We start from the raw sequence: 232,532 nt of genomic DNA on the forward strand, positions 1-232,532 counted from the left end.
GACGAAATAAAAAAAAAATTAAGTTGGTGACTCATATCAAATCACTGAAAATGGACAAACCATCAGTCCACCTGGATTTGGTCAATAACATATGTGTTCAAGCTCTGGGTAATCATCCATCCAAAAAAGACTTTTTCTTGGCAAAAAAGCTATTGCAGACCTACTTCGATGCAAGAAAAATCAATGAGCCGATGCCGACTCCTAAATATTGCCGCGGATACATATTATTAAATGTAAATATACATGTTTGGGATATATTATTATTTCAAATTGATTGTAATCATTATGTTAATGTATAATTACAGGATGAACTATTATTAGAAAAAGAGTTAAATGTTCAACTATGTGAGCAGCTTGCTGAAAATGACGAAAAACTCCTGATTGAAAATCCCCCTGATAACCAAGAATTGCGAGATGAATCATCACACGATTCCTCATCATTGCCAGTGAGATTACTTTTTACCGTAACGATGCTCTTATTGTTTCATTTATATTTGAAAACAATTCTAATGTTTCTAGGAAGAAAATCTTGAGAACACAAGACCTAAGAGGCAAAAGCGTCCCGTTTCTAGGTTGTCCTATGATTACTTCCAAAAATAAATTATTTTTCGAAATTATAATGAAACGTTAAATTATGCATTGAAATGAATTTTATAAAATAATAATAAAATAGTTAAAGTTAAATTTTGTGTAAAAAGTTAAATGCTTCGCGTGTAAAAATCTCGAAGCTCAATTACGTTCCTAGGACACGTCGATGTACACGAGATACACCCAAGTTCATTTACACACGAAAATTTAAACATACACACAGGTCATGGTCTCTCATACAGCTTCCACTCGCACACCTACACTCAACATGCAGTCCCATTCATTCGCACAGGTACACGACATACACACGAGAACATTTACACACACACACATGCAGGTCACTCATACAGCTTCTACTCGCACAGCCATACTCAACATGCAGTCGCATTCATTCGCACAGGTACACGACATACACACGAGAACATTTACACACACACACACACACACACACACACATGCACAGCCATACTCAACATGCAGTCGCATTCATTCGCACAGGTACACGACATACACTGACACGAGAACATTTACACACACACACATGCAGGTCACTCATACAGCTTCTACTCGCACACCTATACACTCAACATGCAGTCCCATTCATACGCACAAGTACACGACATACACACGAGTTCATTTACACTTCACACTCACACGCACAAACACACGCATCCCGGTGCAAAAGTCACAAGCACACAATCAAAAACAATAACTAAATGGATAAGAACAAAACATGGAACAATTTATTATACATTTTTTAAACTTCAAAACTGACATTATATCTTTTAAATTTTTATATTCATAAATAATCTTATAAAAATTGCTCAATGTGTCCTCCTTCTCGTTCAACACATTTCCTTAATCGTTTTACGAAATTTTGGCGCACACTTTCCATCATTTCAGGAGTTATCATCGCAGCTGCATTGTCAATGCGATTCTCCAAATCATCGATGTTCATAATTTCCGTCCGATAAATGACATCCTTAATGGAACCCCAATAAAAAAAGTCTAAAGGGTTGAGATCTGGGCTACGGGCTGGCCAGACTATAATCGGCTGGTGATTCCTGTGCCTGGATCGACCAATCCACCTGCCAGGATACAAATCATCCAACAGCTGGACAGTGATATTCGCCGTGTGTTGTGGCGCCCCATCATGCTGGTATATAATATCGTCTAGTTGATCTTCGCCCATATTTCGTAACAATGGTGGCAAAACGTTTTCCAAAAAGTGGCAATATAACCCCGATGTTAAAGGAATCGGAAAATCAATTGGTCCTATCTAAAATAAATAAATTACGTCATAATTAAATTTAAATTTTTTCGTGAATTTATTATTCTTATTCATAATTGAATGTCTTACAGCGATTCGTATTGCTCCAGCCAGCAGCGCAGTTAAGTCCTACTATAAACTCGATTTGACATGATACTGCCTCGGATTTCGGAGCAACAAATGCTGTATCGGCGAGCGAATAAAAATAATAATAATGAAATATATAAAAATACATATTTTTTGATTATATTCAAAAAATAATTAATTATTTTTAATTTTATTCGCACGTCGAAGCAGCATTAGTTGTCCCAAAATCCAAAGCAATATCAATCTGAATAGAGTTTGTGGTGACATTTTACTGCTCTACCTAAGCAGCACGATAACGCTAAGATAGATCAAATTGGAAAGAAAAACTTACTATGTTATCTCCCACTATGCCAACCCATTTATTGACCGCAAATCGTGTTTGGTGCTTGGTTTGCACCATAACGTGGGGGTTGACTTCGGCGTAATGGTGGTTGTTGTGACAGTTAAATGTGCCATCCCGGCCAAACGTCGACTCGTCCGTGAACAGCACGTTCATTAAAAATTGAGGATCACGGTTTATTCTATCCAACATTTGACGACAGAATAATAGGCGAGCCGCGTAATCTTGAGGTCGGAGCGCGTGCACTTTCGTGTAATGAAATGCATGTTGTCTATTGCGCTTCAACACTCTTTGGATGAAGTGGTAAGGCAAGTTCAGATCTGCCTGCATTTTCCTTATGCTCGTAGTAGGTTCTTCACGAATGCGAGCTAGAAATAGATCCAAAAGTAAAAATGCGTTTTTCCTCTATGCCAAAATAAATGTGTAAATGCATGCGAGATCAGATGTGTATTACAGCGTTGATACAGTGATTATAGTGGAAGAAAGAGAAATATCGTAATACCTAAAACTCGTTCTTCGTCGCGCCCGCGAGGATCACGGTCAGGAGCACCAGCAACACCATGACCTGGTCCTCGACGATTTCGAGGAATGACGTTGCCGTCTTCTTCGATGCGAAGCGTAGCTCCCAGAATCACGTGATGGCTTGGACGACGCCTATCGGGGAATCGCTCGGCATATACCCTGGCAGCTTCGGCAGCATTTCGATGACATTCACCGTAGATATAAAGCATTTCGGCGTAATCTCGAGCCGTGTAGGTCTGGCGCAGACGGGGAATGACATCGCCACCACCTCTCACTCTATTTCCAGCCATTATTTTCTTATTGACTAATAAATAAACATAAATCAATGACCAAGGATATTGAATAATAATAGATTAGTTAATAATATACTTACTGAATCAAATGATGTTGATTTATGAGAGCAGCAAAAGCACTAACCTATGACGGCGATCGCAAAGTTCGTCACATACAATGCAAGCGCGTATTAAAGAGCAAGAAACAATGAACGATCGGAAAACGAATACGCTCGCATAAACATAATAATCAAACAAACGAATTCAAATCAAGCGACGAACAGATACATCGTACCATAAAAATATTTTATACTATATAATATATACTATATAATTATTTTAACTATTATGCTGGTACGAAAAAAAGGTCGTTCTTCTCTTATTTTTTTTTTTTTTTTTAAGCATCCCTACGCCGGAGAAAAAAATTTGCAAGAGGGGAGGCTTGAATTTAGAAATATTATTGTGCGGAACATTTTAAACCCAAAGTTTTGATAGTTCAAAATTTCCAAAAAAATAAGAAAAAATACGTTTACGTATCCGCATCGTCGCCTGAATCTGTGATTCGAGCCAGAGTCTAGATAAGTCATTTTAACTCGGATAACTACGCATCGACTTTTCGTAATCGAAAAACAAATCAGGAATAAAAACAGAAAAAAATACAAGTTTTTCTCTGAGACACACCGTTATCGATCTCGCAAACTTGTGGGAGTTTAAGATTTTGGCAATCGTATTTTTTTTCAAGTTCGAGCCAAAGTGTCGTATCTTCAGCTTCGTTGCATCGGAAAAAACGCGCGGCTCGCCCTCGCAGCTTATATTTCGATATTTTTCGAAAAAAAAAACACTCTGTTTTTCTATTCGCGTTCTCGTATGGGTCGGTGATTCAAGCCAGAGTCTTAGTCCGTCATTACCACTCAGACTCCTTCGTAGAAAATAAATTTTTCTTACTCGACGAACGAATCAGGAAAAACGGCACAAAAAAATACAAGTTTTGCTACGAGACACACTGTTCTCGAGCTTAAGATTTTGGTAATCGTATTTTTTTTGAAGTTCGGGCCAAAGTGTCGAGTCTTCAGCTTCGTTACGTCGGTAAAATGGGTAGCTCGCTCTCGAAGCTGTAATTTTCTTTATTTTTTGAAAAAAATATTTCATTTTTCACCAGTAACTAATAATATTATCGTATTCGATGAAAGTCCGAATTTGAGGTTGTTCACAAGGTGAGCTTTATGGGTATTTTTCATCGTGTCGCTCATAATTTATCAAACCCTTAGTTTTTTTACTACGCCGAGATAGAATTTAAGTTTATGCATTCGACATGTCGCCATTCTAACCCCGCTCGATGTGTCGGAAGCAAGGCACACGCGCTCGCTTTGTTTGTTTACATTTTGGAGCGCATCAATACTTTTGTTGTCATTCGTCAAAACAACTGCCGAGCGAGAATCCTCGCAGGACCTTTCATTCATAAATTTTAGCGTTTTACTACGTCGATTATCTCGGTTATTATTGAAAATAGAAAAAAACGCCAAAGGAACTTTCGACTCAGAATTTTCCCAGCTACATGGCCGTGAAGCGGTGGAAGGTACTTTCCGATTGTAGGATGCATAGGCAGGCCTGCTTGTATACGTACAGTGTGCACACGTGCTGCGACGCGCATCCTTGTCCCTCTCCGTCTCTCTCAAATGATCGTCCCCGCGTCGGTGCAGCCATCTTGCATATCTGAGCCGCATTGCTCGCGATTCCTCGAGGGCAAAAGGTATATCTCTTGGCGCAGTGCTAGAGAGAGAGAGAGAGAGAGCGCGCGCGTTCATATAGTATGTATGTATGTATAGATATATAGGTGTACGTATATTGCAACGAGACATAAGTTGTGTGTCAGGGTATGAGCTGCATATACATATTATAGTACAGAGATGTAGGTGTGTATACGCTCCTCGCTCGCGCGATGAGGGGATACAGACGCACACACTCGCACACACGAAGGTATATTGCTGCCGGTCCACATGAGAAGTGAGACAAAAAGAGCCCTATAAGACGAGCGGGTGGGAGAAAGAACGCTATACACACACACACACACACATGTACGAGCGCGTAAAACTATACACGCGATTCCTACATACACGCAAACACACTCGGCGCTTATTATTGCCGCGTGCAGTGCCTATGGTATAGGCGCAGAATCGCGCGCTCGCAGGTGAGTGCGAGCGAGAGAGAGAGAGAGAGAGAGAGAGAGAGAGAGGCAATAATGCCCGTTGGGTCCGATAGATCGGAGAGGGACTATACGGCGTTGGTTGCAGCCGCAGCAGCAGGACTCGCTTCTCGCTCTCTCCCTCTTCCACTCGCCTCGAGAATGTCCTCTCTCGGTCTTGTGCGCCCTCTTTCGTTTGCGAATCGTAGGCTTGCACTCACTCACGCGCGCACACACACACACACACACACACACACACACACATATATACCGTATAATATTATTATATACGGGGACCGCTGCCGCCGCTGGCGCGCCGTCCGCTTTCTGCACTTTTCGCATGCTGCGCTGCAGGGACTGGTCTCCAGTCAAGTTGGGTCAGGCCTTGAAGAAGGAGGCAGAGAGGTGCGCGCGCTCCTCTCGTATACATTATATACATATAAACGAGCAGAGAGGAAGTGTGTAAGGGCAGCAAAATCCGTAGCTGCTGGTGTGTGCGCGCGCGAGACAGATTATATATAATATATGTGTATATTTAAACGCGTATTTCGAGCCAAAAGAGTCGCGTGAGGTTATCGATCGTTCGTAACCGATTTTTCGTATACAGATCGCATCGTTGATAGTACTTTGCGCATCGATCGACCATCGAAGAAAAACAAGTGACTAAGTACAGTGCGCGTGTGTTAACCGAGTAAAAAATAATCGCGTGTGTTATATCCCCTTTCGTTAGTAATCAAAACGTGATCCAAAAAAATTTAGATTTTGAACGATGAGTAATAGAAAAAGTTTAATTTAATACATCGACGAGAGCTTCGAAGAGAGATTCACTCCGACTTTGTATATACATCGCTGGTGTGTTGTGTTGTGATTTTTACCTGCGTGCTTATATATGTTGTATATATACAGCACACGTATATATATAATATGTGTGTATAGTTCCTCTCGCGGCTCGTCTTCGGCCGATGCTGCACAGTGCGTATACGTGCCTACTACTCTCTCCGCGGAGCCGAGCTAAGAGAGGCTTCTGCTAAAGTGGAGGAGAGCAAAAAAGGAGAATAGCAACAGCATCCAGCACACATACACACATTATACACAGCGCGTCTGTGGAGAAGCAAGAGAGAGAGAGAGAAAGCCGGGCGTGCAGCGTATATACGGACACACGCCAGGACTCTTCTCTCGCTCATACATATATACGTATCATCATCATCGTACGTATAGACGCGCGAGAGGAGGCTCTCGAAATAAAAATAAAAAATACAAGTGAGAGAGAAGAAAAAGAGGTGGGGGACACAGCCGGTCGCGTGTTCTTGGTATGCCAAAATCGCGAATCGCCGCCCTTCGGGAATTTCAAGTTTGTGCTATGCTGCTGCGCGCTTGAAGTCCTTCGTGCGCGAGATCTTCGGCGAGAATTACGCGAATACAACCACTCGCATTATATTGCCCTTGCGCGTTGCCAGAGAGAGAGAGCACGATAGCCGCTGTCAGATAAGTGTTACAACCACGAGCTTTTCTCTCTCTCTCTCGTGACTTTATTTTCTCTCTGGCCGGTGTATATTTATTTATATACACGTGCAGAAGTGACTCTTTTCCGATCTCTGGTCTTTTATACTTCGTTTCGTTGCTGTGCTTTTTTTCTTCTTCTCGGCACTCGACGAAATCGAATTTCGGAGAATCATCGCGGTGGATTATAATCCTTGTAAGATTTTAAACTCTTCCGCTGTTTAAATTCTTGCACTCGAAAAATCGGCAAATATGAAGCCGGTGTCGGATTGGCCCGTCACGCGCAGTGCATCGCTGTACACGTGCATATAGGCAGAAGCAGCGGCAACATGACTGCAGCAGCCGGCACTATTGCGAGAAATTGAAGCCTTCGAGCCGTCTAGGTGTGTGTGTGCGAGCGAGTGCGTTGACAGAATGATAAAGCACTGTCACAGGTAGCAGACACTGCTGGTCTGCTAGAGAAGAAGGCCCACGAGGCCGAAGAAATAGAAAGAGAGAGCGATAAAAGATTTATTAGAGATGAGGACGAAAACAAGGAGTAGAAAGATGTTGTTGAGAAGACTTTTAGTAATGCCATGGTGGCTGATATTACAGCTGCTGCTGCTAATGTTGACGACAACGGCGACCGTCGACGCAGGCAGCAGCTGGACGAGCTTCAAGAACGAGGCGTTGCGCAGCGTGCCGAGGCGCTCGGTGCAGGGCGCCGGCGGCGACGCCACCACGCAGATCAACCTCGCCATGCAGAGTCGCGCCGTGGACAAGCGGGTCCAGCTGCAGGTGAAGGAGGGCGAGCCCGTGGGCACTCTGGTCGGCCGCATACCCGTGATGCCGGGCTTCAGCTATCGCTTCAACGAGCAGCCGCGCGAGTTCGGCCTCGACCCGCTGAGCGGCGACATTCGCACGGCGGTGGTGCTGGATCGCGAGGCACTGGCCGCGGATCGCTTCGACCTCGTGGTGCTGTCCTCGCAGCCGACCTATCCGATCGAGGTGCGCATCCTCGTGCTCGACGTCAACGACAACGCGCCCGAGTTCCCCGAGCCGAGCATCGTCGTGCGCTTCAGCGAGTCGTCCGTGGTCGGCACCAAGAGCCTGCTGGACCTGGCCACGGATCGCGACAGCCCGGCCAACGGAGTGGGCGACGACTACAGCATCGTCTCGGGCAACGTCGACGACAAGTTCCGTCTGCTCGTCACGGGCAGCGCAGCGGCCAACGCGGATAACGTCGAGTCCGTAGACGCCGCCGCAGCCACCTATCTGCACCTCGAGACCACGGGCAAGCTGGATCGCGAGCAGGTCGAGCACTACCATCTGAACGTGTGCGCCCGGGATCGCGGCCGACCGGCCCGCGTCGGCTGTCTCCAGGTCAACGTGACGGTGCTCGACGTCAACGACAACGCGCCCCAGTTCCAGCAGGCCGACTACGTGGCTCGGCTCAACGAGAGCGCCCCCGTGGGCTCGCACGTGCTCCGCGTACACGCCACCGACCGGGACGCAGGAGACAACGCCCGACTGACCTACTACCTGCCGGACAGCGAGAGGCGTCAGTTCCAGATCGACGCGGACACGGGCGAGATCACGACGGCCGAGGCGCCGCTCGACTGTCCGCAGCGCCCGAGTCCCTGCGCTCAACAGGGTCGGGCCAACGGCGGCTGCCCCAAGAGCTGCGTCATCACCGTGTTCGCCCGTGACCAGGGCTCGCCCTCGCAGCACAGTCGGGCCTACGTCACGGTGCAGCTGCTCGACGCCAACGATCACGATCCGCGCATCAATTTCACCTACGTGCCGAGGACGGCGGGCTTCGCCACCGTCGACGAGAACGCGGCGCAGGACTCGATCGTCGCTGCGGTCAGTATCGAGGATCCGGACGAGGGCGCCAACGGCGAGGTGCGCGTCGAGATCCTGGCCGGCAACGAGCTCGGCCACTTTCAGCTCGTGGAGAGCAGCGAGACTCTGTACATCGTGCAGGTGCGCGGCCGGCTCGATCGCGAGGAGATCTCCACGTACAATCTGTCGATCCTGGCGCAGGATCGGGGCCAGCCGCCTCGCTCGAGCGTGGCCCATCTGGTGATCCACGTGAACGACGTGAACGATCACGAGCCCGTCTTCCAGCAGACCGAGTACTCGTGCGTGCTGTCGGAGCTGGCGCCGGTGGGCAGCTTCGTGGCGAGCATCGTCGCCACCGACGCCGACACGGGCCTCAACGCCAAGATCTTCTACGACTTCGCGGCGGGCAACGAGCAGGCCTGGTTCGCCATCGACAAGAACACGGGCCTCGTCACGACCCGGGCCAGTCTCGATCGCGAGGTGCGCGGCAGCATCGAGCTCAAGGTCGCCGCCCGGGACGGCGGGCCCAATCCGAAATTTGCCTCGTCGCATCTGCGAGTGACCATCCTGGACGAAAACGACGAGGCGCCCGAGTTCGTGCACCCGGTGGTGCGGGTCACCCTGTCCGAGGCCACGCCGGCCAATCGTCTGGTGGCGACCCTCTCGGCCATCGACAACGACCAGGGCACCAACGGCAGCGTCGCCTACAGTCTGCACCCGGCCACCCAGCGCGACTATCCCAAGCAGTTCTCGCTGGATCAGCTGACGGGCCAGCTGTGGACGAGGCAGTCGCTCGATCGCGAGAAGATCGAGGACTACCGGATCCTCGTGATCGCCCGGGATCAGGGCCAGCCGCCCCAGAGCTCCACCGCCACCGTGCTGCTGAGCCTCGAGGACGTCAACGACAACGCCCCGGCCTTCTATCCGACCAGCTACTTCTTCCCGATCGCCCAGGACGTGGGTAGGGGTGCGAGCGTCGGCAAGGTGCACGCCAGCGACCCGGACGCCAAGGAGAACGCGCAGATCCGCTACGTGCTCGAGTCGGGCGGCGACGGTTTCTTCGCCGTCGACGAGCGCACCGGCGAGATATTCCTGCAGAACTCGCTCAAGAAGTCGAGCAAGGACATCTTTCAGCTCGTGGTGTCGGCCAAGGATCTGGGCGACAAGCAGGCCCAGCGCAACGCCCTGGTCGAGATAGCGCGCCGCGACAAGCTCAAGTACGTCGATTTCAAGATGCCCAACGGCTACCAGTTCAAGATCGCCGAGAACCCCGAGGAGTGCTCGGAGAACGGCCTGGTGGCCGAGCGCGAGCTCGGCAACGTGCAGCTGGTGCAGTCACCGCACGACGGCTCGAAAGTCAGCTACACCATAGTCCAGGGCGATCCACGCGGTCGATTCAAGATCAACGAGTTCACCGGCACCATCGGCACGGCGGGCTGTCTGGATCGCGAGGAGCAGGCGCACTACGGTCTGCAAGTGTTCGCCCGGGCCGGCCTGGCTCACGGCCTGACGAGCGTCAACGTCACGGTGCTCGACGTCAACGACAACGCGCCCGAATTTCCCAGCCCCGAGGACGAGGTGCTGCTCAAGGAGAACGCCGCCGTCGGCCAGGAGGTCTGTCTGGCTCGTGCTCGCGATCGCGACGCCGGGGCTAACGCGCGAATCACCTACGCGCTCACCCAGAACCCGGCGGAGCAGTTTCGCATCGCCGACGCAACCGGCGTCGTCTACCTGGCCAAGCCACTGAAGCAACGCTCGGCCGGCACCGTATTCAATCTCGAGGTCACGGCGACGGACGCGGGTCAGCCCCAGCAGCTGCAGGCCCGACAGCGTATACGAGTCCTCGTCGAGGACGTGAACGATCACACGCCCGTGTTCGACCTCGACGGCTACGAGACCTCGATCGCCGAGACGACCCCCGTGAACGAGCGATTCTTCGGGCTCGCGGCCCAGGACGCCGACTCGGGCGCCAACGGACGCGTCTACTATCACATCAGCGGCGGCAACGTCGAGGGTCGCTTCGGCATATTTCCCGACGGCCAACTCTACGTGAAAAATCCGCTAGATCACGAGGAGCAGAATTACTACGCGCTCGAGGTTACGGCCAGTGATCAGGGCACGCCTCAGAGACGCAGCTCTAGCGTGCCCGTGGTCGTGCACGTGCTGGACGAGAACGACAACGCGCCCCAGTTCGCCAACTCGAGCTTCTCGTTCCGCCTGCTGGAGAATCAGCCCGAGGACACGTTCGTGGGCAAGCTGCTGGCCTCGGATCGCGACTCCGATCGCAACGCCGAACTCACTTACTCTCTCGCCCCGGGTCAGCAAGACTTCCAGGTCGATCCACGCACCGGCTTCGTCAGGTCGCTGCGATCCTTCGACCGGGAGAAGCTGCAGTCCACGGGCGGCGGGGGCAGCGTGATCGCGTTCGAGGCCAGCGTGGAGGACAACGGCGCCGAGGTGAGACTGCGCGACCGGGTCCAGGTGCAGGTGCAGATAATCGACGTCAACGACAACGCGCCCCAATTCAAGCGGTTGCCCTACAAGGTTCAGGCGAGCGAGGCCACGGCACCGGGCACGCAGCTGGTGCGCGTCTACACGAGCGACGCGGACGAGGGCCTCAACGGCGACGTCTACTACTCGCTGCTGAACGACGACGAGGGTAGATTCAGCATCGACGAGGCCACCGGACAGATCAGTCTGGCTCGGGCCCTGGATCGCGAGCAGCGCGACAGCTATCAGCTCACCGTCGTCGCTCAGGACGCCGCGCCCGTGCCGAGTCAGAGGCTCAGCTCCAGTGCCCTCGTGCACATCGACGTGCTCGACGAGAACGACAATCAGCCGCAATTCATCGATACCAAAGCCTCGATTTCGGTACCCGAGAACGCCCCGATCAACGTCGAGCTGCTGCGTTTCCGAGCCCGAGACGCCGATCTCGGCGCCAACGGCGAGCTCTCGTTCGCCATCACGGGCGGCAACAGACGCGACGCCTTCCACTTGGACTCGGCCACGGGCTCCCTCTATCTGCGCAGGCCGCTCGATTACGAGGAGCTCAAGGTCTACTATCTGAACGTGACGTGCAGCGACGCGGGCCACCCGCGGCTCAGCTCCAGCGTCACCCTCGAGGTCGCGGTGATCGACGTGAACGACAACGCGCCCGTCTTCCCGAACACGGCCATCGTCCGGCAGATCGTCGAGGGCATACCGGTGCATCGTCCCGTGGTCACGGTCACCGCCGAGGATCCGGACTCGGGCGACAACGGCGTCGTCACCTACGCCATCGGCCATCAAGAGCCCGAGGATCAGCAGCGTCGATTCGGCATCAATCCGACCAGTGGAGTGATTCACACGCTGCTGCCGATCGATCGCGAGGAGATCGACACGTTCAAGCTGACGATCGTAGCCACGGACTCGGCCAGACCTCCGCAGACTCGATTGTCCACGGAGAAACTCGTCATAGTGATCGTCACCGATATCAACGACAACGCGCCGACCTTCTACAGCATGTCCGCGGCTGTATTGCCGATCCGAAGCGGCCAAGACGCTCTTCTTCCCGGAAAAGAGATGCAGGTGGCGAAGCTCGAGGCTCGCGACCCGGACTCGAACAGCAACGGCCTGGTCACCTACGAGCTGCTGCGCCAGCCCAAAGACACACCGGAGGCTAATTACAGCAGCGACCTGTTTCGCGTCGATCGCAACAGCGGCGCCCTCATGCTCACGATGACGAGCAGCCACCAAAACTTATTCGATCGCGTGTCTAAACTGCGCGTCGGGATACGCGCCACCGACGAGGCCGTCCAGTCGGAGCGTCGCTCGAGCGAGACCCAGCTCACCCTGATCATGCCGGGCGAGGGCGACGACTCGCCGATCTGGGAGCACGGCGGCCGTCTGGAGGGCAGCGTCCACGAGAACTCGCCCGTGGGCACGAGCGTGGTGCGTCTGAGGGCCCGTTCGCGACGCTCCAACGAGGAGCTCGAGTACTACGTGACCAACGTGACCGCGTACAGTAGCGGCAGTAGTGCGCGTCGCCAAGCCGATCGACTGTTCGACGTGGAGGTGCGCAGCGGAGTGTTGTCCACGGCGGCGGTGCTGGACCGCGAGGCCGGCGTGGACTGGTACGAGGTCGAGGTCTACGCCATTGTGGCGGCCGGAGGCAAGCCGAGCACCCTCTCCACCAAGGTAAGAGCAGTTGCTGCATTATTTTCTCTCTCTATTCATATTATATTATTATTATATCTGTATATCGAATTGAACTCGGCGCGGTGAAAGTTTATATATATATCGAAATTGATTGATACAATATTCGCGTGCAGAGCAGCTGCACACACGAGCTTTGTTATTACGCAAGGAATTATGGTAATTGGCCCGCTCATAACGGCGCCTTTATTTATTAAGTCAGTTTTAATTGTATCGATATGAAGTCCGCTTTCGGTGGGCCCCCCCGACAACGCATTAATATCATAAACGTGTATGGGTCTATAGCGAAGCTTTCTTTATAGTCTCATTAGCGGTGCCATACAGTCGGCGCTCCAAAGTCTTTCTCTCTCCTCGATAACGTCGGTGTACGTCATGTCTCGTAATAATAATTTCAATGCGCAGCTCTCGTTCCGCTTATGTTTGTGTGCATAATCAATATTAGCGAATTGTAACGTATCTATTATCATCCGAGCTCTTTCTCTCTCTCTCTTTCTATACGTTGTCGTTTAATTATAAATCGGACAAGATGTATTTATGTATGTTACATACGCGAGCGCGCCTTACTTAGAGGAAGCCATAAATTCTTGAACGCCGCGATATAATAATCGTAGAATCAAGGCGAAATAAATTCAATTGCCGAGTGCACCGTGAGCACTGCTTAAAATGTATAGGAAGAGGGTATATATGTAGCTCTTCTCATTACTCTTTTGCATTGTGCGCTGCAGCAGTGAGTACATACTACATATAGAGCTGCTGCTGCTGTTGAAGAACAATTAACGCGTGCGCGCGAGCGAGCTTGCTCGTGACCTCCGAATTTCAAAGATTCCTCGAAACGCGCGCCATAATAAATAAAGCTCGCCTGGCCTGTTTGTCTGTCTTTCGTTCTCTCTCTCTCATTCTCTCTTCGTATATAAGAGTAATTTGCATAATCAACGACTAGGTGTACACGCATGTATATGTGCGGGTATATATGAAGGTAAAAGAGCGAGGGAATGAAAAAAAAAAGAGTCGAATTAAGTCATCAGACACACTCACACACGGACGCAGCGCGATTTGCACTTGTGCTTCGATACACGTACGTGTGTTCTCGTCGTAGTGTGTGTCTGTGCGTTGTAATGCACGTCGCGCGGGCTACACACTTCCCACGCGGTGCACAACACAGTATATATACTGCACAGGGAGTAATACTCCTTCCGCTACGCTCAAAACTTCATACGAAAGACGCGCGGAGAGAGAGAGAGAGAAAGAAGACGCTCCCGGGCTTCATTATACGTGTGTACATCAGTGTGCGTGTGTATACGTGTGTGTGTGTGTCCGCGTCCGTGTGCGTGGATGAGCGAGCGCAGCAGCGGCGATGGGGTAATGAACCAGAGGCGTAAAGAGGGAGGAGAGCAAAAGAAAGGGAAAGATTGTTGCATAATGAGACCTTACAGTGTGAAAGGACAGAGAGAGAGAGATGCGCCGGTCTTGTACATATATCTATATAGATGAGCGAAGAGAGCACACCTCTTTTTTTGCCTCGAAAGCCGAGCTCGCGAGAGAGAGAACGAGAGAGAGAGCAGCTTATAATACATTATTAAATGAGCGATTAATCGGTTGCAGTGTGCAGCTCTTGCTCGACTGATGCTTCGATCCTGACGCTGCAAGAGAAGCGATTTCTTGTGCGATGTGTGTGCACACACACACACACACACACACACACACATACACGTATGCACTGCGGAATAATTAGTATAGTAGTATAAGTACATGACTCGTGCCACGCCGCTGCATTATTGCAAATTAAAGACACTTTTTTTTCTACGATTGCAAAATACCTTCTGTACGTTACATTTTTTAATCGAGTGCGTAATATGTGCATAATATGTGTTTATAAGGGTGTGAGCAGAAAGATTAGTTTTATTCGGCGGGGAAACTGCTTCACACGTGATAAATATAGTCATAAAAAGTTCATCCGTAAAACGATACAAACGATCGAACGCGACAGAATTTTGACGCGCTGTGACTGGTCTGCACTCAGCAACGGTCGTTACCCCGTTCCCTCGCTTTTGTCGCGGCAAGTGGCAGTTGGCAGTGGACCTGCTCGACGCTCGAATCTTTGTATCGTCTATGCAGCATCGCTTTAATCTCAGTCTCGCGATTGCCTGCATTGCTCTCGCTGTGAGTGTTCGACGCAATTTGGTCCATTTGTATTAGTGTAACGGCCAAACGATACAGTAGCTCACTAAACATCGTAGAGTTCAAATATTAGTATAGTGGTCACGAGAGGTTACGTCGCCGCAGCGTCGACAACAAAAAGAACATCGATTCGATCGATACGAATGATTCGCGTGAAAAAAGTGAAAAGTATTTCATACCGTGAGTGACTGTGTGTTGCATGTGAGTGTGTGGAACGATGGCCCAAAATGATCTAAATTGTTTCGAAGTATTGAAAGAGTTCCGACGACGATTCTTTAATTGGGAAATCGAAGAAGTACGAAATATCATTCCTGTGGCATTTCATGTCTTGAATGAAAAATGCCACGGCCAACTTCCAAATCTCCGAGATATTTTTCGGCCTGAAGAAATCAACTTGGTTCTTAAAGATTGTTTGAGTTCTGATTGGGCAGAATCGGTCATTGACTTCGTGATCAAGACTGGATACAAGAACGAGCCCGACCTCGATGAAAACGGCAAGCCGATATTGCTTCTTACTACAGCAGTGCATCACGCGGCAAGACGCAGGCCCCGTAACTGGGACACCGTCGTCCGTCGACTTTTTGAGATATACGACAGGTTCGACGTGAACTACACCGACGAGTTGGGCTTAACACATTTCCACGTTGTTTGCGAGTTAGGCCTCGACGATGTCGTCGAGAAGTTCCTCGAACTCGGGCAGGATCCCAATTGTCTCGAGCAAGAAACGAGCGATTCGCCGCTGCACTCCGCACTGAGATGCGGCAACAGACGCGTGGTCGAATTGCTGCTGCGAAACGGCGCCAACCCGAATTTGGCCAACAAGAACGGATTAACACCTTTGCATATCATTTGCAAGAGATATGACGACGACGGCTTAGTGAAGATATTGTTCGAGCTCGGCAACGAAAAATATCAGCCGCTGCAAGTCGATGCCCAAGACGAATTCGGTGACACGCCGCTGCAAGTGACTCTGTCTTGTGATCGCAAAAACTTGTTCGAATTACTGTTGAGAAAAGGCGCCAATTCGAATTTGGCCAATTCCGAGGGATCGACGCCTCTGCACATCATTTGCCAGAGATACCACGACGATGACTTTGTAGAGATATTCTTCAAGATAAATAAAGAATTCAATCAGCTGGTGAAGGTCGATGCCGTGGACCACATGGGTCGGACCCCATTGCAATTAGCTGTGGCGAATCTTTTGCCGGAAACTATCGATGTAATCTTGACTTATGGCGTTGATCTGTCTACTCTTGTCTTTCCCACGGAGAGCGAGTTCGACGAGAGAGTTGGAAATCATTTAATATTGGTTTATTCCAAAATGAAAGTAGCTGCGAGCTTGCTGGCCATCGTCGAGCGCCTAGAGACAGAAGGATACAATTTGGGCCAAAGCAACGCCTTGACAATCATGAATTTGTTCACTAAGTACAAATTGTTCGATTCGCCGTGGTATTATAAGCAATGGTACAATGACAAGGTACTTGAGAGAGAAGCAAAAAAGAGAATGATACGTCCGAATCTGTCGTTCTACGAATTGATCCAGTTTCCACCCAAAGAGGCGGCAAAATTAATCACACCTGGGGAATATTTCAAATTCGCACGCGCGAATAATTCTTGGCTCTCCCGCATAACGTTTAACAATGCTTTGATTGCGCATCTGTACGAGATACGATCGAAAGGATTTTTTCGTCGATGGGCACTGGACTTTTTTTTGACGCTCACGGGCCAACAGCTGCCGATTCTCTGCTGCGAAATGATCATCGAGCAGGTAATGAACAACATGGATTTATGCCATACTTGCTTAGCTACTGTATAACAAAATTCAAAGAGTCGATAAGCATACTTGTAGTATTTTTTCAATGTTTGGCCTTGTTAAATGTGGCAGATTTTTCATATCATTCAAATAAATAAAAAAATTAAAAAAAAAAACAGTTATTATTTTTCTATTGAAATGCATTTGATAATTTAGCAGTGCAGAAGTACAAGATGTAAAATTATTCATGTATTTACACGACACTTCCGTCTTTATTTTGTTATTCACCCCAGCCTTACGTGTTTTATTTCATTTTGAGACAAAATAAAATTAACCGAGGTCAGAGATTGAGTCTAGAGAGACAGAGAGTCTGGCGCGAATACGCCGAGGATAATTGTGGGCGTCGCGCGAACGAAACACGAGTTCAAAAGTCTTGGATTGAGTGGTCATTAGCACGCACGTCTGCGCGCGTATTACGCATAAACTCGTCGTTGGCTAAGCCTGGCAATTATTTGGTCTGTTGAGTTTTTTTTCACGCTATCGTTTGTAATAATATTTATAATAATAAATCCCACAGCTGTCTTATACAGGATCGCGACGATCTATTCGAACTCGAGTGTTTTTTACGAACTCCTCGCCATCTGGGATCTGCGGGAGAGAAAATTTATCCGACACTCGACGTAATTTCCCCAACGATACATATACGCGCCATAAAAGGAATACGCGTGCATTATACGTGCCTTACGCAGCGTTATGGTAGCTCTCGTCGTCTCGCGTATTTTTATATAAAAATATATATAATATATATCTTGCAAAAAGTCCTTCGCGCGTCGTCGTCGTTAGTTGCAGTCAGTCAGAAAAGCAAAGGCAGTAAATATGTACGGCTTCCACGCGATCAGCTTCGTAAAAATCTATCTTTCTTATATAGATTTATATACAGAACTGACACGCAGAAGGTCTCCGTTTGAATGAATATAGCAACGGCGACAAAAAAGAGGAACGATAAAAAAAACGTAACGAAAACGACAAAAAAAGCGAGAGAAGTAGATCTCTCCGTTGCTGCCGACGCCGCCAAGCGCGTTGTGAGTTGCCTATTGCTCGTGTGCTGATCGTGCTGCATCTCGCAAAGCTACACACACGCGCGCACACACGTAAGAATGAAAGATACATAGGATACTCGTATTATGGGAGAAAGAGAGAGAGATCCAAACGAGAGTCTGCGCAGCCAAGAGAGCTGGTGCACACACGAAGGTATTATAGGGCATCGCGCGGAGTAGAGAGAGAGAAGAAGTTCCCCTGCGTGCCAGGAAATCGCTTGCGTGTGTGCGTCTCGATGTATGTGCATATGTGTGCTTGCGCTTATGAGTGTGTAGAATATATACTATGCGTTTGTGTGTGTGTGTGTGTGGGTATGAGAGCGATTGAGCGAATGTGAGCTGCAGAAAAACTTGATCTCCGACGAGGATTCATATAGAGGATATACGCGCTCGCGTCCAGAGCACCACCACCATAGCCACGCAGACCAACTCGAGCGATGCTTAATTCTCCGACGCATATTACACTGCAGCTAACAGCAGCAGCAGTTCGAAGTGGTGACATTTCATCTCTCTACGATGGGAGCCTTATTTTTACCTCGCATGCATTATACATGGACGGCGGCGACGAACTTTGCCGGATATCGTCGCTGCTGTAGCCTGTGTGCAGTGCACACATGAATTTTTCACCGCGCGCACGGCAAAATTAGATATTATGTTTATATTATGCACTCGTCTCACTGAAGGCGCTAACAGGAAGGGGATGCCGGTCTCCGTGTGTGTGTATATGCATGTGTGTATACTTAATATACCGAGGCGTGGCGCTTGTTCCTCTATAACAGCCTCATTAGACGTCATTTGCATAAATATAATCTCGCGCGCGGAAAAACTAGTTGAGATACGTCAATATTGTCCAATACCTTCGAGCTTTACGAGAGTCGAGTACAAAGTCGATCCTCGAAACTCGATATTAATAGTTGTTCGGTACGCGTGCGGGATATATAAAAGCGAGCGAAAAAAAAGGAGTAAAAAAGAAACAAACGGACCAGTCGTCGTCGGCGCGCGTGATCATATAATATTTTTTCAAATTCACGTGTCGCTTATAATACTCGGGTATTTTAAACGTGCCTATAATCATAAGCCTCTCTCCTCGCTCATCTTTTTGGCCTTTTAATGCATTGTTCGCAGGCAATTGACATCTTTTCGAGAACAATCATTAACGTTTCTGCGGCTGTTTCGCGTCGCTCCTCTTTCTCTCTCTCTCTGTCTCTCTCTTTTTATTTTACCTCCTTTTCGTTCTCTCTTTCTATTCGTTCGCGCGCTCCTTTTTACGTTTATTTCCTTTTTATATATAATATTATGTACGGGTTTGCGCTTAAAGGGCCCCCGAGACGAGCACGAGTTGTATCGTCGAATCCCGCAACAAATTTTACAGAGCTATATAACGCGTACGTATGCGCCAACGGACAAATAATTTCGACGAACACGGTGACAAATATTCACTCGCTCGCTCCAATTATCCGCGTCCCTTTTAAAAAATCGCTTTAAGAACGGACAAATGCACGTATAACGATCGTTGCAAGTGTTTATACACACTTAGACACACAGACATACCGAGAACTCTGGATATAAAATGCTGTACGCGTGTGTATGCGCGTTCGATTGAATGGAAAAAAGTCTCTTTCCGCGCGCATAGTAAGAGAGAGAGAGAACTCGCAAAAGATCGAGTTAATAATCGCCGCTGAGTAAGAGGGAGAGAGAAAGAAAGAGATAGAGAGAGAGGAAAACGAAGATGAAAAAAAAGTCGAAATACAAACGCTATAAACAAATATCCACGCCCCGCGCGCACTCAGTGCCGGGCCTAAAAAGCTGCGATAATCACGTGTTCATTTTCTCTCTCCCTCTCATTCTTATAGGTAGTTATCTCTCGCTAATCATCATCATCCCCCGAATTATGTGCTCGCATATATATATGTGCTTTTGGCGACTCGAACTCGCTCCCGACTGTTGGTGTTTGTGTGTGCGTTTGCTCGAGTGGATTCGTGTATATTCCACAGCATAGGTGCACACGTATAAAAAACAAGGTACACGTATACACCTATATGTATAAATCGTGAGAGCCTTTTTGTGCCGGGCTCGAGCGCAGGTAGTTATCGCTGTGCATGGCTCCTCGATGTATATGCGCACGCATTATATCCACATATACACGCATTCGGCTTCGAGGATGCCATTGGCCTTGCGCAACGATCGTACTCGAGCGCCCAAAGGAGAGAGAAGGACCTTTTTGTGCGGGGGTCGCAGCGGCTCTCTCTCTCGCTCTCTGAAATATTCGGAGAATGATGCCCGAACTTTTTGTCCATCATTGCTTATCGCGCTCTCGCGGACTTTTTCTTATTTTTTGCTTTGTTGCCTGCCGCGTATAAGTCACAACGTACTTATGTATTTCTTTCTGCGTATGTGTGTGCGTTTATATATGTATGTTGTAGTCGCGAGGGACACTGTCGCACGGACTTTTTCAGATCGTCCAACGAGTAATAACCGTCACTTCTCTATAAAATATGTATGATTCTGCACCCATGGCACATGCTCGGAATTGATGCACATTTTGGGTCGAAGTTTTGAGCAGCGATGCGCGGGGTCGAGCCAGACACGAGTTGCTAAGAAACCGGATGATGCCGTATTCAGAACTGAATCCCAGACCTAATCTGGGTCAATTTGGACCTCCCAGCCTAACATAACATAACATATTTTTTACCACAGTACTTACTTATTCACGAATTTTTCCTTTTCTTTTTTGGTTTGGGCATGCGCCATCTAGTGTCATCTTGGTTACTAATTAAAGCTTAAATCGATTAGCGAGGTTGACCGAAGTCTCATGGAGATCTGCACTCACTTCAAACAGTACATAGATGATTGTTTCGTCCCATGAAGATGGATCTAGAAAATTATCGCTCAAAATAAATGATAAATTTCATGCGATTTCGTGTTCGAAACTCCCCAGAAGATACTCATTTGGATATTATAATGCATTGTTTTTACCAAAAATTTACTCATGCGTATTGCTCGTTGATATTATTCAAATGGCTCGGTCATAATTACTAATTTCAAAGAATTTTGATCGAAACACTTCAACACGATTTCCATTGGATGTTTGGTGGTAAACACGCGTGTGTCGGCGCAGAACGCATTCTGTAAATTCCTCGCGGCTTGCGCGGTGCTTTCTCTCTCTCCTTGCTCTTCCTCTCTTGGGTGACTTAACTATACATGCGCGCGGGGCCCTCCTGGTTTAATTTATACTTCATAACGCTATCGAAGACATGCGTTATTGCAATAACATGTTTAATATATTTAAAATGTCACGGTGCATTATCGACCGTGATGCGCTTATGGTACGTGCGCGCATGTACAAAAACGCACAGCAGAAACGTATGTGTGCCGGGGGTATTTTTGCGCTCGTAAGGGACATTTTATATTGTCGTTATTGCGCGGAACATGTGCTCGTAAAACGTCGCGGCGCGAGTAACGTGTATGTGTGTGTTTCTGTGTGTGTTGCAGGCTTTTACCGGCTCTGTAGTGCACACGCATACGCGTACGTATAGGTGCACACATACAAAGCGCGTATCGCTAAACTTTATACAGGCAGCTCGCCGCGCTCGCGTCTTATCAGCTCCGTATGCCATTACATTAAATCCGCGAAACTTGAATTCTCCGTACTGCAGCGGTGCAGGGGTGGCGCGGCGCATTTCCGAGGATCTTCGCGACGTATTTTATGTAATATAAACTTTGTCAGCGATTCGTGGAGTCTCGATCCAGGTAATCTCGCTTGACTTTTCTCGGTCGCGCGCGTGTCCGGCTTCTTTTTAAAACGCGGATGACGAATCGATGCGCGGCGCGCGAAAAGAATCCCATCTAGATCACCGCGAGCACGGTACAGAATTACTGTATATAATAATAAACCTTCACCGCGTGACAAAAAAGTCGTTGAAAATTTCATTACGTCGATCGAGATATATACTTTCGAAACTTTCTTTCTGTGCGCGTGCAATCGTCGCGGAAAATTAAAACGAATCAAAGCACAAAACCCACTTGTATATTTATCAAAGCTCGAGTAGAAAGAGTCGGTATTATTTACCGATTTAATTGAATCAACCGCTATCCGTCATCGTCCTCGCGCGCGTGCACACGATATACACGCGCGGCTTTTATAATATTATATATACACACACACAACGTGCTACATATCGCGCGCTCGCTAACGTTTCATTTCTCCGCCTGGCTGAATCAACTAATATATAATATACGTGGGGTATCCTTGTCGTCGTCGTCGTCATTGGCGGCGCGGCTGGCTCTAGCTTAAATTATCCCCGTAGTGTGCCGGTGCAGGCGCGCGCGATAATATAAACGTAGAGTCGTGTCGCGCGCGCGAGCTCGAAACGGTACTGTGCATACACATGCACGGCACACAGAGAGAGAAAGAAGTATATATACGTCGCGGGCAATTTGTGCATTATATATATGATGTAAGCTAGCCACACGCGCCGCCGCTCGGTATTTTATCTCTGTGTACTATCTTTCTCTCTCTCTTTTCTACCTATCACTGTCTCACGAGTCGTCCAACCCTTTCCTCCTCTTCTTCTTCCTGTATCTACTAGTACTACTTCTTCTACTGCTTCTCTCTTTCTCTCTCTCTCCTTCTGCCCTTTTAATCACGCGCGGTCGCCGCCGCCGCCACAGCCTCCCCGCGCTTACCGATCTCTCAACCGGCACACACATTGCACATATGTGCGGCAAGAAAAAGAGAGAGAGAGACTAAATGCGACAAGGAGGAGGATATATTGACATGCAAGCGTGCTCGGATCGGTTCTCTCTCCATATGTGTGTGTGTGTCTGTACAGGTATCTGTTCTACCGCCGCCGCCGCGTGCACTCATGCCCAGCAAGCATAGAGTGCATATGTATAGAGGCACGACGCGAGCCAACGAGCGCGTGCCGATCTAATTGTCGAGATTTTCATGCGGATGCTTGTGTTTCTTTTCTCCGTGTGTGTATGTATAATAGCAATGCGACGTGCGACTGCACTCGGAGGTACGTAGGAAAATAGCGCAGCTGCACTGCACTTTTAACATTGGAGCTCGACCCCTCAAAATTGATTTGTTACACGAATACATTATCTATTGGCTTCGCGGCGTCGGCTGACTTTAACGATTGCCTTCTTTTTGCGCGGCACAAATATATTGAGTAAAATTCGAAATTTCTCTCGTCCGTATAATGACGTGAAAATATTAAACGGAGCTTTGACGGGTTGTAAATCAACGCGGTAACGATTTTCTAATATATCTTCGTCTCGTTTGCCATTATTAGGAAGGGTAGTTGTATATTGCCGTGCACGTCGCACACGTGTCGTGAAAATCTAACTCTCGGTGTCGCGACCTCGATACCATTATTATGCTCGTGCCTAACAACAGCAGCTTATAATTATTAATCATTATATCGCAGCTCCGCAGCTTGCGTTTAAAATATATTTTATTATTGCGAGACATACCGATCGCGCGCGGAACAAAAAGTCGCGGCTCGCCTTGAGAACGCGGCGCGCGACTTTTTGTCTGCGGATGTGTGGCTGCTGCTGCCGTTGTGCTTATAGCATATAGTAGGTACAACATTTCATATATAAAAATTCGATATATCTCGAATTGTTTTATTTCGCTTCGGGCGGCTCTGCATCGTACTCGCATGTCCATCGCACATGTCGCGCGTAATAATACTCGCTCGCGCGCGCACATTCGCATTTATGCCCGCGAGAGCGACATTGAAAAATGAGTCTCTTTCTCTCGTGCCTCGGCATGTATGCAGCATATATATATACCGAACGATGACGATCATTATCTGCGCAAATTCGCGCCAAGACGACGATTTAGCTACGATTGGCCACCGATCCTTCTTCTTCTTCGTCCTTTTATATTCTCTCTGTTTTTTTTGTGCGAGGACGTGGTTTTCGGTTGGCCTTCCTCTCGTACGCTATGCCACGCCATATCGTGCAAAAGAGAGAGAGAACGCGATCGGATCGCATTGTAGCACCGAGCTATAAAGAAGAAAACGAGATGCGAGGAAGAGAGAGAGAGAGAGAGAGAGAAGAGCACACACAGGATATGAACTGATTAAAGTTTTTGGCTGCCCTCGGTGCTTGCTGAATCGAAGCTTTGATGCTTGATGGATCGATTTTTCGCCAACTCTCACTCACGGGCTATATTATTGTCCCGAGCGTTGAAAAAAGGTGTATTGTAGAAATCAAATGCCTTGATTGCCTCTTGAAAGGCAAAAAAGACGATCTATATAAGCCCGTCGCGAGCGCGCGCGATATTTTTTCAAGTATCAAAAGCAGCTCGCTCGGGCAGTACAACACAGCAGCTCGTCTGTTTATGTAACGCGAGGCAGCAGCAGCAGCAGCAACAGCGAGAGAGGCGCATAAATCAATTTTTATATACATAATGCGATGATCGAAATACATATATAAATTCGCGTGGATTCGGCACTGAGCCGTCGAAGTGATAACACGCGTTTATAATCGCTCCGCGTTCCAGAGCCGATAAGGCGTATACAGTCAGCTCGGGCTTGTTAGCCCGAGTTTCGCGTGTCCCTCTGCCGAAATTTCAATAAAACTCCTTTCTTTTTCTTCTTTTTTACTCCTTCAACAAGGGGGAAATTGAGGGAAGATGGCTTTTCTAAACCAAAGCCCATCTTCACACAGTGCAATTAATGAAATCGTAAGTGAAAGTGAAAAATTACCAGTGCTCAATCAGAAAAGTGTAAAATACTCCCAAGTAGCTCAAAGTGACTCGTACCCTAAAAGGAACCAAGGACTAATCTGTGAATGTGCCGAAGGTCTGACTCTCACCGATTACACCTGTGCAATTGGAGACATTGTCGACCCCAAAAACGTGCTATACTCGTCTAGAATCTCAAACAACAGAGTATGTCTATACCTATCTAGCAAAGAGCTAGTCGACGAAATTACCGAAAAATTTGAACACATCGAGATAAACACTATCAAAGTGCCTATCCGTCCTCTCGTAGCAAAATTACAAAAAGTCGTAATTTCCAATGTAGCACCCCCCATACCTCACTACATTATACAAAACGCTCTAGAACACTTGAACATTAAATGCGTTACTCCTATCGTCACTCTGAAAGCTGCCATAAATAAAGTGGGATATAGTCATGTACTCAGCTCAAGAAGGCAAACATATATCGATCCCAAAGACGCAGAGAAGGTACCTGAATTTATCAAAATTGAACACGAGGATACATCTTACTTCATATATCCAAGTATAAACACTACGATAAGATGCTTCGCTTGCAAATCCGAAGGCCACATAGCCAAGCACTGTCCCGTCGCATTACGCACAGAAATATCTAGCTTGCAAACTCCAAATGAAAACAACACACAAGAAAATACACAAGAAAATCTAGGAAACAGTTCAAACAAATCTCTTTTCGTATCATCAGAAGAAATTCTTGAAAATCAACCGGCTCAAACAACCGAAAAAAATAATCGAAGCAGCCAACAAATAGAGATTGACGAAGTCCCTCTCTCCACCAAAGGAGAGAAGAGAGCCAGACTAGATACCACCTCTTCATCAAATAGCACAAATCCCGGTAAAAAAACAAATACAGCTGAGCTCAAAATCACCAACACAAAAAAATTTAAAAAAGATCTGTCGAAAGATGATAAACCAAATGTAAAAGAAAAATTACAGCCAGCAGAAGAGTATTTTAAAGCCAATTCTGAAAAATATCCAGTAAACATCGAAAGCTTCACAAACTTTCTAAGTGAATGCTACGGCAAATCTAATATTATCGAAATAGCGCGAAATTATACACCAAATCTACAACATCTTGTATTAATGCTGCAACATGCACACGATAATATATCCGACAAAAATCTGCGAAGCCGAATCAACAGAATCGTCAAACGTCTGAACAATTCAAGCGGATCAGTCTCCGACGAGGACTCTGAAGATGTCTTTTCGCAGGAGTAAAAAAATTCCAATGGCGACTATCAAAACAAAGATCTCTAAACTGAAGATTATCTATTGGAATGCGAGAAGTTTCATGCAACGTAAATGTGAACTTGAACAACTACTACGGGAAGAACGCCCAGACATCTTCATATGCGTCGAAACGTGGTTAAAAGAAAACCACCATGTAACATATCCAGGATACTTCAACATAAGAAAAGATAGAGAACACAACAGAGGAGGCGGTATAATTTTTTTACTAAAAAACAATCTTTCTCTTAAAAAGTTAAGCTTAATTTCTCCCAATGTATCAGTTGAACTTCTTGGCGTCACTGTAGACAATATTACCCCCTCTCTCGACATAATCGCTTGCTATAGAACCCCAGGCTCCACGCTCCCACAGCGTGACTGGGACTCTGTAATGAACAACATCCAAACAAACAAACACACTCTCTTTCTAGGCGATTTAAATTCGCACAACATTGCTTGGAACTGCAGACACGACGACACAAATGGCTTACGGTTACTCAATTCAATAGAATCACGCGATCTCTTCATACACAATGATAACACTCACACTTACATAGACATCCACACCAACATAAAATCTAACATTGACCTAGTAATCTCCAGCTTAAACTTATCCGATAAAGTACATGTAGAAGTGTGTGACGAGACCTGGGGGTCTGACCATTATCCGATTAATATAAACATTGATGCCGAAAAAACTATATACGCAAAAAAATCATTTAAACTAAAATCTAGCAATACTGATTGGAAAGAGTTTCAAAACGCCCTAGAATTCAAATCACCAATTTTCTTAACACCACAATACACACAGATGACTCCTAGTCAACAGTACGCTGAATTCGTCGAAATAATCACTCAGACTGTCAAAGAAATTACTCCTAGTTTCAAAAAAAGCAAAAACTATTCAAAAAAAAGCAACCCAGNTAAAACTGTTTTCGTTCACTTCAATTCAAAAAATATCTTACCAGGTTCTACCGAAATCAAAATAGACAACTGCATCATAAAATCAAGTGAGAATCTAAAATTTCTGGGCTTATATTTTGACTACAAAATGACATTTGACACACATCTAAAATTTGTTCAAAAAAAATGCTATAGAGCCATGAACATTCTACGATTTCTCTGCAGGACCTGGTGGGGCTCCAGCCCTTTAACTCTTATAATACTCTACAAAAGTTTCGTTAGATCCATCATAGATTACGGTTTACCTATCTACTTTCCTTCTCGAAAACACGCAATTGAAAAACTTGAAAGAGTCCAAAATTCAGCCATAAGAACCGCTCTGGGTTACCGAATTAGTACACCTCTGAATATCCTTCTGGCAGAGTCGAAACTCATCAGCCTGGAGAATCGAGCAAAATTCCTCTGCCACTCTTTTCTAGCCAAAACGATATCCCTTCAAAACTCGCAAACACATATAAATGTTAATAAATTTTTCAATATATTAAATAAAAAACACTCCACTCCCAAAAACAATCTTGCCAAAAACTTGAGCAATTTTATGAAATATTCCCCAATTATTGAATCCCAAAAAAATGAAAACATGTACGCCAAAAACCACGAACACATTGTGAACCCCATTCCTTTTGACTCCTCTCTTGGTCAAACCCTTAAAGACGCCCCTAAACCTAGCTGCGAAATAGACAACTTAATAAAAAAAAACAATGCTCTCTCCTTCTACACTGACGGCAGCAAAATCTCGAACTCAAATTGTGTAGGAAGCGCAGTATATTGTCCAGAACTTGAAATACACGAAAAGATATCAATAGAAAAAAAAGCTTCTGTCTACACAGCCGAATGCATCGCTATACATAAAACTATGGAATTAGCCTTAAATTACCCTGAACGAAACATATATATTTTTACGGACAGCCTCAGCACTCTTCAAACCTTAGCATCCACCAAAATCAGCCTCAAAACAAACTCGTACGTACTAAAAATAAAAGAAACATACTTCAAATTTATCGAAAAAGCACGCGACCATCTGACCGAGATCAAACTATTCTGGGTACCTTCTCACATGGGCATAGAAGGGAACGAGCAAGCAGATCTACTGGCAAAAGCTGCAGCAAATGCAGACCTTCCTCTAATTCGCAATATTCCTTTTACAGACCTACTCGAAACTTTCAAAAAAGATGCATATGAGCAAAATGAAAAAGAAATAATAGAACAAGGGCTATTCAAAGGAACCATATATTTCGAAAGTTTCTACTGTAAAAACAAAAAACCATGGTACTGGGGAATGAATCTAAACAGAGAACTTATAGTCACAATTAATAGAAGCAGAGCCAATCACTACAACCTGGCCCACTCCCTAGCCAGACTGGGAATGATAGATAATGGCATGTGTCCATGTGAGAACTCTATAGAAGATCTCAATCACGTTATATGGCAATGCGCGATATACGATAACCAAAGACAAACCCTCCTGAAAACACTTAGCTCCTTAAAATACACTCTCCCTCTTAACATAGAAAGCATACTCATATGTACCGACATACCTGCATTAAAAGCAATACTGAAATTCTTCAAAGACTGTTCACTACGTATATAAAAATCATGTCCAATAAAACATAATCATCATTTATACTGTTCAAACAAATAACTATAAAAAAAAAAAAAAAAAAATCAACTTTGTATAGTAAAAAATAAAATGTAAAAATAATATAAGGTAATAATGGAAATAGATATAAGGCAAATGGAATGTATGTAAAATAGAATAGATGTAAAATTAATAATGTAAAAATGGAAAGAGTATCGATGTTATAATTAATAATGCTAAAATGTAAAATTACAATGTAAAAATATGTACACTAAACTTGTAAGCTAAATAAACCTGAAAAGGTTTCAATAAAGCTTTAAAAAAAAAAAAAAAAAAAAATAAATTCGCGTTTCATTTCGCCGGGGCTATGACTCAAAGACAAGTTCCTCCGCAAAAGAAATTCAATGAGAGGACTTTTTATTATTTATATACACGCACGTGTCCGTGCTGGCTGCGTGCGAGCGAGCCAGAGCTCTCTTGCGAATCACGAGGAATAAGAAAGAAAGCAAGATATGCGAGCGGGAGAGAAGAGTTCTCTCCAAAGCACATAGCGATCGCAATATAAAACGCGCCGAAGATGAGAGAGCCTCGAATTAAAAGAATGCGGCGATGATCGCGTCGTCGTCTTGGTCCTCGTCGTCCTCGTCCTTTGCGCGCGACTATTATCATTGTTATTATTATGAAATTTTTGTGCGCTGCTTCTACCGATGAAGCCAGCCCGGCAATGTGGGAGTCGCGCGGATGACATTAATCATACGGGAACGAATCTTAAGTGCCGCCATTAACGTTTATCTAAAAATGCAGTGTCGCTATATATACTACACGCGAATGTGCGCAGGACAGAAAATTTCGGAGGATCGACTTAAAGCCTGGTGTGTATACACACGTATTTGTGGCATTATACGAGAAATATAAGAAGCAGAGAAATAAGAGAGGAAGAGGGGGATCGAACGAGAAGATCGCAGATAATGCGCGCGAGAAACCGATGAAGCACTCGGAAAAAAGCGAGTCTTTCTGGTCGCATAACATACGTTGTGTGCGTGTGTGTGCGAGCCGGCAACATTTCGTATAAGTGCACCGAATCAATGCCGAATGTATAAATTTGTTTTGTCGTAAAATTACGTGTTTATATTGTAACGAGCAGCATCGAGAAAACTCTTTACATTATACCATCATCGTTTCTTAATAATAATAATCCTCGTGCGAGACAAGTCGGAGCTCGTGCGGGCATTGTCGCGCGCTGCGACCGCTGTGCAGTCCTGGCAGCTATTAATATACAGAGTCGATTCATAATATCGCGTTCGATTTTGTTTGGTTTATATTTTACTTTTCTTTTATTTCGTTTGACCTCCCCCATTATATACGCTACGCGCGAGATCGTGCGCGGCTGTAGGTCGCGAATATTATTATTCCGATGATCATCGTCGCGACGACGACGACGAAGACGACAATAATAATGCTTCTTTTATTTTTTAATTGAAATTCAGCGTGATTTGTCATTTTTAATCTGGCATATATACACTCGAAGCTCGGGATCTTGCGGGGAGAGGAAGAGGGAGAGAGAGAGAGAGAGAGAGAGAGAAAAGGGTATTTATAAGCGTTCGCGACGCTGCCAAGACAGAGCGAAAGGCATCTTTGACATATCGCAGATGCTCGGCTCGCAGAAGCAACAAACGCAAAAAAATAAAAAAAAACAAAAAGGTAAAGAAGGCTAAAGCAATCCATTTCGCATGGCGCGGGAGAATAGAGTCATCCGCAGCGGCAGCAGCGTGAGACGATACATAATAGGCAAAACAGTTTGTACAGTCATTGGAATTGAAATTTCCGTTTTAAAAATTGCTCTCGCGCGCTCGATGCAGAGAGAGAGGATCTTTTGATATAAAACCTGTCTCGTCCTGTTCCTCGTCTTCGTTAAAGGTAGCTTCTTCTTCTTTTTTTATATATTTACAATCGCTCGTGTATAGTGCGTCGCGCGCGCTACGCATAGAAGCATTTTTTCAGTTCCGATAAAAGAAATCACCTCTTCTCTGTCTCTGTCTTCGTCCTCTATCCCGAGAGTGCTGTGTGTGTGTGTGTGTGTGTGTATGGAAAGAGATCAGCGCCAAAAGTCTCAGGAATTTATAATGCATTGCGCAATGAAGATATCACAACCTCCGGAGTTTAGGAGTTATATGTTTATGCGCGCGGGTGAATTTACGATTTTAAATGCGTTGATGCACACGGATGTGCAAGCGCATACATGTGTATACAAAATGAAAAGAATAAATAAAAACAAGGCAACGATTAATCCTCATAATTACATCCTCCGTGCCCGCAGCCTTATAATACGCACTCGCAGCGACGTCGAACGTACCTTTCTCACCTTCGTCTTCACAAATATCTCCTCCCCCGCGTGCTCCCTCGTACCTTCGAGTTGACGAAAAATCTACGCTATGCGACTATTCGTCCGGCCAAAGAGATCTCCATATATATTTTTATATAATAATGTACCGATTTTTTGCCCGCATATACGCATATAAAACCGCCTGTTCTCGCGCGCTTATATAGGAGAGAGAATTAGTGGCCGGCTTTAACGAAGTTGTAAAAGGAGAGAAACATCTTCCTCTCTCTCTCTCTCTCTCTCTCTCTCTCTCTCTCTCCGTCTCTCCCTTTTAGTGTACATTATAACGTGTATACCTGTATATATGTATAGTGTGGCCCGAGTGGCGGCGCGTGTTTTTACCATTAGCGGCGGCGGCGGCGAGGACGACGACTATACCTTTTCCGGATGACATACATACTCGAGCGCGCGCGCGAGAGACGGCCGCAATATACTAATGAGGCCTAAATTTCGCTGCGCTTGACACCCAACACACACATGCACACAACTGCGGCAGAAGCAGCTGATAGCTTTTTTATCGCGTCGTCATTGTTATTATGAATAACGAGTTTGATAAATGGCTGCACTGCACTGCTGCGGTCGGTACATATAATACGCAAAAGTTTGTTTTTCTCGCGCGACGTTTGATTGGAATGAATGTTTATTTGTGCTTCGTTTGTTTGTTTGCCTCCTTTTTTTTTTGTCGATGTTGCGTCGACCGCACGAGTATTAATTCGCCGGGGCCGGGGCCATGCGGTGCGCGCGGCGGAATATCGCGAAAGTCTCGATCGTCGTTGAATTGATGAACATGTCATACGCGCGCTATGTGCTTTCGGCACACGAGCCCTCTATACGTTGTAATATATAAATATACGCGCGCCGCGCGGCTCGTGAGAAAAAGATCGCAATCAACGGGATGATTTATAATTTCGGTATTTAATATATGCCGCGGAACTATATGTATATCCGAACGAGCTGTTGCTGCTGCTGCTCGATTGATTTTACATGAAAAATTTTCATATTACGAGCTCACGAAGCCAATGCATAAATTATATCAGAATATATCCCCCGACAGAGCCAACAGCCAACAGCCGCAGCAGCAGCAGCAGCAAAGCATAATAAAAAGCTCGCTCTGAGTTGCTCGATTTTGTTTGCAATATCTATAAAAAATTGCTGCTCTCCCTCTTGTCTCTCTCTCTCTCTGCTCAGCGGCAGCCAAAGCTGAATAATTCAGCCGGCAAATCGAGTGATTTACGCCGTATAAATATAAATACAGCATGTCGCGAAGCAACAGCAGCTCTGCTGTGGCCAAGCTCTCTTCAATTTTATTACGCATATATACGCGCAGTCGTAAAAACCTCCGCCTGTACACCACCAGGTCATCATCGTACACAATTCTTCAGCTAGTCCTTTTTAACTTTCTCTCTTTCACTCCGTCTTTCGGTCTTCTTGGGGATATATATGATGTAAAAGGGCTTTAATACATCGATTGTCTCATAGATTTGTAAGTTGATATGCATCGCGTTGGACGATTTTATGCGCGCGCCTTCCTTCGGAGCTCTTTTGTTGAATAATGCGCGTGCACGAGGAGAAGGATCGAGACGACGCACGCGTTTGCACGCGTTTATGAACACACGGAACGACGAGTGACCCGAGCTCGAGTCTGATGCCCGCGGGATTGTTTTACGATTTTTTTCTTCGCTTGTAAAATATGAGTCGCGAGTCGCATATATAACGCGCGCTTGCGTATTTATATATATGATTTGAATTGTCTCCGCGCGCGGTTGGGGTCACGCGCGTTATTATGTATACCTATACATGCGTATATCGATAAAAATTCGTATGGATAAACGAATGCAAGATAATACGTGGGAACACAATTTTTGACGATTGTCATAAAAGTGATACGTGCAGTATTTCTTCCTCGAGACTCGATGTTTTTTTTATTTCAAGTCAAAAACGTCGACTCGCTTCTCTTTATCCCTCCCCCTCTTCTCAATTTTTTTACTTCTCTCTCTCTCTCTCGATTCGACGTATTTTGTACGTATATAACGTATATACGAAGCTAAGTCATTTTTATAAAAATGTCTCTCTTCATTAAGCTGCTATTCAAGAAACGCAGAGTCGAGAGAGAGCCGATCAAAAAGCTCTACAGCGGACTTGCACACATATACAGACAGACACGCGCGCGGCAGCCGCAAAACGATTCTATTCACGCGCCGCGTGATTCTGTACTAATACCAGCAGGAATTCACTCGAAATTAATAACCCTCGGCGTGTGCGTCTACTATAGTCGCATCGAGGCAGAGAGAGACTCGACGTGTATTTGCCGAGAGTGGAGCTGCCATCATGCCAAGCTAGTCAAAAGCGGGTTTAGAAAAGAAAAATAACAAAACAAAAAGCAACAAAAAAATAAAGAGAGAGAAAGAGAAAGAGAAAAAAGAATAAAGTTTTTTGCAAGCCACCCAAAAAGTTTGTGCGATTCAACGGAGAGCGAGAGAGAGAGAAGCCAGAGAGAAGAGTAGCGACGATTAACGAGGTCTCTCGCTTCTTTCATATTTTTCGTATACACACATAACGTATATATACCTATATATACGTACGGCGGTGGACGCGATTCTCGTCCTTCTTCTTTAGCGAATAACTCTTATAATGCGCCTTTGAATCTTCGAACTCGCGTATAGCATGCAGCAGAGAGCGAGAGCCCCGGCCCTCTCTCGCGTCTTTTCATTCATTGCTTGAATATTTCTTCGTTATGCGCCTTCGTAGCAGTATAAGTAGTAGTAGTATGTACACGCCGAGTGTGTGCTAATTTTTTCAAGGTGTTTTTTTTTTTTTTTAACGTAGTATATAAAATACGCGCGTATAACTTATGCACTCGTTGTGGCGGTACAGACTGCGGCGGCGGCGTATATAACAATTCCTTCGGCGATACAGATTGATTTTTGCCATTAGCAGTTCTCTGAATACATTTGCGAGCGAGAACAGAGAAAATAAAATTGCGTACTTTATTTAGGCGAGGAGGTTATACGCGGATCGAGTATTTATATTGAAAAGTCATTATTATCATAATTTTAGTATTCACTTAACCCATTAACGACCAAAATGCTTGATTTTTTTGTTGGTTTTCGCAGCGATTTTTTTTGTAGTTTTAGACCTTAAAAAAATTTCGCAGGACCTATATCGATGTAAAATTTAATGCCCTTTCAGAAACTGAGCGCAAAATTTTGATTTTTTGCGTAATAAAAAAGTTATAGCTACTTAAACAAAAAAAAACGTAAAAATTTTTGCAAAAAATCGAGTTTTCGATTTTTTTTCGCCATGTTACCGGTAAGGAATCACGATATAAATATGATCAGGGGTGATCACGACTATCAAAGTATCTCAGAGAATTTTTATGGAATTTTCGAACCATTACTTCAAACAAAAAATAACTCATATTCATATAAAACATGACCCATTTTTACTCGAAAACTATTGAATTTAGAGAAAAAGTGCACAGAACGAAGATTTGAAAAGTGGTTCAAAAATTCCACAAAAAATCTCTGAGATACTTTGATAGTCGTGATCACCCCTGATCATATTTATATCGTGATTCCTTACCGGTAACATGGCGAAAAAAAATCGAAAACTCGATTTTTTGCAAAAATTTTTACGTTTTTTTTTGTTTAAGTAGCTATAACTTTTTTATTACGCAAAAAATCAAAATTTTGCGCTCAGTTTCTGAAAGGGCATTAAATTTTACATCGAAATAGGTCCCTGCGAAATTTTTTTAAGGTCTAAAACTACAAAAAAAATCGCAGCGAAAACCAACAAAAAAATCAAGCATTTTGGTCGTTAATGGGTTAAGCAATGATAATCAGCTTAATATATACCGTTCGCGAGAGCTGTCAAAAAATTAAAGTAACCAAAAGCAGCAAAAAAAAAGAAGAATAAACGAGGAGAAGAAGCACGAGAAAACAAGGAAAAAGCTCGTATACGCGCACGCGCGCCGTATTCATTAGCCATTCGCAGATATCCGCTCGCTCACTCTCCCTTTTTTTTGTTTTGTTTTGTCCTCGCTGCGGAGTTCCCCGAGTACTAGTAGTAATAACGTGTAACGAACATAACGCGCGCCTATATACATATAGGTGCACATATGCACATATTGCACACGTACGTACACACAATCTGCGAGCGCGTGTCATAAACAAACTGCACCGCGGACGATTCCTCGTACATATACACGTATATGTGCGCCGCGCACGTTACGAGACGCGCGCGGCCGGTACACAAGGCGCACAAAAATCCCGACGACGACGACGACGAGTCCCTCCTCTCCCCTCTTTTTCTTTTCTTCTTCGGCTTCGGCGCTGCTGATGCTTTTTTTTGTTCGCCTTTTTTCTTTACTTTAGCTTGTATATTATTTACGATATATTCCAAGAGAAAAGAGTCCTGGGTGCACTCTATATGCGCGCGTTCCGAGCCTTATATAAAATGAACCACAACTCACACAGTTCTCTCAGAGTTATGCAGCACGAATAATTGTCGAGAGCGAGAGAGAGGCCGAGAAGAAAATTTTGCGAACTCTATCGTACGAGAAGGAGCGAAAAAAAGGCAAGCAACCAAACGCATTATCGTATCTTCTCTCTTACTTTCTGCATAATGAAGATTATAAACTATATATCGCGAGAGTATATTCATGCATACAAAAGAGAGAGAAAGAGTACCCACTAGCATATATCGACTCGATATTGCTCGCAAAGATCTTTTGTGCCACGTGGGTAAATATTTTACTAATGTTTATGCGAGCCGGAAAAAATCGCGTATTATTCTTGGTTGGTTTTTTTTTTCTTTCGATCCAATATGTCTTTCGAGCACATAATATACACGCTTACGTATATGTGTATGCGTATAAATTGCAATAAACGTATAGAGCAACGTCGAGAGATCGCGAGGTGAAAGTCGCATGCATAGCAGCAGCGATCGGCGCGTGTTGTGTTCGCACCTCCGCCCGCGCGAGAAAAAAGCTGCACCGCGAACGAGAGCTTTCTAAACGGCTTTACTTTCTGCCTTTGTTCTCGAACTACTCGATACGTTGTATCGACAATACGCCAATTTTCTCATTTTTCTCGCTCATATTGTCGATAGAGCGATTCTCTATTGGAGGCGGCACGCGAAGCGCGAACCGATAATTCGAGTCGAGTTGGCCTATTTTCGCCCAATAAAAATGTATTACGTATGATACACTCATCCTGCACTCTAAGTGATCCATCCAAGGCGTTCTTTCTCTCTTTTTCGACTTCTCTTCCTTCGATCGCGGCGGCGACGGTGGCTCATTAATTACGCCAAATTTAAAAAGCTCTCGAGATCGCTATGCCGCCGCATACAGGCAACGTACCTGAGTCCAAAAAGGAATATTACACGATGCAGAAATGCGTCGCGCGCATGTCTGTATACAGATTCACTCGCTCTCGAGTCGAGCAAGCGGGAGGAGGGAGGAAAAAAGAAACGAAAGACGGAAAGAAAAAAAAGGAAACGAAAAGCATGACACGGAGAATTAACAAATCACCGTTTGTTTTTTATTCGACATGACGCGGAGGTAAATAATAAATAATTTTCCGCGTTCGATTCCTCGCGTGGGTGCTCGGATAATATATTACATTAGCCGCGCAGCGGTGATTCGTCGAAGCTCACAACTAAACGCAGCGCGCGCAAAGAGATATGAGCGATCGGTTGACCGAAATCGTTTTCTTGTACCATAAGTCTCGACTCTTCTCTCTCTCTCTCTCTCTCTCTCTCTCTCTCTCTCTTCTTCCTCATTTTCTCAACGGGGACGTGTACCTATAATATACCTACGAGTTCGTCGTCGAGTTCTCGGTGGCGTGGACTCCGAGTCACGATTATTTAATATCACATTTATAGATGTGCAGCTCCAACACAGGCGGGGGGGTTTATCATCTCTTTCTCTCTCTGGTATTTATACGAATCACGATCGGCTAGTTGCAATTTGACGAGCTTATATATATTATATTGCTGCTGCTACTACGACGTCATGCCGTTGAACGATATTTGGGTCAAATGCGCCCCTGCGCTCGGTTACATGCGCGGCCACCACAATATTACGGCTATAAATGCACGATCGCTCGAGCTTGCGCGCGGGTATATACACTCCTTATACAATACGATAGCGTCCTTTTTTTGATAAACCAAACGATAGCTATAATTTTTCTACTCGCAATTCTCTCTCTTATACATATAGAGAGAAAAGCGATGCACGTTTTTACCTACTCTAATCCTTCTTACGGATCTTTCGTTCTCTCTCCTCTCTCTCTCTCGCTGTCTATTTGCATCTTTGCGCGCACACATACACACAACATCGATATATCGAAAGATGAGAGGCTTGCGCGATGCACAAGGGTACACACGTATATGTGTGTGTGTGTACCTATACATAAACACATAGTGCAGCAGCAGCAGCAGCAGCGATCGTAACGTCGGCATCATTGCGGGTGCGCAAAAGAATGCCTATCCGTCGTTCGATCCTTCCTTTTCCTTTTCTTTCTCTCTCTTTCTCTCTCTTCTCTTCTACTCGGCTGCACAGAGAGAGAGAGGAGATCGCCGCTGCAGGAGTCACGTCCAAACAGTCCCACGCCTTTGGCCTTTGGCTCCTCGCGGGATATTTATAACAGGCACATCCACGTGCACTTACACATACACGTATCGCACACACTTTCGCGAGCTCCTGCCGCGCGAGGACATGTTCGTAACTGCACGCATATAATATTCCTTTCCTTTACTCCTCTTTTTTTTTCTTGCTTTTCCTTCCTTTTTTTTTGTCTTCATATTATATGCACACACGCTGCTTATATGTGCGCGCGCGCCCGGGTGTATGAGTGTATAGATTTTTGTAATATATTATATAGACCGAGCGACGCACGGCCGAGCATAAACACAGCGCAGCAGAGTCTGGACGACAGAATTAATATTTATTCGTTTTACGATCGACCCATCTATCTCTCGTGTGTTTGTTTTTGTCCGCGCGCGAGCTTTTATTTGCCATATAGACGCGCGCGCGAGGCCGAAAAATTAATGAATGCAGAAAACTAGCTTGACCTCCTCCTCCTCCTCCTCCTCTTTCCCGTCTACTCCTCGTTGAAGAGACAGAGTGAGACAGACAGAGAGAGAGAGAGAGAGAGAGAGAGAGAGAGAGAGAGGAGGAGGATTCAAAGGCTCAGCGAGCGCAGAAAGAGCAGCTACTACCGATCGCACACGCGCGCGCGAGCCTACCTGGCTTATAACCAATTAACGTGTGTTGTGTGCCGCGAATACATGCACGTATATATCCCGCGCTCACACACACACATACATTTTAAGCGGCGATGAAAAGTCGTCGTTTACTAATAAGCCGTGAAAGGTATTTAAGTATTTAATATAATATATGTGTGTATAGATATATGAGCTCGCGTAGCATTAAGTTGAAATGTGTGTGTGTGCACATATACACACAGGTACGCAAACCAAGGGACGAAGACATGTTGCTTGGGCCGCGGCAAAGATGCAATTCACTGCACACATCGGTCAGAGAAAGAACTGCAGCCGCGGCGAATGATCGCGAGAGCGGATATATAATGTACCTGTATCTACACACACACACAAACAGAGTCAGACAGACAGGGGCATTTCCTTTGGCTTAACTATATACGATACCCTTTCGGTGATCGGACGTAGCCGAGGTTGGCTTATAATTCAAATCCGATTGTCAATCGATCTAATAAAAAATCTTTATACTGCTGCATTGCAACAACGACAACAACAACAGCATCCACCCATAGTGCATTAAATCAAAGCCGCACAGCAGCAGCAGCAACAGATAACCGTTTGTGCGCTGTAAAAAGCAACAAATACACATTTATATTTATACATATATATTTTCTTTCTTTCTCTCTCTTTGACTTTTACGTGGTACACGCGTATACGCGTACACACAAACATAAAAGAACATTGCGGAGCGCCGAGTATTATACTTTGCAGGCAGCGCAATGCATCATTGTCGCACTCCACGCGCACCTATACGGGACTCCTCGCGCAGCCCGAGAGTAGAGTAGAGAGACAACGATATTCCTGCAGGCTTTTCTCTCTCTTTCTCTCATTCTATAGATGCATATATACTACCTATATATATAAACTTCTTCTCTCGTCCCTGAATAATTATGATGTCATAGGGGAATCGATCGAGATTGTGCATACGCAGCAGCGTGTGCTGCTGATGCTCTTGCTGCGCTCACCATCGCTACCACCGCCACCACCACCATCGCAACTCTGAATTTATATGCACCGCCTTTATAAATCACTTACCGATTTACCGATACTCACTGCCGCCTGTGTGCGCGAATATATAAGTACGTTCGGTCCGCGTGACTTGTGTGTGTGTGTCGCGCCCGCCCGCGCCATGCACTCTCTCTCTCTCTCTCTCTCTCTTTCTCTCTCGATTCTCTTATTTTTCTTTTTTGCTGTTTTTTTTCTCTCCTTCGTCCTTCCTTTTTTTTCTCTTATATCATACTTGATCTTTCGTCTCGTTATAGGGGAAAAAAATATTTTTCTACGCAAACAATCGAGTCGTTATAAATTGAATAACTCTTTTGGAGTCGCAGAGAGCGATTTTCCATTTATTTTTTTAATCGATTATCAATGATTAATCAACTGCATCTCTATAAAAATGCCCTTAAAATTCAGGGCTAAAGATGCGATTTGACGCGATCACTAAACCCGAATAACTATTCATTGAGGTCTCAGAAACATAAGAAAACTTTCGAACAGCGAAAATTTCGTTTAAAGTTATTTTTATAAATATCACTACTTATTCCATGTTTGATATTAACAAAACCATTCGAAGTTTTTCGCAGACTCTTTTTGGCGTTGTACCATAGATTAATCAAAGAAAAATCCTCTTGGGTTTGAAAACATAAAGTGATCAGAAAAGTGAAATTTTTTAAGCTTACAATTAATAACGTGCTTCATTTTTTCCTCAAAAGTTTATTGATTTTTTTTAAGTTAAACATTTACATAATAAGGTAAAATTCGAAGAACTCATGATATTAATAAAAAAATTTAGTAAATTTATCTTCCGAAAGTGTAAATGTATACTTTCAACAAAGTTTAATTGTATACTTTCATTGCTAGGCTTGAGCGATGTTCCGTATCTATGTACCTTTTGAAATTAGATTACTACTTAAATGAAGTAATACCTTTATGCACAGCATTTACGTGGTATTTGAGGTAGCTCTTCTGTTTGAATTTTTTTCCGCATATATTACATGTATGTGTGACATTATTGTGCATTGAATCAGTGTGAGTTTTCAAACTACTCTTATGTGAAAATGTCTTGCCACACTTATCACATGCGTATGTGACACCATTATGCATCGTATCGGTATGGGTTTTGAGATTATTTTTTGTTGTACATTTTTTTCCGCAATTTCCACACGCATATCGGACATCATTGTGCGTCGCATCGATGTGGATTTTGAGATAACTTTTATTTGAGAATTTCTTTTTGCACACATCACATAAATATTTGATACCATTATGCACCATATCAATATGGATCTTAAGACCTTTCACTGAGAATTTTCTTCCGCATTGATCACAATTACGCGTGATACCATTATGGCCCGAATCGATGTGGTCTTTAAGATGGCTTTTTTGTGTAAATTTCTTACCGCATATGTCACATGCGTGGGTGATGTATTTATGTGATACTCTGACATGCCTTCTCAGACTACTCCTATATGAAAATTTCTTACCGCATATTTCACATGTGGCGAATTTATTATTATGCACCTTATCGATGTTTGTTTCGAAGTTATGTTCGTGGTTAAACTTTTTTTGAGTTTTTCTTTGACTATTTTGTTCGACAAGTGTACAGTTGAAATTGAAATTCAATTCTCTGGCATCGTCACCAACAAATTCTTGTTTCACTTCTTCCGCGGAATCTATTTTTATTTTGTTTTGAACTTTAATAAAATCGCTATTTTTTGCATTCTGCAGGTGAGTTCGAGTATCGTCGACAATTATTTCAACTGCTAATAAATTAATATTGGGCTTGACATCTTCACATTCAACAACTATTTCCACTTCTTCATCAAGTTCTTTTTCAAGTTTAATGTCACATTTTCGAAGGGTATGGGTCTGTTGAGTAAAAATTAGAAAAATGTGAGAATTTTAACAAAAAAATTACAATAATGCGAGCTATACATAATTATCAATACTTACAGAATTCTTTTGCGGAAATGGTAAGAGTTGAGCGTGTTTAAGATGGGCTTTTTCATCGATGATTTTGTAATTATTTTCACTGAGCGACACATCGCTAGGCTCCTCTTTCACTCTGAAATAAATTAAATAAATTCAAGTATTAGGTTATAATATTTTTATAATTTCATTCTTATGAAATGCAAATTACCTAACATCACAGTTGAATGATCCACTGGATTCCATTCTTCTTATTTGGGATTTCGTTAACAATCAATGTTTTTGTGATGACTTTATATATCAAACTAACCTTACATTGAACAACTGGCAAAGAAGGCTGTGTTGTGCTCGCTATAATTTGAAAAACTGCGTGTCTACGCACCAGCTTATTCGCGACCAGCTCTTCTCAGTCCTTCGTGTACAGTAGCGTAGCGCTATTAGGCATGCACAACAAAACACCATGTCGGGCAACACAAGCTGAGGTCACGTATGCCGCGCAATAAGTAAACAACAGAATGAACACAAATCATCTGCTTTTCGTCAGTTTTCCAGTGTATATGGCTTAAATTTATAATAATAGTTACAAATCATGTTATGAAATTTCTCAGTTATCATTCGAACGACGCAAAAATATAATTCATTATAATTAAATCATTGAAGAAGTTGCATAACGTATCTAAAGTTTAATTAATAATAAACATTTTTCGATCCATAATTTTCTATAACTGACAAATAAGAAATTAAAAGTTATTCTAGCTAGTTTCATAAAAATTACCCTCAAAGCAAATTTTACCAAGGCGTACAGTAAAAATTACTATATAATATCGTAAAAGAGACCGAGAGAAAGGGACACATCATGACGAATGAGTCTCGTGTAATTGTTTCGTACATGCCGAGGATACATAACATTGTTATATCGTGTCTCGTGCCAGTTAGTGTCCGCGTTGTCATTGCATAAATAAATAACGATGCTTACACTCCGAAAAAATCGATTGACAGAGAAAGAGAGGGGACGTAGCTAGTCGATTAAATAGAAAGGAAAAAAAGATTCGATTATGGTTTTAACCTACATCGTTGCGTGCAGCAGCGGCGGCTCTGCGTCTATTTCTATCGGTGATGCTGCATGTATACAGCGTGTATACACGCAGATGACTCTTCTAACGGTGCATTGTTGTCGCTGCTTTATTGTTGTTATTTTATCGAGAGGCGTGGTAGGACTCGGCCGTCAAAGCATAACAAAAAATTATAAAAATAGTGTTTTTGAATGAAATGTAGAAAAAAATGGTCTTAGATCAGAAAGAAATTTCAAGAGATGGCTATGGTTGTGAACTCACGGTTCGCGCTGTAGAGCCAATTTACATGTGCATCAATCGGTGCTTATTTTACTTTACTTTTTGATGTGTTTTTTTACAACGTAATTCTGGTAATACATAATGCGCAGCTTTTCTTTTCACATGCAATAACGTCGATCTCAATGATGAGACGCGCGCACTCCAATGGACTCTTACTTTTCATTTTTATTTTATCGCAACTTTGAAAAGCTTCCAACGACCTTCGGATTTCTCGTTCCTTTTTTTTCTCGTTGAAGGAAATTTTTTAACTCTTCTCGATCGAAAAAACACACGAGAAAGAGAGAGAATTATTGACCTCGTTCGTGATAAACAATTGAATTGAAGTAATCCGCAAACGAATTTCATCTCCTCTCTCTCTCTCTCTCTCAGTCTCTATCTTTCCTTTACTTTTTCTCCGACACGTTGTCCTCGTTCTCACACTATACACCACTGGCTCGCGCGCGCGCGCACGACCGGCGGCCATTGAATTTACAATTGAAATAATGATAATATTGTGCGCGCATCGGCTGCAGAGAGCTACATTTCATTTTATAATAGCTTTCATTACTCAGACTGGCATATTTTGCCATACGTAATTTTAAAGCGAAATAACGATGTGGCGTGTTGCAGCCGCAGCAGCGGCAGCAGAAGTAGTACTAGACACCACTATATGGTAGTAATTGATGAACATTAAAAGGAGGAAGTTCTTGAGTGAAAATGTCATCTCGCGATACACGTTTTTCGTATACATACATGCTGTACTGCAGCTACAGCGCGTCCATCAAATTGTTAAATTTAATATGAAATTTTCTAATGGTTGAAATTTACAAATTGCGGTAAAAGTTTTCTGAAGGGGCCTCTCGAAAGATTTTCTCGATAATCGTTTTTGTGTTGCATCGTGAACCAAGCACGATCGGAAGCTCGACGCGTTGCTCAGTTGCACAGCGGACAGACTCGATTTCCCTTTGACGTATTTATACAGGGTCGATAGGTATAGTTTCTCGAAAATACCGTGTCGCAATACGTCGGACGTAAGAAAAAACTCGACTCGCAGCGAGAAAAATCCCATTGTCTGCGCTATGAGAGAAAGAGAGCGAGAGATAGCTCTCGAGACACGTCCTCGCGTCGAATGGTTGCATCGACTTTCCGTGAAATCGAAGCTGCCAACACAACGTTTTCCGTGATATTGCAGTACATAACGTATCTGTTGTTGTTGTTTTTTATTTTCTCTTTTCAACCATCGAGTCTTGAAGCCGAACGTATCATACGAACGACGAAGGCTATAACACACGCAGCCAATAATGTATCTAATAATAATCTGTACGTATATTCGCGCGTATACGTTCTCTGCACTACACCTCGAGAGAGAGAGACAAAACTCGACGTTTTGAGACTCTCGGACTCTCGGCGCGCGAGAGATCTCCTTTTGTAATTTATATTCTCCGATTATGAGCTCGAACTCGTTCAACACACCTCGCACGACTGCCTGCAAGGAGAGACTTTCGCCTTTAAAGTGCGTGGGTGTTGATATTAACTGCTGCCGCACGCACAGACGCGCGTTTCGCTGCTGCGCGCCGCTGCCGATCAATCGAGAAGTTTTATGGACTGGCTCGCGTTTGCGATTGCGAAATGGCATACGCACATAAATGTGCGAACTCGAGCAGAGATCGCTCTCCTGCGCCGCGGCAAAAAGGTATTTTTTTCCCTTGGTTATAAGCCGAAGCTGCGGCGCGAGCTGCAACCTCGTCGTGTATAGTGGTATATAAACTGATGCATTTTCGGGGGACGAGGAGACTTTGATTGATCGGCTGCGCTCGTATAAATATATATAAATTTGGAAAGTTCGCGTGCTCTCTTTTTCGCGATCGCCGCGTCTTACGCCCGAAGTAAGCTGTTGCAGTTCCTTGAGAATAAAATGCCGCCACCACCGCCGCAACTTGCACTACCGCGACGCGGACGACGACGTTGCTGTAATAATAATTTTGGCGTTGAAATTGCACGATATGACCCTGCCGCACGCGCTGAATTTATATAGATACGTGCCACCAGTAGTAGTGCGCACTGTGTGACGAAATCTTGCCTCGGAGCGATTTATGACTTTTAATTCAATGCGCTTGAAACGGGGGAAGAAAAAACGAAGGAAAGAAAAGTTCATCCGTGTGTGATAGATTATGTGCTTGCGTGCGGTGCATACGTATATATATGCTCGGACTGAACGGTGCGCCGTCTTTAGCTCGAAGTGAGCGAGAGAGTAAAGGATTTTATGCTAGCTGCTGCCAGGAGTGAGTAAATAGTAAAATACGCGAGTGAGCAGGAAGCGCAGCGCAGAAAGTACATAAAGCACTAAGATCTTTAACACCAATCGGTCGTCTTAAGCTCGGCTTTTAAAGTGTCTCTCTCGCTCCGCTCTTTCTCTCGCGGTTACAGCAGCAGCAGCAGCAGCATCAGAGAAAGAGAAAGAAAGAAGAAGAAGAGGAGAAAAAACTATATATACGCAAGTGCCGCATTATAAAAGCCGCGAGACGCGGATATGTACTCACGCGCTCATGCGTGTGCGTTTATGTATTATATATAGACAGCCAACTCGCCGCACACCCAGTGCAATGCAGTACTGAGCGACTGCTACACGTACGCACGGCTTTATAATCCAAGTTCGGATTTATATGATGCAACTCTTGGCTGCTGATGCTGCTGCTTCTGCATAGAGCTGGCTGTGTGTGTATTAGCAAGGTCACGCGCGCGGACGGACCTCCCCGGTTGCAGCTACGGGCGCTACTAGGCGCAATATAAGAGGGCAGCTACGCGCTTCAGGCTTATACAAAATAGCTTATACGTATTAAATGCTTATAAATACGCTACTCTCGAGGGGGGGAGGGTATTAATTTTTCGTTAAAAAGGATCATTCGCACTCGATCCTCGTACGCGTATTTAAGCGAGAGAAATACTTTGTGTGTAGCTTGGAGCGCGCATTTTTATATACACGGTATGATGCGCGCAATATTGTAAAAATCAACGATCCGCGGAATTCAACGTGGGACGCGCGCCAAAGAAGCTTCCGAAGCGCTTCTACGAAGCATTTTCTCTCTCTCCTGCCACGTTGTCGTCTTCGTCATCGTCGTCACAGTTGCGTCTCCTTGGATATAGCTGCCAGCTCCCTTTTTTTCCATACACGTTATGCACCACGAGAGAGAGAATCGTCTTCGCGAGCTTTGAGAACTATTATATATCCCTTCGAAACGGCGTCGAGGCGCGCGCGCGCGCCTTTCGACGATTCGGACTCGACGCTAATTACTCCACGAATTCGGATGCTTGATCTCTTCTCTCTCTCTTTTTTTTTCCTCCCGTTGATTCGGCAATGGCTCCTCGATGCGCGCGTTATATCGTGGTATATGATTCGGGAATTGCGTTGCGCACCGCCGCCGCCGCCCTTTTGTGTAATCCAAACACGAAAAAGCGTCCGCGCGAGACATATTTGCAGCTCGTTTTTTTTTTTTACTTTACTCTTTCTCGTCGAGTCCGCGAGGTTCGAATCGTTTTATATATACATTATTATAACTTCGGTGACCTGAGGAGAGAGAGAGAGAGAGAGAGAGAGAGAGAGAGAGAGAGAGAGAGAGAGAGAAGGAGAAGGAAGTATTTCGAGAGTATGTAAAAAAGTGAAGCAACTAACTCGGCAGCAAGAAACGCCTTTTATTATTTCTCCTTATTCTCGCAACTATTATATAGCATATATATCCCAACACGATCGCTGCTGTACGATGACGAAGACGATCGTGACGATATAATGATGCACTCGGACTGTAATGCGTTGTTTGTTGCCCAAAAATGATGTTCGCGTAATTTACCGAGCTGCAACCGCACGATGTCGGTTCTTAGTTTTTATTATTATAACGTGTATTTGTTGCCGAAAAATTTGAATATCAAGCACGCGATGCTGCTCTCTTATACTCGTGTGTGCGAAATATCTCGCGATTCCTTCGATTCTCATGCAAAATAAGATGATCTAGCTGCATTTATTGCGGCCTTTCTCCTAATGCGCAGCATATGTATTACATCCTATGTATTTGGTTTTGTGGCGCGTTAAAAAAAAAGCACACACACGACATCGATATATATAAGGCTTAATGACGATAATAATCCTTGGCAGACGCATAAATTAGATCGATATACGAGTTCCTTTTTTCGGGGTGCGGGTTTGTTGCAAAATGCGCTCGAATATTGACCTTAGGACATGAAACCGAGAGATGCCCGTTTATATGCAGCAGCGGCTCTCGACACACATCAATTACATAGATGGTAATCATTCCTATTTCGAATATATATATCCGAAAAATATCTGGACATGCGCCGATGCGTCGATGAAATCGACTCTCACCCGTTCACTCTCGGGGAAAAGAGAGAGAGAATATTCGAAAGCCGCTGCGGTGTATGCTAATTTATCCCTATAATACGTGAAAAAGGGATGTGTATAAAGGATATTTATATAGACTCTCTCTCTCTCTCGCTCTCGCTCCTCTTTCGATGGCTTAAGGCGACGAATTACAAACGCGATGATAAATACCCCAGACGGGGCCCTATATACACTCGCTCATGCCGCTGTTGCTACCCGAGCGCCTGAATTATGTAAAGTAGCGAGGCCAGAAAACACTTCCTGAACATTTTACGCATACACACACGTACATGTATGCACACTAGTGCTGCGCTGTGTGTTGTAGCTCGTCGCAATTACAACGTCTACTCGCTCTCTCTTTCTCTCTCTCTCTCTCTCTCTTTATGGGCAGAGCCTCTGCGCGCCCATGCCTCTCGCTCGCGCGGTTATTATTATTTTTGGATATTTTTCGAATTTATATATTACTACGTACACATATGCATATGCAGCGAGAGTGGAGTCGGAGTTGGAAAAAATAAGAGCATAAGGAGAAAGAAAGGAGCTATAACAACAACAGCAGCAGCAACAGCAACAAAGAGTTACGAGGATATTATTTCACCCTCTTCGAAGCAAAAAAAAGAGAGAGAGACAGTAACTTATTCGGTTAAGGTTGTCGAAGGTCGTATGGCAGGCGCGCGGGATAATTTTATCATATTTCATCGGTCTTGCGCCCGTGATCGTGAAAAGAAAAAGGGCACGCGGAGAGGCGCATATAATGCCAACGCACAGATATACGCGCACGCGTACGTGTGTCGAGCGTACTTACTCCTCCTCGCGCGCACTCGTACAGGAACGTATCTCTTTTGACGTTTAAACTGCCCTTATAATTCTACAATTTAACAATCGCGCGGCAAAATATATATGCCGCTCGCTTGCCTGGATATAATGCGTATATTGCTTTACGCGCAGTCGTATACGTGGGCTGCGCACATACCGCTCGGCGTCGAGTAACCAACTAGCGAAGAAAGTAGCATACTAGAAAAGAATATCGCAAAGTGTTACTCTCGTGTTCGTTCGTGTTGGTGCAGTGCGTAGCTGCGCCCCTTGCGAGTGTGCAGTTGCTGCACGTATGCATAGTGCGCGGTATACCGCGCGGATAATCTAAAACCGGAAGAAGTGGCCGCGATTGCGCGCCGCGGCTTTGTTGTCCTTGCCCCGCGCTCGCTGTGCATAAGAGTCGCGGAATTTTTTCCCCACCCTTCTTCTCTATCTCTCTCTGTCTTTCTCTCATCTCTGTGCTGTGTATATATAAAACACAGCTAAACTACATGTATATGGCGAGGCAGAGCGCGACAACAACGACTACTACAATATACCACTATAGACTCTCCGTATGACTTTATCAAAAAGCAGCGTACACAATTCGTCTCTCGGAGAGAGAGAAAGAGAAGTTGAAAATTTACCGTATAGTCGTACATATGTGTGTGCACAAGCTGCTGCTGCTGCTGCTGTCGCTATCATCCGTCGAGCAGCGCAAGTCCACGTACACACGTAGCGCAGCGTATTATACGGTGTGTTCTCGCGATCGGCTCGCAGGGCGCTTCGTATCACCGAGCTTAAATCTTAATGGATTCTTATATACACACATATTACACATATATCTCGCGACGAGTGTGAGTGTGTATATGCTTGGGATGGATCTTTCTCTTGCTCTCTGTGTCGTGGCCACGCGTGGGTGGGTGCGAAACTATACACATAACACCGCGCGTGTACATCGCGCGACGCTATATATATACGCGTATACATGCTTAATTAAGCTCCGTCGCGATGTATTATACGTGAAACTCCGCGAGAAGGAATACGTTCGAGGATGTTTTTTCGCGCTTTTAATTGATGACGTATGTGGTTTGTATACACAGAGAGAAATACTGTAGTAAATGTTCACGTGTTTTTTGAAAAAATTTAGTGAAGTCGAATTATGGGGATTTTCTGCTAAATTCAATGTTGATGACAAATATTGCGATGACACTAGTTTTATTCGTGTAACTCTACATTTCAAAAATCTTTACAAGCTACTCTGAAAATTATTGGATTGCATAGTCGACATTGCGATGTGTTGTGAGAAATTGTAAAGATTAATAAGTCTAAATTATTACAAAGTTTTCATATTATAATTATGAGCTTTAAATGCACACCAACCTAAGAAACTCCATCAACAGATGGAGTATTGTAAATTCGCAAGTGGCAAAAATCATGTCGAATTGGTATAAATGTACAAGAAAATTTTTTGAAAATGAGTAATATTCTTTAGGTTCTTTTAAAGAATTTTCTGCAATAGAGAAGTTTTTTTGGTCAGTGTATCGAAATACAATTTGAGTTACTTGTAATGTAATTTTTCAAAATTTCTTCTTTATCGACATTAACGACCATAAAATCCCTCTAATTTGAGAGATCATCACTCAAAGTTCATTCAACTGCCGCACCGATCGCTAGAATCTTCTCGAGTCGAATAGCTAGGTCAGATTACTTCCCAATAATAGACAGTTTACGACACCGCAGCAGGTGATTCTCGCGAAAAAAAGTAAAAAATATTTTGTATCGTAAGTGACTGCGTTCTTTATTTGTTTGAGTGCGCCAAAACATGTCCAACCACGAACTCGTTGAAAGTCATCGCTCCGGAAGCGATGCAGCCGACGTAATAATCGAAGACTGTGATTGCAATAATGTGATCGAACTTAACCACAAAACGATAAACAGAATAAAGAGTATGCGTGATCAGATCAGATGGGAGATCGAGGAAGAAAGACACGAATTCCTATGTCAACTTTCGACTTTGATCAGCGATTGGAAGGGCCATTATCCGGATCTTCGAAAAATTTTCTGGCCCAAAGAAATCGAGTGTCTTCTCACGGACTCCATAGACTACATAGGTGATAATAATCCCGGCGAAATATTCTTCAATTTCGTGGTCCTCTGCGGCTACCAAGACAAGCCCCAACTCGATAAAGACGGTAATCAACTGTTGAATCGCACCACGGCACTGCTCTCGGCGGCTCGACAGGGTTGCAGTTACAACGCTTGTAAGCTTTTTCAAATATACAACCGATTTGACATTAATTACACCGACAGTTCCGGCCGATCGCATTTCCACGTGGCCTGCGAGTATGGCTTCGACGAGGTCGTCGAAAAATTTCTCGCACTCGGGCAGAGTCCGAATCTCCCCGCGCAAATATCAGTCGATCCGCCGCTGCACTTGGCTCTGCGAAATTTTCACCGGAAAGCAGCCGAAATGCTGCTTCTAAGCGGCGCCGATCCCAATGCAACCAATGCCGAAGGTTTGACAGCTCTCCACACTATTTGCAAGTATTGTCACGACGGTCATGACTTCGCGGATATGTTATTTAAGATCAGTGAAGAAAAAAATCGGGAGGTTCAGGTCAATGCTCTCGACAAAAAAGGCCGGACAGCCCTTCAATACGCCGTGGCGAGATTCTTGCCGAATACCCTCGATTTACTCTTCGCACATGGTGCTGATCTGTCCAGCTTCGTTTTTCCTGACGCGAATTTTCTCGACGAAGACTTGGAAAAGTTCACAGGCATAATGAATGAATTAAAATTAAAAGTAACGTTCGGCGCTCTGTCCGTCGTCGATCGCCTGGACAAAAAAGGATATCAGCTGGACCGAAGCGATGCCCTAAAGATCGTGACATTTTTTGACAAGTACGGATTGTTTCAGAAGTCAAAGAATCTCGACCCATGTTGGTACAAAGACGAGGATTTCGTGAAAGAGACGAAAAAAATAGGCATACGACCGGGCCTGTCGCTCCACGATCTAATGCAGCTACGAATCGAAGAGGCGGCGAAGGAACTCTCCAAATCCTATTCAGGAAAATTTTGCAATCTCCCGAAAAGACACACAGAGGCTTGCGCCATGCATCTGTGCGAAGTGATGTCGAGAAAATTTTGCCGTAAATGGGCACTGGACTCGTTCATGCAGCTGACGAGCTACCGACTGCCGATTCTCTGCTGCGATATAATCATCGAGCCGCTGATGAACGAGGATTTATTTCATATTTGCGTGGCGGTTAAAAATCGAAGCTCCCGCGTTGAACCGATGATTATTGATCTTTCGTAAACATTATTTCGAATAATGAAAAAATTTCACGACGGTGCGAAATGACTGCAACTCGAAAAAAAATTATAAATAAAGATAAAAACTTGAGCTTTGACGCATATGTTAGTACAGAAAGAATAACAACTCTGTTTTTTAACAACGCTTAAATAAATCTCCGAAAAGTTCTTTTGTTAAACAGTGAGTTTTACCAATGAAATAAATAAAAAAAATTTAAACTGTTAATTTGCAAGGATTTTAATTTTTTTGTGTATAAATTCTTTTTTCATTATCGTCCCATAAAAGCAGAAAGAAATTGAGAAAGTGAAAAAACTATGAGTCTTTATAGATTTATAAGAGATGCTCCTGTTTTTATTTTTCGGTATACTTTGTATAAGTACATTCATTTATTTAATTACTTAAATTTTTGATTTCAACCACCGATCGTAATACTTTTAAATCGATGACGCGATCAGACCATCACTTTTTCAAGAGAGGATATATTATATTTATAACTGCTCGCACAACTGTTGCTGACGCTGCTGCTACAAATCGGAATTTCGTAATCGACTTATCATCGCAGTGCATCATCGTCAATTTCTTTATTCAAATCTGCCTGCATAAGAGAGCGCAACACATCCATACTCTCCTATCCACGCGATCGATAAATCACGCGCTCCGATACACATACACATAGGCGCGCGACGTCTCAATAGTCCAAAGATTTACGTCAAATATAAATAATAGCGCGCGCGCATGTGCGCTGGAGCTTCTTCTTCGTCTTCCTTTTTTGTTCTTGGAGCGCTCGGTAGCGGTATATATCAGCGGCGCTTGCATCTCGCGTACGTACAACACTTCTGGCCCTCATCCTCGCGTCCGTCTCTCTAAATTAAAAAGGCCGCGTGAAATATGCGATGTACACGTATATCTCATACGTATATTGTAATATGTCAGTCTCGCTGCGCTGACGCGCAAATCATTTCCGTTATATGTATAATATGTGTAACGTACCGCCGCTGCTGCCGCGCGAATATGCCAAATTTGTTATGGTCACAATGCAAATCGTATGTATATAGTAGCAGCACGAGCTGCACCGCGTCTACGTATATAGTCAGTCGTATAGTAGCTATATAACACCCGCTGCTGCTGCACTGTGCGGTACATGTGCTGCAGATGTTGCTCCTCTCTCTCTCTTTTCTCCTTGCAGTAGTGCACGTGTATTATATACCTCTACACAGGGGCAAAAGAGCTACTTTTACGAGCTCTCTCTCTCTCTCTCTCTCTCGGAAGGAGCATAATACCAGCGGCGGGTGAACTGCAACTGTGAACTTTTACTTTTTGTTTTATTTTTCATCGTCGTCCGCCGTTTTGTCGTTGCGCGATCAATCATATCGGTCGCCCCGCGAACAAAGGATAAAAGATCGCGCCGTCCGCAAACAAAGGACTTTTATATTATATATACGTACGTGTTTTACGCGTGTGTGTTTGTTCGCTGCGGCTGCAAGCTCATTTCGAGTATGATCGCCTCTCTTTCGCAAGTTTTACGACGTATAATCGCGAGAAAAGACATTAATTTTGAAATATTATTATCGTCCATAGCGGGAGTATGGGGTAAGGTGGTGGTAGAGAGCTTAACTTTTTGGATGTTCGTTCGCTCGTTATACGTACCAGCTCTTACATCATTTTGCATGGCGGCGGCTACGATCAGTAGTGCTGCAATGCAAAAGATATACATCCCTATATACATGCCGGTTCTCGCGCGATGTGATCCATTAGCCGGGTGCACGATGCATGGCGCTTGCTCACGGATCGAATCCAATGCCTTAGTATGTGTGTGAATGTGCATTTATATATTGGGCGCGCGCTTGCAAATCCAAAGCCGATAAAAAGCCAATTACTTTGAGGCCCACCGAAAAATCATTCGTGGCAATCTCTCTCGACTTCTTTTTGAAAGAACTCGACACGTGTATATGTATACGTATGCAAAGCCCCTTTTTTGCGTACCTCGACTCATCATCATCGCGCGGGAAGATCGGCCGCCATCATCATCATCATCATCATCATCATCATCATCATTATTATTATTGCAATGGATCCGCAGAGAGCAAGAGAGAGAGAGAGAGAGTGAAGTGAGAAAGAGAGAGAAAAAAAAGCTCTCGAGTGTGTGAGTGAGTGCGACCGAGCTTCTATTTTATCAGGGTATGAAAAAAAATGAGAGAACGAGAAGAAGAAGCCTTAACGGTTCATTCGGGTGTGTATCATCCTTTTTGCCGCGATCTGCCACACAGCTCACACACATACGTGAGAGAGAGAGAAAGAGCGAGGATCTCGCTGCAAATGAAAGATCGTATCAATAGTCTTCTCTTCTCAAAGCTCTGAGCGATCTGCGCGATCCGTCCGTGCGCGTAAAAAAGAAGCGCGACGTTGCCCGAGCCGGCCGGGGATCATTTTTATTGAATAATCGCCTGGCGTATGCGAAAAAAAATGAGCCCGCGCGCGAGAGACAGAAGAGAGAGAGAGAAAAAAAAGGGTATCTTGAGCCGCTGCAGTGACAGCGAGATAGTACAGCACATAAATATATATATAATTATATCGCATCCACGTGTGTGTATAATGCGCGTCGGGCTCTTTTCTGACAAGGACGAAACGAGGAAGAGAATTATAAAGCCATGCGAGTGTGTGTGTCCGTCCGTGTGTGTGCGGTATGTGCATATAATACGCAGCTCGCGCAGCATCGAGAGTGCAAAGGAGAGTAGAGAAGATGGAGTGCAAAAAAAATATTCGTATGTATAATACACTTACTTACATCGCGAAAGAGCATCGCATTGTAGAGATAAGGGACTCTCTGGCTCTCTTACTGCCAGTTGAAGAGAGAGAGAAGTGCTAAGACGCGACAGACTACTCGCCACGACTGTGTCTCTGCTCCAACGCACGGTTATGTGTGTGCAGTGCCCTTTGGGAGGAAGAGAAGATAGAACAACGTGTACCAGACTTACAGTTAGCCCTCGCGTGTACAAACGCATACATACATACGTAATATATATAGTAAGCTTGGGCGAAATTTTCGAGCGCCCCTCGTAATACGTGTGTATAAGTGTATAAATATTTTATAAAACCTCGCGCGATCCCATTTACGCGGCCGCGCGCAATTTATAAGTATTATAATAGCCCCGAAAAATCGAATTACCGATACGCTAACGTATACACATGAAAAATTGAAAGATTTTCACTCGCTCGCTCGCTCTCGGCCGAGAGAGCAGAGAGCACACGGGTCATCCAATACCTTCTCATCTTACATCATTGAAAAACAATGATTATTATTATCATCGCGTCGCCATCGATTACACGCAAGCTCTTATAAATACACACACATGCGAGTACACTAACATATATAAATTTCAGCAGTAAACGTATCGACTTACGCGAAGAAAAAAATTTTCTCTCTCTCTCGCGACTTATAAATTAGCCTCTCCTTGCGCTCCGCAAGTATATGTGTGCGTGAAAAAAAAAGGAAGAGAGGTGCACACGAGCAAAAGCCTGCGAGTGCAGCGTATATACCGCGGCAATACGCGTGAGATCGAGGGCGTACAGTATATGTATAGGCTCTGGTGTACTCACTATATATAAATGTATGTAATGCCCGCGAGGCACAAACACACTAAGACACTGCAGCACGATGTAATGAGACGAGAGAGAAAGAGAGGGGTAGAAAAGCCTTATCGGTTTGATACATCCTTCGTTCTTGCACATACACACACACATGCGAGAGAGATTAGCATAATGTCTGATACGTGCGTATGTGTATATGTGTATATCGTCGCCCCAGCGCAGGAAGGTATCTATTTCCAAGCTGTAGCAAGAAGGATACTTACTCGCGCGCAGAGGCAAAAAGGTATCTAACTCGAGCGCAGCGGCAAAAAGGTATCTAATTCGAGCGAGAAGCAAAAAAGTAGCTTATTCAAACGAAGTGGCAAGAAAGTTTTGACGCGCTGAATTTAGGTTGGCAACGGAGCCGTAAATGATAAAATTTTGTTTTGTATTAGAGTAAAAAAGAGGAAAAACATTTGAGCTAGTGTAATGAGTTTCCTCTATTTGAAATGCGAGCAAACAAATCAATCTCGCCGCGATTTCGACTCAATATGCCTCTTATGGAGAACTTTCTATGTTCTGAGAGGAGTAGAAGTTATCGGCTTTACATATAGCTTTGAATTAAACGTTCAATGTTGAATGTTGAAACAAAATTTTATCATTTACGGCTCCGTTGCCAACCTAAATTCGGCGCGTCAAAACTTTCTTGCCACTTCGTTTGAATAAGCTACTTTTTTGCTTCTCGCTCGAATTAGATACCTTTTTGCCGCTGCGCTCGAGTTAGATACCTTTTTGCCTCTGCGCGCGAGTAAGTATCCTTCTTGCTGCAGCTTGGAAATAGATACCTTCCTGCGCTGGGGCGACGATATAAGATTCTCATGAAAGAGAGAAAAGGACTGCGCGATGTATGTATAGGCCCGTGAGCATATTGCACATCGAGCGCAGCTCTCGAGCCGAGCAATTTTCTTTTTCCAAGGCCCTTATGGCTCTGCCAATGCTCGGTTCACGATTGATAATAATAAAATAAAAAATAAAATAAAAAGTATATACGTACGCAACGATCGTGCGAGCAATCGTATTAGATGTATACCGCGAGGCTCGTGTGTGCACGCGCGTAATATCGTCCGCGCATATCGAGCTTATCGATTAGCACGGGGTGCATTATTACGTATTATAATATAAATGGGAGGGAAAAATCCCGAGACAGGGGTTGGACGAAATAATATCGTGAAATATACGGCCGCACGATCTGTCGGTCGGATTAGCACCTGTGCGCGCGCGCGCGTAAGTCAACGTTGTGCAACTGCGTACGAATGCGCAACCCGTCACTTTTGTTTATTTATTTACTTGCTTTTTAATGTTTTTTTAACGGGCGCGCGCGTGTGTGTCTGTGCGCGGGAGGTGCAACGCTACGTGTAAAATTATATACGTAAGACAGAGACGGAGAAATATACGAGTCCACGTTGTGCGGCATAGCTCGTAAAGTCTGATTTCTCGCGCCGATACGTATCCATTTATGATATGTGTATTCCAATATGTTTATATGTACGGTGTACAACATGCGTCGCGCGGGGACGGATTCGAAGCTGCGACACGTTACAATTAATTATAAAATCTACGACAGGCGACCGACTTTTTCTCCCTCCCCTCGAGAGCGCGACATTCGCGTTCGCTTCTATAAATAACTATAATAATAAGAAAAAATGAAGGAACGTGTAATAAGGCATGCTAATTAGAGCCCTGTAATCAACGCAATTAAGGCATGAAAAACAAAAGACAATAGAAAGAGAGAAAAAATATACACGCCACGGCGCATCTCCAGGGGCGCGCGCGCAATCGTTCAGCCGATAAAAGCGATTTGTTGGAAGCTTTTGCCAATGCTGCTGCTGCAGCTGCTGCAGCTCACTTCGACACAGCCTCCCGCGTTTTATCTTATCTCGACAAAAATCAACTCGTCAAACACCTGCGTGCAGTGCAGCACGCGCGCAGTGTGTGTGTGTAGGATATATGCCTATACATACTTGTATACAGACATATTCGCGTATGTGTGTATGCGTGTGCTGCACTGCACGTTGCACATCTCCTTCTTCTCTTCTGCTTCGTCCTCGTCGTCCTCGTCGTCGTCGTCGTCGCAGCATGAAAAATAAAGCATGCATCAAGTAACAGCAGCCATACCCGTCATCCATTAAAAACGTCAGTCTCTCTCTCTCTCTCTCTCTCTTTGGCTCAGGTTTTTTCCCCCCTCGTTCCTTTTTTTCATTCGTTGCCTTTTTCTTCTTCTTCCTAATGACACTTGTTACACATCCCTTTGGCTTGCTTGCTTGCTTGCGCGAGAGCGTTGCTTCGTCGTGTCGCGCGCGTCTTGTGCTTCGATGCCAGTGTCGGATATTTCAGCTCTCTCTCTCGCGAGCGATTTTTAAGCCGCTTATAATGTACGAAGCTCGGCCTGCGGATTTTTATATATACTCCTTTCGATAGATTTTTTATGCGTGCCGCGCGACGATGATGATGGTCGCGCGCGTCGAGAAATTCAATGAAATGCTCGGCCGTGTCTCACGTGTACATACCCTATTGCGTACGTGTGTATATGCGCCCGATATACAGGTGTGTGTGTGTGTGTGTGTGTGTGCGTATGCGTTTGTGCAAGTTGAAAACGCTTTAGCTACGATTAGCCACACGTTTGAAGGACTTGAAAGAGAGAGAAACTCGTTTTTCTCTATCTCTTTCTCTCTCTTGTACATGTCTTTTATTTCCAAGTCAGCACACGTAATGAGCTTGTGTTCTTATGTATTTATAGGTGATTTTTCTCTTCGCACGTAGCATCCATATAGGTATAATACGTGTAGTTTTCCTTTCGCCCCCGATTATATATTTACACGACGATAATAATGATAATGACGACGACGCCGACGACGACTACGACGATGATGAAGAAGAGTCGCTGATCGTCTTGAAGTTTTGAATTATTTTCAATATGAAGTCTCTCGACTCGAGAGCTGCATTTGACGGGATCGGCCGAGCTTAAACGCGTCACAACTCTACTCACTTCCATTTATACACGGCACGCACGCAGCGCACGCGCATTAATAAATATAATATTTGCACGCGAGAGAGGAAGTTCGATGAAGTTAATTGATAATAATTCATATACATATTATAAACCACGCAACGACTCTCGGAGCTCAGAGGGACTGTGCTGCTTATGCTCTTAGCGACTCGTAATTTATCATAATCGATCAAGAAATTGTCGAGCCAGCCAAGCACGGAACGGTTCCGACTCCGAGCTCGCGGTGGTGTCTGGCGTGTCTCGCTCGGGCCTCCGATTCTACGAATGTGCCGCGCGGCCACCGCAGCCAAAGGTCCGCATGCGGCACACGGTATTATCGCGCTAAAACTGATCCATCACTCGCGTGCGCGTATGTTAATAAACATTACGTTATTATACGTGCCGGAACTGTACAAACTCGAGTGCACGTCTCGATATGCGGGTGAGAGACGTCTCGAGATAATGAGATAATGATCGACGCGGTAATGCGCGCGTGTGCGTAAATGGCAAAATTTCGAGCAATCGATAGCGATTACTGCGCTGGAGCGTGAAAAAAGGGATTAAAATGAAAAAGGGGGAGGGAGGGAAAAAAGGAATGCATAGGTTAACGCGATAACTATTTCATTAGACTCGGCGAGGCTGCAAAAGCTTGCGGAGTCCAGATACGCGTATACGAGTGCGTTTATAAGAAGATATACCCACATTCTCGGTGCAGAAACCAGGCAAATATCTCAAGAGAAGAATGGCAGTATAGCTAGCCGTAGTGGTACTGCGACCATATGCCTCGCAGAGATAGAGAAGATGAAGGAGAGAAGAAGCAGAAGAAGCGAAAGAAGGGAAGAAGGTTGAAGCGTTCTTCTCTCTCTGTCTCACTGCCACTGCTATTATGACCAATAATTCATCGGCAAGAGAGAGAGAAAGAGTGGCGAAACAGGGCCCAGGGCCCTCTCGTGCACACACACACACACACGTACACGTGCGAGCCTCGGCTCTTACCCTACACTCTCGCACACACATACATACGTGCATATACCGGTTCTCATCGTCGCTCGCCGTGTGCGCCTTATATATACCTTGCCGTCCGCAGCATCGTCCGTATATTACTGCATACATACAACAACGCGAATGTGAACCACTTTTATTATTATCATTATTAATATTATTATTATTATCATTATTATTATTATTGTTATTATTAACATTATTATTATTTTGACGTACAACCATCCGCGCGTGCAGCAGCAGCTCATACATTAGAGAAAATACTCGTTCGCTGCGCGTTTTTAAGCAAAAAAAAAAAAAAAAAGAAAAGAAAGAAGTCTCGAGCGAGCTGCTTCGTGTAATTGGTAGCAAAAGTCCGCGGATTTTTTCGCGCGTCACATAACGACATTGCGAACTCTCGAGACTCTCTTTTTATCGAAGCTCGCGCATTCAAAAGCAAAAACGTCGCGTCTTTACAAATCGATGCGTTTATTTGTGTATAAAAATTTCTCGATATGCCGTTCGTGCACTATGCGATGTGACATTGTTGGTACTCGCTTGTACACATACGTACTGCACATACACAAGTCGTTCGCGCGTACGTGCAATGACAAATGCATATTATATGTATTATAATATAGCACTGCGATATACAGTAAAGCGCACGTATACGTCACGCGTGTATAAATTTTGCAGTTATATAATTTAGATCGAGATGAGATAAATATACATGCGCAGCTCAGGCATACATTTGTGTGTATGTGTATGTGCTCGATGCAGTCGAGGGTCAAGGGAATCCGTGCCGTCAGCATCCCCGCACACAAACACACATACTATAACACGTGTAAAATCGATCAAAGCAATATTATGGCATACCGTAGCGGCGGCGGCGGTGCAGTGCAGTGCAGTGCAGTGCAGTGCACGTTGTAATACCGTTCAATATCGTGTGCCACTCTAACGGTCGACGAGCGCGAGAGCTCTGCAGCTCAGGCGGCCTGTCTATTCTGCAATTTTACTGCCTTCCGATACACTCGCACACACACACGGACTCTTCTTTCTCTTACTCTCTCTCCCTGTGTATAAGCTGCACTTGTATATAGTTATATACATACGCAAGGCGCATAGCTCTCTCGAGAGCTTTATACGTATTCGTAGATATACATTAATTATTGCCATACGGACACACGTACCGAAGGCCTCGTTCCTCATAACCGATAGTCTATAGTAGTCGCTATACGGCTCTAGCTATGCAGAAGAAGAAGAAGAAGAGAATCGGGCGTTTGTCTTCTCGTAATATCTCTCTCCTCTAAGCTCAGCTCCGAGAGTCTATATATTTTCATCGGTGTAGCAGAGAGATAGAGAAAAAACTTTTCTTTCTTCTCGCTCTCTCGGTCTCCTCTCTTTCTCTCTCTAGTCTTAGGGCTTAGCCGCGTGTGCCTGTGTATGCACGATCATCATCATCATCATCATCATCATCATCATCATCTTCGTCGTAGCTCGACGTCGTCTTCGTCGTCGTAGTTTGCCGATGCGAGATTCCGATGAGATGAACGGCAACAGGTTATAATATATTCCCCTAAGCAGTATATACATTTATACACACATACACACAGACTCGTAGCAGCAAGGAAAGAGGATGAAGCGTCGGCTTATACACTATATATACCAATATAAAAAAGTAAAGAAAGCAAAGCAAAAAAAAAGGGGCAGCAGCGCGTCGGAAAATATATTGACAGTACTCGTCGCTAGGCTAGCTGGCTCGCGCCCCGTTAACGGATTTAACACGCTGAAAAGTTTGATACGTGTCAATTGTGTTTAGAATTCTTGACGCGCGCAGCTCTCGGATCTCGAGGATCGCCGATCGCCGCTTTATGTATATAAAATACATATCTCGTATACACGATCGCTATTTACGTGTGTGTGTGTACAGCACAACTTGCGCGAGCTTTTTTCTTTTTTATTGCGTTTTATAATAACTCGAGCGCGCGCGCGCGAGATGGCTGGCAATTTTCCACGCGAGCTCGCGCGCAAAAAGTGGTTTTAACTTACTACACCGCAGCTGGGGGAGTAGAGGGGAAGGATCGTCAAGAGAGAGAGAGAGAGAGAGAGAAGCGAATATGTCATCGAGTACATTATAAATATCGGATATAATTACGCCTGCTGCTCTCGTTATTATTGTATAGCGCGCACGATTCCGAAAATGCCTGCAAGCGCATACGGGGTTCGCGACTACGACTCGACTATATGCACCACCTATACGTAGGTAGGTATGTACAGCTCCAACAGAGTCATTACTCGCGGATTCTCTCGTGCGCGCATTATTACGATCATGCAGTGCGTGTCTGCGCGTCTGTGTGTTGTGCGCGCGAAATACGCTCTTTTATTTTCCCTCCTTGCGCATTTTTCTCATTTATTGCCATTTATGAAAAAGTATATATTATTGCGAGCTGACGATCTCCTGTTCTCGCCGCGCGCGTCTCTTTCTCTCTCACGATGATTTCGATGCGCGTCATGCGAAGGGCACACACGCGCGTATTATAAACTACTTACGCCCTATACGTGCGATGATAGGTATGCGTCTCGGCATTGAAAGCAAGAATTGCGCAACGCGCTTGGATAGGTAAAATCGATAAGTATCAATGAGAAATATACATATGGGATCGCAAATTTTTTCTCCGTCGAGTAAGCATCTTCTTATTTCATTCTCTCGCTCTGTGTCTCTTATTCCGTCGACGCGTGACGACTTAATAAGCCCCTGATCGTAGTGCACGTGGACGGACGCGCGCGCACGAATGCTATATTATAATAATCCAAACTTCATATTATAAAGGCGATAATATTATAGAGATGCCAAATCTGAGTGTCGTTTCCGCTCCGGCACAGACTTATAAATCATATATAAATCCCGCAGCCAATACGATGATTAAATAGTGGCTCGTTCGGGCGGATGTCTCGATTGTCACAGCTCTGAAATCGTAAATAATCGGAATCAACGGTTATACCGTATCGTCTGCATCGTTTAGTTTCCACGTGTATATACAAGTTTACGGAAGCTCGCACGAGGATCTCCGCGGCGCGACGTTTTTTCTCACTCATTCAGTCTCTCGGAGCAGAGTCTCGAGCGATCCGCAGCAGTATATACTACTACTACACTCGCGGCAGCAGCAGACGTCTAAGAACAAAATGAAATTAGATTACGCGCGTATGCAGCAACGGCAGCAGCAGCAGCAGCAGCAGCAGCAGCTCGTCCATGAAGTAGGGATAATTGCAGCAGGTAGATAAGAGAGCCGCATATGTGTGTGTGTGTGAGCAGTGTACAGGTAGAAACGATAACGATTCGGGCCCCGCGGCTTCGGCGGCGGCTGCAGCAGCTCTCGCTTACACCGTAGCGGCAGCAGCAGCAGCATGTGCAGCAGCAGTAACAACAACAGCAGCAGCAGCTCCTCGCATACATGCTATACGGAAGCCTCCGGGTATTCTCGGGCTTCGTCGTCGTCGTCTTGGTTGTACCTTTACTCCATATAGTATATATATAGGACGTAGCGTCTTTGCTGCGAGTTATGCAGCTGCCAGGCGAATTAACGCGCGTTTCATGCGTGGAAATTTCTCGTCTCTCTCGTTTCACTAGTGTGTGTATGTGTGTGCCGCGTGTACGCAGAAAAAAAAGGAGCGCGCGTGTATACAGCAAGAGGAGTCTCGAGCTCCGCGCGCGAGTATATAAGGGAATATTTCTCGCATCGAGGGCGTTTTCTACTTTATATTAACATTTATATCGGCCGAGCGGATCGATTCTCTCCGCGAGATATCCCTCAAGAGATACGTTTTTTTTAAAAAACTTTGTATTATATATGTACCGCGTAAGAGCCGTCGATCGATACGTACATATACGCATGAAGTACACAGAGAGTATACGTACATAGGTATGCGTAAGAAAAGCCTGATTTACTTATTACGCCGTACCGCGACGCGATCTAAGGAAAATTTTGCCCAGCTCCCCGTAATGGCATACAATGTAATAATCGTTGTTTATCGGCTCGGTGACACGTCCTGTAATTCGCTGCTTTCCTCTAGCGCATGCATCTAGTCTGCGCTGCCACAATTTATTATTCGATATTAGCTTCGATATAGCGCAGCAGTGCAGCTAGCTCGCTCGAGTATATGCAAATATTTATCGAAGGCTCGAGCGAGCCTATGAGCAAGAGGTAGAGAGAGAGAGAGGAAAACGAGTTTGATGAAAAGGATTATTAAAAGGATACGAGGAAATATTGATTCAATTTGTCAAACGTCCCGTACATATATGGTGCGTTTTAAATACGTAACGGCACAACGTTCGGCTGTATAATGTGCCCGTGCGTATATATGTGATGAGATATATACACACACGAGCTGCTGCTTTAGTATGAGAGACCAAATTGTTTCAGAGAATAACTTGTGTGTGTGTGAGTGTGTGTTAGTGCTGCTCTTTGGCGCGCGCTCTCGCGTTTGCCTTAATCACGAATTCTTTAAACGTCTCAAATTGTCTCATTTGAGTAAATATAACCTGTATCGCGCCCCTTCAAAGCTTTGCTTATGGCTCGAGCCTCAATTATCCTCGATACGTATAGGCAGCTCTTCTCTCGTCTCGGAGGGCCCCCAAGCAGATATCGTATCGTGCGCGAGTCCTTCTTCGTTTTGCTTAATTTTCATATTATATACGGTCGATCTATAGATATATAGGCATATATATTGGCCGATGCTGTGCATTAAGTGATCGAGACGATCATCCACGAAGAAGCTCGTCGAAAGAGCGAGAAGGAAGGAAAATGGAACTTTTATTATTGAATTACTCGGGAGTGAGAAAATTAGTTAACGATTTAATGATCGGTTATGTCGTACGCGCGTACTTATATAGTGCGGCGGCGGTGGTGGCTGCGCAAGTCGCAACTCGCATGTGAAAACGCATGCGTCAAGCTCCGCGCGCATTTTAGCGATATATGTCGCTCGACTCGCCTCGCGAGAGCTAAATTACTGACATTTTCTCTCTCTCTCTCTCTCTCTCTCTCTCTCTCTTGGTGCCGCGCGGTGAAAATGATTACGTGCATATACCACTACTATACGATGCAATGGCTTCATGTATCCTCACACGTATACCATACATGCGTTTTACAAAAAATGCGAGTTTAGAAGGCAGAGAAGATCGCAAAGCGCACACGTGGATTAGAATATATCGCTGCGCAAAATATTCCCATGGATGTGCACCAAATTTTTATTTTTTTCGTTCTCGAAAAATCGCGTGTTTCGAAAAATGATGTATACGCACCCGATTATACTACTTCGACGCGACTACTACTACTACTATTACTTGTACTACTTCGGTTAGCGATGATCGGGCCTTCATTTGCATCTCCTCTCGCGAGCCTGCGGATGGATATATTATCGTGATTCCGTATGTATGATTTCGTACTGCCGAAAAATGCCCAAAAACCGATATTACCGATATTTGCACAAAAAGTCGGAGAGGCAAATTATACTGCTCCCGTTTTCGTATTTATTTCTTTTTTGTATTTCTTCAAGAAAAGAAAGGAGAGAAAGAGAGGGAGAAAAAAAAGGATTAAATTGAATAATCAACCCCGTGTGAGAATACATCGATCGCTTCTTTTTTCCTCTCCCTTTTTTGTAAATTCTATCGCATATAGCGCACACGTATTCGTGTGAAAAATGAACTGCTTTGAATTCCTATTAGCTCGGTCGCTTCTCCTCTCCTCTCTCCTCTCCTCCTCGTTGCGGATATATCACACACAGACGCACACTCTCACATAGGCATAACGAGCCTTCGCGCACTTGTCGTATAGCGCATAAGCCAAGCCAGCCCCAGCCGGCTGGCATACAAGAATTGTCGTTGATAAAGGACTTCCTGATGCTAACTCATTGATTGGATAACAAGCCCGGCCGCGCGCGTGTGAGCTGGCGAGGCCCGCGAGCGAGCCGCAGCTTACAATTACATCTTTTATTCACAAAACGAGCAGCAGCAACGAGCGAAGATCGATATTGGCATAGCGCATAGGATGGTGGTGGTGCAGCTGTGCAGTAGCGGGGCCGTTTTCGCCTATTCATCTATTTCCATATAGCGCCTTATCTCGTCTCTATCGCTCCTATATCTTTTCTTGCCTCGGCTCGGTCACTTCGCGCTCGCACTATGCCTATAGCCGCGCTAATCTAATATATTTATCTTTTACTTCGTTTTTTTTCTTCTAGGCTCAAAACTTCATTGCTATGTACGCACACGCGCGTGCGCACACACACAATCTCACTCTCGAGACGAAAGTATAATAGTTGAAAGAAAAAAGGAGAAGAAGAAGAAGAAAAGCCGTACGCTACATGTATCCTAGTCGCTCTAACTCGCGCTCGCGCTTCAAACGATTTTCCCCTCCTAATAGCCACTCAAGTTTTGTGCGCAGGAAATATTTGCGCGCGCGCGAGCGCTCGACGCATTACGCACGGTAAATAAAAAGATATTCCGTCGTCGTCGTCGTCGTGTACGCGGGCAACGCGTATATTATAATATGCAGCTATACTTCTAAAGACTTCCTCTCCGCGTATAGTACATACACGCGTATACCTCATATACCATTCCTATTGGCGGCTCCACGCCTCGAGTGTGCAGTATGCCGCGTATGTGTATGTACGAAGATGGCCGCGTGTTCGTAATTGTTGCTACTGTTGTTGTTGCTGTTATTATTGTTGTTATTGCGGGACTGAGGTGAGACGGAAAGGATAAAAAAAAATAATAACGATTACAATGGGTACAAAAGATTTAATTGTCGCGCGTGGCTCTTCTTTTCTTTTTTTTCCCCCCTTTCGTCTTTCCTTCCACATCGTCTTCTTTTTTTATCTTTTTTTCTTCATATACACAGTACACACACCCAGAGAGCATTCGGTGTTGGTTGCGCGAACGCGCGAGGATCTCTCGCTGCGAGGACGCCGTTCAATATATATAAACGCACACACACAGACACGCATATATACGCTCTGATTTTTATCAGCGTGGACACATTCTTCGAGGGGCATGAACGAGGCGCGCGGATGGGGTTGCGCAGCAGCGAGCGTCTACCTCGCGTCGTCTGTGCTGCGACTGCTGCTTAGGTTTCCTAGAATTTGCACTTGCGCGCAGCGCCGAATTTCCTGTTTTTGCCCAACTACTCGCGCGCGCCATATACGTGTTATTAAATAGTGTGCAGACGCGCGCGCACGCCACGATGAATAAGCTTCAATTGCGGCTGTGGCACCTCTTTGCATTCCTCCTTTTTTACTCTCGTATTCCTTTTTCAAGTTTCCGATTCATCTTTTCGCTTTAAATCCGTTTTTATTTATTTTCGTTCATTTGTACAATGTATATATGTGTCTGCGTCGCAGTAAAGTGGGGTTGACGCTGCCACACGTATTTTATATAACGCGTATAAAAAAATTACGCGAGAAATCCGATACACATCGCTAAAGATGAATCGAGGGAAAAATTCGAGCGCGCGAACTCGTTAATTGATACGAGCCGCCGCCGGGTTTCTCGCGACCGGGTGATTTCGTCGTGTGAAAAATGAGGGTATTTTCAGCCGATTCTGGGCTATAAACGTCTTCGAGTATCCGTCGTCGTACACGGATTTGGCAAATTATGGCCATTTTTCAATGAGTGTAATACAGTGGTCGCCGCTTAAGAGAATTGCGCTTAATAGAATACGCCGGTTAAATGAATCAAAAATCCTAACAATGATTTTCCCGTATCCTTATACATGTAAAATTCACCGCTTAAGTGAATAAACTTTTCGCTTAATAGAATCAAATTTAGTTTGAAGACGATGTTTACATTCAATGTTGTTGTCGATTAAATACAAGTTTCATTGTCAGTACTTTCTCATAGCACCGTCGGTATTACATGCTCATAATAATTAATTGTGTTAGTGATACAAGTATGAAAAAATCATCAGCTATAGTTCATAGAAAAGGCTTAAGTGTCCTTGAAAAAAAGGAGCTACTAAAAAAATATGATTTGTTGCCAAATTTATCACAAAGTGATGCAGCGCTGTTATTAAACATATCACAAGCTACTCTTAGTAGATTATTATTAAATCGTTACGAGATAGAAAGTACCTCTTGCTCTCACGAAAATCTCAGCCGCAAGAGAAAACGATGCGGCAAAGACGAAGACGTAGAAAAAACGTTGAAGAAATGGTTTGTGGAAGTGAGAGAAAAAGGCGCTCCAATTAATGGCCCGTTACTTAAAGCAAAAGCTGAAGATTTGTCAAAGAAATTAGGCAAAGAAAATTTCAAGGCCACTGACGGTTGGCTCTCACGTTGGAGAGGCCGAGAAAATATTGTGTATCGCAAGCCACATGGTGAACAAGCCGAAGCTGATTTTACAAGTGCAAATGAGTGGTTTATACAAGAATGGCCAGAAATATCTAAAAATTATTCGCCAAGCGATATATTTAATGCTGACGAAACGGGTTTATACTACCGAGCATTACCAGAGCATACATATGCTCTAAAATCAGAAAATACGAAAGGCTTCAAAACAAGTAAGGAGCGTATAACGTTGTTATGCTGTGCCAGTATGGCAGGTGAAAAAAAAGACCTGTTTGTTATTGGAAAATTTAAGAATCCACAATGCTTCAAAGATGTGACTCAATTGCCTATTGCTTACACGGCCAACAGAAACGCGTGGATGACAAGAGACATTTTTTCTGATTGGCTACGAAATTGGGATAGACAATTAAAACGCAAAATTTTATTAACCATTGATAATTGCGGTGCACATTCAAACTTAGAGCCTATGAAAAATATTACAGTGGTTTATTTACCTGCCAACACGACGTCTCTGATACAGCCTTGCGATCAAGGTATAATTCGTACATTAAAAGCGTACTATCGAAGAACAATGAGGGAACGGATTATACAAATATTAGATAATCAACAAAATGTCAAAGCCAATGACATTGCCAAGAAGACCTCTCTGCTTGATGCGCTACATCAGATCAAAGAAGCTTGGTCTTATGTATCTAGCGAAACGATAAAAAATTGTTTTAGAAAGGCTGGGTTTGTTAACGGAACTAATGAAATATGTAATATTTCGAGCAACGTTAGCTTGAACGAAATTTATCCGGAAGATATGACACATGAGGTTTTTGACGAGTGGATAGATATTGACGAATGTCTAGAAACCTCTGGAAAGCCAACAGATGATGACATATGCCAAAAATTGGACACAGATGAATCAGAAATTGAAGAGGAAGATGATAGTATAGAACCCGCACCTAATAATCTAGAAATGTTTAACGCATTACAAGTCTTGAGACGAGGAGTTCAACATCGTTCGAAATCCTTTGAAGAGTACTACAAATTTGAAAAATTTATTTTCAAAATAATTGACCAAAAGAAAAAACAAACCAAGATAAATGACTATTTTACTAAATTATAATGGTGTCACATATGATTTGAATAAATATTTAATAATAAATAATTTATTATATAAATTATATATATATATATATTCATTTATAATAATAAATTATTTATTATAATAATGCATAATTTCTCGGATTCAAAGTTATTTATAAGTTATTGCAATCCCTATCGGATAGTAGAATCATCCGCTTAATAGAATGAAAATTTTTGTCACACAGTGATTCTCTTAAGCGGCGACCACTGTAATACTGCGCTTGTAGGGTTTTATTATAATACTATTGGTAACCTTGATTGCAAACTTTTGAGCAGATGTACAGCGGGGCTTGCTTTTATCCTCTTAAATTATATACGAATCGGAGATTGTTTTTGACACTTGCGAGTTCACAATACTCCATCTGTTGATGAAAATAAAAAGCTCATGAAGTGACAAGCAATGTGACAGCAATTGTATCGTACACGTTTACGATGTTTCATACATACTGGGCCAGGTACAGAATGATCGTTGTGAGCCCCGAAAAACGACCAATAATCTTTCTAATTACTCGCGATCGCGTGGAGGGTAAAAGAGAGAAAGCTTTTTTTCAGGCGTACGAGAGGGAATGGAAAAAGTGAAAAAAAAAGAACGGCCGTGTTGAAATATACCTTATATCCTATTTGCCAAATGCAAGGAGGAAAAGAAGCGCGAAGCGATCAGCAGCAGCACGAGCAGTTCTCTCTCTTTCTTTCTCCGTTTCTCGCATGAGAACCTGCGCGAAATTCCATCGAAAAAAATAACAAGCTTTAGGGCAGTTGTGCATTCGCAGCAAGCGGAATGGATAACAAAAAAAAGGAGAGAGAGAGACAGAGAGAAAAGGAAAGAAAAGAAAGAAAGGAACGAGGTAGCCAGAGCAGCAGCAGCGACGAAGAAGCGTTACAAAACGAGAAAGGCCGCCCTTTGCTCTTTTCTCTCTCTCTCTCTCACTCCGTTCTCATTCGTGTCGTTCAATCTTGATTTCGTTACGCGCGCGGCGGCTGCAGCAGCAGCAGCAGCAGCAGCTAATAATGCAATCTCCCGATTAAAAGAAGAGCGAGAAAGAGGCGCAGAGAGTCCTCGCCTCGTGTGCGCGCCCGCAAGAGAGGTGCGAGACAAAAGGAACTCGAGGGTAAAGAGGTGAACACTGCCTGAAAAAAAGTGGAAAAAAAAGAATAAAATAAAATAACCAGCAGCAGCAGTAGCAGTAACCAAAGTAATGAAGGGCGAATATGTGTGTGTGCACGCGCACAAGTGTGGGTTACACTGAGAGAGAGAGAGAGAGAGAGAGAGAGAGAGAGACGCGGGACAATTAACGAACTCGTTTTTCAGTTTCAAACGCGTAAGTGTATGTATAATGCTATAATAAAGGGAGAGCCGCAGTAGCAGCAACAGCTACAATATATATGCCATTCATTACGAATTTTTCAAAGCTTTCGGAGAACCACAATCTCACTCGCGCTTATTCTCTTGGTATGAGCGGGCAACAGCAAGAGAGGAAGGAAGGAAGGTGTCAAAAGAGAGAGAGAGAGAGAAAGAGAGCGTGGCAATAATGAGGATAACGCGCGCGCGTACGAAGTGAGAGAAAAAGAGAGAGAGAAAGAGAACAACCCCGCGTTAAAATGACCAAAGAATCGTCGATGCTCACACAAGAGGTGCACTGCAATATACAGCCGACATAATCGAGGTTCCGCTGCACATATAGCAGAGAGAGAGAGAAGAGTCCTGGCGCGCATGTCGAGGGGGTGTGGTTGACCTAGTTGGCATGCGCGAGTAGGCGGTTTCGCTGATTTGTTGTAGATATATAGATATATACACATACAGCATGTGTTATATAGTAAGCGAGTGCGAGCTCCGCTGCTTGCATGTTGTACTACACTACACAGGGTATGTTGTAGTATATATAGCGAGAAATGGAAGGGAAGGAGAAGCGACGACGGGCGCGTGCTCCACTGCTGTGAATCGAGGGCGTGTTTAGCCTCGACGCGCGCGTTTCTACCTACTATATAAACTACGTATAGTGCTATATACGCGTCTTATTGAATGGGCCTCGAGTCGGCGAATACGACGCCGAGAATGCTTAGTGCGTATATGTGCATCAATATCAGTGTGCTCCGTTATGCGTATACGCACGGTAATACGTCGAGGACTTTTTCCATCTTCTTCGTCTTTTTTTGTTGTTGTTGTTGAAACTATAAGTATAATTTTCACTCATTTCGAGTTTGAACAAAAAAAAAAGGGAAAAAGATGATGAGTTGCGAAAGGTATATAGCTCTCGATCGTCGCTCGGCAATGGGATTCTATAATACACCGCGCGTAATACGCGTACATATATACACACACTAGCTATATGGTATATAATAGTAGCAACGCGCGGCTATAACATAAATATCGCATTACCCATTATCGCTGCTGCTGCTGCTACGGCCATGCCTATATTACAGCGTACACACGCGCGTATAATGCTAAAGCATCATTAATGTGCCAGTATGCACGCTAAATTAATGCTGGCGGACATTAGGCAGGGACAAATCGAAGCACTCAGCGTTCTGTATATACTATGTTAACCGCTTGCACTGCTGCTGCTGCTGCTGCTCCTAATCTCAGCTGTGGAATTTTAAATAATATCATTTTATATTTTATGCGCGCAGTACTTGGGTGTCGAGCGTTTCAATGTGATATGTACGTTGCCATTCGTCGATCGAATTATATGATGTATGGACTTGTATAGAAATAAAAATTAGCATCAATTAAAAGGGTTCAACAAGTATGTATTGTCTTTTTATTTTTAATCTAACATTGTTTTAACGTTATCAGATTACATAATGTTAGAAGAACCGATTATAACATTAGAAATAAAAATGATAAGTCGTGACACAAAATACAGTAAGTCGTTGATAGTGATTTTTGACGAAATTGAACATACATTTTATACATTTATTAGGTCGTAATGCGTGAATGGTGCATTGAATCAATCGGGTTTAGGATTATCCTTGTATTTTTATAGCTTATCAACATGCGCCGATCTAACATGATCTCGGAGACTTTTTTTATAAAAAAATATCTTTCCGCATGTGACGCATGTGTGTCTTATACGAGTATGCACCTTAACAATGTGTTTTTTGAGATAACTCTTACGTGACAATTTCTTTTCACATATTTCACATGCGTAGGTGACACCATTATGCATCACATCAATATGAGTTTTGAGATTACTGTAACATGAAAATATCTTGGGGCATTTATCACATGCATGTTTTACACCATTGTGCACCGATTCGATGTGGACTTTAAGACTATATTTTTGAGTAAAGGACTTTTCGCATGTATTGCATGTATGGGTGACACCATTATGCATCACATCAATGTGGTTTTTGAGATCCCTCTTCACTGAGCATTTCTTACCGCATATATCACATGTATATTTGACACCATTGTGAATTGCATCGATGTGTTTTTTGAGATTACCTTTACATGAAAATATCTTGCCGCATTTATCACATGCATGGGTGACACCATTGTGCACAGTATCGATGTGGACTTTAAGATTACTTTTATTTGATAATTTCTTTCCACATATTTCACATGCGTGGGTGACACCATTATGCATCACGTCAATGTGGCTTTTGAGATAATTTTTTTGTGAAAATGTCTTGCCGCATGTATCGCACGAATTTTTCATACCTTTATGAAAAGAAATGACATGAAGTGTGAGATTGTTTTTTTGTGTGTATGTCTTTTGGCATAGATTGCATGTATGTATGGCACCCTTATGAAGAGTATCAATGTTGGAAACTAGATGACCTTTTTGGGAAATTGCTTTTTCAGGCGTATCACTTGTATGGTTGAGTTCATCGTCGAAATTCAAATCCAATTCTTTTTTCACTCTACTTGTAGTTTCTGTTTTAATCGTGTTATGATTTTTATAATCAACGCAACCTTTTATATTCTGCCTATGATTTGGAGAATAATTGTCAATTTTCTGAGCCGCCAGTAAATTCATGTCGAGCTTCATGTCCTTACACTCAAATTCAACTTGAATTTTGTCAAGTTCAGTTTCCTGATTTTTGTTACAGTCTCGAAGCACCTGTAATAACATTTTAAATTAAGTAAGCGTTTTGTATGAATAAAAAAATAAAACCACATTAATAGCATGAAATTGTCAACTCGTACCGAATCATCTCGCAGGCTTCTTAACAATTGAAAGTCCTTAACATCAGGTACCTCGTCGGTTGTTTCACCATCATTATCAATTGGCGGCTCATCCTTTGGTTCGTCCTTCACTCTAAAAGTACACCAATAAAATTTTATGCTATGATACATTTTTTTAGTTCAGCCTTTTAAAATGAAAATTACCGGACGGCCCAGTTGAAAAATCCACTCGATTTCATGTTTGTCACTTGAAATCTGGTTAACGACTGATGTTTCGGTAAGGTAATGTTTACCAATCACGATACGAAATTTCTATCAAAACATTGTAAGCATAGCAAAACCAAGTCATGACATATTATTGATCTACTCTGTAATGAACAATAAATATTTATTTATAGACGATATTTCATTACGAAAATGTGTGAAATTATTATGGGGTGCGCGTGTTATAAGTACATAGAGATTTTTTTTCTCGAATTAATGATTCGCTATTATGCGGGCATATTGTAAGCTATATAATATTTATAGGCGTGTATACAAGTATCGAAAGCTCAGTCGATGCAGTTCAAGCTCGATCCTACGTATACTTTACATAATTAAGAGAAAGAGGGTCATTAATGAGAGACGAAGTCGCGGAACACGCGCACGAGAAGCGAGACGAAAATTGACAACGACGCGGCTCGCTTTTCTCGCTCTTCGCAGTGCCGCTGCTGATTCCTCGCGCATTAAATATACCTGCGACTGCAACGCATTTAAACGCACGTACATTATGTATATCGCGAAGCTCGAGATCGGCAAGCGCACGTGTGTGTGTGTGTGTGTGTGTGTGTGCGCGTACGTGTGTATCGCGTGCGAACGAATTAAAATCCGCTCGCGCTCGCATACATTATCTCTTTCGCTTCTGCTGCTGCTCCAACGGCTGATGTATGTATGTATGTATGTATAATAATACGCGTATGTATGTGTATGTAACGCGTCTACACATACATGTATATGTATAATATAACGTATATAAATATACCGCTATTTTTTTAATTGACTCTGCCAGGCACACGTCGCGCGCGCGCGGAAGAAGAAGAAGAAGATCGCCCCGGCGCAAAAGAGAGTGCGAGCTCGAGTCAGCTTCAATTTTTGATTCGCCCGGTAATTACTTTTAAAATTGATGAAAATCAAAAAACCCTCCCTTTTATCTCTCTCTCTCTCTCCCTCGACCCCGCGGGATCTTTCGTGCTCGAGGAGAGATGCTCAGCGCAAGCATTTACATGCATATAATACACACATACTCTCTTCGAGAGAACAGATTTTTTTCTCTCTCTCTCTCTTTTATTTCTTGCTGCTTATACGATTAATCTTTCAACTGTATCTCGCGGTACGTGTACGTAACGTACGTATGTATGTATGTGTGTGTGCATGCGAGAGTTAAAATAAATATATACACGCTGTTAAGAGCTTCTGTTTTTATAATGTATGCAGGGCGCGACAGAATTTTACACTGCATAATTGATCGATGCATCGCAAGCCAAGCCAAGCGGTGCAAGCGTCGTCGTCGGTCAGTCGGTTGCTTGTCGGTCGGTATTTTATGTGTGCGCCAAAACACCCGAAATTTTTTTAACTCACTTTTTCTTTGCGATGTATTTATACGCAATAAGAGAGCTAATATTTGGGAGAGCTCAGCTGGTACGCCAATAAAAAAATCTCACGTGTAACCGGGCGCAGTTGAGGAAGGAAAAAATTTCGGTCACACGTGTGCAACGCCCAAACTCTATTACGTAGAACAATAAAATCACACTTTACGGGTCCGATTCATCAAAGGCGAGAGAGAGAGAGAGAGAGAAAGAGGGATGTCGCGTTTGAAACGTAGAGTGGCTATTCAAAAGATCATCTTGCTGTATAAATATATAAATTCTCCTAAGAACGAGCGAGAGGAAAAGTGTCGCGCGAGCATATACGCACTCGGCATAAACGGGGCTACCCGATACCTCGAGTGTACAAATGAAAGAGAGAAAAAAAAATGAAACACATAAAACATATAAATACGAGTTTCTATAATATGCGCCGAGAAGCAGTAGTAGAAGCAGCAGCGCAGAAGCCGGAACACAAAACGCATGTACGTGTGTGCTGCTGTACTTATAACTATATATATAAAGCTGGCACGCTGTGCTCCGCGTGTACCCTCTAAGGTACTACCTCATAGCCATCGTGTGCGTATTTCTTCCGCGAGCACGTTGTGTTGCTGCTGCTGCTGCTGCAAACTCCTCCCAACGAGAAAAGTGCGGTCTTAAAGAGAGAGAGAAATAAAAAAAAGCAACAAAAGTTAAACAAAATAAAAAGATGAAGAAGAAGACGAAGAGAAAGAATAGAATGCGTGTGTATACGCGTGTGCGCGTGTCCCTCTTTCTATATAAGCCGTGTGCAGGTTTGTGTCAGGCAAAGTTTTATCTCGCGAATGCGCTGGCCCCATAACCAGAATGTGTATACGCGTACGTAAGTGTGAATGCATGCGTGTATTTGTGTGTCTCTTTCGCAGGTGTGGATTATTCTTTTTATTTTTTCGTCGAAAACGAGCGAGCCGCAGTTCGCGCTTGCTTGCTTGCAGCGAGACGACCAAAGGTTAGAAGGTGGCCATTTACACGACGCGCACGCGCTGGCTTGTGCACTCTCGAACATATAATGCAACCGCGAGGAAAAAAAAGAGGAGGGGGTGACAAAGGTTTTTTTAGGGTTTATTTTCGGGCTGCATGATGGCCGAAGCAAAGACAGCAGCAAGCAGCTTCTTATTTACCTTTGTGGTTGGAGAGAGCAGAGCTTCGAGTGGTGTACACAGCCGTGGGCGCGGGTGGTACACCGGCAACTTTTGTATAACATAGCAATGGCGAAGTTTTTGATTCGATCGATAGATGGCGTTTTGAAAACTCGCAAGTAGCAAAAACATTTTCGATTAGTATAAATACGATTCAGAGTTGGGGCATTCAAAATTATTGTAAACTTGGAATAAATTGTAGTCGGTACGTTGCGATGTCAATGTCTACAGGGTGTACCTGAAGACTTGGAAACTTCTTGCCTCTTTGGTCACAAATATCTGACTTCTTGATCGTTACCGTTAATGCATAGTAACGTTATTATTTTCATTATTACATTTCGATTTACCTGCAGAGATCAGTCAAAAGCGATCGTAATCATTCGTGCGTGGACGCTTAATTCTAAGCAACAAACGTACACACTCGCAATATTCATTTTAATACAAATGATAATACTGCTATATTATCCATACATATTACATATATACGTATACGTGCAACGCAATCGGCGTAATAACGGTATAACATACGCGCGTATGCATCAGCGTACGGTTGCAGCTCGCAGTGATATGCATTCTCGTGCGCAATCTTTTTATTTTTTTCTCTCTTCTCTCTCTCTCGTTTCATTCTTTTTATTCCCATGCCGCATGCGCGCATGCACATGCACAGAACGTTTATGTATTCAAAACAGCGATATAAGCATCGGATTATATATTTACGTACTTATATATATAGCGCGTGTAAGTAACAAAATTCGATTCGGTCGTTAGTAACGCGCATGCACACACGTACAGATGTATGCATATAAGCGTGTAAAAGGGGAGGGAAAATTAATCGTCGGTCATATTCTCTTTCCCCCTCTGAGAGAGAGACAGAGAGAGAGAGAGAGAGAGAGAGAGCCGCTTGTAATTATTGATAGCTCGCGGTAATGGCGCGACAGATCGCGCGCGGTGCCGACGCGCTGTGTATGCAGTGTACAGTACACATACACGCGGTATAGTTTATATATAGGTATATACAGACACGCCGCGGCAAAATATAACATAGCATTTAATAGACAAATAGGACCAATAAAAGCCGTGAAGCATCGATTCAATTACCCTTAATTAAGTCGGATTAGCTGTAATCTTGATTAATCAAAAAGCTCTCGATCTCGCGGCCTCGGAAAAACTTCATATATGTATAAATATAATGTGGGTTGGGGAGGATTGCCCCGTGCTATAGTACATAACACACACGTAAATAAATAGTGGTATCCATGGCGTATATTATATTATATTATATCGGAATCTTATCACCAGGCGCTTTTTCTTACTACGGCTGCATGTATACTAGCGCGCAATACTAAATCTCCTTCATATAATATTTTTTCTTTTATTTTTATTCGTTGGCTCTACGGCTGCATAGCAAAATATAGGGAGTTCTCCTCTTATCTACGAGGCTACGGGCAGATTGCCGCGCTTGGACCCTGCGTGCGTGTAATGTACGTACACACGTGCGCGTAGGTATACAACGAAAGAAAAATGTCTTGTTTTCGCGACGCGATATATACCGCGCGCTCCGATAATTAGGCTCATATGTATGTATTGCACCGTAGAGAGCAACACCTGCGTTTCGTTGAACTATCGGTTGACGTATAACAGAGATTCCAAATTCCCCTCTAATCGTCATAGTTAAAAAAGTTTGCGAAAAATGTAAAATTATATATATGAATTATATCGTTTCTGATGTTATCGTTTGCGATGCGATCGAATGTCGATCGTACGATCGTGTGCATATCAAAAATCAGAGAAACTTGCGGAAAGCTTTCATTACATATATTCGTGGGTGCACATACTTATAGCAACGAGAGAAAGGGAGATAAAGAGTACATCTCTCGGTAGACAATGCACTGCAATAATCCCAATAAATAAATCATGAAACGAAAAGGATTTTTTTTATAGTCCGCTACGTAAGAGAAAAGAGAGAGAGGGAGATAGATAGAAGCCAGTTGGCAATCATAATGGATTAACAGATCCAGTACGCATGCCGCGAGATAGCCGCCGATCGCGAAGCTCTCTGCAGCTGTACTGCGCTACATATACTCTATAACGCATACATGTGAGCGGTTTGTATCGTGTATTATATATATGAGCCGTATGCCGGGCGGCCAGCAAGTATATCCCCAGTGGTAGTGCTCTGTCCACCTATACGTACTATATATATCTGGCTTGTCTCGAGGATTCTCCCATAGCGATATTTTTTTTACAGTTACCGCGTGGTGTGTGCGTATATATCTATAGTCACGTGCAGCAACACAGCAACAGCAGCAGAACTGCAACAGAGTTTCTTCTTCTCTTGACTTCTTTCTTCTTCTGCTTCTACTTCTTGTTCTTCGTCGGCCTTTTATTCGCGGCACACATACGTGCTATACGCCTCGAGAGTGCTGCATTTTACGCGATTTTTCATACAAGAATGAGACTGGATCGAATTTTTCATTTTCTTTGTTTGTACAATTTATAATTTATATTGCCAAGACGCATTTTTTTTCACTCGTTCGCAATTTCTTAAAATGTTAAAACTTGCGACAGGAGAAATGTGTTATATTGAATCATGAATCGAGGCGTATCCGTTAAACTAGTGCCTAAAACTTGAAAAATCAAACCTTCAAAAACATTCAAACGCGAATCATTTTCTCCTCCTTCTCTGTTTTCCTTTTTTTATTGTTGTTCAATTCAATAAGTTACGCACTACGCCGCAGGAGTGACATTATTATCCTTTACGAATCGATCAGGCTCGCGTGCGCAATATTGCGCTTGAATTTTTCGTAATTGCAGGCGCGACAAGTTTCAAAAATACGCACACACACGCACACATCGACTCCTGCGGCTTCGCGAGATTACCTCCACCTTAAGATACGCTAGCGAGAGCGAGTGAGAGAGAGAAAGAAAAAGAAACTTTCGATTCCATTGTCCTTTTAGCTCGAGGTAAGATTTACTCCGCGGCCTTGCGTGCGCGCTTTCTTCTTTTTATTTATTTATCCCTCTGCGTTTTTCATTCGTGAAAGTCATATACTTACACGAGCTGCTGCTGCTGCTGCTGCTGCTGCTGCTGCTGCTGCTGGCCCCGTGGAGCCGCGCGGCGATATGTGAGCTGTAATTGACGAGGTGACAGCTGCAAGCTCAACTTGGTAATTGAGTTTGACGAGCTGTTGCTGCTGCTGCTGCTGCTGCTGTAGCTGTAGTTTTGCTGCATAGTATGCTGCTGCTCGTATTTTTCAGCTTTATATCGGAATCGCGGTTGATTTTTCCCTCGCGTATATTTATATATAGAATCGGAGGACATATCTGTTATTCAATGAGGACAGCTCCCCGCGAGCGAGACGTCTCTTTGCTCTACTGTGTGTGTGTATGTACGTATAATCCCTCGATATACATCTCATACGTACGTCTTTGTTATAAATATATATCCCTAGAAATACGATCTTGCGGGCTTATTGCGATCTCGTCTCTCGTTTTAAAAACAATTATAAATCCGCGTATGTGTGTGTGTACGTGTACAATTTATTCGCGATATCAGCTCTGGTCGTTATCGCGCCGTTGATCGCGGCTGTATCGGTTCTTTCTCGCTTCTCTCTCTCGCTCTCCCACCGATGTATTACTACGGTATACGGAGCTGCTGGTCTATGGGTAATGGTAGCTATTTAGCCGAAAAAATTCCCAAGAGAATATATTATCGCGTTTGTGTATATAATTCGGTGGGTAAAAAACAAAAATTTTTTCTTCTTAATGAAAAAAGGGAAGGACTCCCTCGAGCGCGCGCAATTCAATATCTTCAGCGTTCGCGCGCGCTGCTCTCGCGAGCTGCGTGTATATTTATGGGCTATCATCGAATTTCGCAAACGAAAAAATTTAAACGTTTCTCTCTCTCTTTTTTACTTACTCTCTTCGTGGCTGTGTGTACATATATTTCTGCGAGTTCGCGCTTCCGTTTGGCTAAATAGACACGCGCGCGAGGATATCGGTGGCATTGGTGCTGTGTACGGGATACACGCCGCGGACTGCTATATACCCCCTAAGTCCGAGTCAATAACCCCGGCGGGAAAATCAGCTATACAGAAAGAGAGAGAACTAAAACTTATCCGTATTGGCGAGAGGTGTACAGCTCGAGAGAGAGAGAGAGACTCGGAGGGTAATAGCCATGTAAGATCCGCGACCTTTTGCCGATGCCGACTCTCTCGCACTGCACTGCGCTGCATCTATACCGTGCGCTGCGAGAGATCGCCAATACCAGTGAGAGAGAAAGAAAGAGAGTAGAGAGAGAGAGAGAGACTTGCCAGGTGCGCTTCTTTCATTTTCTCTCTCTCGCTCTTTCGCTCGCTCGAGCTCGAGTTCTGATTGAACTGATTAGGGGAGGGGACACTTGTGCTGCTGCTGCTGCTGATGCTCTGTTGCTTCTGCTGCCGCCACGGGCCTTTATATATACCTTTTTCTTCTTGCTCTCGTCGCGAAGAGATCGCGAGCTTTAAAACCAATACCGAAGCTGCTGCTGTTGCTGTTACTGCTGGTCGCATCGGGATGATATAGAGCGAATAGAGGATTGATGCAGGGTTCAATCTTTTGCGTCTCTGCTCGAGAGGACGAGTCTCTTCTCTGTATATATGTATGTATGTGAGTGTGTGCGAAACGATGCCTCTGAGAGATATTGAGACGTGAGTTCAGCAGCCTCGCTCTTTCTCTCTGTCTCTGTCTTTCTCTTTCTCTCTCTGCTGTGCTGCAGTGTATGCGCTCGGTGCAGCGTAATTGAGTGCGCATCCAGTTTAGCTATATGTACGTACCGATACCTACGTGTGTGTGTGTCTTTCTCTCTCACTCACTCACACGTGCACTTATATATACGTATGTGTGCACTCGACAATCGCCGCCGCCGCCGACGTCGTGCAACAGCGGCATCAGCGGTGGAGCTATTTACGTTTCTTCCCCCATAATTTTCTCTGTTTATTATTTCATTTTTTTTCCACTACGTTATATACTCATATTGCAAATGTGTTTGTATGTATGTATTGATAATTTGTTTGCTTTTTGTTGCAGGTAAGGAAACACACATGTCTATAGATATAGATATAGGATGCCGCAGCAGCGAGAACGCCGTTAACGCCTCGGCGAGAATTGCTCAGCGCGCCGCGGAGAAAGAGCGAAGAGCTCATAATATGCACCGACACATATCGACTTGTGCATACGTATACATGCGTCGTCGCTTGCCGAAAGAAACTAAGTATAAGAACTTTCCATTTAGATTTTCTCACAATATATAATATATAACGTGGACAGCTTACGTACTGGACCGTGTGCGCAGAGAGTCTATATGTCGTATCGTAGCTGTTTGTGCATATGTATATGCGAATGCGCGTACACACTTCCCGAAAGCTTTTACCGTTTTCATGGAAAAATAAAACTTTATCGAGGCTTAAAAATAGGTTTATCTCTCGAGCGACCCGCGCGGAGAGTTCCACGCATGGTCGCGCACACCGCATACGTATATATATACTTTTCCGATTATTCATTTCTCCCTCTCTCACGCGCTCATTTCCAATTAACGCGAAAAGCTTTTTAGAGCTTGCTCGCGAGGAAGAGGAAAGGAGGAGCAAAAAAATTACGCACACTCGAGCTCGCTCGAACAAGCTGATATAGATTATTGTGTGTGTGTGTGTGCATTTGGTCGTACCTCGCTCGCTGCGCGTTTTATCGATAGGCACTGGCGCGGCGGAGTCGAGGAGCAGCGACACGCAGATTCACGCACGCGCACACACACAGGCGCGTGTTTTAACATTATATACCTTACAAAGAATGAGTTTTCGCACCCAATAGATATGTGTGTGTGTGTGTGTGTTTGTTTGTGTTTGCGAGTAAACTAGCCACGTATACGCGGCATTTCCAACGATTCATTGACTTTATATCGCGAAAAGCCATCGGAGTAGTGTAGCACGTTCCAGTGCTGCTGCTGCTCTTGATGCTTTTCTTCTGGCCTACACGTATATATACAGGTACAGAGTATATAAGTAACGCGCACACACACACGCATACAGAGAGAGGCACACAAGCAGGCATGAGAGAGCTGCTGCTTACAGGCCAGCGTGCGGAGACCTGCAATGCAATGCGATGCGCGTGCGAGGGGACGAGTAAAAAAGCTCCAAACGAATGCCGATTAATCGGCGCGTTATGTACGTTTTTTTACTTACCCCCGCGTGCGAGCGCGCGTAAGACGTGTAGGCCCCTTATATACTTATAAGACGGAGAGAGAGAGAGAGAGAGAGAGAGAGAGAGAGAGAGAGAGAGAAAGGGAAAGAGCTCTGAAACGAGAGATGGATTTTTATACGCGCGCGAGTCTTTTATCGCTCGGCTGACCAGCGATAAATATATTAAAGCGTCGGCTGTGCGCGCGAGTCTATTATGCCATTGTTGGATCTAGGCATAGATTAACTCTCTTAACTCTCAGCTAGACGAGACGATATAATAATATATACAGCTGGCGATATATATAAATATGGGACAATTTAGCCGAGAGGCAGATGAAAAAAAAAGAAGAAGAAGTAAAAGATCCTCGCGAGTTCGCGGAAAGGGAACGTAATGTCTGCCGCTGCTGCTGCTGCTGGGGAATAAAATAGCAAAAAGGATCTCGCCTCGGAGCAAATATTATTATGTGGCCGGGGCCCGTCCTCCGCAGTGCAGAGCACTAACGCATTGCAGCAGGGATATCGCGCGCCACCGCCTCTACTAGCTGCGCGATATATCTGCAGCGTGTATAGCGGATTTCTCACTACCGCACGATCGGAATGTCCGAGTGAAATAATGTCGCGCTCCGCGCTAACTCCAGCCCCGATCCTGTTTTTCACGCAGCGACGATACGTGTATACATTATATGCGCGTGTGGATATATAGAGACGCTATTCGAGGATGGAGAGATCGAATAAGAATTCGCGCGCGCGCCTTTCGATGATAGACGACAAATTTTGGCGGTGTAAACGAGACACGGCGTTTCGGAGCAATTTTAAGGTAAAATTAATAAACCGAGAAACGAGATTCGGTCGATTGTAAATTAATTTTCGATGCGATGCGTTCCCAAACATTTGTAGTTTTAGACGACCTCTAAACGCGAGTGGCAATAGAATTGCAGTCGTCGTCGAGCGATCGAGGCAGCTCCGACGCACCGCGCGCGTCTCTGCGCGCAGCTCATCTCTCTGGCCATGAAAGAAGACGCGAAGAGAATATACGAAGAGACGAGAGAGGAGAGCTCTTAAAAACAGCTGGAAACCGCGACGCGACGCAACTGCAGCATACGCATGCAGACACGAGGAGTCTCTCTCTCGAGTCTATTCCTCTTTCTTCTCTCTCTCTCTTTCTCGCTCCGAATTCCATGCGAATAAAATTGACGAGTTTCTTTCCTTCTCCGTCTCTCTCTCCACCTGAGCGCATGAAGCGCGCGTGCGTGCGTTTTTTTTCATCCACTCTTTCTTTCCTTTTCTTTTTTCACTTCGGTCGATGCAGCGCATACACACATATATAGATACACACACGCGGGCGCGGGCGCGCGCATGAATGAGAAAAGACGCGCGTTTGGAATTAACGAGTCGCCGACGCCGCCGCCGCCGCCACTTGGACCCTATGGACTTTTGAGCGTTTCTTCCTTTTATTTTTTTCCCCTCCCCCACATCTACACACATTTCTTTTTGATCCTTTTTTATCCCCTCGTACGCGTGTGTAAGTGTATAAACCATCGTTGCGATTTCAACTCGCACACAGAAATATACACACAAATGAATGCGTGTACGATCTGACGCGCAGGATGCGCAATGCGCGCAAAAGCTAATTCTTACATTATATATATTGTATCGGAGGAGGAGGAGGCAGAGGAGTGCCTCGAGTGCAGCGGGGGGATGTGCGATCGTGCAGGCATTTTTGGTGGCGGCGCGACGCGCGTAACGAGCTTCTACTGGTTGATGCTCGCGCGCGACTTTGCACGTGCTCCGCAGCGGCTCAGCTCCAGCGTTTTACATCCGTTTTTACACACACCGTCGGCCTTCGAATTCATCCATCCATCAAAAAGAAAGAAGAAGAAAAAAGTAAAATGCAAAAAATTTTATTTATAGTTTTCGATATTTATCTCGCGTACGAGCTTATATAAAAGCTTGCAAAGTCGCGCGCGCGCGCGGTTATATCTGCCGCGGAAACGTCAAAATTCATTAAGCATTTAAGTAGACGCGCGCACACGAGCGAGCGGCATGTACAACTGCACCGCTTACACTACTACTGCTGAGCATACACATACACACACAGGTGAAGTCATTTAAAAGCTAATTAATTCTCTCGACGAATGCGGCCGCCTCCTCCTCCTCCTCCTACTTTTCTCGCAAGTAGAAGGTGGCAAAAAAAGCACTAGCTCACTCGCGTGGTTATACATACAAACCTTATACGTACTTATATGTACGCGTATACAAATGCACACACACACTGCGCGATGCATGAATTATAATATCAGCTGTGTGGTAGGCGCGCATGCGAGAGCTCGAAATACTCTTGCGTATGTATATATCACGTCACACTGCGACGCGATAACGACGCAATTAAACTAAATGCCTCGGATATGTAACTATGCGTATGTGTTTGTGTGTGTACGAGCGCGATGTGGTTTTTCGCACCAGCCAGTTGTATTATATTATATCAGGTGTATATAGTTGCACGAATCACTTGGCGCGCGGGGGTCGGTGGTGGTGCTGCACCTCGTGACATGCTCGTATTATTTCATATTATATGCATAGGTACGATGCTCGAGACCGAAATTAGATGCATTATGGCATTCCTTCTGTATTTCTTCTATCATTTTTTTGTTTTCGATGCACGTAAACACGGTACATAAATATGTGAGATGCAAATCGAAAGGCACATATAGCCGTAATGCACGAGCGAAATAGCAAAAACGAGTTTCTCTCTTGCTCTCTCTTTACTATCTTCTCTTATATTGTAGTACTGCTTGAGCGCTACTCCGCATACATATGGCTTATATGGAGCACATAGACATTTACAATGGGGAAATAATAATGCACGTTTAGAATCGAGATAGCTCCTTATTTTACTATATAAATCCACTGGACAAACGGGGAAAACGTGTGTCTGCGGCTTACTTGAAAAAAAAAACAACAGAATCATGTAGCGATTTCGAATCGTCGACTTACTATTATGTGCTACATTACCCCTATGAATACGAAACAATCGATAAATCGAGACGACTGTGGCTATTCTAATTTCCGGAACAGATATGAACGGGATGATTTTTAAACCTTTTTCGAAGATAGCGCGCGCCCGAAAAGCTCCTCTACTTAAAATAATCATTTTAAAATTCTTTTTATATAGCAAAGATCGATTGATTCGTCCGTTTTTGATAACACTTTGCATTCGTAGTATACGCACCTACATACTTGCAGCATCTCTTTTACACACTCTCTCTGAATTTATAAACGATTATATCGATGCAAAAGGACTCGTGCAAGCGCGCGCACGTGTATATATAAGCGAAATAGGCGCAGCGCAAAGGAAGGACGATTTCAAAAACGAAAACGAAAAAGAAAGAAAAATAGTCGCTAAGATTCTCGTGTACTTTTAATTATTCCACTCGCTCTTGCACCGTAGCAGCAGCAGCAGCAGCAGCGAACAAACAAACCCTGTGCGTGCTTATAATGCAACACAAACACACACGTACACACTCGTTGCATTCCCCGTACGCACTGCGAGTGCATACACACGTACAGTATATCGAGGAGCATTTAAATTAAAACGAAGAGAGCATCTCTTTGCTCTCTCACGCAATAATTGTATCGGTGTGTGTCGTTGTCGTTGTCGTCGTCTTAGTCGTTGTGTCCTGCGTGCGTGTTTTATGCCACGGCATGTTTTGTTATTGATCATGTAAATGCTCGGCGAGCTTACTTGGCTCCTTATATACCGGCCTGAAACGGAGAAAGAAAGAATCAGTAAGAGAGAGAGAAAGACAACTTTATTTCCCATCTGTTTTGCAGCTCGCTTGTTGCGCCCGGCTCGAGCATCGATTGCACTTATATACCTACCCCCTCCGTGAGTAACATATACTATATAAGCAATACGTCGTTATCTCTTGGTTACTGCAGCTACATAGCTACAGCTTCTGCTGCTGCTGCTGCTGTTGTTGTTGCTGTTGCAGTCTGGAATTTAGAAACGATATACTTTGCGTGATTCATGCCATATACGTTACAGTACGCACTGCTCGGCAGCAAGCAGAGATCGGAAGGAGCCGCACCAACACCGCCGCCGCACTTCTCGGTGTGTACGATGTGATTTATCAATTCGAGCCGCGCTCGCCGGCGTAATATTCGAAAATGCGCCTTGTCCGCGCAAATATTTTTCGGCGCGCGTGAATTATTAAAGGCATTAATTGAGCACATATTACGCGCGTGCGTGCACGAGTGCGTAAATGTATATATCTGTGCGCTGCAGCGAGTTTGTGCGCGCATAAGACCGCGACTGCGGCTGCCACCGCCGCGCGCGCGAACTGACATGATTAATATAAATATAAAGCAGGCAACAGCAGGGTATAATATAATATTGTAATGTATAGAGCACGCGAAAGTAATTAAAACGCCAAGGAGAGAGGAGAGATGCAGCCGCCGTTACACGCGCCGAAAATAATATTATATGCACTGCGGCGACGGCAAACATAGCGTACGAAACCGCGATGCAAAAAAGATTAATCACGACGATCGCGCGTGGGCCGATACAGTTCGTGTACTCGATAATATTTATATGCGTATCGATACGCCAATGATCGATACGCAATATTTGTATATTTAAAAGCGCTGCGGTGACTATTTTTACCTCTTTGCGTGTTTTCGAATCTTTTTAGCGAGGATCCCAGCGTGTCCGCGCGGAGAGATCGTAAATCGAGCCGAAAGTAGCTGATTTCTCTCTTCGTAAAGAAAAAACATGCAAGAGCTTGAAAAAAGTGTGATAATAATAACAATAAAAAAATTATTTGAATAGATTACGCTAGAGATGAGTGCGCTATAATGGTATTAATATTTTACAAGAAAAAAGTAAATTAATGAATTTTTTTTTATTTATCTATTTAAACAAATGACAAGTCAAGAAAACTTCTACAACAAGTTTTTGCCCGTAACTGCCAAGCAAATACGCCACAAGTCTTCGTTCTTAAGATTTTCCGTAATTATATCACAGCTGAGAATCGGGAGTCGGTAGCGCGTCAATTCCACAAGAGGGTCCAGTGCACATCGTCGAAAAAATCTTCTTGACATTTTCTCACATAGATGCTGAACACAAGTTTTTCTAAGCCTTTCGGGAAGGTTCCACAATTCTGTCGAGTGCCCTAACTTGAAGTATTCCATGTGCGTGACCAGTTTTTCCGCCTTTTCGGGTCGTAACCGGATCAGATCGTAGAGCGATAGATCCTCTTTCACGACGTGACAGATCATTATCTTTTTCGCTGTTTTCGCGAACTCTTCGTCATCGTACCAACATTCATCAACATTTGCTAATTTCTCGAACAATCCGTATTCATCGAATAATTTAATAATGACCAGAACATCATTTTGGTTCAGTTCGTATCCTCTTTTCTTAAGACGTTCGACGACGCCTAGAGCGCCTGACGCTAGTCTCAATTTTAAAGTGAGCGAAATATATTCGAACTCTAATTGGAATCTCTTGTCGAAATCACCCTCAGTGGGAAAAACGAAGTTTGATAAATCGGCACCACGATCCAATAGTACATCCACAGTATTCGGCAAAAGATTCGTAACAGCCCATTGAAGCGGTGTCCAACCCAAATTGTCTACGGAATCGACCTGCAACGTCTGCTTCATGTCGTCGTTGATCTTAAAAAACAACACCACCAAGTCGTCGTCGTTGCCTCTCTTGCAAATAATGTGCAGAGGAGTCTCTCCAGCTGCATTAGTCAAGTTTGGATCGGCGCCGTTTCTCAGCAGTACTTCAACCGTTTCTTTGCGATTAAAGATCATGACCCATTGTAGTCGTGAACAGCTCAAATTATCCTCAGTTTTGTTGGTTTTTTTCGAATATTCCGCAAAGTCGTTACGTTCACGTAAACTGCAAATACTGTGCAGGGGTGTTAATCCCTTGGCATTGATTGGATTTGGATCGGCACCATTTTTCAACAACAATTCGATCACGTCATCTTCAGCGTAACTCGTAGCAAAGTGCAACGGTGTGTTGCCTAACTTGTCTCGAGCATTAATCTGCACCGTCTGCTGGATCTCGCTGCAGATCTCGAAAAAAGGTTTCACCATAAAATATTCATGGCCTTCTTTGCACATAACGTGCAGAGGAGTCAATCCCTTCGCATTGACCAGATTCGGGTCGGCGCCATTTCTCAGCAAACATTCGATTATGTCAAGTCTGTAATATTTCAGAGCATAGAATAGAGGCGGATCAATTGGGCTACCGTTCGATTCTTGAGGGAGGCAATTTGGATCCTGGCCGAGCTCGAGAAACTTTTTCACGATTTCTGGATGTTCAGACATGCAGGCCACGTGGAAATGCGTCAATCCATATTCGTCGGTGTAATTCACGTCGAACCTATCGTAAATTTCGAATAGTTCTCCGATGAGCTCGGGTATCGAACACCTAGCCGCGTGATGCAGCGGCGTGGTGCGACGCGACGATGGCTTGCCGTCTTCGTCGAGGTCGGGCTCGTCTTTGTAGCCGGTCTGGTTCACGAAGTCGGTGAAATGACCTATTTCAGTCAGGCCGACTGCTTTTTTCACATCCTGCGTGAGAAGCCAATCGATTTCTTCTGGACAAAAAATGCTTTTGAGGTTAGGAAATTCGCCCTGCCAATTTTCGATCAAGGGACAAATAAGGCGGAAAAATATGCGTCGCTCTTTCTCCATTTCCCAATCGACCTCTTCTCGCATAGCTTTCAATATTCTCGAAAATCTCGTTTGGTTGTCTTGAGCCATCGTTGCACAAACTCACACAAAACACGGTAACTAATATTTTTTCACGAGAGTCACTTGCTATGCGATCTTTGTTGTTGTTAACGCTGCGGCGTTGTAATGTGGACTAACTCGTACTCAGAGCGCACTAAACGAGATCAGTAGCATAGCAATGCTGTTCTGCAGTGTTGCCGTTGGACCGACCAACACGCACGTACACACACAGCTCAAGCTAGACAAAAGAGACACGGATACACGACGCTATTTAATACACAGAAGTTACCTCATTTCAGCAATTACATTTAGATTCACGTGTATATTCATTAATTATCGGTATTTATACTTGAGGCAAAACTCTGTCTACCCACTTGCGACTTTCCAATATGACATTTAATGATAAAGTCAAAAAGCTCATAATAAATATGACTCTTTTGATTCCGTTAAATCTTCTTGTATGTACAACAAAACGAATTCTGAAATGGTAATCCTTAAATTTTTCTATAAAAATATCTCATAAGCAACTTTGTTAGAATAGCTTTTAAAAGTGAAATTTTGACATAGATTTACGCAAAATTGTAAAAAAAAATTAATAAATTACATGACAAAAAGTTGGAGCTAGCTTGATGTTAATATAACGTACTCTAAGGATATATTTTATAGGGAAGAAAAGCATCATGGTCAAAATGAAAAAACGAACATGTTTATAAAATTCATTGTTCGCACACGTCAGAGTTATACATAACGTTGTAAATAATACCAGTTTCATACAATGATTTTTTGTTAATTAAAATATTTATACAAAATCAAAATTAAAGTAACACATGAAAAATGTTGTTTTGTTTTCTGAAGTAAGTAATGATTACAAAAGTGAAATTGGGTCATCACGAGCTTTGACCTTCAACCGCCAAGCAAATGTTATATAAATCCTCGTTCAACAACTCCTCGATGATTTTGTCACAGCAGAGAATCGGCAATCGGCAGTGTATCAGCTCGCAGAAACAATCCAGTGCCCAGGACTGGAAAAATTTTCTCGATACTTTTTCGCACACATGCAGAGCGAAAGCCTCTCTAGGTCCTTCGGAAAGAGGTAATAATTTTCCCACATAGAACCCCGTAAGTAGTTCCGCCGCCTCTTCGGGCCTTAACTGGATCAGGCCGTAGAAAGACAGGTTCGGAAGTATTATTATCTTTTTCGCTTCTCTCACGAATTTCTCATCGTCGTACCAAGCTTCTCCAAGATTTGCTGGTTTCTCAAACAATCCGTGCTTAGCGAAAATCTTCATTATCATCAGGGCTTGGCTTCGATCCAGTTCATAGCCTCTTTTCTCAAGACTTTCGACAACGCCTAGAGCGCCGGACGTTAGTCTAAATTTAAAACGAAGTGACATCCTTTGATTACACTGTCCCAATCTCACGCCAAAGTAGTCCTCAGTCGGAAAAACGAAGTTAGACAGATCAGCACCACGTTCTAATAGTGCATCGACTTCGCTCGGCAAAAGCTTCGCTACGGCCCATTGCAACGGGGTCCGGCCCAATTTGTCCTTCACGTTGACCTCCGCCTTCTGCTTCATTTTGTCGTTTATCTCGAAGAATAGCTTCGCCAAGGCCTCATCGTGCTTTCGCATGCTTATAATGTGCAGAGGAGTAAATCCAAGTTCATTGGTTGAATTGGGGTCGGCGCCATTTTTCAACAGCAGTTCGATCAAGCTTCTGTCGCCGTAGTCCAGTACCAAGTGCAGAGGTGTATTGCCCAACTTGTCGCGGGCGTCGATCTGCACCGGCTGATATTTTTCACTGCTGAGCTCGAGCAACATTTTCACCGTCATACAATCGCCCTTGTTGTAAACCCCAGTCTCATCTTCGCCATTCTTGCAAATAATATGCAGAGGTGTCAATCCCTCTGCATTGATTAAATTTGGATCCGCGCCGTTTCTCAGCAGCAGTTGGGCCACTTCGTTTCTGCCCCACCTCAGAGCCAAGTGCAGCGGCGATTCGCCTGTTTTCGGCACGAGGAGGTTCGGGTCCTGCCCCTGCTTGAGAAATAGCTCGACAGCGTTGTAACATTCCGATGACATGCAGGCGGCATGAAAATGCGTGAATCCAGAATCATCGGTGTAATTTACGTCAACACTGGAGTAAATTTCGAATAAAACTCCGATGAGCTCGGATATCTTGCAGCTAGCCGCGTAGTGTACTGCCGTGGTGCGACGCGTCAATGGCTTGCCGTCTTCGTCAACGACGGGTTCGTTTTCGTAGCCGGTGTTGTACACAAAATTGGCGATCGGAATTCTATGTAGTCTGCCGACTCTTTCGAAGATCTTCACATCCTCCGTGAGAAGCCAATCAATTTCTTCGGGACGAAAAATGTTTTTGAGGTTAGGAAGTGGACCCTGCCAATTTTCGATCAAGAGGAAAAATTGATTGAGAAATGCACATCGCTCTTCTTCTATCTCCCAATTAACCTCTCCTCGCATAGTTTTCAATAATTTTAAAGAATCTCGGTCGTCTTGGGCCATCGCTATACACACTCGCACAAAACACAGTAATTAATATTATATAAGATATTTTTTTTTTCACGAGAATCACTTGCTACGCTCGATGCGATCCTTTCTTTGTTGTTTGAAGCTGTTCTGTTTGCCGTTGGACCGGCAGACCAACACGCACAGCTCAAGCGAGGTAATATCAAACAATGCTTTACATCAAGCGTGTGTGCGTCGCGAATCAGTATATAAACACTAAAATTTCATTTTGCTATTTGCTAGTTTTTAATACGACATCTGTCGACCAAATCAAAAAGCTCTCAATGAAATATGACATTTGATTTTAATAAATCTTGATACAGTACAAAACTAATTTTCGGAATGATAATCCTTACATTTTTTCCCAAAAATACATCTCATTTTGTAAATCGAAAAGTAGCTGCATAAGAACGACTGTTACTGAAGAAACGTTGACAAAATACCACAAAAGTTAAGTCTAAGCAAATTAACGTCTGAACGGCATTTTATTGGCGTACGATTCGCGCACGTCGTTCGCTCATTTTTCACCAGTTTACATCCGCGGTACTTGTGTACCCAACGATAATCTTCACTTCAAAAGTAATTAATTCGCGTGGGCGGGGTATTTAATTCGGCCGAACTGCTGCTGCTGCTGCGGTCAGTCGGCCGCTAGCAGCACGCGGGAGAAAGTTTGCGCGCGAGTTCGCGAATTCCCGGCTTAAAACTGTTATTATTGGATATTTATGAAGTCTTTTACGTTTAATAACGTTATAGTTGCGCGCCGAGACGTTGGTGGGTAAAAGCCAGCCTTTTTTCATCATTTTTCTCTCCAAATTCTTTTCACCCAGCCGTATACTTGGTATCGCGCCTAGAATGTACGTGTGTGTGTGAGTGTGTGTATTATACTCGAAACTCGCGGCGATATTAATTTCGCGCGCGCGCGCGCATAAATGCTTGTTTATAATGTGCTCGAGCCCTTGCGATATACGTATACAAGATGCGTGTACGTATGTAGGTGTGTATGCGTGTCCGTGTGTGTGTGTATGTGTGCAGCACGAGCCTTTTATTGTGACCGACAGGCCGCGTACAGTCCTATAATGTACACGAGTGAGTGAGAAAAGATTAATTGAATTATGCCGCGCTCGGTTGATGCTCTCCGCGTCGTCCTCTTCCTTCTTCTCCACCTCCACCTCCTCATTCTCTTTATCCCGCTCTCATCGTCGTCGTCGTCGCCGTCTTCGTTCGTTGTTGCTGTTGTTGTTACATTTCGCACGCGCCGCGCTCTCCTCGCCGTATCGTTGTGTAATATAACGACGATGTCGACGCGACGTTCGAGAGAAAGAGAGGTACTGTTAAAGGGGCATATAAATATTTCCTTGTAAATTTCTCGTAATAAGGTATATATACTTTAGCGCACGTATTGGCTATATACACGAGTCGAGAGCTTCGCCCACTCTCTCTCTCTCTCTCTCTCTTTCTCAGGTATATATACGGATCGCCTCTCGCCAAGGATATGCGGGCTAAATCGCATTTACATCATGCCGTATGCAGGAATGCGAGTGCATCTCATATACGATGCTGCAGTGCGCTAGAACCTCGAAGATGCTGTGTATGTGTGTGCGCGCGAGCCAATAAGCCCATAAGCCATATACACACGAAAGGGAAAAAGGAAATAACGCGTTACGTATACGCATATATCTATATAGATTCGTCCTAGGCTATATTATATGCGCCCGTGCCTACCTATATCGTAGCCCCGACTGCGCTTGGAAAAATAGAGAAAGAGAGAGAGAGAGAGTGGGTGTACGCTCGCGCGCGTATAGAGTTTCTCATCTATGCAGTTATATATACATTGGCTACGAAATTGGGATAGACAATTAAAACGCAAAATTTTATTAACCATTGATAATTGCGGTGCACATTCAAACTTAGAGCCTATGAAAAATATTACAGTGGTTTATTTACCTGCCAACACGACGTCTCTGATACAGCCTTGCGATCAAGGTATAATTCGTACATTAAAAGCGTACTATCGAAGAACAATGAGGGAACGGATTATACAAATATTAGATAATCAACAAAATGTCAAAGCCAATGACATTGCCAAGAAGACCTCTCTGCTTGATGCGCTACATCAGATCAAAGAAGCTTGGTCTTATGTATCTAGCGAAACGATAAAAAATTGTTTTAGAAAGGCTGGGTTTGTTAACGGAACTAATGAAATATGTAATATTTCGAGCAACGTTAGCTTGAACGAAATTTATCCGGAAGATATGACACATGAGGTTTTTGACGAGTGGATAGATATTGACGAATGTCTAGAAACCTCTGGAAAGCCAACAGATGATGACATATGCCAAAAATTGGACACAGATGAATCAGAAATTGAAGAGGAAGATGATAGTATAGAACCCGCACCTAATAATCTAGAAATGTTTAACGCATTACAAGTCTTGAGACGAGGAGTTCAACATCGTTCGAAATCCTTTGAAGAGTACTACAAATTTGAAAAATTTATTTTCAAAATAATTGACCAAAAGAAAAAACAAACCAAGATAAATGACTATTTTACTAAATTATAATGGTGTCACATATGATTTGAATAAATATTTAATAATAAATAATTTATTATATAAATTATATATATATATATATTCATTTATAATAATAAATTATTTATTATAATAATGCATAATTTCTCGGATTCAAAGTTATTTATAAGTTATTGCAATCCCTATCGGATAGTAGAATCATCCGCTTAATAGAATGAAAATTTTTGTCACACAGTGATTCTCTTAAGCGGCGACCACTGTATAGTACATTTATGATTTATGAGAGTTTTTGCAATTGCTCGTTCGGCACAAGTCTCTCTCTAGCATTGCCCTGCGAAAACGTATTATACGCGTCTATGTATCCGAGTGCGAGTCTCGACGCGCTGCGAATAGTATTAGTGCGTGTGCGTGTGTCCTTTGTGCGCCATATAGCTGCCCATGCAATGCGCGAGACGCGACGATGAGCGATGGTGCTATTGACTTTTGCTTGTAGTGTGCAGCGCGGACCGATCGAGTCGTCGTCGTCGTCGTCGGAGTAGGTACCTCGGAGTTTACCGAGAGACGCCTATGCGAATGCGTCTTAACGATCTCATATACTCACTCGTTGTTTTCCACTCCGAGATGCTGCAGAGAGAGGGAGAGAGACAGACGGACGGAAGAATGAACGAGAGAGAGAGAGAGAGATACACGACTTGCTTTATGAACTCGTTCGCTCGGAGCTTTTTTCGTCGACCTTCGCATCTGAAAATTCATAATTAATGCGCTTGATACGTTCAACTGCTGCTGCTGCTGTCTGCTGACTGCAATTCTGTCACTTTCACCCGAATTACACGTAGCGCGATACGTCTGTGTGCATAAAATATCTGCAGTTTTGTCCAGGCGCGCGGCCCCCGAGGCTGATGCATTATACGCGTGCATCTGTTGCGCATACATTACAATAAATGCACGCGTGTATGTGTGCTTTCACTCAGGATCTCGATCGAGAGCGACACTTTTTTATATACTCATCCTTTTTTTACCCTTTTTTTCTGTCTTTACGCAATGCTCATGAGCCTCGCTGCATATAATATGCATACATGAGTCATTCCCGAGCGCGTAATATAAACACACCAGAGAGCCGAAAAAAAACGAAAAAAGAGGTAGGAACGAGACGAAGAAAAAAAGGAGTTTAGAGGTCTGCGTCGTCAGAGAATTCGGATGTCGCATTTTGCAAAAGCAAAGCAAAAGATCTCCAGCTCTCTCTCTCTCTAATAGGCTTTTGATGTATTGATTTGACCAAACGAGCTTGCGCAGCAACATTTGGCATTTATTAAATCACACACGCACGCAGCGCAGCCCATATACATTTATTTATATATGGCGATCGACCGCACGGCCTAATCGAAAATTTAATATGCATATTGTACAACGAAACGAAAGAGCTTGGTTTCATTTTCCTCCTTTTTTATTGTACATCTCGATCGAGTATATAATATAATATAAAATGCGGAATTTCGTGGACCCCGTACTTTTGTTGCTTTCGTTATTATAATTTTTCATTTATATTTTCGTGAGTCATGCGCGAGCGAGCGAGCGCCACACACACACCGCTTACACAGGCGACGGCGGCGGTCTCTATTTGAATTCCCGCTGCAGTCGAATGTATAACTTTATCAACTCGCTCTCTGAGGCTGGTGTGTGTGTGTGTGTGTGTGTGTGTCGCTTCGCGCCGTGCGACTATAAATTCATTTGCATATACGCATGGTTTAGAATCCACACATACACAGGGACAGACAGATATGCATATACACGCTTACAAACGAGTTTCTCTCTCGCTCACATAGCTCCTTTCAATATAATACCGACTGTCTCTCTGCGTGCAGCAGCATAGCTCGGCTTTTAATAATACAATTTAATATATTGTACTCGCGCGTTGCAACAGTGTGTGTGTATACTGCCCCGCGTCTCTCTCTCTCTCTCTCTCTCTCTCTCGTCGAGCTGCGCGCCTCGTTAAACATACATTACGCTACAAAAATACACGTATATATCTCGGCGCGATCCGTTGGCAAACAAACCCGCGCCGTGCAGCAGTATATATAGAGAGCTTGTGCGCTGCGAGCTGCCTGCAGTCATCGCTCTTTTCTTCGATGCTATATATGTATAATATGTGAGCGAAAGCAAACGTTTACCAAGAGAAGCTGTTGCTGCTGCTGCTGCTACTGAGCGTTAAGCATGTACAAATATTACACACACAGTGCAATGCAGCGCACGATGGCAGTGCGTGGCTGCATAGGGCAGTGCAGCGCAGCGCAGCGATGATCGAGCTAAACGCGACGCTTATACGTACGCGTATATCCTTTCGTCGCTTTTCGCACATCATCCTCTTTCCACGCGCATATACGAACGCGTCTGTGTATACGTGTGTATTTATACGCGTCAACTCGAAGCTTCCGTATATAGCACTTGGTATATACCTTGTATATTCTGTGATATTCTCTCTCTCCCTCGTTCACGCGCCTCGAAATCGTTTAATCATTATTATCGCTCGCGATGTGTGTGCTGCTATATTAAAGCGCGAAACGTACCATATACGTGAAGAAGATCACGTCGTTTTAATTTGAACCTCGAGCGTCCCGCCTTTTTCACACTCGTTTCTCTCTGACATTGCGTGCGAATGTATATAAGCGCGCGCATATATATATCGTATGCAGCTATTTTCGCATAGCCGTCACTGCATCGAATTAACGAAATAATCGTCGCAGAAGCTCGACCCAGCGATATTCTTCTTCTTCCTTCTCGCTGCTGCTCCTCTCGTAATAAATTTTAATTATCGCCTTTCTCCCTGCGCACAACACATACTCACACACATCAGGATCGTCCGCTTGTTGCTGCTGCTGCTGCTGCTGCTGCTTCTGTGCGAGAGATGATCACGATTTATTCGAAACGGATGGCGTTGGCCGCTGCTATGCTGCTACTGCCGATCGTGTATTAATGCGGCGCGCGCGCGCGATGTTTGGGCGCGATTTTCGTAATATGCAAATGTGCGCGCGCGCGCGCACCTATATAGCTTCCTCGGAGCTGCTGCTCGCACACAAAGTCGATAATTAAGCATCGTCAAGCAAGCCGAACTTTAAATATATTCCATACCGTAGACGTGTATAGTCGAGTGTATGTGTGTGTGTGCATAAATGTGCAAATCGTAATGTGCGCGCGTGTGCGAGAGTGCGGTGTGTTGTGTATAGAGCCGAGGCATATAAAATATCGCTATTAGACCAACGACTTAATCCTCGGGTGCAGTCGCCGCCTGCGATCGCGTCGACTCGCTTGCTCCAAAGTATTATATAGATAAGCGAGTATTTGCCACTGTATATAGCTCACACAGACACGCGCGTTTAAATATATATAGCATAAACGATCTCTCAGAGAGAGGCAATGATTATTCATGTGTGTGCGCACACGAGTTGCTCGAAAGGCCGCGTTTATATTATATAAATAAAATGAAGAGGAGAAAAAAAGGAGGAGAAGAAGAAGAAGAAGAAGAAGAAGGATGGTCGCAAAAATCGTCACGAAAAAGGAAAAATCGGCGGTGCAGCACACACGTATGTACGTGCTCTCTTATATACCGATCGCTCCTCGTTCAGGCTTCATGCCTTAACGTTCGAATTTCCAATGGATTTATAGGTTGAGCAACAATATCCTCTCCTTCCTTGGATTCCCCGTGACACACGGTACACAGCAGCAGCAGCAGCGGCAGCAGAAACACGACGAGGACGACGAGCCACGTATATACGCGTACTTATACGCAGGAGTAAATCAAGCCTCTCAGCTCGCGTATATATAAACCCGTCGCGATCTCTCCTCTTACACCACCCACGAAAAGCATCCTCGTATTCGGTGAGTGTATGTGTGCTGTGCTTTATATATATATAGCGCCGGGGTATTTACAAGCCAGCGGACACTGCGTTTATATGCAATATGTGTGTGTGTACGTGTATTTTCTCTCGCGCACGTATTACTCGGACGATGTGCATACGTCCTACGGCTGCATCGGCTGCACACAGTGAAGCTTTCGCGTTACGATATCACGTGCGTGCCTTATACCGCAGTATATATACAGTACTATCTTTTTTTCTCTCTCTCTCTCTTATGCACGCACACGCACAACAGCATCAACGGCAACAACAACAACAACAAGGGAATATCGCGTGTAGCGGCGTGTATAATATACAAGAGCCCCGGAGAAGAGCAAGGAAGACGAGTAAGAGAGAGGCGAGCGCGGGAATCGCGTGACGCGTAAATCGGGACGCGCGGGATGTTTTTTGGGAGGCGCGCCCTGCTGCTGCTGCTGCAACTGCCTCGTTCCTCTTAAAGAGAGAGAAGGCAGAAAAAAAGAAAAAGAGGAAGAAAAATAAACGCCGAAACCCCGGCGCAGGGCTCGCACACAACACTCGCGCGAAAAAGATTTCTCTATATGTAGCAGCAGCACACACGTATAATATACGCACGGGGCTCGATGCCCCGTATAAGTGGAGCAAAAAATGTATAGCTGCGGCTGTACGTACGAGAAAAAGCACTCGATGGTGTTCCTCGCGTAAGGAATTGCGTCCGAGAAGCAAACATCATGCACACACACAGACATTGGATGCTGCTGCTGATTTTCTGCCGTGTGTATGTACTACTGAAGCTTCACACTGTACCGTTCGTTACGTATATTTATACTCCAAAAGAGAAAAATGTGTGTGTGTATGTGTGCAATGTATAAATAATATATAAGCTCCTCGATGATTGACACCTCATATACACACACACACATAAAAACGTGCGCGTCCAGCAGAAGCCAAGAGCGGCACACATGTATGGGCAGCAAGAAAAAGATGAAGAAGATGAGAAAAAAGGAGGAATAAATCGGTTGTAGTAGGTATACATACGGCGAATCGCGCGCGCTGCGATTGACAAGAGATGATGATAACGATGATGAATGCGCAATATATAATATATATAAGAACCGCGAGATGCTCCTCCGCACGTCGGAATATACGTACAAAACGTCGAGAGTTTTTTTATTTTTTATGCGTGTCTCTCCACGTCTCTCTCGTTATCGCTTTTGTACACCCATATATCGGTAAGGAGCTCGAGCGATTACGCGCGCGAACTACGCACGACGACGACGAGAACGGCGTCAGATTGTATACAGGTACACATGCCGGTGGACTGTTTTCGGACGTTTGTCGCACAGAAGAAGCAACAGAGATGCAGAGAGAGAGAGAGAGGGAGAAAAAGATCGTATCGTAACGCTTAATCTCCGCAAAGATATGTATATGAAGGTCGAGGCGCTCGCTGCGTTACATATACTGTGTAACGCCTCGTACGTAAAATAATTCATCAAAAGGTGTATATATGCACAAGCCGCAGGTTTTCCCAGGATGCACACATAGTAAAAGCCAAGGAGAGAAAGAGAGCTTACACGTAATATAACGACTCGTTGTTATCTCAACAACGAGCGTCATTGTTTCTCATTATACAGACGCGTCATTGTGGCAGTGGATAAGCGAGAGAAACCAAGTAGTAGTAGAACTAGTAGTAGTGAGTATATAGAGGAAGGCAAAAGGGAAGACTCCGAGTCATTGTGGAGTATATATACTTTATATAAGCTGCCAACGACCGCCCGCGAGTCGCAACTTATTTCGCTCGCGAGCGCAGCTTCGATTTTACCTGCATATAACACGGCGCATGTATACGTACACGTGTATTATAGCGCATCACGAATTTAATTATGATTTTTAGATATCGCTCGCGATGGATTAGGATATACCTCGCGTTGCGCATATAATGGACACGTAACGAACGTAATGTATTTATATGCGGTATCGGCGATAGAAATTGAAAAGAAGCGCGTATGATTTATATCGATGACCTTTGCGCGAGCTTCGAGTTGTAGTGCACACAACGCACTATCGCAACTTGACCCGCGAGAGAAAGACCGATATGACTTTTCAGCTGCTATTTACGATCGTTTTAGCCGCATGCGCTGGGAAAAGAGGAAGAGAGGATGTAATTGCCCGGTCTTTAAGTTCCGATGTGCGTGTAGTGTGTGCTGCGTGTGTGTGTGTGTGTGTGTACTTCACTCAATGGCAGATTGCATATATCGCGGCACGCGCGCAACAGCCCTGATTTTTTTCTCTCCCTTGTACCTTTTTTCCTTCTCTTTTATTTTCATATTCCGGTGTAACGAACTCGCGAAATTTCGGTGCCGTTCTTATTATGCTGTACGGCTTGTTTATCGATTGCGTGCATGTCTGATTTCAGACGCTGAGAGAGAGAGAGAGAGAGAGAGAGAGAGAGAGAGAGGGAGAGAAGCTAAAAAAAGTCCACGCAAGACCCCGGTAAAAGAGAACTGCGTGTGAGAGCTGTGCTGTGCATGTGCTTGTATCTGTGTGTGTGTGGGTACTTGCGCGATCGGGCGAATTTTTTTATTTTCTGCACACATAATAGAGATATTTCTTTTTTTTTCTTCGTCTTCTTTTAAGAGAATTTAATTACGTTTACCCGGAGTTTACTTATGTACACGCAAAAGAAAGAGAGAGAGAACAAAAATTGGCTCCTTTGTATACCGCGACGCCGTTCGTATTCGCTCAAGATTTTCCTAAATGCATGTGTATGTTACGCTGCTAAATAAACCTGAAAGTTGATGCAGATTTAATGTGAAATCAGACATAGAAATTAAAGTAACCGATAATGAACGGTACGTTTACATGTAATCTTCGTTAAAAATTTATGAAATTCTGATTTAGTATACTTGCGTCAATTGTACGAAAAAATTGTTGGAAAAAATCGTAATTAAATACAGTCTCCGCCGCTAGATGGCGAATATCTTCATCAGTAAATCTACAAGCGGTTCAAACGTGTTCTGGCAATGTAATGAGAAATTATGCCAATAAAAATCTATAAATTCAATTCACCACAAGTGGCAAAGTCAAAATAATTATATAAGTCAAAGAACAACTTGAGAAACTTGAGTGATAACATCGTAGCCGCCAAATAAGTATTAATGATAATAAACGATAAGTGTCGTGAAATATGATTTGTGAAAAGCGTTTCAATTTAATTTATATCATATTAATTTGAAAACTTACACTAATTTTACACGAAGAGTGGAGGAATTTGAGGAAGGTATATCGTCCTCTTTTACATTTATTTACATTTATTATAATATAAATATATTGCAGCAATGTACAAAAGCGGACTTAGATACTCGGACCTCGAAAATTTGCGATCGATTAGTCGCTTCCATCACGTTTTTTAAACAACAGCACGTGACTACAGTTTTACGACGTGCATTGCACAGTGCAGAAGGAAGCGACTGATCGATCGCAAATTTTCGAGGTCCGAGTATCTAGGTCCGCGGTTGTATAGTCTAGTTTATCGTCTGCTCGCAGAAATTTACTATGAAAGAACGAGACTGACGTGTATATTGACTGAAATTCGTTGTTAAAAAAAAAGAAAAAAAAATAAATTACCTTACGACGCGCACACAATATAAGCGAGTAAATTCGGAAAACGACTTTTTCTACGTATCCATAAACGCGATGTCTCTGCCGTTAAACTTTGAGACAAAACGCGCTGCCCAGCCGCGTATATGTATGCGCTCGCGCGAGAAATTTTCAACGCGCGCGCCGACGACGATGAAGTACGACCTGCGCGCGTTTGGGGACCTTTTGTTAAAAAAGAAAGAGAGCCAAGGCTGTATTATGCACGCCTCTTTTTTTTTCTTCTCATTCTTCCTTGGCTGCTTCGACGCGCGCTGTAGCCAGGCGGAAATTCGCTTCTATTGACGAGTTTAAAAGCTCTCTTGAGTCGAGCTCTGTCCGATGTTTCTCTCGCGCGCGCGCGCGCGAACGACGGCATACGACGATTGCTAAAAGAGCTCGACAAAGTCGCAGAGCTCGACGCGAAAGAGAGAGAATTTCATTTGCGTGGAAATACGCGTCTATACACGCGCTTCGAGACGAGACGTTTTTAATGCTAATTAGGACGTCACGCGTTAGGAGCTCTCTTGCAAGTTTTGCGTGTATGTGTGCGCGTACGCGGGTCAGGCGGTAATGGGCTCGGACAATTTTGTTCGTACGCAGCTCGAAAGAGCGAGAGAGAGCTAGAGTTACTATTATTATATTATACGCATGTGCGTGAGCTTTTCAAATGTCACTTATTTGCCAGAGTCTCGCGCGAGCCGACGAGGAGGATTGAAATTTGAATGTCTGCGTATCGCTAGTGTTCGTGGAAAAATTCTACGAACTCGACCGAGAGGCCGTAATAACTCATGAAACAAGCGATACGAAGAAAAAAATAATATATAGTATGTAATGTGTCAAACCACGAACAAATAGGCTGCTCGAGTAAACCTTGCCGCGCGAGCATTGAAATTGCTCAATTCTAGCGCCTAGCGGCTCATCGACGCACTATTTCTATACTAATCTCGATTACTCGGAAAAAATTGATCGATATAAAGAAATTATAAATCGAATGCGAGGAAAAAATTAATGTCGTAGAAGTACACCCTCTCGATACTAGTGGTATCGACGAAAGCTTGCCTCGTGCTTGCGCGCAAGCTCGCTTTCGTTATACGCGCCATCTAGCGGCGCGTTTTTCCGATTTCCTAGTAATGCGCCCGATGATCGTGATTCTGCTACAAGCTCACACGTGATCCGATTGCATTCGCAACGCGCACATTGCGCAGACGCTGCTCTGTATCTTACGCGCGGAAAGAGAATCTGAGAGGAGCGGCGACACATACAGCAGAGCTCACCTACATTATATACTGTATAACGCGGGAGAGTAGAAAAATTATGGAGGCAACGCGACGACACTGTATGTTCACATCCTTTATGTATAAGCGTAGTCTTCGCTCATCCCGTGCGATCCAACGACAACAAGCGAACGCAGGAACGTACGGCAGCAGCAGCAAAAAAAGACATCCGATCCTTTCTCTGCGGTGAGAGTTCCTCAGATTGTATATAGTGTATATGCACCTCCTGTAAATACGCTACCATACGATGGACATACGTTCGATGTACATAGGTTCAGAGCAAGTCGCATCGAGCAACTTGGAGGCGCGTAATTTTATTACATTCTGAAAGTGGCAAAGAAAGCGAGTGACCTTTTCTCCACGTATACACGGAGAGAAATACTCTATTCAATATTTTAAAATTCACTAGCAAAGATTAATGAGTTGCCTATGGGAAAGGAGTCAAAGAATCGAATGATGGGGCTTTTATGCCATTTATATGATAAATATTACTATGCGATACTAGTTATATTTGTAGCTCTCTCTGTACTTGGCTATTTTAAAAATTGCTATTTTTACAGAGTAGCAAGATTTATCATAACTCATAAAGATTTGTCGTACTTGAGCTTTTAGATTTCGTCAGCAGGTGGCTTATTGGAAACTCGCAAGTGTCAAAAACATTTCCGATTAGTATATATTAGTTCTATTATTATATATATTTGATGATTTTCATTCTTTACAAATAAAAAAATTAGTTATCTTTTACGAGTATTAATATATGAAACAAATAAATTCATGAGGAGGAAGCTCTTTTCACATGAATAGGCAGCAGTTTTCTATTATCAATTGATAAGATAGATAAGAAGATTCGTTGTAAATTATTCTCGCTATTACCCAGCGCTTTGTTCATTAGCTGCTAGTTCAAGCGAACGTAGAATAACAATAATTTTTCAGAAACGTCTTTCATGATTATATTTTCAATATTCAATCATGTCATATTTAACCATGAGCTTTATGATTCCATCAATAGATGGAGCATCGTAAATCCGCAAATGGCAGACCAAAGTTCCGTAGGTATAAATACCAAAAATTTTCAAAGACGTTCACACATAGGTTCTCCCCTTTGTTCGAGATCAACAATTCGATATACGAAGTCGACGTCTTGCGAGCTTCGTACTGTATACAGGCGTGCGTAGCGAAATTCATCGAGCGTATCCTTTAATATTGCCTTATTATTCTTACCTTGTCTTCGCCACCGCCGTTGCTCTTGCCGTCATTCATAATAATATATATACGAGCGCGCATACAAACACACATTATCCGATTATATCTCGTTTCAGAAAAGCTACCGTGTGGTCGGTAAACATTATCAATTATTAATTACGCGGCGCGCGTGCGTGCGTGTATTCCGATACGTGTAAATATACGACTATACTAAAATTCGAGTGGAGAAGAATTTCGTCGAGATCCGTCCCGAAAAATATATATACGGTCTAGCCGAACCCGTCCGCGTCGTTCGTATCCCGCGTCGTCGTCGCGTTGCTGTGTGACGATCTCTCTCTCGACTCGCACACTGCGCTGGGTGCGCGCAGACACAGCACGCATGACTTGGCGATTCGTAAAAATAAAATTGACAAAAAAAAAAAGCTGAGAGAGAGAATGAAACCTTCGGTCTCTAACGATCGACGCGAATCGCTAAGGTATCGGTGCGCGCTTATATACTCTCGCTCGCATACACATATACTACGCATGAGATGACGTTATAATATATCATAAAAGTGCAGCGCGCGCGATCCTGGCGGTATCCGAGATGAACGCGAAGAGAAAAAAAAACGAGATAAAGAGAATATATCGGTAAGGGAAAGCTGCGCAGCTCAGCAGCAGCCATTCGCCTTCGGAACCATAACCGCGAGAGAAAAAAAGTGACATTTCGGTCTCGGTGGGGCTTCCTGTATGCGCTTCTCATCTATATATAGGATATACCTTTGCGCACGCATATTAGCTCTGCACGTGCATAATATACGAGAGCCCAAACGCCGGCCGGTATCTCTCTCTCTCTCTCTCTTTCTCTCTCTCTCTTTCGCCGAGGAACATAATAAGGGTAATCGATATTTATATTCTGTTGAGCACGCATCGTGATGAGCGAGAGCACCGCGAGTTAAGTAAGGAATATACCTCACATATATACAATGTATATTCATGCGCGCGCATGCAAAAATAAGTTGAAAACGAGCAAAGAAAGACGCATCGATGCGGCTTTTGTTTTGCGTACATATAGTGCATAATACAGCATCGCAAGCACATCTATAAGAAAACCCAATCGTATCGAATGTACAATAATCAGCTACAGCAGCGAACGGGTTAATTTTCCTCCCGGCATGCGCGTGTGCACACATTTCTCGTATGTATAGATCGTTACGCGCATGCCACTTATAAATTTAAATTTAAGGTCTCAATTTCCCCGCGTCTGATTTTCGCGACGCTTTGGGTGAAAAAAATGCTAACGTTTCTATTTGCGCACAGGGACACGCGCGAGATACACATATATCTAGCTGCATAAATATTTTATTGTACATATTTTACGCGCGTATAATATATATATCGCGCCTTGGTCGGGCTCCGAGTGATTATAAAGCGTGGCCCACTTCCTGGTGGCGCGCGACTGTCACATTCCCAATCTCTATCGTAGCTGCGCAAAGTCGCGTTCCTTCTTCTCGTCTGTACATACATACATACGTTACACGCAACAAGCTAATCACCCACACAGACGCGTACACGTTACACACATATAATATACCAGTATTATAATATTACAGTTTAATGCGCTTTCGATAAAATGTGTTATACGCATGGCGCGTATATATGGCCGATTCTCTGTGAAATCGAATGGCCAAAAAAAATTTTTTTCTGCAAATATGAAAAACTTGCTGTTCCCGATGTCAGAAATGTCCCCAAATTTTATTAGAATTTTTGGGACCATCTATCACTCTTTTTCAGGGGCCCCAAGTTGGCCATTTTAGGGTTTTTTTGAAATTCATGAAAAATCACAAATATTAAAATAATTCCTGGATTAAAGTAGAATGATTCAAAAGTAAAAGTGCCCAGCAACTTTTTTGTTGGAAATTGTCCAAATTTTCAGAAAAAAATATGCCAAAGTGATTGGAGCCACCTAAATACCTACTAGTGGGAAAACATAAAAAAAAAACACAAAACAAGAAATCTACTCGAGTTCGAACCGGACTTCCATTTCCTAAACTATGTAAAAAGCTTCCCAAAGATGTCAACTAATGCCTGATAAAGTTTCGTAATGGGTCTTAAAGTTTAACTCAATGTAGACAACAATGTGGGGTGAAAAACGTGCAAAAAAGGCCTGAAAATGGCTGTTTTTGGTGATTTTAGGCATTTTGGGCCTATTTTTTACCTTTTTTGCACGTTTTTCACCCCACATTGTTGTCTACATTGAGTTAAACTTTAAGACCCATTACGAAACTTTATCAGGCATTAGTTGACATCTTTGGGAAGCTTTTTACATAGTTTAGGAAATGAAAGTCCGGTTCGAACTCGAGTAGATTTCTTGTTTTATGTTTTTTTTGTATGCTTTCCCACTATGATCTCTTTAGGTGGCTCCAATCACTTTGGCATATTTTTTTTCTGAAAATTTGGACAATTTCCAACAAAAAAGTTGCTGGGCACTTTTACTTTTGAATCATTCTACTTTAATCCAGGAATTATTTGAATATTTGTGATTTTTCATGAATTTCAAAAAAATCCTAAAATGGCCAACTTCGGGCCCCTGAAAAAGAGTGATAGATGGTCCCAAAAATTCTAATAAAATTTGGGGACATTTCTGACATCGGGAACAGCAAGTTTTTCATATTTGCAGAAAAAAAATTTTTTTGGCCATTCGATTTCACAGAGAATCGGCCATATATAAAGCGCCCCGAAAAAAAGCTCGAAATCGTGTGTAGTGTCTGCGCAGTCACGACTCTCGCTCTCGAATTGTACAGCACATATATACACGCGTACACACTTACACACGTACACAAACACATGCATGATAATCCGGTTATATCTCGTCTCTCAGTTAACCGAGCAATGTGCAGCAGCAGCATGTATGCATGTACGGTACAGTACACACACACACACACACAATGCAGAATAGCAACAGCAGCGACTCTCTCCAAGTTTATTGTTGTCGCACATGCACAGACATATACTCACAACACACACGATATAGAAGCTTAAGAATTTGTCATCGCCTCGCCAACTCTTATAATATAATAAATATTCTCGCTTTTTTTTTTTCTATCGCCCGGGTACGTTCGTGAAAAATATATACTACCAACTTTCACTCAAGATCAATAAATCGTTGCGAGCTCTCCGGGTGCAGCGGTGGAAACAATGCGACTTATAAATAAAAGGATACACTTTTTATTTCGTTCATATTTATAATATGCACGATGATGTATAGTCGGTTGTGCAATAATCCAATGCAGTGAAAATGTGTGTACGAGTGTCACTTATATTGAATCGCAGTGAAGCGAAAAATAAATAAACGCGAAAGCTCGAGCGCGCGGGAGGGATCAAAAACGGCGCTCCAGACAGAAAGAAGACGCGATAAGAGTGACGTAAAACCGCAGAAAGAGAGAGCGAAAGCGTAAAGGGCCTTTTTTCGGACGAGTTAACGAATAATATGCAATAAATAGTATGACATGTATTCACTTTACGCCTGCCTTGACGAATTTCTACAATTTGCCGCGGTCATGCGCAGTCGCGCGTGATAAATGAAATGAAAAAAAAAATTAAGGGAAAAAAAGAACGAACAAAACGTCCCAAAATGTTAAAACGTCTTGACTGGCTCGAGATCAATTCGAAGCATCGATCGATCCACGATCGCGTATCGAGTTACGCATAATATGCGGAGCAGAGCGATTTGCATCCGTATTATACCTAGAAAGTATCAGTTCGTATAGCAATATCAATCTCTCGGACGTCACGTTGCACTTTGATTTTCACCCCTGCGTCGATCGTTCCTAGAAAAAAAATATTCTCGGTCGGCTGCGGGGACTACACGTTACAGGCATATGCGTCGAAGCGTAAGATAATTGCGATATCGTACCCGTCGCATATATCTATTATACAACATATTGATATTTATGTTATCGAGAGTGCATGGAATTTAAGCAATCCATTATAAACCGATTGACGCGTGTATGCAGTCCGAAAATAACTACAATTGATACCGCGCAGTCGTTAATAATAATTCCGTGCAAATATCTCGGTGAGACTTGGCTGTTTTTTTTTATCTAGTCCAAAAGTCTTTTATTAAACGAGCCTCTCGTGCGCGATATACATGATAATTTTCTCTTGCCTAGACACCACAAGGAAAGAGAGAGAGACAGCGAGAGAACGCATAGATTTGGTTTCTAATAAATAGTAGTACTCGAATGCGCTGCGTATATATTTATTCTACGAACCATTTGGCTGAAAAATTCAACTCTTAAAAGATATATAATTATGCCTGTGCTGCAGAAACAGACGAGTGTGTATGTGTGTGTATGTGTGTAAATATATGAAGTAAATGCCTCTCGATATACGAATATATATATATCGCGTGTATATAGCTATTAGGTTACCCTAAAATTAATCGAATTAGCTAAAACAGCCATTCCAAAGTGACACCCCGCACTTAAGGCTTTATCCCTCCGCGCCATGTACTATATACCTCTCGCTCTCTCTCTTTCCGAATCTCTGCACCGGGCCCTGTTATATATAGGGCACTTATCGATCAAAAACTGCCCTGTGTGTGTATATATGTATGCTGCATGCACTCACGACGTTGCACGTTATTTCGTGCGTCTGTCCATCTCTTCCTTTGCGTTGTACATCCCCTTTCCTTACCAAGAGCAAGTGAGAGAGAGAGCCTCGATAAGCGATAAATTTCGACGCATCTATCGTAAAATTTAGCGGTGGTGGCGGAAGAGAGGCCAATACACAACGTATGATCGGTCGATTGGTCTGTGTGTGTGTATATATATATTCTACATATACAAGAGCCTAACTGTTGCTTCACAGGCACATGGCAGGCCGAGCGCGCGGCTTCTCAACAGAGATCACGACATGAGCCGCGAGCGAGCATCGCAGCAGCAGCCTAAGACTCGATTCGCGCAGGATGAACGTTACAAGCGAAGAGAAGAGAGAGAGAAGGAAAGAAAAAAAAGGGTATATAAATGTTAAGGAACCTCGCGGCGTATATTGGGGGACTTAAAATAGGGGCTGGGGGAGGGAGGAAAGGAGAGGATCACAGCGGCAGCAGCAGCTTATGGGTTTGCCCATAGCGTCTATATATGTATGAACCGGGCATCATGAACGGCAGCATAAGACCTGCTCCAAGTGCTCGTGGCTGTCTCTCTTTCTCTCTCGCTCGAGCGATGCTATCTCGGTGCAAGTCTCGCGAGCCCGCGGTTGGGGATCTCAAGCAGCAGCAGCAACATCAGCACGAGGGAGCCCAGCGGGGCTTTTCTTTGGGTCATATATGCCTGTGTGTGTGTGTGTGTGTGTGTGTGTGTGCATGTGTGCACCTTTAAATACTCGATCCAAGGCGCGCGCGCTCGCAGGAATCGAGCATCGCCGAGAATCTCGACGTGTTTGAGCCCCGAGTTTCTTCTCTCTTCACTTCTGTATGGATTTATATCCATCTCTCTCTCTCGCGAGATGTATTTATATAATATATACGTATATGTGCTTTATAATATAACGTACGTATGCACAAAGCGGCGTCGTTTGTTATATTAATGTACGCGCGCGCGCGAGAGATGTAATTCCGCACAGTGCGCAGCGACGGCACACGCACGCCATCCTAATTGAATCGGGGGGCCCTTTCGGACATTTTTTTGAAGATAATTTTTTGAAACGTGCACGTAACGCCACGACGCGACCCCCTTCGCCTCCTCGGTTCTTCGCACGCGTAACATCGAAACATCTTGGAATGTATCGTGTACTCTTTTTTATATGATATAACGTAAACGCGATGTCTCGTATATAAAAATAGAGCGAATAAAAAGAGAATCGAATCTACATAGACAAGAGAGGAAGAGCAGCAGCAGAAGTAACAAAAAAAAGAGCGGCGCTCCGAAAAATTCCACGAATCAATATAAATCATTAAGAAATTCTCAAGCTATGTGTATGTATGGGGCCTCTATCCACTATATATAATGCGCGTGAATATCGAAACGATGATGAGTCGGCGGTATGGGGGGCTATATGCGTATATACATGCCTCGTTCGCGAGACTCGCCAAAGTCCAACGGGAATTATGCACTTTTTGGCCCCGGCTTGTATATAGAAGCGAGTTTGTGCTCTTCTGGCTTATACGTATATAGAATATATATAGACTCTCTCGAGGCAGCCACCTATAAACATAGAGAGTCTCCCTGATACCGAAAAACCGGCCTGTATACACGTATACGAGAATCGCGTGCGTATGTGCCTCGAGAGCAGAACAAAACTAAAAAAGACAGAGAGAGAAGAGGAGGAAAAATAACAGCACGATAGAAGGCCTAAAAGCACATTATTTAGGTGAGATCACCCAGCGATTACTCGCCATATTTCTTTTGGCTTCGTTCCTCTTCCTTCCTATCAAAGACGAGCGTTATATCTCCCGCAGCTCTCTGCGGAGTTCCATGCAAACTCGAGCTTCAATATGTATATGCGTGTGTGGTGCCACTGTGAGCGCGTGGGTGCAGTAGAACTCTAAACTCGCGCGCTCACCCAGGTGCAAATTACTTTTTTTTCGCTTTTTATCGTGGAAATTTCCTTCATCTTTGCATCTCGATCGTATCCTATACGAATGTTCGATCAAATATTTTAGAAAAACTGAAAATTCATACATACCTATATTATACGTGACGCACGACGATCTCGACGCGTTTTATTTTTTTAATGCATCGTGGAAACTTACACGCATGCGAATTCGTCGACCTCTTGAGAAAAAATGCTGAATTTTATGCTTTTTTTATGCTCTCGTACTCGCGCGATAGCTGCGTGCAATAAGCGCGCGCGGCCCAGGATCGCTCGCGCGTTGACAAACGAGAATGAATCGATTTCGCGCGCGCGGCTCTCTGCGCCGCCTGGACATTAGGACAGAAAAACAGCAAATTTTACGACAATATAACGCTCTCGAACATACACGTATACACAAATACATTTGAGAAATTTTTATTGCTTCACGATTTACACTCTAATTATCCTGTGCTGCGTGGACTGCGAGAGAGAGAGACAGAGAAAGAATCTTATCCCGCGCGAGCGCGTGAGTGTTTTTCGACTATAAAAAAAAGGAAACGAAGAGCCAAAAAAAAAAAAAACGGCGTGACGACGATTCCGAAATTGTGCGTGCAGTGTGCACAAGTGCACCTCGCGCAGGTCTCCACGACGACGACGACGACTTGCTCTGCAAGCAGAGCGAGCGATATCACGAAGAAACGGGAAAATGCTTATTGCATGTATGTATACGCAACGATTGTACCGTTAATAATCTTCGAAAACTGCTGATGATACAAGACTATAAAACATTTAACGATCTCGTGTCTCTCTCTCTTTCTGTTTCTCTTACTCTCGCACACACACGTCTTTCGCGCCGCGCCGATTCCTCCCCCCGCGCGCTGGTATATAGGCCCGTATCGCATCAAGCACAGACGCCACCATGCAAGCACACGGATCGCGCGCGCGAAAGAGAGAATTCACGCTGTGGGGCTTTTCATCTGCATACGAGTGATTATATAAAATAATATATATACGAGAAACGAGAGAACGAGAGACAATCGGATCTATAAAAAAATAGTTTATAAGGCATATTATATAGAGGATCGGCGCGCGCTTATAACAGTCCGCGTGAGCAAATATTATTTTAATATTATATTTTAGAAATGCGCTTCCCTTGTTTTTTTGCTTTGGCCGTTTTTATATTTACGACAAGTGTGGCATGTTAACGAGCCCCCCGTCTCTTCTTGATCGCGCGTTTGAAATCGTAGGCTGCAGGATCGGGATGCCGCGCGGCGCTCGATATGTGCGCGCTGCAGCCGCGAAATTGAAATATTCAAACGATCTCGGATCTCTCTCTGACTCGTTGGCGTATAATATACACGAGTATGCATAATAAAATACGAGCGTTAATGCGCGCGATTTCTCAAAAAACCGAGAGAGAGAGAGAGAGAGAGAGAGAACGCCTAAATAGAATAATTGCGCTGGTCGTTAATATCGGTAATTTGCTTCAATTAAATTTTATCGGCTCTCCGAAAATAATAATAATAAAAAAAAAGGAGACGAAGCGGTGCAAATTGTATATGCGCTGCTTTCATCGAGTCCAATTCGTAAGCGTATATAAATATATGCGCGATGCTTCGAGGCTCTCTGCGGTCTCTTCTCTTTTTCATATAATACATAATATGGCGCTTCGGAGCTCTCTCTGTCTGTCTCTCTCTCAGCACGTCATTGATGTCTCTGGTGCATAATATACATAGGCCGAGTTTTTTCACACCGCGACGACGACGACCGATCGAACTGCTGTCGCTGCGCCCTGCGGTTTATTTAACGACAAACGAGAGAGAAAGAAAGAAAAAATTTTAACAGACGCGGAGACGCGAATTAGCAATCGTAAAATTAAAACGTACTAAATAAGACTTCGATCTAATGAAGAGTCGGGGTAGAAGGAGAAGAATAATGATGAAAAAAGAAAGCACCGATTCAGTCCAATCGGTAGGTTTTTGTGAGACGTACGCGCACCACTTAGCGAACGATCGCTGTGCATAATTTTCATAATACGTTTTTATGCACTCCGCTGCAGCGTCGCTAATACGCGAAAAAGAATATAAGTCAAAGAATGGTCTAAAGTACCATTACAAAAGTGAGCACTTTCAAGCTGGATCGGAGAAAATTATACGTTTGCTTTATTAAAAAAAACTGATGATAAAATATTATCACCTTATCTCTTGAACGTATTGCTCTGTGCAAACTTCTTTAACTTATCTAGAATAGCAAAAATGATACAAATACAAAAGATACCTATGTTATATTGCTGTTGTATCCAGTATATATGTAGTATTCAAGTATATTTTTACAAATTGCGGGTTCACAATGCTCCATCTGTTGATGGGTTCATAAAGCTCATGCTACTAAAAGGACAATGCTTTTTATACCAATAATTAACAGTGTCGTTCGTTATTTGTTGCGCAGGTGCGAGTCAACGTGCTGGACAAGAACGACGTGGCGCCCAGCTGGTCGTCCGGCGGCCCGTGGAGGTACGAGGTCTCGGAGGAGGCGCCGCCCGGCACTCTGATAGCCCAGCTGCGGGCCGAGGACCCGGACAGCATCGGCAGCGTCAAGTACAGCATAGTCGAGCCACCGCCCGCGGCCAACGGCAACAACAACGGAGGCAGCGGCGGCGATAGTCAAGACAATCTCCTCCTCGAAGTCGGCAGCAGCAGCAGCAGGTAAGAGAGCAGTTTGATCGTTACTTCTTATACGCAGCCCAGTTTACTCGCGATGTATTTAGCAACAAAAGTTTATAACGTGTATAGCTCCGAGAGTCTTTGTGCGCGCGCGTACGTATGCATATTACTTGACGTACATATACCGATCGGCTTGCCTTGGCAGATTATACGAGAGAGAAAGCTCGAGGAAGAAGTAGAAGCGGCAAGGATAAGAAAAAAAAACTCGCGCGCATGTATACGTGAAATGTGCCACCCGCAATAGCAGAATCAATTATCCTAGATCCCTTCAGCGGCAATTACTCTGTCACGCGCGTATTCTTATTTACCTGCCTGCATGCATACATACCGTATAGCGAGCAACTTCCTGTTCTCATCACTCAGCCGAGAGTTGCTGCCGCTGTACACTTTATAAAATATAAATATGATACGCACAAAGCTGGGCTCGGCTTCTTCTCTCTTTCTCTTTCTCTCAGCGATCATCGCCCATGGGGGCAGCTCATATGATCGAAGGAAAAAAGAATGGAGAGAAATAGAGTAAAAATTATATCATAAAGAACTATTAATAAGATTCGTTCTATTGCCGCTTGTGTTGTACAGATCGTCGAGTCCGTTCAAGCTGGACGCCGGCACGGGTCAGCTGCGACTGGTCGAGGCGCTGGACCGCGAGGCCAAGGATACCTACGTCCTCAGGGTGAGGGCCGACGACGGGCTACAGCACAGCGACTGCCAGCTCACCATACTCGTGAGTCTAATTCTCTTCTTATTATAAATATATTCCTATGCCCCCTATTCATTTATGATATATCGCGTATGGACACTTGTGTTACACGTGTGCATCGTGATCAGGCTCTGCTCCGCGTCGTCCTCGCAATAGAGTATACGTACACGTATAGATAATTAATATACGCGGTCGATATACGTATGTATGTATGTACGACTCGTGTATACTCGTTAAGACGCGTACACATGATTTGTGCGACTTTGATTATCTCTCTCTCTTTCCTCTGCTGCTCTTATGTATATTTTAAATGTATATAAGCTCTGCGAGAGACAGAGAGAACAAGTCTTAAAAATTGATTATTGTCTACCACTCGCGCTGGTACTAAATGATCCGAGCGAGCTTCGTGCTCGTTGTTGTTGTTGTTGCTGCTCGGCGGTGCGTACTATATACATATAATAATGATTCATTGCCCGGGACCCTCTTCGCTGCTGCTGCTGCTGCAGTTGTGGAGGACCGCATCGCCGGGATCGGCTTGTCAATTTACAGTTAAAGCTATTAGGAGGCACGCCGTTTTCATTTGTTTTTTTCTTTTTTTTTCCTTGGATCAATGACAGATAGTAACAATGCGCGTACGCGCCGTAACGAATTAAAATAATTATACCGCGAAAAAGTCGGCTGCGTGGGATACTCAACGTCGTATAATTGTCACTGATCGCCTCGTTCTTCGGATCCTCGTGTTTGCGCGAACATTAATTTTGATTAAATATATTGTGCGCGATTCGCCTCGGTTATAATACATTCGACGTACATGATACAAAACCATGCATATAACGAGCTGTGTTTACGCTGCGCCGCGGCAAAGCTCCGCGATCCACGCGTGATAAATAAATGTAACGTGGGTTCCGTATACGCGATGATAATAATAAAAATAATGACGTATCGATCCGCGATCGCACGCCGCGACCCATGCGCTCGGCTGACCTCTTCGCGCGCATGCTGTACCGCGACTTTGCTGTGTAGCGTTACAGTTGCTCGCGAAGCTCTCTGACGATATCCGCGGACGGATCGATCGGCTTTGCAGCAGCAGCAGCTCTTTTATGTGCTCTGGAACATCTGGTGCTCTCTCTCGTTTTCCGTTACCGCGAGACTTGCGAGCAACTTCGAATCCTTGGTATATATGCCCTGCGCTGATCTCGTTCGAGAAGGAGACTACGTACAGAAAATATATACCGATATATAGTTCGCGAGATAGTTTGCGAGGTCAACACTCGTACATATATGTACCATCGATTCGTATATATTTCTCTTTCTCTCTCTCTCTCCGCCCAGATTCACCGTTAATTTGGATGTATATGTGTGTGTTCGCGATCGATTTTGCAGTTCTCTCTTTCTCCTTTTCTTTCTCTCTTTCTTTCTCTCTCCCTCTGTTTCTCGCAGATGATAAATAATTACGATACATCTCAATCGAGGCAAGTATAAACGGGAGATAATTCGATGAGTTTAAACGAATTAATGGCCGAGAGTTGTGTTGCGTTGCCGAGTGCGGCTGCTGCTGTTGCTTTACGAGCGAGGCTGCAGCAGCGGCAAAGGGTTTGTGCGCGCCATAAGATGTGCACTGCGCGACTAGTCGATCCATTAATTGTTTCCGAGTAAATGCGCCTCGGCTTAATCGAGCTTCTATACATAAGAACACTTTCCCCCTTTATACGCGCAGCAACCGTCTCTACATATATAATTGCAAGGTCTATATATAATGCGTATTCTAGCGAGGAACTGTATTGAGACATTACGCGTACACGCCAGGTTGATTAAAAAAAAGGTCGCTGATTGAAAGAAAAAAAAAGCGAGAGAGAGAGAGAGCGGAGAAAAAGAAGGAGCTTGTCTTTGCGCAGTGAACACGTCGACTCGCTGCTGCTGTGCGGGCTATCGAATCACTGCGCGCCGAGCGCGTATACTCTTGACGTTTGACATGACGAAAAGTCGCTTCTCTTTCTGGAAAAATGTCATTGGTTAATATGCGTTCAAGGTGCAGCAGCGGCAGTAACAAAATCAGCTTAAAAACAGGATCCTCGTGATCTTTTACTTTTCTTATCATTAGCTTTTACTTTTCTTATCATGAGCTTCGATCGAGACTTCTAATTATTACGCAAAATTATATTCAAAGGACGTGTGTAATGCCAAACTATTTCTTAGCTCGAAGAGCGATGTATTATATATAATTGCGTAATCCCATCTTTCTTTCGTCCAGCGGAGCAGGCAGAGATTTTTTTTCCGGCTCCGATCGGGTGTTTCTTGCGAGCCGATTGAGAGAGACTGAGAAAAGGTGCGCACGGATTTATGTTGTCAACGTTTCGTGCAGGCGGCTTTTGACGCGCGATGCGGCGCAGCGCATTTGCGTCGAGTTTGTTTCTCTCTCTCTCGTTCGCGATTTATTTATATTTACATAGTATGTCGGCAGGAAGAAAAAGAATTTGGACTTTTGGCCTGTCTCGTCTCTCGCTGGAACACTTGAAATTTTGATTTCCGATTCTCTTAACGCGAATTATATATCCTCGCACCTCGTCATCCTCTTTTTCAAAAGCTGCTTTGTATACGGCATACAGACTCGAGACGTTCTTCGTATATTCCGTATTTACATGATATAAGTATGATTTTCGTCCGAGCCGAGCGAATTATACAGCATACGCTCACGTATAGAGACACTCGCTTGATAAAAATATAATGGATTATATTCGACGCACTCATATAACGTGTATAGACGCACATAATCCATCGGAGAATCCGAGGACACTCGCGTGCAAATCGATGATCCTCGTATACGAAATAAAACGAATGTATCCGAGAAAAGAAAAAAAGTCAACAAACGGGGGGTTCGAGCGAAGTGGGGGGGACACTCGCGAGCACGTGTATGTGCCTCGAGAAAACATGCTCACTCGTTCGGTCGCCTATAGATATCTGTGCTGGGCCTCCAGTACTCTGCAGCAGCAGCAGCTACAGCACAAGACTCGTATAGGGCTTAATCGTTTGCAGTCCAGGCCGCAGCCGTTGCACATGGCCATTTTCGTGCATTACCAATCGCATAAATCTCGCTGGGAACAACACTTTATCATACACCGATATTATTTGCTCGTGCGCGCGCGGGAGGGGGACAAAAGAGTCACATGCACACACACACACATGGGAGCACGTGTACTTGCAGACCTGGCTCGGATCGCCTATACATACACATAAACGTTTAATAGCGTCCTCTGCTGTTATATAGATACACGCGCGTGTAAGTAGACTTACGTACGGACAGCTTATGTGTGTGAGCGAGTATCCTCAGCCTCCAAACTCGTAAAAAGGATATGATTTATACGAAGGGGATATCGGTATTGGTGTGCGACGATCGCCATACGTTACATACAATAACGTTTAATATCGGGTACCCGACCTATATCGGTATTATACGCACACCTCGCGGAGAGATCGTCTGCCCGCGCGCACGTATATATACCGATCATCGTGTCTGTGTGCGTGTCGCGCCTCTCGCAGCTCTTATTGTGCGGACTGCCCGCGCTTAACTTATATACACGCTGTATAACGTACCGATCGATAAGTACAGTACTCTTCATCTCTCTCTGTGTCTCGATCGTCGTCGAGCTGCTTAACGAGCTGCGAACGTGGGTGCACCGATAATGTATAACGTTCGATTCGCCGATATGTATACATTATATATTACATCATTTTTATTTGTTTCAAATTTCCAAAGATTTATTGTTGTTAACCACGAGGTAAAACTTATACAAATATCTAATATTTTTGCCACTTGCGGATTTTGAAAACTCCATCTGGCGAACGAACAACGAATCAACACACGCAACACATGTGTACAAAACATATTTAAATAGCGCGCTTTAATTCTCGCGCACGCATAATGTATGAACGAAGAAAGATTGATTGATTTACGACACGATATCACACGCACGGGTACTTTTGCCGCGATTGCATAAATTATACGCAAAAAGTATATAAATACATATATTCGCATTCGCAACTGATTTCAATCTACCCGCGCGCTCGAGTATATGCACACACGCACACACACATACACACGCAGCCGATAGCGGCCGATTCGCGCATACAATACAATAAATCTCCGTGCTGCGTGGACCGAGAATATAATTTAAAAATAATAAAAAAATTTAAAAAAAAACCATTTTTTTATATACACTTATTAAAATTAAATAACAGACGTATATAACAAGACACAACTGCTGAGGCATATTAGCGGCAGAAGCAGCAGCACGTAGCAGGGCGCGCGCGCGCAACTCAACTTGCAGCACTGCGCTGTTGCTGCTGCAGCAGGTAAAAAAGATTATGATGAAATCCGCGCAAAACTAAAACGCGATCGCGAGCTTTTAAAATTCTCCAACTAAAAACGCGCGCCTGTGTGTATATACATGTATATGGTATATACAAGCGAAGAAAGAAAGAGAAAGAGAGAGAGACGGAGAGAGAGAACCTTTAAGACCATAACTCAGTGCAAGAGCCAGCAGCAGCAGCAGCAGCTCACGCAGCGAGTCGTATCGTACCAGCAATGGCAAAAATATAGTCGCCTTATGACGTTTAATGCTTGAAATTCCGCGCCGTTCGTCCCTCGTCTTCTTCTTCGTCTTCTTCTTCGTCTTCTTCGTCGTCGTCGTCTTCTTCTTCGACTTTTTCTGCCTTTTGGAATGCTGCGTTCGGTATATATACCGATCATAGGAGCGCGAGCAGCACACAGCTCTCTCTCTCCCTCTCGCTACGGAATCCTGTGTTAGCTACGGCACAAACGTCGTCTCTTCGTCATCAAAAGAGGAGAGAGAGAGAGAAAGGCAGAAGAACGTTTTTGTAGATATACCCTCCTGCAGCGTGTGTATGTGCGTTGTCTGTGCTTTTGTACTCGAGCCGCTCCTTATGCAGCTCCAGTGGCAGCGAGAGAGAGAGAGAGAGAGAGAGAGAGAGACACGATTTTTTCAATGCTTTTATAACACGCAACAAAGTTCCTATACATGAAATGCGATCGATGCGTTTTTGGGAAAATCCAAATGTCGCGCGTTTTTGATTGCATGGATAACAGGAGCAGAGAAGGAGAGACGGAAGAAAAGAGGGAGAGAGAGAACGCGAGTGTAGGTAATTTACCAAAAACTAAGAGTAATAACGCGAGATTAATTGTGTCGTAAAACAACCGCAAGAGTCGATAGGACGAGTGCATTAAGGCACTGCGCTATCCTGTTCACGAGATGGCATGTTTGAAGTAAAAACCGAGTGAGCGCGATTTAAAAAAAATTTGCCCGTCTAATAATTATCAGAGAGACCGGGGACTCTCGTACATTTTCCCATTTACATGTGTCAACTATTGTCGATCGAATTTTAGTTCGGAATCGACGGCAAGAAAAATTAGAATAACATGTTTACACTTTCTATTATACAGATCGTAATGTATAAGTCAGTGTAGACGTAACTTTACCTCGTGGTTAACAACAAAGGAGGATCACGACGACTGTATCAAGTGATTCTCGTGTCAAGTGGAAATATTACAATTATGTTGGAATCAGATCTTGAAGTTGTCATGGATTATCCCATGGATTATATGCACCAAGAGCTCCTACAAAGATTGGAAAGTATTCGTGTGAATATAAATTGGGAGAACGGAAATGAACGTATCGAATTTCCGAAAAATCTCTGCGACATTTTTCGACCGGAAGAGATTGACTGGCTGCTAATAGAAGAGGCCAAGACCAAGAGCAGCAGCCCCTTTTTCAGAATTCCACTTGACGAAATTTTGATTCGCAGCGGCTACAGGGACGAGCCCGAAGTCGACGAAAACGGCGAGCCCCTGTTGCGTCGCACCACCGCACTGCTCTGGGTGGCTAAACACAAGCTGTCAACCGACAACTGCAAGATCAAGATTCGCAACCTTTTTGCGATATACCACAGGTTCGACGTGAACTACACCGACGACGGCGGATGGACGCATTTCCACGTGGCCTGCGTGCACGGTCTCGACGATATCGTCGAGAAATTTCTCGAGCTTGGACAGGATCCCGATTGTCGGCCTCGAGAAGAAAACGCGAGAACGATCGATCCGCCGCTTCACTTGGCTCTGAAGCACAAACAAAAGAGGATTTTCGAATTACTGTTGAGGAGAGGCGCCAATCCAAATTTGGCCGATGCAGAAGGAATGACTCCTCTGCATATTATTTGCATGAACAGCTGCGACGACCATGACCTAGTGAGGATTTTATTCGAGATCAGCGAGGAACAAAATCAACCGGTGCAGCTCGATGCCAAGGACAAGTTGGGCTGGACGCCTCTGCACTTGGCGCTGAATTTCGGCAACAAGAAGGTGGCAGAGTCGCTGCTGATAAACGGCGCTGACCCAAATGAGGCCAATGCCAAGGGGTTGACGCCTCTGCACGTTATCTGCAACAAAAGTTACGAGAATTACATGGCCATGACCTTTTTCAGGACAATCGGCGTTATCCAGGAGACGGTGAATGTCGATGCCCAGGACGTGCTCGGTGATACACCGTTGCATTTGGCTTCGCGCTGCGGTAATAAGAAGAAGGTCGAAATGCTGCTGAAAAACGGGGCCGATCCCAACTTGACCAATAACGAGGGATCGACACCTCTGCACGTTATTTGCAAGAGATTCGAATGTCACAACGACGATTTGGTGAAGCTATTCTTCAAGATCAACCACGAAAATCGTCGATTCGTGCAGGTCGATGCCGTGGATAATTTGGACCGGACACCGCTGCAATTGGCCGTGGCGAACCTAATCCCGAACGCGATCGATGTCCTCTTGGATAACGGCGTTAATCTGTCCGGCTTCGTCTTCCCAACCGAGGTTTATTTCGGCGAGGCGTTCAAACCAGAGCTCAATGAAACTTCTTTTTGTGATTTTAAATTGAAACTAGCGTCTCGCGCTTTGGCAGTCGTCGAACGACTCCAAGAAAGAGGATACGAGCTGGTCCGGAGCGACGCCGTGACAGTTATGAACTTTTTCGCCAATCACGGCATGTTCAAGAAATTAGCGGATGTCGAAAAATCTTGGTACAACGATGAGAAGTTCGTGAGAGAACTGAAAAACATAACGATAGAAGACAACGATAAGAGTCCATCGCTCTACGATCTGATTCGTTCGAGACGCGAACTCACGTACGCGGACTACTTGAAGTTTGCGCACTCGAAAAAATTGGAGTATCTCAGCGGTGAAAAGCATCGCAAAGCTTGTATCTCGCTATTGTGCGAAACAATGCTGAGGAGATTTTGTCGAAAATGGGCAGCGAGTTCTATGTGGGAGGTGACTCGTTCTAGGATGCCACTCAACTGCCGTGATATCATCGCAAAGTACCTCGAGAACAAAGATTTGTGGCACATTTGCTTGGTGGCTAGAGGCCCGAGATCTTGATGCCTCCCGTACAATTTCTCAACCAAATTTTCGGAATTAACGAAGATTATATAAAAGTTGAGCTTTGATCGTATGTTCGTACAGAAAAAATAATAAGTTTATACTAACTTATAAGCGTAATTTTCATTATTTTATGAAATCATTAACATTGGTTGAAAAATGTTTACATCGCTTGAATAAATAAATTTGAAAAATATTGAATTTTGTTGTGTTCTAATCTAATTTCAGTCATTTTGCGCCCATATTGTCTCTTTCTCGTCCCCTTCCATAATATGACTCGTCTTTCGCGCAGAATCGGAAGCAGCAAAGTCAGCCTTCGGTTCATATGAGAAGCGCCTACGCCCTCCTGTTATCTCATCGTTCCAGTTTTTGCTTCGATCGAATATACAAAAGTACATGAAACGTATAACGCTGCCGTGAAGCAAAGTAGCTGCAGCCCACGTGGTCGCGACCGATGCGATACGATACAATGTATAAATAGCGGCGCATTTTTATTCAGCACGATATAAAATAGAGAAAGAACGAGTGAAACCTTGACCGTGACGCGCGAGCAGAGCTGCTCTGCGATATCGCGAACCCATGAAATTCTGCCCAAACGTGATGCACGAGCTATCTAATAATTTTTTTGTCTCTTTCGCTTTTTACATAGGTACAAGACAGCAACGACAACGCGCCGAACTTCCAAGCCCAGGCCTACTCGTTCGACGTGGCGGAGAACGAGGCGCGCGGCGTCAAGGTCGGCCAGGTGCAGGCCCAGGACGCCGACGGGCCGGGCCCCAACAGCCAGATCACCTACGCCCTCGTCTCGGACTGGGCCAACGACGTGTTCTCGCTGAATCCGAGCACGGGCGTATTCACCCTCACGGCCAGTCTCGATTACGAGCAGGTAATTTATTATTTTTTGTTCGATATATACGTTTCGAGCGGAATACGCGGAAACACTTACACTTCATAAATCGAGGATCGCGACAAAAAATAAGAGAACACGAGCGCGGCGAGCCGACGCTTTATTTGGTCATAACGATTTCCAGATAAACGCGAGATATAAAATATCTTAAACGATCGTCGACCTCGAGCCTATTGATTCGATTACGCGCGTCGGCGGTGGCGGGAATTCCTTCGCGGACCTTTTTTTTTGTTTTCCGTTCGGATCGTGCGCGATCGTCGAGCTGACCTAGATCAACGGCCGGGCGTTTGCAACGTATTTAAAACAATAAGGATACGTGCGTTAACGTTTACGTATACGTACGCATTACACGTACAGATCGGAAATTCGGCGATATTTTAACACGCGCACGCCGCTTTTTAACAAACGGCCATTAAGCTAACGGTCGCGTGTCTCGCGCTTTAACACGCGTGGGGCAAAAAGTCTCGGGCTCTGAAATTTTGCGCTTTTAAACCGATCGTAACGCGCGCGTCCTCGAGCCGAGCTGAGAATCGGCCCATATAAGCTGCCCCCACGAATCGCGCCCGGCTATATAATAATACACGCGCGGAGCTCGCGCACGGCCCGGGCGGAAAAAGAATCGACACGTCCGACTGCAGCAGCAGCAGCAACAGCAGCTGTGTAATACGCTTTTATATTGTGCATTGTGTTTCGGACGCGCGAGCCAACGCCGAGTCGCGAGGTGAACGCCAGGAGCTCAGAGAAAAAACGAATGCAAAAACAACAACTCGAGAGAAAGAAACGCCAAAAAAAGAGTCAACTTAGCGGTAAACTTACGTTTCTATTTTGCAAATGCGATTGTATTCGCGAACAGTGATCGAGAAACACGCGCGCGCGCCACTGAGAAACAGAGACAGAATTTTCGTGGCAAACGAGGGGAATCCGTTTCGAGCCCGATCCTTCTTCTTTTTTTTCTTGGTTTCTCGTCTCTTTTTTTGTTTGTACTCTTTGTAAACTTGGCTTCCGAGGAGCCGAGAGAGTCCGAGCCTGAAAAATGCGAAACTCTTGGCGCCGTTTCACGCGAAAAGCATCGAGGTAGCCAAAGAGCAAAGACGACGACGATTACTATGGCATATACGCAAAAATGTGTCATATTCGCCGGATCGTTAAAGTCAAATTTTTCTAATGCGTCGGTTCGCTTGTTATGTCGTACATACTTGTCGTGTTCTCAAACTCGAACACGTATATATATAATTCCGATCGTCCATCCGTCTATATGTACCCGCGCGTGTGACAAGGTAAAAAGGCTTTTTAGCCTCGGCGTAAAAACGATCGTTAATAAATTCGCGAAATATCTGCACAACACAGCAGCAGCAGCAGCAGCAGCAGCTCTCGGGGGTACATATACGCACACACATGCGTGTGGTGAAGAACACGCAACAACCCGACGCGGTGCAGCGGCGCTTCTGCATACAACATATATACCGATTTATAAATGTGTGTGTGTGCTGTATATATATAGAGAGATCTGGCGGAGACTCGGTTGATTGCGCACTACTACTCGCTACACGCGAGAAAAAGTGCCGCGCCGAATTTTTTCGCGACCGTATATAGCAGCGTAGGACGAGAAAAGAAAGATGCGCGCCCGCAAGGATGAACGGGGGAGGCCGAGGGAAAGGAGAGAAAGAAAAGGATTTATGGTTTAATTAAGCTCCCGCGAGCGCGTGGGTATATACCGGTCACATATACGCACGCTGCGCACACGATGAAAAAAAGAGAGAGAGAGAAAGATACAGCCAAAAACATGAATTTCTGCGTTTCTTCGCCGTGTATAGCTGCACATAACGAGGTGGAGATATTCCCTTCATCCTCTCCACCTCCTCGTCGTCGTCGTCTCTCCCTTCTGGTTGCTGTTTTTTTTCATTCCATATTTCGCGGCTCAACACGGGGAGAGATTCGTGCAGCAGCAGCAGCAGCAGCTTGATGTCGGACAGGATGAGGAACAAGGGCTTTTAGCGAAATTGATATTTATTGCCGCGCGCCGCGAGCCCTCGGAGCAGCAGCAGCAGCAGAGCATCAGCCTCGCACCGCGCGAGAAACCAAGCTCTCTCTCTCTCGTCGTCGTCTGCGGGATTGATTGTTCTCGGTAATCGTTTTCAATCCCGAAAAAACGACACCACTACGCGACGACCCTTACTCGCGTCTCGTTATGACTATAAAACTTTTGCGTGCGCGACGACGCGAAAGAAGCGAGATGAATTTATGATGACACGCCGAAATAATGGATATTATATGCACCTGTGTTCTCGCGTGCGTGCTCGCCTCGTCTTCTTTTTCGTATAAAAATGTTTATGTTTGCCTCGCGTTTATATATGATATGATATATACGAACGCGATTCGAGTTTTATACGCGAAGCTTAATATATAGAAACGGTAGTAACGATCTTCTCTCGAGTGATCGTGAACAGCCAAAAATTCTCGAATCGAATGAACTGCTGCTGCTGCTGCACAATATAAATTCGAAGCGCAGGTGTGTTCAAACATAACTCTCGCGTCTGGTTTTTATTTATTTATTTCATTTTGTTTTATTTTATTTTATTTTATTATTATTACACTAAATCGTTGCAACCTGTCGTGTCGTGCGATCGCATCGTCTCGGGCAACAACAATCATTGCAACAGCAACAGCAGCAGCGACCCCGATAGAACCTCTAATCAAGCGTTCCGGCCTTTAAGAATTATATACGTCGGTATATATCGGCATGAAATCGGCGTCGGTGCACAGAAAGCCCAAGCGTGTCTGTCTGTCTCTCTCTCTCTCGCTTACTCTTTTATACTGATGCGATAATTACGAGCGCTGAAAAAAAATTGCGCCTGTGTGTAGCCCACGACGCGAAACAACGAAAAGCCGAAAGTGAACGACCCGATAAGAGCTCTAGGCCCTCGAGCCATTGATGCCTCGGCTGTGCGCAGTTGTTCTCTCTCTCGCTCTTCCTTGCTTTAAACGTTGATTATTATTCCACCGGAGAAACGCGAGAGAGGAGTTCGTTGAAGAAATTCATTCTCTTTCCTCTCTTTCATATTCGCGTGTAATTTTACTTCAAAAACATTGTTCGCAACAGCCGAAATATGACGTACGTACGTGTGTGTGGCTGTATCCGTGTATGCTATACACAATATGCGATACAAGCTGTATAGCCCTTGTCCCTCTCGTGCAACAAAAGAGACAAATGTCGGTCGCGCGCCGCCACCGTTGTGGACGCGAAGGGAAAGACAGAAGGGAAAGAGCGACTTGCCAAATTGGCAAAATCGAATCTCCTGTATGCTGCACACACACACAGGACCTGCGGATGAGAGCAGAGCAGAGAGAGGACCTTTCGTTCCACGCGCGTGCTATCTTCTCTGTTTCTTTCTCGTCTCTCTTTCTTGGGATTCTCATTGGACGAGGAGTCGTCATTCATCCGCGCATACATACACACACATGCATATACAACCGATGCACTCTATTATCTTTGCCCACTGCTGCTGCTGCTGCTGCTGCTGCTGCTGCTGCTGCTGCTGACCAGCACCGATTATTATGTTTAACGAGAGAAAGTTTCAAGAATTGCCGTATTTCGTACATTTGCATTTTAACTCGAGAGACTTCGTATATTATAAGCATATACGCGTAATAACAATAATAATGTAATTTGACAAAAAAAAAGAGAAGAAGAGAAAGAATGAAAGAGCACGTCGATGTTATTGCTATGAAATTATAAAGCACCGCAACGAGAATGACGTTTTCTTTTAAAAATATTATCATGACTCGAGTAAGAGAGTAGTGTACGCGAATAACGTGCATCTTTTAATTTTCAAAACGGTTTTTTTTCAAACGATTTACGAAAAAAAAGTGAAGACGAGTCAAAGAGAGAGAGAAAAGAAGAAGTGTAACGAAGAAACTCGAAGAGCCGAAGTGCGCGCGCAACGATTTATCTCGGGCTCCGACTGTAAAATTACGCAAGACCGAGTAATATATTTTGAAGTTTGCCTCTTTATGATAACGGCATGCAGCAGAAGCATCAGCGCGAGTACCTCTGCCTATAGTATAGAGGAGCTTAACTCTCTCGCGTGCGCGCAAAACTTCGAATTTACAAATTATACGCTTGGGCGCGAGAATTACGCGCGTACGGATAATAAATAAATAAAATATAAATACCCAAAGCACGCATATGTGCAACGGAGGCACCCAAAGAACGAGTTCGCGCGCGAGGGTTCGACGTTTTTCGGGATTTATATTCGAGAACTTTGTATGCAAATTTGCGGGACGCGAGTAAAAAAAAGAGAGAGAGAAAGAGAGAAGAAAATTGCGGAGTCGCAGCCGAAAAAGGCTGGCCCACATACGCGCGTACTCCACGTGTAATATAATAATAACGTAATGATAGCCGGTCTATGTGGTAGCTGCTAAAGATCTTCGCGAGAATATATTTAATTTATAATGTACAGCTACTTTTTCCCGAGAATCCGAGTAACTACAATGTTATATTGCAACAATGTACTTATAATGTACGATAAGCTCTCTCATACGCGTCTGTATGTGTGTTTACGTGTATTATATACCGCGGAGAAATATAATGCGGGTGTTGCTGCTGCGCACGGCATTTTTTCCACCTTCCGAAATTGCAGAACCGGAGGGGTTATATGTGCACGCGGAAAGGGGGCAAAAAGCACATGCCTCTTCTTGTAGGAGCTCGGCTGGCTGCTGCACATATATTATATATAGTATAGAGGTAGTGGCATAGAGGCGCATACGTATACGCACACATACACACACGTGCACGCGGCGATACGCAGGGGCAATTTGCTTCTATAATCACACGGTTGCGCCGAGAGAGAGAGTCTGCAGAAAAATCTGCTAAGCTGCACATGTATACCTACGGCTTGTGTGCGCTATACACATTTTTGCACCGAGCTGCTGCTGCTGCAGCAACAGATTGATAGTTCTCGTGCTCTCTCTCTCTCTCTCTCTCTCTCTCTCTGGACGCGTCCGAGAAATTCACATACGCTTGGCTAGTTTTTTTTTTTAGTTTTTTTATTCGTCAATTTTTGTACGGCCACGATATTTACGAGCTCTTCTTCTCCTTACTTATTCCTTTTTTTTTCATTTGTGTTATTTGGCCTTGTACACAGGTGCAGCACTACATCCTCGTGGTCCAAGCCACGGACTCGGGCAATCCGGCCCTGTCGTCGACCGTCACGTGCTACTGCAACGTCGTCGACGTCAACGACAACGCGCCGTACTTCGAGGCCGGTCCGCGCAGCGCCGAGATCGTCGAGAACGGCACGGCGGGTGCCGCGGTTCTGGCTCTGCGCGCCCTCGACGCCGACTCCGGACCCAATGGCCGCGTCACCTACAGCATCGTCAGCGGCGACGACGACGAGGATTTCGGGATCGCCGCCAACGGCACCCTCTACACGAGGCGACCCCTCGACAGAGAGTCCAAGACGGTGTACAATTTGATGGTGCAGGCGGCCGACAGTCCGAAAGCTCCGGCCAAAGCTCTGTCCACCAGTGTGCAAGTGAGTTTGAGCTTTTTTAATGCATTGTATAATGATATATTATACGATAGAGATGATAGATATAAAAATATGTACTCATAATGTACTTCACAATCTTTGCTTCAAAACTTTTTCAAAACTTTGCTTTGATTTATACAATTATTTTGACTTTACCACTTGCAGATTTACAGGTTAATATACTCGCCATCTAGCGGTAGAAGCTGCATTGAATAAGATTGAATTTACATAAAATTTTCTTACAATTAAAATCCAAAATCTAAATCTATATTCAAACTCAACTTTTCATCAAAATGTTTTAATTTGAGTATACAATTAAATCTTTGTGATTCATTGTTGCTTTACAAATAATTCATCCAAATAAATTGTTACACTTTTTTGGGCAGTTCATGTAAAAAAATAAATCAGTATTTTAACATTAATTTAAGAATTCCCATAAAATTGCCGTGAAGACAATTTAATATTGATTATTTTAATTTCAAATTCTAATCCCTTTTCTCCACACAGATCACGATAAATGTGCTCGACATCAACGACGAGTCGCCCCGATTCGTCAGCAGCGATCGCACCAGCATCCCCGAGAACGCCGCGCCCAACTCGGTCGTGATGATCGTCAAGGCGCAGGATCGCGACGAGGGTCGCAACGGCTACGTCGAGTACAGCCTCGAGGACGCCGCCGATGCCAGTCCGCTACCCTTCAGTCTGGGCAGCGTCGACGGGGTGCTGCGCGTCTCCGGCCAGCTGGATCGCGAGCTCCGGGCTAATTACACCCTCAGGATCCGAGCCAGGGATCGCGGCGAGCCGAGTCGCTGGAGCCGACAGAGTCTGCTGGTGCTGGTGCTGGACGAGAACGACAACGCGCCGGTGTTCGACGCGAGGCCCTACTCGGTCAGCGTGGCCGAGAACGCGAGCATCGGTGCCAGTGTACTGAAGGTCAGTGTCGCGCTTTGTGTACAATAATATATCGAGAGCGCGCTGCCGCATGCGTGCGCCGTATCCGCTCGAATCTCCGCGCGCGAAATTCTTGCCGGGAGAAATTTTTATACAAATAAAATACGCGGAGCTGCTGCGAAGGTGTTTGCGCACGCATCCATCTGATATAACTAATAACTCGGGAATCGGAATAGCGTCGATATTATATACGTTCAAAGCTGCGCGTGTTCGCGCGGATTACAATTCCCGATATCTCAATATCTCTCTCTCTCTCTTTCGTTCCTTCTGTTTTCTCGAGAAATAAAAAAATCTCTTTCTCTCGTTGGTTTCACTCTTTGCTGCTGTATATAAATCACCGAATAAAATCAAATCCAAGAAGCGCATCGGCGCGTGTTCTGAAATGAACACCGAGGGCTTCCACATATATATTTATATACACAAGAAGCATTGATTTAACAAAGCATTGCGAAAGTGAGAGCGAGAGAGCTGTGAAAACTGAGAGAAAAGAGAGGGACGAAAGAAAAAAAAAAGAGTAATACAATCGTGCAATCGCGTATAAAGCATTATTTAAAGCTTCTCGACTTACGTTTTGGCTAAACGAAGGCTTAAAACAAAAACACGCGCGCAGAAGAGAGAAGCAGAAAAGAGAAATAAAGTTGAAAAAAAAAGAGTATACCCGCAAAACTTGGGGTCGTGCTCTCACGTTCGTTCGTTTGTTTTATATTATATATATGTGTGCATTTATATGGTATAGGTGTCGGCGAGCGACCGCGACGAGGCAGGCAGCCCGTACGGCCGGGTGCGCTACAGCATCGTCTCGGGCGATCCGAATCGCGACTTCGCCATCAGCGAGGACTCGGGCGTGATACGCGTGGCCAAGCGCCTCGACTACGAGCGTCAGGCGCGCTACCGACTCCAGCTGCGCGCCGAGGACTGCCCGGCGGAGCGCGAGGACGTCAAGTACGACCTCACCGAGCTCGTGGTCAATCTGCTGGACGTCAACGACAACGCGCCCTGCTTCGTGGACTCGCCCTACCTGGCCCAGGTCATGGAGAACCAGGTGCCGGCGCCGCTCGACGCGGCTGCAGCTGACGGTGGCTACGTGGCCCGTTTCGAGGCCCGAGACGCCGACGGCGATCAAGTCAGCTACTACCTCAAGGAGGGCGACCCGAGCCTGTTTCGGCTCAACTCCAGCACGGGCGAGCTCGCGCTGCTGCGCAGCCTCGATCGAGAGCTCAAGTCCGAGTACACGCTGACCCTGGTCGCCATGGATAGCGGTGAGTACAGTACAGTACAGTACAGATATATATAATGTATTTGTGTGATAATAAGCTCGATACACGGAAAATCGTCTACGCGTGCGGTGGCATGCATTTTTAGTTCGAAGCCGCTATACGCGTAAAACGGAGTACAAAAACAGGACTCTCTGACTCTGTCTCTCGCGAGCGCACTTGACACTCCGCGCGCAAGTCTGCAGTGCCGCAGCAGTGGCTATTATATACGAGGATAAAATTCTCGGACTCTTTCTCGCGCGCGCGCTCGCGAGAGTTAAGCCCATTAAAAATCCTTTCCTCGCTCGCTCGCGCGCAAAAAAAGCTTACACGCATCGCCTCGCGCTCGCGCATTATCTTTTATATAGCGACACGGAGCACTGATGCTGCTGCTGCAAGCGAGAAAGAAAGAAAGAGAGAGAGAGAGACAGGCTTTTTCGCCATTTTCACTGTCGTCATCGAGAAGGCTTGACACTTATATACCATAATAATACTGCCCAAGAGACTCCATATAACATGTAACGCCAGACGACGAGAGCGAGAGAGAGAACAGTGAATATGCTATATTCGCTACGTACGAAGAGAGCAGATAAGAAGAAACGCAGATAAGAATCCGGCTGATGTGGCAGCAGTAGTACTATGTACGAGAGAGATCCTTTTGTGCTACGACGGATGGACGAGGACGACAATTTTCCACGGCTTTTTGTCCCTGCAGCTATATATTATATACTAGCTGCTGTTGATGCTGCAGCTTAACGCTAGCACACACCGGCTGCATCTATATAACGCACGATCGATGTATTATGATTTACGCCTTTTGCTCTATATATAATAAATAAATTCGTTCGTGCCGTTCCTTTTCTCGCGAGCGAGTACACATACAGCAGCTTCTTCCTATGCACAAGCTTTCCTGTTTTTTTGGAATATTTTCTTCGAGCTTAAAGTACATGACATTAATAACTCGCGATTTGTTGTCGGCGTACACATATATACACTCATCGTTTGCATTCCGAGGCGCGCACACACAGGCAGAACGAGGGTAACTGGTATATAAATACATATACGTATTAAATACTATACTTCATGTACGCGCGCGGCTAAAGAAGTCATTCATCATAGCGTTAATGTAAACGCAAAACGAGACGAGATATTTGATATACGCTTATATTATATGGAAGTCGGTGCAAGCGCGCAGCAGCTTGTATAATTAAATGTTTCGATAAGTTTGGCTGATTGAAATTAATTATATTTTCCACAAATAGGCCAAGAGTTTGCCTATCAACGATATAATCTATCTAGGAAGTTTTGCCTTCGTTCTGGATCGCGCAACACCCATTCGTCTCTATCTCGTCGGACGCGCGCGCTTACAGCTTTATATCACAGGCCAAATTGTTTAGAATTTATACTTTATGCACGGTGTATGAATTGCGAGCAGAACATTATCAAAGCACGAGTTTCCGCCGTGCCGAGACGCGTATATATATGAATGAATGAGAGGTTGTTTTAAAGCTCGAGTTACGTTGCTCGTGCCGACCTGCGCTGTGCACGTGTAGCGCTACCGCACTCGGATCGTTACACTTTTATTATATTATTATATACAGCCGCCGCCGTGGCGGTACGCCCTTTTACACCGCGTGGTGATCCTTTTTCCTCTCTCTCTCGGCGTTATATACGTCGATCTCGTGCGGATCGCGTCCATCGATCGCGCGCAAAAGCGTCGATCACTATCGAGTAAAAGAGAAAAAGAGAGAGAGAGAGAAAGAAAAATCGGACGCGCTCACCCGCGTATTATATACATACGCTCCGTCGTACGAAACGATAGAAATCAAATTTTTCAATAAAATTCGCGCGCGCGTTTAAGCCCTTTGTGCGCAGTGTGCGATATACACATTGTAAATGTATAAAGCTAAAGAGAGAGAGAGAGAGAGAGAGAAAGAGGATGACTGCTGCACATGCTGCGAGTTGCGCTGCTGCACTGCACCGCGCTGCGCGCGATAAAATCGACATTTCGTATTTTCGCCGACTAATGCGCGCGCGCGCGACTCGTACGTATACTCTTCCCATTATAATAGCATATATCTCGAAGAAGATAGGATATAAACATATATAATAATACGAATGTGCGTGTGCGCCATAACGCGCGTCGCTATCTATATGTGCACGCACAAAACGTATACGAGCGCATAGGGCTTGTTAGTCTCGAGAGTCGAGCGAGCTTTTGCCGCTTGCGCCGTATTCACGACGATACCAACGAAAAAAAAATAAACAGGCATAAACGACTCTATAATCCATTAAACAAATTCTTTGTAATAACATAATCCCCGGCACGATTGACACTATATATGAGCGCGGGCAAGCACGCAGGCAGTCGAGGCGTGCGCGCTTATAAATACGTGCTGCGCTGCTGCTGCTGCTGCTGCTGCTGCACCGGTCTCTATACTCGAGGATCGCGCGTGCGACCAAGCCGGGCGCGCGTGAGGATAAATGTTGTATTCTCTCTCTCTTTCTCTGTCCAATCGCATATATGCACACGGACAGATACAGGCGCACACATACGTACATATACAGACGTATATATCCATTGCATTGATCGGCAAATTCCGCGAAGAATAATACTTGCTTTAAGCGATGCCCAACTTGGATAATCCTCTCTCTCTCTCTTTCGAACTTCGCCTTCGTTAATCTCTCCTCTTTCTTTTCTATTCTTCATTTCTCTCTCTCTCATTTTCTCTGGCCTTTTGTATCTTTGATCTTTCTCTCTCTCTCTCTCTTTGGCTCTTTCTCTTTCTCTTATTCTTACTACAATGCGTGAATGCTCGTGTACAAACTTTCTCACACCTGTGACGGTACTTATATTCATTCGCACGCATATGTGTGAGTATGTGTTTCTGTGACTGGGCGCGTTTATAAGTTTTTCCATCGACCTGCACCTCCCTTTTTTGACCCCGTGTACCCTTGCGCGTACCACGTCTTTTGCAGATTTTAGTCATTGAATGTGTTTTGTGAAATAACTTTTTTTCACGTCTGACCGAACGCGTCCGATACTACTTAAAGTAAGTGCTACAATTTAAACTCCGCTGCATGACTGGAGCATTTTCAATTCAAAGCGATGAATGCAAAATTGTTTATTATAGAAACGCTATTATGCAAATTCCAATAAAAATGAGTCCACACTTATTACCCTATAGGCAAAACAGGCTCGATAAAAAAATCCAACTCGAGTTGACGCGCACGCGCGCGAGGAAAGTGTAATAACGAGAGAGTGATAGGCCAAGCCAACGACGTAAAAACGAAGCGCGGCGCAGGATGACACAAAAAAAGGAGCAGAAGGACGAAGCCGGAAACTTCGTAATTACCGTATACATTTATCCGCAAAAAGCTCTCGCATAAACAACGTCGTTGGGAGCCATTTTTCTCGGCTCTGTGTGTGTCTGTGTGTGCAGTATGTCCTTCGGCGTGCTGCGGCGCGGCGATTCATATAACATGCATATCTATGTATAATAAAAACGGCTCGTTCATAAATTCGTGACGAAAAAAAAACAGCGCCCCGAAGTTTTTTGCAAGCGCGGGTACACTCGTGTTCGCATTAACAACGATAATCGTGGCTTTGTGCTAGCGCGATGCGCGATAGGGCGCATCTAGAAAAAAGGAAGCCGACGAAAAAACAATAACGAGCCCGCGCTTACATATTATATAGTTGGCATTATCGTTCTGCATTTTAACGATAAGAATGTTGTGCGTCTGTGTGCGAGTGTGTCGCTGTTTCGCGCTATTCATCCTCGCTCTTATACTCACTTACCGAGCGAGAGCTATTGAAAGTCATTCATAGCTCGGCCGTTGTGTGTGGGTGTGCTGTGCTGCGCTCGCCGCGCGCGCGCACACACGTTTCGCCTTCATAAGTCCATAGGTAACAAACGACCATAATATGTCCATCGTCGCGGTCTACACGACAAATCTCCTTTTTAACAGTCCCGCGTTTCATATTCTCTCTCTCTCTCTTTCTCTTTTCCCCCTTCGCATCTTGTGAAGGGTCTTGTCGCAACGAACGACGACGACGACGCCGCCAGTCCATTTTATTTCGCTTATTAATATTGTTATTGTTGTTATTAATGGCGAGCGAAGGCTGCACACGGTGCCAGACGCGCGCGCGCTCCAAGAGAGAGAAAGAAAGATTTATCGCTTGCACCGATGCAAAAGGCAAAATTAATTCTTTTTCGCTCGTTCACCGCTGCTGCTGCTGCTGCTCATTTTTATACATACGTAAATAAGCTCGAGATCTTTTGCTTCGGCATATGTAACGCGTGTACGGCGAGCTCAAGACGATGCGATCATGGTATACACGTTGGCGCGCGCGGGTCAATTCTTATTGACTGTGTATTCGCGAGCACGTGCACCACACTTGTTTTATACTCGGGTTTTTCATTGATTATTTAGAATCGGAGGGAGGAAAATTTCTTTACGATTTTTTGTAAATAAAACTGAAATGACATTAAGACAGAAAAAATTAAGTTCCAAGGTAACTGAATGAAATAATCAAGTTCAATTTTCGAAAATTTATTTATTTGAATAACATAGAACACATGTGACATTCAATAATACCAGATATAAAAAAGTTGTAAATTATTGAGAGCTTTGGCCCGTAGCCGCCAAGCAAATACGCCATAAATCGTCGTTCAGCAGATTTTCGAGGATCGCGTCGCAGCAAAGAATCGGCAATCGGTAGCGGATGATCTCCAAGAAAGAATTCAATGCCCATCGCCGGAAAAATCTTTTCGATACATTTTCGCACAGCTGCACGACAGAAGCCTTTTCTTGTCTTTCACAGCGAAACATCAATGTGTTAGATTTTCCTAGCTTGAAATAATCCTCATATGTCAATAGTTTTTCTGCCTGCTCGGGTCGTAACTGGATTAAGTCGTAAACGGACAGTGTAGGAGTGACCATTCTCTCTTTCTTGCTCTTCGCGTATTCCTCGTCGTCATACCAATATTCTTCGACATCGATCGATTTCATGAACAGTTTGTGCTTATCGAACAATTTCATGATTGTCATGGCGTCGTTTCGGTCCAGTCCATATCCTCTTTTCTCAAGACTTTCGATGGTGGCCATAGCTGCAGACGCTTGCATCAATTTAAATCCAGTCTGTTCGATTTTCCACGATTGATAACTCTTGTCGAAATCACCCTCAGTGGGAAAAACAAAGTTTGATAAATCGGCACCACGATCCAAGAGCACATTCATGGTATTCGGTAAAAGATTCGCCACGGCCAATTGTAGCGGTGTCCGGCCCAAATTGTCTCGGGCATCGACCTGCACAGTCTGCTGCATGTCGTCGGTGGTCTTGAAAAATAGATCCAGCATGTCATCGTCGTGGTCGTAATCTCTTTTGCATATCACGTGCAGAGACGTCAATCCCTCATTGTTGGCCAAATTTGGGTCAGCGTTTTTCCTCAGCAGCAATTCGACCGTTTTCTTGTATTCGTGTGTCAGAGCCACATAGAGTGGAGTGTTACCCAAGTTGTCCCGGGCATTGACTTGCAGCGGGTGATATTTTTCATTGCTGAGCTCGAACAGCATCCTCACCGTTTCATCATTGGGAAAATCACACGCCAAGTGCAAAGGTGTATATCCATCCGCAGCGGCCAAATTTGGGTCAGCACCGTTCATCAGCAGCATTTTGACCGTCTTCCTATTCACGTTGTCCAACGCAAAGTGCAGTGGCGTATCGCCTGATCTCGGATCGATACAGTTGGGATCCTGACCTAGCTCGAGAAATTTGTGGACGACGTAACGGCGGCCATACCAGCAGGCCGCGTGAAAATGCGTAAAGCCGCTCGCATCGGTGTAGTTCACGTCGTAACTGTCGTATATCTCAAAGAGCTTACGCACGAGGTGGTGGCACTGGTTCTTGGCCGCGCGATGCACCGCCGTGTCGTAATTCAAGTCCGGCTTGCCGTCCTCGTCGTAGTCAGGCTCGTCTTTGTAACCGCTGCGAGCCACGAACTTGATGAATCGTTTTCCAGGGTAATCGAAGCCAATTCCTTCCCTGTCGATGACGGCGTCCCAGAGAAGTGAGTGCATCTCGTCGGGCCAAAAAATGTCTCGAAGATCGGGAATTCGGCCATTCCAGTTGCTAATCAAGGGATAAAGTTTTTTGAGAAGTTCAACTCGCTCTGCTTCGATATCCCAATTGACATTATCAAGCATTTCTCTCATTTTTCTTATTTTTTCTTGTTTAAGACGATCTTGCTCTTCGTCGAAATCATAATCATCGGAATCGTAGTCGGTAGAGGAGGAAAAATAGTCCAGGGATTCGTCGCTTAAATCGGACATCGTTCTGCACACTTGCTCACAACACACCGTCGGTTACAATTTCAAATAATTTCAACTTTTTCGTATGAATCACCCTGGCCTTTTTGTTGTTTACGCGGCGGCGTCGATACGTGTACTGAGCTGCGTATCTGTTCGTTTACTCGATTCACATGTAGTTGCCACAGCGATCGCTGCGGCAGTTTTACGAAACAAATGAATTCACATTTCTCGTAGCTCATTTGTTCGGGAAATTTTCCATCCGATGACGCCTAGCAATGACTCGAGGCTGATACCTATTAGGTATATTACGAGAGAGTGAAAATACTTGTGCACAAACTGAGCCGTGTGTCATCTCATCGAAAAACGAGCATGCAGAGCGAAAAGGACAAAAATACAAGACGCCACAAGTACACGTTACAGTTAGTCACGTGCGTCGACCAATCACTGCGCGCCAAAGACTTTTATATTTAAATTTCAAACTAATGCAAGTAAAGACTTTTCAATGATTTTTTTCCACGCATAATGAAATTAAACTTGAACGAAAAAAATTCAATTTTTTAAACTTTTTAAAAATGCATTTACTTGAGTTTATGAAAAATCTGTAAAATTTAATGACATCAGACATTAAATAGTACATTAGGTAACTTAGACGGGAGGTTGTCTATCTTGCAAGAGTGTCAGTTTGCATTGACACGAGTATAGTACGAGTTCACTTCATTACCAGGTTTTGAAGTTATTATTTGATAAAATTACTTAGCATTTGCCAGATCGCGTGTGCGTGCCCGGTCTCTTACGTGATCACGTCTGTCACTCGTGTCCTTATAAATAAATGCTCGTAGCATAAAAGTTCAAATGGAGCGGGGGGAGAGGGAGAGAACGAAGGGATGGATTATTAACGGCGACATCGTAAATTTCGCCGCAGTGCAATGGGATTTATCGTTGCAGCTCGAGCTCGTTCAGTCTCTCTCTTTGAGCCAGTGCTACGCGCGTTTCATATCGCTCGCAGAGCGATGACGAAGAAGACGAAGAAGGAGCGAAGCAAAAAACATCCAGAAAGACATATACACACATACGCACACGCTTGTGTACGTACGTATGCTCGCGAGCTTATAACGCGTATGTAAATGTTTGACCAGATCTTTAAATTCGCTCTGCAATCTTCTTCGCTTTTTTTTTTGTCAGCTCTTCTCCGTGGTCAAAATAAACTATACAATAAAAAGCGGGAAGAAGAAAAAAGGCAACGTATAGAGAGCGACAATTTTTCGGGAATATACATCGATCGTCGACGCGCGCACGCACGTTTAACATACCACTACCTATATTGCAATAGCTCGAGTGCAGTATACACACGAGGCTTTATCATCGATTGAGAATCGCGTGATCGGTTGGCATTCATCGTAAAGTGTGCGTTGGCTGCTGCTGCTGCTGCTTTGATGCCGATCGAACATCGAGGTACTTGCGAAACGTACGTACATATACGCTCGTGTAAAAAAAAAAAAGAAAAGAAAAACGGGCATTAAATAGACAGGGACGTTATAGGCGAGCAAAGGATGTGTAATACACACGCTTATAAAAGGCTTATATATTATAAATACAGCAAAACTGCAACGAGTATTTAAGTAGCCTTTCCGATCCTACGCTCTCGTTTCTCGCTCTCGTCAAAAATCCAAAAAAGTCGCGTTGCTCTCGTGTAATATATAGACTCGTATATGTGGGTATACGTGCAGCACGTATGTATGTATGTATATTATAAAAGGGAGCGCGCGCATCACGCAATTATAAGTGCAGCAGTCCACCGTTGCTGCCGCTGCCGCTGCCACTACACATCATATACATAGCATGTATATATACAAAGTGATTAATGCGCATTTTTATCTCAACGCGCGCGCGCGCGGCATGAGCACGTGTGTATATATTATAAGCGATCGTTTGATCGCAGAGTCGCTCGAAAAAGAAAAAAGGGCAAGAGAGAAAGAGAGAAAAAAGAGGAGCACACCGATCTGTGCGTACAACATCGTACGTACACACACATCCGCACAGGGAGGACCAAAATTATAAGAGAAGAAAAAAAAATTGCCGCTGCTGCTCGGGTAGTTTCTTTGATAAAAATCGCGAAACTCGCGCAAAAAGGTAGTTCGCGAACTTTTTCTCTCGTGTAGTGTACGAACACACATGCACGTACACACACATATAAGACACGTACAGCACGTATAAGCGTATAGCCGAGAGCTCCAATTTAAAGGCTGCCGTATGGTATATATACATGCACTTGAAGCTTCTCTCTCTCTCTCTCTTTCTCTTTCTCTCTCTTCGATATTCAAATTTGCCCCGCGGATAAGAGCGCGAGCGCAGCGCTCGGATTTATACTTTTTTATTTTTCTCTCCTCGGCGCTAATAAGTACGGCAGTATTGAGCGTATACGTATGTTGGTGTGTGTGTTGGTGCACACGGTGTGCAAGAGAGAAGAGGCTTGCAAGCGCCGCGAGGAATATATATACACACATGCGCACGTATACGTATAGAGCGAGGAAGATAGAACGAGAGAGAATTACAAGGCACGATTATGATAATCGAGCCGCGAGCCCTATACACTCCAGCGTGTATATACGCGTGTGTGTGTGTGCACACACATATGTATACGTGGGATTACGATTATCATCATCGTACGAGATTTGGATTTCGTAGCCCGGGGTAGCCTCTTTCGAACGTCGTGTAATACGTTCGTGTATGTGTGTGTACGATTTTTGTACCACACACACGCACAGGCCCGGTATATACATATCCTGCAGACACGGTTTGCGAGACGCGATCGTGCTGCATCGAGCCGAGAGAATAATTAGTGCGACGTGCGCATCGAGCGCATTGCGTCGTCTCTGATCCTGCCTGCGTTGACTTAATTGCGGAAACTCGTGTGTCTATACGCAGCGGCAGCAGCGAGTGTTGCGGTTATTTGAAAAAAACGCCGAGTCGTTTTTTTTTCTGTATCGAGTTTGCGTAGTATCATCGCGCACGCGGGCTTAAAGCGCGGAAAATTGCTTGTTACCGCGGGTAGTTTATAGGGAAATTGGAGCGCCGCCGCCGCCGCCTCTAGTACATAAGGTAGTGGTATAGTAGCTTCGCGACAGCTAGCTCGAGCGGTGACGATAAGGACGTTATACGAGCGCGCATGAAACATATATTAATTATCCGCGCGTAAGACTAATTAGCGCGTGGACTCTCTCGCGAGGTAATTGATTTTGTTTTTTGCTATAGTGTAGCCGACAGCGTTTATATCTTGGAGAGAAAAAAAAAGAGACGATGCGCGACTACGCGGATTTTCATGGAAAAGCTACATGGGAGAGGCTCGATCGCGGGGACGTAGAGCACCTCTCGAGAGTTATACCCTTTTTGCTCGCTTTTTTGAGCCAAAGCTCCAAAGTAATAAATGAATATGTATGTATGCACATCATATAACGCGCGCACGAAGACATCCTCGTCTCTATGTGCGATGCGATGCGCGCGATCTCGTGCATCGATGAACGACGATAATCCTTCTCTCTCTCTCTCTCTCTCTCTCTCGCCGATGCAACGGACGTTGCAGCACGTCCGACACAAGGAAGCATAATTCATGCACGCGGGAGAGGATTTATATATATGTAGGCGCACTCGCTAAGAGAGAGAGAGAGACGAACCGGCTACGAGTCATCATATACGCATATAGGAGAGAGGCTCCGGAGTCCGACCAAATTAGCTATTATATAGGGCTCTCTCTCTCTCTCTCTCTCTCTCTCTTGCCTCGACTCCGCGTGTGCATATATGCGTGCTATATGCTATAATACAATAACTCCTAATAGCAGAGCTCGAGAGCGAGTACGCGCTCAGTGTGGTGCAAGTATGCGCGTGTATGTGTGTGTGTGATTATATTAGCCTCGATGAGCTCTGCTTTCGCTCTTGCTTCCTTCTCTCTTTCTTTCTTTCTTTCTACACACAACATACACACACACGCGTATTTAAGCTGCTGCAAGAGGCCAAAGAGCTCGCGAACGCAAGAGGGAGAAAGATACAGGGAGAAAAAAAATGATAATTATTCGTTGTTTACAATCGCTCTCGGTTTATTTTGAAAATTTCTCGGAGAGGAATTTGCAGCAGCAGCAGCAGGGCATCTCCCTCTCTTTCTCTTGGGTATAATAATGCATGCGTAAATGCGTCCGTTCGCGATGTGCGCGCGTTATAAATTTTCAGAGCCAGGTAGAGAGAGAGCGAACGAGAGAGAGGCGATAATATAATAAAGCCGTGGAAAATACGCTGAGATAGATTAGATATGTAGGTACGCGGGCGCACACGTCGGATGTGTATAGGCATGGGCACCTTAATGGACAGAGAACACACACGTATGTGCGCATGCACATACACACACACGCACGGACACATATTGCAAAGAAAATTAGATGAAGCAAGAGAGAGAGACTCGTAAAAAGAAAAAGAAGAGTTCGAAGGGACGAAGGCAATGGACGAGCTGAGAACTATTATATCTCGTGTGTTGTGTGTGCGCTCGCGTATGCATATATACACGTTGAAGATAAATCAAAGAAGCAATAGCTGCAGTGAGTTGTATAGAGAGCAGAGAATATATATATACGCGAGCAGAGCACAGGACGCGCGGGGGCGACAGACAAATAGACGAAAATAAAATCGCATTTATATATGGACAGATGAAGCGCGCGCCCGGGAGTAAACCAGCGAGAGAATGAGGATCCGCGCGCCATGCAGGATACAATGGCTTGACAGGCGCATGCAGCACAGCACGGCACAAGGTCGAGAACACGCGAAAAAGAAGAGAAAAGAGCTGCAGCAGCTCGTCGTCGCGCGATTACCAATGAGAGTAGCAGCAAGCGCGCGACCAACTTATAATACACCGGCTTTGCATATATCAATTCGCGGAATGCCGATTTCTCAGCCAGCTGCCGCTGCAGTATGGGTACTTTGATTGATTGCGACTCGACGAAAGCGAAATAAAGATATTATTCGACCGAATCGTGTGTGCCTTTCGAGCGTCAGAGAGACTTTTCGTACCGCAGCTTATGTGTTTTATAATATAGAGCGATGATAATAATAATAATCATGAGTATATTTTTGTGATGACTAATTTTGGCTTTCCATCCTCGCAGGTAATCCACCGCTGACCGGCCAGGGTAGCGTGAAAATCGTCGTGCTCGACGTGAACGATCACCGGCCGGAATTCGACCGGCGCGCCTATCGGGCCCGCGTCACGGAAAATCTACCGAGCGGTGCCTGGGTAGCTAATCCTCGCGCGACCGACCAGGACCAGGGACTCAACGCCAAAATCCGGTAAGAGAGACACACCGTGACTGTATACAGTGTATAAACTCTCATCGTATGCCGCGAGGCAGTTATCCTGTTTCCTCCTTTTCTTTTTTTTTTTAATCTTTTTTTTTTTTTAATAAATTCAAGCTGCGCCGAAGCTGCGTGAGTACGTATAAAATTTGATACGCGGGAGAATGTGTCGACTAAAATTTTAGATAAGTCGTCGTCGTCATATAAAGGCCTCGGCTGCATCACAACGAGAAATCATTTGATGGATTTTATAATGTTGTTATTATGCATACGCGATATAATATATTCGCTTAAGCGCGTATATACATTTATATTTTCGTGGAAGACTGACGTGGGATTAATTAATTTGGAATTCGTTCGCGACGTGTCAGTTCGCGCGCGCAAAGCCCGTGGACTCGAGGATTATATTTATACCGCGTACATACATACTTGCCTGTACAGACGAATGTATACGAGATAATGATTGGTCGACGCATAAGCACACGTGAACGCGCAGAGCGTCGATTAAAAAAAAAAGATACGAAATAATTTTTTTAAACTCTTTTTTTTTAATTTCTTTCCCAATACAGTTACAGTTTGCACGGCGACAAATCCGAGAGATTCACGGTGAACTCGACGAGCGGCGAGATACTCACGGCCACGAAGCTGGACCGCGAGGAGACGCCGGTCTATCATCTGACGATGGTCGCGCAGGATCTCAATCCCACGGATCCGCAGGCGTCGGCCGTCAACGTCACCGTGGAGGTCGTCGATCTCAACGACAACACGCCGAGATTCGCCAGTCCCAAATTCATCACCTACATTCCCGACTCTACCGGCAAAGGTACGTTGAATCTATATCTATAATATTTCGTACTTGAAAAGATAATCTCGATAACGATCGTTCTTATTTAAAATGTAAAAACAGACGACTTCGTGTTCGGAGCCAAGGCCTGGGACGCGGACACGGGCGAGAACGCCCGCATCACCTATCGTCTGTACGGCCGCGACGCCGCGCGCTTCCGCATCGACCCGCGCACCGGCGTCGTCCGGGCCAACGAGCGACTGCGCGCCAGCGCCCAGAATCCCTATCAGCTGCAGATCGAGGCCGCCGACGGTGGCTACGAGTCGCGCCTGGCCACGGCCGATCTCGCGGTCCACCTCTGGGAGCGTCAGCTCTTCCCGAGCTTCCGCCAGCAGCAGAGCCAGTCGCAGTCGCAGACCAAGTTCAATCTGAGGGAGGACGCGCCGATCGGTGAGCTGCTGACCACGCTGGCGGCGAGCTCGCCCAAGAGCGCACCGGCCAACGAGCTGACCTACGCCATGGCCGGTGGCAACGTGGGCGACGCTCTGAGGGTCGATCCGCGCACCGGCGAGCTCTTCACCGCGGGCCACTTCGACTACGAGACTCTGCCGCACTACGAGGCCTGGGTGGAGGCTCGCGACTCGGGCAATCCGTCGCTGGCCAGCTACGTGCAGCTGTCCGTCAACGTGTCGGACGCAAACGACAACGCGCCCCAGATCGAGCATAGCATCTACAACGCCAGCATCGTCGAGGAGCAGTACCCGCCCCAGTTCGTCGCCAAGATCCAGGCCCACGACGCCGACTCCGGCGACAACGGTAGAGTCACCTATCATCTGGTCGACGATTTCTCGGCGACCTTCATGATCGACGAGTACAGCGGCATCGTCAGCACGGCCGACAAGCTCGATCGCGAGGACATCTCCGCGTACGAGCTGATCGTGGTGGCTCGCGACAGAGGCCAGCCACAGCAGCTCTCGAGCACGGCCACGATTTTAGTGACGATTCTCGACAAGAACGACAATCCGCCGGTGTTTACGCGCCTGTTCAGCTGCAACGTCACGGAAAATGCCGAGATCGGCAGCTTCGTCACTCAGCTGACGAGCTCCGATCGAGACACCGAAGAGTATGCCAGAGCCACCTACAGCATCATCGAGAATCCGGGCAACAAGTTCGCCATTGATCCCGTGAGTGGCAACGTCACCGTCGCTGGTCACCTGGATCGCGAACTGCAGGATGAGTACTTCCTCAAAGTGGCAGTGACCGACGGTGCTTGGGCGCCCCAAACCACCCTCACCATCAACGTTCAAGATCAGAATGACAACGCACCCGAATTCGAACAGTCAACTTATTTGTTCCACTTTCCCGAGCTCGAAGGCAGAATGTCGCACGTAGGCCAGCTCGTGGCTCAGGATCGCGACAAGCAGGGACCGAATTCCGCCGTCACCTACAGTCTGCTCAGACCCTCGGACTTCTTTACCGTAGATCCAGCCACCGGTGACATCTACAGCAAGCAGACCCTCAGTTATAAGAGGCACTCGAACCTGGCTGGAGGCGGCGGCAACTCCGAGGAGAATCTCTATTTGTTCTGGGTCGTAGCCGCGGACAACGGCAAGCCACCCTTTTCCACCAAGGCACTCGTGCACGTGGCCATCACCGACGCCAACAATCACGCGCCCAAATTCGAGCACGAGAGCTACCTGTGGCCCGTGCCCGAGGGCTTCCGGGAGTACAAGAAGCTCGCCCAGGTGGTGGCGCGCGACGACCTCGACCAGGACATCAACGCCGAGATCGAGTACTCGACGGTCGGCGGCAACGGCAGCGACTACTTCTACATCGATCACAAGGCCGGCTGGATCTACATCAAGCGCAGCCTCGAGGACTTTGTGATCGGCAGCGAGTTCGTGCTGACGGTGCGCGCCACCGACAAAGGCGTGCCACCGCTCACGGACCAGACCAACGTCACCCTCGTCGTCTGCGGCGAGAATCGGCACACGCCCGAGTTCGCCGCTGTGAGCTACCAGGTGCGCGTGCCCGAGAGCGAGCCCGTGAACACGACGATACTGACGGTGTCGGCGCAGGACGCCGACGCCCACGGGCCCAACGGCATGGTGCGCTACGAGATCTCGGCCGGCAACGAGAACCACGAGTTCTCCGTCAACTCGGTCAGCGGCGCCATCGCCATTCTCAAGCCCCTGGACTACGACTCGGTGCAGGAGTACAGGCTCAACATCACCGCGCGCGATCTCGGCTATCAGGCCAGGTACGCCTTCGCCACCCTCACCATCAACGTGTCGGACGTGAACGACAATCCGCCGAGCTTCGATCGCGCCCTGTACGAGGCCGAGGTGCCGGAGAACTCGCCGGCCGACACGTCGGTCTACAGGGTTCAGGCTACCGACAAGGACTCGGCCAAGTACGCCGTGGTGCGCTACCACATCCTCGGAGGCACGGGCAAGAATCAGTTCTCCATCGAGGCCGACACCGGTATCATCCGATCCAAGGCGAGCTTCGACTACGAGGAGCAGAGCGAGTACCAGCTCGACATCGTCGCCTCGAATCCGGACTCCTCGCCACCCATGCACGGCTTCTGCAGCGTCCTGGTGCGCGTCACCGGCGTCAACGAGTACTATCCGCAATTCGTCAGGCCGGTCTTTCACATGGACGTGTCCGAGTCGGCGGAGATCGGCAGCTCGATCGGCGCCATACAGGCGACCGATCGCGACGCGGGCGACGACGGCAAGGTCTACTATCTGTTCGTCGGCTCGTCCAACGATCGTGGCTTCGCCATCGGCCCGGAGACCGGAGTAATAAGCGTGGCTCGACGCCTCGATCGCGAGACTCAGAATCGCGCCGTGCTCACGGTCATGGCCAAGAACGCCGGTAGCATTCGAGGCAACGACACCGACGAGGCCCAAGTCGTCGTGTCCATCCAGGACGGCAACGATCCGCCCGAGTTTCTCAAGCAGCGCTACGAGGCCAGCGTCAGCGAGGGCGAGCACGTGGGAGCCGGTGTGCTCACCGTGCGCGCCGTCGACAAGGACGTGCGCCCGCAGAACAATCAGTTCTCGTACTCGATCATCGCCGGCAATCAGGACCAGGCCTTCAAGATCGATCCGCAGTCGGGCGACATCGAGACCGCCAAGATGCTGGATCGCGAGACCATCGCCAGCTACGAACTCGTCGTCGGGGCCATCGACACGGGCGTGCCGCCGCAAACGGGCAGCACCACCGTCGTGATCCAGGTGAGCGACATCAACGACAACGGGCCGATCTTCGAGTCGGCCGACGAGCTCGTCGGTTACGTGAACGAGAACGAGCCTGCGGGTACCACGATCATGACTCTCGGTGCCAAGGATCGCGACCTGCCACCCAACGGGGCTCCGTTCAGCTATAGAATCGTCGGTGGCAAGCACATGGACGCCGTAAGCCTTGACAAGCACTCGGGAGTACTGAGAACCACGAGGACTTTGGACAGAGAGCTCGTGTCCCAGCTCAATCTCTTGGTAAGTCGATCGATCTCAATTTTTTCATCACGATTCTTTAATCGTATACTCAAACGTATAAATTTTTTACTCAGATCCAAGTGGAAGATTCCGGCAATCCGCGCCAGACCAGCGAGCACACGGTGCTCGTGCACGTGCTCGATCAGAACGACAGCCCGTCGCAGCCGCGCACCGTTCGCCTGCTGGTTCACGCGCTCGAAGGTCAGAAATCGCTCGGTCGCATCGGCGACGTGCGACCCAACGATCCCGACACCAGCGGCGATTATTCCTGCAAGATCCTTCAATCGACCACGACGACAAAGTCCACGAAGACGACGACGAACGGCGTACCTCTGACCATAGCCACGGGTAGCTGCTCGCTGCACGCCGCCAAAATTACTCCCGGTATGTGTGCGTGATAATTGTGACATTAATTATTCATGCGTGCGTGGTGCGGTGCACGCGTGATTTGGGTAGCAAGGATATAATATATGAAGTCGCAGCGTTATAGCCTCAGGGGGGAGAGGGGAAAGGACGAGAAGAAGGTAGAGACGGAGGAGGGGGAGGAGGTGGAGGTGAAGATGTTGGCCTTCGTTAAACGCAATTTACATAATTGAAGATTCATGTATGTACGTGTGCGTGCACGTACGAGCCGCGGCGCACAAGAGAAATTGATGCTTTTACGATCTCTCGGAGAGATTTTAGTATCGCGCAGATATTATCGGTCTCTCTCTCTCTCTCTCTCTGTATGCGTTTATACGCAGGCTTTCGTGAAAATAATGCGCGAGATTTCACGACGCGCCAACTGTAAAAATTCGTACAAAATGTTTTATTTTTCTCTCTCTCTCTTCTCTCGCAGGCATCGAGTACTCGCTCAGCGTGTCCGGCAACGACGGACGTCACGCCGATGTCGTATCCAAAGTCACCGTGGACTTCGTCGCCCTGACCAACGCCACCATCGACAACACGGTAGTGCTGTTGATCTCGCGCATTCGCGCCGCCGATTTTCTCGGCCGCTACTACCGATCGCTCGTCGATCTGTGCCAGAGCGATCTGGGTCTGGCCGAGCGCCTCGACATCTACAGCATCGACGAAAAAGACAAGCACATCGAGATCTATCTGGCCATATCGACGGGCCAAGCCGGCCAGTACAAGGCCAAGCAGGAGGTGAAGGAGTTTTTGCAGCGCAAGCGACGACAGATCGAGACCCTGATTGAAGGAACGCAACTGACCATCGGCTACTCGCCCTGCGACGAAGGTAGCAGCAATGGCTGCGACAACGGAGCCGTCTGCAGCGAGAAGCTTGTGGTGCACGACGAGCCACGTGTCATGGACAGTCCTGGCCTTATTCTCACCTCGCCGAGGATCGTCTACGAGGCCGTGTGCAAATGCCGAGAAGGATTCACAGGCGATCGCTGCGAGAAAAAGCAAGACCCCTGTTCGCCAAATCCCTGCCGTTCCGTAAGTACTTCTTTTTTTTTTTTTTTTTTTAATAATTCAAATTATAAAAGAAATCGAATATCATCATTCTTTTTTCACGAACAGGTCGGTCAGTGTCGCCGTATCGGCTACGACTTCCACTGCGTCTGTCCGGCGAATCGCGAGGGTCGTTTCTGCGAGCTCGAGCGAGGCGATCCCTGCTCCAGCTCGCCCTGTCGCAACGGCGGCTCCTGCAAGGAGAGCCCCGACGGTCTTAGCTTCTTCTGCCTCTGCAAAGCTGGATATCGTGGCAATCATTGCGAGCTTCTAACCGACGCTTGCCGCCCAAATCCATGCCTGCACGGTGGGCTCTGCGTCAACGAAAAGCCGGGCTATAGGTGCAGCTGTCCCGAAGGTCGCTACGGTCGCCACTGCGAGCGTTCGACCTTTGGCTTCGACGAGCTCTCCTACATGACATTCCCGGCTCTCGACCCGAACATCAACGACATCTCCATCGTGTTCTCGACCACCAAGCCCAACGCCTTGCTGCTGTACAATTACGGACCGCAGACGGGCGGACGCTCGGATTTCGTCGTGCTGGAGCTCGTCGAGGGCAGGCTCGTGTTCTCGTGCGGCGGTGCTCGCAGCGCCATCACCTCGCTCACCATCAGATCCGAGCGCTCGCTGGCCGACGGGGGCTGGCGCAAAGTCATCGCCACGCGCAACGGCCGAGTCATCTCGCTGAGCGTGGCGCGCTGCAAGGACCACGGCGACCAGTGCGACGAGTGCCGACCCGGCGACGACACCTGCTACGTCGACGACGTCGGTCCCATAGGCACCCTCAATTTCGCCAACAATCCGCTGCTGCTCGGCGGGCTGGCCAGTGCCGATCCTGCCCTCGAACGACCGGGCCAGCTGCACTCGGACGATCTCGTGGGCTGCGTGCACTCCGTGTCCATCAACGGTCGCGCCCTCAATCTGTCCAAGCCGCTGGCGTCTCGTCACGTCCGGGCCACCTGCTCGAGGCTGGAGAACGGCCCGTGCTCGCGATCCAATGCCCGCGAGCGCGAGAGCATCTGCGGCCACGGCAAGTGCTACGACAAGTGGAATCGGGCGGCCTGCCAGTGCGGACGCAGCACCGCGCCCAACTGCCAGGGTGCCCTGGAGCCGGTCAGCCTGACCGACGGCGCCTTCGTCGAGTACAAGGTCTCGGACAAGCATCGCAGGATGCAGCTGCTCGAGTATCTGTACGGTGGCACGACCCTGTGGCACGGCGGACTCTCGTCCCATTACCAGGAGGAGAGCCTCGTGCCGCTGATCCCTGCACAGAGCCCGGCCAAGAGTCTTCACCTCATGTTCCGCACCGTCAAGCCCGATGGCGTGCTCATCCACGCTAGCAGCAACAAGCACTACACTTCCATCGAGCTGCGACAGGGTCAGATCAGCTACTCGTCGCTGCTGGGCACGGCCTTGGTCAACATGACCGGCTCGTACGATGGCAGCCTGGCCGACGGTCGCTGGCATAATCTCACCGTCACGGCGCACCAGCGCAGCTTCAGGATCTACGTGGACGGCCAACCGAGCGGCGAGGAGCTCGACACAGCGGGCATCCACGATTTTCTCGATCCGTATCTCAGTCATCTGACGATCGGTGGTTTAGTCAAGTCCGATCAGTACCTAACGACAACTGCTACGACCTATTACGAGGGCTGTCTCGCCAACGTCACGATCAACGGCGAGATCCAGCCGTTCAACGGCTCGGGCTCGATCTTCCCCGAGGTCATCTATCACGGCAAGGTCCAGCTTGGCTGTCGCGGTGCGATCGGCATCAGTGCCGCTACGGCTGCGGATCCGTTGAGCGTCGGCATCACCCTCGTCATCGTGTTCTTCATCGTACTGCTCGTGGCGATTCTTGCAAGCTTCGTCATCTTCCGTCTGCGTCGTCAGAGCAAGGAGAAGTCAGCAGGCACCGTGATGAACAAGAGCACCAACGCCATCATCACCGGCGGCAATACCCACCTGGTGCAGACGTCGAGCGACAATCTCGTCTCGCGCCACGAGAACACCTACATAACCGACGGCCCGGATCTGCGTCATCTAGCCGGTCCGCCTGAGATTCTCTCAAAAAAATACAAGGAGCGCGAGCTCAACAACGTCGCAGCTGCGGCCGCGGCGGCAGCAGCAGCAGCAGCAGCCGCCGAGCATCGTCCACCCCAGCGACCGGACATAATCGAGCGCGAGATGTCGAAGCCCCTGCAGGCGCCGACGAGCCGAGGCGGGGACGATCATCATCCCATGCCCATGCCGATGATCACGAGCGAGCCCGAGCACTACGACCTCGAGAATGCCAGCTCGATAGCTCCGAGCGACATCGACATCGTCTATCATTACAAGGGCTATCGCGACGGCATGCGCAAGTACAAGGCCTCGCAGCCGCCGCCCATGAGCAGCGGCTATCATCATCAGAAGCAGCAGTCGCAGTCGCAACAGCGACACGGCCCACCACCGGGCGCGTACACGCCGAGGTCCATCGGAGCGGGGTCGGGGGTGGTCGGCGGCGTCTCGTCGCCATCGACGCCCTCGTCCAAGATGCTCCAGAGCACCCCGTTGGCCCGACTGTCACCCAGTAGCGAGATGTCGTCCCAGCAGCCGCGCATACTGACGCTGCACGACATCAGCGGCAAGCCACTGCAGAGCGCCCTGCTGGCCACCACCTCGTCGTCGGGTGGCGTCGGCAAGGAGGGCATCAATTCCAACAGCGAGCGAAGCCTCAACTCGCCGATCATGAGTCAATTGTCGGGCTCGACCAACAGCCGCAAGGCCCTGCAACAATCGGGCGTCTGTAGCGAGTCCGCGGCGATGAACGGCAACGTCGTGGCCTCCGGTCCAATGGGCCTAACCGCCGAGGAAGTGGAGCGACTCAACTCCAGGCCGAGAAATTCCAGCCTCGTGTCGACCCTCGACGCCGTGAGCTCGTCCAGCGAGGCCCGGGGACCGCATCACCACGGCCACGGACCGCTGACGCATCTGCACCGTAGCCGACACAGTCCGCTGCCCGAGCGACTGAAGCGCAGAGCCTCGTCGACCACCGACGAGAGCGGTCACGACAGCTTCACCTGCTCCGAGATCGAGTACGACAACAGCTCGCTCGTCGACAAGCGATCGGACAACATCTACAGTAAGCCCAACGACGACGATGACGACGACGACGACGATGACGATGACGTCGTGCCCACGAGGGCCGGCGCCAAGATGTCACCGAGCTCGAAGCCACCGCCACTGCCGCCACCGAACTGCGTGAGCAGCTACGACGGCTTCGACAGCTCGTTTCGGGGCTCGCTCAGCACCCTCGTCGCCTCGGACGACGACATGTCCACCCACGTGGGCCTGTACCGAGGCTCGGCCTCGGCCGCGGAACCTCAGTCTCAGACCGCTGCCAACAACAACACGGCCCTGAGCTGGGATTATCTGCTGAATTGGGGGCCGAACTTCGAAAGCCTCGTGGGCGTGTTCATCGACATCGCCGAGCTGCCCGACGGCTCCAGTCGATTACCGAGCGGCCTCAGACTTCCTGGCAACGTCAGCAAACAGTCAGAGGAGTACGTTTGAATGACTATGTAATTCTTTTTTAGTTTGTATAATTTTATCGGGAGAGAAAAATATTAAATCTAGTTACGAATGACTGATTACAATTGCCACCTTGTCTAAGGATATAGTCAATAGTTAGTTAGTAATTTATACGTTTAGCTTAAAAAAATGTCGCGAATCATCTTGTATCAGGATGAAAACGAACGATGTACAGTGAAACTAAAGCCCGAATATTTGTTTTTTTTTTTTTATATAGAAAACTACGTAATATCCGATTGAAATCTCGGCGCGATATTCTTTCGTCATATCATTCATTTGAAACGTGCGTATAGAGTATTGTAACGACGCCATCGAACTGATTTATGATATACATAGATAATATAATTTTTCCATGACTTATTTAGAAATTAAATAATCGTTGAGACGATATCGCGTAATGTCGAAATCGTACGCAGCTGGTTGAGTGTGCCATTGTAATGTGAGTGCATCAACGTCGATCGTATTCAATTGTGTATTTGACAACTGTGCTAATAAAATATCGTACCCTTTACATTTTGTTGTAATGCAGAAAATTTGTTAAAATATATTTAAATCGTAGCTGTAATATCAACATTTCAAGCCATACTTTGTAATATAATAGTAAAGTGTGCATATACTAATAGATATATTTTATTTTTTCAGTTTTAAGTATAATTTAATGACTATATAATTTAGGTAGACATTTATTGTATATAAAATTTTAAGACAACGAAAATATATGTAAATAGAAAATATGAGAATGAAAATTAAATATTTATAAAAAAGTATGTAATGCTATTTTATTAGAATAATAAATGATCAAATCGTTTAACTCTGTGTTATTCATTGTTAACTAATCTGATATACCCAATAATTTTTAAAACTTTTATGACAAAAATTTCCATGACTTTTATGTTAAAATTAATCTCTATTTTTGGAAGCCTATAAAAGAAATAAAATTGAGAATGTTGAAAATATGAGGTTGAGAATAAGGTTTATTTTTTTAAAATGGATATTGATGTAATAACAATATAAAAAAAACCATGGAAATGGTTTTACACTTTTTGACATCCATTGTTTCTACTGTCAAGCTCGTTTCAAAAACGATAATAATAATACATTGGTTTTCTACAGGATATAAATGTAAAAACTATCTTATATTTATTACTTTGTTCATATGTAACCAAAAATTGGTTGCAGTCTTACGTGGGTGTGTATTGGATATTATACATTTATTGCAGTCTTTCAAAATTTGTTCTATACAACTTTTCCCTTGACATTGAAAGCACTAATAAATAGTGTAAATTTAAAATTGATTTTCTTCTATTAAAGCAATAAAATAAACTTTCATAGAAGTGTAAAATCTGTTTAAAATTGATTCAATAAATAGCATTTTGAAATATCATAAATTGATTAAATTTATGATATGCATCGTTCAATTAAAATCATTCAATTAAATATTCTAATACTGATTATTGATTAGAATACATGAATGAAAAACATTTTAAAATGTTTCCAATAAAATCATTAAACCTAATGTTTGGTTATTATTTATCCTAAAAAGGACTAAACGATACAAGTATCTATAAAACTAGATATAAAATAAAGTTTTTTTGGAATTTGAGTTGATCATTGGAAAAATTACCAGTTATCCAAAAACTCAAATCCTGTTTTTGGAATTTCATTTTCTTGGTTCAACATTGAAGACTGGTAACTGCTATATGAACTAGGTGTGTCTAATAAAGCAGTTGATTCAGAATCGTTAGATCTTAGATGGTTACCAAAGCTCATAGTCACATTATTTTTTGTATTAGTTTTCAAACTTTTTTGAGATACAAGAGTTTCCATATCGTCATCAGAACTGTTGTGCATTTTTAATCTAGATGTCTTTGTTATCAGTTTAGATAGTAGACTCTCTGAATTTTCACTATCAATACAACTACTTCTCACCGTACTGCTACATTCCTCGGTAGAAAATATTGTGTCAGAATAATTTTCAGATTGATAAAAACTGGTTTGACTCGATGGTGAACTGTAATTTTCTTCAATGGAATCGTCATTTCTAATGCCATAAGAAGTGGTGAACAAAGGTGTATCAGAGATGAAGCTCGTGATATTTTTGATGTTATCGTTGTTGGATGGGTCCAGACAATCAAGATTCATTTGCGACTGGGTCATGAATGAAAATGGAGCAGAGTGTTCATCTTTCCACCTCATTGTCTACGAACAAAAAGATAAGATTATTTTATGACACCCACACACTGTACAATAGCTTAAAAATATCAGCACTTACAGAACCGGAGTCGTCGATCACGTACTTCATGCCAGTTTGTATTCTCAACTTTGGATAGTACTCCGGGCAATCATTATCTTTGGATGAATTGATATTTTTGGACGCATACTTGAGCGCAACCTCGGGCTGTATGATCGTCTCGTCCACGGCTTGATTTTTTTCCTCGTGGCTGAGCGTGTTCCACAAGCCCTCGTAGGCATCTTTGGTAGCTGCGATGTCCTCGCCAATTCTTTTGGTCAACGAATTAATACTGCAGAAATACTCCTCGGCCAACGTGCTCAAGGCTTGGGTGCCCATCTTCGCAGCTTGGACGAGCACACGACACGACACCGATTGAATCGCGCTCGAACGCAGACTATTTTCTCATCTTGATAATCGATAATGACAGACGTTCTTTGTTGGGCACTGACATCGTGCTCACTTTATCTGTCTAATCTATCTACAACTATCGCGAGATGCGAATGTATAATCTATACACGACGGCGAGCGCCTCCTGGCGCGTAAGCCAAGCCGCGAACTTTCGAACCGCGCGGGGCTTTCAAACTTAGGACTACAACTTAAAATTTTTTTTCGCATACGACAAAGGAAGTGTGGGAGAACGATTTTTTAGTATTAAAATCGGCTGCCAAAACAGAAAAGAAATTGTTCACGAGTTGGTGGGCAAAGTGATCGTATCTTGCAATTTATATGCAGCGAGCTAATATAACTTACTTATGAGTTTTCATACGCTACGTAGCGCTTAAGATGTAAACTATGAAATAAACTTGTGATATCTGTGCGTCGATACTATGCGTGAAAAATGAAATATTTTATGGAGATTTAATGATAAAATACTAATTAGACTCAAAAGTGTCGTGGTCTTGAAACAAAAATGACCCTTGTACCTAAAATAATTTCATTTAACTCATTTGAGAAACAAGAAGATGAGTAGTTAGCGAACTAAAGAAAAACTTTTATGATCCAGAGTAAATTATCAATTTTGAATAATGAATACATTTTATTTACATGTGAAACGTTCGATCTATCCAAGTTGTTGTTTGAGATGTAGGTACTGTAAAATCAGCAAACGCGCGATCAAAGTAAGAACTTTTAAACATATTTATTATTGTTTATATTGGATTTGATTTATCATCATATTATTATTTTATTATAATATAGTTTTTCGTCACAAATAATTAAAAAGCTACAAATAATGATTTGTAATTAAACAATTCACGTGTCATGAAGTACAATAAATGATTTTGTTCTATAAAAATTGTCACTATATACAATACAAAAAAGAGAAACACGAAGAAAACGTAGAGGACGTTCAATGGCAATGAGAAGAAGGGAAAATTGTGTCGTTCTCACCGTGGTTCCTTATCGTTGCGTTTGTTGCACGGCCGTTAACGACCGGGTTCTTGCTCATGATCATCACCATGATCAGAATGAGCATCACCATGATCAGCATGACCATTGACATGACCATTGACATCGCCATTGACCTGACCATCGACATGACCATTGACATGGCCATTAACATTATCAACATTGGGCCCTGCAGCTTCCGGCTCCTCCCCCTCGATCCATTGCAAACCATAATAATGTTCAAAAGATCGTCGATCAAAAATACGAAAAGAAGTGACACTGTTTCTTGCTTGGGGTGACTCAAGCGCTCGCTCCAGCATCGACCGATACATCCGATTCGTTTCATCGTTGACTGGGGCAGGTCCGTCTTGCCGAAAGTTCCTCAAAAGGTTGCGCGAGGTCCTGAAATAGATGCCGATTCCACCGGCAGTGTAATCGAGGTACTTCGGTTCATTCGGAAATCGGCAAGTGCGAGAGAAAAGGAACCTGCCCCACACCCAATTAAAATTATTGATCACTCCTATCGACTCCAGACGCTGATTCTCAACGAGGATATTCAACCCTAGGAGGTGTTGGACAGCGACCGTCATATCTGCCTCTTTTGCGAATTGGTGCTGTAGCAAAAAATTGTGCGAGTCGTTCCAATTCTGGTAATAACCCGGCGGCGCTGGCGCAGGATCTGGATTGTGGTCCGGGACATTTAGAGGCGCCATCGTGAAAAACCTGATCGACGATATCGGAAAAATATACGGTAAAGCAAGCCGGATCGCAAATCGTTGCGACTTCAAAAGTCTAGGTAGATAGAGGGCTGATTCGTCGATGAATTACTTACGAGTATAGAAGTGGCGGCAAAAAAGTGTGTCGGTGGTATAACAGATCCGACCAGAGGGGTATGGAGGCAACGATCGAAAGTTCGACGGTGCACCAGACGCAGCCAACGAAAAACCAGTCGACACCTTACCGATGATGTTAATGAAACTCGTATTAACCGAAGTCGTATTGGGTAGTATAAACTTTCGTTGGCCGATCTGTGCTGGGACTGATGTATCCTCAAATCATCAGCGCGAAATCGTACCGGCTGGAATTCGGTGATGTCTCCTGTGAACGCTCGTCGCGCTGATAGTTGAGATCGTAAACACAACATATAGGATGACCACGTGCGCCGATGTAAATAACATTTCTCGTGCTTTTCGAAATATGATTTTTCGATTCCTTTCTCTTTTATACATTGTAAGTATTTTGTTTTAGATTTGTTCTGTGTAATTTTCATTGAGAAAACGTTAAACAAAGGGGAATGAATTCAAACCGATACTATAGTCACAATCGATCACGAGCGGAAATTTTAATTAATTAAAACCAGCAAAAAAGCGAAGCCAGCCCACCCGCGATCAAAAATTGTTGTACATCTCGTTGTTATTCAGAAAAAGACTGAAATTAAAAATTATAAAATCACGCGTGTATTGCATCGGCAATCTACTCGAGTTTTATGCACCGAATGAGTGTACGCGATGCGGTACACGGCCAGAGCTCGAAAACCCCTTGATCCGGGTTACTATACCTGTTGTCGGGCTTTTAGAGCTTCGAGCAATGCTGGTGCCAGCAGTCATAATGCCGCGATCGATCTCAACGACAACGACGTCTTCACGATCTATCTCGTGGTGACATTTAATATCTTATACATGTGTTTTTTTAATTATTATGTGCTTTTGCAATCCAGAGGTGTGATACGGAAAAGGGCCACAATCGGCTGAGGCTGACCTCGACATTCTCGTCAAGCCGATGTAGCGCATCACCAAGTACTCTTCATACTGCTTCGACACCATAAACAACGAATTGGTAACTGCAAACTCACAAACAACGATTTTTTATGTTTGCATAAAATTGTTATTTTTTTTTCAATTCGATTTCGCAAAGAATTAACCATGACATATAGAAAAACAAACGTACCTGGAAATATTTGATTTCATTCTATGATGCTTAAAATATTTTTAATTGTAAAATATTTCGATATTTTATTCTTGCTCCGAAAGTATTGTGACTACGTTAGTTTTTTTCAATTAACAAATATGAAACATTTTTTTATTAAAGAAAGTAAACATAGAATATATTCATGTAATATATTTACTGATAAATCTAGAACTGGAGAAAAATCATACTATTTCAGTTTTGAAAATCTTTACACTTAAAATAAAATACACAAAATAAAAGAAAAATAATATAATGTATTTAAAATGCTTTGTAAAAAAAATTAAATTTATTTTTATTATTTGAATACTTTTTATCAATCAATAAATTTAAAAGAAAACATTTTTATCAATTTTAATTAACGTTTCCTAAAATATTGACTGTTCCATAATTGTAGAAATAGCTTAAAAAAAAACCTGTTCCACATTTCTTATTCATCAACGCGCACGCTGACAAATCTTTATATTAATTAGGCATAGAGAAATTGGTCCACGGCGTTCATGCTTGATCTGTAAACACGCGTTCAGTGTTCAGTGAGACTTTGCTGCAGCACGTGCTCGATCCAACAGAGTATTTGAGTCGGATAAAATTTTTTGTTCCGTTCTGTCTAAACCAACTTAGATTTTTTATTGTTAATTCATAAAAACTACAAATCATTATGGCCAATTTTGATCAACATGTAAGTACATTTTTGAAAGTATTAATTTTTAATGTAAAGTTTTAATTCAAAATGTAATATCAAAGATACACGTGGTTTGTACGTTTTAAAGATCATCTTAATCAAAAAAATTTTTCTCTAAGTACTAATTATACATTTCTCAAAACAACAAAGAAAAATTTTTATTATTTGAAAATTCTTTGGGATATAAAGAAAAGAATTATACTCATTTTTTGTTTCTATATTTTCTGTAAAATAATAAAAAAAATGTATTTATGCCTAATTTTTTATAAAATACTACTTTTTAAATTTCTTCACATAATATATACACTAAAATCAAGTAATTTTCAATTCATTTGACTACATACAAAAAAATTAGCAAGATTTTTGTTATTTTGTTATCTTGATACAGGCATTTTCAAAACTCATTTGTGCATCGCATATACTTTGAAATGATGATACGTCATTACGATGCAAAAAATAATTTTTTAATTTATTCATGTACTCTAAAGCTTCTAAAGAATTTATAATTCTTGACTCCTGTTGCTGTGTCTCCGAATCTTCTTTTTCATTTGCTTCTTTTTGAACGGAATCTGAAATTTCTATCAAAGCTTTTTCTGTTACTAAATTTTCGTCGATTAAGGCGTAATTATCATGAATGTCTGGATTAAAAGAATTTACGAGTTCTTCTAATTTGGATTCATCGTTAGGATCTAAATTATCTGAACTGTAGTCTGATGAAGTAGAAAACCCGCACTTATTGAAGCATTTAGTAACTGTTTCATGCTTAATTTCCGATAATGCTGCTTTGATCCAAATTATAGCATCCAGCACAGTCAATTGCTTTGATAGATCGTGTGCAGACGAAACAAGTGAAATTCTTGTTAAAATAGAGCTTAAAACTTTTTTTCTATACAATACTTTAAAATTTTTGATTATTCCTGAAAAATAAACGCTTGAATTAGTTTTTTATGTTATGGTAATTTTAATTTTAATTACAATGGAGTTCATACCTTGTTCCAACGGTTGGCATATTGCAGTTGTAATAGCTGGGAAAAATACTATTTTAACATTTGATAATATTAATGATGGATGGCATGCAGCATTATCCATAAATAATAATATATTTCTTTCTTCTTCCTTCATTTTGATGTTCAAATTGGTTAGATATTGTATCATTGTATCTTTCGTCATCCACGATTTGGTATTCTTCTTCCATACTATTCCTAAAGATTCTATATCAATATTTCTAAAGCAAGATTGATGAGCAGCTCTACCAATAATAACAGGGTTTTCAAATTCACCAATACTATTTACACATAAAACAACCGTTAGACGATCTTTGGATAATTTTCCATCGTTACAGTTTTTATTTTGGAGTAACATTGTTTCATCTGGCAGTGCTCGATAAAATAATCCAGTTTCATCTAAATTGTAAACATCTTTTTCTGCATAACCATTACAAATATGTTTCACTCTTGAAAACCAGTCATTGACAACAATCATATCTACACGTTCGCTCTCTTCACAGATAGATGTATAACTAATATCATAACGTTTCCTAAATTTTTCTAACCAATCATTTGACACAGAAAAATTTGTAAATTTATTTTTTTCTGCTATTTCTGTCGCCTTCTTTTTTATCAAGGTGCCTGGCATGGGTTTATTTTTGAATTTTACCTGACGCAACCATTTAAAAACCGCATTGTTGACTATTACCATTTCATTTTTCAGAAATTTCCTTTTATTTTTGCCATCACCATTTTTTTCTGAGTACTTTAGAGTCTCATTTTTAGTTTGCAGAATATTAGAGATTGTCGATTTACCTACATCAAATCTTTTAGCTGCTTGCCGAAGGCTTAAATTTTCTTCTTCAATAATATTAATAATATCAACTTTTTCTTTTAGAGTTAAGCGTTTGCGTTTTGGAGCCATTTTAAATTGCTTTCAAATTGATGAAATCTCAATTTATAATACCTAAAAAAATGTGTATAAATATGTTGGTTATCATGGTATAATTATAAATTTCGAACAGAACATTTTAAAAATGCAATGAAAAACTCACATGGAATAAACACGCAAAGCATACATGAAAAACAGGCATGCTCATAACAATCAACTGCTTTGTGAGGCAAATATTTTAATTTTACTGCATTAAGCAGTAAACAAAAATAGCGGTTACTGCTGCTTTTCCAAATATTCTAAAAACTTATAAAAAGTTAAATTGTATTAATGCTGCTGTTCAACAGAATTTCCAAGTGAATATATTGATTATTAGAGTGTAAATAAAACTTCATCGTTAAAATGTTTACATTTCACTAATGAAACATACTATATCATCAAAATATAACACCACTCAAACTAAATACTGAGTCACTTCTCTTCATTCATTTTATGCTGTGATTAAAAATAAACGAATATTAGATTTGTTCTTCAAATGCATTTTTTAAATTTTGCATCAAATATTGGTTTCAGTAGATGCTTTTGTCGATTTTGTAATGCACTTCGTTTGTAGTTACTGCTGAACGAGGTTACGTTTTTTGTTTACAAAAGTTGTAGGGAACCTTTTAAAAGTGGAGGCAGCACTGAGCTTCTCTAAAAGCGGGAGCAGATACAAAACTGCTACTGAGAAATAATTGAAAAACTTGATGTGCATAGATTTGTAACACATTTGTGCATTTTAAATGAGTAAATAATTGTTTTTGAGGTCTGAAAATTTAGGAATGAATAGCAGACCTGCTGTAGAAAAAATGTCTTAAAACGAATCAATTTTTTATACATTAATTGTTGTAATACTCCCCTTACACTTAGTGACAGCTTAAAATCTCATGAAGATTATTTAACATAAATTACTCAAATTTATTCTTGAATTTAATATATTCAATATAATTTTTATATCTGTATTATGTCTCATTGAAATTAATTTTTATTATTTTTCAGATCGAAGAAATGGAAGCATTGAGCGCCATTTATGGCGAGGAATTTGAAGTAGAAGATAGAGCTTGCTTTAGAATTAAAATCTTCTGCCAAAACAGCAAACAGATTTATGTCGAATTGGTTGGCAAAATGGTGGAGTCATATCCATCAGATTCTGCACCAAGAATCGAAATTTCAGCTCCTTACTTCCGTCAAAATGGAGTGAAAGAAAAATTATTAAAGATAATTCAAGACATTTATGAGTAAGTTTAGAAATATGTTTATTTATTTGTATATATTGACTAATAAAATGTTAATTGTATTGTTAATTTAATTTCAGAAAAAACAAAGGAGAATGCATAATATACCAATGCATTGAAGAAATTCGAGAAGAGTTGTATTCCCTCACGATCGATAATACAGAGAAAGTGGCAGAAGACGATGGAAATTCGTCACCTGTCCAAAATACACAAAGTAGCGACTCTTCATCGGATGAAAGTGTTGAAGATCAAATTAGCCATGGCCCAATTATAACGGATAGAAAAAGTTCGTTTCAAGGTCATGCAGCTGTGGTGTCTTCTGTCGACGAAGTCAAGTAATAACATTTTTCTAGAATAAAATATTATCGGTTATAATGCATTTAAAGTAATAATTTCATTTGTTTTTTCAGGCATTTGATAGATTCACTAAAAACAAAACGAAAAATCGGGCAAGCCAAGCACAACATCACCGCTTATAGAATTTTCAATTCCAGTACCAATAGGTATATTCATGACTGTGATGATGACGGAGAAAATGGAGCTGGAAGTAGATTACTTCATTTACTAGAGGTTAGTTAATTATCAATTATTTTTAAGATCAAATCAAACCTTCTAATTTGAGTAAAAGAAAATTCCCTCAATTAATATTTTCTTATTGCAGATAATGGATGTCAAAAATGGCTTCGTAATGGTATCTCGATGGTACGGAGGAATACATTTAGGACCAGATCGTTTCAAGCACATTAATAATGCAGCTAGACAAGCTTTAGATTTAGCTGGAGTGCTTCCTGCCAAAAAATAATACAATAGTATTAAACTACTGTAGACAATAAAAGGAGTTACAAAACGATTTTTCAGATTCGTTTATGTATTTTTTATATATTGTATAAAAAAATGGACAGATATTATTATATAATATTGTCAAGTTTGTAAAATATTGTACATAGACATTTTAAGATATTGTAAATATTTTATGTATGTGATAGAGTTGAATATATTTTTTTTATCATAAAATTACATGAACTGCCTTCTTTTTCTTTGAACAAGCTAAAAATCATTTTTTCAACGGGTTTATAAATTCAAAGGATTCTGGCAGAGGCAAATGAAAATGTTGACCTTCTCAACAAAAGTTTTTATTGGATGAACTTTTGAAAATGAGCCATTTCGGAGATGAACATTATTTCCATCATTTAATTATTCTAAAAAATCATTAGAAACCACTTCCAAGATTGCAAGTAAATTTACTAGTAGAAAAACAAGGTCAATACGGTATATAGTCGTAAACCTTCTCAATGATACTTATTATTTTGCATAAAGCTATTAATCGTCAAAATGATCAGTGCTGGAAAATTTTTCAATGATAAAGTACTAAACGAATTGAAACGTTGACCATACGTAAAGTAACTTTTAGGATTATTTTTTCTTTCTATTTTTTTTCTATAAACTATTTTCTTTCTATAATCTATTTTCTTTTTTTCAATGTTTCAACCCTATCATCAAAAAAGCCTCAACGGTTCTTTGTGTATGCGCAACGTTTAAATTCGTTTAGTAAATGATAATTCGAAAGTTCTCCAACATTATTTTGGACGTATAATGCACGTATACTCCATGCAATATAATAAGCATCATTGAAAATCCTACGATATTGGGAAGGAATACTTTTATCCAGGAAGACAAAGTCTACAAAGTAAAAAAATTGTATAACATTTTGTTAGAAACAATATTCCCATTTGATATTACAGGGATTCTGTACGCTTCAATCAATTGCAATTTTAGTATTTTAATTTTTGAAAAATGTAAGAATTATTTTAAAATTGTTATAGCTTTGTATTAGTAAGATATTTTCGATCTTTGATCGAAGAAAATTTAAAAGTAAAAGTAGTAAAAGTTACTACATAGCGTAAAGGCATCTTTGTTGCGTACGCATCACCACAAATTTCTCCACAAATGACCCTCAAATCATTTACTGATATTTTTACAAAGTATAGAAACGTAATAAATAATTGTAAATATAGAAAATAAACATCTAAAGTAATTCGATGGCACAAATAATAATTATTGGCGTCATTGCCACTCAGGCTTTCGTATCTACATGTATCATTGAGTAATGCTTGAATCTTACTTTATACAGACTAATTTTGTCAACAAAAATGTATGTTTCTGATGTTGAATTCGTGCTGCTTGACATTCTTATATCAAAGCCACATATAGCTACCCAAAAGTAAAGAACACTAAACACGTGATCGGGGCTAAAAAACGAGTACATCATACTTGAATTAAAATGGCTATATCTCTGTCGATTGCTTGGATTAGCGTAAAATTTTAACACAATACTCTTGAAGGCCTAAAAAATCGAAAAAGATAATAGCAAAAAATTCGGTCGAAAAATACTACACCCCCCACCCCCACCCCCTTAAAAAAATGGTCAAAAGTGTTATATATACCGGTGCGAGACTCTCGATCGGGTATAGTTCATCTTCGGCTAGCTACGGAGTAACAACGCGCGACAAAATCGCGATTTAATCTCAAAAAAGCATACGCAGCTCGACGTCGCAGTTTGCTAGCAGCATCATGAGGAATCTTCAATCAGTCTTGCTTTGGGTGATCGTGGGTACTAGTAAGTAATTCTAAATTTTTTGATTCTATGTTTTGTATACGAAATAAGCCAATCGGCCCTGTCATTGAATGTCTGTTATCTATAATTAGTAAACGAAATTAGACGTCATTGAAATCGGTGTAAATAGGTAGTAAAACAATTTTCTGGCATTTTTACTGTATATTATTCAAGCGGTAAAATGAATCTTTTTTAAAAAGCTTTTAGTGTTTAGTTAAAAATTTTTAGTTAAATATTCGGAAACTATTCGAATTGACTAGTTTTTTTCTACAAATTTTTACGATTTTATTGGGAAATTCAAGAAAAATGATCAATACCGAAAAATCGTGTGACTTAAAACAATCGCATGATATGATATGAATAAAAAGCGTATTTATTGAGCGAATTTTTTTTGACGCCTTTTGAAAATGTTATATCTTCTTTTTATACTACCATCCCAGTGCGAAAACTACTTACCAAAATAAACTTGAGCAGCAAAAACCTTTTCCGATGTTTTGAATTACTCGTTTAATTGGAGAAAGAGCTCGCTGAATTCATCGAGTTTACCGATATTCAACTCGTCATTCCCGAATCAAATCGTGTGATTTTTCTCATTTCTATTAAAACATATTGAACTTGAGATTTTTTTCCAAATCAGGTTTCGCTCAAAACAATCACTTCAATTCCTATCTGAATCAACAATATCAACAACCGGCCACACTACTCGATTCTATGCATACAATCTATCATCCCGAAGGGGGATATAACAATCCATGCAGATATTCCTCCGATCCACAGTGCACTGAAAGAGCAACAGTCCGTAAGTGACGCATTATAATTATTCACTTGCTCTTTACTTTTCTATGGTAGCTGCAGATTAATTTTCTTCGTCGATTTCTTTTTCAATCACGACAGCGACAAAAGCTGGGCCAAACGAACAATGCCCTCAATCCTACGGTTCCTTCAGAAACAACCTGGACAACGGAAAGTTCATAAGATGCATCGAGTACTTACCCTATTATTTCGAATGTCCCGCTGGAACGATCTACGATCATTCAAATCATCGCTGCGATTATCGCAACAAGGTTTACAACTATGATGGATAAGGAATGACGCAAAACCTTTTTACAGATTCTTACTTAAATTAAATGGTGCTACTCATGCCTAAATGTAATTATATCAAATGAAAAGATAATCATATGAACTTAACAATATTTTACTAAGGTATGTGATAAAAGATACAAATTTTGAATGGCAGCTGTTAAAAATGCCATAGGGAATATTTTTTCTACACTTTAAAAATAAAAAATTCAAGGGTTTAAAATTTAATTCTATCAATAAGCTAATTTTTTTAACACCAACCACATGACTTTTAAATGCAAAAACCTGAGAGAATTTCTTTAAAATAATTATTTTTAATAATTTTGACAATACTTCGTGTTGCTCATGAAGCCTTATAACTACGCCTACCAACTAATTCTGATAATAAAGCATGATTTTTTCATCGAATAATATACATTTGCCTCTCCATGAAGAATTCTTGGTCGATGAAGACGAATAGTTTTTATATAATATTCATAATCCAGTTTATTTGTTTAATTGATTATGGCATTATAGTAGGTGCAATGAGTTTCATCTTTTGTTCATTTTTAGCGGGTCTTGTTGGAAGGATTCATGGTTTGGAGTACGTAATTTATAATGAAAAAAAGTCGACTGAAAATATGATTTTTTTAAGTACCCAAAGATGCATTCAATTTTTTTTCAGAAATTTTTTAATAGAAATTGATGCTGAGTACAGTTTCAAAATTTCGATGAATGATAAAATAAATGGGTTCGTTTACAGCTCAAAGATTTTATTCAAATCACCAAACTCTCATACAGTAAGTCTTCATTATATTTCTTTAAATATAATTCTAATATCTCATAATTATTTAGTTTTTATGAATTCGTTGGTGTAATAGTCAGCCCAATAATGTTCGTTATAGTATTTATTCTTAGTTCCTGTATGGATCCAACAACAAGCTCAGTACGCAAATAAGCATTAATTGAACCCCAGAGATTAAGTTCTAAAAAATTTTTCGTATTCTAATTAAACTTTATTTTAAAAAAAGATGGTTTTAACTAACTCTTAAAATTTTAAATTGTTATGGTAAAGATTTATCGAACACAATTATCCGAATCTTATGCCCCTTGCGTTTAAAAGTTCTGTTCAATGAAAACTGAAAAAATGTTCTTACCAACGGGGCTGTTTAAAGTTGAATTTATTAATATGCTTGAATTTTATTTTTTATCTCAAGACTCATGTGATTTTCTAACTCGTAAAAAAGAGTCTTCAACAAAAAAGTATTCGTGATAATACCCTGCCAGTCCAAAACGGAATTAAAATTCGGCTGACTATAAGCCTCTCTAACGCAAGTGTAAAAATCTATAATAATCTTGCAAACACATCATTGTATCACAAATACATTTCATCGGCACCAACAATCTCTCAAGTTACCCCTTCTTCTTTCCTCGAGACTTTTATAATTTGTAAATCCTGACTACCGACGAATCCGTAATTTTAATCAAGTTACATCAATGGCCTGGAGGCATTATTAGCTCATCGTTGGGACCCCACCTCTACTCGATGCTATACAACTGCAAATGACTATTTGAATCCGTAAATACGATTTTCATCTTTCGAGTCTCGTCCTCTCTCTTTTTCATTATCGCTGTGTGTGTGGGGGGGGGTTTGCGATCGTCTTTCGGCACGTGCACACGCCCTCGTGTACACAGCCTCGCTACTCCCCATGTAACAGTCGCCGAAAGTGATAAAAAACCGGCGCGAGGCTCTCGATCGAGTGTAGTTCGTCTTCGGCTAGCTACGGAGCAACAACGCGCGACAAGACAAAATCGTGATTTCAATTTCAAAAGAAGATCGTGCGCGACTCGACGTCGCAGTTCGTAACCAGCATCATGAGGAACCTTCAATTAGCCTTGTTTTGCGTGATCGTGGGCACTAGTGAGTAAATGTCTTAATACTATGTTGTCTTAGAATAATTATCTAAGAAATTAACGTGTCTGTACGTATCACTTTTTAATATCCAAGTAAATGAAAATTATACAATATTAAAATCCATGTAGAATTGATAGAAACATTTTATGATATTTTTATTGAATAATATTCTAAAAAACTCTATAAAAACTACAATGATATTGGCAGAGAAATATTAGAATATTCAAAATGAAAAAGTACAAACATTTATTGGTAAACCATCGTTTCACGCGTAAAATATATCGGTGAAAAAAAAACCGAAAATTCATCTTAACTTTTTAATAGCTGACTAAGTACAATTTAAACGAATTATAAGGGATCTTATATTATGACTTATTCAATGTACCATCGACTTCTATTGAAACTCTGTTTTTTTAACTATACGTAAATGATATGTTTTGTAAATTGAAATGTTGTAAGGATATCAGCAAAGCCACATTTCAAAAAAATAATTTGTTGCGTGTTTTTTGACATTTTTAATGATTATTTTTTCAAAGTTCTTCATAAAGCCTAAAAATGAAAAAAATTATCGTCAAATTTTTTAGCTAGATATTTGTAACATTCAATTAGAAAACTTATAATCTCAATTGATTCGCTATTTGTCTACAAATTTCTTAGAGATAAATTGAATGATTCAATAATAAATTTCGTACTATATAAATAGCACAAATTCATTTGAAATAATAGTTTCGCATCATGTGAAACTTTTTCATTCATCAAAAAAACATATTTCTTGAACAGGTGTACATTCATACATTAAAAAAAAAATCATTGTTTAAATTCAAAATAAATACTATTTTACTGAACCGGTGAATGTATTTTGTTTAATGAAGCCTACGTTTTGGGCTTTGTCAATAATTTGAATTATTCTCTTGGTATACCGGGCCGCAAAAACATATATGCGCGCTTATTGACTCCAAAATTTGACCTGACCTCTGGTTCATTCAAAATTTCTACATACTAGTGAAGGAAAAAACGATCTAAAAATAAATTACGCATAAAGAGAAGGAAACAAACTATTTTGTACATTTTAACGATGAGAATTTTTTTGATTTATTTTAATCTAATCAAATTAAAATAATTACTGGGTAATTCCCAAAAGAAAAAAAAAGAAATCGTGTCCCGAAAATTCTATCGCTCCGATAAAAAAAAACTCAATAAAAGTTCGAGTTACTCAAGAGATGCTCTTTCGAAAATTAAAGTCGGTAATGGCTTAAGTATAATATTGCATAATATAAGTCTGCGGTAATATATAATAAGCAGAAGAAGAAGAAGACGAGAGTCCTCGAGGTCGAGCCAGAAACAAATTTAAAGAAAGTACACACAGAATCCAATGCTGAATTTTATAAAACGTTTTTTTTTCGGAAGGACGCGTGCGCGACAGATATGATATGGTACGTTGGTTTTTTTTTCTTTTTAATTGAGCAATGCTTTCAATTCGAGCTCAATTGATGAGAAGTTAATTCAACGAGATATAGTGTTTCAAGATGAAGCATCAGATGCTATATAGTATCAATTATAATTAGGAAATATATTAGCATTATTCGGAGACTATTTTTATGAATATAATAAATCAAAAACATATTGGCTTTAAAAGCTCAACGTTTTTTTGATATTCTACAAACTAGTTATAGTCGTCGGACGCTTTTTGATCTTTTAAATAAAAGAGTTAGCTCGTAAAACGCATCGAGCTCATACCGATATTGAACTCGTCATCCTTGAGTTTATTCGAGTAATTTTTCACGCGCTTACATCGAAAGTTCGCGACGTCCCTCGTTGACTCATATCATTACACCCGGGTATCGATTACTCTTTTCATTGAGCTTGTATTATTCATTTTTCAAATCAGGTTTCGCTCAGCTCCGGCAAGATCAGCTCAGATCCAATCCCTACCTCAATCAACAGTACCGCCAGCAGGAGGTCAACACCAACAACGCCCGAAGACAGTATCAGCAGCAGCACGGCGACCAGCACTACAATCCCTACAACCAGCAGCAGCAGTACAACAACAAGGATTACCAGGAGCAGCATCAGTATAACAAGCAAGGACAGCAGCAGCATCAACAGCAGCAGCAGAGACCGAGGGCCTTCGCCAGCAGCAACGGAGCCTGCCCCGAGCGCAACGGCCGATTCCCCGTGGCCTCGCAGTGCGACGCCTACATCGAGTGCGTCGAGGGTGTGCCCGAGCAGAAGCTCTGCCCCGAGGGTCTGGTCTTCAATCCCGAGGCGAGATTCAACAATCACTGCGGATATCCCATCGACGTGAAGTGCGAGGGAAGATCGGCGCTCCGTAAGTGCTTATAATTTTTTACTCGCTCTTCGTACTCTTTACCTCATAATTAATTTTCATGGTCGTTTCTTTTTTCGTCCGCAGAACGAGCTCAGCCAAGCGAAGAGTGCCCTCACCAGTTCGGCTACTTCAAAGTCGGTGACAGGCAGAACTGCGGAAAATTCATGAACTGCGTCGAGGGCAAAGCCTTCACCTTCGACTGTCCCGAGGGATTGGCCTACAATCCAAAAACGTATCACTGCGACTGGCCCGACCAGGTTGAGGAATGCGACACCGAAGGTGCTAGGATAACGACTTTTTATTTCAATTTTTTTTTTGTATGCCCGATCGAGGACGAAGCCGATTTTAACCGATTTCTTTTGTAATTTCAGCTTTCCTTCGTTTCACCTGCCCAGCCGTTGGAAATGCCCTCTTGGCTGCAACCACGAGATTCTACGCATCGCCCCACGACTGTCAACACTACTACACCTGCGACGAGAACAACCGTCCAAGATTGCACAACTGCGGCGCCGGCAAAGCCTACAATTCACTTACGTCGGCTTGCGATGATGCCGAAAACGTAGCTGGATGGTGAGTTTTTTCTACTTTTTTTTTTCTTTAAGTATACCGTGGATTTGAAAACATAATCGATTTTAATTTCCAGTGGTGCTCCACCATCGTCGATCAGCCTCAACAACATCAACAGCGTCAACAACGTTCGCGTACCCAGCGTACCTAGCGTACCTGCTTTCGATAGCCAATTCGGCAGAGGACAACAGCGTCACGTACCCAATACCTTCGAGCAACAGAAAAACTTACCAAACCGTCAGCCAAAGTCTTACGACGAGACCAATCCCTTCCTCCATGGACAGAGACCTAGATTCGATGTCAGATCTAATTTCGAGGATGACTCCAAGCAATTCGTGCAGAGATTCACTCCATAAGCGCGCGAACGTGTGTGAAAATATTGACTTATGATCCATTCATTTTTTAGCGCATAAAATCCGATTATAAGTTTCAAAAGTTGAACCAAATATTAAGTAATTTTTAAGTAAGGAACGTTACTTTTTTTACTAAGAAATACCCTTTTAGAAGGTATAAAGTTTGAAATCTTTTTGAAATATTATACTTGTAATAATGAATTAAAATAAATTTTTATAATCTACAAACTAATATTACTTGAACTTCAATGATGAGAGATAGATAATTATTAATTGATTTTTAATATAAAACAGTTTTTAATACAAAAATAATCCATACAAACTTCATTCTTTTGATGGTGATAAAATAAATTATGCTTGAATAACAATGCAAATATTTTGAGTTCATCAACATATAATAAATGAATTAAAAATTGGCAAAAAATATGAATTCAATGAATTCAATGCATATCCTTTAGTAACATTCATTTGTCTTTCTTGCGCAGCTTTTACAATTATATAAACTACTAAGTTCCTCATAATACAATTTTATTTTTTAAGGCCTACGTAAAATATATTATTGTAGTCTATAGTAGTTAAATACATAATTATCTTATTTACATTTTTTAAGGCCAGCTTCTATATTCTATCAATTACTTCATGAAATATTTCAACAGTCTGAAACAACTTTGAGTGAGTGCGAGGCTAGCAGCTATTCTAAGATTTAATCAGTTTTTATCCAAAAACTTGAAGTTGCATAAATATTGAATCTCTACCACACTCAATTACTTTTTAACGTCTTAACATAATATTTAATCAACTTTGACGTTTTTTTCACAATGAAAGCATTCCTTACACAGTTACCCTGTCAACATTAGAGTTTCCGGATCGATTTATTTGTTATTAACAATTTTTGGGAATGTTTTCCTTTTCATGTTTCTTTTAAAAATTCATCAAAATCAGCTGAATCTGCTTCAATAACAATTTCCTCCAAGCTTGGTCCCTTGTGAGAAGTAGTTGGTGTTTCTAGAATAGAACAACAAGTTTTCAAATAGTTTCTCATCATTGCTAAACAAATAAATAAAACCAATTCTTACTTGGAACTGAACCAGTTTTTTTGTACTCTTTAATTTCTTCTCTGAATGCTTCGTCAAAAGTATTTTGTCTTTCTCTCAATAACTTTTCCTGAGCTCTTTCGTGCCTTGAAACTTTTTCTAAATGTTCATTTGCATATTTTTCTAAAAAAAATAAATTTAAATTAGTTCTATCATCGTAACAGATACAAATAAACCTATAAATAAAAATTTATAATTAATATTTCTTACCTCGTATATTTTTGAGTTCTGCTAACTTTTTTTCTTTGTAAAGGGCTAATTGAAATCTATGATCTAACTGACTGCTCTGTAAATCTAAAATTTCCTGAAGGTCTTCTACTTCAAAAATAGCATTTTCCACTTCTTCAAACATTTCTTGTAAGGTACCTGTTAATAAATATCATTGCAAAGATAAATAAAACAACATATAATGCCTTTGTCTATGATGCTTTTAAAAATAAATAAATTACCTATTTGGTCCATTAATGCTTGAATATCACTATTTATTTTTGGAATAGATGACAAAGTGTTATTGAGTATAGCGATACTGTTCCACTGCAATTCTATTTTTTCATGAATAGTTGCTATCAAGGCATCTGCTTCTTGAGCTTTCTGGGCATTTTCTTCTGCTAATTCATGCATATTGTTCCATTCCATTTGAAAGTGATGTAAAACATCAGCCCCAGCATCATAATTTACATTTCGTGTATTAACAAACTTTTTAGGTTTCATTGAGGCCTCTGCAAGTGTCATTCCCCGAATACTGAAATTATGTACAAAATGATTTTACTTTGTTCTTTTTAAAATTCTATTTGAATTTTTTCATAATAGTGAAAAAAATTGATACCTATCAGTTTCGGTTGTTAGTTAAATAAAAATATTTACCTTGCAGAAAGACCTTCTTGAATCGATTGAAACTTATCTCGAATACTTCCGAACATTTTGTTAGGTTTTTATCAATTTTTTGGTAAAAAATAAGATTTATTTTCTATAATTTTTCATATTAAAATAAAATAAAATACAAAGAACTTTTGTTATTCCAATATAATAACTTCAGTCTGCGACCTGCGTGTTTATCTGTCAACACTGGTTTAGCAGGTTATTCTAAAATCGCGCCTAGTGCAGTTTGCAACGACACAAGCGAGAGAATAAAGAATTCAAATTAAATCATTGCGGTAGGAAAAAATTATCAATAAAAACTATTTGTTAAAAATTGTTTCCTGGTTCCTTAAATTACTAAAAGCATTTTCATTAATTTTTTAAGAGTATATAAGAGTGGATTCAAGAAATTGACTATAAAAAAACTTTGTTTATTTCGATTCATTTTATTTATTTTCTCCTGTTGTCGCTTGGTGTAATAATAACGGGTTTTTTTAGTTATAATTAACATTATTTAAAAATCACAGTCTTACTTGAAAATTGACAGCAGAAAATACTATCTTTACTCTATACTTATCGCAATATTTTGAATTTCAATAATTTCCATATTTTATATATTACAGAAATGGCTTTTCATCATTATATCACCTCTCTTACAATACAACAATTTACGTTTTTTTTTTTTTTTTGTAAAATTCGTATGTGTACAAGTGTATTTACTACTATGTACAGTGTGATACGATAGAATATGTAAATGTGCAATTTTCTTTATCCAAACAGATAAAATAGCTGTTGACTCATCTTATTTTAGTGTATTATACAATTTAAAAAACTACCCCAGCACAGTATTTAATCATAGCTTACAACATGTGCCTTATAACGTAGCATACATCTGATATATTTTTATTAATGGCATTGTTTATGTTCAACGTCTATTCATGTTTTCCATCAGGTCACATAAAAAATGTAGTTACAGTCCTTGTCAAAATTATAAAGTTACTAACTTTAATGTACAAGCTAACTGTGCCCAGCACTTACATTTGACTACGAATAATCTTGACTGTTTACAATTTTTATCTCTCTATAAACTATTTGAATAGTATTTGCAATGTGCACGAAATTGAATCAATTTAATAAAATTCAACATAACTTTTAATGGAACAGTAGTTAATTTGAATTCCGACAGCTAAGTCACAACATTATACTTCAAAGTCACTTCTTAATCTCGGTACTTGCAATGCACTCTTATAAACTAATCCATAACAAATTATCACATTCAATATTTACAAGCTGCATTTACTATTTACAAAGGCAAGTGATAATGAATTAATGATTTTCTACTATAAAAATTCAATTGATCATTTAACATTAACAAAAAGCAACTAAAGTAGGAGATGATATAACTAAAGATGAATATTATATTGAAATAATAATCATTTACATTTTTCGAATGCAGTCAATTTTTTACGCACATTTTTTTTGTCTTAATAAAAATATAACTTTTTGATACATTGAAATATTTATCGAGTTTTGAAACTTCAAATAAACAAATTCCCCCCAAACTAATTTAAATATATATTTGAACTTAAAAGTTAAAACAATTTTACTATGTGATTGAGTAAAGACATTTCATTCCAATAAGACTGTATTTATTATAAAATGTACTTTGTGTACATTTAGTAGGTAAAAAAAGGAATGATTTTTCCCACATTATTTATGTTATGATATGCTAAAATACATATATTCGTATGAACACAGTGTGTACATAAATCATATCACATCGCAAATCATTCAAACTTATTTATACGAATTGTAGCTAATCTTTCCATATTATAAATAATTAAAAGCACATTAAAATTCGACTAAAAGTTTTTACATTGGGATCTATAATTGACTTTTGCCGATAATTCGTTTTTAGCAACTCATAATAAAATTAGTATAAACTTTCTCAAATTCAAAAATTACAATAATAAGAATTATTATTTACAGTCTTTGTTGCACACATTCTTTAAAAAATATTGCATTTTGCTCAGGTAAAAGACTCTAATAAAAGAAATTTTAAAGTCATAAAAAAAGTCATTGATAATACTAGAGTGAAGCATATCAATAACTAAAGGAGATCAAAATAAAAGATACTCCATGTAAAACTAAATAACAAGAGTCTACTACTTATGGTAAGAAAAAATAATTCCTTCAAATTAGTTATTACAAAGTCACCTTTGACTTTTAATTATTAACGGAAACAAAAAAATATTACTTTTCAATCGTGGAAATTTGAATTTTTATGACATTAAACGTTATTTTTTATTTTTAAGCTCAACTTTAGAAAGTACTTATGGGTTTACTACAAACAGAATTTTAGTAGGGGCCAAAAATAACTAATCAAGTATGAAAATAGAGACTATGATATTTAGGATTTCATTATTACTATGCGCACCTAATAATGATATAAGATAATAATTGTGCTACTCATATCAATTTTTGGCTCTAATGGAATGTAGAATTCAAAGTAGTAAAATAAGATAGCAAAAGTATTATTCTTATTTTCCAAAGGACATGAAAATGACCAGAACTTGAATTATTTAAGCGAGAATAATTAAATGAATATAAACATTCTTTGGTTGAGTGTAGAAAAAACTTAACCATAGATTTGACAACCATCGATACAATAACAATATTTCTTTCGCGACGTTAAGGCATGTTATGTTTCTAAACTAATCTGTAAACTCTACAAATCGAATGTATTACTCTATTCAGCGGCTGATTTCAAAAGAAGTAGCCTGAGTTTCAGCCCAAATTTCAGTTTGTCAGCATCCTAGCATACAGTGTTACAATAAAAAGAAACATTTCAGCATTCTCTGAAGGAAATTTTTCAAAAACGTTGCAAGACTCAAATAAAATAAAAATGAAGCCCAAAGCTTAATATCAAAATACAACGATAATTTTTTACATGTATGTCACGGAGCCTTGCGTATCGTTAAAGAGTCTTCCATCGTCTGGTTAATATTAGCTAACTAGGATATTCTGCGCTTACATTAATGATATTGCGATATTGTCGGCCTCACGTGACATACGTCTGAACTTGCGTGTACATACGCACACTCGATGCTTTAAAAATCATTTTTAAAGTTGTCGGTTTGAAATATATGCTTGTAGTGAAATACGTACTCTTTCGTAAAAATTCGAACGTTTTGTAAAAGCACATTAGTTTAAATCACGCGAGCTTTTTGTGTTTCTTTCTTTCTTATTAATCTATAATCTCCAAGAAATATTCGGTAATTATCAGATTGGTCAAAATCTTAATTATGATTGTGTGGAAGAGGCTTACTAGCAGTAGCAGCAGGATCAAACGGCGTCAGACACTGATACACGACAGTAACTGTTGACAAAATTGACTATATTGCAAGTGATCGCCGCTGATGCGCCGCATCTTTATACCCTTGGTATCTCTGTTCTGGCTCTTGCATACTCGAAGCTCGATCTGCACGCCACCGGGATACTCCAAGTTCAGTCTTCTGTCCTCTCCAAGCTCTTGACTCGAGGATATAATGCCACGCGCGTCGATGATGCTCTTGAGGCGACCGAGAATATCTTCGGTATTCAATCGACTCGCATCGTCGGACAGTGCCACTTCGACTTCGGTCAACATCGGTGAAGAGCTCAGAACTTGTTGCTGTTGCTGTGGTAGTTGGCTTTTTCGGCCGGTTCCGCGCATAATCGACGGTGCCATCTCGTTGGGTTCGGTTATGACGAAATGCGGCATGGGACTCGTATAAAGATTCTGCGTCGGCGATGATAATTGAAGCTGCTGCTGGTGTTGGGGGCTTGGACACTTTTGCTGCTGCCCTGGATGCAGAAACGGCTGAATCTCGGAGCTGTCACCGGACGACGATGGACTACCCGGACTACCGATCAGGGTCACTTGTTCACCAAGAACATCGGTGACGTGAATTTGTGGTGGTGGATTCTGTGGCATAAATATCGGGACCTATTTTGAATATTACAGACAGTTCTCAAGCCAACGAAAAGGTATAGAAACAGATGGCTTAGTATAGACTTCATAAGTATATTCTCAACAAAATAAGCATGTCGAAATATGCAGAATCCTACTCGACGTCAAGCCGCAATGAAAAATGAATTTTTCGACAATGATAACGAGCTACTTTTGCATCGACGGTGCGCGTTAAAATTGTACGCGAACCATAACGTATATCGTCGAGTATTAAATGATCGATCGCATACTCGCATGGTGTACGTGCACGCGCAGTACAAGCACAAACACAAGAGTGTACGAGCTATCTCTTTCTCCCGATTAAGTTGTGCCGCTCGTTGCGCGCCGTCGACTCATTTCTCTAATCAATGAAGGCATGATGAATCGGAGTCGAAGTAGATTAAAGAAAAAAAAAAAAAATAAGTTACGTATCGTGCCTACATACACGACATCAACAACAACAACAACAACAACAACAACATCGAATACATCGACAAAAATGACAGTAACACCAACGACTACGACGACAGTTGCGTGAAATGTAATGCGATTGTATACGTATTATGGAGCGAAAAATAAGATTGAAATCAAGCTCGTGTGTAAGTTACTTCCGCTACTGCATAATTGAGATACATAAAATTTACCACCAAGAGCCGTAACTTAGTCGCGCGAGAAAAGAGAGACTGAAAAATCGTCCCAGCAACACGCAAGAGAAGGAAAAAAAGAGTATCGTTTGAAAAACAGAGATTAAAAAATTGTTTTATCATACAATCCACAACATGCGACGTAATTCATATTCACCCTTAAAACATCGCCAGGATGTTCTTCCTGAATCATGTCCAGGGCAGGGCTGTTGCTGGGTGAATAATTGACCGGGGTCGTCGTCGGCGATCGATGATGTCGCATCGGACTGAGATCCAGAGGCTGCGCGGAGTTCGGCGTGTGTTGGGCAGGCGTGCCCTGCATTATGCTGCCCTGCACGGGCGCCGTCGTTAACCCACTCAAACCTGACAATTGAGAAATAATTTTAAAGAATTGAGTAAGCTAATGAACGTAATGTCGATCGACGTCAATCGAATACGCTGAAAAATCTTACCATGAGTAATGTCGGCGACGTTACGCTCGTGCACGGGCGAGTTAGGTATGCTGTGCGAGGGCGAGTTGAGTTTCTGCAATTGTTGAACCTCCTGCTGAAGCGCCTGTATGCCGGGCGTCTGAATTCCTGACGAGCCTTCGGATGCTCTACGCACCGGTGAGTAACGCTCCACTTGGGCCAGCTGATGGCTCGACGGCTCCTTGAACGAGTCCCGTTGACCACCTGAATTGTTTTCGGAAGAAAAAAAAATGAAAAAAAAATTGAAGGAAAAGAAAAGAAAACACAATTTTTTTATTATTTACGAATTTCCTTATCAGAATTTCAAGTGGCGGCATACGCATGGAAAAATTACGAGAGAAGTATCATAGTATATCGTAAATGCGATCGACTATCTGAGAAAAACTCTCTTGACATCAATCGCGTGGCTGTGTATCGGTGTGTATATCGCATCGATAATTTTTACCATGTATAAAATACGAAGAAGCGTTGAAATGTGCACGGCACGCAGCGAGAGAGAGAGAGAGAGAGAGAGAGAGCCCGATAACCGATACGGAAAAAAAACGCGAAACAAAAAAAAATAATAACAAATAATCGATGTTGTGACTGCAAATCGTCTGCACGCTGACTATTATACATACATCGCTCGCGCGATTGAATAATAGTTGGACGATTAGTCACACACATACACAGACACACAGATCGAGAGAGACATTGTTCAAACATTTTTCTCAAATGCCAATCACATATATTGTATTGTCGCGTGTAATGGAGAAGCGTATACCTGTAAAACATTTTTTATATCCTATTTTTTGTTATTTTCCGTTAACTCACACGGTAGGCGATTGAAAGCTTGCGTACATTACATGGTGTGTGCGCACGTCGAGTTAATGTACTCGTCGAAATTTATTGCGCATTACTTCAGAGAAATTGGCGCGATTCGCTAACAGTACCCGTCAAATAATGTTTTCGCAGTGAAATATTATACACGTACTTCAAGCAGGTATGTAAAGATTGCTACTGTATACAAGATGCGAAAAAAAATTCGATAATCAACCTGACGTCACGGGCGCGCATTGTGCCACTCGAAACGTCAGAGGGAGAGAACCACAAGGCGATGGCGTCACGAGCACGTGCGTTCATATAACGTTATGTATCGTCGCGGCAATTACGTCGGGCGAACTTTTTGGATGCGCTTTTGTATATTATATTGAACGCAGGGTTTCGCGAGTCTCGTGATGCATGCGACCGAATGCAAGGAGAGAGAGAGACTTTCGATTTTATTTTTCTCGAGCGCGGTAAAAGTTATTTTAGGAAATAACTTTCGTTTTTATTCTAAATTTAATGAAATGTTCGGTGTTATTTTTGGAGAAGGTAAAAATGCACCCATTCTAACGCTTTCTCCGCTTTGCTTAAAAAAGATAGAAAATGCGCCGTCTATCCGCCGTCTAATGACAGGTTACGCCGCAGCAGCAGTATAGTAGCAGCAAAACAGCGAGTATCAGCATGGCAGCAGCAGCAACGACGGCACACTCCTGTATATGCGCGATCGGCGCGGTAATAATTGCACTCCAATTATTGAGCAAACGTATACATACGAAAACTTTCACCTTAATTTACAAAAGCACAATGTACATATCAACTAGCTCATAACACATTCCATCAATAAGTAATGAAAGCCACACTGTGGATTTATAAATAAATGCAAACGACAAACACGACAAATCAGGGGGATGATAAAAACGATGTGAGCAAGGTGTTGAAAACGTAACGAAACAAAAAAATAAGAAAAAACAATTATAACAAGCCAGAGAAAAATAATAAAAAATCATAAAAAGGATAATTTACCGGTGATGCCTGGATGACCGATTGGTTTGCGAAACTGAGGCAGCGTAGAACATCCAGCGTTCATCAACTGACTCGGCAAATAACGCCTGTTCATCCTCTTTTCCACCTCGACGATCACCTCAGGATTCAAAACTACATAGCATGCATAGGCGGCACAAGAATTTTCGGGGGGATATTGTGACAAGGATATTTGCCAGTGGGTGAACGTGTAAAAAGTGTGTTCGTATTGATGTTTGCGACGTCAAGTACATTTAGAACGAATTTTGTCAGATTTGTTTTTTTTTTTTGGGCATTTACAGAATTTGCATGCAAAGCGAACGGAAGGAGCGGGTGAAAAAAAAGGAAGAAAGAAAAATTTTCATTTAGCAAAATAAACGAAAAATTATAATAATAAAACTATAAAACATATATTTGGACTGGATATAATTGACAGATCCCTTGAACATTAGGTACTGTAAATATAGATCTGAAACCATATCCCGACCACAACCAATAAAGAATTAATACACTGCTAAGTGAAAAACACATGATGTTTTTATGAACGAAAATAACATGAATATTTTTTACACATAATAAAATGCATGAAAAGGTTGATTGTTAAATGACTTGGTCAGTTTGTGTTTTTAACATTCAAGTGATGAAAGAAAAGTGAACCAATGCATATGGTTTATCAATTTACAGTGTATCAGTTCTTTTTTTACAAAAAGAATATCTTGATAATTCATGTTCTGTGAGATATTCAATGTAAAAAATGAATCAATGTATATCGTGTAAAATCAATAAAAACGTTTAAAGAAAAAGTCCGTGGACGTTGACTTTTTATGTAAAACTCAAATGTGTAGCATACACGCAAAAAAATTGTTCGATATACATACATTGCTCTACTGATTTAATGATGCCAAAAGTAATCTAAGTCTAATAAGGAACTATTAAGGAATAAAACGTTTTACCTGGCCTTTGCATGACCGTTGAAAGTCCAGTGCGACGCTGACGACGATCGCTCCCACTGCTCGGTGTACTTGTCGCACTGCTATCGCCATTTGAACCATTACCGAATTGAGGACTGCCGGGCTAAAGAATGGCTTATGATTACAACGCGTCACATTGTATATAGGCATTGCTTTGAAAATGAAATTTATTACGTACAGGCTGGAGATGTTCTCGACTGCCTGGCTGACTCCAATTTCCGATTTCTTCGTTATTACTGGTAACGCTGCCATGCTGTGCTTGATAGAGAATGTGTAGATTCGCTCCTCCATCCGAAGCTCTTCGTCCGAACGAATTTACTGGAATGTCATAGCGATTTCAAGTTTCTGTCCGGTTTTGTAATGAAAAAAAAAATAATAATAATAATAATAAAATACTCACTGCCTCCTTGCATGAAAGACGGTGGTTTTAACAGATGCTGATCCTTGATTTGGAAATTTTGAGGCGGTTGATTCTGCACCAAAGGCATATTCAGGGCCAAATTCGTTTGAGGCACTAAATTTTTCTGTAACTGTGAAGAAGCATTGGCCTCCGGCGTGAAAGAGTAACCGGATGCAATCGCTACGTTGTCCAGATTGTGACCCGTATTGCCAGGTCCAACTGTGTGACGACGAGTAGCCAGATAGGGTCCAGTATAAAATCGTGGAGTTAGCGCATTTCTCTCCTCGATTTCGTGAACGTCTGCGTCTCCGAACTAATTATCGTTAAAAAGAAAAGTAATGTAGTCAATTGCAAGAATAAAAATAAATGTATATCATTTTAAAAATAAAAAAACGTACACTCTCCCATTGTCGAGGATCATCTTTTGTGCAATAAGTGTAGGGTCTATATATCTCCTCGTTCTCCTCCTCAGCCTTCTTCTCCTCCTTGCCAGCTTTCTTCTTTTTCGAAACTTCGGTGAATTGGCGAAGCAATAAGGCATAGATGGCGGCCAAGTGGTCGAAAGCCTTGCTATTGACCGATCTTATTATCATCTCATCCGTAACGTCTGGTAACTTTGACATCGCTCGAAGGACAGTCTTGTTTGGAGGAGGTGGATCTAAGGGTGGTTCCTTCAATTGATTTAGGGCTTCTTGTCTTAAAACTTCACGGCCCATTTCTCCCATCCAAGGATGTTCCAATATCTGACGCAAAGACAATCTCCGCGATGGATCAACCATGAGCATATTTCTTATTAATCGTTCACAAGCTAAAAATAAAGAAATACATTAGAATACAATAGATGAAAGAATTAAATTATAATTTGTGAGGCGAAGTTTTTAAAAAAACATTAGCCAAGTATTTAACAGAATTGTGTTTCTGAAAACATATTTTTGCTTGACGTTATATGTTATACCACTTGCGAGTGATTTAAGTCTTATCAAAAATTACTTGTTTCTATAATCACTAGTGCCTCTAATATCAACAGTATCATAACACATGTGAGATAGTAATATGAATTTAAAAACAAGAGACTCAATATGTAACTGTTTGTTATTATACTTACATTCACTCATGAAATAAGGTACTCTGTATTTCCCTGAACAGACAGCCTTTCGTAAAAGCTGCATAGTAGCACCATCAAAAGGTAAAGCCCCACAAACTAGTACATATAATACAACTCCCAAACTCTAAAAAATAAATTTTCCGTTATTTTTCATTAAAAAATTATAACAAATGAAAAAGGAATTTTTTATCATATTTCTATGTACCCAAATATCAGTCATTGGTCCATCGTATTCTGTCCCATTAAAAATCTCAGGTGCTGCGTAAGGCGGAGAACCGCACCACGTCCGTAAAGCCACTCCTGGCTGATACTCATTACTGAATCCAAAATCTGCTATTTTCATATTTCCCTTTTTATCGAGCAGAAGATTTTCGGCCTGCGATGGGGAAAGGTTTGTTATAAAATATGGAAAAATTTTGTCTTTGCACAAGTTTAAAGTTTATTTTTCACCTTAATATCTCGATGCACGAAGCCGTTTTTGTGCAAATATAATACGGCCTGAACTATTTGGCAAAAAATACGCCGAGCTTCGTTTTCTTTCAATCTACCGTTCTTAACTAAATAGTCGAAGATTTCTCCTCCCTCCGCATACTCCGTGACGAGATAAATCATTTTCTCGGTTTCCATCACTTGATACAGTTTAATGACATGCTTGTGATTTAGCCTCTTCATAATACTAACTTCGCGAAATATTTTCGCCAAGTTTTCCTCGGACAGTTTCGTTTTGTCAATTATTTTGATTGCCACCTATTTTAAAATTAATGGAGTAGATTTGGTTATTATGAAAGGCGGGTTTTTAAAACAATAACAAAAGGCTTGAAGCAACATATTCAAAAAAATCAAAATATTTATTAAAAATTATTGAAAATATTTCAACCGGCTATCGGTGAATAATCGATGGTTGGGATAAAAATACGTCGACAGCGAGATTTTGATTTTAAGAATTTGTGACGTCAAGCACGAATAAAATATTTGCAAGTATATTTCTTTCGATTAAAAGCATATAGTATAGTTTTTAGTAGAATTTATAGAACAGAGCAGTGTGTATAGAAATTTGAGGCTTAAAAAATGCATCAGTACGCGCCTATCCACCTTTCGTACAACATTCTGGATTAACATTTTTGTAAGCTTATACACACAATTCGCTCGACTTACAGACGAATACGTGTATGTTGTTTTTCGAAAACGAGGCGATCTCGATTCGAAAGCACGCGCCCGCGACGGAAAAATTACGATCTAGGATCGCTTTGAATTTTCCACGCGAGTTTTTAAGCCGAACAACTCTGTTTATTCAACAAACAAATGCCCTCGTAAAGAATCGCGCGCGCCGCGTTTATCGTAAAATAATAGATCGAGTTAGTCATCGCGGCTCTTTCGAATCTCGCGAAAATCATCAGCCGTCTCTTCATCGAGCCTCCCCGGTTTCGCGCGATAAAAAAAGAAGTAAGTATAGGTATGCGTATATACGAGCGAGGAGAAGAAATTTTTCGCATTTTGCATCGACGCGCATATATACAAATCAAATTGTCAATCATCATCTTTCTCGCAGTTCTCTCTCTGTGCTGCGCGTCAGAAAAGCTCTCCTCCTCTTTGCCATTCGGAGTCGTAAAGATTTTTACACTTTCATCCGATAATACAGCATACATATACACGAGGAAAGCTAAAAAAACAGCGGAATATATCTCCCCACTTGTGCTGATACGGACGGTATATGTGTATACGGACTGGCATCGCATACATAAGTAAGCGAACGAGTAGCTCGAGAGCGAACGCGCGAACGAGAGAGCATCAGCCCTTTAAACGTCATTCGTTGCTCAGCTTCAAAGCTTCAATAATACACTCGCGCATGTATATAGAGTGACTGTGTGTGTGTGTGTGTGTGTGTGTGTATGAGAGAGAGAAAGAGAGTAGTCGATGGCTGTTTACGTCAGCACGCGGCTGCGGTGGCGGCGACGCGCGCACACAATCCTACACACGCACGCACGCGGACTCGAACAGTGTGTGCATGTGCACAATATACGCGTGAGTGCATATATACTACGGCAAAATATCATGCGCCAAATGTGCCGAGAGAGCGAGAGAGCCGCGCGAACGTAGTATCCGGCGATTTGCCCATGTATCATCATATAGACGAAGCGATTCGCACATGTACACGCGCGTCGTGTTTAAGCGAGTGTCCATGTGTACAAGCGCGTTATCGCACTTATCCGTTTCGTTGGTGTGTGCATGTAACGCACACACACACATGTATATAAATGTTGTGGCTGCTGTAGGTTGCTGGAGGTTGTTCTCTCCGGAGAGATGAACACATTGCAACAAACGTGCACCCACGTGATGATCGTAATCGTCATCGACGTCATAGCAGCAGCATCACGCGAAAGAGCGACTCGTATACTTTCTCTCCTCTCTCTCTCTCTCTCTCTCTCTCATTGTTTAATCTCCTCGGCGTTTCGGTATCATCCGCATCCGTTTTGCGACGAGAGAGAAATCGAATTTTGACATTCGTATATAGATATGACGATCGTCGCGTGCGCTCTTTAAACTCGGCGCAATCGGCTATTTATGCTAGGGCCGCGTCGAAATGACAATTCGGAGCTTTGTGTCAGACTGTGGGTGCACGTGCACGCGCGTGTTCTCGTATATTGATAGAAAAATAAAAAAAAGAGTCGTCGGCAAAGCAAGCTTTACATTTGATTATATATTATGTATTGCAATGATACAAGACTCTGAGTCTTGTATACCAGAGCATCATCGACGGCATTATCACGTGCGCGAACGCGAGTATAGGTACGCGTTAAGCAGCAGAGAGCGCAGTGCACGGCTAATAAAGGAGTCGCGAAACGCAAAGTTTAAAAAAGAAAACGAAAAAAAAAGGAGAGAGAGAGAGAGAGAAAAAAAATCGGCGATCGTGTTTTTCTCTATCTCTTTCTCTCTGCACACGTCTCTGCGCTGTCTCTGTCTCGCTCTTTTGCACGCATAAATACACGCACATGCACTAGAGATACGCGTGCTCGCGATGACTGCTGCTGCTCCGAAAGGCGCATTATATAGAACTCTCGGTCGGCGTGTATTATAGCGAGCGCGTTTATACGCGCAGGCAGGCATATAATACACTACACGGTATATACGGTATGCTATATATTGCAAGAGAGTTCGAAACACCGAGACAGGTTTACACACACTGATACGCGAAGGTCGTTCGTCGTCGCGTCTCTCTCTCTCTCTCTCTCTCTCTCTCTCTCTCTCTCTTACTCTCTCGCTCTCTTTGCTGTGCTCGAGCGAGCGACATCGAATATGTACGTGTATACAAGCTCTCGCATGCTCCGAAGCACGCGTCTGTGTATATATGTAGGCACCAACACCAACTTTATAATATTATATAGAAGCTCTGCTGCAGAGTGCTATAGACGCGCACACGAACGACCGAGAGTTTGCCAGAGAGCGCGAGCAAGAAAAACAACGCGAGACCCAAATTATCGTTTCGGATTTTCGGAGCGCGCGCTTATACGACTCGATCGAGACTCGACACTCCGAGCTGCGCTGTGCTGTGTGCGTTGTCCGCCCGCGCACGCACACGTTTTTGCGAGACAGAGATAAAATGACCATTAACGCTCCGAGTGTATAATGTTGTATCGCAAGCGTGGTGTATGGGTGCGCGTTGATAAGACAGAACAAGAAGAAGAGAAGGAGGAGGAAGAAGCATGAAAAAACAAATAACAAAAAGAACGAGGTATTACTGCAGGTACCATCGACCCCGTGACGATATGCGTGGCCTTCCTGACGATGGCGAAGTTGCCCTTGCCGATCGTCTCGCCGAGAGCGTAATAGCCGACCCTCACGACCTTGTTGGCCTCGTGCTTCGAGCTGTCGTCGCCCGAGACCTGCACGGCGGGCACCGCGGCTGGTGCAGCTGCAGCGGCGGCGGCGGCGGCGGCCTGAACCGGCGACGCGCCAGCTTCGGTCGTCGGCGACATGTGATCGCACGCCGTCGCGATGTCGCAGCACGTCGTTACCGCCGCCGCAGCCGACGCTGTCTCGCGGCCGATGGGTGACAATCTGTTCAGCTGCTCCTGCAGTTGTGGAAGTATGATGTCCTCGTACGCTGAGTGGAGTCGTTGTTGTTGTTGCTGGAGCTGCGGATGCTCGTCCACGAGCCATTCGTCCTCGTCCGACGACCCACTCATCGAGTGGAGGTGTTGTTGTTGCTCCAACGACGACATGATCGATCTTTCCGTTGTTTTGTTCTATATATCTTTCTTTTGTATCTGGCGACGCGACATACACGACGACAACAAGTATATGTTATTATAATATTGCTGTCGGCTGTCGTGTATGTGCGTGTGACCCCTCTCGCGCGTCCGCAACAATCGCGCTCTATATGCAAGAGAAAAGAGAGTCGGTCCTTGCGAGAGCGATTATTTTTAATAACAATATATCTGTATATTATGTGCGTCTCGTTGCGTGTGTGTGAGCGTGTTACGACGCTGATGATGATGACTATGACGATGATGTGGTTGCTATGCCGATGACGATGAAGCTGCCCGATTCGGCGGCTGATGCTGCTTCCTCTTCTTTCTCGCGGCTGCTGCACTCGTCGACAAAATTCGTCGCAGTGACATTTATGTCGTACGCATCTCGCGACTGCTTGTATACATCTGTATAGAGACTCATTTACTCGCTGCGCCGCGGTACAACAACAACAACAGCAGCAGTAGTAGCAGCACACATGTATACAGACAGCGACACTGCACACACACCACGATTATACACACGTTGACACAACATCAGCACACAGCAGCGGATACGACGACGACAGCTCTCTGTGACACTGGCAGCACAGCAACACTGCTCACGCGCCTTCACTTCTTTCTTCTTTTTTTTTATTTTGTTTGCCTCTTATCGAGAACGATAATGCAGCAGCACAGCAACAACAAACACAACCACCGCGCGCGCGCAAAAAAAAAACTATGTAATGCCTATTACATATATCTCGGCACCTTGTAATACACAGCTGTATACACAAAAACTTAACCCTCCCTGCACACTGTAACAAACACGGCAAGCTCCTCTATATATATACGTATACGAGGTGAGAATACGCGCGTGTGTGTGTGCGTCTGTGTCTGTGTGTGCACAAGGCTCTCTTGTCGTCGCGCACACTAAGCCCCGCTCTCGCAGTGTGTCAAACTAGTTTTCATTTCGATGAGGAGCTGCTGCTACTGCTGCTACTGCTACTGCTGCTGCTGCCTGCTGCAGTGCGAGGCACGCACACATGCACGATACACAAATCCATGATGATAAAATACGTTACAAGCTACACGGCATGCATATATAGCTATATAGATTGTTACAATATATCGAGAGTCAGTGTTTTATAGAGACGCGGAAACACAGCACGCAGAGAGCGAGCGAGAGACGATGCAGCGCGGAGCGGCTCTCAGCAGTCAGCACTCGGCGACGCACCAACGATGACTGAAATTTTGCGCGAGCGGCGAATGTGAATCAACTCCGTTACAAAAAGGAGTCTGCACTCAGCAAGCAGCAGCAGTCAGTGTCAGGCGCCGCGGCGGAGGCTCTGCAAAAATTTCTGCGCTGCTGCCGATGCGCGGCGCGGCGGTTAATTCGAAACGGTCGTCGCGTTCGAAGTTTTGAACGTCGGCAGCGACGAGACATCGAAACTCGTTCTCTTTATTCTTTTTCTTTTCTTTTCTCAAATGTACATATATTTGAAAAAGTTCGATCGCTGTTTGCAAGTTGTTCGTTTGTTTTTTTCTGTTGCTTTTTGATAATTCCATGCAAACATTTTTGTGTTAAAATTGTTGTATGTCCCGATAAAGTCGCTCGACTCTCTTTATTCAACTTTATCTTTACAGTTTTTTTAACATGACGCCACCGCCGCGGCCGACGTCGGCGAATCGATTACAAAAACAGCGACGAGAGCCTTTCAAAAAGGCCAGCCCCGCGCGCGATAACTAGGTATATGTATGCGATCACGCGACTACAATGTGTAGAATATTCAAATTACCACCGAATTCCGTTAGGTGAGTTGTTTTTTTTTTATAAATGTGTATATTTTTTAAATCGCCGAACAATCTTCGATCGAACTCCACTGTCTTCTCTGCAGTGCTAAAATACGTTTATTACGAAACTCGATGGCACGCGTTCCGATGGGATTTTCGAGATTCGTTTTTCCTGGTTCTTTTTAATTAATAAATTTTTGCTATACTTTTTGAAACTTGTCAGCGATAAATGACCAGTACGATTCAAGAGCTTTCGAGATCCAGACGTAAGAGGCTCAATTTCTATCGGTGAAAAATCTCGTTCTCACTCGTTTTTAACAAATTAACAATATCATCGAACAATTTTATTAACGCGCGCATGGATCGAAGATTAGAATTCGAGTACTCGAATTCCTAAAGTAAAACTCACGAGATAACGAGCAAATAGATAATAAAACATTTTCCTCGCGTTTCAATAAATTTTCATTTTATAAATTAAACTTCGCGACTCGAGCATCGCATTCGTATTAAAAATGTATAGAATCCGACGCGCGCGCGCGCGAAATGGACGTTAACTCCGCGCGCGTTTTACCGATACTATTATTAGGTCAATGACACAGTTTGTAATCTTACGTAATTCGACGCGATACATCATTAATTTCGCGTTCAAAGTTTCCGAGATTATTGCTGCGCGCGTTCGTTTGTTTTGAGAAAATATATAAATACGACATCGTTCCAGGATGCAAGCGGGCCGTAATCTCGCGCGCGTTACACAATAATACAAATTAATAAAAAAAATTTGATCGTCGCGCGCGCGCAAAAAAAAAATCATAAAAGTGAAAGTACACGGTGATATACCATTTTATATGAATCGTGAGCATGGCTGACATATATACTTATAGCTCTCGAGAGTTCAGAGCTGTCATCGACGCACAGAGAGATGAGTCGTAGAAGAGGAGGAAGAAGATGAAGAAGCAGAGGCCAGAGGCAGGCAGAAGGTCGCGGGGTATTACGGAGCTCGTCTCGCGAGGCACGCATCACAACTCGTCCGAATTAATTTTTATTGCCTACGTGATGTTGACAAAATCAGTAATGGAGGATATACGTATAATATGAAGAAAAAAAATTTGCATGATTTTCGTTTTTATCAATGTATCGATTTCTTTTCGAGCGAGAGAGAGAGAGAAAATAAAAAATTCGCTCGCGCGCGCACGAGCGCTCACTGATATCTCTCAGGAATTAAAAATATTCAAATGACTTCGTGGAGCGAGCAGAAAACTCGCAATAGACAAGAGTCTTTTTCGCGCTTTTTGAGTAAAATCGAGCTAGGTATATACAATTGACTAAATTGTTTAAAATTAGCTTATCAGCGGCTAAAATTGAGCTCGAATTTACCGGTTTCTCAGCGTCGAGAGATTATACGCGCGATTGTTGTTTGATTTATTTAGAAAGGTGCGGGTGCAAATTTATCGATTAAACGCGCGCGGGCTCGCTGCAAGAAGTGCTACCGAAGAGCGCGCAGCAACCGATTTATGCGAGTTCTCTATTTTTTTTCCTCACGAGCAAAACGATAAGCGGCTTATAGAAAACTATTACAAATGTCTCCGTCTTGATGCAAACTCCCAAAATATCTGCGGAATGTATTATCAAGTATTTTCAATAATTCATAAAGTCCATCGATATTTTTCCAAATAGTATCAATCGATTTTTTGAATTTAACATCGAAACCTCGATGCTCGGGTGGGGACGCGAGAAAGAAAAAGAAGAATCGATTAATTTGACGCGCGTGCAAATATTTATTGTATTTCTGTATGCGCCACTCATCGACGTAATATATTTTGCCAAACGAATGCGCGAGAACCACAGACGACCGGGAGCATCAGCCGATTTTTGTGTGTTCATACGTGCGCGCCATTATATTCATTAAACACGTGAATTATGTGTTTCTAATGCGTGTAAGCGCGCGTGCGGCCGCTCGAATTTTTCATTATTATTATTTTTTTTTTATATTTAATATAACGTCAAAATAAGTCGATTAGCTCCACGGGCCATACGTACGGCACACGTGCGCGTCGCCTCGTATGCGCACGAAATCGCAGCGATAAATGTTCGGCTCTTGCGATTTTTTAGCGCCACTTGCGTGCGTTCAACGATAATAGGAACGAGCGAGAAAATATCGTATGGTTATATTATAATACGCTTTCGCGAGGTGGATCGAAAAGGCTAATATCGTAGTTTTTCTGCGGTGAAAGTAAACGAGCATTAATAGAATTTCCGGATTTCGATCTTAGTTGCTTGGGGGAGAGCTGTTGGCTGGTGGGACATAATATGTTGCCGAGATCACGCGTCATTTATAGATTTTGTAAACATTCCCAGACCTGCCCCCTTTCTTTGACATAATGTGAGTCGTGTTTCGTGTGTGTACAAACACACTTTTTATGTCGAATCAGTCAGAACAAAATAACGATACTTCCGGTTTGCTTAAAGCCGAGTACAAAAAATAAATACGCATTCTTCGGGTGGCCTGCAGAATTTTCTACGATAAGAATTTGCGCGTAACTCACGCGTTCAATTACCCGTTGAGAGCAATCAAAACAATCGATGCGTTTCAGTTACGATATTTTAAGTTTGCCGAACGGTTTCGTTATATGATATTATTGATGTGAAAATTCAAACAATCATTTGAATTGTACTTTTTATGGAGAAATAAATTTATTCTATGTACGGATGCCTAAAAACAGACAAGCATGCAAATTGATCGAATAAAATTTATACATTCTACAATATTTAACAAAAAGAAACCCAGAAATGTATGTTAGAACATGAGTGAATTGCTCACATAACTATATTGGAGATTAAAATCATATATTTTCAAAAAATGTCTAGAGTCCCTAGGCTCTACGAATATTTCAGTGAGACGACGCGCGCGCCTTTCGATATTGATAAAAATTCTACATCCTCATATAAGTTATATCAATCAATTCGTTAGAGCCACACAATTATGTAGAAAGAAAAAAAAATGGGGGTAGCTGAACTCGTTTCCGAGAAAAATGCTGTTGAAAATTGCAATTTTAACATAGACTCGTATAGGAAATGATCTTGTTTCGATAATAACTTTTGTAGAAAATTCTACATCCTCATAAAAGTTATATCAATTGATTTGTTAGAGTTTCACGAATCGTTTCCTGTAAAAAAATAGGGGTAGCTGACCATTCTAAGAAGATAATCTGCTTTATATGGTCAATTTTGTGGTGCGACCCGAAGCAGACAGCAGCAATGCAGTGCGCACGAAAGCGCGCGAAATTCAAATGCGCTTCAAAAAAAAAAAAAAAATAGTGTTAATATTTTTTTAATAAAAGCCTTTTTTTACAGAATTTATACTTTGAATACAAACATTCTTTAAATAAATTTTTTAATGAATATTTAACAATTATATAATTAAAAAATTCTTATAGTTTAAAAAAATTGTAAACAATATAAAATGATAAAATGTTTGCTTATGCTATTTATCAGTGGAAAATAAGCTTTAAATAACATTAATTATTGCTTTGTTTTTTGTAATCCGAGGTTTCCCATTAATACTTTCTTGTAGCAATAATTTTAAAGATTCATGCCCTCATGTTTCAAACGTATTTTGTAAAACAGTTTTACTTAATCCCATCTTAGCCATTTTCGATAACATACCGGCTGATATTTTTTTTTTTATAATCAACTAGGGAGGCTCTATTAATTTTAATCATATTATTACTCACAAATATCGAATTTTATCGCAGCTGCACATGAGCCGTGATGTAAATAAAAGCTGACGACAAGTCTGCACTCTGCTACTCTGCTCGCGACTAGTCGCAGAGCACATGCGCAGTACGTTGCGCGCTGCACCATGCATTAGCGCTCCGCGAGCTTAATGTAAAAAACATTGCAGCGAAAGAGCCTCCTTATAAGAGGTTATCTTGCGCACACGTTTCGACTCATAGAGGCAGACGACGATAGACGCTGAAGCACGTGTGTGTCATAAAAAGCTGATTAAAAGTTTCTTTCAATTTCAGTATAAAAGTATATCAACATTCCTATCAACATGGTTAAAGTACCAAAAACAAAGAAAAGGAAAGCAGTAGAAGAACCTACACCTGTAGAGGAGTTGACAAAACTAGATGCTAAAAGGATCTCTGATGAACCCGTAGCAAAAAAGGTCAGTGTTACAACCTGTCTATCATTATAAGATAGCTGTAATTTACTTTATGAAAAAACTTTATAAAATGAATTAATTTTTCAGACCAAATGGGTCAATAAACAACGTGTTTTGATCTTTGCGACTCGAGGGATAAATCACAAAAACCGTCATCTGATGGAAGATTTAAAAACTCTTATGCCTCATTCAAAGCCTGAAGCTAAGATGGAGCGTACACCAGACTTACGTATCGTGAATGAAATTTGTGAATCAAAAAATTGCAACAAAGCAATTTTATTTGAAGGCAGGAAAAAGAGAGATCTGTATATGTGGATGTCAAATGTGCCAAAAGGTCCATGTATCAAGTTTCTTGTAGAAAACAGTGAGTATCATAACAATGCTCGCAATGCATCATTCAATCATAAAAATTTTCTATGATAGTAGAAATGAATTACTGATTTCACGATTTCTTAATTATTTATGTTTCTTTCTTTTGATTATAGTCTATACAATGAGTGAATTGAAAATGACTGGTAATTGCTTAAAAGGCTCCAGGCCATTGTTATCGTTTGATGAAGTTTTCACTACTTTGCCTCACTTGCAATTAATGAAGGAATTATTATCACAAATCTTTGGAGTTCCTAATTATCATCCAAAGAGTCAACCTTTCTTTGACAAAGTGTATACGTTTTCTTATATGGATAACCGAATTTGGTTCAGAAATTTCCAAATCATCTCAGAAGAAGGTGAACTTGCAGAAATAGGGCCACGATTTGTGCTCAATCCAGTTAAAATATTCAATGAAAGTTTTGGTGGTGATACTCTGTGGGATAATCCTCATTATATATCCCCAGCTAAGGTAATCTTTTTTTTCTTTAAATTGTATTTTTAATATGAATGTATACAAGATATTAATTTTTAATTTTTATTACAGTTACGTCAAGCCTTTAACAAACAAGCAGGAAACAAATATATGAATAGAATAGAACAAAGAATTGCTGCTAAAGTTAGTAAACCAGAGGTGTCATATCCAGTTGATCTAATAGATGATATATTCAAAGAGAACGTAGACTAAAAATTCACACGGACGATGAAAAGTTGTATAATAGAACAATATCATTTTAGATAATAAAATTTTGTAATTAATAGGTATTGAAATTTACCTTCTGTATAATGAAAAATACTAATTCACCAATGAAAAATAAATTTTTTTATTTACAAATTATAGACTCTCTATATGCTCTCTTCAAAACCCTTCTATATCAAAGAGCTTGTGTTTCGATAAAACTGTTTCGATCAACTAATTGTTCATGTTTCACCAAGGGTTGATCATTTCCTAAAAATAATGACATTCACTTAGCTGTTTGCAAAAGTAATAGTAGTATACGATACGATAAAGTGGATCAGAAAAACTTAAAAAAACTTAAGAAAACTTAAGTGTAAACTTTTTTTTAATATACACAATATTGAATTCACAATTGAATTCAAAATATTAAAACTCAACATCAAGATACAATCTTACTTATGAAATAACATGAGGTATCATGTGCTTCATAGCAAATTTCATAGGACCAAAAAAAAAATGAAAATATGATTAATAATTAATTTGATTTTATAAGTATTCATATACCAAAATAATAAATGTATTGATTTTTGGGCAAGTACTTCCACGATTTCCAGTTATATTTCGAAATAATCAATACAATATTTGTAAAATTTTAAATTTTATTAACTTCCTTAAGTCTGATAAGCCTATTTTATTGATTTGGATAGTACAATTTAACTTAAGCAGCAAGTCTTACTAACTAAATAATCGTTTAGGTACTTTCACATAAACAAGAGGTTCATCAATTTTTTTTCCTTATTGAATTTGAGTTTTTATTGTATCATTATTTTGTTACCCAATTTTAAGCATTAAAGATTTGGAAATAGATAATGTATTAAAGCTAACATTCTTTAACTCTTCGATATAAATTTTTATTTTTAACTGCATACAATTCGTAACTCGTGGTAAAAGACTCAATTAGGAAATTTCTTAAAAAGGACCAACTGTTGAAGTAAAATTTTACTGTTTAATTATATTTATTTGGGTTTTAATGAATCTTTCGCCTAATAAAAATATTCAGCTACAATAAACTTTCTTATAATTACAGTTTTCGTAAAACCGGAACCGATATCCTTATTCTTTGTCTCTCCGACCAATTGGTTTTGGAATTTCTTTGCTCTACTCATCGACTTTTCATAACATTAAATATAATCACTTGTCTGACATTGGTTATAAATTTTAATAAGAGCAAGATGATTTCCACTAGACCCAAGAGAGTCCACACGATCTGATTTCATCTTTGGGAAGATAAAATATGAAACTATTGAGATCGTTGACAAGTTAAGATTTCAAACTGCTTCACTTTGTAAGGAGAATGTATAAACAGATGAATCGGTAACTTAATTGTAAACAATATGATTAATTGAACGATTTTCACATCGTCCCTTGCAAAAATTAATCATGTTTATAGTAAAAACAAATTAGTTTGAATATTGACTTTCTCGATCAAGTAAGCTATAATACCAAAACAAAAGTTCAATTCAATTTCCGTGGCACCAAACAGAAGGATCCATCGTTCAATTTAGGTACCATAATGGATAAGAGTGAGGAGAAATCCGAAGATATTGTATCGAGAAATAATATAAGTGAACACGACATTGTTGTTACAAACGACACAAAATACATTTGTGATATTTGTCAGGAGGCATTTACACTAGAATCAAGCATGATTACACACCGAGATACAATTCATAGTGAACAAAAAAATTATGCATGCGACAAGTGCGAAAAAAAGTTTGAGTTCCGAAGTCATTTAAGTAGGCATCAAATATCAGAACACAAAGGCTGCAAAAATTTCACATGCGACAAGTGCAAGAGAAAATTTGAAAATAAATCAAATTTGATTAATCATAAAAAAATATTCCATGAAGTCGTTAAAGATTACTTATGCGAAAAGTGCGCCAAGAGATTTGGAAAGAAACGGAGTTTGCTCTTACACATAAAGACGGTACACGATGGTTACAAAGATTTCGCCTTTAAAGTCTACAATAATTACTTATGTGACAATTGCGGGAAGAAATTTGAAAATAAATCGGGTTTAGTCTTGCACATAACAACAGTCCATGCTGGTCGCAAGGATTACGCATGTAACAATTGTGAGAAGAAATTTGGACGAAAATCGAGCTTGTCCCTACACGTAAAAACAATACATGAAGGTCAGAAAGATTACGGATGCAATAATTGCGATAAGAAATTTACCCAAAAAGGAAATTTGCTCTACCACCAAAAGACAGTACACGAAGGTCACAAAGATTTCGCATGCAACAAGTGCGAGAAGAAATTTGGACAAAAATCAGACTTGCTGAGGCACCAAAGGACAGTACACGAAGGTAATAAAGATTACGCATGTGACAAATGCGAGAAGAAATTCGGACAAAAACCGCATTTGCTGTGCCACCAAAGGACAGTACACGAAGGTCGGAAAGATTACGCATGCAACAATTGCGAGAAGACATTTGGACACAAATCACATTTGCTGATCCATCAAAGGACAGTTCATGAAGGTTGTAAAGATTATTTATGTGATAAGTGCGAAAAGAAATTCGGATTTAAATCGGCTTTACTTTTGCATCAAAAGACAGTCCATGAAGGTCGTAAAGATTACACGTGCGGCAAATGTGAGAAGAAATTTGTACGTAAAGATTATTTGCTTATCCACCAAAGAACAGTACATGATGGTCGCAAAGATTATGCCTGCGATCTTTGCAAGAAAAAATTTGTACAAAAATCAAGTTTGCTCACTCACCTCAAGACAATACACGATGGTCGAAAAGATTTTGATGCAACAAATGCGAGAAGAAATTTAAACTTAAATTCGGTTTGCTATGCCACCAAAAGACAGTTCATGAAAAGCGGAAAGATTATGAATGCGAAAAGTGTGAGAAGAAATTCGGACAAAAATCGCATTTGTTGAGCCATCGAAGGATAGTCTACGAAGGTCTGAAAAATTTTGCATGTGGCAAGTGCGAACAAAGATTTAGATATAAATTGTACTTGCTGAAACACCAAAAAGCAGTCCATGAAGATCGAAAATATTACGGATATGACAAATGCGAGAAGAAATTCGGACGTAAAGAGCATTTGCTTCTCCACCAAAAAAAAGGACATGAAAGTTACAAAGATTTTCCATGAGACACGTGTGAAAAGAAGCTTGCACAAAAATCAGGATTGTTGAGGCACAAAAGGACAGTTCACGAAGATCATTAAGATTTTGTGTACCTTCGCCGAATTTGAGCTGACACCGAAAAATAGTCTATAAAATTCTCAAACCATCTATCGGACATGCAGCATGATGAAAAATTGTATAATAGGATAATTTTATTTTAATAATGAATTTTTTTAATTTATTTCGTATATGATTTAGTTGCGCCCACTATATTTTTTTTATAATGGAAAATTAATTTTTAAATGTACAAATTTTAATTGGTTTTACTCTCTTCGAAATAAGTATCTTATCTTATTCAAAAGCTTTAAAATTGGATGAAATTCCTTGCTTTTCTATGGTTCATAAAGGGTACTTTAAATTGAATGATGAATCGAAAACTATAGTTTAATTGCCAATTAATTCATTGAAGTACTTTTAATAAAAAACAAATTACACTTTAATAATTAATGTTATCATCGAACGACTTTTCCAAATTGAAACAAAGAGCTCGATTTTTTACGTGGGAGTTTTAAATGATCAGTCGTTAAAACGCGTGAATTGTCGCGCACCGGGCGCTCGATTTCCTGACTTATCACGATAAAATATTACAGTTGTGTCGATCGATGCGATCGCGAGCCGCTTAATAGCAAAAAAAAAAAAAAAAAAACTGCGCGAGCGCACGAAGATTTTCTAAATTTACCCCGGGCAGCAGCAGCAGCTGTTGTATATGTATGTACTAATTGTACACGTGGTTCCGGCAAAACGCGCAACTCGCCGTCGCGGTTTCGTCATCAGCTTAAACTTATACATTACAGCTTACAGAAGCGGCAGTAGCAGCAGCAGTAGCAGCGGTGGTACACACACACATCGTTTGGTCGAAGCAGTTGGTCGAACAGCTGCTGAAAAAAAAAGTTTCAAATCTCCTTGGCTCTTTTTTCGTATCGCAAAAAGTCTCAGAAAAATGTGCGGTTTGTGGGCCCTGTTCGGTTTTGATACCGATTCCCTTACCTGCGTTTGCGACAACTTCAGCAAGATATCGCATCGCGGACCCGACGCATACAAAATCGAGCACGACAGCCGCATACCGGTAAGATAACGGCCGGACAGAAACTCGTGGATCATTTTTCATATCTTTTTTTTTCATTGATTTTTCACGATTGTTCGGCATGTCATTTAACTTTTTGCATCTTCGCAGAACTCCTTCTTGGGCTTCCACCGATTGTCGATCGTTGACAGTCTGTGCGGAATGCAGCCCATAAGGGTGTACAAGTACCCATTGCTGTATCTGCTCTGCAACGGAGAGATCTACAATTATCAGACAGTAAGTAATGACAATTCGAATCTAGCTGATTTCTTGATGAATTGATTGTCGCGTATGAATTTTTTACCGCATTTTCGACGAAATAAAATTTATTGACCGTTAAATCGATTATTTCTAGCTCAAGGAAACCCATGGATTTGAATACTACACCAAATGTGATGTTGAAGCACTCATGCATCTTTATGCTACTGAAGGAGCAGATGGTGTATGTAAGAATTTGGATGGAGTTTTTGGCTTTTGTTTACTGGATGCTGAAAAGAAAAAAATCTTGCTTGGAAGAGATCCCTATGGAGTGAGACCTTTGTTCAGAGTGTATACTGAAGATGGACACTTGGCTGTTGCTTCTGAGAGCAAAGTAAAAAAATTTTAGATAATGCTTTTGAAATCTTTCTTCTATCAATGGCTTTCTTAATTTATAATCTCTTTCAATCATTTAGGCTATCGTTAAGATCTCCAACATGCTGAAGGGTGAACATAAAATGGAACCATTCCCCCCTGGCACATATGAAGAGTATGATGTGTTGGAAAATGGACGTGTTAAATTTGTGAGAAGACATCGTTACCATGAACCTGGACTAAAGCCAACTTTCAAACCTTTCCTTCCATGGGCTGGTACTTATCCAAATTTTAATTATTTCCTTAATATTAATATAATCTAATAATTTGGATCATTTTATTTAGAATTGAGTTCTGACAATGTTCAGGAAAATATTAAAAAACTATTCACGGCTGCTGTTGAAAAACGTTTGATGGCTGAAAGAAGAATAGGATGTTTGTTGTCAGGTGGTTTGGATTCAAGTTTAGTTTCTGCTCTTCTTGTTAAACTTGCTAAGGAACACAACCTGCCTTACAAAATTCAAAGCTTTTCTATTGGTATGGAAGGCAGTCCCGATATATTAGCAGCTAGACAGGTACATTTTATACATAAATATCTCCCACAACTTTTATCATAAAATCTGTTTTAAATTCTACATTGAAATTTTTTTAATCTTTTAATTCAGGTAGCCGATCACATAGGAACTGAACATCATGAAGTTATTATAACTCAAAAGGACATTTCAGATGTACTTGATGATGTCATATACCATCTTGAAACATTTGATATAACAACAATCAGAGCTTCTATTGGGTATACATTTTTATAAATTTTTATTTTTCATTCAACAATTCATGAATAATAATCTAATCATTTTATTTTACAGAATGTACTTGTTGGCAAGATATATTAAGAAAAACACAGAAACTACTGTAATTTTCAGTGGCGAAGGAGCAGATGAATTATCTCAAGGCTACATCTATTTTAGAGATGCTCCAAGCGCATATGATGCTCATAACGAATCAATAAGATTGTTAAAAGACATTTATTTGTATGATGGTCTTCGAGCAGACAGGACAACCAGTGCTTTTAGCTTAGAATTAAGAGTACCATTCTTAGACTTGCAATTCACTAACTATTATCTTTCCCTTGAAGCTGCTACAAGACAACCACAAAGTAAGTCTTTAACAAATTATTATTTATGACTTTTTTTAAATTTACTTTTTTTATAAAAAGATAAACAAGTTTGCTTCATATAACTAAATTCACTTTCTAGTAGTCTCTAATGATTTTTATTTCTTTCTTTTAGATGGTGTTGAAAAGCATTTGCTTCGATCATCATTTGATGATAAGAGTCTATTGCCATCAAATATTTTGTGGAGGGCTAAAGAAGCGTTCAGTGATGGTGTGACATCAGTGAAAAAATCTCTGTTTGATATCATTAATGATATTGTACAAGAAAGAGTCAATGACGAGGATTTAGAAAAAGCTGCTGAAACCTATCCTCACTGTACGCCAAAAACTAAAGAAGCTTATTATTACAGGTAAGTTTTGTAGTTTAATTCTGTTTAATGCTGTTCAATACATGACACAATAATTTGGGCCAACAGATCAGTATTTGAAAAGCATTATGGTGGACATGCTGAGAACCTCATCCCTTACTTCTGGATGCCAAAATGGGTCAAGGGAGTAACAGATCCATCAGCTCGATTCATCTCTCATTATGAAAATAAAGAAGAAGCATAAATAAATGGAAAATAGTTTGAATCAATTTCGTAGATACAATTCAACATTTTTTTTCAAAAAAGGTTGTATTATGAAGATCTGAGCTACTTGCACCAAGTAAAGCAGTTATGTTTTTTATAAATATTTGGATTATTATTTGAATAAATAATCAAAAAAATTATACAACCTCACTCAAGTTGCATTTTTTCAAGCCTAAAGCTTTCAATAACATTATATTAAAATTTATTGAAATTCAAGATTCATCATTAACGAGATATCTGAGAAAATAATAACCTACGAGTTCGATGTAAAAGTAACCGTTTTACATATATTACACGTACGGAGTATACCTATGTTAATGAATTATACCTTAGGCAGATTTTTAATGCTAGTTTAATGAAAATAAAAATCACTGAAGTTTTTATCCAATCATCTCACTACGACTCTTAATTTTTAAACGTAACTAAAGAAGCTCACGATTCCAATTCATGCTCCAACATTTAGTTTAGTTCTGCTCGAGCAGAAGTTCAATGTCAACTAGGACTGCCTACTGCCTAGTGGTACTTTTTATTTGTTTATATTTCAAATTGTTTGAAGCTCTCTGACGCATGCGCCTCCAAGATAAAATGGCGCTACGCTTACAGATCGCAGCATCGGAATAATACAGAATGCAGTCATTGGTGGATTTGCCGTTTATTATCGATGTAGTCGCAGACGTACTCCGTTGTCACTCGTATCGTACTCGTATATATATAATATATATACGTAAACGCGAAAGCACACATACACACACTTCGCGAAAGTAATCAAAGCGAGCAGCTCAACAGTCCCTCACACACGTATAAAACGTATATATACAGCAGTTGACGTGCACTGTCCCCACGCATATGTCGCTGTTCATGGCATATAACTACGTTAATACGATCTAATATATCGTCGACGTGACTCACCATCGTCAGCAGTCGATATACACATACATGTTATATATCAGATCAAGCTCCAGTTGATTATTTCTGGAGGCACAGTACATATATACGCACGCACGAGTCGCGACTCGAGATATCGCAATTTGCCGCGTATACGGTGCTTTTGAGGAGTGTCGTGATTGAGTTTTTACTCCGTTAATTGCAGCACAGGTGCGTTATCGTGACAATCGAGTTTTCCACAATTTGGCTTTTTCTTTCCAATTTTTTGACAGCAGATCGTTGTAGAACTTGTATGATCATTAAATGCTCGTTGTAAAGTTGTTTATTAAAAAAAATGCGAGTTACTGTTTACTAAAATGCGATTTTCAATTCGTTTGCAGTCAAGATGGTGAAGCTTTATGCCTTAACAATCCTTCATAAAGGACCCAATGCAGCAACTGCTCTCAAGTCAGCTTACGAGGTGGATTCTTTTTCTTACTTTCAACGAAACAGCGTTAGGGAATTCATGACATTTGTCAGTAAAACAATTACGGAAAGAACTCAAATAGCTGCAAGACAAAGTGTTAAAGAAGGAGGTACAAGTCAATATTTTATCATATTTTTTATATATTCTTGTTCCTCCTCTTGTATACTAATTATTTTATATTTACAGAGTATATGTGTCATGTATATGTGAGAGGAGATGGTTTGGCAGGTGTTCTTATATCAGATCATGAATATCCTAATAGAGTATCTCATACCTTGATTACTCAAGTTCTGGATGAATTTACTTCCAAATATCCACCTCATCTCTGGTCATCTTTGAAAGAATCTACTGTGGATTTTCAACAAGCTCATGTTTACTTATCAAAATATCAAAATCCTAGGGAAGCTGATGCATTGACTAAAATGCAAGAAGATTTAGATGAAACTAAAATTATTCTCGTAAGTATCCAAAAATGATTTTTTGAAAAATATTTTTGCCATTAAATTATCTCAGTATTTAAATCTCTTTACAAATTTTGTTTTAGCATAATACACTGGAAGCAGTATTAGAGCGAGGAGAAAAATTAGATGATTTGGTATCAAAGTCTGAGGGCCTTAGTATACAATCTAAAGCCTTTTACAAGACTGCTAGGAAGACAAATTCTTGCTGTAGCCTTGCCCCATGAAGCGATAATACAGCTGTGCTGTAAACATTTATAATTATAAATTTTGATGACCATTCTACAATTTTTGAAAGTGTTTTACTCTTTACTTGGAGACATGTCTATATTATCTTATAAGACCTATATACTTGGATCTGTAAATATTATCAATGAGGCATGTTGAAATTTTATGCATAAAAATTTAAATGTTGCTCCAATATAATTGTGGTGTCAGATTTAAGTGGTTCACTGCCTGAAGATTTAAATATTTAGTAAAAATGATCATTAACAGTTTTAAGTATTAGATTGATACAAAGTATGAAAAGAAATGAGTGAATGATGTAGGTAAATTAATTTAAACTGCATTGATAATAGGAATCACGCATTCAAGATTCAATTCTATTACAAAAATACAGTTTTAAATTTTTGTTTTAAAGACACATTCATTGTAATTGAATTATATTCATCAAACAGAATTTAAGATTTTTGTATTTTAACAGACAGGTACGAACTAGTTAGTCTAAAGTAGTTTATTTAAAGTAGGATCTGGCATCCAGTTAGAATATTGAGGGGCTTTGTTGTTAATAAATTCTAAATGATTACTGTAATCCTACTCACATTGCAGGGCTTATAAAACTTTGAAATAAGATTAATCCATATAGAGTTTTAATAATTAAAAATTTGTATTAGCTCTGTGTATAATGGGTATAATCATTTGTCATGTAAATATTTTTTCTTTAAATTAAATAGCAAGTATTTAAATAGTTGTTATTTAATTCCTTTATCTATTGAAGCAACTATAAGATGTATATTCTTTCAATGTAAAGTATAAAAATTAGTATTTGATCTGTAATTAATTGTCATAGTTTCAGAATTTTCTCGAATAAACTTTATAAAAAGATTTATTTTATAATGAATAAAGGAAAAGCTACTGACATTTTTTAAAGTATTTACAAGTACTTTGATAAGTTAATTAAAGGAAACTGAAAAGTCAACAAATTATTTTAAGCTTCGAATGTTTTAAAATGTATGTTAATCAATTCAATTCAAGTTCATGTAAAAAAGAAAAATTTTCTTGACAATCTGGTTAATTTTTAAAATCACCTTTCACTTGAATTCATACTGTATTGAAAAAATTAAAATTTTGATGATTATAAAATGATATTTATTTAGTAGTATATTTTTCTACCTTATTTATTGTGTACATTTTTCATTTACAAATAGTTCCATTGAATGGAATAATATTTAAAATTTTCATATTTATTTATTTTTTACCATCAAGACGTGCTTTTCTTTCATAATATTTCTTCATTAAAGGAGTTACATGATCAGGGCGAAGGTATGGTCTTGTTCTCATCATGATATCTTTGATGGAATCACCTTTATGGGGGTGGAACTTAGGATCATATTCAGAGTCCTTGACCTTAAATAAATATTGATATGAGATAATCATATGAGAAATAGTATTAAAAAATTTTTTACTGCAATGAAAATTATTTTCTTACTTCTGCCCAGACATCATCCCAAACTTCTATATCGTTTCCAGAAGCACATATTTCTGGTACATCTGTTCTCATGATGTCCATATTATGAAGGTATTGGTCACGATCATAAGTATAATGTTTTGTGTGCACTTTCCAAATCCACCCACCAGGAAACCTCCAATCTTGTAATTTAACATCAAGCTCATCATAATCATCAAAATTTAAATTTTCGATGTCTTCAACTACAACTTCTGTATCTCCTCCCTGACTCCAATCATAAATTAGCATTAAACTGTGTTCACTAATTTTACTCAAATAATCTCTTTTATAATTTTCCTCTAGGTTCGACAAATATTTTTCGGTAATAACTGGAGAATTTTGTTCTTCTTTTCGTCCACGATTTTTAATGTTTTGCTGCAATTAAAATAAATTTTTAGTTAAGATAAGCATGCAGACATTTTTGCTAAAAAAACTCACTAGTAGTGAAAAACACTTATATACTTACAAGAGTTTTTTCAACTGGAACATCTAAATAAATAATTAAATGAGGTTTTAAATAAAAGTGCAGAGAGGCTAAACATAAATCTGTGTGTGCCTCTAAAGCACCAGCAGAAATGAATTTGTTTTGAGCCATTGCTTTGGCAAAAACTTGATCAGTCCATGGTGATCTCACAGTAACTACCCCTTGTCCTGTACAAAATAGATGTCCCAATGCCCACATCCACCTGTCTTGTCTCATCATCAGCATGTAGTTCTGCATAGCAGCTGTATTAATATCTGTGGGATTTTGCAAAAATCTCTCAATATCCCAAGACTGCACACTTTTAGGCAGTTTATGATCTAATGTACGTGCATCAAAACCCCAATGCGTAACTAGTAAATCATCGAAATTGGGTTGTGGTAAGTAAAGAAAGTCAAATTCTTTGGCCAGTTGTTTAGCTAGTTCATTTTTTCCTGATGCAGGTGGGCCATCAATTACAATGATCTTAGAGTGCTTGTGTACTCTGCATTTATGAGTGTCCAACAGCATATTCATTACACTGTATGGCTTTTCATGATATGGAAATGGCTTGATTAGTGGAACTTCATTTTCATCTCTGAAAGCAGCTCTAGTGAGTCCAGCTGCCTGGATCTTAATGACATTCTTCTGCGGAAGAATCTAAAAACATAATTCAATAATAAATACCCTAATTTGTGATGGTCAGTCAAACAATAAACTTTAACTTAAAATAATCCAGATAAATCATTTACATTCAACGGGTTTATTGAGTGAATAATAAAACTCTCCAATCGCATGAGCCAAAATATTATGCATGGAAATATTTAAAAATATATATTTGTGTTATTGTCGTTGACATGCTAACCTTACATAACTCCTTGGACACGACAGTCGAAGCGAACTTCGATGCGATACCACCTCGCAATACAACGAACATTTTCACAGTTCAGAATGATCCGAATTGACCTGCGAGTACAAGGCCACTGGGCCGCTTTTCCACCAATTTCTAGGATTCGGATTGAGTAATTTTCCACTTAATTTTTCGTTCGTCTGCGAAAGTCTGCGCGAAATATAGCAGACGGTGAATGTACAGTCATTCCATATTCGATTTCACCAGATGGCAATACGTGCGATTTTGACGGCAACTTACTTACGGCCCACCACCACTTGATATTAGAGTGCAAGTTTATATATGCATACACAGTACACTTACACATGTTTGAAGTCTGTCATATTTTGTTGATAGTAGATCTTTATTCGTTTGAATAGCGTACAAAATGGACCTAACTAAGTTACCAAACGAGAGAAAATTGTATCTTTGCAAGTGGTACTTTTACGGTAAGCAGTTTTATGATTTATTGAATAAATAATGTGAGGTTAAAAATCCTGTTTAGTTTTCAATAAAGTTTATGACTAACTTATGACTAATTCTTATTATTGTTCTTCCTTTACAGCTGGTTTTGCTTTGCTACCATTTCTATGGGCAGTGAACGCCATTTGGTTTTTTAAACAAGCATTTATTGTGCCTGCGTATGAAGAACAAAAACTTATAAAAAAATGTAAGATATCATTTTGATCATTATGTTTAAACTATAATAAAAACTTATATTTTCCTCATCTATATTAATAGAAAATTCAATTTTCACAAACTATAAAAAATTATTGAAATTTATGTTGATCTTATGTAGTTTCACTCTATTAATAGTTGGTTAATATTTTCATCGCGATCTCAATAACATTTTTTTTATTTTAATTAATTAAGTTTTGTTATGTGACTTGTTATTTTATTTCAGATGTAATTTTCTCTGGCATTGGGGCTATATTATCAGCATCATTATACATTTCGTGGATCGTAGTATTTCAAACTCAACGAACACATTGGGGTGAATTAGCTGATTCCATTACTTACCTTTATCCAGCTGGAAGTCCATAATGATTTAGATCATTTAAATTAATTATAAGTATTGAGGATAAATAAATATTTATATATAACACCATAAAACTATTGCAAAGTTATGCTTTATTAGAGACATACACAATCCAGTTTATCAACTTGTCTTGTGTTTCTCTTGAATTTTGTTTTTTCTTTCCATTATTTGTTAAGATAGGAAGTTATTGTTTGTTTATAGTGAACTAAATAAATTATTTGTATTATTGACTCTTTACAGTATAGATAATTATATAATAATTCAGAAGTTGCTTATCACTGAAAAATTTGCAGCATCAAATGTAAGAGGGGCCTATTGGCCAAATTCATCAAGATAGATAGATAGAGTTTTATTGATTAAAATCAAGAGCATAACACTGCACCGAACCACCGCCAAATTGAATTATACTTTCCTAACTAACTATGAGTTGAATCAAGCTGATGATTGCCATAATTGAAAGTCCAAGTGTTTTGGTACCTCTCACTAAAATGAAATGTCAACCATGCAGTATTCATCTCGTGTTTTCAAATTTAGTTTAAATCCAAACTAATTGAATTCATTAGTCCTTATTATAGTACTATTCATTTTATAGTAGTCACTCTTGACAAAATTTTTGTAATTGTAAATAATAATGATTTTTAATAAAAAAAAATTTAAACAATGGAGTCGAATACTGAGCGTACAATAATTTAGCATTATTTTTAAATAAATATTTTATTTTCAATAAATTATCTGTACTTGTCAACATGTAATAAAAATTTGTTGAGTAATTAACAAATTATAAAAATACACATTGATATTAAAAGTAAAGTTACAAATTGTATAAATATTTTTATAAAAATATGAGATTTCATTTTGTTATATTAAGTTATTTACATGGAGTAAGTACCGTTTAAAACGGTTACAAAAGAAAAACGGTACATTAAACGCACTAATATTGATAGTCTATATGAAGTTCTACAAAACTTTAGATACAGATTTTCATTTACACAATAAACGTCAACATATGTAAATCAAAGGATATCTAAAACTTGTTGTAACTATTTACAAAATGTTTTCATTTTCTTACAATTATTTACATTTTATGAAAATGGGTGAAAAACAATTAAAATAAAAGTATGAACAATTAAATTCAGTGTCTTTGAAAAATTTTGAATCTTTGGTGGCCATAATGAAATAATAAAATGTTAATGAAATGTAAAGAGAATTTAAAAATAATTTTAAGTTAAATTGGTGGAAAAATAAATTTTAAATTGATACTGTTTTACTTGGGTAAAGAAGTCTGCCCAGTTCGCTCAATTATATTTGGCGTTATTGGACAATATTTTGTCATGGTTGGGACGTTAATGCAAATAAAGACTTAATTATTATTTTGCATCCGTGATCAGTCAGTCGCCTATTGCTCGCCAATTCGTTCAGCACTTTGCGAAGAACCATTCAGCCCTTCTTCAAGATTTTGTGGCCTTCCAGATGAGAATATCCTGAAATCCTTGATTTCTTTTACAACTTGTCTTGAGAGCGACTATGAAAAATTTCAAAAAAAAGGTTAAATATAAATTTAAATACATGGAGATTTAAAATCATTAGACAAGGTACAATTACTTACCAATATTGCAGCTGCTTCTGCTACAATTAATAGGTAGAATACTTTATTCCAACCGTAACTGGATACCCAGCTTGCAGCAAATGGACCTATAGTTGCTCCAACGCTGCCAGTCCCATCAATGATTGCTGTGACGGTTGCCATGGCTTTAGTATTTGATCCTAAGATTGGTTGAGAACCAAGGACTGCACAGACTGAAGTAGTGATAAGAGAGTACGGAGAATTTGCCAGTATGCCGAGAACGTTCAAAAAAGCTGCGTTTGCGTAAAAATCTTCTGGACAATATAAGTTATAGAGGAAAAGCTGAACAAAAAAAAAGATATTACTAATGTTAATCTTGTATAAAAAGGTATAAAGTTATATAGAATAAAACAATAAATTCGATAACGTACTAAAGGACAAGCTAATGCGAGCATAAAGACACAAAGGCATGCACTGGCTTTGCCGCAGACATCGCTTAAGTATCCAATTAGGGGTGACCCAATGGCCCCACCAATATCAAAAGCAGTTGACAGGTATGAGGAGTCTGCAGCGGAAAACTTTGCTAGAAATAAATCAAAAAGCTTTAAGAAAATTGCTGTTAAAAGTTGAAAAAATAATGATTAAATTACTTACTATTGTTTGCGAGGTAACTTGTTAACCAAAAGAGGAAAACATAGCTCACAGCTTTGGCAAAGAGAAGTGCCAACGAATATTCTAACACACCAGGAAGGCATACTGCTTTCCAAAAGTTTATAGCTTCATCATGGTTAGAATTTCTAGGGTTTTCAAGTGTATCATTGATGGAAATAATAGCATCATTTTCGATTGTCTGGGAATCATAAATCCTAGCCTCATTACTTCCACAGTCCTGTACAACTTCGACGTCATTGTTCAACACAAGTTCACTCGAAAATTCATTGGAATTTCTAAAGATCCAGATCTTTTCTATCAGATCTGCATCTTCTAAGTCTGCAGGATTTGGTATTAAGAACAGATAAGCTATCACTGATACAAAACTCATTATATAAGCAGGAACTATGAAGCACTTGGACCAGTCTGACTCTACATAATTTCCTGGAATGATACCACCCAGGATATTTCCCACAGATGTATGTGTATTCCAAGTACCATATCCAAGACCTAGTCGATTTTTATTCATCCAGTGGCTCATAATGGTAACGCATGCAGGCCAACCACTAGTTTGAAAAGCTCCAAAAATCATCTAAAAAAATGTATCATGTAAGCAATTTCATGTAACAAAATTAAAATATATTGTTAGAACAAAATATAATATTTCAATACCATCACGAAGATAAAATACTCCATATTATGTATAGCATATACGTATGCCTCACCCATGCCAATGCAAAATAGTACTGTCCCTGCCATGCCTATGGTGATAAAGATGCGCAAATTCATACGCTCTGCTATAGCACCACTGAAAATAAAAGTCCACCATTCAATATCATTAATTAACATCTACAGTTATATCAATTACAATCAATAAATTATAATAATATAACAACTGTTTTTAACATTTTACCTGACAAACATTCCTATTGTGTAGGAGCCTAAGAAAGATGTATCTATGTACCCCAATTTTTGATCTCCATCTGCTGTATCTGTAAAAAAATTGAAAAACTTAATGGAATCTTAATTATTAAAACGACATTTTTTTAATTTCTAAACAATGCTTACCAAAAGGTGCCCATTGGCACCACTTATCATCAGACGGATCAACTCCTGGAGGTGGAATTAATCCTGAACAATTCCGGTGCAAAGCTAATTTTGAAACAGACCAAGCCTTTCTTGTCATGTGATAAGTAGCATAAATGCAATAGGTCAAAATATAAGTCATCCATGTGAAAAGTCCTTTCCGTTGCGAAACTCGCATAGGAGTGCATTTTTGCAAAAATAGAACACCCCATGGTAATTTGCTCTTCCACATACTGATAGGTGTACGCTTCACTTTAGTCACTAGAAAAAATTATCTAATTAAAATAAAACATAAAAAATTTTCATCTGATGCACATAAGTTTACAATTTTGTTCTCTACTGTTCAATTAATTAGTTTTTAATATCGTGAGTGAGTGTAAAGTTTTTTTTTCACTTGATGTTAAATAAAAAAATTACTACTGTGCTTTAAAAAAATCATTGATAGTTATATAGTAAAAAAGTTAAAAAATTCAAAATAACATATTGAAGGACGACATTTTTATTTGTCTGAACAAATCAGTTATTCTATGTTAATTTATACATTTCTTTTTTTTTGAACATGTTAGCAGATCAACGCGTGTTTATTATTTATTATTTATTATTCTTTATTTTTATTTGTAAACGAAAAGTAATGACGTATGACATATGACATACATATACGTTACGGGATTGGTGGCTAATTGTAACCTATAGCAGACAAATAACATAATAAAAGAGTTTAATTTCTGGCACATATACTTTATGAGAGAAGCACAAATACAGAAACATCATGTATTTTAGGCACATGCCTTGTAACACTGAAATACATTTTAACCAAGTGGTTACTCGAAGTCAATTGTAAAAAAATTAACAACAAACAAAAACTGCTGTTTTGTTCACAAGAGGACGGAAAAGCAAGTAATTAAGATGGCGACACTGATAACGTGTAGGATTTGAATTCAAATCGGCGTGAAATTTGAAATTATTAAGAGACAAAATGAATTTTCAATCCAAGATGATGAAAATTCGTCATATCCATGCGCATTGTAATTTATTTAGTAAATTCATCTTTAGAAAAATTTTTTTAAAAATACTAAGCGTCTCACTAGTTCATTAAAAATATAAAATGACTGAAACTTATATCTCATGCGCAGTAGACTTAAAAAAAAATTTAAATCGTTGGGTCTTTATTCTAGCTGGGCCCACTTTTGAGAGTATAATAGCGAGAAAACGTGTCATTTTAAGAAATTTCCGAGAGCATTCGAAACTCTTACAAATTTTCTTAAGCCTGAGATACAGATAATTTTTTTATACCTCGAACCCAGAAAATATTATCTTTCGTTGCCAATAGTAATTACAATTATAACTAAGCAGAAAGAAAATGAAGAAAAACAAAACGATAAACGATAAATTAACGTTCATTCTGTCCTATCCATCAGTGTTTTAACGTGTTTATAAATAATATAGGAAATTCCAGCGTTCCGCGAGACAGAAGCTGCACTAATATTACAGGACTACTTGAAAATTTTCTGATTTTGAACATAAAAACGATTCAAGTATCAAATTGAAGGCGCCTCGTGCCATGTTTTTATTCGGCCACATGGTTGACTGTGTTAGAACTTTCACCTTCTTTGATGCAACGAGTAACCGCTACGAATTTTTTAGAATTTTAATTTTTCCCTCGTAATCCGAGTTGATGACGTGTAATTTCAATTTTTATCTATGCTTGACAAATCGATACAATATTCATGAGTGCGAGCGTAAGCAAATTTTTTCTCTAATGTGGAAAACATAATTGACGGTGTATAAGTAAAGCAAAGAACGGAGGTAATGAAAGTCCCGACTTGTACTATGTACATATACAATTGTTTATACCTCTAATACATAAATTATTGAAGCGATAAAAAATTGTTAGATAAGAGTCTCGCGTAAAATTACAAGCGAATTTTTTAGAAAAAATATATTACTTACCTCTTTGAGTAGAAGTAGACATCGCAGCTGCAGCTTCCTTTGGACGTGTTGCATTCAATGATGGTGTCTTCAAAAATAATAGAAAAATTATTTTATTAGCACGTGTAGTTTGAAAATATTTTAAAAGAAATCCTACACTTTGCACATATGTTTCGACATATTTGCGCGACATTATAGAATAAGCATAATTTTGTTAGGGACGATTTTATGAAGTAATAATGTATAAATATAGACCATGAAAAACAAATTTAAAAATAATTGAATAGAAAAGATACAATTACGAGGTGATAAATGAATAGGTGTTACTAATTCAATGATCAACAATCTTTTTTTTAAATTCATAATTAAGAACTTTTTTTAAAGTGACCGAAATTTCACATCATAATTACTGTTAGTGACAAGTCAATCTGGTAATTTTCTTTAAATACAAATAATTAAAAGTAAAACAAAGTTTAGAAAATATTAATTTTATGGATATCCAATTTTTTGGACTTAAAAATAACGTGAATTAAACAGTAATGCTTTTGCTGACAAAAAAGTTTTTTTGGCTCAATAATTTTCAATTATCTTAATTGACAAAGCTTATTTATTAAGAATTCCACAAATATTTTGTTAGATAATATTTTGTATTAAATTATTACTTATGCCATTAATAATTAATGCAGTAAATAACATTCTGAAAGCTATATCTGTGACTCTAGTGTGACTTTTTTTTATGAAAGATGATTTAAAGCAATATTCATTCAAATAAATTGTGACTAAATATTAATAGATATCAAATATTAATATTTACTCTCCAAGTAACATAAATGAGCCATAAATCTGAGATTATGCAATTTATTTTTATACTATCATACGTTTTTGAAATAAGAACTAACAATGTCGAATAATACCACAGTGACAGCTTATGGAATGAAATTATTTTATTGATCTACTTGAAAGTATTGCTTTATTTGTATAATCGTTTCTATGCTTAGTTCTAAACTAATCTGGAGTCAAACAATAAAAAACATACATTTTTATTGAATGAAGTTCTAGAGATTTCATTATGAGCGATATCTTTGTTTTAGACATATAATAGAGGGTAAAATATCTGTTTTAAGATGCAGATGTTTAAAAATTATATACATAAAAAAATACATTCAAAATTAAAAATAAGCTGAAATAAAAATGTTCTATAATAAAAATTAAAATTGCTGTCCTGTAATACAATATGATAAAAATAAATTTGAAAAAATCTAATTTGGAATCTAAGATTTATTGATACAGAGAAAACCTTAAAACTTGCTCTTGAACTGAGATGCAAATAAAAATACTAACATACATGTTGCATAATCAGTATTGATCTAAAAAATTATAAAGTTTAATATCACTTGAGACCATACATCAAGTTCATAAATGAGGCTAACAATAAATTTCTAGTTTAGAAAAGTAGTAATGTGACGTTTAGTATGTCAAGATATTTCAATATTTAGTTTAAAAAGAAAAAATATGCCAGTATTAGAGATGTTTCTCAAATTTACTAAATTCATTTTAACTTCTATTGTGTTTTATATCTCAAATTTAAAAATTTTCTGATTTCTATCGATTACTATTGATGCATCAGTGACAATAAATCATATTAATTTCAGAAAATGAAAATCCATCTATTTCCATTGTGACAGTAGATTTTAAATGTTATAAATTATATGTAAAATATTGATTGTATTAAGCCTACTGAATTCAACAGTATGCATAATTGAAATCTCCATTTCCAGCTATACCATTAAAAGATCAACTATATAGTCAGTGTCATTTAATTGACAATGTCTTTCTACGTATTCCACTCATGTATATTAATGAAGCTAGCCATTAATGTCAAAGAAAGTGAATCGACTTTTCTTGTTCCTGTCACTTTTTCTCGACTTCTCAAATCCGCCAATAAACAAATAAACACGCGCGCCTGGTTAAAAAAGAAGTTTCTGCTTTCTTCGCTCGACGTATCGTTACATTAATCTTATCGTCGATACAGCCGATCCATAGAGCTCTTGTTTAATCATCGTCCCCGCAAACATCGTCGCAGCTCCGATAATTAGAAAAAATAAAGCGCCGAAAAAGAAAAAAAAAAAACAAAAACAAATATGTGTCCGTACGTCCGTGATTCATAAACGAGAAGAGATCCCCCGTCGCCGTTACCATGAGCGAATATAATGATAAGAGACGTGCTCGCGCATGACAGCGACAACTGTCAGCAGGATCAGCAGCGACGGTTATATTGTTGGGCGGACGAGATTTTGAGCGCCGCTCGGATAAACATTGCCTTTATCGCAGACACGATTTGGTCGAGAAAATCGGCGGCAGACGACGACGACGACGACGGCGGCGGCGGCGACGACGACCGGGAGTCCGATGACCGCGTCGTCGGCGGCGTCGGCGAAGACACGTATCGCAGGCTTAATCGTAGTTTATGGATAAGGGTGACTAGTCAATTTTTCAACATCTTTCTTTTTGGCATAATCGTGGGTTCTACTGCACGATCGCTCGAAAAATTATTCAAGTATTTTAACTGCCCTCGAGATTATAAAACTGCTTTAACCTCAATCGCGCTTGTCGCGATCTACCTTACCGATCGACGCTACATCGTACGATGAGAATATCATGAAAAAAATTTAAAAAAAAAAAATTGTGTTGAAACTTACCCTTAAGTTTTCGTTCCGTTTCGCGGAATCCTTCCTCATCTTACAGACGTGCAAGATAGACGCTTGTTACGAAAAAATTACCACCTTATCGAGTCGTCGTGGAGGGTCCACAATTCAGACGAGGAAGAGGAGGCGAGTGCGAGATGTTATACCGGAGTCCAGATTGGCGATCTACGGCGATTACGAGTACACAGGTGGGCTCAGCGGCAGCGGCGAAGAGGCGGAGGAGGAGGAGGCTGCGGAAGGCGAGCAGCGAAACAGCAGCAACGACCAGGAGGAGTCGGTGGTGGAGCTGCAGGTGCCACGATTCACTGGGCGAATGGATCACTCTGAGAACGGGCCGATTCCACCAATCGAGTCGGTTACCAACGGCAATGATGATCGAGTCGTCGTCGTCGTTGGTAGCGGCTACAAGGAGGAAATCGATAAGAATGACGACGACGGCGACGTCGCGAAAGAGTCTTGGCAGCTCGACGAGATCGACGACTACATCGCCAAGATCAATCGAATGAGCAGCAGCGGCAGCGATCGACGAAGGAGGCAACGACTGGAGACGTGAGTCGTCCGAGATCGATATCGATTCCTCCCTCTGCACGTCGCTCACTCTTTCGTACTCTCTCTCTCTCTCTGTCTTTCTCGCCTTATACGGTCTTCGTTACGTATTAGACCGAGTTTTATCAATGATAGGAAAAAACTCGCTCACACTCTCGATCGTTGCAGCTAATTATACAGAGGACTCTTATCGATATTATCGAACTATTATCGGTATGCTGTTCAAACGATGGCAAAACGTCAACATGGAACTGTCACACGCGCACACACAGAGAGTCGTCTAACGTCAGTTCGTTTTTTTTTATCATCGTTATTTTGATTTATGCCCAGTCGAGGATAATTAAATCAAACTAATTGTAAATCATGTTATGCTAATTCGAGCTCACACCTATACTATCGTTGTATATAGTTATCTTATCTTCTCAGCTCGGATAAACTGCTTTTTATTAGTTTTACGTCATATTTTCCAAAAGTCAATAATTACTCGATACATGCCATCTTTCTCCTGTGACTTTCATTTTTTTTTTCTGTACTATAATTCGTGTCGATCTAATCGCGTTTTCAATAATCTATTATAAAAATACGTTATTTTTTACAAAGAAATTCGATACTTTAGTCTTGCTTAACTAAAACATTACAAATATTACTTAAATATTACAAATAAATAGAACAGGTTTTAGCGGTGAAACAATTGAAAATCGGTCTCGCGCCTCCTATATATTCTTAACCTTCACAAGCATTTGCCACATGATAAACTTTATGTAAACAATTCGATAATAGTTATTTCTTGTTCTCAACAAAGAGTAAACAGTAACCGAGTCTCGAGAAAATTATTTGATCCAAAAGTAGGTCTTGTCAGTGTTTCAATTTTCAATACAGCAAAAATACTACGATTGCGTCCGATTGCTAATCGTGTGTACAATAATAAATTAACGTTGTGTATGTATGATTTTTTGTTACAGACCAATGAAATGTGACAAGTCGGACAAGGATTCACGAAACAGCACCACGAGCGAACAGACTACTGCGACGACAAGTGCTCGAAAAGAAATGAGTAAATATAAATTGACTCCCACGCACACTCGCACACGTTGAACTTTTTTATTTACTTTTTTTTTTTTTTTGGTGAAAAACTTTTTTCGTTAATTTTCTTGCTCGTGAACTTTTTGTGTAAACTTTTTCGTCAAACTAGCTGCTTTTGAACGGCGTCCAACTATACCTCGAGCCGCGTGCATTCACACATACGTACGCACACCTTTTCCCCAAGATCAAAAATAAAACTTTTCCTCTCTCTACCCGTCTCTCGTGCTGTCTTTCTCACTCTCTCTCTTTCTCTTTTTACTATACAGAGCAGCAAGCTGCATTCTCGGATCTAGAGTGCGATCTGCCCCCGGCGCTGCGCTTCAGCGTGAACAACGTGTCCGAGGCCCAGCTCGAGGGCCGAATTTTCAACGAAGCCGTGAGAAATCTATGGAAAACGAGCAGCCACGATCATCGCTCGGCCGCGTCGGCCAATTTTTACCCCTATCAAGACTACAACAACCAGCTGCATCAACAGCAGCAGCAGCACCACCACCATCACCAGCATCATCACCATCATCATCTACAGCAACAGCAACAACAACAACAGTATCTGACAGCGCGAAATCTACGTCAGAGCCAGATGGAACTACAACGCGAGCTATCTCTTCTAAAACCCATCGCGACGACTACCTCGAGTTGCAATCAATTATCGATCAGTAGCAGTAGCAGTAGCGGCAACAACAACAGCAACTGCAGTACCAGGACGACGACCATCGGCGCCGCTGCCGTCACTGACGGCTGCAATAATAATGGCAACGCCGTGGTCGCCACCCCCGTGGACATACAGCACACCCATTGCAGCTTCCAGAGCGAGAGGCTGCGAATGTCGTGAGTATATCTTCGGGGCCGCTGTCGTAGTCGTTTCTCTCGGGTGATTTTTTTCGCGAGAGAGAGAGCGACCCAACGGCCGAGAGGATTATACCTGCTGCGTGGCTTTGAAAATCAGCGCCCATTCTATCCCGGCCACACTTTTTTCGTTATAACTCGTCCAGAAAGCTATATATATAATACCTTGGTGACGTATTATAGATATGCGGTACCGACGGTTTTTGCTCTTTGTCACCACACCACAATTAGAATAGAAAACCGAGGTTATTTTACGGGGGTTTCTTAGTAATCATCAACCATGTAACGTGGCACCCTGACAATTTTTCTGCGACTCTAGTCAAAAAGTCGCGCAGCAAAAAATAATCGACAATCATGTTTAACAAGATAAAAATCGCCCACGATGCTACGCTACGGTCGTATGTGTGTGTGTGTGTGTGGGTGGAGGGAGGGAAGGGTGTTACAAGATTGTTGTGTATGTAACGAACCTAATCAGAGGATTTTGGCTCTGGGTCGTGCTTCTTTTTCAGAAATCGTTGCCCCTACTCGTACGTGGTCGATAGTCGGCCGGGTGGTAATGGGTCGTCGCTGGGTTGCTCGCTGGGCGTGGACGTGCCAGAATTCTTCCCACAGCAGCAGAGCTCAACGACAAGCAACTGGATGGATGCGGAGCAGCAGAGCGTCAAGGATCAACAACAACAACAGCAACTGCAACAACTGCAACAACAAGCGCAATTACAATATTATCCGCAGCCGCAGATGGATAGCGTCTACTCGGACGAGCTTATACATTATAAGGCTGCGCAGCAGGTGGCGAGAAAGACTACGACAGTGGCGATGTACCAAGTACGCAGGTGTTTCACTGAATGTGCTTTTCGTTAGCTGGTCTGTCGGTATTTAAAGAGAACGTTCTTCCACCGTCTCTCTAACGACGAGATAAGGGTTTCGGGTGCGGAAGGAGGGATTTTCTTAGTGTTGCTGTTGCTGCTCCGGCTTCTGTTGTCTCATTAAGTCAATGATCTCTTTCGTTATCTCAAAAAAAAATTCAATTCATAATTCCGTTTATTCGGGCGCGCACGCGAGCCGATCCGGCAATTAGATAATGACAGAGAAAGAAAAGACGTCAAGCACGTGCGCGTTGGCATGCTAATGAGCACGGGTTTATCTGACATATTTTTCCGTGCACACAGAACACGCTCGTACCGATGGTCGCGACGCCGATCGTCAACGCCGTCGTCTGGCCGACGGTGCCTGCCTCGCCCTGGGTCCGGGCGAGTCTGCTGCCCGCCGCCTCGATACAGCTGCACCATCAGATTCCGCAAAACGTCGCGGCTACTGGCGCGGGTCCTTCGGCCGCGGCGCAGATTCAACTGCAGCAGCAGCAACAGCAACAGCAGCAGGCGACGAGGCCACCCACCTTGGCGCAGGTCGTCCATCGGCCCATCAGGACACCCGATCTGGCTCAGGTGGTGCAGGCAGCCAGCGGCCAACAACAGCCGCTTCAACGATCGACGCAAGCTCAAAAAGCTGCCAGCGGCGGCGCAGGAGGAGGCGTCACGCAGATCCCGGTCTATCAGAGGGCCAACAAGCCCAGCGCCTCGGAGTATCAGCGGCGAAAGAATCAGGGCGTCGATTACAACAATCTCATACTGCTGACCAAGAGCGCGATGAAGGTGAGGCGCAGTCAGACCAAGGCCACGAAGAAGTCGTTCGTTGATACGGCCAAGCTGCAGCAGCATCAAACGGTGACCCCGAAAACGAGCTACAGCGGTGCCGCGGCTGCGGGAGTCGCGAGTACGAGCAAGTGGCTCGAGAAAGGACAGCAGCAGCTGGTAAGCCTCCGAGGCCCGTGGGATACGAACTTTTTGCAAAAAATAGCGGTAGTTTGGGGCGAGCTTGCAGGGCTTTACACGACTCACGGGCGTAGCAATGCCCCGAGAGAGAGCATTATTGCTTTTTGCAAGCTCGCGAGGCAACTCGCGAAGTTGCGGGAGAGAGTTTAACGCGCCAAATTTTCGCTCAGAAACGAGAACGAGAGTACGTTACGATAAGCATGGGCTCCTCGGCTGCTGCTGCCGCTGTTACCTCGTCGAACATCGAAAAAACGCCCGCCCTGAGCACTTGCAGCATCAGTACCGAGGAGGACGACGAGATCGCCGCGACGGCCTCGAGCTTTTATCATCACAAAAAGTCGAATTTAAAGCAGCAGCAGCAACCTCAGCAGCAGAGGCAACCACCCATAACGACGAAAAAACGGCTCTATCGGGACGTCTTGGAGAATTTGCCGCGGCAGGTCATCCCGGTGTCCGAGACCATGTCCGACGGCAGTTTCGAGAGGCGATACGACGAGCTCGAGAAGCAGGCCATGGAGCAGTATCGAACGTCCGAGGAGTGTCTCGCTCTTCGATACCAGGTATATTATTTAGCGGCTTGTTGCGTTTTGCTGCTGCTCTACATGGTAAACGCGGGCGAGCTATGAGGGAGTGTGACTGTACCGAATTGTCGGTCCCTTTTTATTCAAAGTCATTCAATTTCATTGTGTATTCTTTTTGTTACAAAAATTGTTTTTTGAATAAAACAATTGAAATATATATCATATTAAAAAGTAGCAATTACCGGTCATTTTTTAATTTAAAATTACAAAAATCAAGCCTTTGTTATCAAAACGAATAATGTAGTTTATCATGATTTTACAAGAAAATGATCAGGATGCTAAAACGTAGCTTCTCAACTGGTCGAGTATTGGTACTGTCACCCTGAATAGCTCCTCTATCTCTCACCCTCTCTCCCTTGTCGCAAAATCTTACATAATACAGCATCCTCGATATCTCGATCGAACCCCCGCTCGAGGGTACAAAGGATCGAAATATCTCTCTTGTCTCTCGGCGCGTCAAAGCGGATCACGTCGAGCTATATACATATAAAAGCTTTTCTGTCTGCCTGGCGATTCTCGCCTTACATCCTTTTATATTATTCACCATCATCATCATCATTATTATTATTATTATTACACAAAGGAGCTCGAGCAGCAAGCTCTGGAGCAGTACAAGGCGATCGAGGGCAGCGAGAGCATGATCAATCTCGAGCACGATCGGCGCAGTCAGGCCTCGACGAGATCGTCGTCCCAACGAGGCGGAGCCTGCAGCGATCAGGACGACAAGCTGAGCTTGTGCAGCAACAACTCGTCCGTGTCGTCGTCGACGACCGATGGCCAAGCTACTGGAGGCGATCATCATCGGCATCAGCAGCAGCAGCAGCAGTACTCGAGCTACGCGAGGGCGACGACCTCCTCGTCATCCTCCTTCAGTAACAATAGTAACAATTACGCGAAGCGCAGCGGCAGCAGTAGCGGCGACGCCAGAGGTAAATATTTTTGGCATATCGTATCGTTGGTATTATACATCGTCGCCGATCATTGTCGTCGAGACGCGCCAATCGAAATTCGTTGGCTCGCGCGCGAGGGGAACAATCATCATTTCAAACATTCGCTGTGCGTCGTGTCCTTTTTCTGTGTGCGCTGGTCGTAAGGTAACGAGCTCCCAACGAGGCAGCAGCGTATCAAGATTTTGAAGCTGCCGACGACGAGCTCCGCCGTCGCTGCCACCGACACCGAGGAGAAGAAGGACGAGGACGAGATGACACGGTGGGTCGATAATGATAAAACCACAGCAGCAGCAGCAGCAGCAGCAGCCTTGGCTGCAGTGCATCGAGCTGCCAGCGAGGGTAGCTTGCAGAGGCCGATCAGCAGCACAGCTGCAGCCGTTGCCAAGAGATTCTCGGCGTGCCAAGGCGTTGCTCGCAGCATCGCTTCTTGCCGTAGCGCAGGTCATAACGGAGATTCGACGACGACGACGAGCAGCGGCAGCCGTTACGCTGGTCGTGGACCCGCGCATCATCATCATCATCATCAGTACAGGCTCGCTAATGCTCGAGATAAGATTGGTAAATGATCTTACGATTGACTGTTTAATGTCTAAATAATGATATACGCGCCTGAGAGATCGTTAGGTGCGTTTTATTTTTGTTATCTATCGCGAGGCGTCGTCTCGAGAAAAGATAGTCGCTTAATGAAGATGAGTAATGGTTTCTTACGGCTATTAATTCTTAATGAGTATTTTCTAAAGACGATACCGATCTGGTAAGAATTAGAAATCACTGAAACGCGTTTCATTAAATCTAAAAGTACTGTCATTCTGTAAAACATTCCTTAGTAAGTAGTTACTTTACAAAAAAAAGTATTTCAGTAGAGAAACTCGAAAAATGTGCTTGAAAATGTTCTTTTCTACTTTTACTTAAAAAGAAACTACTTACTGAGAAGAAACTCCATCTACTCTGTATCGACGAAAATTCGTTTCACCTGTCTAAAAACTCAAAATTCATGTGACGCGGAGTGAGATCGGCTATGGCGAGAAATTTTCTTCTCCTTGGCCAATTTTATTTCACGTCGCATCGAGTTTTAGTTTTTATGACATATGAAACAATTTTTCTCGATGCGCGATGGATCCATTTATTTCAGTGTGGTTTTATATTACTTTAAAAACGGTGTTTTTGAATTTGTTGTAGCAAACTAAAAGTAAGTTGGAGTAACTAAATGTTATTTTATTTTATTATTTTTCGCATTTATTCTGCCGATCTAAATATATGCATTTTAATATAAGTTTTATTTGGGTATTTAAATCGAATATATACAATTTTACCCTCAACAAGATTCATTTGGTATCGAGAGATTAATTTTATTCGCGTCACGATCCTATAAGTTGCAGATGCATCAATATTCATCAAGAAACCGACCTAATGATATTCGTTCTTTTATGAAGAGCTCGACGACAACGGAAAATAATACACAGAATTAAGCATCTCGAAGATGATTCTTTAAACTCTATTATTTTTAAACAGATGTGACGTGAATTAAATTTATCTTTCGATAATAAGTTGGTTGTGAAGAGGTAAAAATTACGTATTTTCAATCTAATGTCCCGAATAATTCTTAAATTATAATATTTTTCTTTTATATTAAAAATAGTGGTATTTTATTTTATTATTTTAGTATTTTTTTATGAATAAAAAATCAATTATAAACCGAGCGAAAATAGGGCTCAGCTGAGCGAAAATACCCATCGATCCTTTCCGGCAACTTTCTGTTAGTTCGAGGCAACAAAATAACATTTTTCAGTTGCAAACACCGTATTTAGAGTATATATAAATATATCGTGATAATCGTGTACCCTGAAATAGCTGAAATTCCGCAAATAGCTCGTAAACAGCTGAAATTCCGCATATCATTGAGCATCATCTCTCTCTCTCTCTCTCCGCCTTTCCGCAGTAAAAACGTCGTCGTTGATGTCGCTGCGCTGCAATCTAACGCCAATCGTGCCCGTTCAGCAGAATAACAATGGTCCCGAACAATCGCCGAGGAAGAACGACCTGCAAAAAATCCAACAGCAGCTCCAGGACGATGACGACGACGACGAGGCGAGCCAGAAAAAGCTCGACCAACGCGTCGGCTTGTTGTACAGCCAGCAGCAGCAGACCAATAGAAAATCCAATCAACAGGGCAGCGGCGACGATAAAATCGACGATATAACGGGTCACGTGACATTACTGTCATTGTGAGAATCAATTAGTACCGACCGATTTGTGGATGAAGTAATTAGTATTTGATGCTTATTGTGATATTTTTGTACGATGCCCCGCGTATATAAGTGTGTGGATGCCTGTGGCGAGTCTTATCGCTATTAACATTTAAGCAATTGGTTCTTTGTCGATAATTTATTTATTTATTTTTTTATTAGAAGAAGGAGAAGACACAATTTTCCAACTGTTGTTAAAGCAACGTTGAGCTGTAAAGTTCGTAAATTTATGTTATGCCGTTATCGCGAATTCGCCCGATAAGATAAATGTTTTTCCTTACACTCCTTTTATCAACAGTTTGAATTGAAAACTTTTTTCTTGTACTGACCACTAATAATGATAATATACTTTGTCACGAATGTTAAAGAAAAATAATTACAAGCGATGTATATCTTTGAAACATTATTGCTCTCTAATTTAAGTGAAGAAAAAAAAATAAACACAGTCGCAGGTTTTTAGACCGTATCTTGAAAAAAAAGGCATAACGCGAATGAATCAATTCGTGAATTGATTATTGTAAAACATTGAAATATTTCAAGTTCTGAATGTAAAGCAAAAAAATGTAAAAGTGCTGTATCATCAGTCAAGTCGCTTTTTCTTTAATTTTTTAAACCCGTGTAAGATTTATTGATTCAGAGTTCAAAAACTTACAGTTCGAAAGGATAAAATCGCCAAGTTTTGTTTTGTTTTAAAAACTTGTTAATCATTGTTATGACTTTGTACCAAATGTGTATGTCGTACGATGCCATGATGAAATTCAGCGGTCAGCGCTGGAGAAAAAAAAATGGATTATGGAAATATCCTCGTGTACCAAAAGCGTGCGTGCGTGTGTATGTCGTGTGGCCGTGATGAAATGCGCAAAGGTCAGCGCAGGTAAACGTAGATTTTGGAGATAAAAAATTGTTGTCTGAACGACACGCGTATGTGGACTTGAAATAAAAGTTATTTTCATACAAAACTAACGTATATATACGCTTTCTTTATCTTGGTTTTCAATTATCAGGAATCGAGATATCGCTCGTAATGTGTTTTTAAGTTTCACTAGCATATTTATTTTTTTCCAAATTATAAAAACGTTATATTGTTCATTTCATTTATACTATAAAAGAGCCTCATTTAATCAACATTTGATTAAGCTTTGCATTGCGCTGGAACTATATGCGCAGAGTAATTATAATCAAATAAAGTGTCATTTGGTATTCGACTGAATTTCACGAAATTCCTCTAATTAAACAGCTGCTGCATGATTTTGTGAATTTATGATTAATGAGTTTTTTATGCATTACAAACAGTCATTCCGCGACATGACAAATAGAACATTTGCTCCGAATGAAATAACGAATATTTGTACAAAATCATAGTAAAAGAGAATTCGAAATTGTTTTTGAGGCAATTGCGGGAGTTGTATTTAACGTGTAACTTGAATTTGTTACGCCAGACCTACTTTCACCCAGCTATTGCGTGACGAGGAAAATTTTGACGGCTGGACATTTTTGAGGCGTAAATGATTGGCGGTCGCGGCACTGATTGCCTTGCGGTTTATAGGTTAGGTTACACAAACCCCAACTTCGTCTTCCACTAGCGAGCACGATCGATAAACGCCATTTAATCGCGGAAAAGCTTCTGGAATATTTTATCAAGTTCCGAAGTAATATTTCATTATTTAATTTTCGTTATTGAATTCTATAAATATTTTTATAACGAAATAACAACGTTACTCGGTTGGCATAACTCGAGTACCGCGCCAAACGCAACTTGCTCTTCCATCCGGGTCGTGTATTACACTTCGCTCGGTGAATCGAGGTCAAAGAGCATCGAACCAATTTATAATGCAATATAGTAATTTAAATTTATGCCAATTCAGCCCGCCAGTGCTCGTTAAAAATTTATTTTCATCATCAGCGAGCGCCAGAACCCATTAAAGTGCCCGTTGAGAGTATGTTCACGGCCTCTCTCTATCTCTCGTTTCGCATTCGCCTAAAGTATACTTATATATCCTATTTGGTATAGTTAAGCATGCGAGAGCGGATGGGTTATATTGGGAGTTCGGGTTATAATGCCCCCACTCTGGCGCGCGGCACTGAAGTTTTATGGATGCTGGCGTGCACACACACACATACACTGCGTTTCCGCGAAGCAGCTTGAGGCTTCGGGGAGGCTGTCTACTGCCTCATACTATTCCGTATCCGTCTAATGCTACACTCAGCGCTCAGCACACAGCTGCAACGTCGCATTTTCACGAACGGAGGATGAAGAAGAGAGAGAGAGAGAGAAGGAAAGCCTGACCGAATGTGGCAGCTGCCTGGCCTGCCTGCACGACCTGGCAACGTTGCAACATCTGCCTATATATGCAGGTTTTGCCAATCCATTCTCCATCTCTCTCCTCCTCTCTTTGAAAAAACACCACACGGACGTAGCACTCACACAGCTACGCCGCACCATCCATTCAATTCAGTTGAGTAATGGAATGTGCTTTTTTAGTACTCGCGCGCGCGCAGATTATATATCTTTTGAGCAGGGAATATAACTGCATTATATATAGTTGGCTCGTATATATTATCATTGCGCATGGTTCCCTCCCCCGGTCTGGTGAATGTGTTCGTGCGCAGCAGGAGCGAGAGAGAGAGAGAGAAAGCGAGATAGTCAGACGGGAAAGCCTGCAGCACGAGTGAGAGAGCCAGAGAATTGAGTACGGGATTTGCACACACACACAGCCACTATACAGTATGGGCGTGTGTGCGTCCGTGTGGCAAGTAATTCCAACTCGGCTGAACAGTACTTAACGTTGCCTAGCAACCAAAGTTCACTATCTCTCGCTCTCTCTCTCCCGCGTGCTTTTTCTCTCTCTCTGTCATTTTCGAGAGAACGGGTACTCGACGCTGCTGTGGCTCTGGCAGTAAGAATTTTGCCCCGGCACTAATGCCAGTAGTGGCGCGCGCGCCGTTCGCCGCCAGCCTGGTAGTAGTGGTAAATAGTGCCGGTAGGATTGGAAGAGGGAACTATGCGCGCAAAATGCTGACGGCTTAGAATTATACGACTGCACACGTACACACACAGAGGCGAAACTTTAGCGCTCGAGGCTGTGTGCGTGGAGCGCGTATATGTGAATCTGGCTGCGGCGGTTGGCTCTCCTCTCTCTCGCGCTGTGAAACTCGAGAGCTTTATGCACGGTATATAGTGTGGGCTTACTTGGCGCAGAATATATATAATTATACGAGCTGTACAGTCTCTGCGCTGTGTGAAACTTCAGATTAAAGACCTCGTTTTTCACAACCTTCGCTGCGGATTCAATTTATATTCCCGTTGTAACACGCGAGGGGGAAAAAAACTCACGGCCTGAATCAACGAGCGAGAGGAGAGAGAAAAACACGCAGCGGAGAAACCAACTTTAATGAAACTCTCTCTTTGCTCAGCGCGAGCTTATGAAATTACTCATTTATTCTGAGTTTTTTTTTAACTCACGCAATTTTTCTCTCTCTAAAAAAAAGGAGAAGAGATAAAAAAACTCGTATGTTGCGCTAGCGATAAAAGGAGCAAAAGAGAAATTCTCGAGATTGCGTCGATTTTCTCGTTTCCCTAACGGTGGAGTTCGGAGAGTTTTAGAAACGAGGTCGACTCTCGACTATTTCTGCCTTGTCTTCTGTCGTAACTTTCTTTTGCGTTTTCTACTTGGGGAATTTTTCACGCCGCGCTGGCATTAATTTTAGATGAGACAACAAAAAGCAAGTTTCGAAATTTCACGTTGAAATGTTTTTCAGGAAATTGCAAACACGCGCTGGTGAAACTTTCCCAGCTCTTGGTATTTCTCACAAACGTAGTTATATAAAGAAACTTAGGAAGTAAAACTTAATAAAAAATAATTAATGACGAGGGTTATTCCACTAAAAAACTCCCAACTTCACTTATGCACTTTATTTTAACATAAAAAAACTACGAGAATCGGATAATACGTGTACTTTGTAAACACGATTCCGTAATTTTAGGTTATGTTGATGGAGCGGCCATCTTGTCTACGTGTCACGTAATGGCGTCTTAGGCCACGCCCACATATCCTAACCTTGAAAATTGAACTAATCAAAAGTATCGCCATTTAATATTCTTAAATTACATGTTGTGATCAATTTTGCTTTGTTTCACCCAAAAATACTGAAATTCGTCGCTAACTTTAACTTTTTATGAGAAAAAAGAGGTTTTCGTAATTAGTTCGATGTAATATCAAGTTGATACAATATTGAAATTATTGTATCAAATATAAAAATATTAACTAAGATAAATTGTAATCGCTTCAACTGACAGTCAACGTTGAAAGATATTCTGTTGATAATATTTTTTTTCAATGTAAATTTGCAATTCTCCTTTCATGTTTCGCAAACATCACGAAGAGCGCAAAGATAAAGTAAAAACATCGTACTTCAAATTGTTATGATTGCGATATAGCAAAAAAGAAGTATACTTATAAGTAGCCGTGGAACAAAAACCAGTCAAGGCGCATAATAACTCGTTGCAAAAAATAAGAATTGCGCAAGACCTTGGGAGTATTTTTAAAACTAATGACTGGAGAGAAAAAAAAGAGATGAGTCACGCCGTCCGCGCTGTACGTTTTTATATTACAGAGCACCCAAGAGCTCTACCATTTCTTGTTATTGTTGTACGACTTCTTCGAATGGCATTGATTAATATCCGCGCACCAGTCGGCCGAAGTAATAGGTATCATTATTCGCGAAAAGCAATAAAGAAAGTCACGGCGCAGAACCAATTAGAGACTTAGTGCTGTATAAATTCAAGGTACTGCCGCTCGAGCTCTGCGTCATAGCTTATGACCACTAATGAACGCAAATTGTGTTGGCGCAGTCATGCAATCGGGCTTGATGATTAAATTATTTCTATTTTAAAAACTTAATTGCTTAATATATAGACACAGAAAAAGGGCCACGATGCATGATGTATTAGTGCATTTTTCAGTATCAAATGTAAGTAAAAAATGCTCGTGAAACTTTTTATCGTTTGACTAATGACTAAAATATGTTCCGAGCGTTCAATTTTTTATTGACCGCAAAGTATAAAATCATTAATGCTCTTAGTGAACCATATAATACTATTCTAGAAGCACTATAAAGATAAGAAGTAGGTTATATTTGCATTTGATTATCCGTTCGGCGTTTTAATCTTCCTTTAGTTTTATAAAAAAGATAAAAAAGTAATCATCCATACGTCCGATGCTTTGCAGAATATTATTTCGAAAGACCAAAGAATCAAGTTTTTCAAGTATAATTCGAACTTGCGAAAGATAATCGTCAATCGCGAAAACCAGTTTTTTCCTGTTTACGAACATTCGTTATATTCGGTTCGGTTCTCTTGCATTTAAATTGGCTTGCATACATCTGCGTAAATATACATTTCAAAAAAAAAGTTGTATTATATCGGAGCGAGGGGAACCCGAGCCAATCGTCCCCCACTCGTCGCTATTCTTGGATTACTGTTCCGCCAGCTCGAGTGTATAATTACCATGCGCGCGCGATGCTTATAAACACGAATGCACGAAGCTCATGATCAACAGTGCGAAATGAAAAACTCTGTTTATGACTAATGCGCAGTTACTATTCGTCATCGCGACTGACATTCTTGTCTTACTATTATTTGTCATTTATTCTGAACTCGTTTCGACTCGTTAGAAGGCGTCGTTGTGTAAATTTACTTTGTTACGTAAATAGCGCTTGAATACATATAGAACTCAAGGTGATCAATCCTTTTGGCATTGATTCAAAGTAACGCACGTCCACAGCAAACCAAAGGTTGGTAATTGTTATTATTATTTCGACTTCAAGGATGTATCGATTCAAGCGTGAAGGCAAAAGCTTCGAGCTCGGAATATATCAAAAACTTTGTGCTCTCCGAGCGTACGAGGCAAAAATATAACTTGGAGATATATATATCTACGAATGTGTTCGAGGGCGCATGCGTGGGTACAGTTGACTCGGGTCGGGTCGGGAGCCACGGGGGTTCGAAACTTCGTCCTACCCTTGCAAAATCGATACCGTGCGCTTCCCAGCGCTTCAAAATTCACAACTTGGTAGTACGCCAATAGGAGGGGGGCTGAAACCCCAGGGCAATTGGCGCGTACAACCCAGGGTTTCTTTGTTTGTTTCGCGATTAAGAGAGGGGGAAAGCGTGGAAAGCAATAAAAAGAATAGCGGGGTGGAGTTACGAGGCAAAAAAAAATTGGACGGAACTGTTCCTCAGTTGGGAATGCTATTGTGTTGTCATATTTGCACAGATGTGAGTTATTCCGTTCGATTTGTTTTGTTTGCGCGGTGTTATCAGCAATACCTAGAATTTTTAATACCTCAAACCTCGTGATTTAATGATTCAGCGGTAATATAAATAGATTAAATCGATTCGCATATCTCATTTATTCGATTTCAAAGAAAAAAATTATGATGAGTCATGAACTAGTGCTTAATGAGTAGGAGTTTCTATCAAATGTAAAAGTTTCACTTCAATAATTACATAACCTATAAATGAAAATTTGGTCTCCAGATGGCAGTTGCATCGGTGGTTATGTCATATAAAGATGATCTACGGAGTTATTACCTAAAAAATTGATTACACAGCTCTTGCAAAGCGTACATTTTTTAAATAAAGAATAAGCTTCAATCAGAAAATTGAAGATTATAAACGAATTAACACACAAATCATTAAATATCTTTTAATTGTAATCGGAAAATAATCTGAGCACTTGGTGGAGAGACAAATGGCCGTGGTTTTAGTATCGAAAGCGTAGCTCTTAGAGCGGCCATCTTTATTCCCCCCACCTCTTACATAACATCCCAATAAAGACCCATGTGCCTGTATCGATTTTTCAGAACATGAGTTCATTATGATTGACGTATTTTATCTTTCACGAGCAACTACGATGAAAAGAATTATATTGTAATTTTGGTATCATTTCAACTCGATCATTCAACACCACACCTGGAGTTCACTAGAAGTTGCTGTCTCATGAAATGCACCGGAAATGGAATTTTACTATGAATCAACAAGGATCTACAGCATGCGTGTATTTCAATGTAAGAAACGTGTACAACGAATGTTTTTTTGTATTTAATCAGCTTGAAGAGCCTCTAAAAATAGTATCTAATCATTATTCAAATATCCGCGTTGTCTTGAGTAAACACAAAAAATCATTTTACTATAGTAAATCCATCTTTTTATGGATCAATGATTCATCCTACTCATTAAATCTAAAGTAATTGAGTCGTGAAAACATGTTTGAACATGTTTCAATTTGAGTTTGGTTTCGATATTCTTTTTCAAAATAAAGACACGTAAGCAAGTTTGATCTCTGCCCCGCCCACTTTCGAATAACGGTTCCCATTAACTTTTTCCATTCCAGTCCAAATACATAAATTCCGTACGTAAGCTTATTGAGAAATACCCGAAACCCGTATTGTTCATAAAAGTTTCCACGTGACGATTCGACCAGAAAATAAGCATGAGTTTATTTTTAGAAAGTCATATGGGTGTACATAATCCATTCTCCGAACATCTGGCACGTCTGGGAGGTATCGAACAAATATATCATTCGTTACACAAAACCCGCATCATTCATTCGTAGAAGGAGGTGCCTTTTATTCATCATGGCCTCCACTTCGTTGTGAGTATTGTGTATAACTATATAACTCGTAGAACTTCGTATAAGCTCAGAGTCCTTCAATGTATTCAGGCTCTTTTGAAATTAAAGACCTAGCGCTCGAAGATAATGAAGCGCGGAAAATACGAAGGGACAGGCTGCACAGTGGAACCGTACCCACAGTGCAAGCGCATTACATAAATATTACAATTCTGTCAGCTGGGCATTTGGCCTCGCTCGCGCACAGACAGATGGGTTGTGTTTTTTCATCCTACCTACCTACCTATACCTGTCTACTCTTTTACAACACAAGCCCGTGTTGTGTGCCACATTTTGAACTTACAGAAGCCCCACTACTGCACCGAAGCTCTCAACACACGTCCTGTATTTATACGGGTTCGTTCCTGTGTGTACTTGTGTGTGTGTGAAAGTATACCGAGAAGTGCGCGCGCGCACACGAATACCAAGCATGTGTGTGTAGGTGTGTTTGCTGTGAGGACGGGATGGTATTATTGTGTATGTATGTGCGCGTGTGTGTATCAACACGCGGTGCGCGCTGGCAGGCCGAGCCGAGCGCCGCGAGTGAAGCTCTCGCGCGGTACTGCCAGTACTTTCGAAGGCACCGCATATGCCGCCGCCGCTGCTGCCAGCCAGTGCCAGTGTTGTTTAGCGACTTGCGCGGCTCATGCTAGTATACATACAGATTCGCTCGTCGATTCGTCGTGTTATGAATACACATTGGTGAAAAATATATACACAAACACACGTCGTCGTCGTCGTTTTCGCATGCTAACCTTTGGACTCTCAGTGTTTTTGACAAAGTGCTCATTACGACGAATATTTTGACGATTTAATAACGAACTTTTTAATTGGTAAATGAGTGCTCGACGCCGCTGCCGTGCTTTTAGTTGTAGATTATTCACATAGAAAAGGTGAGTGGATCGCGCCGATCGAGCGCCGATCTTTATGAGATAATGAGTATGTTCAATATCACCAAAATGTGCAGTGTGATCGATCGCGAATCCAGTGAAATAAACGCAACAACAAAAATAATAACAGCGATGATAAACCGCGATCGGTACTAAAAGAGAAACGATAACGGCGTAATACAGGTATATAATACATAAAGCAACGCACTGTATAACCCAAGTGTGACAATAAACGACGCATTCGTACGCGCCGATATATCCATTACATTAGATAAACATTTATCGCCTGCATTATACGTATAGATATATAGTATAGGTAGTGCAACAACGATGCGCTCGCGCCTTGCACGTATGCAATTATCATACGTGACAGCAGAAGACACGGTTTTGCGTTAATTGTCGGGCGCACACTTATATGCTTGCATTGTTGTAGCGCAACGCACATGCCGCAGGCCGAACGATCGGCTCTCGTCGAAAGTACCGAAGAGGCGAACCACAAAATATAATAACGTAATAATAATGCAATCGTATTGTTTACGACTATCGTTTACGAGGGCATTTGTTCTGCTTCGCGATCCTTTTTAAATATTACCTGCTCGCGATCTCGCTCGTATATATAGAGAGCAGCGCCCGTCATTCGCAGCCTGTGTGTATACAAACTTTGTATACAGCCGCATATGAGCAACGGTAAAGTATGTAAACACCTTCGCGCGCGTCTAACCAGCCGCGTTATATCGTCGTCGTCGTTCTTATCGCATCGGGTGCTCTTCGATTTTAGTGAGATTATGTTTCGACTGTCTACAGTAGCTAGATCCGATTCAACCTCCGAATTAAATGCCAATGCTGTGTATTATATGTGTATCATATCATATTCTATAGAGGCCAATGCATTCGTGTTTGTAGATACCGAACATTTCTTCCTTAATCAATCATCAATTCATCGTCATCACCATCATCATCGTCGTCGTCGCTGTCGTCGTTGTCGTGGTCGTCGTCGTCGTCATCGTCATCCTTCGCACACGACCGCCACCACCGCTACTGCTACTCGCAGCTGCGCTCCTGCTCGATAGCACCGCAGCAACGGATATTACATTATTGCATTTGCCGAGTCTTTCAGTTCATCGAGCTATGATGATTAAAGAGCGAGGTACAGCACAACAATAAAAATCCGGAATTCCTGCTTTCTTTCTCCTTTTCTATATCGTAACAAACCCTCGATCCAAGAGTGAATTTTGACACTGCGGAGTATGCCATCCACCCGCTTTATTTATTTTTTTTAAAGTGTAAAAAAATGCAATATATCGAACTATGCAGCGCGAAGATGTACCACTCTTTTGGGCTTAGCGCGTGTGTGTTTGCAAGCGCACGAGGGCTGCTGTATCGTGTTTACGCGAGGGGAGATCACAAGGGGGGCAGAGGGGTGGGAGGAAAGAAAAATAAGTGGGGAAGAGAGGCACAAGACGGTATAACTTGTTGCTACCACTCGTATTATATCATAAAATTGAGATTCGATGGTATTCGCAAGTCGAGCTTTATTAAAGCCCGAATTTGCGCGACCGACAGCGAACGCTTGTCAATGAAAAATAGCGCACAACTGAAATATAAGACGGGTTGGTTTATTAGATTCTCTTTGTAATCAAGTTTGCCTTTGGTAACTTAGCCTAGCGATAGTTGCGCGCACTTGTAGTGCTTGAATCGCGTTTTATTTGGATCAGTATCGGAGCGAGATCGATGGTTTTCAGATTGTTTGTCCGATAATACATGGTCGACCCAGTTCGAATTAATTATTAATACACGGTTTGTTTATCTTTTGCAGATTGGAAATGAGCAGTTCATTGGAGCAGCATAGCGACGAGAATTTCACATTTTCGAAAAACTACGAGCAGCTGAGAGAAAGAGACAACAATAACTTGGACTACACCGGTAAGGATACGATCGTAGTTTTTTTTTTCTTTTGAGTTTTGCTATATTTTCTCTTTTCGTGCGTTCGAGGGATTATCCCGTACCCTCTATGGAATTATTGCTTGTAAGGGAAAAATTTGTGAGACGTCGCAATTGAAGTATGCCCTGATATTTCTCTCCGTGTGCAGTCGAGACTGAAGGATGAGCTTCACTTTATTAAAAAGTCCGTTAGAAAGCACCCGTACGAATGTGAAATTAATAAAGAACGAATCAAAAGTTGGTCGTAACACAATACTCGTAACTTCGAAGATGCATATCACCTGTATTCATTATACTTCAATGCGTAAAAGTTGTTTGCTCAATGAAGTAAAGATGTTAAAATCGATATGAATATGATTAAAATGAAGTAAAGAATAAATCTGCTATGAAAAAAATGATAACTCTAAAAATACAACGATTTAACCGATTTTTATCTTGATAACACGTGTACATTTTTTGTGCAACCATTTTTAAAGATTAGGATTTATTGTAGTTTTGATAAATGATAATATCAATTTTGAGAAAAGCAACGCGCTCGATTGGTTTTTTACTGACATTGGAAATGGCTGATTTCAATTTGCATCATAAGTAGTTTTTTATTTATTTAAAGTCAAGTTAAAGATAATTTCATGCATTATGGAAAGCTTGAAACTATCGATGTTCAGGGACTTGAAGACTATACTATTAATAAATAGTTACGTAGTTTACTTTCTATGTCTGTTTTTAAAATACAAACCACTCCCCCACCACTCGAAGACAATTTAATTTAATTAAACAATTTGTTGTAGAGTACACGAGTCTCTCACCGGAGACACATCCAATTGTTTAAGTAAATTAAATTGTCTTGCAGAGCACGGAAAACAGGCGACGAAACGTTGACGTTTGCATGTGATGTAAATTTTTTTAAAGTAATTTTTGTTTGTTAGATTTAAGGGATAACCTTCGAGGCCATTACTCGTATTTTTTTTAAATATATACTTTTCAATGAAAAGTTGTTAGAGGCCGCTTCAACTTGATTTGATATTCATCCGAAGTTTGCTTAGCTATGCCAATGCCGAGACATAAATACCAAGATGGTTTTTTACCATAAAAATTCTTGTACAGTATATGTTGAGTGGAAACTTCCTTGCCTCTGGAAAGCTACAGGACCACAAAAAAATGCCTCTGTGGTTTCGTTGGACGAACTTTAATTTAAAAATATAATTACTGAAAACTTCTAACTTGAAAAAAAAACATTACTTTTTACTCGACATCGTGAGTTTACTTTGAAACATAACTTTGTAATGAAAACCTATTATTAAAAATACACGAGTCAAAGTTTCATAGAAAAACTGTTTGATCTATTACTCGGTAATTGGTACTTAAGGCATGCGGGTTAATAACTCATATTGGATATAATTATAGACTAGGTCCCGCGTACAATACTTATAGTTTTGGTCTCGGGTCTGAAACTGACATAAAAAAAGTATATCCCAGATATAGAGCTTTGATAGACGAAAACTACGCCATCGAACATTTCCGAGTGCCAAACGAGACTTGCGGGAGGCACACGCGAACCCTGACCAAGCCAAATTCTCCGTGCGATGTCTAATGGACCGATGTAGGGAGAGGTTTTATAACTGCACTCAAAAAACGCTGCGTAACTACGCTTCCAAGTGCACGTTGGCTAGCTCGACAACTGAATAATTCAAAAATTCTTTTTTACTCTTTTTTTTAATCGTTCCAGACATAATGGAAAAGTTTTTTGAAAATAATTTTGGCCGAGAAGTCTTGCGACGACCAATAAACTAGACCGATGAGATTAAATCTAATAATCGAATACATTTTTGCCCGAGAGTAGTTTTATGTTTCAAAAAACCCCACAGATATCCAATAAGTATAATAGAATTATTGGACATGATTGATAACCAGACATTGATCAATAGGGTATCCCTTATTTCTCAAGTTAAATATTTTCTGCATACAGGACAGCGCAGACCATTAGTATATTATGAAAAATGAAACCCAAGATGGTGTAGACAAAAAACGAGAAAATTTAACGTGCGCGACCAACTGAAAAACTTCGTTTTACTAATTAAAAAATACCCTCTGAAAATTTGGAAAAAATTCACGCATTTTCGACGAATTTCAATACTATTTCGTTCTTTTCATATTTACGATAAAATCGTGCTTTCTCGAAACGAAAGAATTTCAAAGATTTAAAATGTGTTCTTCTCGTGGCTCTATTATATTTAAATTTTTTCGGGAAATGCTCTTCATAATTTCTTCATTATATTATAACTTTAATTTTTTCGATTTATTTACCTCGGATCGAATTAACGCACCAAGTGCTAAGGACAAAGAGGCGTCGGGCTGTAAGTGACGTGTTAAATATTACAATGACACTAGTTGAACTGTTTTATTTCTTCTCTACATCCCTCTGGGTGGCGTATTTTATAAAATATATTAATAAGCTAAGCTATCCCATGCAAAAAATATTAGATTTATTAAATCAGAAACCCCATCACGATCGATATACCTTCGAAAATTGGAATTATGATTGGAAAAATTTTTCGATTTATTATCAAACTTTATATTCCAACAATTTATTTATTTTTGAGTAAAAAGTCACAGTAGTTCGTTCGCTGGCAATTTTACCACCCCGTAAAAAATGAATCCATCAGAACTTTCCTCCGTCATATTTTTTTCGTGAGAAAAAAAGGATTTTTTATGACGTTTCAGAGATGATTTTTTTTCAAAAGTTATCAAACTACTCTTTTGATCTCGAAAAAAAACCATTGAGCAAGCTTTACAATGTGCTATAAAGTTGATTTTTTTTACAACCCAATACAGCCCTCGTGAGTAAAAATCTTTACGGCGCGCGTCCAAAACGGTCTAATCTAAAAGCTCG

General features: G+C 42.1%; 17 protein-coding genes across 27 annotated transcripts; 9 read left to right on the plus strand and 8 right to left on the minus strand.

The window, feature by feature from the left end:
• Positions 1 to 7,499: 7,499 nt before the first annotated feature.
• On the plus strand, positions 7,500 to 149,749 carry LOC106655318 (cadherin-related tumor suppressor). Its single transcript, XM_023461832.1, has 13 exons — positions 7,500 to 12,761; positions 111,752 to 112,008; positions 112,606 to 112,750; positions 120,817 to 121,053; positions 126,219 to 126,608; positions 127,113 to 127,538; positions 128,293 to 128,815; positions 140,269 to 140,449; positions 141,025 to 141,278; positions 141,363 to 144,742; positions 144,817 to 145,126; positions 145,581 to 146,182; positions 146,267 to 149,749. Exons 1-13 carry the CDS (start codon positions 7,500 to 7,502, stop codon positions 149,747 to 149,749), a joined length of 15,450 nt encoding a protein of 5,149 aa, XP_023317600.1.
• On the minus strand, positions 39,776 to 41,329 carry LOC106655347 (zinc finger protein 836-like). Its single transcript, XM_014375679.2, has 3 exons — positions 41,131 to 41,329; positions 40,944 to 41,055; positions 39,776 to 40,859 (listed from the first exon to the last, which is right to left on the minus strand). Exons 1-3 carry the CDS (start codon positions 41,163 to 41,165, stop codon positions 39,897 to 39,899), a joined length of 1,110 nt encoding a protein of 369 aa, XP_014231165.1. The 5' UTR covers positions 41,166 to 41,329; the 3' UTR covers positions 39,776 to 39,896.
• A 1,397-nt stretch (positions 149,750 to 151,146) lies between the features above and the next one.
• LOC106655343 (uncharacterized protein C1orf198 homolog) lies at positions 151,147 to 152,460 on the minus strand. Its single transcript, XM_014375675.2, has 2 exons — positions 152,040 to 152,460; positions 151,147 to 151,966 (listed from the first exon to the last, which is right to left on the minus strand). Exons 1-2 carry the CDS (start codon positions 152,334 to 152,336, stop codon positions 151,388 to 151,390), a joined length of 876 nt encoding a protein of 291 aa, XP_014231161.1. The 5' UTR covers positions 152,337 to 152,460; the 3' UTR covers positions 151,147 to 151,387.
• A 695-nt stretch (positions 152,461 to 153,155) lies between these two features.
• Positions 153,156 to 154,520, minus strand: LOC106655346. The gene is made up of 2 exons (XM_014375678.2): positions 154,219 to 154,520; positions 153,156 to 154,109 (listed from the first exon to the last, which is right to left on the minus strand). Exon 2 carries the CDS (start codon positions 154,097 to 154,099, stop codon positions 153,425 to 153,427), a length of 675 nt encoding a protein of 224 aa, XP_014231164.1. The 5' UTR covers positions 154,100 to 154,109; positions 154,219 to 154,520; the 3' UTR covers positions 153,156 to 153,424.
• Positions 154,521 to 155,930: 1,410 nt separating this feature from the next.
• On the plus strand, positions 155,931 to 160,050 carry LOC106655317 (protein IMPACT-like). Its single transcript, XM_014375643.2, has 5 exons — positions 155,931 to 156,030; positions 158,950 to 159,188; positions 159,266 to 159,520; positions 159,596 to 159,755; positions 159,847 to 160,050. The coding sequence occupies exons 1-5, from the start codon at positions 156,010 to 156,012 to the stop codon at positions 159,985 to 159,987; spliced, it is 816 nt and encodes a 271-aa protein (XP_014231129.1). The 5' UTR covers positions 155,931 to 156,009; the 3' UTR covers positions 159,988 to 160,050.
• On the minus strand, positions 156,374 to 158,530 carry LOC111694282 (tigger transposable element-derived protein 6-like). Of its 2 annotated transcripts, XM_023461794.1 has the most exons (4): positions 158,322 to 158,530; positions 158,075 to 158,217; positions 157,023 to 157,986; positions 156,374 to 156,950 (listed from the first exon to the last, which is right to left on the minus strand). In XM_023461794.1, the coding sequence occupies exons 3-4, from the start codon at positions 157,942 to 157,944 to the stop codon at positions 156,400 to 156,402; spliced, it is 1,473 nt and encodes a 490-aa protein (XP_023317562.1). In that variant the 5' UTR covers positions 157,945 to 157,986; positions 158,075 to 158,217; positions 158,322 to 158,530; the 3' UTR covers positions 156,374 to 156,399. The 2 variants fall into 2 exon arrangements, with proteins under 2 accessions (XP_023317562.1, XP_023317561.1); XM_023461793.1 differs by having other exon boundaries at positions 158,075 to 158,530.
• Positions 160,051 to 161,698: 1,648 nt separating the features above from the next.
• On the plus strand, positions 161,699 to 162,884 carry LOC106655316. Its single transcript, XM_014375642.2, has 3 exons — positions 161,699 to 161,802; positions 162,437 to 162,598; positions 162,694 to 162,884. The coding sequence occupies exons 1-3, from the start codon at positions 161,757 to 161,759 to the stop codon at positions 162,882 to 162,884; spliced, it is 399 nt and encodes a 132-aa protein (XP_014231128.1). The 5' UTR covers positions 161,699 to 161,756.
• A 1,761-nt stretch (positions 162,885 to 164,645) lies between these two features.
• On the plus strand, positions 164,646 to 168,128 carry LOC106655342 (protein obstructor-E-like). Its single transcript, XM_014375674.2, has 5 exons — positions 164,646 to 164,779; positions 166,662 to 167,102; positions 167,187 to 167,381; positions 167,474 to 167,672; positions 167,746 to 168,128. The coding sequence occupies exons 1-5, from the start codon at positions 164,734 to 164,736 to the stop codon at positions 168,023 to 168,025; spliced, it is 1,161 nt and encodes a 386-aa protein (XP_014231160.1). The 5' UTR covers positions 164,646 to 164,733; the 3' UTR covers positions 168,026 to 168,128.
• A 259-nt stretch (positions 168,129 to 168,387) lies between these two features.
• LOC106655340 (dysbindin protein homolog) lies at positions 168,388 to 171,460 on the minus strand. Its single transcript, XM_014375671.2, has 5 exons — positions 169,981 to 171,460; positions 169,566 to 169,858; positions 169,327 to 169,482; positions 169,099 to 169,239; positions 168,388 to 169,027 (listed from the first exon to the last, which is right to left on the minus strand). Exons 1-5 carry the CDS (start codon positions 170,034 to 170,036, stop codon positions 168,933 to 168,935), a joined length of 741 nt encoding a protein of 246 aa, XP_014231157.1. The 5' UTR covers positions 170,037 to 171,460; the 3' UTR covers positions 168,388 to 168,932.
• A 1,594-nt stretch (positions 171,461 to 173,054) lies between these two features.
• Positions 173,055 to 184,835, minus strand: LOC106655373 (serine/threonine-protein kinase SIK3-like). Of its 6 annotated transcripts, none has more exons than XM_023461779.1 (13): positions 183,126 to 184,835; positions 179,830 to 180,126; positions 179,585 to 179,755; positions 179,380 to 179,503; positions 178,673 to 179,082; positions 178,275 to 178,587; positions 178,053 to 178,192; positions 177,857 to 177,977; positions 176,907 to 177,038; positions 175,062 to 175,283; positions 174,767 to 174,972; positions 174,610 to 174,648; positions 173,055 to 173,962 (listed from the first exon to the last, which is right to left on the minus strand). In XM_023461779.1, exons 1-13 carry the CDS (start codon positions 183,597 to 183,599, stop codon positions 173,330 to 173,332), a joined length of 3,282 nt encoding a protein of 1,093 aa, XP_023317547.1. In that variant the 5' UTR covers positions 183,600 to 184,835; the 3' UTR covers positions 173,055 to 173,329. The 6 variants fall into 6 exon arrangements, with proteins under 6 accessions (XP_023317547.1, XP_023317546.1, XP_014231223.1 ...); XM_023461778.1 differs by having other exon boundaries at positions 183,117 to 184,835; XM_014375737.2 differs by lacking the exon at positions 174,610 to 174,648.
• Positions 184,836 to 189,365: 4,530 nt separating this feature from the next.
• LOC106655345 (ribosome biogenesis protein BRX1 homolog) lies at positions 189,366 to 190,753 on the plus strand. The gene is made up of 4 exons (XM_014375677.2): positions 189,366 to 189,567; positions 189,652 to 189,928; positions 190,050 to 190,405; positions 190,481 to 190,753. The coding sequence occupies exons 1-4, from the start codon at positions 189,454 to 189,456 to the stop codon at positions 190,619 to 190,621; spliced, it is 888 nt and encodes a 295-aa protein (XP_014231163.1). The 5' UTR covers positions 189,366 to 189,453; the 3' UTR covers positions 190,622 to 190,753.
• Positions 190,754 to 194,609: 3,856 nt separating this feature from the next.
• LOC106655336 (asparagine synthetase [glutamine-hydrolyzing]) lies at positions 194,610 to 197,349 on the plus strand. Its single transcript, XM_014375665.2, has 9 exons — positions 194,610 to 194,883; positions 194,992 to 195,117; positions 195,236 to 195,472; positions 195,555 to 195,729; positions 195,799 to 196,028; positions 196,119 to 196,246; positions 196,320 to 196,609; positions 196,743 to 196,977; positions 197,044 to 197,349. The coding sequence occupies exons 1-9, from the start codon at positions 194,758 to 194,760 to the stop codon at positions 197,177 to 197,179; spliced, it is 1,683 nt and encodes a 560-aa protein (XP_014231151.1). The 5' UTR covers positions 194,610 to 194,757; the 3' UTR covers positions 197,180 to 197,349.
• A 497-nt stretch (positions 197,350 to 197,846) lies between these two features.
• On the plus strand, positions 197,847 to 200,257 carry LOC106655357 (synaptobrevin homolog YKT6). 2 transcript variants are annotated; one of them, XM_014375701.2, is made up of 4 exons: positions 197,847 to 198,294; positions 198,465 to 198,659; positions 198,737 to 199,008; positions 199,095 to 200,256. In XM_014375701.2, exons 2-4 carry the CDS (start codon positions 198,470 to 198,472, stop codon positions 199,233 to 199,235), a joined length of 603 nt encoding a protein of 200 aa, XP_014231187.1. In that variant the 5' UTR covers positions 197,847 to 198,294; positions 198,465 to 198,469; the 3' UTR covers positions 199,236 to 200,256. The 2 variants fall into 2 exon arrangements, with proteins under 2 accessions (XP_014231187.1, XP_014231188.1); XM_014375702.2 differs by having other exon boundaries at positions 198,292 to 198,374; positions 199,095 to 200,257.
• A 154-nt stretch (positions 200,258 to 200,411) lies between these two features.
• Positions 200,412 to 202,280, minus strand: LOC106655356 (NADH dehydrogenase [ubiquinone] 1 alpha subcomplex subunit 10, mitochondrial). Its single transcript, XM_014375700.2, has 4 exons — positions 202,060 to 202,280; positions 201,201 to 201,854; positions 200,717 to 201,109; positions 200,412 to 200,634 (listed from the first exon to the last, which is right to left on the minus strand). Exons 1-4 carry the CDS (start codon positions 202,129 to 202,131, stop codon positions 200,476 to 200,478), a joined length of 1,278 nt encoding a protein of 425 aa, XP_014231186.1. The 5' UTR covers positions 202,132 to 202,280; the 3' UTR covers positions 200,412 to 200,475.
• A 147-nt stretch (positions 202,281 to 202,427) lies between these two features.
• LOC106655358 (gamma-secretase subunit pen-2) lies at positions 202,428 to 203,787 on the plus strand. Its single transcript, XM_014375703.2, has 3 exons — positions 202,428 to 202,532; positions 202,649 to 202,753; positions 202,988 to 203,787. Exons 1-3 carry the CDS (start codon positions 202,472 to 202,474, stop codon positions 203,125 to 203,127), a joined length of 306 nt encoding a protein of 101 aa, XP_014231189.1. The 5' UTR covers positions 202,428 to 202,471; the 3' UTR covers positions 203,128 to 203,787.
• A 517-nt stretch (positions 203,788 to 204,304) lies between these two features.
• LOC106655355 (glucose-6-phosphate exchanger SLC37A2) lies at positions 204,305 to 211,177 on the minus strand. Of its 2 annotated transcripts, XM_014375695.2 has the most exons (9): positions 211,052 to 211,177; positions 208,374 to 208,440; positions 206,406 to 206,684; positions 206,251 to 206,329; positions 206,010 to 206,145; positions 205,341 to 205,929; positions 205,118 to 205,269; positions 204,729 to 205,028; positions 204,305 to 204,644 (listed from the first exon to the last, which is right to left on the minus strand). In XM_014375695.2, the coding sequence occupies exons 1-9, from the start codon at positions 211,088 to 211,090 to the stop codon at positions 204,519 to 204,521; spliced, it is 1,767 nt and encodes a 588-aa protein (XP_014231181.1). In that variant the 5' UTR covers positions 211,091 to 211,177; the 3' UTR covers positions 204,305 to 204,518. The 2 variants fall into 2 exon arrangements, with proteins under 2 accessions (XP_014231181.1, XP_014231183.1); XM_014375697.2 differs by lacking the exons at positions 208,374 to 208,440; positions 211,052 to 211,177 and adding an exon at positions 207,078 to 207,321.
• On the plus strand, positions 210,213 to 220,087 carry LOC106655315 (protein bunched, class 2/F/G isoform-like). Of its 3 annotated transcripts, none has more exons than XM_023461828.1 (9): positions 210,213 to 210,829; positions 211,098 to 211,606; positions 212,566 to 212,657; positions 212,953 to 213,514; positions 214,042 to 214,357; positions 214,702 to 215,343; positions 215,535 to 215,924; positions 216,529 to 217,453; positions 218,835 to 220,087. In XM_023461828.1, the coding sequence occupies exons 1-8, from the start codon at positions 210,563 to 210,565 to the stop codon at positions 217,036 to 217,038; spliced, it is 3,288 nt and encodes a 1,095-aa protein (XP_023317596.1). In that variant the 5' UTR covers positions 210,213 to 210,562; the 3' UTR covers positions 217,039 to 217,453; positions 218,835 to 220,087. The 3 variants fall into 3 exon arrangements, with proteins under 3 accessions (XP_023317596.1, XP_023317597.1, XP_023317598.1); XM_023461829.1 differs by having other exon boundaries at positions 218,897 to 220,087; XM_023461830.1 differs by lacking the exon at positions 210,213 to 210,829 and having other exon boundaries at positions 211,516 to 211,888.
• Positions 220,088 to 232,532: the final 12,445 nt, after the last annotated feature.

This window comes from Trichogramma pretiosum, unplaced genomic scaffold (assembly GCF_000599845.2).
Source record: "Trichogramma pretiosum strain Unisexual culture from Peru unplaced genomic scaffold, Tpre_2.0 scaffold12, whole genome shotgun sequence".
Taxonomy (NCBI): domain Eukaryota; kingdom Metazoa; phylum Arthropoda; class Insecta; order Hymenoptera; family Trichogrammatidae; genus Trichogramma; species Trichogramma pretiosum.

Bases quoted from the DNA above. Each gene is read 5' to 3' on its own strand.
- LOC106655318 (XM_023461832.1), top strand. From the start codon at position 7,500: ATGCAGAGTCGCGCCGTGGACAAGCGGGTCCAGCTGCAGGTGAAGGAG. The intron at 112,751-120,816 runs GTGAGTCTAATT...CTTTTTACATAG, and splicing joins ACTGCCAGCTCACCATACTC to GTACAAGACAGCAACGACAA. The intron at 144,743-144,816 runs GTAAGTCGATCG...TTTTTTACTCAG, and splicing joins TGTCCCAGCTCAATCTCTTG to ATCCAAGTGGAAGATTCCGG.
- LOC106655347 (XM_014375679.2), bottom strand. From the start codon at position 41,165: ATGGAATCCAGTGGATCATTCAACTGTGATGTTAG. The intron at 41,056-41,130 runs GTAATTTGCATT...AATTTATTTCAG, and splicing joins TCATTCAACTGTGATGTTAG to AGTGAAAGAGGAGCCTAGCG. The intron at 40,860-40,943 runs GTAAGTATTGAT...TTTACTCAACAG, and splicing joins CATTTCCGCAAAAGAATTCT to ACCCATACCCTTCGAAAATG.
- LOC106655343 (XM_014375675.2), bottom strand. From the start codon at position 152,336: ATGGGCACCCAAGCCTTGAGCACGTTGGCCGAGGAGTATTTCTGCAGT. The intron at 151,967-152,039 runs GTAAGTGCTGAT...TTTTGTTCGTAG, and splicing joins TGATCGACGACTCCGGTTCT to ACAATGAGGTGGAAAGATGA.
- LOC106655346 (XM_014375678.2), bottom strand. From the start codon at position 154,099: ATGGCGCCTCTAAATGTCCCGGACCACAATCCAGATCCTGCGCCAGCG.
- LOC106655317 (XM_014375643.2), top strand. From the start codon at position 156,010: ATGGCCAATTTTGATCAACAT. The intron at 156,031-158,949 runs GTAAGTACATTT...ATTATTTTTCAG, and splicing joins TGGCCAATTTTGATCAACAT to ATCGAAGAAATGGAAGCATT. The intron at 159,189-159,265 runs GTAAGTTTAGAA...ATTTAATTTCAG, and splicing joins ATAATTCAAGACATTTATGA to AAAAAACAAAGGAGAATGCA.
- LOC111694282 (XM_023461794.1), bottom strand. From the start codon at position 157,944: ATGGCTCCAAAACGCAAACGCTTAACTCTAAAAGAAAAAGTTGATATT. The intron at 156,951-157,022 runs GTATGAACTCCA...TTTATTTTTCAG, and splicing joins ATGCCAACCGTTGGAACAAG to GAATAATCAAAAATTTTAAA.
- LOC106655316 (XM_014375642.2), top strand. From the start codon at position 161,757: ATGAGGAATCTTCAATCAGTCTTGCTTTGGGTGATCGTGGGTACTA. The intron at 161,803-162,436 runs GTAAGTAATTCT...TTTCCAAATCAG, and splicing joins TTGGGTGATCGTGGGTACTA to GTTTCGCTCAAAACAATCAC. The intron at 162,599-162,693 runs GTAAGTGACGCA...CAATCACGACAG, and splicing joins CACTGAAAGAGCAACAGTCC to CGACAAAAGCTGGGCCAAAC.
- LOC106655342 (XM_014375674.2), top strand. From the start codon at position 164,734: ATGAGGAACCTTCAATTAGCCTTGTTTTGCGTGATCGTGGGCACTA. The intron at 164,780-166,661 runs GTGAGTAAATGT...TTTTCAAATCAG, and splicing joins TTGCGTGATCGTGGGCACTA to GTTTCGCTCAGCTCCGGCAA. The intron at 167,103-167,186 runs GTAAGTGCTTAT...TTTCGTCCGCAG, and splicing joins CGAGGGAAGATCGGCGCTCC to AACGAGCTCAGCCAAGCGAA.
- LOC106655340 (XM_014375671.2), bottom strand. From the start codon at position 170,036: ATGTTCGGAAGTATTCGAGATAAGTTTCAATCGATTCAAGAAGGTCTT. The intron at 169,859-169,980 runs GTAAATATTTTT...ACATAATTTCAG, and splicing joins CAAGAAGGTCTTTCTGCAAG to TATTCGGGGAATGACACTTG. The intron at 169,240-169,326 runs GTAAGAAATATT...TATTTTTTTTAG, and splicing joins AGAACTCAAAAATATACGAG to AAAAATATGCAAATGAACAT.
- LOC106655373 (XM_023461778.1), bottom strand. From the start codon at position 183,599: ATGTCGTCGTTGGAGCAACAACAACACCTCCACTCGATGAGTGGGTCG. The intron at 175,284-176,906 runs GTAAATTATCCT...AAAACAATTCAG, and splicing joins CGGTCATCCAGGCATCACCG to GTGGTCAACGGGACTCGTTC. The intron at 173,963-174,609 runs GTAAATTTTATG...TATTCAAAATAG, and splicing joins CTAAGTTACGGCTCTTGGTG to GTCCCGATATTTATGCCACA.
- LOC106655345 (XM_014375677.2), top strand. From the start codon at position 189,454: ATGGTTAAAGTACCAAAAACAAAGAAAAGGAAAGCAGTAGAAGAACCT. The intron at 189,568-189,651 runs GTCAGTGTTACA...TTAATTTTTCAG, and splicing joins ATGAACCCGTAGCAAAAAAG to ACCAAATGGGTCAATAAACA. The intron at 190,406-190,480 runs GTAATCTTTTTT...TTTTTATTACAG, and splicing joins ATTATATATCCCCAGCTAAG to TTACGTCAAGCCTTTAACAA.
- LOC106655336 (XM_014375665.2), top strand. From the start codon at position 194,758: ATGTGCGGTTTGTGGGCCCTGTTCGGTTTTGATACCGATTCCCTTACC. The intron at 195,118-195,235 runs GTAAGTAATGAC...GATTATTTCTAG, and splicing joins AGATCTACAATTATCAGACA to CTCAAGGAAACCCATGGATT. The intron at 196,978-197,043 runs GTAAGTTTTGTA...TTGGGCCAACAG, and splicing joins AAAGAAGCTTATTATTACAG to ATCAGTATTTGAAAAGCATT.
- LOC106655357 (XM_014375701.2), top strand. From the start codon at position 198,470: ATGGTGAAGCTTTATGCCTTAACAATCCTTCATAAAGGACCCAATGCA. The intron at 198,660-198,736 runs GTACAAGTCAAT...TTATATTTACAG, and splicing joins ACAAAGTGTTAAAGAAGGAG to AGTATATGTGTCATGTATAT. The intron at 199,009-199,094 runs GTAAGTATCCAA...ATTTTGTTTTAG, and splicing joins ATGAAACTAAAATTATTCTC to CATAATACACTGGAAGCAGT.
- LOC106655356 (XM_014375700.2), bottom strand. From the start codon at position 202,131: ATGTTCGTTGTATTGCGAGGTGGTATCGCATCGAAGTTCGCTTCGACT. The intron at 201,855-202,059 runs GTTAGCATGTCA...TTATGTTTTTAG, and splicing joins TGTCCAAGGAGTTATGTAAG to ATTCTTCCGCAGAAGAATGT. The intron at 201,110-201,200 runs GTAAGTATATAA...TTTTAATTGCAG, and splicing joins TTCCAGTTGAAAAAACTCTT to CAAAACATTAAAAATCGTGG.
- LOC106655358 (XM_014375703.2), top strand. From the start codon at position 202,472: ATGGACCTAACTAAGTTACCAAACGAGAGAAAATTGTATCTTTGCAAG. The intron at 202,533-202,648 runs GTAAGCAGTTTT...CTTCCTTTACAG, and splicing joins TTGCAAGTGGTACTTTTACG to CTGGTTTTGCTTTGCTACCA. The intron at 202,754-202,987 runs GTAAGATATCAT...ATTTTATTTCAG, and splicing joins ACAAAAACTTATAAAAAAAT to ATGTAATTTTCTCTGGCATT.
- LOC106655315 (XM_023461828.1), top strand. From the start codon at position 210,563: ATGATAAGAGACGTGCTCGCGCATGACAGCGACAACTGTCAGCAGGAT. The intron at 213,515-214,041 runs GTGAGTATATCT...CTTCTTTTTCAG, and splicing joins AGCGAGAGGCTGCGAATGTC to AAATCGTTGCCCCTACTCGT. The intron at 214,358-214,701 runs GTACGCAGGTGT...CCGTGCACACAG, and splicing joins CGACAGTGGCGATGTACCAA to AACACGCTCGTACCGATGGT.
- LOC106655355 (XM_014375695.2), bottom strand. From the start codon at position 211,090: ATGAGGAAGGATTCCGCGAAACGGAACGAAAACTTAAGG. The intron at 206,146-206,250 runs GTAAAATGTTAA...TTTTATTTTCAG, and splicing joins ACAATAGGAATGTTTGTCAG to TGGTGCTATAGCAGAGCGTA. The intron at 205,930-206,009 runs GTATTGAAATAT...ACATTTTTTTAG, and splicing joins AGTATTTTATCTTCGTGATG to ATGATTTTTGGAGCTTTTCA.